The 288,358-nt window shown below is 38.8% G+C and overlaps 2 protein-coding genes across 3 annotated transcripts; both read right to left on the bottom strand.

Moving 5' to 3' along the window:
- Positions 1-87,723: 87,723 nt before the first annotated feature.
- Positions 87,724-232,678, bottom strand: LOC149197993 (GCN5-related N-acetyltransferase 3, chloroplastic-like). 2 transcript variants are annotated; one of them, XM_089406047.1, is made up of 5 exons: positions 232,004-232,678; positions 231,869-231,927; positions 167,180-167,236; positions 102,174-102,256; positions 88,009-88,111 (listed from the first exon to the last, which is right to left on the bottom strand). In XM_089406047.1, exons 1-4 carry the CDS (start codon positions 232,487-232,489, stop codon positions 102,181-102,183), a joined length of 678 nt encoding a protein of 225 aa, XP_089262173.1. In that variant the 5' UTR covers positions 232,490-232,678; the 3' UTR covers positions 88,009-88,111; positions 102,174-102,180. The 2 variants fall into 2 exon arrangements, with proteins under 2 accessions (XP_089262172.1, XP_089262173.1); XM_089406046.1 differs by lacking the exon at positions 102,174-102,256 and having other exon boundaries at positions 87,724-88,111; positions 232,004-232,670.
- LOC149197994 (uncharacterized) lies at positions 102,563-137,030 on the bottom strand. The gene is made up of 4 exons (XM_089406196.1): positions 136,953-137,030; positions 136,746-136,798; positions 103,216-103,329; positions 102,563-103,100 (listed from the first exon to the last, which is right to left on the bottom strand). Exons 1-4 carry the CDS (start codon positions 137,028-137,030, stop codon positions 102,641-102,643), a joined length of 705 nt encoding a protein of 234 aa, XP_089262322.1. The 3' UTR covers positions 102,563-102,640.
- Positions 232,679-288,358: the final 55,680 nt, after the last annotated feature.

The raw sequence follows: 288,358 nt of genomic DNA, 5'->3' as shown, positions 1-288,358 counted from the left end.
TGTTAGTGTCAGTTTTTACATCATGCCAACAGTGATCAAAAATCCTCTTTTCACATCATTTTAAGGGTCCCATTCAAAATTTTTTTATCATTCCACTAGGTCATGCAAAAAAAATAGTCACTGATGGTAGTCCTAGTCCAAAAACATCACTCTTCCCTAAATGTGATTACTTGCTGGCATAGTTTCATATCTTGTTGACTGTACATCATCCATAAAGTTATTTTTATCATGTCATTTGTATCAGTCATGAGGTCATTACGTCATCTTGAAATTCAGTCCTTCAAGGTCTCATTAGGTCTTTTAAGTTTTTTCAAGGTTTCATTAGGTCATTAGGGTTGCCAAGGTTCCATTCCATTGCATAAGACCAACAAGTAAAGTGTGATCAAATAACATCCCTTCACCATGTGAAGATGATTTGTAAGGAGAAATGCTTATTTCGTTATGTAATTTTATGTCTTTAAAATTTAATAATTTAACCATCCCAAGTTGTTAACTCAATGTTCCAAAGATGCCAGACCATCAAAAGATCAATTTTTCAGAGGAAATAGTCAAGTGAAAGGGTAAAGTTTCAAAGGGTTAAGTGCATGCCAAAGGGAGTTGTCTTTTCCCAAGGGTGCCCAAATAATCATTTTCCACAAGCACTAAACCCTAATTTCCTCACCCATTGAGCTAGGGTTGAATATGGAATCAGAGACATATGAGTATATGAGGCATAAGGGAGGTCATTTCAGCAAGTATGAGGCCATTCCAACTCATACACATCATGTCTCCATCATTTTTCAATAAGTCATTCCAAGGTCCAAATCATTTGCCACACATAGGGCCGGTTTTTCTTCAAACTATGTTTTAGACCCAACATGGATGAATTTGGAAAAAGTAAGAGATCGTTTTGTCCATAATAGGCCAAGGATGAAAAACCTCCTTCACTTTTAACACCAATGTCATGGTTTTAGAGAAATGTGAAAACTATTGTTTCTACAAGAGAGTTGCTGCACTTTTGGAGTGACTTTGGAAAAATCACTTTTTCATCTATCTAGAGTCTCCAAATGACTTTCTTGATGGGTCGAATGATAACTATACAACAATATATTTCCAATGACCTATCGTGCACTCAATTTGGAGTTGCAAAAGACCTCCAAAAGTTTCCTGCAAGAGAACACTTCATTTTTTCACCCTCATTCTGCACTTTTTGACCAGTCTTGGGAGAATTAATGTTTCAGGGGCTATACTTGATCCTTTTTAGTGCTGGATAGGTCCATTATATATCCAACAGAGAGAGATTTCCAACGAGCTATTATAGGATTACTTTTGGCACCGAGAAAGCCTCCCAAAGTGGCCTGCAAAAAGGCGTTGCACATAGAGCAGAAGGTGTTGTGCATAGAGAAGAAGCGTTGCACATAGAGGAGAGAGCATTGCAAATAGGGATGGAGCGCTGCGGATAGGGCCTATTTTCCAATGCAATTTTACACAATATTGCACATAGATCCAAAGCGTTGTGCACCTATACAAGGTGTTGCGCATAGGGCCAGCAAGCACCAAAACCACCCTATCAATCATCCAAATTGCTCTTTTGCCACCTAGAACTTCTAAACAAGTAAGTGCACTCCTTGAACTATCCTCTCGACATTCAGTTCATGATTTTGAAGTTGGTTTTCTATTTAAAATTTCAAACCCTAGGTTGCCTACAAATCCCTCAACCTATCCCTTATACCCTAATTCCCTCAAATCCCTCCACCTATCCCTTATACCCTAATTCCCTCAAACAAACCCCTCCACCTATCCCTTATACCCTAATCCCCAAAACAAAATCCTTAAAACCCTATTTACTAAACAGTCCCTACCAAAACAAATACCCTCCTTCTCACTCTCATATCATATATATCTCATCCTATATCGCATAAGCTCATCTCCCCTTTCCCTATCCCTATTCACCATAACTCACTTCTTGATTACCTTCTCTAGGGTTTCAAAGCTTCAAAATTCAACAAACACGGATAAAGAGGATAGAGATTATGAGGAGGAGGAAAACAGTGGCAGTGAAAGCTTGGGAGATGAGCATCAACATTAGAGAAAACCACATAAGGGAGGCAGAATCATCAAAGAAGAACTACCAAACATATCAGAGAGGGGCTGGAAAGTTGTTTGCAGCGAATAGGCAAGTGTTTACTCCACTTGATGTGGAAGGGACCTTGCCTTCTTCATCAGCTCATAGGCAAATGCTTGCTCCACAAAATTTAGAAGGGGCTTTGCCTTCTTCATCGACACAACAGCTACAACAGGTGCAGTAGATACATAAAGGGAAGGAAAAGGCGCTAGAGGAAAGCCTTGGTGATGAGGAGAAAATGGATTTTGATTTGATGGAAGATGATGAACCAGAAAAGCCACACATCCATAAAGGCATTGAGATATTTGACTTGGAGGTCCAAGATGAGGCAATAAACGAAAGCATAACCATAAGGGAAAAATATGCACAGATCCAAGCACTAATGGAAAACTTAGCGAGAGCTAAGTATGTCATTGCATACCTTGAGCAAGAGAACAAGCAACTAAGTGACAAAGAAGTCCTCATGGAGCTTGAACTTCTCAAAGAAAAGAGGCGAAGTGACAAGGGCAAGTCAATAGTGCAAGAGGAAGAAACACCGACTACCTTGACTGAAAAACAAAGAATTGAGAAGGAAATTGAGGAGAATAGAGAAACTTCGCTTGACAGGGTCAATTTGCATTTGGAGAAGTTGCTACAAAAGGCCAACAAGGAAAATCAAATCATTAGGCACATGGCTCGCCATTATAGAACTTGGAACAATATTTGCAACATAAGGGTCAAAAAAATGAAGACAAGGCTAAAACCAGCACTCAAAGGCAAAAAGGAGGATGATAGGCTTAGAATGCTTGTTGAAGCCTCCTTGGCCAACCAAGATAATTAATGGTGGTATTTTCCACAAATTTTGAGCAAGTCTTGAAGAATTTTTCCTTTTGAAGAATTTGCCAATTTTTGACACAGAAATGTTGGCTCTGGCGCTGCGCTTTTCCTAGGGGCATCCAATGAGGGAATGGTCAGCATTTTTGGATTCATAATGATGAGTAAATGCACCTTGAGCATTTTTTAAGCTTTTAGAGCAGAACTGGTAAACCAAAAGGTCAAAAAACACATACAAAATTACCTTTCTCCCCTTTTTTGGGACACACAGAAGCGGTCTTGGGAGAATCCGTTTTTAAGGGGTCAAATGAGCTTCAAATGAAAAAATTCAAGATGTTATGGAAAGTAGACTTGAAGAGATTTGCAATGATCTATCATGAGCTCAATTTGGACACCAGGAAGACCTCCACAATGGTCCTACAAAAAGTGTTGCACATAGTGCTTGGGCGCTGCGGAAAGGACAAAAATTGTGCTCGGTTTCCACTTCACTGTGTCTTGACTGTAATTTTGGGTTTCCTCTCATGGATGGTGTTTTACTGATGTAAATGGTAACTAGGAATGTAAATAAGATGGGTAATAGTTACTATAAGGTAGATTCATTGGATCAAAAGTTCTCTTGAAGTCAAATGAATCAGTTTCCTCCCTTTTAGAGGCAAGTTTTTAGGGTTGCCTAGATTCGAGTTTCTTGTTCAGCTTTTGATGGATTAGTTCCTCATCTTAGGGATTCAAGCCCTAAGGATGGGAGGAGGTTTAATTGAGGTCTATATCTTCTTTTTCTTTCTCATTGTAAAGGGTTGGACTCAGTTGGATGCTTATGCTTTGAGTAGACATCATTTTGTATCAGTTTTAGCAGGAGATTAAAGAAAAATTGCAGCTATTTCTTTGGGATCCATGTGGTATGATGTTAAATTCAGTTTTCTCTATTGTTATCATATGTTTAAAAAAAAATTGTACTTCATTAATCATTTCATTGTTTTTAAGTGGATGTTTTCAAGTTGATAGGCAGAACCCATAATATTTATGCTTTATTTTGGGAAAATATTCACAGTCTATGCTTTCTTCAGTTTAGGAAGAATTCATGTTGCCTACATGCTCTTTCTAGCTCCTCACCTGTCTTTGAATCACTTCACCTCATCTATCAAACCCTAAGGTTCTGATCGTTGTGCCTACCTTGCCCCATCGAACACCCTACAATTTTGACCTTATTTCCTTGCCTTAACTGTTTGGCTCCTATTGATCCAGCAAAACCCTTCAAAATCAAATCCAAGCTTGTGCTACTATACCTAGCCTAATATCATTTTCTTGATCCAGTCATCTTGGCTGAGATCCTTACGGAGAGAGCCCTGTCCTGGCCTAGTAGGGCTAGCTACTTGGCTAAGCGTGGTTTGTGGTTACCCTGGCATTTCCTTCCTTCAACCTGAGGTTCAATCTAGGTGATAACATAGTGGCGACCATATTGGGGAAGAGGTGACAGATATTCTCCAGGATAGATCATCAAAGTTCAGATCTTATTGCTGATGGTGAACAGTGGTCAGATGCATGCAAAGGCTGAAATCATTCACCTGGTGACTCCAGTGTCAAAAAATCCCCAGGTTCAGAATTTTTATGACAACTCCACTCTTCAAGAACTAGTAGCCTAAAGAATTCCTTGGTGAATTCATTGTTATCAAAATGGATTCGTTTTCTTGAAGGTATGCTCCCATGAGCCGAGATCACATTCCAGGTTTCCCAAATAAAATTCCTAAGGTAGATTGGCAAAGGAATTTGCCTATGTTTAAAGATGATGATAGGAATGATGCTGCTTTACATCTGGTTAGATTTCACATGCATACTCACAAGTTGAAGGTTGATTTTCCTTAAGACTACTTGATGAAGATATTCATGGCCACTCTGGAAGGTGAAGCCCGATCTTGGTATGAAAGTTTTCCACCTGCTTGTATTTACTGTTTAAAGGATTTTCATACCATGTTCTTTGAAAGGTATAAAGAATCTTGTCCATCCTTAATATTAGTTCAGAACTGTTGTAAACATGTTTATAGTTTTATTGAAAATCTTGAGAAAGTTTATGAAGATGATGACTTCATGGACGATGAGATCATGGAAGCCCTGTATGAAAATCCATTTCAGCCACATAAAGAGAGCTTAGAGGATACTTATCAAGATGCTCAGGAAAATTTGCAGCAGGTTCAAGATCTTAGTACAATTGAAAATGATGGAAGACAAGGTCTTATTTCAGATCTACTCATAGCAGAAGACAGTATGTAGGAAAATCAAGTTCTAATTTCAAATTATGATAAAGTCAAGTTGGCTATTTCAGATCTAGATTCAGATCGTCATGATGAAGAAATCATTAAAGCTTTCTCTAATTTTTCCCTTCAACAACAGTCTCAAAAAGCCAATGACTTCGATACAAAAGATCATAGTCATCATACAGTAGCTTCCACTTTACTTGAAGTTGAAGGAATTTTGCATCTTAATAGTCAACAAGAATCACATGAAATGAATCAACAGTCTGATGAAAATTTATATACTCATTTGCTTGAAATTAATGAAGATATTCAACATCCTTTTCAAACTTTAAGAGGGAAAGAAGACAATTATTGTTTTAGCAAAAGAAAACAAAAAGTATTATATCCTTTGTCTAAAGATGAGATAGATCAACTCCTGAAAGGTCATGTTACAGCCCAAGCTAATGCAGTTTTGTAGTGTTCACATCGTCAAGAAGGTGTTAGTGAAGCTTCTTCCACTTTTGAAAATGAGGACAGTCTTGAAATTAGATTTATAGATCAGCGAACATATATTGTTTTCTTTCATGAAGATGATAGGGATGTCATGTTTGATAATCTTGAAGAATGTTTTCTGTTTAAGAATGACTTGGACTATGAAATTGAGGAGTATGAGCCTAAGAGCGACAGTATGCCAAAAATCGAGTCATAATTTTTTATGCTCTAGGAATTTACAGCCAACACTCAGATAGAAGAAGCTTATACTTCTCTATGTCTTCCTATCAATCAGCAACCAACTATTCTTTTGGATCAAAATGAAGGGAATACTTGTATTTTCACTACTGGATCTCAAGACAAGCTAGTGCTTCAGGATTTCTAAGATCCCTTTGGCATTCTTTTGCAAGCATTGGAGAAGATAAATGTTTTCTGGTTTGTTAGCATAAGCCTTGGTTTCAGTTGTTATTGTGAGTTGCCTACATGTACATCGTTCTGCCTACTCGAGGAAAGTGAGAGCATAATTTCAGTGAGTAGCCATCTGCTGGATTGGTTACATTGGAAGGTTCACTTCACATGATTGTACATATTTCTTCAGTAGGCAGGTGGTTGTCATCAGTATTTGAAGCCCTCAAATCTCGATGGTATGCTACCATTAATAAGTTTTGTAAGTACTTGTTTCAATTAAGTAAGTCTTGAGTCATTTTTTCAGTCAATTTCAAGTCAGTTTCGAGTCAGTTTGTGTCATTTGAAGTTGTCAGCATTTAGTCATGCATTTCAATTTAAGTTTTTGACCGTATTGGCCCACATGGATAAGGCTACTTAGTCTATGGTATTCTTGGCACCTCCAAGGAGCTACCATCCCCAATAAGGCCAATGCTAGTGTCAGTATTTACATCTTGCCGTCGGTGATAAAAAATCCTCTTTTCATATCATTTTAAGGGTCCCATTCAAATTTTTTTTATCATTCCACTAGGTCATGCAAAACAATTAGTCACTGATGGTAGTCCTAGTCCAAAAACATCACTCTTCCCTAAATGTGATTACTTGCTGGCATAGTTTCATATCTTGTTGACTGTACATCATCCATAAAGTTAATTTTATCATGTCATTTGTATCAGTTATGAGGTCATTACGTCATCTTGAAATTCAGTCCTTCAAGGTCTCATTAGGTCTTTTTAGGTTTTTCAAGGTTTCATTAGGTCATTAGGGTTGCCAAGGTTCCATTCCATTGCATAAGACCAACAAGTAAAGTGTGATCAAATAACATCCCTTCACCATGTGAAGATAATTTGTAAGGGGAAATGCTTATTTCGTTATGTAATTTTATGTCTTTAAAATGTAATAATTTCACCATCCCAGGCTGTTAACTTTGTGTTCCAAAGATGCCAGACCATCAAAAGATCAATTTTTCAGAGGAAATAGTCAAGTGAAAGGGTAAAGTTTCAAAGGGTTAAGTGCATGCCAAAGGGAGTTGTCTTTTCCCAAGGGTGCCCAAATAATCATTTTCCACAAGCACTAAACCCTAATTTCCTCACCCATTGAGCTAGGGTTGGCTATGGAATCAGAGACATATGAGTATATGAGGCATAAGGGAGGTCATTTCAGCAAGTATGAGGCCATTCCAACTCATACACATCATGTCTCCATCATTTTTCAATAAGTCATTCCAAGGTCCAAATCATTTGCCACACATAGGGCCAATTTTTCTTCAAACTATGTTTTAGACCCAACAGGATGAATTTGGCAGAAGTGAGAGAATTTTTTGTCCATAATAGGCCAAATATGAAAAACCTCCTTCACTTTTTACAAAGGTGTCATGGTTTTAGAGAAATGTCAACAATACAGTTGCTACAAGAGAGTTGCTGCACTTCTAGAGTGACTTTAGAAAAATCCCTCTTTCTTCTATCTAGAGTCTCCAAATGACTTTATTGATGGGTCAAATTATAACTATACAAAATATATTTCCAATTAGCTATCATGCACTCAATTTTTATTTGAGGAAGACCTCCAAAAGTTTCCTGCAAGAGAACACTTCATTTTTGCACCCTCATTCTGCACTTTTGACCAGTCTTGGGAGAACTGACTTTTAAGGGGCTATACTTGATCATTTTTAGTTCTTGATGGGTCCATTGCATAGCCATGCAAGAGAGCTTTCCAACGAGCTACCATGGGATTAATTTTGACATCGGGAAAGCCTCCAAAAGCGGCCTTCAAAAAGGTGTTGCGCATAGAGCAGGAGGCATTGTGCATAGAGCAAGAGCGCTGCGCATAGAGGAGAGAGCGTTACGCATAGGGACAGAGCGCTGCACATAGGGCCTGTTTTCCAGTGCAATTTTACACGGCGTTGCGCATAGATCCAGAGCACTATGCACCTATACAAGGCATTGTGCATAGGGCCAGGAAGCACCAAAACCACCCTATCAATCATCCAAATTGCTCTTTTGCCACCTAGAACTTCTAAACAAGTAAGTGCACTCCTTGAACTATCCTCCTGGCATTCAGTTCATGATTTTGAAGTTGGTTTTCTATTTAAAATTTCAAACCCTAGGTTGCCTACAAATCCCTCCACCTATCCCTTATACCCTAATTCCCTCAAACAAATCCCTCCACCTATCCCTTATACCCTAATTCCCTCAAACAAATCCCTCCACCTATCCCTTATACCCTAATTCCCTCAAACAAATCCCTCCACCTATCCCTTATACCCTAATTCCCTCAAACAAATCCCTCCACCTATCCCTTATGCCCTAATTCCCTCAAACAAATCCCTCCACCTATCCCTTATACCCTAATTCCCTCAAACAAACCCCTCCACCTATCCCTTATACCCTAATCCCCAAAAAAAAATCCTTAAAACCCTATTCACTAAATAGTCCCTACCAAAACAAATACCCTCCTACTCACTCTAATATCATATATATCTCATCCTACATCGCATAAGCTCCTCTCCCCTTCCCCTATACCTATTCATCATAACTCACTTCTTGATTACCTTCTCTAGGGTTTCAAAGCTTAAAAATTCAACAAACATGGATAAAGAGGATACAGATTTTGAGGAGAAGGAAAATAGAGGCAGTGAAAGCTTGGGAGATGAACCTCAGCATCAGAGAAAACCACATAAGGGAGGCATAATCACCAGAGAAGAACCACCAAACATATCAGAGAGGGGCTAGAAAGATGTTTGCAGCGGATAGGCAAGTGTTTACTCCACTTCATGTGGAAGGGGCCTTGCCTTCTTCATCTGCTCATAGGCAAATGCTTGCTCTACAAAATGTGGAAGGGGCTTTGCCTTCTTCATCAACACAACAGGTACAACAGGTGCAACGGCTACATAAAGGGAAGGACAAGGTGTTAGAGGAAAGCCTTGATGATGAGGAGGAAAGAGATTTTGATTTGATGGAATATGATGAACCAGAAAATCCACACATCCATCATGGCATTGAGATAGTTGACTTGGAGGTCCAAGATGAGGCAATAAACGAAAGCATAACCATAAGGGAAAAAGATGCACAGATCCAAGCACTGATGGACAACTTAGCAAGAGCTAGGTATGTCATTCCATACCTTGATCAAGAGAACAAGCAGCTAAGTGACAAACAAGTCCTCATGGAGCTGGAACTTCTTAAAGAAAAGAGGCAAAGTGATAAGGGCAAGTCAATAATGCAAGAGGAAGAAACACCAACTACCTTGACTGCAAAACAAAGAATTGAGAAGGAAATTGAGGAGGATAGAGAAACTTGGCTTGACAGGGTCAATTTTCATTTAGAGAAGCTGCTACAAAAGGCCAATAGGGACAATCAAATCATTAGGCACATGGCTCGTCATTATAGGACTCAGAAGAAGATTTGCAACATAAGGGTCAAGAAAATGAAGACAAGGCTAAAACAAGCACTCAAAGGAAAAAAGGAGGATGACAGGCTTAGGTTGCTTTCGGAATCTTCCTTGGCTAACCAAGATAATTAATGGTGGTATTTTCCATAAATTTTGAGCAAGTTTTGAAGAATTTTTTCCTTTTGAAGAATTTGGCAATATTTGACACAGAAATTTTGGCTCTGGCACTGCGCTTTTCCTTGGGGCATCCAATGAGGGAATGGCCAACATTTTTGGATTCATAATGATGGTTAAATGTACCCTGAGCATTTTCTAAGCTTTTAGAGCAGAACTAGTCAACCAAAAGGTCAAAAAACACCTACAAAAAGACCATTCTGCCCTTTTTTGGACACACAGAAGCAATCTTGAGAGAATCCATTTTTGAGGAGTCAAATGAGCTTCCAATGAAACAATTCAAGATGTTATGGAAATTAGACTTGAAGAGATTTCCAATGAGCTATCATGAGCTCAATTTGGACACCAGGAAGACCTCCACAATGGTCTTGCAAAAAAGCACTGCACATAGAGCTTGGGTGCTGCGCATAGGACAAAAATTGTGCTCGGTTTCCACTTCATTGTGCCTTGGCTGTAGTTTTGGAATTCCTCTCGTGGATGGTGTTTTACTAATGTAAATGGTAACTAGGAATGTAAATAATATGGATAATAGTTACTATAAGGTAGATTCATTAGATCAAAAATTCTCTTCAAGTCAAATGAATCAGTTTCCTCCGTTTTAGAGGCAAGTTGTTAGGTTTGCCTAGATTCCAATTTCTTGTTCAGCTTTTGATGGATTAGTTCCTCATCTTAGGGATTCGACCCCTAAAGATGGGAGGAGGTTGAATTGAGGTCTATATATTATTTTTATTTCTCATTGTAAAGGGTTGGACTTAGTTGGATGCTTATGCTTTGAGTATACATCATTTTGTATCAGTTTTAGCAGGAGATTAATGAAAAATTGTAGCTATTTCTTTGGGATCCATGTCCTATGATTTCAGTTCAGTTTTCTCTATTGTGATCATGTGTTAAAATTTTTTTGTACTTCATCAATCATTTCATTGCTTTTAAGTGGATGTTTTCAAGTTGATAGGCAGAACCCATAATATTTATGCTCTATTTTTGGAAAATATTCACAGTCTATGTTTTCTTCAGTTTAGGAAGAATCCATGTTGCTTACATGCTCTTTCTATCTCCTCACCTGTCTTTGAATCACTTCACCTCATCCATCAAACACTAAGGTTCTGATCATTGTGCCTACCTTGCCCCATCGAACACCCTGTAATTTTGACCTAATTTCCTTGCCCTAACTATTTGTTTCCTCTTGATCCAGCAAAACCCTTCAAAATCAAATCCAATCTTGTGCTACTATACCTAGCCTAATATCATTTTCTTGATCCAGTCACCTTGGCTGAGATCCTTATGGAGAGAGCCCTCTCCTAGCCTAGTAGGGCTAGCTACTTGGCTAAGTGTGGTTTATGGTTACCCTGGCATTGCCTCCTTCAGCCTGAGGTTTAATCCAGGTGATAACAAGATCCTCAGAAGGATCTGAAGGTGAGGCATTAACCTCTCAGTTCGAGGTGGACTTCACCCTCATCGCATGCATGGTGTCTTCGATGATGGGTTTTGGTTTGTTTCTTAACAGTGGAACCTCATTCCACATGACCGACGATAAAAGTTTATTCAGTACCTTGGAGGAGAAAGACCTCAAGATACTCATAGAGATGGGTGACGATGAAAGGTATAGTGTTTCAGGAGTGGGCACAGTTGCTTTTCAGAGGGAGCATGGAGCTCTTGTCACCTTGACAGATGTGAAGTATGTGCCTAGACTGAAGAAGAATTTGGTATCGATCACGATGTTGGAGGACAAAGGCTACGATGTTGTCTTCATTTAGGGGAAGGTTTTCCTTAGACACATCACCATGGGACAGGTGAAACAGATCAATTCACGAGTTCATAACTTGTATGCTCTTAAGGTTCAAGATGCATGCAAAGCCTTGAGGAGCAAGGCCAATGTTAGAGACTTGGTGGTTGAGAGGGAGAGTAAATTACCTCTCAACATGCAAACCCAAAAGAAGTCTCAGACAATTGTGGAGGAGCCACAATTGGAGATGTTGAGAGGAGACCGAGTGGAGGCGTCCACTCATGCAGAGATCTCCAGTAGGGGGAATTTCGGGCCAAGTGGGAAGAGGGAGCACATGCAGCCATACCTCCAGGTGTGAGGTGGGGCGATGTGAAGTGATAGTCCCAAGAAGGCTGAAATTGGGTAGGGTTCATTGAGAGGTTTTATCTCATGGATTGTACCTTGCTATGGGAGCCCAATGTACATAGTAATGGGAGGAATCAGTGATATTGATGCAGTCAAAGATCAAAGTGATAGAGGCTAGAGCAGTCAAATACTGAAGAGTGCAGAGAAGGATTGACAACAATGCAGAAAGGCTGAGTCAACAGAAGCGCAAAGTTTTCAGTCAACAGAGGCAATAACAGTTGGAGACCTTGATGACAGAGGCATCATTAAGATTTAGGTTGGATATTTTTTTTTCTGGAGTTGCTGGAGCAACAACACTAGAGAGAATTGTTGCATGCAGAACATTCCAAAGGTCCAGGATTGGGATCGAGCTGAATTCCTTTCTTGTTGAGAGGGAGTGTTGAAAATAGCAACAAGAAATGCTAAAAATAGCATTCAAGATATTCCTATTTTTAATTTGTCCTTGAATTAAAATTGAGAATTAAAATTCGAATTTAGTCTCACCAGCTGCTTGAAAAATAATTAATTAATTCATCTTGAGTTAATTAGTTGGAGAAATTCAAGCTATAAGTCTTTGTGAAGTCATGCAACAATTATCCCTTAAATTAAGGAAGTTATCCCTTAATTAAGGAGATAAGGATGAGTTGTATTTGAGTTGTAATTAGTTAGCTGAGTTAACTGAGTTAAGTCTAGTTAAATTAGTTCCAAATAGTTTGAGGAACTAATTGTGAGTTCAGTCAGTTAATGCACGCATGCATGAAACTAGTGTACTCGAGATAACTGAATATTCTCTCATAAATAACTCATGCATGTAATTTCAAAAAAAGACCCAGTTGAGATTAAAGACAAGGACATTGTACTATCAATTGGAAGAATTTTCCTATAAAGGAAACTCATCCATGCAAAAGGAACAAGGTTCCTTGAGGATTGCGGAGTTTTATAGTGTGTGAGATCAGTGTGAGTGATCAGTGTTACACTTGGTAACAGTAGGATCACCCAGGAGAAACAGCGCAAGGAAATAGGAGGCTTGGATGGCAGAGGAGAAGGCTTGTGAGAAGTTTTGTTTTCCTATGAGCATCCAGGAGGATTGTACTGAGAGCTGGTTAGCTGTGAGAGCTAAAGCTTTGTGTAATCTTGATGTATTTCCACCTCGTATGATAATACAGATAGCAGGGTTTTTAGCTGAGGCTTTTCCCAGAGTATTCTTCTGTGCTTCATGTGCATTGCTTCTTCTTCTTTTGGTTATATGCATTCAGCTCTGATTCAGCTAGATCTTTAAGATTCCGCAAGTTTGATAGTAGAAGTAGATTATAGTATTTTGCTTTGGTATATTTCATTATCGAGTTAATATATAGTCAGATTTTCTACATAGATCTTGAGGTAGATTTATAGAGAATTTGTAGGAAATTCTACACCCTACATATATTGTAATTGATTTATTGTAAAGAAGAAATTATTAAAAGCCTTTATTCTTATTGTTCATTTTGTGCTCTAAATATAAGTGATCTAACTAGTAAAAATAACAATTGAAAAGAAATATTGATTCAACCCCCTCTCAATATTTCCAACAAATATAGGAATAGATCTAAAAAATTCATATAAATACAATAGACATGAACCTAAACAAAGTATTCTAAGATAGGACCGGGCCTCAAAATTTTTGAAAATATTCAATACATATTGATAAAAAAATTGCATAGACATCAATATTTCATATCTCATGTGTTTCCATATATCTTTATAAAAATGTAAGTAAGAGTGTCAATCATTTAGAGAAGTGAAATAAATCATGGTGCACATTTTTAGAGAAATTTAAGAGATATTTCCATTAAAATTATAAAAATGAAAGATGTACACCCTTGCAATCTTAGACTTGAAGTTCACAGATCACGCTAGAGATGCATTCTTAAATAGTTCTCCAAGGAACCTTAAAAAATATATAAATGTTTTTATAAATTTTATGCTATTTGAAAAAAGTAATGCATTGATCCATTGAAGGGTGGGGATTCACTCTCATGAAACACATAACAAAGTTGAATACATGGAAGAGAAAAGAAGCGACAATTAGAAATCGATCCTAATTCTTGGACAACTCCATAGTTAGAAGGCTGAATGATTTATAAGTGAGAGGATGGATATGAAAACCAAATATTAAAAAGTCTACTTAAAGTTCTAGAATAAGTCCTTAGTCTTGTGTTGAATATTCTCTTTTAAAACATAGGGTGCATGTAACAAGTTTAAGCATCATAACTATTAAGCGGTTATTTCAATGTAGTTACCTTTTCCAGAAAAAATGATACATTTCTCAACAAATTCTCATAATGAAACCATGGAAACCTCTTCCTTTACATGTATATTGAATAAATCATCCATTATGTCCTTTAAATCATAGATGTCTTGATGCATTATGTATGATTGGTCTTCATTTTTAGTGACAAAATGAATAAACTATTTATCATTTGTATCCTCAAGGATAAAAACAAGTCAACCAAAGTCATTTCTCCATGTGGCTCATAGTATATCGACACATTCTTGCATTTTCTTCATACTTAATAACATTATGTCCATAATGATACTAGGTACCACTAATTATTTCACAACCTCATCTAATTTAAAAAATAACTATATCCATCTTCTCTTTAAGTTATGACATTTAGTAATCAATTCATGGATTGTCCTTGTTCTTTCTTTCCAGCAGGTCTTTAATTCCTTAATCCTCCACAAAGACAAAATATATTGTTCTTTTGTTTATGCTTCATTCATACATGATGCTTTCATGATGAATGTAGATGATATTTATTTGTAAACATCTCATCATTCTCTAAAAATACTCGATAAGTTCATTAAAACTCATGGATATGTTATCTGAGGTCATACCTACTTCCCATGCTTCTAAAATTACACTAATTATTTTATTAATATTTTCATCAACATATTGTTAGATTATGACTAGACTAGATGCTCCCTTAGTTATTGAACTTCTCTCTAGTACGTCTGATAAATATGAATTTGGTTTGACTATAAAGATGTGTTCAACAAACAATGACCTAGATAGTAGTAGAGCCATTTTCAACTCTTTAATATTTTCCCTAATAACTATGTTTTCATATTATTTTTCTAGGATTGAATAATCTAATGCATCTTGAAAGTTTTGAAGCTTCGTTCCCTCTATATCAATATTGAAATTCACCTTTGATACCACTTTATCATTTTTATCATTTTTATTTTCAAATTGTATTTTCTTCATATTTCTAGTGTAGGCCTCATGATGTAGAGTAATTGACTCAACTTCAAAACCAACCAGTTCTTTTTGAGTTCACTCTTCAATAATACATCAACTCTCCAAACCTTACTTTTAGCCCACTCTAGTTCTTCCATCATTTCCACAATTTTGACTATCTCCGTAACTTGAAAATTAGTACCTTTCAGATGAGGAGTGGAACCAACATTTACAATTGAGTTCCCATGTTGCTTTTTGAGAAATATAGTGTTGAAGAAAGAACCAATGTCTTAATTAAAAGGTTGTAAAGTGTGAGACGCTATACTTGATTGTAACTCCAAAACCTTCATATCGAGTTTCCATAAATGTAATACCATATCCAATGGAATTAAGATAAAGCGAAAATATAAATTAAGGATCAAAACATTTCATTTCTTGTAGCTAGTTAAACTTGAATACATTAAGATGTATCACATATTTATCAATTCCCAACTTAATTAATAAAGATATGAATTTCTTCTTCCTCTTTTCATTGAAAAATTGATTCCATGACTTATAATATTAAAAAAAAATTGATAAGAAGTATTTGTCACAAACATAAACTAGGAGCATTAAGGGTTTTCCTTCAAATCCAAATAATTTGATATTATTCTTCTATTGAAAACCCCTTTTCCTTCTAGCAAGGTAAGGGATTCTAGAGATCATATTTCAGTAGGAGAACCGATAAACATTGTTCTACACTTTGACAACAAGGAATTTTTATAGAATAAAAATGAAATGGAGCCTTGTGTCTCTAGATAGGTACTACAATTGTACAAATTCATTGTCAAACTTGGAGTGTCATGCCCTTGGAAGACATTCAAATAATTTAGAGTAGATAATGGTGTAACTAAGTCTGAACTCATGAAAAACATTTTTGATTGCTTGAATTTCCTAGTTGATAATATTCTCTACAGAAATGACATGATCCAAGTTGAATATATCTCTTTCTTCCACACAACAATGTAAAACATCTAAAAGTTATTTGAGAACATACTTTGTTGATTCGAGAGCAAGAACCCAAGTGAATAACAAAAAAAAAAAAAATTATATGGGATGGTGAGCATGCATAGCGCAACTTTGATCGCATTCACCAACTCTTTAGTAGGGCTCTTTAGAAACTAATTCAAAAGGGTTTTCCATTCAACAATTTTTTCTAAAATGGTATCCACTTCAACCACCTTGAAAACTTGGTTGGCTTCTAGAACCCAGTGGATTCTCCTAAAGACACTTTGATCCAGGTGGATGTTGGTGGACATCCGCCTATTCCAATTGAACCCCCACCACTGTCTCTTTCATTTTTTCAGTTTCCTTAATTGTAGTACAATTTACTATTTTTGGAAATTTTTCGGGTCCTGAAATTCCGAAGCTATTTTGAGGCCCTAATAGAGGTTTTTTGGGAAAACCAAGGCTATCACGAGGTGTGGGATAGTGTTGGCTACTTGGAAGTTGTATTCCTCAGATAGATATATCTAACGAGGTATTGTGCATGTCAAACGTAGATTGTATGCCAAAGTTACGACCCCGGGAAATTGATGTACCAATATACCCAAATGGGGCCCATAGTTTGGCATTTGATCCCCCAGGGTTAGTGTTTTTGTGTTTAGTATTTTCCCTTGTTTCTCAATAATAAATAGGCCTTCGAGCCTCATTGTAACACAGTTTAGAGTCATGTAACCACCACATCTCTTCTTAGATATAAGGTACCATTGCCCGAGTCAGTATTATTTCCATTCCATTTGTAAGCATATTTCAATATTTGATATTAATGAAATGAAGTATTATTTATGCTGCATCTCTCTATTTATGGTTATATCTGTAATTTATTATGTTCCTGTTTAAGTTCGGATCACACTTGTAGTAGGAGGATCATAGGTGTGGTACAATACACCAATAAAATATCCAATGATATAATGTTTTGTAGGATTGTAAATTTTCATTGTTTAAATTGCATTTTTCAATGTAGAAATGGATTCAGTGCCTTGGGATTCTGTTGGGCACTTAAATTATGTAGAGTACAACGCTGAAACTTATAATTCCATCAAATTCTTAATGGATTTAGAATAAAATTCACCTAGAAATGACCACAATGTAAAATACTTTAAAACATAAATATTGAAATATTTTATTTATAATCGAGAGTAAAATTGTTTTTATTATTGATATGTTTTAAACGCCACATAACAACTTCATATAATTGAATAAATACAAATCCCTCTCTTCCTATAGAGTTTCTTTACAACACGCTATAGGGGAGATGTTATAGTGGCACTTTTGATGAAGTATTAGATCAAAAACATAATAATAGAACATAAAAAATAAAAAAATAAAAAAATAAAAAAAAAAAAAATTATATATTCTACATGAGGAATATTCATATTTCATCGATTACATCAAATTTCATGTCACTTACAGTAATTGAACCTAGGAGGGGAGAATCCCAATCATTCCTCACAACCACCTGAAACAACCCCAATTGATAAAGTATGAGAATATAAATCTGAAATTTATATAAATATAAATAGTAATATTAAGAAATAATATATATCTATTTTAATGTTGAATCTACCAAATGGTAAGAGAATTAAATCTTTCTAAGTGAAAATATTTCCTTAAATTTTACACCCAAAAAGATGTTTGCATCTTGAGAACTTTGATCTTTTTTACTTTTGGTAGATTTAGAGTTAAGATGACTCTAGGCTTATTTACTTTCAAAATATATATGTATACTTTATTAAAATATTTTATTTATAATAGATAGTAAAATGTTTTTATTTTTATTTTTCTATTCATATAAATATATATATGAAGTTGAGAATTAAAAATACTATTTAATACATATATTCAAATATTTTATTGAAATATTTTTAAAAGTAAACAAATTACCAATCTTCCTCATAATTAAAAGTGAAAATATATGATTTTTTTAATATTATTAAAATATTTTATTTATAATTGAGAGTAAAATATTTTTTGTTATTAATGTTTTTTCTAAATACTTCATGTCAACTATATGTTAAGTATGAACAAAATACGTTAAGTATGAACAAAATTACAATTTCCTTTATATTGTGTTGATATTGGGTTGTAATATCAATTAACGTAGCTAGAATAAAATTGATGATTATTTTAATGTTTTTAATTAATACTAACCAAATACCTAATAGAATACATATATTTGAGGTAAGAAATGCTCTATGCTTCAATATGGGGAGGAGATGGTGTATGATCATGCTAAATGAAGTTTTAAATAATAATAATAATGTGGGCTCAATTTAAAATAATAATAAAAATAAGAAATTGATTTTATTCAATTTGTTATATTACAATTTTGTTTTTATCAATATCTTTATAAATCTATTTTAACTCCAAACTTTTTTTCTAGTGCAAAAATTAAGGAAATGTTTGCACTTAGAAAAGTTTGATTCCTCTTTGTTCTTGGGAGATCCCATATTAAAACAAATATATACTGATTATTTTTGTTTTTAGTTATAATCAACCTTATGTTTTATTCAGTAAAATATTTTATATTTATTTTAAAATAACATGTTTCAACTGTAAGTTTAACATGGAAGAGTTACTCAGATTCTCCTTTACATTGATTCGTAAACTATTCATACAATTAAAAGAAAAGAAAGAAAAATATTTTATGTAATATGAATATAAAAATATTTTATTTATGTTCAATATTAGAAATTTATTTGCTAATATATTTTAATAAATATTAAAATGTATTATACATCTTTAATATTAAATTATGAGAAAACATTATAAAATATTTTTTATTAATAATTTAATTAAAAATAATATTAGATATTAATATTAAAAACATTAAATGTTATAAGTATTAAAATGTATTATAAATATTAAAACATTTAATGTTAGAAGTCAACCGAGATCTCACAAATTCATTGTTGATGTAGCTCCACTCTTGTTTTAAGAAGGTGGGATCTTTGATTTGAAATGGTCACTTTGGAGGGGGTTGTTCGCTCACCAGTGGATGAAGTTGTGGTTTTTCTGGTCCTTGTAGCTTTACTCTCCAAAAAACCCAAATCTAAGGTGCATGCAAAATTTGTGAAGAAGGTGGATACTATTCCCTCAATGGCCCTTCCCAAGGACTTTGAACAAATTACTTGGCATATTCATAATGGGCTTTAGTGGGAAACTTCATAGGAATGTGGTTGTCCCCAAGATCCATGGAACTATGGTTGGAAAAAACCTGGAAGCCCTAAACGAAATATTTAATATTAGAATGCATGCATGTGTAAATGGGTTATTTGCCTTCTTATTTGAATTTAAAGAAGATAAAGATGCAAATTTACGAAATGGGCCCTATGTTTTTTGGAGTAGAGGGATGTATTTAAACAAATGATCATTTGACTTTGACCCAGATGAAGATATCCCAAATGCAGTTCCTTTTTTGGTCAAGCTCCCTCGGCTCCTGCTTTCATGCTACAATGATGATTGTTTTTGAGAAATAGGAAATGGATTGGGGAATATTTGGATATGGATAAACCTAGAAGATTTCAGTTTGCATGTGCAAAAATTTGTGTGGAAGTAGATCTAGAAAATGGTTTTAACTCATAAATAAATCTCACACAGGGAGAATGGTCTCATTGTCAGACTCTTGACTATGAGCAATTACCTTTCAATTTTAGGTACTACCATGAATATGGATATTTAGAAATGGATTTCAAGAAGTCTCAATCTCATAAACAGGTGGACACGACAACATGTCAAGAAGAGAAATGAAAAACCCAAAAAAAATAGTATGAATAAAGGAAATCTCACAACATCTAAATCCCAACCCAAACAAGGTAGAAATGTGACATCGATCTCATAAAACCCATTTGAGTTATTACAGTCTCAAGAAGAAAATGACAAGGTGCAAGAACAAATCAGATTAGAAGCACTGCATAACAATAAGCAAAAGGAGGTTCTAAAGCAGAAAGAAGTAACTTGAAAAGTAGAGAAGGAGGAAATTCATGAAAAAAAACCACTAGAAGAAATGACTTCATTGGAAAAGGAGAAATCTCTACCCAGGGATCAGATAAATATTGAAAATGCAAGAAGAAAATCCTATTTTATTTTTTCCCTTGAATTAAATTAGGAATAAAATTGTAATTCCACATCAAAAGACAACTTGTACCAGTTAAATAAGTTAATTTGCCTTAATGGGCTTAGTTAATTCAAGATGAGGGTCTAACGTGAGTCATGTAGAATGTCTCCTACTTGAGGGCATAACTATCGGGTGTACCTTCCATCTCATAGGATGAAAGTGGTTCATAGAGATGTGAAGTTAGATAAAGAGAAGGCCATGAGATGTTCCCTTCACAGTGTTGAAGAAAGTGTAACTAGGTTAGGTCTTCATAATGACATGATCTTTGTAAATGATGTAATAAAAGAGAACAAATTATTTTTTGTATGCCTTGCTACATGGGTTTCATGAGCAAGAAGTGTCATAGGTCAAAATACTTCTTCTTGATGTATTTAGGATTTATTAATATATCAAAGAGTCATATCATGTATAAAGAAGCTCTTCATGAGCCTATGTAAATGTATACAAGTCTACAAAAGTGTGTAGTAGCCCTCTGGTGAGCTCCAGTATTGTAGCAATAATGCTACAACTCCTGGGGCTTCCTGTCTCTTAATTTTATCAACCCGGTAGTTCGTACAAACTTGGAAGCGGCGGTGCTATATGCACAAGTACTAGCTCTTGTCGCAGCTGTCACTTGGTCAGCTGGCACAAGTCCGCTAGGGCTCAAGCCAACTTCTATAGGCTCTCAGAAGAAGCTTGCTAATTGATGGACGAAAGCTATTCTCAAAGGAAAACTACTTTACTTGACAAAAATGAACTGAAAGCAAATCAAAGCATGTAAACCTAGGAAACCCTAATTTAACTAGTCTGACCTCTACAATGCAAGGAATGTAAATGCAACTTCTACCAATGCTGTCACTACCTCTAATAAATGAAAATGCATGGATCTAAACTACTTGCATCATGAAAGTTATGTTTTTGTATTTTTCCTTTAAGTGTGTGGAATGATGGTGATCTTGTGCTAACTAGGGTTTGGTTGTGCAGATGGGATGGAGAAGGAAGGGAAGCGTGGGATAGGTTGGGGAGGCTAAGAGAGGTCCCTAGGGATCCTTAGCATCCATCCACAGAGGTTCCTCGCATTCAGATGCTCAGCAACCGAGAGAGTGGCCTCCTACAGGATGGCTGTGGAGGATCCTACAGGATACTCTATTTTCTACAGGATGTCTAAAAATGGCTACAGGATGACCTACCGTGAGTGTTTGGAGTGATGGAGGAGTAATGGAATGGTAGGGGGAGATGTGTAAGGTAGGAATAAGGCTGGTGATGGCTTTAGAAGTGAAGGAATAGGATGGGGAGTGAGTGTAGGGAGTGGGTTGGTGAATGGAAGGATGGTATCTATGAAAGGTTAAGTAGATGGAGCTATGTGGGAAATGAGAGAGTTGGAGGGTAAATGAGTGAGACAGAGGTTAAATAGAACTTGAGGAGGTGATGAAGATGATAGAGATTCCCTGCACAATGCTCATTTAAACGAATCAATGAATTCTTGCAAACAAACCAAGTCCTAGCTAACTTAATCTAATTGTCAATGAAATAAATGAACAACAGCTTTGTTTGGAAAGAGCACCATGTACTTCACGTGAGAAAGAGCATTCCAAAAGATCTAAATGCATAACAAACTCCTACCAATCGATTCTAAGCATAAAAAGCTACGTTACCCATCAAAACCAACTACCATAACAAGCAAGATCTAAAGAGCAGATTTTTATTATGAGAATGCAGCAAAGACACATAAACATAAACAAGGGAGGTACTGGGTGCTTGAGATGGGCCCAACCCCAAGAACTACAGCCTCCCAAGAGAGATTTAGAGCTGGTGCAAAGCTGGATCCATCTTTATTAATCAAGAAATGAAAAGTACATCAAAACTGTCCATAAGGAGAGCTTGAGCATGAGCTGAAAGCAAAGCTAGTCTATTGCATAAAAATCGAATTACAAAATGGCTAACTAATGGCTAAAACAAAATGACTAACTAGCTAAACGAATTGACTACCAACTAGCTACCAAAAATGACCAACCACTAGCTACAAAACGACTACCCACTAGCTAACCAAAAATGACTAACTGAAATGAGGTCTTAAGCCCTCTTATTTATACAATTTGTGGACCCAACAGTCCTCCTAAAAGTTAGGGACTTGGCTGCCCAAGACTTGGAGTTAACAGCGATCCAACTTGACTTGCATGGCTGCCCTTGTGCTCATTAATTTGGTGGCCTTTGAACTCCGAGCTGATGGTGGAGAATTCGAGGTAAGGGCCCATAAATGAGGGGGACACCTTCCTACAAATCCTCTAGCTTGTTCTCCCACGAATTTGGCTGCCAAGTGCTCATTAAGACCTTCAAATTTGTCTCCAAGTTGACCAACAAGGCTACACAAAGCACCCATTAGACTTGTTGGCATAATGACTAACCAAATTCACTCTATTAACATAAAAATAATCAAAAACATGCAATAAACAAATGAGAATGGTGGATTAAGTCAAATTAGGAAGTTGAATGAGCCCAAATAATTGTACATTGTTGGGGCTCATCATCACCCCCCTACTGAAAGTGTTGCTCATCCTCTGAGCAACCAAATCTCTCCCCTTGTCTTTGATGGCCTTGGTGACTTCCTTGGCTAGCATTTCGGCCGATTTCTCCTTTGGCTTCCCGCTTTTCAGACTTTCCTGTAGAAACTGTTCGCTGGCTTCCTGTAGAAACAGTCTCTGTCTTCCTGTAGAAACAGACTCTGTCTTCCTGTAGAAACGGTCTTTGAGTCCATCACCTTGATTTGCTTCTCTCTAGGTGAAGGTTTTTAGCTTCCTCATGCTCTGTTTAGCTTCTGCCTTCTCTACCGTAGCCTTTTTCTCTGTTCTGCCTTTGTTTGAATGTCTTGCATTTTTCATCATTGGTTTTATCTTATTTTTCAATGTATTTTTCTTCCTTGCCATTCTTTATTTTTCTTCAGCACTTCCACTAACTCATCAACATTAGTTCTTTGAGTATCCAGCCTTGTCCTCCCCCTCTCGCTTTTATTTGGCTCCTTGTATTTTTCTTGATCATGTAAAAGATCCCACCTATTCATTGTATGAAATTTTGGCCACCTTCAATGAATCCTTCTTGCTGTAACTGCCAAACCTGATCTGTCACAGTAAATAAATTTTTTCATTCCCAGCCTGATTGCTTTTATAAGCACTCTCAAAGTAGTGTTCCCCTGTTCTCGATTTAGACAGCTCCAAACTAGCTTGGATCTATGACATGATTCCTTTACAATCCTGGATCACCTGCATAAAATTTTTATATGATACCATACTTTGTTTTAACAATTATGCTCATGCCTCCTAACCAAGTTTTCTTCTTTGGTTCTCCTTTTTTTTTTTTTTTTTTTTTTTGAAAGAGATCTCAAGGATATTAAAAATTCTTCAGCTATCTGGTTACGAGAGGAAGAGTTTTGCTTCTACAAATAGAGGACAAGGACCAAGTTTCCTTCTCGAGACACATTCAGATATGCAAACTTCAAATTTTTCATACCCATGCTGGCATTCACAGCTGCATAAGCAGTCCTTATAAGAGGATTTTAGATATGAAACGTGGAGAGACGCAGAAAAACATGAGAAATTCCATGCAACACACAATCACACTGCTATTTTTGACTTACAGGCAAACTGGTCTCTAATTCTCCTGCTCCAGACAGTTCAATTCTCCACCTTTCAAAATATATATCGTGCATGGAAGAGTGTTTACGAGCCTACCCTTCTCGGAACTTCAAATTTGATCAGGGAAATCTCAGGTTTCTTTGTTCCAAACGCTGTGTCATACTTCCTGTAGAAGACCCACCCGTTTCCTGTAGAACGCCCTTGCATAGGTGGGTTTGAAAAATGGTCGAGAAAGCTTGGTTTGCTGCTATGGAGCTGGTATGGAGCTTGTTGCAGCTGCAAGGAATGTGGTAAACTGGAAACAACATCGGTGAGAGTTCGATTGGCCATTATGAAGATTTCCGTTGATGGAGGGTGAGCTGGCCAACTACACGTTGGCCCCATGCAGACTGTCGGTCCTCACTGCAGTGTTTAACTATTTGTTCCTTGCCTATAATCACGTCCATCGATCACGCTGAAGGTTAAATGGTCACCACTGCCTGTTTCCAAATTTCCTCTTGAGTTGGCTGAGCACACGTGTCGTATCCACCCACCAAGCGCTGTTGAACTAGATGAGGGTGTCCAGTTGGCTGGCCACCGATTCTCTTAACCACAACCATCTCATTTGTTCATGCAATGCTTCGAATTACAGTCATGCAATAGAGGAACAAGGTTAAGTCACGTACCTCGAAGTTGAATGGCTGCCGTGAGCTGTTGCTGCTGCCTGCTCTGATTTTGTTGCTGCATGCTTAGTTTTCTTGATTGCATATGGCTTGGCTGCTAATCCTTGATTGCTTTTTTTCATGTGCAGGTGTCCTCTGGCCGGATCTGAGTGCATGCAATCAATTCCACGTTCAACTCTGCCCGTTCAAGCTGCTGCTGCTGCATGGTCACAAAACCAGACTTCTTTTTGCCATTTCTCCCAAACGGTAGATCGGTTTGATCTGAAACTTGGTGAGCATGTTACTACCATCATTATGCATCTCCCATATCAAATTCGTGATCAATGGATGCATGGATTTCGAGAAAATTGGAAAATGGCTGAAGATTTCAGAGCTCGATTTCTCATAAACCGTGCATCAGAATTGGCTGAAACTGCTTGGGTAGGCTACTATCATCCATGTGCATCTCCCCATGAAACAGGTTTTGAAACGGATGCACGGTTATGGAGAAAATGCAAAAATGGCTGATGGTGATGGAGGCTGATTTCTTGGAAACCGTGCACCGGAATTGCATGAAACTACTCAGGCATGTTGTCATCGACCTTGTACAATCCCCCATAAAATGGTTTGTCAAATGGATGCATGGTTCTCAAGTTATGGCAAAAACAAATTCTGCTCTATGTGTTTTTGGCTTCAAGGCATTTTGCATGTGTTTGCATGGTATGACAAAATGAATTTTTGCTGTGATGCAGGTATGGAGATGATGGAGGATGAGTTGGAAGACTGCAGGAGGACTCTTGAACCTTTGAGGAAGCTAGCATGCTCACCAAACCACTTTTTGAAATGCATGCCTAGTTTCCCACAATTTCTACAGGAAGATCTTGTAGAAGCACAATGAGAGGCACAAGGAGGTGGAAAAAAATGATGGATGAAGGCAAGGGATGGACACACAAGTGCTTGTAGACCTAATCAACAGATTCCCACCATTAGATTCATTTTTGAGATTGAATTTGGCTCGTCCAAAGGTTCTACAGGATGTTTCCTGTAGAAATATAGAGCATCCTGTAGAAAACACAGTTTGGAGGAAAGAAGCATAATGACATGAAAAGAATGATGGAAAAGGGGTGAGGAGTGGAAACATAGATGAGTGTAGGCCTCATGGACATATTCCAAGCCTTCAGGTCCTCTTTGGAGATCAATTTGGCTTTTTTGTAAGCTTCTTGTAGAAGACACAAAAACTCCTTTGTCTTTGATTTGAGTGATCCTCCTATCATGAAACGTCCTCCTTTAACCTGAAATGTCATTGCTGCAACATGAAATGGAGATTAGCTTTATTTTTCTTTTTCTTTTTCTCTTTTTTTTTGAAAAATAACTAGGGCGCCTCATGGAGGTTTTCACCCTAATTGCCTGCCTTGGGCGCCTCCAAGGGAGGTTTTCACCCAAAGATCTTTTTCTCTTTTCTCTTTTTTTTTTCAACCCATTGACCGCCTCATGGAGGTTTTCAATCAATGAGCCAACCTAAGGCGCCTCCGAGGAGGTTTTCACCTTAGATTTCTATTTTCCTTTTTTCATTTTTTCCCTTTTTTTCTTTTTTTCTCTTTTTTCCTTTTTTCTTTTTTTTTTTCTACCCTACCCTACTTGAAAAACAAAATCATTCTCAAGTATAAGAATACTTCCAATGGAGCCATGTGCACATCGAGATTAGAGAAAAAACGATGTGAAGGCTCGAAATGCATGCTTGGATAGGTATCCATATCTCAGGGACCAAATGATCTGACCTTGAAGGGATCAAACATAGCTAAGGAAGAAAGTACTGCTACAACTTAGTGACTGTCTGGAACCATGTCTCAATATAGATTTGATATCCTTGGTCCCTTTGCTGATCTGGATCATTCTTCATGTCACTTTCTATCATGACTTTCTCATCTTCCTCCTTTTGCTGATCTTTCTCTTGAATACATGGAAGATTTGATGGTAACCATGAGGGAACTTTCTCCATCTCTGATTCTGATCTCTTCTCTTTTTGTTGATCTTTCTCTTGAATACATGGAAGGTTTGATGGTAACCATGAGGAAGCTTTCTTGATCTCTGATTCTGATCTCTTTTCTTCATCAAGTGCAGCCCATGGTTCTTTGATCTCCTCTTTTGAATCTTCTTTTGCTTTTGGTCCTTCAATGCTTTCACGATGATCTCTTTTTTGCATTACTTTTCCTGAGCTTTGGTGAACATCATTGAGCTCACGAGGAATCATTTGCACATGTTGTGCCTCAGATTTGCAATTGGGTTGAGCTGCTCCATTGCATGGTTTTGGAAATGGAGGTACGGGTAGCTGAGTGGAGGTGTGAAATTGAGATGGAGATGGATGGCATTGTGGTTGGGTAGGCATTTGGGGTTGCCTTGGTGGAGGAGGAGGCGATGGTTGTGGATGAGCAGGTGGTGGAGGAAAATGAGCGGGATGAGAGTTATATTGGGGCCTCCACTCCTGATAAGGTGCATTCCACTGAGGCTGTGGCTGAGCATAAGAGTGAAATGAATGAGCAACTGGTTGGGCATGATATGGATCTGTGAAGGAACAAGGAGGATATGACCAAGGAGGAGGTGTAGACCAGAAAGGATGAGCAGGGGGATCCCAAGAAGGCATGAAAGTGGCTTGGTAGGGGTCATAATAGGTCTCAGGTGTCCCTTGTAGTTCCTGCTGGTAAGATCTAGGTCCATGCGGCCAACCTTGGTTCATATAACAGAGCGATTCAGTGGCTCCCCTGGCTCTCTGATATGTAGCTTTGATTCTGGGCAAGGAAGGGCACTGATCTGTAGGATGGTATTCTTCACAGATGAAACACACTTCTAGGGAGTGCATTGGACATTCGTTCCTAGGATGCTTTTTAAGGCACCTAGGAAAAAAAATGACCGAAGCCCTCTTGGCTTCTTCTTGCTTCTTTTGGATCCGCAAGGTATCCAGTTGCATGGCAAGAAACTGCCTCATATCTCTCTTGAAATCTTTGATCTGATTTTCAAATTCATCCTTGGACAAGATGTTGCTCTCAACATTTCTGCTTGTAGCCATTTGCTTCAGAGGAATGTTTTCTTCTTCTTCTCCCCTAGAGGTTCTTCAGATATGTCTTGATGTCCACCCAGGGGTTCTTTCATCATAGCCATCGAAGAAGAACGTTGGCTGTGTGAAGCAGTGGGGGTGTTGTGCGATCATTTTTCTAACTTATCTCTACTCCTACAAAGCATGAAATAGATTGAACTGCAACTAACTATCTTGCGAAATTGAAATGAAAGCAGGAAAGGACTAATCTATTTTGCTCAAATGAAATTGCAAGAATGAAATGCTAGGCTATGCTTGCGAAATTGAAACACTAATCTACGCTTGCAGAATTGAAATGCGAAATTGAAAGGCTATTCTAGGAAAGAAGGAAATGCTAATCTATGAAAGCAGGAAATACTAATCTATGAAAGCAGGAAATGCTAATCTAGGAAAGCAAGAAAGGCTAATCTACTTTTGCATAATGGAAATGAAGTAAACTACTTAGAAGAAGGTTGTAGTAGAAAATAGAAGAATAGCAACAATCACCAATACTCTGCCGCTTCCCCGGCAACGGCGCCAAAAATATGGTGAGCTCCAGTATTGTAGCAATAATGCTACAACTCCTGGGGCTTCCTGTCTCTTAATTTTATCAACCCGGTAGTTCGTACAAACTTGGAAGCGGCGGTGCTATATGCACAAGTACTAGCTCTTGTCGCAGCTGTCACTTGGTCAGCTGGCACAAGTCCGCTAGGGCTCAAGCCAACTTCTATAGGCTCTCAGAAGAAGCTTGCTAATTGATGGACGAAAGCTATTCTCAAAGGAAAGCTACTTTACTTGACAAAAATGAACTGAAAGCAAATCAAAGCATGTAAACCTAGGAAACCCTAATTTAACTAGTCTGAACTCTACAATGCAAGGAATGTAAATGCAACTTCTACCAATGCTGTCACTACCTCTAATAAATGAAAATGCATGGATCTAAACTACTTGCATCATGAAAGTTATGTTTTTGTATTTTTCCTTTAAGTGTGTGGAATGATGGTGATCTTGTGCTAACTAGGGTTTGGTTGTGCAGATGGGATGGAGAAGGAAGGGAAGCGTGGGATAGGTTGGGGAGGCTAAGAGAGGTCCCTAGGGATCCTTAGCATCCATCCACAGAGGTTCCTCGCATTCAGATGCTCAGCAACCGAGAGAGTGGCCTCCTACAGGATGGCTGTGGAGGATCCTACAGGATACTCTGTTTTCTACAGGATGTCTAAAAATGGCTACAGGATGACCTACCGTGAGTGTTTGGAGTGATGGAGGAGTAATGGAATGGTAGGGGGAGATGTGTAAGGTAGGAATAAGGCTGGTGATGGCTTTAGAAGTGAAGGAATAGGATGGGGAGTGAGTGTAGGGAGTGGGTTGGTGAATGGAAGGATGGTATCTATGAAAGGTTAAGTAGATGGAGCTATGTGGGAAATGAGAGAGTTGGAGGGTAAATGAGTGAGACAGAGGTTAAATAGAACTTGAGGAGGTGATGAAGATGATAGAGATGCCCTGCACAATGCTCATTTAAACGAATCAATGAATTCTTGCAAACAAACCAAGTCCTAGCTAACTTAATCTAATTGTCAATGAAATAAATGAACAACAGCTTTGTTTGGAAAGAGCACCATGTACTTCACGTGAGAAAGAGCATTCCAAAAGATCTAAATGCATAACAAACTCCTACCAATCGATTCTAAGCATAAAAAGCTACGTTACCCATCAAAACCAACTACCATAACAAGCAAGATCTAAAGAGCAGATTTTTATTATGAGAATGCAGCAAAGACACATAAACATAAACAAGGGAGGTACTGGGCGCTTGAGATGGGCCCAACCCCAAGAACTACAACCTCCCAAGAGAGATTTAGAGTTGGTGCAAAGCTGGATCCATCTTTATTAATCAAGAAATGAAAAGTACATCAAAAATGTCCATAAGGAGAGCTTGAGCATGAGCTGAAAGCAAAGCTAGTCTATTGCATAAAAATCGAATTACAAAATGGCTAAAACAAAATGACTAACTAGCTAAACGAATTGACTACCAACTAGCTACCAAAAATGACCAACCACTAGCTACAAAACGACTACCCACTAGCTAACCAAAAATGACTAACTGAAATGAGGTCTTAAGCCCTCTTATTTATACAATTTGTGGACCCAACAGTCCTCCTAAAAGTTAGGGACTTGGCTGCTCAAGACTTGGAGTTAACAGCAGTCCAACTTGACTTGCTTGGCTGCCCTTGTGCTCATTAATTTGGTGGCCTTTGAACTCCGAGCTGATGGTGGAGAATTCGAGGTAAGGGCCCATAAATGAGGGGGACACCTTCCTACAAATCCTCTAGCTTGTTCTCCCACGAATTTGGCTGCCAAGTGCTCATTAAGACCTTCAAATTTGTCTCCAAGTTGACCAACAAGGCTACACAAAGCACCCATTAGACTTGTTGGCATAATGACTAACCAAATTCACTCTATTAACATAAAAATAATCAAAAACATGCAATAAACAAATGAGAATGGTGGATTAAGTCAAATTAGGAAGTTGAATGAGCCCAAATAATTGTACATTGTTGGGGCTCATCACCCTCCAAAGACCAAGATAAATCCTCGATTAGAAAGCACAAGAGGTCTGTAAGCAAATCGATAAGGAATTCATCCTGTCGGCTTCAATATTGAATTAAATGTATAAATGGCTGTCATGTCAGACTAGAAAAATAGACATAACGATTCACAAAGGCACATCAGATTATTTTGGAGCACAAACCACTATAAATACCCGTCTAGAGTATCCGCAAATCTAAGGTACATAAATCTCATTTCTCCTCTGAAATTTCAGATGGGTATGAGGTGCAGGAGGGAGATCTCGGTTGGGTACAGGATCTCGGTGACAAGGTGCAGGTCTAATGTTTTGTATCATTTCAGGCAGGCATGTCGTTCTGGGAGGTCTGAAACCTTGCTTGGGTACAGTAAGGTACCTCTGTCATGCATATATATGTATCTCGGTACTCCTACAACAACATACTATTAACACAGTCACTAACACTATCTCGACATACATATATTCTCGGCATAGTCATGTTGAAAAGAATTTCGGTGATAACAATGACTATTATAGTCTTGGTGGATAACACAATATTCAGATCTGTCTCCTAGTAATCCTGGTATATATGTATCTCAGGAATCCCATTGTAACACGAACAGTCTCGGAATTCTAGATGTAGTCAAGATCTCGGAACAAGTATGAAAAGGAGACCAACCTACACTTTGTCTCGTAAACACAGTCATGACCTTGGCATAATGAGGATGTGAGGTCATGATCCTAATCAATGTCTCAGTGATGATGCAACTATGATTTCAGTACAACGAAGTGGATCTATAGAGAAACATTCATGCCTTTTAGTGGATCTAAGTGCAGCTCTCAATCATGCATATGAAGATCTCATTGTCATGATGAAGATGTCGGTGAAGGTACAATAGTGGTGTTACACAAAAATATTGCCATCATGATTATTTGCAGTCAGTATGGGTCCATCATCACTTGTACTGTCCTCCTAAGCAAGTCTTAGACCTCAGCTCTTCAACTCAAGCTTTAAAAATGAGAGAAAGACATTGAAAATCAATGAAACTCTGGTTCCACACTTTCTCTCACTATTACCTGTGATCTCACACCTCCTGTTTACAAACACTGCATACCTGCCCACTCTGTCCCTAAAGGTGTGGGTGCTGACCCCTGTGAAAGTCAAAAAGGCGCAAAGTTTATTATAAAAACTCACTTTGTGTTAATTCTAGATGATTCTAGAAGGAATTTTGACATGGATTGAGCGCTCCTAGGTGGTTCATGCATCCCAAAAGAGAAGGAGCTAATCCCTTGATGAGAGGAGCTATCCCTTTGAAGGAGGGCTTTATCCCTTTGAAGGAGGACCTAGTAACCTCCCTCCATTGCACTATAAATTCAGGCATTGGGTTGGTTGCTGAGGAGGTTAGAAGCTGAACATTTTGAGGGTAAATGCTGGTGAAATTAGGACTTCTTAGTTGAGCTTGAGAGGAGAGATCACATACCTCTTGGTTCCATTGGGAAGTGAGTGAAGCTTGTCAAAGTAGAGGAGACTTCTTGCTGGACCCTGGGAGGAGCTTGTATAGCGTCAAGGCATAGGTTGTAAAGTTCTTCTTCTTTTGAATTAATACAATCAAACTCATTTTTCTCAACAAGTATCTCATGTTATTTGTTTCATGAACTCCTTGACTTTCATGTTGAATATGTTTTATGATATTGTCTTTTCAGGTGCTATTTAATTTGTTTGCCTTGTTTGTGTTTGCAGATTCGCGACAAAGGAGCTCATTTGGATCGAAGGAGTGAGGGCATCCACAAACTTGCATTGGACCTAAGGTAGACCCTAAAAACGCTTGTCTGCCATTGTTTATAAAAGCATATTTAGAGAAAGATAGTGTCTGGTTGGTTTTCCTGTCATTAGGTCTTCTTTAGATTCTAGGAAGGTCTATCTTGTCCACAAGATCGACTTATTCCGTGTGACAAAATGGCGACTCCACTGGGGACTTGATTGTTTTCCTTGTTCTTACTTTTACCTGAGAAACTGTGTTTTTGTTTATGTTTTTGGCTTGTTGTGTGTATAATTGGGTAGAGTTTGTAGATCCAGGGTTATTTTTCGTTTTTCATAGCTTTGGGAGAGGACCGCACCCTAGCCTTTTGACACAGTGCGTACTTATCCGCACCTTTGCTTTTAGCACAAAGCGGGACCGCACCTATGTTAATTGTGGGCATGTGAACCCTGTCAAAATTTTGAAAAACCTAAGATTTCCTCTGTTAGTCAGCTTAGCTTTTGTTTAGAAATTGTTATCCACTGCCCAGACCTGCATATAACTTGTCAGAAGCTTTCCTTAGGTTGATTTCATTAGTTTTAGGGTTTCAGGTGAAATTCCTAGGAGTTTTTCTTGTTGGGCTTGTTTTTCATTTTGGTTGTGTAGTGGCTCTGAGCTTAGAAGCTGTAGGGACCTCAGATCACCTTCGTGTCTACCAGCCTTCTTATGAGTCTGACCATTTATGAAATCTCCCCTTGTTGAGGAATCCACTTTGTGTTTTCTCATTACAAAACTTCGAAAAGCTTGTTTTTAAAAGTTTGGATTTTCATTTTTAAGAAAAGGAAACGAAAGAGTAGTTGTTTTTTGACTAATTGTGATTCCGCATAAATTAGTCCTTAGCTCACATTTAGCTAAGTAAAACATCCTCAAAAAGACACTTTGTAAGCTTTGACTTCAAATAGGTTTTTATAGTTTATATATCTCAAAGTTAGTCATTTGCATAGTTTTGAGTGTTTTATAAAAATAAAAAAAATCTCTTTTGGAAAAAGTTTGTTTTTTGTAGTGATTGAGTGCTTTGAAAAGAAAAGGGAAATTTTTGTGAAATAACTAGTTGTCTCGTTTTGAGTACATTGGAAAGGACAAAATCTCTTCTTTTAATTTATTTGTTAAGAAAGATTTGTGTTTACAAAGTATTTGCATTCTCAAACTCTTTCTTAGTTTAGAAGTTCATCGAAGAGAAAAAATTGTTTAAATCATCTTAGGTGCATTTTTAGTAATTTCGAGTCGAGTCTTCATACCACGAGTTTCATCTCCGCACCTTTTGACTTAAACAAAAACCAATAAAAATAATGCTTAAAGTAAAATTCATCAAGTAACATTTTATTTCTAGGGCTCTGATACACCAACTTAGCTTAGGCTAGTGTCTTGGAGTAGGAGAGTGATTAACTCTCCAAGACAGTAAAAACAAACAAGTAGTTATATCTTGTGGTAGGGAAGAAATCCAATTGTTGCATTTATGCTCTGGGAAAGCTCCTCTTAAAGGAGAAGCATGAGATCGTGTCCGAACCAGTGTGGGAATAAATCCTTCCTCATTGGGAACGACGCCAGATATTCACATATTAAAAATGGTAAACCTCAGATAAACCATTGTCGAGGAGCCTGGGGTCACTTGTTGGTAAACCTTGGATTATGTCAAGGAGCCTTCAAGGGGATTGAGCTTGCTACTCTTCCCTTGCATGCGTATTGAATCGTATTATTAGGCCAACCATATTTGTGGAAGCGACATGATGTGTATGAATCAAGGCCTCGTGTTGTTATTGTTACTTTGGGAAATAAGTTGTACAGGATAGCGGAGGTAGCACCACCTACCACCATCTCTTTGGTTATTGCAAAACAATGCAGCAAGCTCATTTCCAAAACCGGGAAATTTGTTTTCTTGGTGATACGCCCTCGGGGAAAGAAGAAGACAGTGGTCACGACAACAACAAATGGACAAGGTCGTGGAGGAGTACGAGGACATCTTCACCTCCTTCGCAGGGGTGCCTCTGCATTGTCAGGTCAAGCACTCCATCGATCTGACTCCCGGTGCGTCGCTACCAAATGGACCAATCTATCGGTGCTCCATTCTGGAGAACGACGAAATCAAGAGTCAGATTCAAGAGCTGTTGTAGAAAGGTCACATCCAACCGAGTTTGTTATGAAACGAGCTCACAAAAAGATAGAAAAGATAGATGAACGTCTTAGAAATAAGCCTCTTTGAGTGGGAAACCTCCTTTACATTACACAAATGACCAATTCTTATATGATACAAATGAAAAGACCTTCTTTCTATATATAGGAGTCTAAGGGGTCATAATATAATCAGAGCTAACATAACAATAATAATGTAAGGGCACAATAATAACAATAGTGGGCTTCTATGGGGCACAATACTAACAATATGGGGACTACATGGGTACAACGATATAATAAGGGGGTTGTACTAATAACAATAAGGGGTTACACTAATAGTATAGGGGCCTCACATGCCCCTCTCCTTCAAAAAGTGTTGTCCTCAACGCTTGAGTAGTTCTTGATTCTTATGTATAAAATTCTTGTCCTCCCATGTGGAATCTTCAGCGGGTAAGTTCTTCCACTTGATGAGATACTCTGAAATTGATCAATTTCATAGCTGTCAGGTTCTTGTTTTTGTGACTGCTCTAGGTTCCAATATGATTTTTTCTTCCTTTTCAAGTTCTGGCAATATTTTTTGAATTGCAATCTTCTACAACTTTTGAATGAGTGGCCATACTTCTTCGTCCTTCTTCCATTCATCCCTTACTTTTTTTATCCAATCTGGTTGGATAATAGAAATAGCACAAAACAATGCTTCCACGTCCTCATCCTTTCTTGAGAGTGCATCTGCAACAAATTTTTTCTTCCCTTTTCTATAGATGATGTCAAAGTCATAACCCAACATATTTGCGACCCATTTGTTCTATTCTTCTAAAGATAATAGTTGTTCTAAAAAGTATTTAAGACTATCATGATCCATTTTTACCTTGAAATGTCTTCCCATTCGGTAAGGTCGCCATTTCTTAAGTGCATGTAGTATTTCCAACATTTCCTTCTCATAAATAGCTTGTTTGAGATGTAGCAGTAAAAATACCCAATCACCTACATCAAAACATTTTTCACTATGATGTTGATCTACCTATTGTTTCATTCGATTTTGCACCAAAGTGGCATTATCCTTTAAAAGTTGGAGAACTTGTTGTTGATGCTCGATGTGATCTTTCACTGCTTGAACCTTTTTCTTCTTGATATGTCCTTCTATCTTGAGAGTTTGAGGAGTGGTAATTTCTTCCAATGCTTTACAAGATATGGTCAGATTCATTTCTTGATGCTCGATGTGATCTTTCTCTTCTTGAACATTTTTTTTCTTGATATGTCCTTCTATCTGGATAGTTTGAGGAGTGGTAATTCCAGCCAATGCATTACAAGATATGGTTGGATTCATTTCTTCTTTCTTGATGTGATCTTTCACTTCTTGAACCTTTTTCTTCTTGATATGTCCTTCTATCTTGAGAGTTTGAGGAGTGGTAATTCTTGCCAATGCTTTACAAGATATGGTTGGATTCATTTCTTCTTTCTCTGGGGTTGGGTCCTGGCGTATATCCTCTTCTTTTGATGTTTCTTGATCCTTTTCTTCCTCCTCTTCATACTCTATGTAAAATAATTTCTTCTCAGCACACTTATGACCTTTAGTGCATTTTCTATCACAATTGTAACAAAGTCCTTTTTCTCTTTTTTCTTCCAATTGTTGTGGTGTAACCCTTGTAGGTTGTGGAAGGCTAGGAGAAACAACACTTCCATCTTTATAGTTGTGAGGGGTAGAGTTCCTTGTTGCCATAATTTTGCTTTCCACTTTGTAACAAAGCCCTTTTTCTCTTTTTTCTTCCATTTGTTGTGGTGTTGCTCTAAAGAAGGTGTTGCTCTTTGTATTCTCATAATGTGCTATAATTTTCTCCATGAAAATTGAACACATAACAAGTTGTTTACGAGAACAAAGCCCTTTATACCATAAAAATTGATCTTGTTCTAAATATGAAGATGCAATGCATACCTTTTGTAATAGTGGTACACCATGTAGATCAAAATATTTCTCCATCTGTAGTATCCAATTTACGAGATCCTTGCCATCAAACTTTCTCATCTCGCTTTTTCTTGATTTTAGGAGCTTGATCTTGAAACGACTGTAACTCTGTACTTTCAGATCTTTAAGTTCTGAAATTGCAACCTGCAGTAGCCCTCTGCGTCCTCTTTCCAATTCCACCAGTCTGATCGAATTTAGATTCTCCAAGAAAGAGTTATGCACAAACTCCCAATATGACTTGATTATATATCTTTACAGAAGAGCGAAATTGTATGAAGTGCCACGTTTCACTGTTTTGACCTTAGGATCTGAAAAATATACAAAGGAAACTAAAGTCCGTCGTCTTTTTATAACTTCTGACAAAATTTCAGTATGATGCTCAAAACACAAGTTATGACTATTTTCCCAGGTCACCTGTTTGAAATGTAATTCGGGAGTGTGCAAAAAGGCCAACTTCCTCAAATCATATCTCTGTAAATATAGCGCGAAAACCTCTGAAATTTAGACCCGAGGTTCAGAAAGATTTCAGCCCAAATGGGTTTTTTTTGTAGCATCTAAAACATCGCAGAGAAAAATTTATAGCAAAAATTCCACGATGACCTGTTTGGAGCAGCGAAACCCTAGAATACAAAACTCTGATACCAAATGTTATGAAACCAACTCACAAAAAGATAGAAAAGATAGATGAACACCTTAGAAATAAACCTCTTCGAGGGGGTAACCTCCTTTACATTACACAAATGAACAATTCTTAGATGATACAAATGAAAAGACCTCCTTTCTATATATAGGAGTCTAAGGGGTCATAATATAATCAAAGTTGACACAACAATAATAATGTAAGGGCACAATAGTAACAATAGTGGGCCTCTATGGGGCACAATAGTAACAATATGGGGACTACATGGGTACAACGATATAATAAGGGGGTTGTACTAAAAACAATAAGGGGTTACACTAATAGTATAGGGGCCTAACAGAGTTCATCGCCCTATGGAAGCTTGATCGTGTTGGTACAGAAGAAGGATGGGACTTGGAGACTCGGTATTGACTATCAGGCACTGAACAAGATCACTGTCCAGAATAGGTACCCAATCCCATGGATTGATGACCTTTTGGACCAACTGAAGGGGGCAAAATATTTCGGAAAGATCGACTTGAAGTCAGGATATCACTAGGTACCAATTGAATCCTCCGATGTGTGGAAGACTACCTTCAAAGCCAAGGAGGGCCTTTTCGAATGGTTGGTTATGCCTTTCGGGCTGACGAATACTCCTGCAACCTTCATGAGGCTGATGGATGACATCTTGTGGCCATTCACCAACTACTTTGTAGTGGTATACTTGGATGACATCCTGATCTTCAACCAAAGTTGGGAAAAGCACCTCCACCACATTCGACAAGTTCTCTAAACACTGCGGAAACACAAGCTATGTGCCAATTTGGAGAAATGCACTTTTGGCATGACCCAAGTTCATTGTCTGGGATACATTATTGATGAATGGGGGGTGCATGTGGATCCAGCCAAGATCCAAGTCATTCGAGATTGGCCATCTCCAACCACTCTGACAGAGCTCCGCAAATTTCTAGGTCTTTCCAATTTCTACCATATGTTCGTGTTGGGATTCTCTCATATCACTTGGCCCTTGAGTCAAGTCACTAAGGGAGGAGCGAAAGAAAAATTATTTTTGTCTGAATCTCAATAGAAGGCATTCACAGAGTTGAAACATCACCTCTGCTCGGCACCAATGCTCGCATTACCAGACTGGCAACAACCATTTGAGATCGAGACAGATGCCTCTGACCATGCTATTGGGGCAGTCCTTACTCAACACGGGCATCCAGTGTCATATCATAGTGAGACACTTTCAGACACAGTCTAGAAGTATCCCACTTATGACAAAGAGATGTATTCCATTGTGCAGGCCTACCGACAATGGAAGCATTACATTTTGGGGAAGGAAATGGTCATCCACACAGACCACCGGCCCCTGCAATTCATACAGATGCAAGGGAAGTTTCAGAATGATCGCCATCAGAAGTGGTCCACATACCTGCAACAGTTCCATTTGAATATCAATTATAAGAAGGGTAGCACCAATAATGTTGGATATTTCCTCAGTCGACCACCGATCATGGCGCTAACCACCGTGCTCAATTCTTGTGGGCACGAGACTTCCGATTGGCCACTTCTCTACAAAAACGACCCAGAATTCGGCCACACATACCAAATGCTCTTGAAGGGTCAGCATGTTCTAGATTTTCACCTCTAGGATGCCTTGTTATGCCACCTGGGTCACTTTTGTGTTCCTTCAAGCGAGCGTGCCAAGATGATTTGTAAGCGCACTACAATCGGGCTGCTGGGCATTTCGGGGTATAGAAAACGATGGCAGCCATTAGGGGACTTTTGAGGTCTAAAATGGGCCTCCTAAGGAAATTATAAAATAATAGTGAAAATAATAAAATAAGATTTGATTACATCATCAAATTTTAGAGGGAAAAAAAGAAAAAACTACTTTTTCAACTTGTATTTTCAACTTATCTCCGTATGGGTTTACTCAAATTTCGAGCGGAAACACTCGTTGGATGCATAATTTTATTCCTTATCCAAGGAGTACCCATGTTGCATACTTTCGATGGACCCTGCTACACGAAAAATGAGAAATACATGAAAAACATGATTGCAATCACGTTTTTCATGTATTTCTCATTTTTCGTGTAGCAGGGTCCATCGAAAGTATGCGACATGGGTACTCTTTGGATGAGGAATAAAATTATGCATCCAACGAGTGTTTCCGCTTGAAATTTGAGTAAACCCAAAGGGAGATAAGTTGAAAAAATAGTTTTAATATTTTATTATTTTTTAATCTTTTTACTTTTTTACTCCAAAAATGGTGAATCGTCCCCCATGGTTGACATCATCATCTTGAATCCTATTGGTTCTTATAAAGTTTATTTTTGTTGCAAATCTTTCTTAGGAGGCCCATTTTAGACCTCAAAATTCCCCTAATGACTGCAGAAGTATTTCTATTGGCTGAATCTTCGACCGGATGCCGGGAAGTACATCAGATCCTGCACTATCTGCGCCATTGCCAAACTGACCATCAAGAAGCAAGGCCTCTATACTTCGCTTCCTACCCCTAGTCGATCTTGGGAATCCATCTCCATGGATTACATGTCAGGCCTTCCTTCTACTAAGCATGGAAACGATTGTGTTTTTGTGGTCGTCGACAAATTCTTGAAGATGGCCATTATAGCGGCCTGCAAGAAGAATATCACAGCAGAAGCCACTGCTAAACTCTTCTTTGAACGAGTGTGGGTACACTTTGGGATCCCACAGTCTATCATCTCAGATCGAGACAACAGGTTCCTCAGTACATCTTGGTTCAGTCTCTGGTCGATGCTAGACACCAAACTCACTAAGTCCACAGCTTTCCATCCCCAAACTGATGGCTAGACAGAGGTCATCAACAGGATGATCATACACATTCTGCGCATGTACAACTCAAAGCATCCATGCACATGGGATGAGAGCCTCCCCTATGTTCAGCATAGCTATAATCGGGCTCTCCACAACTCGACTAGCTACAACCCTTTTCAGGTGGGCTTTGGATTCCAACCACTATGTCCCATTGATGTGGCCATGCCATTTACAGCTACTCAGGCAGATTCGGCTCATGTCTAGTCCGAAACCAATAAGGCAATTAGCTTCATTGAGCACATCTACATATCCACCAGCAAGTCCACGACATTCTATAGAAATCAAATGCCAAGTACAAGCAGCGACATGATCAAGATCGGGTGTCACACAAGTTTCAGGTGGGCGACAAAGTCTAGTTGCATTTGCAAAAGGAATGCCTTATCAGAGCCTATCGGAAACTAAGACCACTCCGATATGGTCCTTACACCATTACCAAGGCTGTGGGAGACAATGCATTTGAGCTCAGTATCCCCCCATTCCTTGGCCTACACCCAGTGTTCAATGTGGACCACCTTCTGCCATACTTTCCACCATTACTAGACACATCTGACATTGCAAAACAGCTCACACCAACAAAGTTAAATCCAGATTGCATGGAACAAGCTGCAACTGATCGGATCATGGACACGCAGATCAAGCACACTCGCCGGCAGAATATCTAACTGTATCGAGTTGTCAAAGCAGGCCAAATCCTTCACCAGGGAAAATTGCTCATTAGGACTAAGTTCAGCAGAAGTTTCCTCATCTCATGGAGGAACTCAGCGCAATGGGGACCATTTCTTCCTAAGGGGGGAGGAATGATTCAGGTGGATATTAGCAGCCACCCTCCAATTCTACTTCGACCCCCACCATTATTTCTTTCATTTTTTCAGTTTCCTTAACTGTAGCACAGTTTACTATTTTTAGTAGTTTTTCATGTCCTAAACTTCCGGAGCCATTTTGAGGCCTTAAAAAACGTTTTTTTGGCAATCTACCGCCAAATTTTTTTGATAAAACCGTCTTTTCCATTGTAGTCCTCGGAGAGATCTTTCCAATGGGGTATCATGCACGTCAAACGAAAATAATACGACCAAGTCACGACCCTGAGAAGTTGGTTGTCCACCTAACCCCAATGGGGCCCATAAACTCTTGGTGTTACATCTCCTCGGGTTAAGGTTGTGGTTGTTTAGGATTTTCTCTTATTGTTCAATAATAAAAAGGCCCTTGAGCCTCATTGTAACGCAGTTTAGAGGCATGTAGCCGCCACATCTCTTCTCAGAGATAAGCTACCATCGCCCGAGCTAGTTTATTTCCATTTCTGTTTGTAAACATATTTCAGTATTTTACATTAATGAAATGAAGTATTATTTATGTTGCATCTCTGTATTTATGGTTATACCTGTAATTTGTTGTGTTCCTGTTTAAATATGGATCATAATATCTACATGAAGATGGATGAGGATAAATTACTAATCACCCTTGTATATGTTGATGATTTGATTTTTGCTAGCAATAATGATGAAATGAGCCATGAGTTTGCTCAAAATATGTCAAAAGAATTTGAAATGAGCCGTGATTGGTGAGCTATCCTACTTCCTTGGACTACAAGTATCGGAAACCACAACAGGCATGTTTATCTCTCAAACAAAATATCTCAAAGATATGCTTAAAAGATATGGAATGGAAGAATGTGCACCTATGAGCACACCGATTACCAAAAACTGCAAACTAAGCAAGGATGATGATTGCCCCCCGGTAGATGCAACTCTTTACAGGTAAATAATTGGAGCTCTCTTATACTTAACTGCTACAAGGCCCAACATTATGCAAGCAGTGGGAATGGTGAGAAGATTTCAATTAGCTCCTAAGCAATCCCACATGTTATCTATGAAAAGAATTCTCAGATACTTGAAAGGAACCCCTGACTTTGGTCTTTGGTATCCCAAAAGCACAAATACTACATTAACATCTTATACTGATGCTGATTGGGCTAGAAGCGTGGATGATCGTAAAAGAACCAATGGAAATGATTTTTTTATGGGAGATTGCCTGGTAGCTTGGCTCAATAAAAAACAATCATCTATATCTCTCTCTACAGCTAAAGCCGAATATATATCCACAGCTGACTGTTGTACACAAATATTATTGATGAAGGAAGCTTTGAAGGATGTCAACGTAGAAACTAAATAGCCAATTACCATCCATTGTGATAACACAAGTGTTATCAGTCTCAGTAAAAATCCAATGATGCACTCAAAAACCAAACATATACCAATCAAGTATCATTTTCTCTGTGAACAGGTGGCTTAACAAAACATCAAGTTGGAATATATCAATACCAAGGAATAGATTGCAGATATTTTCACCAAACCTCTTCCTCAAGAAGCATTTGAACATCTCCGTCAAAAGATGGGGGTTATTGCTTTAGCATCACACTAAACTGATTCTTAAGATGCCACATGACAGTGGGATCAGTTTGACAGGGGCAATAGTTCAACAGGGGGAGTCTTTGTGCACTCCTTTGCCATTGATGTCAAAGGGGGAGAGAAGAAGAATATTTCCACCAATGACAAAGGGGGAGATTGTTGATCTCGATTGTCATTCATGTCAATATGGAAATATTTTGGATAGTAAATAATGATGTTGAAGCCAAGCAGAGCAGACCAGTGAAGAGAAACCACAAGAGCAACGAGCCAAGACAAAGGAGATCTATTGGAGGAAAGAATAAACCGTGGAAACTTCTTAAAAAGTTCACAACTCATAATACAAACCGGAGGAGTTAACACATCGACATATATAATATCGGCGGGATTTATTATATGCCACTGCACAAAACCCCCGATTGTGATTTGAGTTGCAAACCCGATTTTCCAATAGAACAAGCTCTAATATAATACCGCGTCCGCCACTATCGCAAATCATAAATGTCACCTCCCAAAAACCTGCAATTGTGATACCATTGCGGACCCACTGCACCATTGTAATACAACTCAATAGAATATCGCATCCATCGCATAATCACAAACCATAAGGTTTATTATGTATCACCACCCCAAATCCGTCGATTGCGATATGTACTGCGGACCCGATGGTTCCACTACAATACGCCATAATACAATATCGCATCCACCGTATAAACTTTCATATCGCAAGTCATAAAGGGATGTCACAATAAAAAATGCAATTACGATATAAGGTGCAGACCCGATTGCTCCATTATAAAACACCCTAATGTAATATTGCATTCGCGTATCGAAATTTTCATATCACAAGGCTTAAAACATAGCTACCGATTAAACGAGAAAATGACCTAGTACCCATTTTTTTGAGGTAGCAAAAAATCACTTGATTTTGAAAAATGGTCATTCAGAATACACCTTTTTTTTAGCATATTTTTGCCACTTTAAATTTTTTTTATGTATAAAGTATGAACAATTTTTTTAAATGTTAGTGATTTTCATGTTGATTTTGAAAAATGTTGATGCAGCATCAACACATTTTTTTACAGGGCTTATTTTTGGCACTTTAATTTTTTTTTGTATCAAGTGTGAACATTTTTTTTTGTTAGTGATTTTCATCTTGATTTTGAAAAGTGTTGATAAGCATCAACCATTTTTTGTTTAAAGGGCTTAATTTTTATACTTTAAATTTTCTAATGAATTAAGTGTGGATAATTTTTTTCAAATGTTGATGATTTTCATGTTAGTAATAAAACATAGAAATAAAAATAAAAAAACATAACAAAAAAAAAAAAACAAAAAAAAAAAAAAAAAAAAAAAAAAAAAAAAAAACAAAAAATAAAAATAAAAATAAAAAAAAAATAAAAATAAAAACATTTAAAAAAAAAAAAAAAAAAATATAAAAAAAAAAAAAAAAAAAAAACAAAAAAAAAATAAAAAAAAAAAAAAAAAAAAAAAATTAATTTGTAAAAAAAAAAATTTGTAAAAAAAAATTAAAAAAATAAAAAAATTTAAACAAAAAATAAATAATTTTTTAAAAAAATAAACAAAAAAAAAAAAAAAATTTCACCACACAAAAAAATCTAAAAACATTTTTTTAAATTAAAAAAAAAAAATAAAACAAAAAATAATTAAAAAAAAAATTAATAATATTATACCAATAAAATAAAATAAAATAAATTAAAAAAATTTAAATAAAAATTTTAAAAATATTTAAATTAGATCATTTAAATTAACAAATTAAAATAAAATAAAAAATTATTTTTTTTTAAATTTTAAAAAATTAAAAAAAAAAAAAAAAAAAATAAAAAAAAAATAAAAAATAAAAAGAATTAAAACAAAAGGAATTAAAACGAAAAAACAATTAAAGAAAAAATTAACCCTATCCCCCTCCCCTTCCCTCAACACCCTTAAATTTAATTGTTTTTTTTTGTTTTTTTATACTTTAAATTTTATAATATAATTGTTTTTTATTTTTATTTTAATTTAAATTTTAAATTTATTTTTTTTAATTGTTTTGATTTATTAATTTTTTTATTTTTTTTTGCTAATTAGTGAAGATTCTTTTTAAATGGTGCTTTTTTTTTTTATTTTTTTTTTTTTTTATATATATATATATATATATATATATATATATATATATATTTCATTTTTAAAAGTTAATTTTGAATTTATTTAATTTTTTACCATAAATTGTCTCCTTGCCACTCTTGGCGGGTTGGGCTTCGGGGTGGTTGGGGAATTTTATTTTATTTTTTTAAGTTTTTTTTAATGTTGTATTTTATTTTATTTTATTTTATTTTATTATTATTTTATTTTTTTAAATTTACTCTCTTTTTTCTTTTTATTTTACATGGTATGGTTAATTTTTTTTACATTTTATAGATTTTTTTAATGTCATTACTATATATTTTTTATATTCAAATTTTTTTATCATGTTTTATTACTTATTATTTTTTTATTTTTTTTCAATATTTGAATTTTTGTTTTCTTTTGTACTTTTGTATTTTCTTTTATTTTTTTTTCAATATTTGAATTTTTGTTATATATATATATATATATATTTATTAATCCCAACCTTTTCTTATCAACCGAATATTATTATTTTAATTAAAATATATATATAAGTAATAATTTAAAGAAATAAATGAATTTAAAAAAAAAAAAAAAAAACTAACCATTAATTTATTTTATTTATCTTTACCTAATTTAATTTGGTTCCATAAATATAATAATAAATAATAGTAATAATACTAAATTAATAGATGAAAATTTGACCTGGGTCCTAGAGTCAAAAATTAGCCGTTAATATTTTGTAGTCGTTGGGTCTCTGCTTAGACTATTTAACATGCTAGACTGGATCTGTTTCTTCAACTTGTCCTGACGATGAACCACACTAGTTGGTTCGAAATGCGTCGACAAATGATTTCTCATGTGATTTTCGCCGAAAAATCTCTTGCAAACTTGTTATGGATCACAGAAGCCTCAGCTCTACAATATATATATGTATTTTTGTATTTTCTTTTATTGTTTTTTTTTCAATATTTGAAGTTTTGTTTTATATATATATATATATAGATATATTGTAGGGCCCGTGTCGATACTTGTCTAACAACCTGATACCATTATGCGCAATTTGATAGTTGATTTTAAATTTTTCATTATAATGAATCGAGTCTGTTTGACAATGTGTTAATTTCATGGTTGGTCTTTAAGTTTTCATTACAATGAGTCGAGATCACCTACACTGTGTGTCAATTTGATAGTTGATTTTATTTTTTTATTTTTTTTTGCAATGTATCAAGTTGTCTTAGACTAAGATTTCAAAATTGTTATACATTTAGCATTTAAAAAAAATTATTGTTGGTATAATAACTCTTTCATTCAGGTGTTCATTTTTTAAGTTTTTTTAGTCACAAAAATTTACCATAATGTCATGCTTAAAATATTTTGAAAATTTAAGATTGTTTTGTAGTCATAATCTTTGGTTTTAATTCCATGGTTGAAAAATTGTCAAGATTTTAATCTTTTTCTAAGTCGTGATATTTTATCTTTAATATTATGGTTGAAAACAGTTATAAATATTTTTCCTTAGCACCCTGCTTGAAAATTGTTGGAATTATAAGGTTTTTCAAAGAAGTGATATTTTAAATTTAATCTCATGCTTAAAAATCATTGGAATTTTAAGACTTTTCGAAGATGTGATATTTAATCGTTAATGTCATGCTTAAAAATCATTGGAAATTTAAAGTTTTTCAGAGTCATGATATTTTATTTTTAACTTCATTGTTAAAAAATGTTGAAAATGTAACCTTAAACAAAAAAATAAATAAAATAAAATAAAATAAATAAAAAATAATATATATATATATATATATATAAAAGACGTTATTTCGGCATCAACACTTTTCGATTTCAAGGTGTTTTTTGCACCAAACAAAATGGCTTTTATTGTTTTTACTGTTATTTTTAAAAAATATTGAAAATTTACTCTAAAAAAATGGTGATGCAGAATCAACACTTTTTATTTTTGCAGTTCTTTTCATTATTTTTTTTGGATTTTTGGGCTCGAGTACCCGTTTTGAGTTAATAGTTCCCATTTGATCGATAACTATGTTTTAAAGGGATGAAACGTTAAAACGTCGATTGCAATATAATATGCGGACCCGATAGCTCCATTAAAATATACCTTTATATAGTATCGCGTCCAAGTATCGGAAGTTACACAAATCATAAAGGGTTGTCACCCCGGACCACCGATTGAGATAAACCCCCAAACCGCCGATTGTGATAGAAGTTGTGGATCCGACGAGTCTATTGGCAACTGTTTAATGTTATATCGTGTTCGCCTCAACGGCGATATGAGTATCAACTATGTTACATCGGTACCGTTAAAAGTTGCGATTGCGATTACAATTGATGATGTGGATGTGGGACCTCCATGTGGGCCTTGGATGAATATTAAAAAGAGCATATCTAATATATTGTGTAGCAAGAGACCTCCGAAAGTTGCGATTGCGATTAGTGGTGACGTGGCATGTGGGGACCGCCAAAATTCTATTATAATATGGTTATAGCCTCTCTGGTCTCTCCGTAAATAAACAAGTCGGCCTCCGTCCAATAAACGTGTCTCTCAAGTCATTGGTGAAACTCGTATAAGTACAAGTTAAATGTTTCACTAAATGCATTGATTGGGCATCGGGCATAAATAATAATTAAAAAGTTTACAACTCGTGAACTTGAACAGAAAGAGGAAGCCGAAGGTCGAGAAGTCGAAGGTCTAGTAGAAGACGAAGGTGCAACAGAAGCCGAAAGTCGAGCAAAGAAGGAAGTAGAAGACAGAGCGGGATGACAATGTTTTGATCTGATTCATCTTGGAAGGTTCAGACCCGCAGTGAATCCATAGCGCAAACAACGACCTATTGCAAAGACTACAAGGACGGGATTTGGTAAAGAAGTTCTTGGAAGCAGCATAATACAATCAAACATTTCTTAACAGAGTAAATCTATAGGGTCGAAGCCATTGGGGTTGGTGCCTCAGAATTGGAAGGATTAGTGTCCTTGGAGTTATTGCTCCTAAATTCAAGGTTGGTGCCTTGGTAAGATAGGGTCGGAGCCCTAGAGGTTGGAGTCTCATCAAAGTTTAAGTTGGTGCTTGGCAAAACTCATCAGATATTGTATTCAATCTTTCTCTATATTTAATAAAAACATTTCTTTAACTAAAATTGTAAAGAATCTAAATTGGTAATAATAACAATTGAAAAGAAATATTGATTCACCCCCCTCTTAGTATTTCCAACAATTTTAGCCCCCCTTCATATCTTTTCTCATTCGGGTCCACATGTTTCCATTGGGTTCACATAGATTTAGCCTCCCTTTCCCCTCGTCCACACCTTCGATCGAGCTTGGAACGATCCCCCGAGGTTGATGCAGCTAAAAAGAAAAGAAAATTCATAATTTTGCCACTCTCAATAGGAAATGTATCATAAAATGCAAAAAAATGATCAAGGCATACAAATTTAGCACATGGGAAAAATCCAAACATGAGCTCTACCCCTATCCATGGTCATCACCCTATGGGCCCTAGATGAGCCCCCTCCATCATTAAGGAACCCATGATTGCCCCAACCCCTGTTATATATTACACAACATGCTCTCATCCCCTGGAGCCCTGAGCAGTTATGAAGAAAAATCAATCAAAGGCAAAAGGCATATGAAGAAAGGTGAAAAAAAAAATCTCGGGTAACTCATGTACAACGATTTTCTCCCTCCTACACTCATATACCCAAGTGTGGGCTTCCCTTATTATAGCTACCCTTGCACCTTAACATGTGGTCTAGATGATTCCCCTTATCCTCACTCTATTCCATTATTATATCATTTTCCACCTACCACTTGAAGAGTGTACCATGGAACTATCCTCCCCTTTAAAGGCTAAAACCACCTCATAAGATCCTTAGTTAACCCCCTCTTGAGCTTGGAGACACATATACATGCCAAAGCCCACTATGGAAGGGTATGCCACCATGAAGTGCCCCATTGATCCTATGACTTGTAAGCTATTTTATTTAATTATTCTAATGATTTGTTATTTTGGAGGAAAAGGGGACTCGTTGGATCTTATGCAAGATTGCAGGTGGGTCTCCATTTGGGGCTTGGTATCTCTATATGAAACAAGCTCACAAAAAGATAGAAAATATAGATCAACAACTTCAAAATTAACCTCTTCGAGAGGGGCAACCTCCTTTACATTACACAAATCAACAATTCTTGGATGATACAAATGAAAAGACCTCCTTTCTATATATAGGAGTCTAAGAGGTCCCAATATAATCAGAGCCTACATAACAATAATATTGTAGGGGCACAACAATAACAACATGGGGACTACATGGGCACAACAATACAATAAGGGGGTTGCACTAATAACAATAAGGGACTACACTAGTATTATAGGGACCTAACATTCCCCTCTCCTTCAAAAAGTGTTGTCCTCAATGCTTGAATATTTCTAGAAGCTTCTGTATAAAATTATCTTCTTCCCATGTGGAATCTTCAGCGGGTAAGTTCTTCCACTTTCTGAAATTGATCTATTTCATAGTTGTCAGGTTCTTGTTTCTGTGATTGATTCAGGTTCAAATATGTTTTTTCCTTCCTCGTCAAGTTTTGACAATATTGTTTGAACTAGGACCTTGTTACCTATAACCTTCTTTAAGCATGAGACATGGAAAACTAGGGGCACTCAGGAAGATGCAGGAAGCTCCAATTTTTATGCCATAGTACCAATCTTTTGCAGCACTTTATAAGGACCATAATAATTTGGTGATAATTTATTATCCTTCTTAGCTTGCTTGAGGGACATTTGATTGTACGGTTGTAGTCATAAAAATACCCAGTCACATATGTCAAAACTTCTTTGGCTACAATGTTGATCTGCATGTTGTTTCATTCGATTCTACATGAAAGTGAGGTTATCCTTTTTCTTCTTGATATGTCCTTCTATCTTGAGAGTTTGAGGAGTGGTAATTCCTGTGAATGCATTACAAGATATGGTCGAATTCATTTCTTCTTTCTCTGGGGTTAGTTCCTGGTGTATATCCTCTTCTTTTGATGTTTCTTGATTCTTTTCTTCCTCCTCTTCACAATCAATGTAAAATAATTTCTTCTCAGCACACTTACGACCTTTAGTGTATTTGCTATCAAAATTGTAACAAAGGTCATTTTCTCCTTTTTCTTCCAATTGTTGTGGTGTCAACCTTGTAGGTTATGGAAGGCTAGGAGCAACAACACTTCACTCTTTATAATTGTGAGTAGTAGGATTTCTTGTTGCCATAATTTTGTTTTCAATTTTTCTTGCCAACTTGAATGCCTTCTCCAATGAATCAGGTTCCCAAAGACGAACCTCATATTGAATTTTATCCTTTAAAGTCCCTATGAAGACATCAATCATATGCTTCTCTGGAATATCATTTACCCTTATATTCATTTTTTGAAAGTCATCAATGTGCTCTGCCATTGAACCCTTTTGTTTGACATTTATCAATCGGCTAAAGAAGGTGTTGCTCTTTGTATCCTCATATTGTGCTATCATTTCCTCCGTGAAACTTGACCAGGTGACAAGTGGTTTATGAGAACACAACCTTTTATACCATAAAATTGATTCGGTTCTAAATATAAAGATTCAATACGTACCTTTTGTAATAGTTGCACATCATGTAGATCAAAATATTTATCCATCTGTAGTATCCATGTTATGGGATCCTTGCCATCAAACTTCCTCATATCAATCTTTGAAATATGGTGGGTCTTCAATCCAATGTTAGATTCTAAAAAATCATGATTAACATTTATTTTTTTCTCATCATGAGTTTCCTCTACTACCTTTTTGTCATTAGGAGACCTTTCTTGTAGCAGCTTTGTCCCACCTTCCTTCAAACCTTCCATGTCTTTCTTCAAATATTCCATGCCTTTCTTCAAATCTGTTTCCCTACCATCAATATTAGCTTCCATGGCACATATAAGACTATTTATCTTAGCTTCAATTGCATTCTTCAAATCCTCCATCCAATTTTGCTTACTTGGTGTTTCTATTTTTTTGATTCGAGTCATTCTTTTTCTTGCTCTTAGCAGCTCAATCTTGAATTTGTTGTATCTCTAAAATTTTGAATCTCCAAGGTCTGAAATTGCGACCTGTAGTAGCCCTCTGCGTCCTCTTTCCAATTCCACCAATCTGATCAAAATTGGATTATCCAAGAAAGAGTTATGCCCAATCTCCCAAGACGACCTGATTATATGCTTTTTTAGTAGAGCGAACTTATACAAAGTACCACGTGTCACTATTTCGACCTTCGGATCTGAAAATAATACAAGGAAAATTAAAGTTTGTCCTATTTTTGTAACTTCTTACGAAATTTCAATATGATGCTAAGAGAGAACATTATGATGATTTTCCCAAGGTCACATGTTTGGGATGTAATTTGGGAGCCTACAGAAACCCTAAATGTCTTGGACCGTATCTCCGAAAATATAGCGAACCAAGATCTGAAATGTGGGCCCGAGCTTCACCAAGATTTTAGCTCAAATGGGTTTTAATTTTAGAGTCTGAACCTTCGTATAAAAAACATTATAGCGAAAATTCCATGATGACCTGTTTGAGATGGAATTCTAGATCTTGCAAAAACCCTAACTTCCACAGATCATATCTTCAAAAATATAGCGAGACAAGATCTGAAATATGGACCCGGTGTTCAGAAATATTTTGGTTCAAATGGGATTTTTTTAGCTTCTGAAACTTCGTAGAGAACAAGTTATAACGAAAATTCCAGGATGACGTGTTTGGAGCAGCAAACCCTAGAATCCAAAGCTCTGATAAAAAAATATAGATCAACGACTTCAAAATCAGCCTCTTCGAGGGGACAACCTCCTTTACATTACACAAATGAACAATTCTTGGATGATACAAATGAAAATACCTTCTTTCTATTTATAGGAGTCTAAGGGGTCCCAATATAATCAGAGCCTACATAACAATAATATTGTAGAGGCACAACAAAAACACGAGTGAGCTTCTATGGGGCATAATAATAACAACATGGGGACTACATGGGCACAACAATACAATAATTTGGTTGCACTAATAACAATAATGGGCTACACTAGTACCATAGGGACCTAACAGAGACACTTGTACATGCCAAAGCCCACTATGGAAGGGCATGCCACCATGAAGTGCCCTATTGATCCTATGACTTGTAAGCTCTTTTACTTAATTATTCTAATGATTTGTTATTTTGGAGGGCAAGTGGACGCATTGGATCTTATGTTGGATTGGAGGTGGGTCTCCATTTGGGGCTTGGTCTCTCTATACAGGGTCTTATCCCTTCAGAAGGCCACATTGGCTCTTGTAGGGTGAGTGTTGAGAGCCACGGGCCTCCACCATAGTAGATATTACTACATGGATCCCCATCATTGATCATTGATTCATAGTGTTCCACCTTTTGGATGAGTATGATGCACTTGCTTCACCATGCCCAATCGATTGTACTTGCACCACACACTCGACAAATGTTCCATGGTCCAGAGGATGTCTCCCACTGCAGAGGGAGGACTTGTGTCATTATCCTAGATCTTAAAATGGTCTACAGGCATTTTCGATCCACTTGGAGACCCATGAGGATGTCCTTGTTCCCCTCACACCCACTTGGGGGCGCCACAGGGATTTTCTTAGAAGACAAGGGCCAACCCCTTGTCCATTATGTTTGAGGTCCATGCTCACATCATGGCACACTCAAGACTTCATTAGGCCTCCTCTAAGGCCCAACGACTCACTTTTTTCATCATTTGACCCTCTTGAGAGGCTTCTTATTATGTTATTGAGCTATTTGGTGGGATTGTCACTAATAGTATTGTTATTATGCACATTATTTTATTTTAGGGGCTCAATTAGGCCAAATTAGCTAAATTGAACTCATTAGACATTGTATAAATATATGAGAGGTGATTCATTCTCTCTACGTCACTTGGATTGGGTTCTTATCTCTTGTGATATTTTCGTTATCCCTTTTGGAGGAGGATTTTGGGTGTAATGGATGAATTTTGATGTTTGGATATCTCTCTCTTTTCTTGGAGCTTCCTTCTTGACATAACTTGTTGATTGGATGTACACTTTACACATGTAAGTAATATGTTCATGTATATTCTTATTATTTTCTTTAATACATTGATGTTGTTGGGATTTTCAATATACTAGATCTCAAATTTACTTCTTTTTTTATGCGAAATTGTGGAAATTTAGTCTTTTGTAGCATTGCGTCACCTCATGCATCATGTGTGAAAGGGTGAATGTTCCTAGAGATTGTTTCTATTCAACACATCTTGATAAGTCATCAATTATTGCAAATTGAAGTACAAATTCTTCTAGAAGTTGCTCCCATGTCCTAATTTCCATGTGAAGTTTTCTAGAAGGCTCCTTGATTGGGTGTAGTTCCTCTAAACCACAAATTTCATCTTGACTCCATCTTCCCCTAAGGATATGGCATTGATCCTTCCATAGGTGATCATTTTCAAAGAGAATTCCTCTCACCTCCCCCTCTTTTTCTACGTCTACCCTCCATAAGTCACCTAGGGCATCAATTTTCTCATGATTTAACCATCAAAATAATTTGATCTCTTTCCCACAACTACATTAGTGTATCCTCAAGGATTCTTCCAAATTTCACGAAATTCCAATGGTGGGATATTGAGATATTTCAAGCCCTAGCTCTAAAATCAATTCTTGCCCTTAGTTTCCCATTGACTAGTGACCTCATTGGGATCATAGCATCAAATCATCAAAATAAGGTTATTTCTTTGATCCCCTTGCTTTCCCTAATTAGGTCAAGTACATCCTTGGTTATTAACTCCATATCCTTTACCTAATTTCGAGTCCACTTGGCCCTTTGTGGTCCTGCAACTTGTTGACTCCAATTCCACAAAGATCACTTAGAAGCCAAGCATTCATAAGGCCTTTCAGACTAAGGGATTCCTTAACAAAGAATACTCCCAAACCCTTTCCTGAAAAACCCTCTTAGCCCTTCCTAGAGAGCCCATCACCTTGCTTCTAAAGCAAGCAACCCATTTAATTGAGTCTCTCTTGTGAATATGCTTAGGAATCACTTCTTTATCTTATATATATATATATATATATATATATATATATATATATATCTCGTGATTCCTCATATACCGGTACTCCTCCCATTGATGAAAGTTTGTAAAGAAGGAGCCTTAAGTGAGGTGATAGTGGGTTATTACTCCATTGTTTCCATTGACCTACTAGTTACTCCATAGGATCACCTCCTAGGACCCCTGCTAGTTTGAGCGGTAACAGGCTCCTCCCACTAATATTAAATACTCCCTTTGTATATTTTATAAAGTGATTTATATCCTGTAAGGTGACTGTGGTCAAGGTTGAAGGAAGCATGACGCAGGAGCATCTAGGCCTAGCCAACAATGTGATGGTGTGGTCACATGTTGTGGCTAATGAGAGTTTGGAGGAAGAATTGGTTATTTAATTTTTATTAATTTCAAAGTATGTAAGTAGTTATATTGTTGCAAATACTAAGGAAATTAGAGAATAAGTGGCAAGTGATCCTCCCTGCGTGGAAATCAAGCCAAGTAGTTATATTGATTAGTTAGGGTAGGATATGATTTCTAAATATATAGTGAATTCCTTCATATGTGGAAGGAGACTGTTAGATAGAGCATATATGTATTTTCCTGTCTTTTCTAAAGAGACAGAGAGAGAGAGGGGATTCGATAGGATTCACGATGGAATCGTAAGCCTATGGGCAGTTTAGGAAACGAAGGCTCTAATTAGAATAATCAGGCCAGAGAGGGATGGAGAGCCTCAATGTATTAGTGATTCTATTTAGCATATTTATCTAGGCAGAATTCGGTGAACACAGGGAGGAGTGTGCAAGCAGAGGAATTGTGTATTTTTCCTTTTCAAGTAATTATGTTGTATATATGCATTGATGACTAAAATCCCATTAGTAGGCATGTTGATCAACCATCGATCACTAGAAGGATCGATGAAAATCCGCTGATTAAATGAATCATTTTTATATGGATATCGTGTTTAAAACCAAAGTATGGCAAAGGAAACCCGAGTGTAGCGTAAGTCCATCAATAGAACGAGAAGTGAAGAGTGATGCACAGCATCCGTTGGATCGATATGATCAACAGACAAGATCATATCGCTGAGGATAGAGTCGATTGATATCGCATCGGCAAATATGGTTTATAAAGGGCGGACCTCAGGCTTCAAGAAATGTCGATGAGCGATTTCCGATATATCGCATCAGCGGAACCTTTATGCGTTATCAGACCCAGTCGTAGGAGCAAGCGATTGCGACCAGGCGATTAAGTGTAGATCGTCAAATCAAGTGCCAGATCGACGGTCGCAATTTAATCGCTAATCGCAAAGTGGAGGAGTTAAGGTTGGCGAGCAGGTGGAATGTCGATATGCCATTAAGCGATATTATCGATATGCGATGAGGAGCGATCGGTGATCGGAAAAGGTGGAAAGGATTGAAGTGAGAGCAGACCCGACAGAGTTTTGAATGCGAGTGTATAATATTTGAAGTTCGGCTTAAGCGTTGACTGCGCGTTTTCCATGTTTCCTATATGTATTTTGTGTATTATCGCATATCGGTAGAAAGAAGGGAAGGCATGTTATCGCCCAATTGCAATAGCGATAAAGGTATATATCAGGAAATGTGCAAGGGCTGTTGAAAAAGGTAAGATTTCGTATATTTTCCGTGTATTCCTATAAGATGTGTGGTCCCAGGGTTTTAAGGCAAAAGCATATAATTAACGCTTCTGATAGAATGTGGGTTTATAACCATAGGTCTACGCTTGAGTGATAGTAAATGAGGGGTTTATTACCTTAGTGTGATTTACACCCCATCAAAGCACCTTTTTAGAGAAAGTCTGGGCACTGTGGGATTTTAAGCATGCTCATAATTGGGTTTGCCTCAAGTGGTATCAAAGCATAAATGCTCTGTAAATTTCAAAATAGAGAAGTTATAAAGGAGGACCAAAAGAGATAAAGGATCAGATATGGAGGAGAATTTTCACGGGTGAATTTCTTTTTCTTTGAATTTTATATGAAAGTTGGGGACTTGTGATCACATGACAAACTCTGAAGAAAATGTGGGAGTATTTAAGGAGCTGAGAAGACACTGGAACATAACAGTGATGAGGATAGAACAATTAAATCAGAGGTACAGGCTCTGGAGGAAGAAGCGCAGAGACAGTAGCAGTCTAGGATGAAGGATTTGACAGGTAACAATGTTCTTTGGTGATAATTTGGAAGATAGAAGTTGCAGAGTAGTAGATGTGAGGAATTAGGAAAATGTAATTTTCTTTTGATGTAGAATAGAGATTTGATTCAGTTTGGAAAAGAAATAACATTGAAGTTCTTTTGAGGATGTAGAATAGGGATTTTGGAGAGATAATGTGTTCTTAAGGCTAAAAAGTGTGAGCAAGTGTGCTATTGGAGATGTTTTGAAGAAGGAGTTGGTTTAGAGAGGTGAACCTAAAATAGAAGATACCTTTGATAATTTGATGATACTTTTATTCAGGAGGATTTATGTTTGCAGTAGCAACAACCATAGAGTAATCTAGCAGATGACAAAGACAGAGGAAGCAGCCATCATAACAACAAAGCTATGACAAAAGGGAAGAGAGAACAACTAGAGAATATAAGCAAGGATTGTGACAGAACCTAATAGCAGCAAGAGAGATTGTTAGATGAGGACAATAGAGTTCTCCACAAGAGTGAGCAGATGAAGATGCCGAAGCCAGAAAAATTTGGACACTGAGGAGAAGACGTGCTCAAGAGAAGAAGAAGAAGAGGTTCTACTGCAGGGACCTAGAAAAAGGGTGATTTCCAACAAGCAACGATTGGGTAGAAGTTGTCAAAAAGGTAGTTCCATAGTGAGTGTAGGTAGAACTGTCCAGAAGAATAAATAAACTTCCAAGAGGATAGCTTGATATTGGTAGCAAGCAGAAAAATTCTTACAAAGGAGATAGGCTTCTTGCAACTCAGAGGTGAACGAGGAGAGTTCACAAAGGAAATAGGTAAAAATGGCTATTGATAGTCATGTGCAGGGTTCAAGCAGAAGTCACAATAAGAGAGGAGAAAATGACAAAGTAGTAGGCATGAAGAAGAGGAAGATGAGTGATGAAGAAAATGAGAGAAAGTTGGTTGAGTTAAGAGCAGATTTTGATAAGCTCAAGCAGTGATTTGCAAATTGGGGATGTTATCGCTGGATAATGAGGAAGAATGAGGTAAGATGGCCTTCTTTGTAGAGAAAGTTGAGACAGAGGAAGTATAACACGCTGAAGGAGGAACTCGTAGCAGCTAAGTTTGAAAGAAATGTGTTCTTTGGTGCAAAAGAACAAAAGATATTGAAGAAGAATTTATAGAGGTCCTACGGGAGGAAGAAAAGGTAGTTGAAGCCTTGGAAAAGGAAGAGAACTATGTTTTTGAATCTGACAGTTTGTGTGTGTATGTAGGTTTGACGAGTAGTGATCAGTGCTTGATTGATGTATTTATGCAAGCTAATGAAAAAATGAGATTCTCGAGGAAATCGCTGAACTAAAACAATCTTATGAGTATAACTTTGAAGAGTTCAAGGTTAATAAGGAAGTTGTTATGCCAGAGAAAATCGAGGGAGTACCATCCTTGATTTTTGATCTAGAGGATGAAACAACATCATTTTAAGAATATCATGTAAATGTAGAAGATGAAGCAACATCAGAGGATGAAGAAACAATTGAAGAAGAAGAAATATTTAAGGAATATATGCTCAAGGAGATTTCCATTGAAAGTCGCATGCATGTGGAAGGAAACATAAGTGAAGATGAGGAGGAATGGTTAGCAAAGAATTCAAGCATGGAGGACATGGAGACAATTCAAAGTAATTTTGAATTTTTTGAAGAGTTAAATTTCTTGGAGCAAAAGATAGAGAGGCAAAGATTGCATATTAAAATTGCAAAAATAGAGTTAAAGGAAGGAGAAATTGTGTCCAAAAACAACGAAGAGAAGACTGCAAAGTGTGGACAACAAATTGATAAGGAAGATATAAGTCAGAATTGAAACAAAGTTTTATAACTCTTGTGGAAGAAGAAGATATGCAGCAACCTAAGGACAATGACAACAATGGAGTTCACCTAAAATTGGAGATGATGAAGTGATAGAGGAAATGTGGATGCTGATGAGGAGGACATCCAGGAAAAGGCACCCCAAAAGGAGGAGGACAACCGACAAATAATTGCAGCTAACTGAAGCAGTCTGTATCAACATAGAAAAAGAACAACAACAACATAAAGTATAGAGACCTAGAGAGTTGTAAACAATAAAGCAGCAGTAACATAACAAGGAGAAAGATCAGCAGCAAACAAAATTTTGGGACCCAAGAGGATTTTTCATCAACATATGGAAGCATATGGTCAAGAAACCATGATTCTTTTCAACCTTGGGAGTCTGACGCAGGAACATTCGACTTCCAACTCAAAAGCATATTTTGACTATACTAAGGGTTATTTAATTATCAAGGTAGTTGGTTCCCTAATTAAATGTAATTGATTAATTATTTGTATTTTCTTATGTTTTCAAGGATTTCTAGAAGAATATGTAATTAGGAAAGCAATTGTAGTTAGATCTATTCCTTAGGATAGATCTCGAGAATATTTGAGTGAGTTGGAGAGATTTGAGGGTAGTTGGATTCCTTGAAAGATTTGTGGATCTAGAAAATCCTAGATTAGAGGCATAGGTGAGAATTTTGTGGATCTGCATTGAATTAGTTCAAAATCCCTTGTATTAAATAATGTAAATAATAATTAGTGTAGAGAAGTGTGTAGAAGAGAGACTTCATGAGGATTTGAGGGCCAAGGCAGGCCACAAAGCAGAGAGAGATTTTATTATAAATTAGGTTGAGAGGGTCTTACGTAAAAAAAATTGTATGCTTGTTAATAGGGACATACTTTGTTCGAATATATGGACCTATGTGCCAAGATTGGTCCATTGTTATTGTTGTCCCTTAAGAAACCAATTTCTTGGCTGTATAGAAATTGTGCTTAAGACATTAATGTTTATTATTTATGTCACTTATTTATATGATGTATCTTCAAATGAAGGACCTGAAAGACCTGGTTCTTAACCCTTAATACTTAGGTGATATGAAAGCCTCAAAATGCCATATGATGCTAGATATAAATGTTGAAGGAAGAATGTTTTGAAGGGTTAGAGACAATATGTTGTTTTTCACAGAGACTATTATTTGTAACACTTTGAGAAGTTAGAGACAATATGTTGTTTTAACATAAACTATTATTTGTAACTTAGAAGAAATGTAGAAGAAGGGTTTTAAGTATAGGAGCGCTCTTTTAAGGAATTTTAACTTCATTCACATAAGTAAACAAAGACCTGCAACTTTATTACTATACTTAAATAAAAGAAGACATATGATGACACATAACAAAGAAGTTACAAAATCATACCCAACAATGTGTGGAAAACTTTTGATTCTTTCATTAATCAACAGTTTATCAAAAATATAGGGGCCTAGCCTCCAGGTTCTTCAGAATTCGAACCTTTTTCTATAATTTTGTCTCTTTTTATACATCATGTGACCACTGATAATCACCAAAACTGTCAAATTGTTTAACTATCTCCTAACTATCTAAAGTAAAAGTCATTACAGAATATTACATTGGAGGGTAAAAGACACCTCATTCTCAAGAAAACAAAATAACAAGAAGTAATAGAAATTAGAAAATTGATGATGGTTGCTCGCTGTTCGGATCTGTGGCTTGACTGTTGATGAAGTTTCTCTGTAGATGTTCTGATAATAATTAAACTGTTTTAACACAACAAACTGCATCTTTACAAAACTCTGTGCATGGACTTGGGCCCACATATGTATCAGAAATGTTCTGATTAGCTAAAACATAAAGAAACCCTTATGGCCCACATATATATCAGGAGTGCTTCGATTGGCGGAAACACAAAGAAACCCGATCAATCACCGTTCCTTTGGATTTTTGGTCATCCGCCTCTAATTCTAGTTATTCTGCTAAAACAGCAGAATTGGTTGATTTACGCGGAATATGGCTTACCACGGAACTGAAAAGAATTTAGACTTCGGTTCATAAACTTATCGCATCCGCCTTTTCCACAGACCTTTGCCTTCCCCATGGACCCGATATGGAAACAAAACTGTAATTTAAAGATTTCTCGGGTCTGAAATTTATAATAAATTTCGTGCACTTTTCAACGCGATATCTGTCAGATCTCGTCGCTTCTTGATGAGCAGTTGTGATTAATCCGGACTTCAATGGATTAAACCACATTCTATAAACCATCACGTTCGTTTCCCAAATTAAACATCATCCTTGTTAACCGCGTGATTACCGTCGGATCTATATTTTTCAAGCGAACGACCCTGATCAATTGAAGTTTAAACTCAATTTTATAACTTCTCGCATCCGATTTTGATTTCAACTTCATTCTTGTTATCCACACGACTACTGTCAAATCTGTTCCCTGTCGATCGGACGGCTTAGATCTTCTCCCGAGTTCCTTGTAGGAATTTACAGGGTAAGTTCCTCAGAAAGAATACCAAAAGGACACCGCTCACAACCAGATCTCAAATCAATACACCAGTATTTTTGACGTGGTTAAAACCCTCAAAGTGCAAGGAGGGAAACAGTCCACGGCCTGTCCCAACGTGGGTACTACAGGCAATTTATTAATCAAAGAATGAAAATTTACATAAGCTTCTCTCATGCACGGATTACCCGAACAATGACCCTCCATGCGCTTTAAATAGAACTCATGGACCAATCGGGTGTCAAGCCACGGATCAAGTGTCGGTAATACCGAGGTGAGAGTGAACCGTCGGATCACTACATATCGTGACCGTCAGATTGTAAGTTACAAAATGTACAACGGTAAAGAAACACACTTTACCTAACTCTAACCTAACTCTATACTAGACCAAGTTGAACTTAACTATATCCTATGTGTCGGAATATCCTAACATCCCCCCTTAAGAACAACTTGGGATAGGATTGAAGGATTTACAAATATGACACAATAGGAGAAGGAAGGAGGCACTAGAGCCTATCCCCCCTTAGTGACAACTTCCTGAACTCCAAGCATATATCGAAGTTTAGTGAACTTCGCCTCTGTGAGAGCCTTTGTGAAGATGTCTGCAACCTGATCATCTGTTGGACAATATTGCACTTCAAGAACATGGTCATGAATGAGCTTTCTGATGAAGTGCATGTGTAGTTCAATGTGTTTGCTGCGCTGATGCTGAACTGGATCTTTGCATAGCTGAATGGCACTTTGATTATCACACCAAAGTGTGGTTGGATGCTGCTGCTCAAAGCCAAACTCTGATAGGATCTGACGAAGCCACAAGGCTTCCTTACTAGCTTCCACGGCACCACGATACTCTGCTTCTGCTGATGAAAGAGAAATGGCAGCCTGTTTCTTACAAGCCCATGTAATAGGTCCTGAACCAAGAGTGAAGACATAACCGGCAGTAGACTTCCGATCATCAGGGTCACCAGCCCAATCAGAATCAGTGAAACCAACTAACAGAGGAGCTGCTTTGGCACTGTAATGAATCCCAAACTGTACTGTACCTCGAACATAACGAAGTATTCTTTTAGCTGCTTTCCAATGACTTTCACGGGGGTTTTGCATAAAACGAGCAACAAGGCCAACAGCAAAGGAAAGATCAGGACGAGTATGGGTTAAATACAAGAGTTTTCCGACAAGTTGACGGTATAAGGTAGCATCAACTTCAGGAGAAGTACAAGAGACTGAAAGTTTGACTCCAGATTGAAAGGGAGAAGGGGCTGGCTTACAGTCTTCCATGTGAAAATGACGAAGAATATCACAAGCATACTTGGACTGGGAAAGGAAAATACCCTCCTGGGATTGCAAGACTTGAAGACCGAGAAAATAGTGTAAGTGTCCTAAGTCTGTCATTTCAAATTTCTTTTTAAGGTTGGTCTTCACATGGTTTATAAGGTTGGGATCACTACCAGTAAGAATAAGATCATCAACATAAAGAACAAGGATGATAAGAGAGTTGCCCACTTTCTTGGTGTAGACAGTATTGTCAGAATGACACCTAGAAAAGCCAGATTCTAAAAGAAAGCTATCCATTTTGGCATACCAAGCCCGAGGAGCTTGCTTGAGGCCATAAAGGGATTTCTTAAGTCGACAAACAAGGCTGGAGTCTGTTTGTATGAAGCCAATGGGTTGTTCCATATAGATTTCTTCCTGCAAGTCCCCATGCAAGAAGGCAGATTTAACATCCATCTGATGGACTTCCCATTTTAAAGAGGCAGCAAGGGAAAGAACAAGGCGGATAGAGTTCATTTTGGCAACAGGGGAGAAGGTTTCAGTGTAGTCAATGCCTTCAACCTGTGAAAAGCCCTTAGCAACGAGACGAGCTTTATGTTTATCAACTTTCCCGTCTGGTCCATACTTGGTTCTGTAAACCCATTTACATCTAACAAGTTTGCGTCCCTTTGGTAGAGGAACAAGATCCCATGTATCATTTGTCATTAATGAATGATATTCTTCATTCATAGCTGCTTCCCAATGTGGATGGCCTGAAGCTTCTGCAAAAGTGTCAGGATCATGATTTACTGGAGCTTGAGCCAGTAAAGAAGAGGCTCTTTCAAACTGAGAACGTGTACGTCGCTGATCTGTAGGATCTCCGGCAAGATCACCTGCTGCATCCCGAGTAGCACGGACCCATCGTGGAAGTTGAGGATCCTGAGAAGGTGGGGGAGGATTATCATCCTCGCTTTCATCATCTGAAGAAGAAATGTTTTCAAAAGTAGAAGAGATAGGAAGAGGTGGCACATCCGCCGGACTAGGCTCGCAGGCCGATTTATTTTCATCAAACTTTACATCTCTTCTAATGATAACATTTTTGGACTTAAATGGAATAAGTCTATAACCTTTTACATCTTCAGAATATCCAACAAAAGTACATTTCTCACTCTTAGGTTCTAAAGCTTTATGCTTTTCATCTGGAATATGGGCCCATGCTTCACTTCCAAACACACGAAAGTGACTTACATCTGGTTTAATGGAACTCCAAGCTTCTTCTGGAGTGATATTCTCTAGAACCTTAGTAGGAGTGCGATTGATTATATAATTTGCACAATTAATTGCTTCGGCCCAAAAACTAAGACTGAGTCCTTTAGATTGCAGCATACAATTAGCCATTTCCTTTAAGGTGCGATTTTTCCTTTCAGCTACACCATTTTGTTGTGGAGTGTATGGAACAGTATGTTGCATTTGAATTCCATTTTCGGTGCAAAAGTTGATGAATGTGTTTTTAACATATTCTCCACCATTATCAGTTCTTAGCTTAAGAATTTGATGTCCAGATTGTTTTTCAACAAAGGCTTTGAAGGCCAAAAAAGTGTTAAATACTTCGCTCTTGAGTTTTAAGAAGTATATCCAAGTGCGTCTGGAGAAATCATCAATGAAAGTTAAGAAGTACTTGCAGCCAGAGAATGAAGCAACAGGAAGAGGACCACATAAATCACTGTGCACAAGCTGTAAAGGGGCCGAGGCGTGCCAAGAGGCACGTTTGTCAAAACTGTCCCGATGATGTTTTCCGAGTACACATCCGGAACAAACACCATCTCTGCAAGATACCATAGGAAGACCTGTCACCATATTTTCTTTACATAGATGCTGAAGGGAGCGATAGTTTAAGTGACCAAATCGCTCATGCCAAAGTTTGCTCACTTCATCATTATGAGCAACAAATACTGAGGGAAGATTTGATGACCCAAAGTTGTGAAACTTATACAACCTTTTGGAATCATCAGCAAGACCAGTAGCTAGAATCTATTTAGGATCTTTTAGATCCTTGATTACAACATCATGAGGTGAAAATTCAACAATTTTACCTTCACCTGAATGAGTTATCTGATAGACAGATAGAAGGTTGCAGGATAAGGTTGGAACACATAATACATCATTAAACTGACCATTGTCTAGATGAACAGTTCCAGTCCCTACAACATTAAGAGATCTATCATCACCAATATATATATTTTTGGTGTTACAATCATTTAAAGAAGAAAACATGGCTTGGTTTTTGGCCATGTGACAAGAGGCTCCAGAATCAATGAGCCACTCATGAGAATGAGAAGAAGAAGAAGATACATTTAATGCATAACCAGACTGAGATGATTGATAATGACATGCAGAAAGTGCCATTCCGGAAGTTGAAGTTGAAGTAGGCTCCACATGGATGTTATGTTTCTTCATTGCAGCTTCCAAGGCTTCCATTTTCTTAAAGCATTTAGATTCTAAGTGGCCATCTCGATTACAAAAGTTACAATGTCTATCAGTCTTCTTCCATTTGTTTCTATTGGTCTTATCATTTTGCTGAAATGATCTTTCATTTTGAGGCTGAGATGGTTTAGGACCATTCTTTTGAGGATATGACTTCTTAGGATTCTTTGAATTTGGTTGCTGCTGGGCGGCTAACGCTTTCGTGGAAGAGTTTCCAAGATTAAGAAGACCAAGGTGTAAGAGTTTTTCTTGTTCTCTTATTAAGGAATCACAAAAGGAGTCAAAGGAAGGGGCCTTGTAGTCTTGTCCTTGACAAATGAAAGCTTCTCTTGTAGAATGGAAAGTGGAAACAAATACAGAGTAGGCTGGTCCCAACTTAGTAAGGATGGAATAAATAAGGTTACCATCGTCTTTCTTAACTTTAACACCTTCCAGGAGATATCTAAGGTTCTTGAATTTGGACAAGAAATCTTCAATGCAAGAAAAATTATTAGGATCCAAAGTAAGCAGCTCATTTTCAAGTTGATGGGCTCTAATTTCATTTTTAATCCCAAAAACTTTAGCAAGTTTTTCTAATGCTTCATGAGGAGTCTCAAGTTCTGCAATGTGGAATCTAAGATCAGGAGAAATAGACATCCCTATCAAACCACGTGCTTGATCTTGTGTATTTTCCCATTTTGCCGCCTTGTCTTCATCTTTTGGTTTCTTCTCTTGGTCTGTGGCTATTCTGAAGAGACCTTTACTTCTAAGTAAATCTTCGATGTAGGCTACCCATTGGAAGTAGTTAGTGCTGTCAAGAATGACTTGGCATGGGCTTTCCATTTTTAAAAAAACTGAAGCTGAAGATGCTGAAAGTAGGTGTTCCAATGGATAGATCTCGAAAAAATAGGCGGTTTAAAAAAAAACGGCTCTGAAAAAGGCTTCCGGATGAAGAAGTTATGGCTTTTTGAAAAATAATTGTTGAAGTTGCCGGCAAAGTGCGCGAATGTGCGGGAATGAAAAAAATCCGCCCCCACAAAATGGAGACTTGAACCCAAGACCTCTACTCTCTTAAAATAGCTTTGAACCAATTGATCTATACAAAAAATTTGAGAGAGAGAGAGAGAGAGAGAGAGAGAGGGGGGGGGGGGGCCTTGGTTTGCGTGCTTGCCTTGAGAAACCTCTTTTTCCCTACAAAACACAAAACACAAAACCCAACACGAATATGCAAAGAAAAACGAACCTTGCGGCTCGAAGTTAGCTTTAGCCAAAAAACTAGAAATTTAAAAAAAAATCTCAAAGTTAGCTTTAGCCGAAAAACTAAATATTTTTCTCAATGTTTCTGATTTTCCGAGATCACACTAAGGTGCAGGGAAAAGAGCATACGCATGAGAAAAATCATTCCTTTCTGTTTCTGATTTGCCCAGATCGCACAGAGTCGCAGGGCAAAGAGCATACGCAGAAATGAAAGGTATAGATCCGGTTAAAAAAAAAGGCTAAATAAACCGAAACCGAAATAAGCAGAGAGAAAATAACAGTAAACTGCAAAAAAAACACTGTATACCTCCCGATCTGAAAAATGACGCAGCTAGGGCTACCGGAAACCTTTTCGCGTGAAACGAAAGGGGTTCCTCACTGGAACAGATGCTCCGAACGCAACAGAGCAGTCCTCTCGGCCCGAAAGCAGTCAGAAACAACAGATCTAGGAAACGACAGCCGCATGCAGTTCTACCGGCTTCAGATTTGGATCACCAACGGATGCGGCCCTCAAATAGCTCTGATACCATGTAGGAATTTACAGGGTAAGTTCCTCAGAAAGAATACCAAAAGGACACCGCTCACAACCAGATCTCAAATCAATACACCAGTATTTTTGACGTGGTTAAAACCCTCAAAGTGCAAGGAGGGAAACAGTCCACGGCCTGTCCCAACGTGGGTACTACAGGCAATTTATTAATCAAAGAATGAAAATTTACATAAGCTTCTCTCATGCACGGATTACCCGAACAATGACCCTCCATGCGCTTTAAATAGAACTCATGGACCAATCGGGTGTCAAGCCACGGATCAAGTGTCGGTAATACCGAGGTGAGAGTGAACCGTCGGATCACTACATATCGTGACCGTCGGATTGTAAGTTACAAAATGTACAACGGTAAAGAAACACACTTTACCTAACTCTAACCTAACTCTATACTAGACCAAGTTGAACTTAACTATATCCTATGTGTCGGAATATCCTAACATTCCTCACGTTCAAAAGTCGTCAATAGTCATAAAACAAATCATTTCTTTCAAATTTTTGCATTCTCCTTTATTTCCATTATAACATAATATTTGATTTTTTTTATTTTTTCGATAAAACTGAAAATAAAATTAAAATGACAATGGATGCTACAATAGTTATGAATTTATGTTATAATGTGAATTGATCTCCATACATTTAATTGTTTGAACTAATTGCAAAGTTGCCACAATTAAAGATGAGGAGGGACAACGAGGTATTTTGTCAACATTTAGTAGGAGAGTCATCAGAGTAAATGAAACGGAAGTAAGGAGATGCTCAAGAATGAGGAGAAGGATTTGAAGAATGTTAAGACCTGCGGGAGATGGGATTTCTTTTTGAAACAACACATAGTAGAGTAACACAGAAGAGATATCAAAGTCGCCACAGAAACGTGGAGGAAGAATAAGCTCAGGAGAGATAGAAGTTGATCATTGATCAACAAAGGACCAACGATCCATTAAACAAACGAACCGGAAGCCACGGACTAAAGGTAGAGGAGGAGTCGAGTACATAGGAGTGAATCGAGCCAGAGAAGTAGAACACAAAGGAGCCAACAGAACACTGAGTTTTCATAAGTTCCGATGGAGTTTGATAGTGCATGGTTGGAGGGAAGTCCGTCACTTGACAACATACGAGACTTAACAACGCTGGGAGATAGAGAGTGAAAGCTCCAGGTCGGAGGTTCCTTCCCAACAAACAAAGGTGTGTAGCAAAGAGAGGAGTGTCGGGATGATTGAGACCAAGCTCACATGACATTGTGGGTCCTTCTTAGAGGTTCTACCCTGGTGGTTTCCATAAAGAACTTTCCCCATCAAGTCGAGCTAACAATAGCGGGCCGAAGCCATAAAAGCGGTGTAAGTGGACCCCACCCTAAGGGTTCCACCCGACAGCTATTGTAACATTCCTTTCCATTGCATCGAGCTTCGTTGATCGGGCTCACATGGCGCCAACCAAATGGGAAGTCAAGGTGGATCAGCCCAGAAGCTTTACAACCAGGAGGTTGTATTAACCTTCTTTCCACATCACGTCGAGCCTTGGTGAGCGAGCTGATGTGTATAAGATGACAAGAACAAGGGGAGTATTATAAACACGAAATTGGATAGAACGCTAGACAGTTGGGCCCAAGCTTTTAGAAGCCTTGGTTATGAGGAACAGTCTATGATAAAGTTTAAGGGTTTAGGGTTGGACCATAGGAAAAGTGTCGAGTTTCATAAAAGGCTTTGATAGAGGTATTCCCCCATGTTTGAATAGGTAAGGGCCGAGGCCACAGGATTTTGAATATATAGGAAGGGTTATACCCTTTCAGCTCCTCCAACTAATTCTTAAATCCTCCCACTATATATTTTATAAAGAGATTTATATCTCGTAAGGTGACTGCAATCAAGGTTGAAGGAAGCACCCTTTTGGAGAATGTTTGGGCACTGTGGGAGTTTAATCAGGCTCAAAATTTGGTTTTCATCAAAGGTGGATGGTTATGTGATCCAAAGACCTATCCATAAACTCTATGAACATAAAAGGCCTAAGAGCATTAATCATCAACTCAAAAAAGAGATTTCTCCACTTCAAGTGGTATCGAAGAAAATTAGGCCCACAATTAAGGTGGATCGAAGATACCTTGATCTCATATTGAATAATATGTGAATGCAAGTGAGGTGTAAAGCTCATAGTAGGGGATTCTAGAACAAAAGTAGTGATAGTGCAAAGAAAAAGATGCCTAGAAGACCTAGAAAATTGGAGGGTTTGAAAGACATGGATGCCCTTATTGTGATAATAAGGACAATGTTGGAAAGAATGGATGTCAGGGAGGCAACTCAAAGGAGACAGATTGCCCATGTGACGCAAGACAACATTGATGATGAAGTGGAATTAGAAACCGCGAGAGACTAGAAAAACAAATGATAGTTGAAGAGAGAATGACAAGAACAATCGACAATATTGGGGGTGAACCAAGAAATGAAAAGTTCTTTGAATTTGAACATATTAGAGATCCTATGTAGGTTAAGCTTACCTTAAAAAATTGGAGAGCTGTCCCTCTTTATTGTGGGATAAGTTGCGGCGGAATAGAAAAATTAGTGGTATAGAGAATATTAAAGCCTAGAATAGGATGGTACTAGAGTTGAGAAGGAATTTTTTACCTGTGAATTATGCTTTAAATTTGTTAAGAAGATTGCAAATTTTGAAGCAATTAAATACATCAATAAACGATTACACTATGAAATTTCACAAACTTTGTATGAGGCCTAGCCAAAATGAGTAGAATTTGGTATCCATTACCAAGTACATGAATTATCTAAGTTATGTTGTTTGATATGATTTTAATGTTTTGAAGTTCCATTCGAAGGCAAAGACTTATCAAACACCTTGCAAATTAAAGAGAATTTTTCAAGGAAATAACCAATCTTGAGGACAAATTCAGGTTTAGGAAGAGGGCAACACAAAAAAGGCAAGCTAAAGAAGATGAACACAGATACAATGTTGTGGATCAATCAAGAAGGTATGATGCTAGTAGATGTGATAAATTAACAAGAGGCAAAGGTAGAGGAGGCTAATTTGAAGGCGTTTGCTTTAGCTACAAAATGCAGGGCCATATGCCATTTGAGTGTCTAGAACAACTAAAGAAAAGATGAAGACAATATGGGAAAAGTCATGTCATTGAAGTAAAATCAGCAATAGCAACAAGTGAAGTGATTGTCTTGGGGTCACAAAGAAAGGTGAAATTTTGATGATGAGGAAAACATTGTTCCAACCTAAGAAAAGCGTTGACAAGGAACTTGAAAAGACTAAAAAAATATTCAAAATGAAATGCAATATAGGAGGTAAATGTTGTAATGTGGTCATTGATGGTAATAGGTTAGAAAACTTGGTGTCTATTGCAGCTGTTCAGAAATTAGATTTGAAGTGTACACATCATTTTGATGCATAGAGTGTCATCGTTATGAGAGGGACATGGAGTAACTGTGAAAAGTGGTATTTGATTAATTTTAATATTTTTAGTTATAATGATAGCATTTAATGTGATGTTATATGTTGATCACATTTTGTAGGGAAGTCCTTGGCAATTTGATCGAAAGGTTATGCTTGTTGGGAGAAAAAACACCTTCCAATGGGAAATGGATGGGATGAAATTTAGCTTATATATTTTACATAAATATGTGAAGAAGGCTAGAAAAGTGATCATATGTTAAGGAAGTGAAGCAACAAGAACTTGTGAAGTAGTGTGCTAAAGAAAATAAAGAGAAAAGGATTCATGCTACAATTGCAATACTTTTGAGGAGGAGCATATTGGAGTGTCATTCCCATAATGTTTTCTACATTGATATGTTTGTAACAAATGCAACAAAGAAAGTGGAGGATGTAAACATGAGTAAGGCACCCGATAGCAAAGTAAACAACAAAGAGAATGGCGTACTTGTGTAGTCAATGCAACAAAGCATTGAGAATGGTGCATAAGAGGGAGGATGGAGAGACTAAAAACTCTCAAGTATGAGCAATATAAGATAGTAAGCACCTTTGGGTTAAAGAAGGATGTAATGCAACATTGTGGAAAATATTTGCAAGTATTATGGCAAACATTGAAGAGTGGGGTAGGTACGAAGCAATGTTGGGTCAAGATGTTGAATGAATGACGTGGAAGATAACAACATAGATGAGCAAAGGAGGATCTCTTGCCTACAAATTGTGTTCACCTACCTTTTGAGTAAGATGCTAAAAACTTTCACACTAGGGAAGTCAAATGCAGGAGCATCCCTATCACTACAATTATCTTGCATGTTTGTTTATGTTTACTTAGTTTTGTCTTTATTTTGTAATTTAAATAATAATAATAATAATATGGTACAATATTTTTTTTCCATGGTGAACCTTTATCAACCATTGGAATATGAAACATTTTATTTAGATTTTGAATAGTTAGAATAGTTGTAAGGCTAAAACCCAAGGAGCACAAACAAAAATTTGAAGTTTGTAAATGAACAAAGAGCATTTGGATCTCTTTTGATTTAGTTTGTTTAGTGTGAATGGATGTGTGATTCATAGGCCTATGCATAAACTCTGACTGTAAAGAGACTGAGAGCATTGACCATTAATTCAATAAAAAGGTGGTAAAGGTGGTAAAACTATGTAACTATTTCTGAAGTATTTTGTGGTGTGTGTTTTGGACGCTTATTATTTAAAATAACTTTAGTGCTTGTGTGATGTTATTTATGTTGTGCATCTCTATGTGTGTATTTATTTGCATCAACATGTCAATATCTATCTTTGACATTGTGATCTAATAGCTTATATGCATTCCATTATAAAATATACTTAGTCAATATCTATCTTTAATACTGTGATCTAATAGCTTATATGCATTTCATTATAAAATATATTTTTAAGTTGAAGAAAAATGTTAAAAAAACCATTAAATTTGGAGCCCAATGATTAATGACTTGTATGATCATTTTATTATCATATTTTATGTTGTATGATTATTAAGCGATTTCCTTTCTTTAATTTTCATATATAAAATTATAAATACCTACAGAGAAAAAGAGTTATATACTGAAAACGAAAAAAATGATAACCCTCTTGTCTATTTAACTATATTAATAATATTTTCCAAATAATAATCAAACATCTTTATATTCCACTATAATTATTGCATTTGATTCGTATTATTATATGATAAAATATCATCCCCTCAAAACAAAATATGAAAAAATAGAATACACATATATGTATTAGAAAAGTTAACTAGTCGTCAAATCCTTTGACAAACTTAAGATTAATAGCCTTTGTTTTCTCAATTTCTTTTCTAAGGCCAACAATTTCACCTCTAACTTTTCAAGATATTTTTCTTTTTCATCAATTTGAAATTGTAGAGTATCAATGATCATATTCTTTTCTTCTATACATGTCTTAAGTCTAGAAATCTCTTCATAAAAACTATCCACATCTATAGCATCCATGTAATCATCATCTTCAAATGCCATTAAAAGTTTATAGTCATTACCTTGTTCATCTTCATCACTATTTGATAGACCATCACTGTCTTCATGAGTGTAGTAACTTTTCTTATTTGCATTCTGTTTCTTGTTCCATCTGGCAGGTTCCTTTCCTTTGTCAATCTTATCCTTATGAGGACATTTGGCAGCATAATGACCTACTCTTCCACAAGCAAAGCATTTAAAAGGTAGCTTACCTCTGAACCTTCCAGTACCCTGTTGAAGATTTCTGACAAAATTTGATTCTTCTTCTTCTTCTGGCACGTGACTTGATTCATAGTAGTCTCCTTTGCCTGAAGCCTTAAAAGCAGCTTCTCTCCTGTCTGATGGACCTCCTTTTCTCATTTCATAAGCAGTTAGAATTCCGTGTAGCTGAGACATAGTAAGAGTTCGTAGATTTTCCTTTTCTTCTATTGCAGACACTTTAGATTCAAACTTGGGGGACAATGATCTTAGGACTTTTTCAACCACAACAACCTCTTTTATTTCTTCACCCAAGTTTTTCATACAATTAACAATCTCATCTACCCGAAGGAAATAGTTAGCCACACTTTCATCATTATACATTCTGAGATTCTCATACTGAATCCTGAGGGTTTGAAGTTTTGCACGTTTTACCTGTTCATCTCCTTCGTAGCTCAAAACAATCTTGTCCCATATTTATTTTGCGGATTTATATTGCATAACCTTCACGAATTTAGATTGAGATAGACATCCTAGAAGAGTATTAACCGCCTTTGCATTTATTTCATATTTCTTCTTCTCAACTGAATCTGTAGGAGTAGCTGATGGAAAAGTATACCCTGTTTCTATAATGTCCCATACTTCCGTACCCAAAGATTGAAGATAGGCAGTAACTCTTACCTTTCAATATACGAAGTTTGTTCCATCAAAAATCGGTGGCCTGATTGATGCTTCCCTCTCGTAGTTGCTCATGATGTTAGATCTTCCTTCAACCGATCAAGCTTCTTCAAAAGGACCTGCTCTGATACCAATTGTTGGAAATAATACTGAGGGGGGGTGAATCAGTATTATCAAATTCTTTTCAATCTATCTTCCTTATTTATACTTTGAATAATTCTTCAAATATTGATCATTACTTTGTATGTCAGTATCATAAAATAATGAGCAGGAACAAGAAAAACAAATAGTCACACAAAAGAACACCAGATATAAGGTGGAAACCCAATGTGGGTGAAAACCACCTGCTGCAATATGTCTCTATCTTCTTTCAATTAGAAACTCTTTTTACAATGATTTTGTACTGGTGCAGTCCTTTACCAGTACGCAGGCTACAACCTGCAGAGAGCTACAACCCTCTCTTGTTCTCCAGCTTTTCCTGGAAGGGAGCTACAACCCTCTTAGCTCTTGTACTAGCCAAGATACTAGTACGTAGGTGCTGGCCTACTGAAGGCTACAACCTTCTCTTTCTTCCAGGGACCACGTTTCATAAATTTTCAGACTGGATCCATGAACATCAATCAATCATCAAGTATATTTGCATCAAACAATCTCCTTTTCCCAATTAGCACTAAATCAAGTAAACACTTCTCTGATAGTTGTACCCAGAACACAGTAACAGTAACCACACACCAAATTCTGAACCCAGAATACTGCAGCAATAGACAGAGGCAGCTAGATCATAATTTAAAGATATACACTACTTCAACAACCTGAAACCTGCGTGCAGATCTATAAAGGATAATTCCTTCTTTCAAATATTCAGACACTAATTAACCCAGATTGTCAGATTTATAGATCAAGCATGCGCCTCATATAACAGATCAAAATCATGCAAAGATACTATTATTCAATCATAAATATTATGACCCATCAATAGAACTTATCCTTCTTTATGTGCTAAGGTTCCTCCTTCATTCAGATCCAGATCTACACCATAACCCAATCACAAATATTTCAGATCTAGCACTTATTAGATATTCAATTTATTCGATAATGCTTTGCCAAATGATCTCCTTCCTCTTTTATAGTCTTAGGCCTTCCACAATACCACGGTCCAAAACCATAGGATCAAAAAATTGTTGGACTAATACCATGAACTAACCATGAAAGTGCGTGAGATCAACACTTTTGGATGCAATACCACGAGCCAAAACCATAGGATCAAAAACTATAGGACTAATACCATGAACCAACCATGAAAGTGCATGAGATCAACACTTTTGGATGCAATACCACGGACCAAAACCATAGGATCAAAAACCGTCGGACTAATACCATGAGCCAACCATGAAAGTGCGTGAACTTTTCTCTTCATGAAAGGGACTTTTCTCTGCATGAAAGTGCGTGAACTTTTCTCTACATGAAATAAAATTTTCTCTGCATAAAAGTGCGTGAACTTTTCTCTACATGAAATAAACTTTTCTCTGCATAAAAGTGCGTGAACTTTTCTCTACATGAAATAAACTTTTCTCTGCATATAAGTGCGTGAACTTTTCTCTTCATGAAAGGGACTTTTCTCTGCATGAAAGTGCGTGAACTTTGCTCTACATGAAATAAACTTTTCTCTGCATAAAAGTGCGTGAACTTTGCTGCACTATAATTTATCATCTGAGATGAGTGGGTTGCCATCAAGTACAACATATGTATCATAATGCCAACATTTGATGCGTTAGTAATGCTGCTAGAGGAGAACCAAAGACAAGGTTGGGTATTGAAGAAGAAGCCAGTGAGGTGGCCTAAGTTGCAGAGAAGGCTGCAACAAAGACATGTAAAGGGGTTGATGGAAAACCTCAGAGAAGCAGAAGCAGAAATGGAAGATTCCATTTGTAGACCAGAACAAGGGGAAATTCTAGGTGACGAGGATAATGAGAGATCAGCTGAAGATCTCATGAACTATTGGAATAGTTCAGAACAATTAGAAGATATGATGAAAAGGGAAGCAAATGAGGCAATGAAGCCTTGTGATTTTAATTCTCATAGTTTGTGTATGTTTGCAGGATATGCAGAGGATGATACAGTCTAGTGAAACTGTCACAAACAGGAATGAAACTCTTGAGGTGAAGTATGATGGAGAATGCCTTATAGAGGAAAAAGGTGTTGATTTATTGAAGCAAAAAGAGTTCATGGATGAATTTTTTTTTGGTGTAAGACAGTCAAATGAAGTTGATATGGACCAGAAGTCTAATGAAAATGCCATAGTGGTATTCCAAGAAGGTAAGCAAATGAATTTGTCTGATGGAATTGATGAAAGAACTTTGCAATATGATAGTGCAGAAAACAGGATAACTCAGAAGGATTTCCAGAAAAAGAATGGAACTAAGAGTGGAAGTTGTGATGAAATGCTAGAAAGATTTCACATGGAATTAGAATTCTTGGAAAGATTGCTCAAGGAACCTGAAGGAGAAACGAAGCTTTCAGAACCTGATAAAGAAGAGATTGTGGTTACCATGCATGATAAGGATGAAATGTCTCAAACATTTATAGAGTTAAGTAAATGTTTAGACTATTCAATTAATGATGTGACTGTAGGTATGGAAGACAACATTAATAAATATGATGTTGAAATCAGAGAAATTGAGCAGAAATTATTTGAAGGTGAGATGAAAGATCAGGAACAACAAGGAAGTTATGTCCTTAGAGACATGAAGGAGACAGAAATATTAATCCAGCAGGATAAAGATGGAAGGAACCAGAAATTTAAAAGAGATGATCAGCAACATGAGAATGAATTTGAGGAAGGCATTAGATTGCAGAAGTATAGCAACTAGCAACAGAATGAAGAACAAGAGATTAGTCTAGCAGTACAAAGAAAGACAAATGAAGACCGAAGATACAAATGGAGAATGAAGAAATGGGTCAAGTGGAAGCTATTGCAACAGAGGTGGAATGGCAAGCTAATGAACGAGTTCAAGGAACTTGAACGAATTCATATTGATTTGTTAGAGAAGAAAAGACTCAAAGGAATGGAGTCACAACAAGGAGGATTTTCTGAAATCCAAAAGATCTATGATAGAAGATTGGTGCTTGAAGCATCAAAAGAGGATGAAAGGTATTGTATTTTTTAAACTGATAATTGTTGTATGTTTGCAGGTCATGTAAACTTGGGGAAAAACAGGCAGTTATTGGAAATTATCAAACCAACAGGTGGAAAGATGACTACCCACAGTCATATGAAGAATAAAGAGAAAAGTTACAGTCAAGTGAAGGAAGATGTCCAGTCAAATGACATCCAAAAGATAAGTCAGAAGGAGGATGGCAAAGGAATTATTGAGATCAAAGAAGTGTTTGCAAAGGAAGAGATCCATTCATACGAATATGGAACAAAGAGTTTTCTCGGGAAAATTGATGAAGCTAATACAAAGCAAACGGAGACTCTTATGGTGTGTTCGGGAAGTGGGAGTCAACCAGAAGGATTGATGATGAAATTATTTGAGGAGACCTTGGTGTCTCATAGTTTTGAAACTAATATTTTGTGTGTAAATGCAGGATACACTGAAGTAAGGCAATTGTTTAAGGTTGTCATAAGGGAAAGGAAAAGCAAAGATATGATTTTTCAGAAGTTAGAAGAAGGAAATTCACATAATCTTGTGATGCAGAGGAAAGAGCAGCTGTTAAACATAGCTGTAGTGAATTATGCAGATATTAGACAACTATTGAGGACTGAAGCCAAAGGAGAACAGCTACTGAAGGTTGATATAGAAGACTTTGTAGATATTAAACAATTATTGAAGATTATTGACCTTGAAGAAAGCCAGAGTAAAGAAGGACTAAAGACAGATGTTGCAGACAATGAAGTTAGTGAAGATCGTGTAGAGCTCTTGGGAGAAATTCCAAATGAGATGACAAATTTGTGGCATGAGTCTAGTCTTTTGGAGAAGAGGCAAGGAAACCAAGGAATAAGTGATTAGATTGCACAACCAGAACTGAATAAGAATGAAGAAGTTGTCATGGATGACAAATATGGAAAAGAAGTTGTCAGAAATGTTGGCATAATGAGGAAATAGGGTAAAGCATTTGTGTTTAATGAATTGATTGATTCTGGTGAAGATTTATATGCAGAAACAAGGCAATGTGAAGTCAATTCGAAACAAGGAATTGATTCTGAAGATCAGATCGAAGTAAGGGTGAGATCAGAATGTCTTAGAAAGATGGAATGATGTTGAATCTACAGTATGGAACTGTTGAACTGGAGATGAGTTCAAGAGATAATAGCAACAGGATTACTATTGTACTACAGGGAGTTATTGATGAAGAAGAAGTTGAAAATGACATTTCAAAAGCAGACAAATATGATGCCATAATCCTTAAGGGTGCAGAAATTAAGTTACTAGAAGAAGAGGTATTCCAAGCACCTAAACAAGCAGGAAGAATTCTTAGTTTTCAAGAAATTTGTGGAATTATAAGTATATTGGGAATTGAACTAAGAAGTGATGAAGCCATGAGTAAGAAACCAGAACAAGGAACTGGAATTTTTGCAGGGGATCAATGGAGAAGAAATTTATACGTTTTAGAAATGTATTGGCACATGGATTATGATGTTCTTATGCAAGAACACATCCAGTTGTAGGGGAATAGTATTCATCATCTGAGAAGTGAAGTGGACAAAGAAATTGATGAGTTGTGGGAACTCATACAACAACATTCCAATAAAATATATAAAAGACAAAAGAAGAAAGGAAGATGGGCTGGAAAGAATGGTACAGGTGAAGGTAATGGTAAACTGCAAATTAAAGTGTGGAAGCTTGACATAAATTGTGATGATGAGCAAAAAGCAGTAATATATATATGAAAAAGACAACAGCAGACAGTGAGAGCATAGCTAATGGGGCGATGCAGCATAAAATATGGAGACTTGGAGAACAACAACCAACAACAGCACTAACCAAGGACAGACTACCGAACAAAGTATGGGATCCAGGTGGACACAGATCAGAAGCACATGATCAGGAGATCATGATTATTTTTAACCTTGGGACACTGATGCAAGAGCATCTAGGCCTAGCCAGCAATGCGATGGTGTGGTCACATGTTGTGGCTAATGAGAGTTTGGAGGAAGAATTGGTTATTTAATTTTTATTAATTTCAAAGTATGTAAGTAGTTATATTGTTGCAAATACGAAGGAAATTAGAGAATAACTGGCAAGTGATTCTCCCTGTGTGGAGATCAAGCCAAATAGTTATATTGATTAATTATGGTAGGATATGATTTATAAATATATAGTGAATTCCTTCATAGGTGGAAGGAGATTGTTAGATAGAGCATATATGTATTTTCCTGTCTTTTCTGAAGAGACAGAGAGAGAGGGGATTCGAGAGGATTCACGATGGAATCGTAAGCCTACGGGCAGTTTAGGAAACAGAGGCTCTAATTAGAAGAATCAGGCCAGAGAGGGATGGAGAGCCTCAATATGCAATCATGTGTTTGTATGTTAATATATAGAGAGTTGATTCTGTGTGTGGAATAGTGTGATTCATTATGAAATGATAAATTCTGTTTGTATTAGTGATTCTGTTTAGCATATGTATCCAAGCGGAATTCGGCGAACACAGAGAGGAGTGTGCAGGCAGAGGAACTGTGTATTTTTCCTTTTCAAGTAATTATGTTGTATATATGCGTTGATGACTAAAATCCCATTAGTAGGCATGTTGATCGACCATCGATCACTAGAAGGATCGATGGCGATCCATTGATTAAATGAATGATTGTTATATGGATATCATGTTTAAAACCAGAGTATGGCAAAGGAAACCCGAGTGTAGCGTAAGTCCATCAATAGAACGAGAAGTGAAGAGTGATGCACAGGATCCGTTGGATCGATATGATCAACGGACAGGATCATATCGCTGAGGACAGAGTCAATTGATATCACATCGGCAAATATGGTTTATAAAGGGCAGACCTCAGGCTTCAAGAAATGTCGATGAGCGATTTCCGATATATCGCATAGGCAAATATGGTTTATAAAGGGCGGACCTCAGGCTTCAAGAAATGCCGATGAGCGATTTCCGATATATCGCATCGGCGGAACCTTTATGCGTTATCAGACCCGGCCGTAGGAGCAAGCGATTGCGATCAGGCGATTAAGTGTAAACCGTCGGATCGAGTGCCAGATCGACGGTCGCAATTTAATCGCTAATCGCAAACTGGAGGAGTTAAGGCTAACGGGCAGGTGGAATGTCGATATGCCATTAAGCGATATCATCGATATGCAATGAGGCGTGATCGGTGATTGGAGAAGGCAAAAAGGATTGAAGCTGAGAGCAGACTCGACGGAGTTCTGAATGCGGGTGTATAATATTTGAAGTCCGGCTTAAGCGTTGACTGTGCATTTTCCATGTTTCCTATATGCATTTTATGTATTATCGCATATCGGTAGAAAGAAGGGAAGGCACATTATCGCCCAATTGCGATAGCGATAAAGGTATATATTGGGAAATGTGCAAGGGTTGTTGAAAAAGGTAAGATTTTGTATATTTTCCGTGTATTCCTATAAGATGTGTGGTCCCGGGGTTTTAAGGCAAAAGCATATAATTAACGCTTCCGATAGAATGTGGATTTATAACCATAGGTCTACGCTTGAGTGATGGTAAATGAGGGGTTTATTTCCTTAGTGCGATTTACACCCCATCAAAGCACCTTTTTGGAGAAAGTCTGGGCACTGTGGGATTTTAAGCATGCTCATAATTGGGTTTGCCTCAAGTGGTATCAAAGCAGAAATGCTCTGTAAATTTCAAAATAGAGAAGTTATAAAGGAGGACCAAAAGAGATAAAGGATCTGATATGGAGGAGAATTTCCACGAGTGAATTTCTTTTTCTTTGAATTTTATATGAAATTTGGGGACTAGTGATCACATGACAAACTCTGAAGAAAATGTGGGAGCCTTTAAGGAGTTGAGAAGACACTGGAGCATAACAGTGATGAGGATAGAACAATTAAATCAGAGGTACAGGCTCTGGAGGAAGAAGGGCAGAGACAGTAGCAGTCTAGGATGAAGGATTTGAAAGGTAACAATGTTCTTTGGTGATAATTTGGAAGATAGAAGTTGCAGAGCAGTAGATGTGAGGAATTAGGAAAATGTAATTTTCTTTTGATGTAGAATAGAGATTTGATTCAGTTTGGAAAATAAAGAACATTGAAGTTCTTTTGAGGATGTAGAATAGGGAGTTTGGAGAGATAATGTGTTCTTAAGGCTAAAAAGTGTGAGCAAGTGTGCTATTGGAGATGTTTTGAAGGAGGAGTTGGTTTAGAGAGGTGAACCTAAAATAGAAGATACCTTTGATAATTTGATGATACCTTTATTCAGGAGGATTTATGTTTGCAGTAGCAATAACCATAGAGTAATGTAGCAGATGACGAAGACAAAGGAAGCAGCCATCATAACAACAAAGCTACGACAAAAGGGAAGAGAGAACAACTAGAGAATATAAGCAAGGATTGTGACAGAACCTAATCACAGCAAGAGAGATTGTTAGATGAGGACAACAGAGTTCTCCACAAGAGTGAGCAGATGAAGACGCCGAAGCCAGAAAAATTTGGACATTGAGGAGAAGACGTGCTCAAGAGAAGAAGAAGAAGAGGTTCTACTGCAAGGACCTAGAAAAAGGGTGATTTCCAACAAGCAACGATTGGGTAGAAGTTGTCAAAAAGGAAATTCCATAGTGAGTGTAGGTAGAACTGTCCAGAAGAATAAATAAAAGGCCAAGAGGAGAGCTTGATATTGGTAGCAAGCAAAAACATTCTTACAAAGGAGATAGGCTTCTTGCAACTCACAGGTGAACGAGGAGAGTTCACAAAGGAAATAGGTAAAAATGGCTATTGATAGTCACATGCAGGGTTCAAGCGGAAGTCACAATAAGAGACGAGAAAATGACAAAGTAGTAGGCATGAAGAAGAGGAAGATGAGTGATGAAGAAAATGAGAGAAAGTTGGTTGAGTTAAGAGCAGATTTTGATAAGCTCAAGCAATGATTTGCAACGTGGGGATGTTATCACTGGATAATGAGGAAGAATGAGGTAAGATGGCCTTCTTTGTAGAGAAAGTTGAGACAAAGGAAGTGTAACACGCTAAAGGAGGAACTCATAGCAACTAAGTTTGAAAGAAATGTTTTCTTTGGTGCAAAAGAACAAAAGATATTGAAGAAGAATTTATAGAGGTCCTACGGGAGGAAGAAAAGGTAGTTGAAGCCTTGGAAAAGGAAGAGAACTATGTTTTTGAATCTGACATTTTGTGTGTATATGTAGGTTTGACAGGTAGTGATCAGTGCTTGATTGATGTATTTATGCAAGCTAATGAAAAAATGAGATTCTCGAGGAAAACGCTGAACTAAAACAATCTTATGAGTATAACTTTGAAGAGTTCAAGGTTAATAAGGAAGTTGTTATGCCAAAGAAAATCGAGGGAGTACCATCCTTGATTTTTGATCTAGAGGATGAAACAACATCATTTCAAGAATATCATGTAAATGTAGAAGATGGAGCAACATCAGAGGATGAAGCAACAATTGAAGAAGAAGAAATATTTAAGGAATATATGCTCAAGGAGATTTCCATTGAAAGTCGCATGCATGTGGAAGGAAACATAAGTGAAGATGAGGAGGAATGGTTAGCAAAGAATTCAAGCATGGAGGACATGGAGACAATTCAAAGTAATTTTGAATTTTTTGAAGAGTTAAATTTCTTGGAGCAAAATATAGAGAGGCAAATATTGCATATTAAAATTGCAAAAATAGAGTTAAAGCAAGGAGAAATTGTGTCCAAAAACAACGAAGAGAAGACTACAAAGTGTGGACAACAAATTGATAAGGAAGATATAAGTCAGAATTGAAACAAAGTTTTATAACTCTTGTGAAAGAAGAAGATATGCAGCAACCTAAGGTCAATGACAACAATGGAGTTCACCTAAAATTGGAGATGATGAAGTGATAGAGGAAATGTGGATGCTGATGAGGAGGACATCCAAGAAAAGGTACCCCAAAAGGAGGAGGACAACCAACAAATAATTGCAGCTAACTGAAGCAATGTGTATCAACATAGCAAAAGAACAACAACAACATAAAATATAGAGACCTAGAGAGTTGGAAACAATAAATCAGCAGTAACACAACAAGGAGAAAGATCAGCAACAAACAAAATTTTGGGACCCAAGAGGATTTTTCATCAGCATATGGTCAAGAAACCATGATTCTTTTCAACCTTGGGAGTCTGACGCAGGAACATTCGACTTCCAAGTTAAAATCATATTTTGACTATACTAAGGGTTATTTAATTACCAAGGGAGTTGGTTCCCTAATTAAATGTAATTGATTAATTATTTGTATTTTCTTATGTTTTCAAGGATTTCTAGAAGAATATGTAATTAGGAAAGCAATTGTAGTTAGATCTATTCCTTCAGATAGATCTCGAGAATATTTGAGTGAGTTGGAGAGATTTGAGGGTAGTTGGATTCCTTGAAAGATTTGTGGATCTAGAAAATCCTAGATTAGAGGCTTAGGTGAGAATTTTGTGGATCTGAACTGAATTAGTTCAAAATCCCCTGTATTTAATAATGTAAATAGTAATTAGTGTAGAGAAATGTGTAGAAGAGAGATTTCGTGAAGATTTGAGGGCCAAGGCAGGCCACAAGGCAAAGAGGGATTTTATTATAAATTAGGTTGAGAGGGTCTTACATAAAAAAAAATGTATGTTTGTTAATAGGGACATACTTTGTTCGAATATATGGACCTATGTGCCAAGATTGGTCCATTGTTATTGTTGTCCCTTAAGAAACCAATATCTTGGCTGTGTAGAAATTGTGCTTAAAACATTAATGTTTTTTATTTATGTCACTTATTTATATGATGTATCCTCAAATGAAGGACCTGAAATACCTGGTTCTTAACCCTTAATACTTAGGTGATATGAAAGTCTCAGAATGCCATATGATGCTAGATATAAATGCTAAATGAAGAATGTTTTGAAGGGTTAGAGACAATATGTTGTTTTTCACAGAGACTATTATTTGTAACACTTTGAGAAGTTAGAGACAATATGTTGTTTTAATAGAAACTATTATTTGTAACTTAGAAGAAATGTACAAGTAGGGGTTTTAAGTATAGGAACGCTCTTTTAAGGAATTTTAACTTCATTCACATAAGTAAACAAAGACCTGCAGCTTCATTACTATACTTAAATAAAAAAAGACATATGATGACACATAACAGAGAAGTTACAAAATCATACCCAACAATGTGTGGAAAACTTATGATTCTTTCATTAATCAACAATTTATCAAAAATATAGTGGCCTAGTCTCTAGGTTCTTCAAAATTCGAACATATTTTCTATAATTTTGTCTCTTTTTATACATCATGTGACAACTGATAATCACCAAAATTGTCAAACTGTTTAACTATCTCCTAAATCTAAAGTAAAAGTCATTACAAAATATTACATTGGAGGGTAAAAGACACCTCATTCTCCAGAAAACAAAATAACAAGAAGTAATAGAATTAGAAAACTGATGATGGTTGCTGGTTGTTCGGATCTATGGCTTGACTGTTGATGAAGTTTCTCTGTAGATGTTCTGATAATAATTATATTGTTTTAACACAACAAACTGCATCTTTACAAAACTCTGTGCATGGACTTGGGCCCACGTATGTATCAGAAATGTTCTAATTGGCTAAAACATAAAGAAACCCTTATGGCCCACATATATATCGAGAGTGCTTCGATTGGCGGAAACACAAAAAAACCTGACCAATCACCGTTCCTTTGGAGTTTTGGTCATCCGCCTCTAATTCTAGTTATTCTGCTAAAATAGTGGAATTGGTTGATTTACACGGAATATGGCTTACCATGGAACTGAAAAGAATTTAGACTTCGGTTCATAAACTTATCGCGTCCACCTTTTCCACAGACCTTTGCCTTCCCCACAAACCCGATATGGAAACAAAACTATAATTTAAAGATTTCTCGGGTCCGAAATTTATAATACATTTCGTGCACTTTTCAACGCGATCCGTCAGATCTCGTCGCTTCTTGATAAGCGATTGTGATTAATCCGGACTTCAACGGATTAAACCACATTCTATAAACCATCACGTTCGTTTTCCGAATTAAACATCATCCTTTTTAACCGCGTGATTACCGTCGGATCTGTATTTTTCAAGCGAACGACCCTGATCAACTGAAGTTTTAACTCAATTTTATAACTTCTCACATCCGGTTTTGAATTAAACTTCATTCTTGTTATCCACACGACTACCGTCAAATCTGTTGCCTATCGATCAGACGGCTTAGATCTTCTCCCGAGTTCCTCGCGTTCAGAAGCCATCAATAGTCATAAAACAAATCATTTCTTTCAAATTTTCGCATTCTCCTTTATTTCCGTTATAACATAATATTTGATTTTTTTTTTTTTTTTCAATAAAACAGAAAATAAAATTAAAATGACTATGGATGCTACAACAGTTATGAATTTATGTTATAATGTGAATTGATCTCCATACATTGTAATTGTTTGAACTAATTACAAAGTTGTCACAATTAAAGATCAAGAGGGACAACAAAGTATTTTGTCAACATTTAGTAGGAGAGTCATCAAAGTAAGTGAAACGGAAGTGAGGAGATCCTCAAGAATGAGGAGAAGGATTTGAAGAATGTTAAGACTTGCAAGAGATGGGATTTCTTTTGAATCAACACATATTAGAGTAACACAGAAGAGATATCAAAGCCGCAGCAGAAACGTGGAGGAAGAATAAGCTCAAGAGAGATAGACGTTGATCATTGATCAACGAAGGACCAACGATCCATTAAACAGAAGAACCGAAAGCCACAAACTAAAGGTAGAGGAGGAGTCGAGTACATAGGAGTGAATCGAGCCAGAGAAGTAGAACGCAAAGGAGCCAACAGAACACTGAGTTTTCAAAAGTTCTGATGGAGTTTGATAGCGCATGGTCGGAGGGAAGTCCGTCACTTGACAACATACGAGACTTGACAGAGCTAGGAGATAGAGAGTGAAAGTTCCAGGTCGAAGGTTCCTTCCCAACAAACAAAGGTGTGTGGCAAAGAGACGAGTGTCGGGATGATTGAGACCAGGTTCACATGGAATTGTGGGTCCTTCTTAGAGGTTCTACCCTGGCGGTTTCCATAAAGGCCTTTCCCCATCAAGTCGAGCTAACAATAGCGGGCCGAAGCCATAAAAGCGGAGTAAGTGGACCCCGCCCTAAGGGTTCCACCCGACAGCGATTGTAACATTCCTTTCCATTGCATCAGGCTTCGTTGATCGGGCTCACGTGGCGCCAACCGAATGGGAAGTCAAGGTGGGTCAGCCCAGAAGCTTTACAACCTGGAGGTTGTATTAACCTTCTTTCCACATCACGTCGAGCTTTGGTGAGCGAGCTGAGGTGTATAAGATGACAAGAACAAGGGAAGTATTATAAACACGAAATTGGATAGAAAGCTGTACAGTTGGGCCCAAGCTTTTAGCCTTTTATGAAGCAATCCTATGATAAAGTTTAAGGGTTTAGGGCTGGACCATAGGAAAAGTGTCGAGTTTCATAAAAGGCTTTGATAGAGGTATGCCCCCATGTTTGAACAGGTAAGGGTCGAGGCCACAGGATTTTGAATATATAAGAAGGGTTATACCCTTTCAGCTCCTCCAACTAATTCTTAAATCCTCCCACTGTATATTTTATAAAGAGATTTATATCTCGTAAGGTGACTGCAATCAAGGTTGAAGGAAGCACCCTTTTGGAGAATGTTTGGGCACTGTGGGAGTTTAATCAGGCTCAAAATTGGGTTTGCATTAAAGGTGGATGGTTATGTGATCCAAAGACCTATCCATAAACTTTATGAACATAAAAGGCCTAAGAGCATCAGTCATCAACTCAAAAAAGAGATTTCTCCACTTCAAGTGGTGTCGAAGAAAATTCAGCCCACAATTAAGGTGGACCGAAGAGACCTTGATCTCATATTGAATAATATCTGAATGCAAGTGAGGTGTAAAGCTCATAGTAGGGGATTCTAGAACAAAAGTAGTGATAGTGCAAAGAAAAAGACACATAGAAGACCTAGAAAATTGGAGGGTTTGAGACATGGATGCCCTTATTGTGATAATAAGGACAATGTTGGAAAGAATGGATGTCAGGGAGGCAACTCAAGGGATACAGACTACCCATGTGATGCAAGACAACATTGATGATGAAGTGGAATTAGAAACCGCGAGAAAGCTAGAAAAACAAATGATAGTTGAAGAGAGAATGACAAGAACAATCGACAATATTGGGGGTGAACCAAGAAATGGAAAGTTCTTTGAATTTGAACATATTAGAGATCCTATGTAGGTTAAGCTTACCTAAAAAAATTAGAGAGATGACCCTCTTTATTGTGGGGTAAGTTGCGGCGGAATAGAAAAATTAGTGGTATAGAGAATATTAAAGCCTAGAATAGGATGGTACCAGAGTTGTCAAGGAATTTTTTACCTGTGAATTATGCTTTAAATTTTGAGAAGATTGCAAATTTTGAAGCAATCAAATACATCAATAAACGATTACACTATGAAATTTCACAAACTTTGTATGAGGCCTAGCCAAAATGAGTAGAATTTGGCATCCATTAACAAGTACATGAATTATCTAAGTTATGTTGTTTGATATGATTTTAATGTTTTGAAGTTCCATTCAAAGGCAAAGACTTATCAAACACCTTGCAAATTGAAGAGAAATTTTCAAGGAAATAACCAATCTTGAGGACAGATTCAGGTTTAGGAAGAGGGCAACACAAAAAAGGCAAGCTAAAGAAGATGAACACAGATACAATGTTGTGGATGAACCAAGAAGGTATGATGCTAGTAGATGTGATAAATTAACAAGAGGAAAAGGTAGAGAAGGCTAATTTGAAGGCGTTTGCTTTAGCTACAAAATGCAGGGCCATATGCCATTTGAGTGTCTAGAACAACTAAAGAAAAGATGAAGACAATATGGGAAAAGTCATGTCATTGAAGTAAAATCAGCAATAGCAACAAGTGAAGTGATTGTCTTGGGGTCACAAAGAAAGGTGAAATTTTGATGATGAGGAAAACATTGTTCCAACCTAAGAAAAATGTTGACAAGGAACTTGAAAAGACTAAAAAAATATTCAAAATGAAATGCAATATAGGAGGTAAATGTTGTAATGTGGTCATTGACGGTAATAGGTTAGAAAACTTGGTGTCTATTGCAGCTGTTCAGAAATTAGATTTGAAGTGTACACCTCATTTTGATGCATAGAGTGTCATCGTTATGAGAGGGACATGGAGTAACTGTGAAAAGTGGTATTTCATTAATTTTAATATTTTTAGTTATAATGATAGCATTTAATGTGATGTTATCTGTTGGTCACATTTTGTAGGGAAGTCCTTGGCAATTTGATCGAAAGGTTATGCTTGTTGGGAGAAAAAACACCTTCCAATGGGAAATGGATGGGATGAAATTTAGCTTATATATTTTACATAAATATGTGAAGAAGGCTAGAAAAGTGATCATATGTGAAGGAAGTGAAGCAACAAGAACTTGTGAAGTAGTGTGCTAAAGAAAATAAAGAGAAAAGGATTCATGCTACAATTGCAATACTTTTGAGGAGGAGCATATTGGAGTGGCATTCCCATAATGTTTTCTATGTTGATATGTTTGTAACAAATGCAACAAAGAAAGTGGAGGATGTAAACATGAGTAAGGCCCCTGATAGCAAAGTAAACAACAAAGAGAATGGCGTACTTGTGTAGTCAATGCAACAAAGCATTGAGAATGGTGCATAAGAGGGAAGATGGAGAGACTAAAAACTCAAGTATGAGCAATATAAGATAGTAAGCACCTTTGGGTTAAAGAAGGATGTAATGCAACATTGTGGAAAATATTTGCAAGTACCATGGCAAACATTGAAGAGTGGGGTAGGTACAAAGCAATGTTGGGTCAAGATGTTGAATGAATGATGTGGAAGATAACAACATAGATGAGCAAAAGAGGATCTCTTGCCTACAAATTGCATTCACCTACCTTTTGAGTAAATCAAATGCAGGAGCATCCCTATCACTACAATTATCTTGCATGTTTGTTTATGTTTACTTAGTTTTGTCTTTATTTTGTAATTTAAATAATAATAATATGGTACAATATTTTTTGTCCATGGTGAACCTTTATCAACCATTGGAATATGAAACATTTTATTTAGATTTTGAATAGTTAGAATAGTTGTAAGGCTAAAACCCAAGGAGCACAACAAAAATGTGAAGTTTGTAAATGAACAAAGAGCATTTGGATCTATTTTGATTTAGTTTGTTTAGTGTGAATGGATGTGTGATTCATAGGCCTATGCATAAACTCTGACTGTAAAGAGACTAAGAGCATTGACCATTAATTCAATAAAAAGGTAGTAAAGGTGGTAAAACTATGTAACTATTTCTGAAGTATTTTGTGGTGTGTGTTTTGGACGCTTATTATTTAGAATAACTTCAATGCTTGTGTGATGTTATTTATGTTGTGCATCTCTATGTGTGTATTTATTTGCATCAACATGTCAATATCTATCTTTGATGCTGTGATCTAATAGCTTATATGCATTTCATTATAAAATATAATTACTCAATATTTATCTTTGACGCTGTGATCTAATAGCTTGTATGCATTTCATTATAAAATATACTTTAAGTTGAAGAAAAATGTTAAAAAAACCATTAAATTTGGAGCCCAATGATTAATGACTTGTATGATCATTTTATTATCATATTTTATGTTGTAGGATTATTAAGCGATTTCCTTTCTTTAATTTTCATATATAAAATTATAAATATCTACAGAGAAAAAGAGTAACCCTCTTGTCTATTTAACTATATTAATAATATTTTCCAAATAATAATCAAACATCTTTATATTCCACTATAAACATCTTTATATTCCACTATAATTATTGCATTTGATTCGTATTATTATATGATAAAATAATCATCCCCTCAAAACAAAATATGAAAAAATAGAATACACATATATGTATTAGAAAAGTTAACTAGTCGTCTACCCGGATTAGAAGTTTAGGAAAGAATTTTCTAAATTGAATTTTGATATAGAAATGTAATGAACCAATTATGACATTGTTAACCATAAAAAATTAAAAAAGCAATTAGACAATTCTGAAAGCTATACCAAAGTCTCTATAGCCCAATCGGGATTGACTCTTTATCTAAAATGTAAAAATATTAGAAAAGGCTTTTACAGCAGGACATACTGTTATTGATTTATTGAATTTTTAGTTTTACACCGTTAAAAGGCTCTTGAGTGTTACAAAATTAGCATAGGTTTTAGAAATATTTACCTTCATAAAATTTCAATTTCATCTCACACATATATATATATATACCAATTACAAGATTTCAAATGCTATGCATTTTCCGATATCCAGTTGAATTTAATTTCAGTATAATACTCTGTCCGTTATTAGAAGTCAAATGCTACTGGAATAGTTTACACAGCCCTCGCCCTTGAATGTGTTAAAAGTTGAACTTTCAAAAAATATTGACATTATCTGTTAAATGAAAATGGCATCAGAGGAGTAGGAATCAACAATGACTTTCGACCAATGTATTTGACCTGTTCGTCACCTTTACAACATGAAACACCGCGAGTATAAAACATTGTTGTAGAGTTTAAAACGTCATCGCCGAATCCGCAAGCTTGGAAGAAAGCCCTGCACTTACAAACGCATTCATTGGGAAGTAACAATCATATAACATCATGAACAAAATATAGTTACCCATGAGTCCTCAATGCAAGAAAATGAAGAAATACACCATATTTTATCATCAAAACTTAAACTTTGATTATAATCAAGCCTTTGAGATTTCACTGGTTTCGAACTCGCTGGTTAGAAAGTTCGTAAAGAAATTGTGTAAACCACAACCATGAACCATATTCTACTCCAACAAATTCAACAACAATAACAATTGATAAAAATGGCAATGTTTGTATTAATAAAATGAAACCCACTGGTTAGCTCTACGAAAGAGACTCTGAACCGGGAGAGTTTGGCTCTGCAAAACGCTCTACATTGTTCATGCACATTACACATTAAATAGAAAACATGGTTTTAGGGAAGTTAAAACAACATCCTAAGAAATAAAAACTAATTCCTATCTTGAGGTTACGTGAACCAACTCTACCTATTTTAGGATATTCTCCATTATCTTCAACACTCCCCCTTAATGGAGAATGGGTTCACAAATATGCCTAACATCTCCCTAAACATTTGAAACTTAACTTTTCCAAGAGGCTTAGTGAAAATGTCTACAACATTATCACATGTATTACAATATTCCAAATGGATTTCTTTGGATTGCACTTTCTCCCTGACAAAATGGAATTGTGTATCAATATGTTTAGTGTTTTTGTGAAACACCGAATTATTGGCCAGCTTGATTGAACTCTGATTGTCACATCTGATTGTTGTTGCGTCTGTCTGTTCTTCCCCAACATCCTGGAGAAGTCTCCACAACCAAACTGCCTCACACGTTGTTGCACACATGGCTTGATACTCTGCTTCCGCTGAGGACAAGGAGACTGTGTTCTGCTTCTTGCTGCTCCATGTGATCACCCCAGATCCAAGACTGAATGCATAACCTGTTATAGATCTACAATCATCTACATTTCCAGCTCAATCTGAATCTGCAAATCCTGCCAATCTGACATCAGAAGAGTCAGTGTAAATAATACCGTAATCTACAATACCTTGTAGATACCTCAAAACACACTTCGCTGCATTCCAATGGCTTTCAAGTGGCTTAGACATAAATTGGCTTAGCACACTGACTGCATAAGCCAAATCAGGTCTAGTGGTGGTTAGGTAGATTAAGCTCCCAACCAGTTGTCTCTAAATTGTTGCATCCGCCGCTTTTGAGCCATCCTCACACTGCAATTTGATGTTCTGCAACAATGGTACCGGTGCAGGCTTACACTGATCCATCCTAAACTTTTCTAACAGGGCTTTGACATACTTTGCTTGGGGCAGAAATGTTTGCCCTGAATCTCTTCAGATCTCAAGACCTAAACAGTGTCTGAGTTCACCGAGGTGCTTCATTTCAAACACCTATGACATATGTTGCTTGATTTCATCAATTAGATATGTAGCATCACCTGTAATTAACCAATCATCTACATATAATGAAATCAACACTACGCACCCTTGTTCATCTTTCATGGTGCAAAGATTAGGGTCATTCTTACTTCTATTATAGCCAGCGTGCAGAAAAAATGAATCAATCTTCTCATACCACGACCTGGGGGCTTGTTTTAGTCCATAAAGTGCTTTCTTCAACCTACAGACTAAATGTTCTTTTCCTTTTTGAACAAACCCTTCCAGTGGCTCTAAATAAACCTCTTCTTTTAGTTCTCCATTCAAAAATGCAAACTTTACATCTAGTTGGTGCATCATCCAATGTTTCTTAGTAGCTAAAGCGATTAACATTCTGATGGTGTTCAATTTAGCTACAGGGGCAAAGGTTTCTTCATAGTCTATCCCTTCTTTTTGTGAGTACCCCTTTGGTACCAACCTAGCTTTTAGTTTTTCTATGGCTCTATCTGCATTAATCTTCGGTTTATATAACCATTTACAACCTATGGTCTATTTTCCTTTAGGAAGTTCAACCAATTCCCAAGTGTTATTTCTGAATCATATTCCTGTTCCATGGTTGTTTTCCATTCACTACATTCATTTGCTTCTTTATAACTAGACAGTTCAACCACATTCATCATACTAGTTATAAAAGCATTTTCCCTATATCTTGCAGGCATTTGAGCTTTCCTACCTGATCACCTGAGTGGTGGGGTGGTGGTTTCAAACCTTATTTGATCATCATTTATTTCTTCCTGCTGTTGCTGTTGTTGCTGCTGCATTTCATCCTCTGCCTTTGTCTGTTGTTGACCCTGATTGTTCTCCACTTCTTCTTCCACAAAGTACGAAATGTCCCATTCCTCATAGTGCTCATCAAGTTCTTCATGATCCTGCTCATGGAATTTAACATCTCTACTAACAAAAATCTTGTGAGTAGAGGGATTAAATAATCTGTATGCTTTATATGACGAACAATACCCTATAAAAGTACATATGATGGCTTTCGAGTCTAATTTTCTTCTATCTTCCTTTGGAATGTGGGCAAATGCTTTAGATCCAAATATTCTTAAGTGTTTTACTGCAAGCTTATATCCATATAATGCTTCAAAAGGAGTTTTAGACTCAAGACTTCTTGTAGGACTCATATTTTTCAAATAAACTGCAGTATTCACTGCTTCAGCCCAAAAACCATTCGAAAGATTCTTACCTTTCAGCATACTTCTAGCACATTCCACCAGTGTTCTGTTCTTTCTTTCTGTTACTCCATTCTGCTGTGGAGTATGGGGTATTGTAAACTGCTGCAAAATTCCATGATCTTCACAATATCTGATAAGCTCATCCTTCCTGTATTCTCCCCCTTGATCAGAGCGGAGAATTTTTATCTGTTTCCCTATTTGTCTTTCAATCATATTTTTAAACTGCTTAAAGTATTCGAATGTATGACTCTTCTTACTTAAGAAATACACCCAAGAAAACTTCGTACAGTCATCAATAAACAGTAGAAAATACAGTGCACCTCCTAATGATTTTGTCTACATGGGTCCACAAAGGTCTGTGTGCACTAATTCCAGTATATCCCTCTGTTTCTTTTCTACTCTAACAGGGAATTCTTCTCTATGCATTTTTCCTAATGTGCAGGCATCACAATCATTATGTACTTGCTTTAGCATAGGAAGATCTCTTACCATTTCCTTCTTTTGTAATAACAGCAAATCATTGTAGTTGATGTGGCCAAATCTCTGATGCCAAAGCTCTTCTGTAGTCAGGCTCGTTGTTGTCAATGCTCGAACTGGTGCAGGTCTCACATCCAACTTGTACAGTCCTCCTGTTCGGATTCCTGTAGCAATTGTCTTCATGCCATCTAGCAGATCTTTAATGTAACAATTAGATTTTAAAAATTCAACTTTCAAATCTTGATCTGTAATCATAGATACAGAAATCAAGTTCTTTGTTATGCCACACACTTACATCACATTATAAATTTGTTTGATATTACCATTAGGTAGAATGACAGAAACTTTCCCACACTCTTCGATTTGATGACTTCTGTCATCACCTAGGTAAATCTGTGTGCTTTCGTTGATTTCTTTAAAATCTTCGAGCCATTGCTTGTTCCTTGTCATGTGTGTTGACGCTCCTGAATCTACATACCAGATGTCTGCATCAACATTTTCATCACGATCTGCCATGAACAATCTGAAATTCTGCACTTGATCACCATTCGCGAGATGACTTGCATGTCTTTTTGGCTTCTGCTGTTCTTCATGATATTTCTTTTTCCTACACTCCCTAGCAATATGACCCAATTTTCCGCAATAAAAACATTTAGTTTCAGAGTAGTTTTTATTGGGATGCATACCTTGAGTCTGATTTGGCCGTTTCTGTGAACTTGCTCCGTTTTGTTGTTGTGGACCTCCTTTCCCTTTGTAGAAGTTTTTCTTCGCCATCAATGCAAGATCGGCACTCTGGGGCTTCAGAGACGATCTTCTTTCTTCTTCCTGCATCAGTATACCTGTCAGCTCTTCAAAATGCGGGATCTTCTCTCTAGCATTTATCCCAGTGATGAACATCTGATAATCATCAGTGACACCATTCATTGTAATGGTTACAACATCTGTATCGTCAACTGTATGACCAATGTCTGACAAATTTGTTCTTTAGATCCTTGATCTTTGCTACGAATGAAGCAATTGTTTCATTCTCCTCCATCTTCATGGATAGGGTCTTACTCTTAAGGAATAGAAGACGATTTGAATTCCTGATCTCATACAATTCCTTCAAAATTCCCCAGATCTCGTTAACTGACTTACCTTCTCTGATGTGCGGTATAATGCAGTCTTTCACTGACATCTTTAACATTGTCCTTGCTCTACTTTCTCATTTCTCCCAATCTGGGATCGATGCTGATCCAGCTGCGGGCTTCGGCTCATCCCCATTCACAATCATCCAAGCACTCTGCGCTTCTAGCAGAGTCTGCATCTTGAACTTCCAATTTGCATAATTGGAACCATCGAGCTTGTTATGCTCGTTCATGCATGCTTCAAATATATTGTTATTCATCTTGGCGATTTAGAAAAAAAAATCGACAGGTAAAAGATGTTAAATTTACCCCAGATCTATGACAGAGACAGATCATTGTTCTTCAATGTTGTTTGATCTCGCAGCACACCCGCTGATCACCGTGGCTTCCTTCTCAACCTCCAAACAACCTTCTGTTGTCAGCTTCCAGCCTTGTTCTTGGCTTCCCCATGCAGCTTCTCTGACAACTACAGCCTTGTTCTTGGCTTTCCCACGCAACCACAGCCTTGTTGTTGGCTTCCACGATCGTCGCAGATATGCCTGTATTTTCTACGACATCGTCGCAGCTTTACACGATTAATCTGCAACGAAAAACAAATAAAATATGCGTTAAGGAGTTACAGTGCCTCGTTTCAGAGGTACACTCATAACCAGAGATGATTTCGGATTCGTCGCAGTTATCCTCCTCACAACTACGATGATCTCAATTCAAAGAACCACCCACCAGCCAGCGTACAGGTTCCTCAACCCTGACGCTCTGATACCATGATAAAAATGGCAATGTTTGTATTAATAAAATGAAACCCACTGGTCAGCTCTACGAAAGAGAGTCTGAACCAGGAGAGTCTAACTTTGCAAAACGCTCTACATTGTTCATGCACATTACACATTAAATAGAAAATATGGTTTTAGGGAAGTTAGAACAACATCCTAAGAAATAGAAACTAATTCCTATCCTGAGGTTACGTGAACCAACTCTACCTATTCTAGGATATTCTCCATTATCTTCAATAAATGAGTAGAGGAAATTGAACAAGAGGAGGATAAGAGAAAACCTACCCAATTAAACAAACGCCACCTTTGGGATTCCATTTCCTAAAAGAGTACAAATGATACAAAAGAAGGTAGAAAGCTCTACACTTAGTGTTTCCAAGGAATTGGAAAATCCCTTTATTAAGATCTCCCTAGCACAAGCCCTCAAGGATACCACAGTTTACGTTAAACATGTGTGGGATATCTGCCCAAAACTTGCTGTGAGAAAGAAAAGAAAAGCTTTGGCTACCATTCATGTCACTGGGACTATTTTCAATGCCATAATGTGAAAAGAAACGGTTCCAAAGAATGATGATCCTGGTAGGCCATGGTGGATGTGAAATCAATGGAGTTCTTAATCCAAACATATTAGTCAATCTCAGCAGAATATGATGAACAAGACTGTTAGGGCCTTCACCTCAAAGGATCAAAGAATATCCAAACAGTCCTACAAATGGTTGACCATTTCAAGATAAAACTTCAAGGATAACTGGACTATGTCACAGTTATTGTAGCAGAATGGAATACCCTCTTGATGCCACTGTTATCCAACAGACAAAAGAATTTGAAGACCTTGGTTAGCCATTGTCAATGTAGTTATCACTTACCCATCAAGAAGATGGAAAATGCTCACATGATGGATAAAAAATACCCGACCTTGTTTCAACCAACACGACTTGTTCATTCATAATATGACTCCTTAAAATGGATAGATGAGAACCAAGAATAAGAAGATGACAAGAAAACAAGGATGAATACACGTTCTTAATGATAAACTGAGAACAAAAAGGAAGAAAATATTGTACGAGTCCTGACCATCGGTCACTACAGAAACTTAAAGGAAATATATGACCAATGAATAATGAACTTTCTCCAAGACCGTGAAGCAAATAAAGAAGATATAGAGCAACTTTGTACTTTAGTGACTAGTCCTAAGGGACTCCCCTGCTTCAGAGATAAAATATATCGAAATAAAGGAAGGTAAAATGCCGGTTATTGATTTGGCATTATCCACATTGCCAAAAAGAACCAGTTCGAAATATGTTGGTGAGCTGCAACGAAGCATTTGCATGCTCATGTGCAGGCCCTAAAGGTATACCTGAGTTATATATATATATATATATAGTCCATCAAGCTGTGATGTGGCAGCAACCTGCAGCAGTTGTTATGACAATGACCCAAGTTCAAATCTTGGCAGGCATGCTCCTCCCTTTTGTGGGGTTTGTCAGACGTAACTATTGATTCAAGCCTTGCGCCAATTATTGATTATAGCCTTTAGGTAAAATATTATTGATGTAGCCTTCACACAAATCATGGTCATGGTGCTAGTTACCATCCATAAAAGGCAGCTTCCAAAATCCAAATGAATATATATATATAGCCCCAAGGGATTGTCAATCAGTGGAATTTACCTTGGGTGCCACACACTAAAATGTGAGGAAGCACCTGGAGGGTTTCCTCTATATATATATATATATATATATATATACCCCAGTGGATTGTCAATCAGTGGAATTTACCTTGGGTGCCACACACTAAAATGTGAGGAAGTACCTGGATGGTTTCCCCAAGAAATTTTTCCAAGGGAATATATATATATATATATATATATATATATATATAAAGTCTGATGTAAGTCAAGTATGCATCCTTGGAAGAAGTTGAACCTAATACTGAGGGTAGTAATGGAAGAAGTGCAAAAACTACTAGATGGATGATTTATCTTCTCAATTTTCAATAGTAGAGATGGATTTCACCCCTCATTGCAGTGCCTTGAAAAGAAAATGATGAATGGTGAGTATGCACAGACAATAGGGAACTAAATATAACCACATGTAAGGACCACTTTCCCTTCTGATTCATTGATCAAAGCCTACACAAATTGTCAGGAAATAAGCACTTCTTTTTTCTGGATGGGTTCTCAAGGTATAATAAATCCAACTGCCCCAAGGCACCATAAGTTGATCATCTTTACTTTTCCCTAGGGTAGCTTTTCATATAGGCTGCTACAATTTCGTTTGTGTAATGCAGTTGCCACAATTTAGAGTGTAGTTATCAATACTCTCTTGAACTTCTCACAGATTTTATAGAAGTCTACACGGTTGATTTCACTATATTTGGATACACCTTTCAGAAAGCCAACTTGCAAAAGACCTTACAAAGATGTAAAGATGTCCAAATGACACTAAGCCACAAGAAGTGCAAAATTCCCACGGCCCAAGGGGCTGTCCTTGGTCATAGAATAGCTGAAAGTTATTTATCAATAAATCCTACAAAAATCCAAGTGCTCAAGAACTTGCCCTAACCCACCAGACTTAGAGATATAGGACTTTCTCGGTCTAACTAGGCATCATTGAAGGTTCATTAGAGACTGCAGCAAATTAGTTGTTCCTTTCAATGCATTGTTGGCCAAGGATAATCCATTTGAATGGACTACAGAATGTAAGCATAGCTTTTTGAAGCATAAACAAAGACCAATTTTTGCTTTCATCCTAAGAGGTGTTGAATGGACCCCTCCATTTCATGTTTACACTAATGCAACAGATTTTGGTTTAGGGTCAGTTTTAGGACTAACCAGTGAAAAGGAGGAATATGTTATATACTGTGCGAGCAAAAGTTAGTCAGATGTAGAAAGGCACTACAATCTTGAGGAAAAGGATTTTTTGTAAGTTGTATGCATTACAAAAATTCTGGCAATGTGTTTGTATTTCCAATTGTTGTCCATACCAACCATTCTGCCATCAAGTTCCTGATGAACAAGCCTATGATCAATCCTAGGATCATGCATTGGCTATTGCCTTTACAAGATTTAATGTAACAATAAAAAATAAACCAGCGAGGGGTAATGTGTGGTGGTAACACATCTCTGTTGTTGAATTCAAAAGGCGAAGGTCGAGTGGAGGATAGGTTCCCTATTAAATACATTTTTATTTTATCCTTAAGACCTAGGCAGTGGTCGGTGTGTTATCTGCACAGTTCTCTAGAAAAGAAAATAAGCAATTAATTAGGAAAAGAGGACCATAATCCTAGGTTAATGGGGTGCTAAAGAAGTTAGGCCTTGATCACACGTTGATGAGATGCGTAAGAAAAGATGAAGTGTATGACATCCCAAATGTTTGTCGTGACAAACCATGCGGAGGGCACTTTGTTCCAAAAAGGAATGCATTTAAGATTCTCCAAAGTGGTTAGTGACCATGACTATTCAATGAAGCCAAAATATATGCCAAGTCTTGTGATGCTTGTTAGAGGAAGGAGACACCTTCATGCAGGGGAGCAATGCCCCTTCACCCCACACTAGCACTTGAGCCATTCAAGAAATAGGGCGTTGACTTTGTTGGCAAATCACACCAGCATTACAAAAAGATGGAAACACATACTACTTTGTACAGACTATGTAACTAAATATGTTGAAGTCAACCCTATGTAGGAAGCAGAAGAAAATATGGTCACTGATATTAATACCAAAAGATTTTACTACATGGATACCATTTTAAGTCTAAAGGGAAAGCCTCTAAGTTCATAGCTTGTCATTTTAATCATTTTTGTCTCACTTCTATTGTCAAGCTAGAACCCTGCATAATGTTACCCAAGCCATGAGGCCTAGTTTAGTTTGTTAGTCCAAAGTTCAAACACAGGTTTCATACAATGCATTCATCTCAAACAAATTGACACAAATAATACACTATTTAAGGATACAAACGTTGGATTCATTGACTCCCAGTAGAGAACAGTATAATACACATTTTCTAACAATCCTAAGCATTGTTTTGTACTCGACCCTAACTCAATGAAAAATGATGGATGATTTCTCAAACAATCCACTCCTTTTACACCCTCAAAGTGTTAAGAGACACTTTCTCTGAACTCTAAGGTGATTGAGGGTGCTCTGAAGCAGCAAGCCCTAAAAAGACCAAGTCTATATGTAGCATTGTAATCACGATGCCAAACCCTCCCTGATTTTTCAGCCCCTAGAAAATGTGATTATTTCGGAAAATTGGACCATGGGATTTTTTGGAAAAATTGGCAACAAACACCAAAAAAATGTGCCACAATAGAAAAAATTAGCTAAGGCAATTTAAGACATCTTAAAAGCCAATTTTGGAATTTTTTGGGATCATTTGTCTTTGAGCTGTTGGAGAATGCGAGGTAAGGGATTTACCATAATCAACAACCAGATTTGGGAGGGCCAAATCATTGTTTTTGTCACCATCAAAAAACATTTATCAAAGCATGGACCAAGTGCTATCTACCTATGGTGTTGATATTGTCATATCCCAGGTTTTATCTTCAAATTTTACCATCTCAACTACATTTTCTATATCTATGCAGGGTTTTCAAATTCCATGTTGCTTGCCTCTTATTACCATTTTTCTTGGCTCATTGAACAATTTACCAGCAAGCTGTTTTTTTCCAACAAGATTTCCTTTTTACCAGCAGATTGTTTTTTTAACCAGCTGTTCTTGATGTTCTTTTTTTCAATTTTCTACTGCCCTAGGCTTGAAGTGGGAAGTTGAGTACTACCTTCCCAATATGACAAAGCCTTTGGACCCCATTTTGGCGGTATGATGAACCTAAATATGGGACAAACAAACAAAGATTGTCATGTAATTTTGTAAACTGTGTGGACAAGATTGCCCCCTCAAGGGCAACTACTTTCAGACCACCCTCTCAAAGGTACATTGATACTGTTGAAAGGTGTAACTAGGTTCGGTCTTCATAACGACATGTAATTATGATTTTATGTAAAGAAATGTAAATAAGAAAAATGAAATTATTATATTGACTTGCTTCATGGGTTTCATGAGCAAGGATTTTGTTTTTGAGTCAAGACTCCCATTGAGAGTCTTTAGGATTTATTTGTCATCTACTCATAAAATATAAGTCATTGTCATGTAAATGAAGTCATGTTACACTTTGTAAAAGGTCATCTTGTCTATGTAAAGTATCCTCCAAAGAACTTGTCACCAAACCTCTTCAAGTCGGCCTACAAACATTGAAGGAGCTGCCAGAACAAGTCGGCCTACATCTAACTGTCAAGTCGGCCTAAAGACCTAGAGAAGAGGGGTATAAGTAGGGGAACTCGGCCTCCATTCTAAGCATAAAGTTCGAACTCATTTTCCAGCAAAGAAGTGCAGAAAGAAGTGCAAAAAAGAGGCAGAGAGAAAGGGTTTTCTCTAAAGAGAAAAGGACACTCTTCTAGGGTATCGAAGGAAGAATCTTCTGGGGCAAATGAAGTAGAATCTTCTGGAGCAGCGAAGTAGGATCTTCTGGGGCAGCGAAGAGATATCTTCTAGGGCAGCAGTATCTTCTGGGGCAGTGAAGAAGGAATCTTCTGGGAGGCAGTGAATAGGTTTCTTCTGGGATAGCGAAGGAAGGAATCCTCTGGAATAGAGAAGTAGAGACCGAGTTTCTCTAGAAGACCTAGAGACCGAGATTCTCTAGGGAAATTGTGAAGGTGCAGCATAAGAAGTAGAGACCGAGTTTCTCTAGAAGGAGCAAGAGAAGGAAGGACAAGGAAGACTAGGTTGGTGACAAGGTTCTTGAAGAGGATACTAGAGTCAAGGGTCAGTGTCATGGTCTTGGTACTTATCAATTGAAGATCTAGAAGAAGAATTTTATCGGGTTTTCCTCTCTAGAGGTGAGAGGTTTTGGCCCTGGCTGGAGAAGCCTATATTTTGTGTCACTTGTCTTTATTTTGGTAATTGTCTTGATGAAAAAGAACACACTAATAGACTAACAAAGTGAAAGATCATAAGTAACTGAAGAACAAGCATATCACAAGAAATTATCAAGCAGAGAAATTATTAACATTGAATGCCCTAGATTTCTCAACATGGTATCGGAGCTAAGGTGCTAAAAACAAGAGAAGGGTAGACAAAGCAAGCTAACACATGTATCAAGCTTCAAAAAGGGAATCAAAGCAAGTCAAAGGTTATCAACAAGTCCAAGATCTACATCATAGAAACCCTAGATCGAAGAAGGAAGCAGGAAGAAAGATTGAAACCCTAGAAGCACTTCAAATCATCAAAGGATCATAAATCAAGCTCTCTCTCATCAATCACTCAAGAAGAAGGCCATCCATCAACATCAAGAAGGAGGAGGAAGCAAGCAACAATCTGACAAGTAAGTCCATGACTATATCCGATAATATCAAATGTCTTTTTGCAAGGAAAGCAATAAACTGGTTGGGGTTGTAAACTTCCTTGCATGGAAGAAAAGGACTGACCTCAATCTTATTGAGAATGAGGTCATGGTTCACATTAAGGGATCAATAACCCAACCTCCAAAAGAAGATACTCAAGCTCATGCTAAATACATGAAGGGAGAAGTGAGAGCCCAAAGGATTCTTATAGAATCTATAAAAGACTCTAATCCCATATGTATCAAAATTAGAAACTGCGAAAGCTATATATGACAAACTAGTAGAATTGTTTTCTGTAAGTACCACAGGAGAAGTAATCTCCTTAAGGCAAGAACTCTACAAACTAAAGATATCCAAGGAAGATGGGATAGCCTTGTACTTCATGAGGATATCAGAAATTTGAGATCAACTACAAGAACTAGGAGAAGTTATGTCTGACAGAAAAATGACCATAGTAGTACTAAATGCACTACTAGAAGAATGGGGTAACTTCACTTCAAGCTTATATGGGAAGAAAGAGACTACTCCATTTCAAGATTTATGGTCACTATGTAAGATCAAAGAAACCAGACTAAAAGCAAAGATTGATGTCAGACCAAGCAAACAGAATCAAGCATATGCTACAATGACAAGAAGAAAGGGAAAATTTGGAAAGTTTGGTACTTCAAAGAAAAGAAACATGGATAAGATAAGATGCTTCAGATGTCAGGAACTTGGACACTACAAAAGAGATTGTCCTAATCATGGTAAGGACAAGAGGAATAGAGAAGGACCACAAATTACTGAAGAAGTGCAGAACCTGAGTCCAAGAAGCCTAAGAATGAAGAAGTAAAAGATCTCTACTATGACTGAGATGATCTTCTTCTCAAGAAGGTACTTTTCACTTGTAAATTATGGTCTTGACGCAGTTTAAAATTAGATAGGATGCACCTCATTAGAAAATAGCATAGAAACATTAGAAGTAAGAGCTTGTGACATGGGAAGAAAGTATGTCTAGTCCAAATAAGGAAGCTTTTAGGAAACCTCATGAGTACATTAGGGGAATTTTGAGGCCTAAAATGGGCCTCCTAAGAAAATTATAAAATAATAGTGGAAATGATAAAATAATATTAAATTACATCATCAAATTTTAGAGGGAAAATAGAAAAAACTATTTTTTCAACTCTTATTTTCAACTTATCTCCCTATGGGTTTACTCAAATTTCGAGTGACAACACTCGTTGGATGCAAAATTTGATTCTTCATCCAAGGAGTACCCATGTTGCATACTTTCGATAGACTCTACTACACGAAAAAAGAGAAATACATGAAAAATGTTATTGCAATCACATTTTTTCATGTATTTCTCAATTTTCGTGTATCAGGGTCCATCGAAAGTATTCAACATGGGTACTCCTTGGATGAGAAATTAAATTTTGCATCCAACAAGTACTCCCGCTTGAAATTTGAGTAAAACCTTAGGGAGATAGGTTAAAAATACGACTTGAAAAAATAGTTTTATTATTTTATCTTTTTACTTTTTTACTCCAAAAATGGTGAATTATCCCCCATGGTTGACATCGTCATCTTGAATCCTATTGGTCCTTATAAAGTTTATTTTGGTTGTACATTTTTATTAGGAGGCCCATTTTAGACCTCAAAATTCCCCTAATGATTTATAAGTTGCAAAAGAAAACATCTGTCAGATGAGGACGTAAAATATCCTCAAGTTTCTCTAGAATTCTCATCAAAGGGCTCACCCGATAGAGAAAGGAAGCAAAAGTTTTCCATTAGGAATTCCAACTTGTGGGATTCAAGGAATAATATGATGACATAACAAGGAAGAAGGTCTGAAGGATAAAGTCCCTTCAAATGAAGCTACTACAGGAAGTCAAGATGACCGAAAGAAACATGAGGTATGTATGCTTACATAAATTATTATGAAAGTAATATGGTTACAGTTAAATATGATCTAGAGAAGAAAGGATCACCTCCTCCGAAGTATTGCAGAAAAGAATAAGTCACACTAGATGAAATCAACATAATATATGCAACATGAGGAAGCTGACTACAATCAAGATTGGAAGCTCCTCGGAATGAAGTGTGTGAAAATAAAGGAAGAGATCGTGATAATATATAATGATGATAAGAAAGCATTCAAAGTCCAAGAAGATTTGACTAGAATATCTCCCGGAAGAAATCGGAAAAAGATAGAGACCCCTGACACTAAATATCTCTAGGAGATGTGTCAATCTGCATGCAAGATGCCAACACTTACAGGAAGATGTTGTGAAAATTTCTAAAACGAAATTCTACTGCAATAACTGATTTATTTCTCCTACTTATTTTCCACAATAAGTTATTTACAAAACCCTTCAGTAAACATCAAAGTAAATTCTACTGCAGTTGTCACATAATAGCATAGAGAAAAGAATAGTGAAATACAAGCACAAGAATCAATCACATCAACACAGTTATTTTTGGACAATAGTCCCCGAAAAAACCCAATGCAGGAAAACTGGTAAAGCAGATGAGGGTTTATTTATTATTCTTTAGCAACAATCTCTTTACAAGGAATGATTTGCAAAACATAGAGAAACCTTTGAGAAAACACCTAAGATAATTTTTCTCCACCCTTCGGAGAAATTCTAACACCCAAGAGACCCTCCAACCTCCACTGCATCACCTCACCTTTGCGTCATCTCTGCGTGAGGACTGCGTCCCTTGCTGCACTGCCTCTCTGAGTTGTCCCTCTATGTTGTCCCTCTGATGCACTGCACAATGTTGTGAAAAGCGCGAGTGGGATTAAATCGGAGTGGGGAACGAATCGGAAAAAATCGGAAAAATCGGGAAAAAAGCAGAAAAAAGCGGGAAAAAATCGTTTGGTACAAAAATATTCATTTTTTTTCAATTTTTTTAATATCTAAACCATCTACAACATAAAATAAATACATTGACACATAAATATGATAAAAAAACTAATATATAAGATGTTTAATATCATTTCTAGCGCTAAAATCACACATAACATTGAATCATGTCCTGAATAGTAAGTCCTGACTCCTGAGTCCCAACTCAGCTTCAAAATATCAACAAAAAATATGATAATGTATCTCATCATGTCATAATGTCATATACAATAAAATGAAAGTCTAATCCTATTGATTTCCTCTGCCCCTCTTGCGAGAAAATGTCACAGTTTTGCCTTTCCCTCTAGATGTAGATGTTGGTGCCTGTGCTGGTGGAAATGGCAGTGGAGTCCGATGTGCTCTAGAAGCTGAAGAACTAGAAGTAGGAGCTACAGGAGGTAGACCATGTCCTCTACTGGTGGCAGTGGTAGCCCGGGTAGGCGGTGTCACCTCCTCCTCCTCCTCCTCCTCCTCCACCTGCTCCTCCTCCTGCTCCTCCTCCCCCTCCTCCCCCTCCACTACATCCTGCACTAACCAATCATCAGTAGAATCCATGAGAGGCCTCTCGGCCTCAACCCTCCATGCAGCAGTGGTGTCAATCCCATCCAATGAGATGGCATCCACATCAGGTGTCCTCTCAAGTTGCCTCACCCACAATCGAAGATTGTAGTAGACATAGACCATGTCATTAAGTCGCTGGGATTCCAACCTGTACAAAGATCATGAAATAATAATTAATAATTAATATTATAAAAAAAATATTGTTTAATGAATTCAAAAATTTATTTCGAAATTTGCAATATTTTAAATGTTTAAGTGTTAACCTGTTGCGCTTCTTGTTGTGTATTTTTTCAAAGACACTCCAATTGCGCTCACATCCTGAGGAGCTGCATGTTTGGTTGAGGATGCGTACGGCAAGCTTTTGCAAAAGGGGTACCCTGCCACCATACATTTTCCACCATGCATATACAACAAAATTAGAAATAAAATTTTAAATAAACATAAGAAAAAAATGGAATTTGAAGAGACAATGAAATTTGAAACAAAGTTACAAACTAAAAAATACCTGGCATTTTAATCGTCCTATCAGTAATAGCCATCTCAAAGCCAAATGTGCCACCTGCCATCTTATATGTCTCAATTTGTTTAGAGATCTCTATACGTTGTTCTGGAGATCACACCATCTTCTGGACATAGGATAAGAATCCATCCATGATCTCAGCATCAAAATCAAACCCACATGCATAAGAAAATGCAGGGTTCAGGAAAAGCCCAGCAGCATGAATGGGACGATGGAGTGTGTTGTTCCATCACTCATCAATCACTCCCCATAGAAGGAGTTGTTTCTGAAACCCATCATCTCCCTTATCATCATAGTAGGCCCGAATGGCTTCTTTGGCCCTGTCCATAGCTTCATACAAATAGCCCATTGCGGGCTTCTCACCATCAACCAACTGAAGAACCTTTACCAAAGGTTCAGTAACGACGCACACCTTCTGCACTCCCGCCCAGAAGTCTTCCTGGTATGAAACTAGTCTACATACGGCCTCTCCTTCTGGTTTGCGGCTCATTGACAAAGCACACCACTCCTCTTAAAGAAACATTCTCTTCACATCCCACATAGAATTCAAGAGGGATTGAAGAGATATGAAACTCGTGGCAAACCGTGTAATGGCGGGGCGCACCAACTCTTTGTTGTTGGTGAATCTTCTCATCAAGCTAAGCACAGATGTATGATTATATATAAATTTTGTGATGCTTTTTGATGAGTCAACAATATCTTTGACAAAGAGAATTTTCCCTATGTCCTCTAACATCAAATCAATACAATGGGCAGCACAAGGTGTCCAAAATAAAGTAGGATGCCTGTCCATAAGCATTCTACCAGCAGCAACATAATTTTCAGCATTGTCCGTTATGACTTGGACAACATGTTGTTCACCCCCCTCCAAAATAAACACATCCAGCAAATCACATAAAGTTCTTGCATCTTTGATTTGATGAGATGCATCAACAGATTTGATAAACATAGTCCCCTTGGGACAACTAACCAAAAAGTTTATAAGGGTTCTCCCCTTTTGGTCAGTCCAACCATCTGACATAACAGTGCATCCTGTTTGTGCCCATGATGCCCTAAAATCCTCCAATCTTTGGGTGCAGTCACGCTTTTCATTTTGAAGAATCCGGCCTCTGAAATCATGATAAGAAGGGATTTTGTACCCCGGGCCAACACTGGCAATAGCATCAACAGTAGGTTGGAAAAATGGATTATTCCTTACAATGCTGAAAGGAATATCACTTCAGAGGAGAAATTTTGCCATCAACCTGTCAGCTTGTTCTTTTTCAGTTCTTTTTAGCATTGAACCGATAGATGGTTGTGAACCAGGTGTGGTTCGAGGAACAAAAAATGATGATGCAGCTACCGGATTGACTGATGCTGCAGTAGAACCAGTGCCACTTGGCCCACTTCCTTCAACTGACCTTTTTAGTTGCCTTTTGAGTTCTTCTTTGGCCTCTCTAGTGTGCTCTAATTCTCCCAATGCTCTCATGGCTCTTTGGATAAGTTCAGGATTTGTATTTGTACAAGGCCCCACATCATGTCCAGGGATTTGTGCAAGGTGAAACTTCAACCTGTACACCCTCCCGCGTATCTCCTTTCCACACAACTTGCAATTCAAATTTTGTCTATCATTCGGAGCTTTAGGTTCACCATATTCCCAGAAAGGATCCAATTTCCTTGGCATGTTTGTTTTTGAACTTTGAATTTGCAAACCTATGGGAAAATAAGGATTAGGAAATAGGAATTTAGGATTACAATTTAGCATTTACAAAATTACAAGTTACAAATTTCCAGAATCCAAAGTTCCAAATCCAAGTTACCCAACCAAATGGCAAATGCCAAAAACAATGAAAAAAAAAAAAAAAAAAATTTGGTTCCCATAGTCATACCAAGTTACCAATCCCAAATCAATGAAAAAATACAAAAAATTCTTTAAAAACAATGAAAACAAAAGGAAAATGGTGCCCATATGAAGTTTCCCAACCAAAAACAATGGAAAACATAGAAAAACAATGTTTTTAAACAAGGAAAACAAAAAAAAATTAATCCACATACCGTTTCTATGGAGAAATTGGTGGTCTCCTCTTGAATTTGTCCTATAAGCACTTAGATTTGGTCACAAACCCTCCAGCTACTCTCTCCAAGACTTCCTCCTCCTTCCGCGCGCGCCCACTGTCCAAATGACCAAAAAAAAAACCCAAAATCTCATTATAAAACGCGCTGCCCCGATACCCCGCGCTTTTTCCGAAAAAAAACGCGCTTTTTTCGGAAAAAATCGGCAAAAAAATAGCCACTTTTTTCGTATAAAAAGTGCGATTAAATCGGCGCGGGCAAAAAAGCGCGCTTTTCACAACACTGCTGCGTCCCCTCCTCAGTGTCTGACTGATGCTGATACCCTCCTCTTCCTTCAGCCTGCAACTCTCCCTTTGAAATCGAATTCTTACTCCTTGAGAATTGATTTCCCTCAGGTTACTGAGTATTTGCCCAGTGTATCTCCAAATGACTCTCAAGTCTTCCTTTATACTTTTCCTGTTGAGATATCAACGGCCGTGATCTAATCTCTAATCAACGGCTAAGATTAAATTAGACTTGATCCTCATCTCTTAGAAGCTTCTCACCCATATTTTCATTAATACCCATTAATATTTTAATTTTCCTAAGTTTAGACTTAGGAACCCCATTAAAAATATTAATTATTTTAATAAAATACAATCCGGGTCGAATTTCATCAAACGATTTCTAGGTCTTGGAGATCTCATGTGTTCTAGCCCCTCCATAAAATTTCGAAGCTAGAGCACATGCGATGCTACCCAAAAAAATCGACACTCCCTCTTAGCGAGGAATGTGCTATAGCAATACTTCCCAACAAAAGTATCACACTGATCCACGACATCAATCCTTTGCGCTGTTGAGGCTCGGCCTGCTGCCCCTCATCCACAGCACTGCTGCAGTCTGTACTACTGTCCATGAGACTGCCACTGTCACTGTTGCATCTGTACTACAGCTCCCTCTCAACATGCTGCATCATGCTGCCCATAGCACTGCCACTGCAACACTGTAGCTCCCTCTTAAGAACTGCACTATCCGTTTCTGCTACTGAAACGAATTCTCAATCATCTTCTCCCTGAAATAAACAAACTTTGTTCTTCCTAGAGCCTTGGTGAGAATGTTTGCAACTTGTTCTCCTGTCGGAGTATATTGTAACAGTACTGCCCCTTGTTAGACACGGTCTCTGATGAAGTGACACTTGATGTCAATGTGCTTCGACCGATCATGAAAAACTGGATTCTCAGAGAGCTTGATGCAACTCTGATTATCACACAAAATATTGGTCGCTTCCATCCTTCTCCTGAATAGATTCACAAGCAACTTCCTAAGCCATATGGCTTCACATGATGTTGTGCTAGCTGCCATATATTCAGCTTCAGCTGAGCTCAGAGCTACGGATTTATGTTTCCTACTACACTAGGAGGTCATTCTTGATCCAATGTTGAAACAGTACCCAGTGGTACTTTTTCGATCTACTGAACTTCCAACCCAATCTGCGTCAGTGAACCCACTCAGCCTAATATCATTGCCTCGAGTGTACATTAATCCATGCTTGACTGTTCCTCATATATATCTGAGAACATGCTTGGTTGTTGCCCAGTGCGCCCTCTTCGGTTCCACCATGAACTGACTGAGGGTGTTGACAACATAACAAATCTCTGGCCTGGTATTGACCAAATACATCAAAGACCCTATGAGCTGCCTATACAAGGTGGGATCTACTTCTTTATCTTCAGACACATCAATCTTCTTCCAGTTGGTAATCATTGGAGTAGCCATGGGTCTACAGTCCTGCATTCTGAACCTTTTTAAAAATTTTGTTGTGTATCTCCTTTGTCCAAGGAAAATTCCACCCTTTTGCTGCCAAATTTCCAACCCAAGAAAATAATGCATCCATCCCAAATCCTTCATGTCAAATTCTAGAGCTAGGTTTTCCTTGCAATCTTTGATGAGCCTGGATGAACCTGTCAGGAAAAGGACATCCACATATAACACCAGAATTAGAGGCTCATTCTCTATAATCAAATAGTAGAGTTTGGGATCTGTGTCACTCTTGACGAATCCCATCTTCTGCAAGTAACCATCAATTTGACCGTACCATGCTCTAGGTGCTTGTTTAAGCCCATACAAGGCTTTCTTCAACCTACATACATGAGTTTTCTTCTCATGTGTCTCAAAACCCTCTGGTTGTTCAATGTATACTTCTTCTTCTATCACCCCGTTCAAGAACACAGTCTTGACGTCCATCTGGTGAATCTCCCACCCCATCTGTGCTGCAAGGGATATCATGGATCTAATAGAAGTATACCTGGCTACTGGGGCGAAGGTTTCTTCGTAGTCTATCCCTTCCTTCTAAGCATACCCCTTAGCCACGAACCTGGCTTTGTATTTTTCCACACTGCCATCTGTAGCATATTTGACCTTGTAGATCCATCTCGAACCTACAATTGATCTGTCCTAAGGCCTAGGTACCACTTCCCAGACATCATTGATCATTATGGAACTGTATTCCTCCACCATGACATCTACCCATACTTGATGTTGAACGACCTCCTAAAAACTAGAGGGTTCTCCAACCTGAGCCACCAAGGCTTGGTATCTATCTGGTTGTCTATGCTCCCTTTTCTTGTTCCTAGGAGCTCCAATGAAATCCTCTGCATCCCGTAGTATCTGTCGAAGTTCCCGGCTCGTTCTTCCACTGGTAGTGGGTAGATCTATTGGATGCTCCTCTTGAGATTCCACCTGCTGTGATGCCTCTGGATTATTGTCCTTTGGAGAAACACTGGTGCTGGTTTCTACTGGTCGAAGTGGCTGGACCAATGGATCATCCTTTGACTGCTCTTCAGAAGGCATTTCTCGGGATTTCCTAAAAGCTCTATCCTCCATGAACTTTACATCACGTCGTACTACAATCTTTCTATTTCCTGGAAGGTAGATTCTATATGCCTTAGCATTCTCGCTATATCCCACAAGATATCCTTTTTTCTACAATTTGATCCAACTTCTTCCTCTTTTCTTCGGGTATATCGCAGTATACCAAACTCCCAAATATTCTGCAATGACTCACTTCAAGCTTCTTGCCAGTGAAGACACTCTCCGGAGTAATCTTACCCAATGCCCTATGAGGAGTCCTGTTCTGAACATATACTGTTGTGCTGCATGCTTCTACCCAGAGAAATTTGGGCATATCCTGACCATACAACATTGCCATTGCTGCTTCAACAATAGTTTTGTTCTTCCTCTCTGCTACTCCATTCTGCTTCGGATTATATGGAGTTGTCCATTCTCTTCTGATGCCTTCCCTTGCGCAGAAATCAGTGAAGTCCTTATCAATGTATTCTCCACCATTGTTTGAGCACAACACTTTTATCCTCTTCCCTGTCAGATTCTCAACCAGAGCTTTAAACTCTTTGAATCAATCAAAAACCTCATCCTTGGTTTTTAGAAAGTAGATCCAAGTCTTCCTGGAATGGTCATCAATGAAGGTGACGAAGTATTTGGCACCACTAAGCTTTTGTGTACATGGGTCCGCAGATATTTGAGTGTATCAATCCCAGAACACTCTTTTCCCTACTGTTACTTATGGAATAAGTCGCTTTGGCGTACTTGCCCAATACGCAACCTCTGCATACATCATCTCGTTTGGTACTTAATTCTGGAACTCCTGTGACGATTCTTCTGAGAATTCTTAGAGCCCCATGGTGTAAGTGCCCCATCCTTCTGTGCCATAGTTCATTCAAATCTTTTTCACCACTGCTGCCTATCAGTGCCATTGGAGATTCTAGTTGTAACTTATACACTCTGTTGCCTCTGACTCCAATTTGGACCTTCTTCTTCCAACTCGGATGTTTGACATATACTTTCTTCCCAATGAAGTAAACATCATAGCCCTTGTTCTGTAACTGAGATACAGAGAGTAAGTTCATCTCCAATCCAAGCACATGCAGCACATTGGTAGCTAGAAGCTGATCCCCTACTTCTGTTTGAAAATTTACAGTATGTGAAAATTCTATTACTGCAGCAACTGATTTATTTTTCCTACTTATTCTTCAATAATTTATTTGCGAAATCGCTTCAGTAAATATTAAAATAAACTCTACTGCAGATATCACACCATAGAACAGAAACAAATACATGCACAAAAACCAAACACATCAACACAATTATTTTTGTACAAATGTCCCTGAAAAACCCAATGCGGGAAAACCAGTGCAGCAGAGGACGATTTTATTAATCAACTATTCTTAAGTACAACTGGGTGCCAAACTGGCTTACCCAATAGAGATAAATTCTCCAGCACCTCCCCCAGACTCAGCGTCAGACTTGTTGGCCTCTGCGCAGCTCCCAGACCCTCTACGTCAGCACTAGGCCTCTCTGCGTCACCCACAAAGGCCCTCCAGTGACTGCGCAATCCTGCTGCCTCTACGTCTGCCTGAGAGGCTCTGCATCTGCCTCTCTGATCTCTGCGTTGATCTTCTAGTACTATTCCTGCCTCTCTATTCCATCCTCGCTACCTCTTGCTACAATCTAGACCGCTAGTTCGAATTTCTCAGCAAACCTCGCTCCAAAAATCAAAGTGACTGGTCTCCCTCAGTATATCTCCCACTGACCCTCAAGCCTTCTCTTATACTTTTCCTGTTGATGAATCAACGATCGAGATTAAGTCCCTAATCAACGGCTAAGATTAAAATAGACTTGATCTTCGTCTCTTAGAAGCTTCTCATCCTTTTCTTTATTAATACCCATTAATATTTTTATTTTCCCAAGTTTAGACTTAGGACCTCATTAAAAATATTAGTTATTTTAATAGCTTTTCATCCGGATGGAATTTTCCAAAACGATTTATGGGTCTTGGAGATCTCATGCTCTTTGGTCTATGCACCAATTTTCATGGCTAGAGCATATCCGATGCTACCCCAAATCAACACTCCCTCTTAGCGAGGAATGTGCTCTAGTAATACTCCACACTGAGCATCACTCTGATTATATGGCACCGGTACCTGTGCTGATGCTAGCCCTCCCCGCCCAACATCCTCTGCATCGCTGCATCCTGTATTGTTGCCCATGGCTCTATCACTGCCGCTGCTACATCTGTACTGCAACTCTGTTATGCTCTTAACCTGCAAAATGATACCCAAATACAGAATATGCAAAGAAAAGATACCCAGAACACAGAATAGCAATGATTTTATTATTCAGAGAGTAATGTTCACTTGCCTCTTCGAGGGGGCAACCTCTAATAGAGCAGAGCTCGACTACAAAATAAGACACGATGCTCCTCGCAGGGAGTCTCTATCCTTTATATATGACTCATACATGCAATACCACGGGCCAATACCGTGGGTTTTATTAATACCATCTATCTAATACTACGGCCCATTTGCAACTAACTGTGGTTCCGTCATTAATTGCGGATTAACTACTTACAATTATTAATATGGGTTTTATTGACTCTTGACTATGACGTGATCCCATTACATAAATAAGGGGGTTAGGGTGGGACCCTAACATGCCCTCCCCCTTAAGACGAGCCTTGTCCTCAAGGTTGAAGCTGCGGAAACTGTTGAAGAATAGTGGCTGGTTCCCAAGTTGCATCTTCAGGAGAGGTGTCTTTCCATTTGACGAGGACTTCCTTAATCATGCGGCCGCGCAGTTGCTTGTCTCGTGTGTCGAGGACCTGTTCGGGTTGAAGCCAGATGGACCCTTCTTCGTCCAATTCAGGTAGACTGGTCTGAATTCTACAATCGTTCCCAATCACTTTCTTGAGGCATGAGACATGGAAAACTGGATGGATTTTTGCAGTAGGTGGCAAGGCCAACTTGTAGGCCACTTCTCCAATGCGCTGAAGTACTTGATATGGTCCGTAGAATTTGGGAGAGAGTTTCTGACACCCCTTGTCCTTGAGTGATGTTTGCTTATATGGTTGTAGCCATAAAAAGACCTGATCCCCTTCTTGAAATTGGCGCTCTGAGCGATGCTGGTCTACCTGTTGCTTCATGCGGTTCTGAGCTTGATGAAGATTCGCTCGAAGATGGGCGAGCATGGTTGCGCGGTGTTGTAGGAGTTGATCCACTGCTTGTACTTTTGAGCATCCCTTGAGATACGAAGTAGGTGAAGGCGGGAGTTGACCATATACTGCTTCATAGGGAGTCATTTTGGTGGTGGCATGATAGTTGGTGTTATACCACCATTCAGCCAGAGGTAACCATTGTACCCAAAGGTGTTGCTTTTTTGAAGTGAAACACCTAAGGTAGGTTTCTAGACATTTGTTGACGGCTTCGGTTTGACCATCTGTTTGTGGATGATAGGAAGTACTGAGTTTGAGTTGAGTGCCTTGTATTCTGAAGAGTTCCTGCCAAAAATTACAGGTGAAGATCGGGTCGCGGTCGGACACAATAGAAGTGGGCATGCCATGCAATTTGAAGATCTGATCCATGAAAGATTGAGCAACCAAAGTTAGTGTAAACGGGTGGGGTAGGGCGCAGAAATGAGCATACTTCGACAGTCGGTCCACAACCACCATGATGACTGACTTGTTCCTTGACTTTGGAAGACCTGTAATGAAATCCATAGAAACCTCCGTCCAAATTGATGCCGGAATGGGCAATGGTTGTAATGTGCCTGGTGTGTTGACGGTTTCCCCTTTGTGGCGTTGACAAACATCACATTCTGCTACGAAAGTAAGGATGTCCTTTTTCATGCCTGTCCAAAAAAATGATCTTCTGGTGCGAGCATACGTCTTCTGAAAGCCCGAATGTCCTGCAATGGGAGATGAGTGCAATTCTGCCAAAATGCGACTTTTGAGGGTGGATGTTGGTGATATTACGACTCTGTCCTTGTAGCGAAGAATATCATCCTGCCACAAGTAGCCCTTGGTGGAATTTGGATCTACCTGCAATTGAGAAATGAGTTGGGAGAGCCCGGGGTGTGAAAACCATTCCTGCGAGCCTCTTCAATCCATTCTGGAATGGGGAGGGAAATTGCTAGCAGAGTACTTTCCTCCTCAAATTGGCGAGATAATGCATCTGCTACATTATTGTCTTTCCCTTTCTTGTAAATGATCTCATAATCATATCCCAGCATTTTGGCTAGCCATTTATTTTGTTGTGGGGAGGATAGGCGTTGCTCCAAAAAATATTTAAGACTGTGATGATCTGTGCGGATTTGGAAACGTCGCCCCAATAAGTAAGGTCGCCAGGACTCGACTGCATGTAAGATGGCCATCATTTCCTTCTCATAGGTAGATTGGCCCAGATTCCTCCCACTGAGTTGTGGGTTATGAAGGCCAACGGTCGCCCTTCCTGCATTAAGACTGCCCCAATACCTGTACCCGAAGCATCACATTCAATGACAAAAGATTTGGTGAATTCAGGTAGTGCTAAGACTGGAGTGGAACACATGGCATTTTTTAGAGCTATAAAGGCCTGTTGTGCTTCCTCATTCCAGAAGAATGAATTTTTCTTTAGGAGTTGGGTGAGGGGCTTCGCTATGCGACCATAGTTGCGGACAAATTTACGATAATAGCCTGTGAGACCCAAAAATCCTCTCAAGCTCTTCAAGGTCTTAGGTTGAGGCCATTCCTACATTGCCTGGATCTTTTTGGGGTCCACCTTGACACCTTCACGCCCCACAATGTGGCCCAAATACTCTACTTCTGCCATGCCAAACGAACACTTGGACATCTTGACAAATAATTTATGCTTGCGGAGCAGTTGCAAGAGTAGATCTACATGCTGAAGATGTGCGGCCCAAGTGCAACTATAGATGAGGATGTCATCGAAGAAAACAAGGACAAATTTCCTGAGATATGGTTTGAGAATGTGGTTCATAAGGCTCTGAAAAGTAGAGGGGGCATTACAAAGACCAAATGGCATGACCAGGAATTCATAATGGCCTTCATGAGTTCTGAAAGCAGTCTTGGGGATGTCGACTTCCTTCATGCGAATTTGGTGGTAGCCTGAGCGAAGATCCAGCTTAGTGAAGAATTGAGCCCCATTGAGTTCATCCAGCAAATCATCAACCACCGGGATGGGAAATTTATCTTTGACTGTCAACTTATTGAGGCCCCTGAAGTCGGGACACATCCGCCACTCCCCATCTTTCTTGAGCACCATGACCACTGGGGATGAATAAGGACTAATGCTGGGACGAATGACACCTGCTTCCAAAAGTTCCTTGATGATTTTTTCTATTTCATTCTTTTGGGTGAACGGATATCTGTATGGGCGCACATTTGGGGGTTGGGCCCCTGGAACCAAGGTGATGCTATGATCATGTTCCCCTCGCGAGGGTGGAAGCTCATGAGGCTTGTCAAAGACCGGCAGATGGTTATTTAAAATCTGTTGCATCTCAGGATGAATTGGTAGAGGCTTTGTTTCGACTGCGTGGATGGCATTAAATTGAGCTACAACTCCATGATTGCCCTTTTTTAACAATTTTTCCATCCTATGCGAGCTGATGATAGAGGGGGCTCCCGCCTGGAGTCCATGGAGGGTATGTGTGTAGTTGTTCTGCTTAAAACTCATATATAACTCCTGGAAATCCATTGTGATTGGCCCAAGAGTGCGGAGCCATTCGGCGCCGAGGACAATATCGCAACCCCCCATGTGTATGGCAAACATGTGGGTTTTCAACTGATAATCCCCCATTTGAAGTTTGACATTTTCACAGCGGCCTTCACATTTCATTGTGCCTCCATCCGCAATTTGAACTTGGAAGTTAGAAACTGCTCGTACAAAACAATGCACTGCTTCTGCGACTTTTTGATGGATGAAATTATGTGTACTTCCACTATCAATCAAGACTACTACTGGGCGATGTTTAATAAAACCTCTGATTTTGAGAGTTTGAGGGGATGAAATCCCTGCCAAAGCATGCAACGAAATAACTGGTTCGTCAGAGAAATTGTCCTTTTGGTTGTCTTCTTCTAGCGGCTCCTGTTCCTCCAGTGGTGGATCTTCCTCTGTTGAGCTGTAGTCAGTGGCATCAATTTGAAAAAATTTGGGCTCCTTGCATTTATGACCTGGGGAGTATTTTTCATCAAAGTAGTAACATATCTTGCTTTCTTCTTTCGGCCATTTCCGCAGGTGACACCTTTTGGACCTTAAGTGTTTGAGTCGTGTTGTGAGCCTGTGGTGGGCGACCTTTAGCGGAGAAATTTGGGCGACTGTATTGGGCTGCTAATGCACGTTCCATGTTACGAGCTACCTTGCAAGCCTCCGTCCATGTGGGAGGGTGGTGCAGTAGGACTTGGGCTTTGATAGCTTCTTTAAGACCGCTGATAAAACATTCCGTGTAGAACACATCTGAGAGACCCCAAGTGCGGAAGGCTAAGGCTTCAAAAGCTGTAATATATTCATCCACTGTACCAGTCTGTCGGAGTTTAGTAAGACGACCCAAAAAAGATGATTCCTAGTCAAAGCGGTCTTGAAGAGCTTTGGTGAATTTGGTCCAAGTTTTAAAAGGTCCAGTGCAACGCTGATGCCATTCCCACCATTGCCACCTTTCATTGTCCAAGTACATGCTCCCCAACATAAGCTGAGTCGCATCATCGAAGATGTGATTCAGTTTGAAATACTGCTCCATTTGTGCTATCCATGCCGACGGGTGAGAACCGTCAAATTTATGCATATCCAACTTGGGAGGTCGCTGACTGGGTGGTGGGTGGGTGTGCCAGACGTGAGGAGAGTGGCTAGACTCACCCTCATTGTGTTCAGTGCCATTATACTCCTCGTGGGCTTGCTCCTTGCCCTTCGGGACTATTTTCTCGACCATGCTACATAGTCCGGTAAGCTGAAGGTGGAGGTTGTGCATTGATTCTTCAAGTTTGTCCATCCTTTCATTGGCCATCGCTTGAGCTCTAGTTTCTACCATACACCAACCGGATTTTTTGAAAATTGGGACCGCCTAAAAAATTTTCACTAAGAAGTGAATGGTACCACCGTGCTCAGCTCGTCGTCCTGATTCTGATGGGCTAGATCACCAATAAGCACCCCGAAAGATCTCAGAAAAGGGAACTATGGTCTTGAGGAGTGTCAGGTGCTACAGATCGCAATATACATAAGGGTCTGGCAGTAGTACTCGGCCCAATGTTTCAGGGCTCTAACTAAGGAGGATCGACCGTACCCTTAGCCGTACAACCCGACTACCCTATCGTACGGGCGAGTAATCTCCCCGAGTGTTGTTCTCGGTGTACTGTAGCCGCAAGACGGCCGACGGTTTATCTATGGCGAGGTTTCAAGGGAGCCTAGGGGGCTTCCGATATACCCAGAGAGTACGTGGAAAACAATCCGTGCGCGGTTCTGTCTAATGCGCTACTACTCGAAGGGGTACCCACAGGGGTTACAAGGGAGTCCAACAGACGTGACCACCTCTTGTATTTCCTGCGTGCATGCCTCCCCAAATCCGCAGGTTTATGCCCTCAACGACAGATCCCGTGGTTTAAAGACGTCGGAACACGTCTCTAGCCAAAAAAAAAATTGCTAAGAAATGGAGATCCCACCGGCCCTGGAAAGTGCTCTGATACCACTTTTTATGCTCTTAACCTGCAAAATGATACCCAAATACAGAATATGCAAAGAAAAGATACCCAGAACACAAAATAACAATGATTTTATTATTCAGAGAGTAATGTTCACTTGCCTCTTCGAGGGGGCAACCTCCAATAGAGTAGAGCTCGACTACAAAATAAGACACAATGCTCCTCGCAGGGAGTCTCTATCCTTTATATATGACTCATACATGCAATACCACGGGCCAATATCGTGGGTTTTATTAATACCATCTATCTAATACTACGGCCCATTTGCAACTAACTGTGGTTTCGTCATTAATTGCGGATTAACCACTTACAATTATTAATATGGGCTTTATTGACTCTTGACTATGACGTGATCCCATTACATAAATAAGGGGGTTAGGGTGGGACCCTAACAAACTCCCTCTACATCCGTGCTGTTGCTAGTCCTTCTTCCCAATGCTGCATCTGCACTGCAACTCCCTTTGCATCCGTGCTGCTACTGATCCTTCTTCCCAACATTGTATCTGCACTGCAACATCATACCCATTTCTGCTACTAAAATGGATTCTTTATCATCCCCATCTTCTCCCTAAAATAATCAAACTTGGTTCTTCCAAGGGCCTTGGTAAGGATGTCTGCCACCTGTTCTCCTGTAGGAGTGTAGCTCAATTGTACAGCTCCTCGTTGGACACAGTCTCTGACAAAGTGACACCGAATATCAATGTGCTTTGACCGATCGTGAAATATTGGATTCTCAGAGAGCTTGATGCAACTCTGATTATCACACATGATCCTGGTCGCCTCCATCTTTCTTCTGAATAGGTTCACAAGCAGTTTTCTAAGCCATATGGCTTCGCACGAAGCTGTGCTTGCAGCCATATATTCTGCTTCAGCTGAGCTCAGAGCTACCTTTCCGATCCAATGTTGAAATAGTATCCACTGAACTTCCAGCCCAATCTACATCAGTAAATCCACTCAATTTGGTATCCTTACGCCCGGTGTACAAGATTCCATAATCGATTGTTCCCTGTATATATCTGAGAACATGTTTGGTTGTTGCCCAGTGCGCCCTCTACGGTCCCACCATGAACTGACTGAGGGTGTTGACAACGTAACAGATATCTGGCCTGGTATTGACCAGATACATCAGGGACCCTATGAGCTGCCTATATAAGGTGGGATCAACATCCTTGTCTTCTGATGCATCAATTTTCTTCCAGTTGGTGATCATTGGAGCAGCCATCAGTCTATAATCCTGCATCCTGAATCTCTTCAGAATTTCTGTAGCATATCTCCCTTGCCCAAGGAAGATCTCCCCCTTTTGCTGCCAAACTTCCAACCCTGGGAAATAATGCATCTGTCCCAAATCCTTTATGTCAAATTATGTGGCTAGATTCTTCTTGCAGTCCTCGATGGGCCTCGATGATCCTGTCAGGAAGAGATCATCCACATATAATACTAGGATTAAAGGCTCATTCTCTACAAACAGATAGTAGAGATTTGGATCTGCGTCACTCTTGACAAACCCCATTGTTGGGCTTTAGTTTTGGTCTTATTTTTGCTCTAAGAAACTTACTAATCCATCTATTTGCCATCCATTTTCCCTTCATTCATCCCATTTTGATGTATATTTGATATCCATTCAGGTATTTAATTTTAATTTTTCAATTTCTAAAGTTTTTATGAAAGTTTGGTTTTAAGTGCAAAATTGGCAGATTCAGAAATTCCCGTAATAGCTCTATGGTTGATGTGGTTGCAGGACACTTGGGCACGAATTGAATGCATGGATGGACAGCTTGGGAACTAGGACTAAGCTAGCTATGCTTAGCTCGAATAGAACAAGCTTTATTAGGCCCATTTGGTGCTAGTCAATCATGACTAGTCATTCAGAAATTCCATAGAAATAGAGCAGTTTTGAGATTCTATGGGATTGGTCATATTTCTTGGGATGGGAGTAATGAATTCGACTTAGATAGATGGATAAGAGTAGATGGGTTTGTTTGAGTGAATATAGATCAGTTTGTTTCATGAGACTTCTTATTTAAGAGCCAAGACTTTGATGGCTTATGTATTGACTTATTATACTTTTATGCTGAGACACTTTTGGATTGGAGAGTTAATTTGAAGACTTGTGCTATTATTATTTTGTTGTTCAATGCTATGGATGTGTGACTGAATTTGAGCTTCTGATATCACTTCTCAAGTGTGCAAGGCAAGGGTGGAGGGCCCCCATTCCAAGCTAAGTACACTTCCTTGTTAACTAGTTTTATTTCTTGTAATCTGGTTATTGTAGAACTGGTTTTTCAAAGCTTTATTTCAGATTGCTTTATGGTTAATGTATGGTGATTGATTTCATTAGATCTTAGCTTATTCATCACTTTATTAAGTTGGAAAAACAAGTGTTCAAGTTGAGCATCCCTTCTACTAAAATGATGAATTGAAACTAGTTTCCTTTGATTGCATGCAAGTAGTTTCTTTATATGATTTTGGTATTGAAATGAATGAATTATGATGAAACACCTTATGTGTCTCTTAAGTTAGGAGCTTTTTTCATTAATAATTTATCCATCTTAGGTTCTTGGTTTTAATCTCTGATTCATTAAGTGGTAATTGAGGCAAAAGTGGACTTCTTGAGTCAAGAACCATTTCAATATTTTTCCTCTTTTTAAACTAATTGAATTAGAGTTGTAGGATATATTGCTTTAAGTTTTGAATAACTTATCTTTCAAGGTTTGATTACATCTGATCTTCACATATAGCGAACTTGCCTCAAAGCATAAACAACCCGGATTGATAAGAAATATTTGTGTTAATTTCGGAAAACAAATTAGCTCAACACCCATCTTCTGCAAGTAGCCATCAATTCGACCATACCATGCTCTAGGTGCCTGTTTTAGCCCGTACAAGGCTTTCTTCAATCTACATACATGAGACTTCTTCTCATGTGTCTCAAATCCTTTTGGTTGTTCAATGTATACCTCCTCTTCCATCACCCCGTTCAGGAATGTCGTTTTGACATCCATCTGATGAACCTCCCATCCCATCTGTGCTGCAAGAGGTATCACGATTCTAATAGATGTATACCTGGGTACTAGGGCGAAGGTCTCTTCGTAGCCAATTCCTTCCTTCTGAGCATACCCCTTAACCACAAACCTGGCTTTGTATTTTTCCACACTGTCGTTTGCAGCGTATCTAATCTTGTAGATCCATCTCGAACCTACCACCGATCTATCTTGAGGCCTCGGCACTACCTCCCAAACATCGTTCACCATTACAGAGTTGTATTCCCCTACCATCGCATCCAACCAAACCTGATGTTGAGCAGCCTCCTGAAAACTGGCAAGCTCCCCAACCTGAGCTACTAATGCTTGATATCTATCTCGATGTTTTCGCTCCCATTTATTGTTTCTTGGTGCACCAATGAAATCCTCTACATCTCGCAGAATCTGACGAAGCTCCCTGCTCGTTCTTCCTCTGGTAGCAGGTGCTTCTGTTAGCTCCTCCTCCTCCAGTGGTTCTTCCTGATCCGAGGAAGAATTCTTGACTTCCTTTGGTTGAAGTGGTTTGACCAACTACTCATCTTTTGACTACTCCTCGAAAGGCATTTCTCGAGATTTTTTGAAGGCCCTATCCTCCATGAACTTCACATCTTGTCGAACTACTACCTTCCTGCTCCCTGGAAGATAGATTCTATATGCCTTAACGTTCTCGCTATATCCCACTAGATATCCTTTCTTTGCAGTTTGATCTAACTTCTTCTTCTTTTTCTCGAGTATGCGACAATATGTTAAGCTCCCAAATATCCTGAAATGACTGACTTCAGGTGTCTTCCCTGTGAAGACTTTCTCTGGAGTAATCTTGCCCAATGCCCGATGAGGAGTTCTATTCTGAACATAGACTGTCGTGTTGCATGCTTCTGCCCACAAGAAATTTGGCATATCCTGATCATACATCATGGCCCTGGCTGCTTCCACGATAGTCCGGTTCTTCCTTTCTGCTACTCCATTCTGCTCCGAATTATACAAAGTTGTCCACTCTCTTCTGATGCCCTCCCTAGCGCAAAAGTCTATGAAGTCCTTGTCGACATTCTCCACCATTATCCGAGCGCAAAACTTTTATTTTCTTTCCAGTCAGATTCTCCACCAGAGCCTTGAACTCTTTGAATCGATAGAAAACTTCATCCTTGGTTTTCAAAAAATAAATCCAAGTTTTCCTGGAGTGGTCATTGGTGAAGGTGATGAAGTATTCGGCACCACTAAGAGCTTTAGTGGACATTGGTCCGCAGATATCTGAGTGTATCAATCCTAGTACACTCTTGGCCCTGTTTTTACTTCTAGGAAACGCTGCTTTGGCATCCTTGCACAGAGCACATTCTCTGCATACATCATCTCTTTCTGTACTAAGAACTGGAACTCGTGTTACAGTTTTCCTGAGGATTCTCAGAGCCCCATGGTGCAAATGTCCCATTCGTCTATGCCATAGTTCATTCAAATCCTTGTCCCCGTGACTGCCTATTAGTGCCATTGATGATTCCAGCTATAACCTGTACAACCTGTTACTCCTGATTCCGATCTGCACTTTCTTTTTCCAGCTTGGGTGTTTGACGTACACTTTCTCCTTGATGAAGCAAATGTCATAGCCCTTTCTCTGAAGTTGTGATACGGATAGTAAGTTCATCCCCAATCCTGGCACATGCAGCACATTGGTGGCTCGGAACCGCTCTCTCGTTTCTGTTTGAAATACTATGGTCCCCTTTCCTACTAGGGAACACTTTGCCTTATTCCCCATGGTGATCTGAAAATTCATCCTTTCCTCCTAATACTCAAAGAAACATTCCCAGATTCCTGTCATATGCCAGGAGGCTCCACTATCTATACACCATACATCAGATGATGCCGAGCTTGTTACACAAGCAACTTCTTCTTCCAATCTGGAAGCCAACATAGAGAAATCAAGATTTCTATCCCTTGTGCAATTTTCTGAAACTCTGCACGAGTCTCCTGATGTTGATGCCTCTGCATCATGATCTCAACCCATAATTGATTTTCCCTTGTTAAAATTGGCAACTAGGGCCAAACTCCATGTGGGTCATCTTATTTATGGCAACTGATATTTTTATTGGACTCCTCTCATCGAGAGGTGTAGGATTGATCTAAAGATCATCTGATTCCGATAAGTATTCATGGAGATATGAATTTATTTGTGTTATGGGACAATTCGTCAAGGTCAGCCAGCAACCAAATAACCCCCATTTGTGCTCAACGTTTTAGTATAAAAAGAGGTGGCTTGATAGTCATTTGGACACACAATTCACTCTTGATTTCTCTCCACTTGTTCTCGGTTTTAATGGCAAGAGAAATCTAAGAGGATGAAGCCCTAAACGCAGGTCTAGAAGGAGACCCTATACGCAGCAAAAGAAGGATGCCCTAGCCGCTGTCATAATGAAGCCTAGCCGCAGGTCTTGTGAAGGTTTGGCCGCAGTTCAAAGGGAGATCTATCCACTGTTTAGGGGAGCTTCAATACGCAACAAGGTAGCCCTAATCTTGGAGCCCTAGCCGCAGATCTAAGGAAGGGTTATAGCCCAACTTTGGAGGAGCCATAGCTGATGTAATAACGTGCCCTAGCCGCAGTCTATTCATAGATAAACGCAGTCATGATGCCCCAACGCTGTTATGGAAGGGTTTCTAGTCATGGAGGACAGCCCTAAGACACAGTAAAGAGGCTACCACAGCGAGGCAGTTTGGGGATTGTGTTAAGTGCTCATAGAAGGATATACGAGCTACTGTTAGGTGGCCTAAGAGTTGGCTGGAGGGTGGAGGACAGTTTGAGGTTTGTTTTAAGGTAATCGAAGTGTTGGTTGGAGGGACAAGGGTCTATTCTTGAAGGCCGAGACAGGAAGGATAAGTTTCAGGGTTGTTTGAGGTGGTTCTTAGGTGGAGAAGCCTTGGGAGAGGCAGCATAGGGCCCTTGGTTAGGCCGCGGGCCCTACCTCACTGTTGACAGGCAGCGTAGGGTATATTGAGGGTTGTTCATGCCCAGAACAACATCAATTCAAGTGAGCATCTCTCCTAGTATAGGCCGCAGCCAAGGAGGGTTGTTTGGGTGATTGTTTAGGGGCTGCCAATATGCCCTAACCAGTCACAGTCACAACAACTATACTGCGGACTTGCAACTGCAATAAGACATAGTGATAGTGCAGTAAGATGCATGGGCAACATGATGCAGTAAGATGCATGGGCAGCATGATGCAGTAAGGTGCATAAAGAAGCATGATAAATGCAGTGACTGTTGTAGGCAGCGTGGATGTTGTATAGTGCAGCACATTGGTACAGCTTGGTGATGATGAGCATGATGTGAATAGTGCAACAACAAAAGGTATTGAAGCAGCGTGTTGAAGTGATGATACATTGCAGTATACATTGAGCACAGTGATGGGTACAGTCATGATTAGTGAAGCATGATGAGGTGCAACATGATGATGAGGTGCATGATAGGTGTAGCATGGTGATGGAGTCACCTTGGAGAATCAATTGAAGCAGCATGTCTTCAATTGAGTTCAGCTACCTTATGTATCATCTTCTTAGAGATGATCTCTGCTCTTATTATGACAAGTCAAACTGTTGACTTCTGATGTATATGTACTTTTTCTCTCTCTGTTGAACTATTGAAGAACATATAAGAAGAATTGATCAAGGGTTTCCCCACATTGGGGTTTGTCCCTCGCTAGCGCCACATCTTGTCTCCTCTTGTCTTCGCTTGTCTTCTGCGATTTATGTTTATGTTCTATTGGCAATTTACTATTATGCTGATGTGATTGCTAATCTGGAAAAGATGTTGAGCTAATTGAAAAATTGAAATAAATTGCTCCAAGCATAGAACATACCTAAAATTAACATGGTATCAGAGCTGAGGCGAAGACAAAGCCCAAGAAAGAGTGAAAGAGCAATCACCGAAGACAGTTGGAAAGGACAAAAGGATCAATGGATTCCTCATCCCTCTTCAAATTCACCAAGGGTGAAATCGAAGCAGAGAATATTATCCGAGTGGCACAGCGTAAGCATTTGATGGCCTACCTAAAGATCATTTCAATGGGAAGTCCGGATCTAAGGGTGGAAGGAAAGGCAGATGCCTTTCTTGCAATAAGTTCGGCCATTATACAAAGAAGTGTCTGAATGGTAGGGACACATCACTTGATGATGATAACAATCATTCCAGGGACATCTTCAATGATCGAAGGAATGCAGGTCATCAAGGAAATGGCCAACTCTTCAAAGAAAGCAAGGAACCCCAGGTATGAAGAATCTAATGTTGTTGGCCCTCTCCTCCAGACTCTTTGGGAATCTGGCTTATTGATTGTAGTGCTTCAAGGCACTTCATTGGATAGAAGGGTGCTCTCTCTAATTTGGTAGAGATGGAAATAATCATGGAGATTATACTTGGAGTCAATGCCACCTATCCCGAAAAGGGTGTAGGGAATGTTACCCCTCAATTAAATAAGGGTAACTCGATTCATTTACAAGAATCTCTTTATGTCCCTGCTCGCAAGAAGAAACTTGTGTCCATTTTGGCAATGGAAGTCAAAGGTTTCAGGGTGGCATTCATCGATGGAAAGGTACGTGTTTGAAAATGAAATTTTCAAAGATGCTTTATTCAAGGTTGGCAATTTGTATCAAGTTGCAGGAAGTCCATTGGGGACCATGTCAATTGACACATCTCTTCTAGAGCACCAAAGGTCTACTTATTATAGGACCCTACCTGATGTGAGTCAAATGGTGATAGGGATGCCTGAATTCAAAAAGAGCATGAAGGTACATGTCTGAGATGTACCAAAGGAAAATTTCACAAAGGGACCATTCCCCTCATGTAGCATGTCCACAGGTTTGGAACAACCCAAGGGATTTGAGATTCATGATCAGGAATCTCATGTATGCAGGTTGAAGAAATCTCTCTATGTTTTAGAGCTAACACCCCGGGCTTGATATGAGAGGATTGATAGTTGTTTGATGAAGTTGAGATTCACTAGGAGTGAAGCCGATCCAAACATTTGCTTGAAGGTTGTGGATGATAGACCTCTCATACTGGGACCTTATGAGGATGACCTCTTTCTGACAAGTGCAGACCCTCTCCTTTGCAAAAGTAAGAGGGAGTTGGATTCCGGATTTGGAATGGTAAACTACTAGCCTGTGACTACCTTGATGGAGCTTAACTTTCAGAAGTTATGTGGTAGTGATGCCGGACCTGATTTGGGAAATGCCTCTGAGTTTCATAAACTCATTCTAGCATCGATGTTCTTAGTGAACTCCCGTCCGAATATATGTTTTGCACTTAGCATGTTGAGCTCATATATGGTTGAGCCTCACTAGATTGGTGCCAAGAATCTTCTGAGATATCTTCAGGGCACAATCTCTCATGGATTGAGATACACTGTTGGAAATGTGAAGCTGCATGATTATTCGAATACTGACTGGGCAGGCAATGTGGACGATCGCAAGAGCACTTCTGGGTGTTGGTTCTACTTCAATATCCTAGATGAGCAGGAAACAGAAGATGGTTGATTTGAGCACCGCTGAGACCGAATACATAGCTACGAGTATGACCTCGTGTGATGCTACCTGGTTGAGGAAGCTTGTAATATCCCTTATCAAGATTATACCTCAAACACAAGCAAACTCCAACCAGAGATGGACTGGGAGGGCGTTTACCAAATATGTTGCCTCTAAAAAGAGGACGAGATCCGGAGGCTGCCTGGCCCTTTCCAGACTCTGTCTAAGAGTATAATAGAAACACAGAAGTGGTATAATAGCCGAGAATGCTCAAAGAGATGCAAATAACAACAATACGATACATAAGCAGATACACAAGAATTGCAGAGAGAATGCTAGGCCATTTTATTATACTGAGTAATAAAATGAGTACAGGAGGTGATCAAGAAGATGGCACCTCTACTTGCACTAGGCAGTGAAGAAATACACTCTGAATAGCGAAGGAATGGCCCCTCTCTGATCTGCGTCCAAGCTGCTGAGACACTGCTATGCTGCTGCTACTGCTACTGTTAGGAATCAAATGAGGATTTGAGGTTGCTCCCCTCTTCGGAAATGGCTAAAACTCTGGAATCGGGCTCTACTCAAGAAACCCAGAAAAGCCTAGAAAGCGTTTCTGGAATGGCCGACCCCTGAAAATCACCCCCTTGGGGTTCTGCGCAGTCTCTCAGTGCTCTGCGCTGCCACTGAATGAAACCCTCCAGAAATATGCCTGAAATCCCTGCCAAAAACTCTCCAGATGCAAGGGCTGATCCCCTGCTCTATCTCTCAGCACAAATTCCTACTGCAAACCCTCAAACCAGAACTGCGTCCCTCTCTCAGTGCTGTGCAGTCCTCCAGAACTGCATCCCTCTCTCAGTGCTGTGCAGTCCTCCAAAATGCTGATAAAACTGCTGCTGAAATGCTGATGTATCTACTACTGAAATGCCAATGGAAATACCTTGCCCGAGCAGGTAGTCGAAGTCCCCTGAGGCTAAGGGTGAGATCTCCGAACGGAGACACTCAACGCACTAAACAGCGCTGCAAACTAGCTAAACAACCAGCGTGCTCTAAGTCGAAATGACTATCACAAATGCTCATAACTGAATGATCCAAATGAGGGGGTTTCTCTCTCTTTTATAACCCTTGCCTCTCTCAATCCCAAGGCTCACCTCCTCCTACGTGATTCCCCTCTTGCCATGTGTTTTTTCCTTCCTGCACAGTTCCTCCATGTGTCTGCGTGGGCTCCATTTCTACGTCTACCTTTGGCCCCCTTGGCTCCCCCTTTAAGTCACAACGTTGTGCTACTAGGAAGTGACTTTTTATTCTAAAAGTGAGTTATGTCCCCCTTCCTCACTTTTTATTTACAAATAACTATAGAAGGCAAAAATTGAACAAAACTGAATATTCCAATTAGCCATGGCTAATTGGGAATATTACAAAGCTCTTCAGTGAGTTGTTTGTACACATGATGGATACCACCGTGATCTTTTGTGTCAACCAGAGGCGATTCGATTATTGAAGAACCTCGTATTCTATGATGGCTCCAAGCATATAGACATCAGGTACCACTTTATCTGGGATATTGTACATCGATGAGCAAGAAGGCTCCATCACATTGGGACAGATGTGCAGGTTGCCGACATTTTGTCGAAGCCCCTAAGAAAGGTCAAATTTGTGACTTTCCGAGAATGACTAGGAGTCGTGGAGAGATTCTCTCCTAAGGGTCCTATCTGATATGGATATTGAGCTCTGGGAGCTCCGGGGAGCTTGGGGGTACATCGTGGAGCGATGAGAAACCATAAGGTGAGTGGTCCAGCCTTCCCCTAGTGGTTTGCTATGTACGCAGGATGAGTGGTTCATCCTTCTCTTGCCAAGACACAATCATAGGGTGAGAGGTTCAGCCTTCCCCTAGTGATTTGTTGTGTACAGGATGAGTGGTTGAGCCTTCCCCTAGGATACCCCTTGCGACATGTAGGCAAGATGAGTGGTTCATCCTTATCCTGCTAAGACATCCTACCCATGCAGTATGGGACTCATGGGAAGTACCTCTCATCTGGCCAATGAGCAGGGAAATGAGGATAGGAACCATAGTAGTATCGATGGACACATCGTTTTACTACCGTACTCCCTATGCTAGGATGATATTGATCTAGGATCAATGAAATTGACTTCGGGTCAGTATGAGTGGTTTGAGACGCTCTCTTTTAATATTGATCTGGGATCAATGAAACTAACTTCGGGTCAGTATGAGTGGTTTGAGACACTCTCTTATGATATTGATCTGGGATCAATGAAACTGACTTCGAGTCAGTATGAGTGGTTTGAGACACTCTCTTTTGATATTGATCTGGGATCAATGAAACTGACTTCGGGTCAGTAAGAGTGATATAACTCACTCTCTTTTGGAACTGATCTGGGATCAGTAAGAGTGGTATGACACACTCTCTTCATATGGGACTGACTTCGGGTCAGTAGAGAATGGTATGAGACATTCTCGATCAATTCTTCTTCATGGTTCAGCAGAGCAAAGCAAAGCATTGCAGGGCACTGTTGGCAGAGATAGTATAGTCTGGAAAATGGATCAATGGATGGAGTTCTCCCTAGTTGAGAGGGAGTTTTAAGATTGGCAACTAGGGCTAAACTCCATGTGGGTCATCTTATTTATGGCAGCTGATATTTTTATTGGACTCCTCTCATTGTGAGGTGTAGGATTGATCTAAAGATCATCTGATTCCGGTAAGTATTCATGGAGAGATGAATTTATTTGTGTTATGGGACAATTCATCAAGGTCGGCCAGCAACCAAATAACCCCCACTTATGCTCCACGTTTTAATATAAAAGGAGGTGGCTTGATAGTCATTTGGACACACACTTCACTCTTGATTTCTCTCCACTTGTTTTGGGTCTTAGTGGCAAGAGAAATCTAAGAGGATGAAGCCCTAAACACAAGTCTAGAAGGAGATCCTATACGCAGCAAAAGGAGGATGCCCTAGCCATTGTCACAATGAAGCCTAGCCATAGGTCTTGTGAAGGTTTGGCCACAGTTCAAAGGGATATCTATCCACAGTTTAGGGGAGCTTCAATACGCAGCAAGGTAGCCCTAATCTTGGAGCCCTAGCCACGAATCTAAGGGTGGGTTATAGCCCAGCTTTGGAGGAGCCATAGTTGATGTAATAACGTGCCCTAGCTGCAGTCTATTCATAGATAAACGCAGTCATGATGCCCTAACCCTATACGCTGTTATGGAAGGGTTTCTAGTCATGGAGGACAACCCTAAGATGCAGCAAAGAGGCTACCACAGCGAGGCAGTTTGGGGACTGTGTTAAGTGCTCATGGAAGGATATATGAGCTGTTGTTAGGTGGCTGAAGAGCTGGCTGGAGGGCCAAGGACAGTTTGAGGTTTGTTTTAGGGTAACCGAAGTGCTGGTTGGAGGGCCGAGGGTCTATTCTTGAAGGCCGAGACAAGGAGGATAAGTTTCAGGGTTGTTTGAGGTGGTTCTTGGGTGGAGAAGCCTTGGGAGAGGCAGCGTAGATTGTTGTGGTTAGGCCGCAGGCCCTACCTCACTGTTGAAGGGCAGCGTAGGGTATATTGAGGGTTGTTCATGCCCAGAACAACATCAAGTCAGGTGAGCATCTCTCCTAGTATAGGCCGCAGCCAAGGAGGGTTGTTTGGGTGACTGTTTAGGGGTTGCCAATATGCCCTAACCAGTCACAGTCACAACAGCTATATTGCAGACCTGAAACTGCAGTAAGACATAGTGATAGTGCAGTAAGATGCATGGGAAGCATGATGCAGTAAGATGCATGGGCAGCATGATGCAGTAAGGTGCATAAAGAAGCATGATAAATGCAGTGATTGTTGTAGGCAGTATGCATGTTGTACAATGCAGCACATTGGTACAGCTTGGTGATGATGAGCATGATGTGAATAGTGCAACAGCAAAAGGCATTGAAGCAGCATGTTGAAGTGATGATACATTGCAGTATACATTGAGCACAGTGATGGGTACAGTCATGATTAGTGAAGCATGATGAGGTGCAGCATGATGATGAGGTGCAGCACAATGATAGGTGCAGCTTGGTGATGGAGTCACTTTGGAGAATCAGTTGAAGCAGCATGTCTTCAACTAAGTTCAGCTACCTCATGTATCATCTTCTTAGAGATGATCTCTGCTCTTATTATGACAAGTCAAACTGTTGACTTCTAATGTATATGTACTTTCTCTCTCTCTACTGAACTATTGAAGAACATTTAAGAATAATTGATCAAGGGTTTCCCCACATTGGGGTTTGTCCCTGGCTAACGCCACATCTTGTGTCCTCTTGTCTTGGCTTGTCTTCTGCAATTTATGTTTATGTTCTATCTGCAATTTACTATTATGTTGATGTGATTGCTAATCTGGAAAAGATATTGAACTAATTGAAAAATTGAAATAAATTGCTCCAAGCATAGAACATACCTAAAATTAACATCCCTTCATGTCTCTGATTTTTTGCTCTGATAACATGTGAAAATTCTATTACTTCAACAATTGATTTATTTTTCCTACTTATTCTTCAATAAGTTATTTACGAATTCGCTTTAGTAAATATTAAAATAAACTCTATTGCAGATATCACACCATAGAACAAAAACAAATACATACACAAAAACCAAACACATCAATACAGTTATTTTTGGACAAATATCCCCGAAAAAACCCAATGCGGTAAAACGGTGCAGCAGAGGAGGATTTTATTAATCAGCTATTCTTGAGTACAACTAAATGCCAAACTGGCTTACCCAACAGAGATAAATTCTCCAGCACCTCTCCCCCAGACTCGGCATCAGACATGCTAGCCTCTGCGCAGCTCCTAGACCCTCTACGTCAGCTCCTGCCGCTCTGCGTCACCCACGCAAGCCCTCCTGTGACTGCGCAGTCCTGCTATCTTTGCATCTACCTCTCTGATCTCTGTGCTGATCTTCTAGTACTGTTCCTGCCTCTCTGTTCCGTACTCGCTACCTCTTGCTGCAATCCAGACCTCTAGTTCGAATTTCTCAGCAAACCCTGCTCCAGAAATCGAACTGACTGGTCTCCCTCAGTATATCTCCAACTGACCCTCAAGCCTTCTCTTATACTTTTCCTGTTGATGAATCAACGGCCGAGATTAAGTCCCTAATCAATGGCTAAGATTAAAATAGACTTGATCTTCGTCTCTTAGAAGCTTCTCATCCTTATCTTTATTAATACCCATTAATATTTTTATTTTCCTAAGTTTAGACTTAGGACCTCATTAAAAATATTAATTATTTTAATAACTTTTCATCCAGATGGAATTTTCCAAAACGATTTCTAGGTCTTGGAGATCTCGTGCTCTTTGGTCCCTCCACCAATTTTCATGGCTAGGGCATATCCGATGCTACCCCAAATCAACACAGTACCTCTTCCTACGGGGGTACATTTTGACCTATATCCCATGGTGATTTGGAAGTTCATATGTTCTTCTTGATAGCTCGAGAAACATTCTCGTATTCCCATCATGTGTGTAGAAGCTCCACTATCAATATACCAAACCTCAGAGGAAGCAGAACTTGCCAAGCAAGCGACTCCTTCTAGTCTGGAAGCTAACACAGAATTGTTTTGATCCATTATATTCTTTGTGCTTTCCTCTTTCCCGAGAAAACTACATGAGTCCTTATGAGTTGTTGCTCCAGCATCATGTTCATGACTCATTGCAGATTCTCTAATCCTGTTGCCCGATCTCAGCTCTGATGAAAATTTCTAACATGAAATTCTACTGCAGTAATTGATTAATTTCTCCTACTTATTTTCCACAATAAGTTATTTACAAAACCCTTCAGTAAACATCAAAGTAAATTCTATTGCAGTTGTCACATAATAGCATAGAGAAAAGAACAGTGAAATACAAGCACAAAAACACATCAACACAATTATTTTTTGACAATAGTCCCTGGAAAAACCCAATGCGGGAAAATCAGTGCAGCAAATGAGGGTTTATTTATTATTCTTCGGCAACAATCTTTTTACAATGAATGATTTGCAGAACATAGAAAAACCTTTGAGAAAACACCTGAGATAATTTTACTCCACCCTTAGGAGAAATTCTAACACCCAAGAGACCCTTCGGCCTCCACTGCGTCATCTTTGTGTGAGGACTGCATCCCTTGTTGCGTTGCCTCTCTAAGTTGTCCCTCTGTGTTGTCCCTCTGATGCACTGCATCCCCTCCTCCTCAGTCTCCCACTGATGCTGATACCCTCCTCTTCCTTCACCCTGCAACTCTCCCTCTGAAATCGAATTCTTACTCCTTGAGAATCGATTTCCCTTGGGTTACTGAGTATTTGCCCGGTGTATCTCCAAATGACTCTCAAGTCTTCCTTTATACTTTTCCTGTTGAGATATCAATGGTCGTGATCTAATCTCTAATCAACTGCTAAGATTAAATTAGACTTGATCATCGTCTCTTAGAAGCTTCTCACCCATATTTTCATTAATACCCACTAATATTTTAATTTTCCTAAGTTTAGACTTAGGAACCCCATTAAAAATATTAATTATTTTAATAAAATACAATCCAGGTGGAATTTCACCAAAAACTTTATGGGTCTTGGAGATCTCATGTGTTCTAGCCTCTCCACAAAATTTCGGAGCTAGAGCACATCCGATGCTACCCAAAAAAATAAACAGATGTCATGGTGAAAGATCATTACAAAGGTAACTCTAATACCATGTGAAAATTTCTCTGTTCCGTACATGCTACCTCCTGCTGCTCTCCAGACCACTGGTTCGAATTTCTCAGCTAACCCCACTCCAGAAATCGAACTGACTAGTCTCCCTCAGTGTGTTCTCCAACTGACCCTCAAGCCTCTTCTTATCCTTTTCTCGTTGGTCCATCAACGAAAAAGATTAAATCTCTAATCAAAGGCTTAGATTAGGTTTGGCTTGATCCATGACTTTTGGAACCTTCTAACCCAGTTTTATATTAATACCCATTAATATTTTATTTTTCCTAAGTTTAGACTTAGGAACTCCATTAAAAATATTAATTTTTTTAATATCTCCCAAACCGGATACAATTTGTCAAAATTAATTCTGGGTCTTGGAGATCTCATGCGCTTTAGCCTCTCCACCAATTTTCATTGCTAGAGCACATCTGATGCTACCCCAAATCAACAGTATGAAAGAATCTCTTTCACCAAGCACATGCTCAAAGGCATGTACTACAATACAATGAAGGTCAAAAAAAGAATATGCTCACATAAGGAGTATAAGATTGCTGACTAAGAAGCAAGAAGAAACGTTGACTAGTCTAAGAAGCAAGCAATGAAGAAGTGCTCTCACAAGGAGCATAAGGTGGTTGACCAATCTATCCAAGAAGAAGCAAATGAAGAAAGAGATCAAGCATGTGAAGAACACCATGATCATAAAGATTCACTATTTGACAAAGAAGCATTGAAGATATCTCCCAAAAGAAGGCGAGACAACTCTGACAAAGGAAGGAAGGACCCTTGACACCTATGAAGGCCTTGGAGATGTGAAAGATGCAGATAATTGATTCTACTCTACAAAGATGTCATGATGAAGAAGCCATCCAGCAAAAACACAATTTAATGTTGAAGCAATATCAAGATGAAGTCAAGAAGGGCTACTAGGTCGAAGCATGTAAACAAGCAAGTACGACAAAGCATCATGAGAAGAGTATTCTGAACCATGGGTAGATGACAAAGGAGTAGCCAGATGACAAGAAAAACCTATTGTAAGACAAGAAAGCCACTTTCCACGAGGGAAACAATGACATGACAAACCAAGAAGGAAAGTGATCAATGGATGGTGCCCTACCTAGAAGAAGTTCGAACAAAGACTTCATGACATCAAAGAAAGGAAGGAGATCAAGCAGCTAAAGGACCCACGAATAAGAAGTTGTTGATGAATAAAAGAGTCCCTAGTTAAGAGGGAGCTCTGACAAGTCCCTAATCAAGAGGGAATTTTGGATCACCCCTGATTACAAAGGAGTGACAATTATGTTTTTTTCCATTTCATGGGTCATGCACTAGACCAGGACTAACAACCGTAAGTCTAGATGAAGGCCATCCATGCAAATGTAGACACAAGATAGACACAACATTCTCGTCTTCACTTGGGAAGAAAGAATGGGAGGATTGGGTAATCATCTGGCATCTCATACTGTTTGAGGATGTGTAGGGGATCCAAGACAAGAGTAGGCAAGAGGACCGATATTCTTTGAGGGCTGGGAACCCAAGAAAAGAATAGTCCTAGAAGGTCATACTCAGTGAACACCCGGGTGGGTATGTACCTTGAGAGACAATGACTAAGTTGTGTATAAGTCATTGGTCTCACCAACATTGTGCTATGATCTATTGAGAGATAGAGTTGTCAGTCAAGGCCTTGCTATGGAAACAATGTTGGCTATAATGATGCTATAACAGATAGATTGCCAATCCGGTTTCTCTTATGTGAATTCTTCAAGATTGATAATAGCCAAACACCTTGTAATGAATACCTCTCTAGTTAAGAGGGAGTGTTCAAGGAAATGTAACTAGGTTCGGTCTTCATAAAATGTACTTTTGATATTTGTATTTATTCAAGAAAATAAATATTATTTTTATAATATATAGCAATGAGTTTCTTTCTCATTCAAGTAGGTCTAACACATGTCAAAGTGCTATAGGTGAGTCAAAGAGTCAAAAGAATGATGTTGAAGACCTTAAGGGTATGTTACATTATGTATATTTATGTATAAAAGTCAAAGAAGACACCTCCAAGCAAAGTCAAGTCTCCTCCAAGCAAAGACACCATCAAAAGAAGCAATGGCACCATTAAAAGCACCTATCGCAGCAAAGAAAGTCAAGTCGGCCTCAAAGCAGCAAGTTGGCCTACAAGTCAGCCTAAAGGAGGGACAGTCCTCTATATATAGAGGTTGTCCACTCCTCTAAAGATAATGAAGATCATCTCTGAAATCAGCGAATAAGGGCAGTCAAATAAAAGGTGGAAAAGTCGAGTTTAAGGGAGCCTCTAGAGCAGTGAAGAAGGAACTATAACTGAAGTATAAAGGATTGTTTGAGGGTGAATTGCAGCCACACGTGCGAGGAATAGAAGGGCTTACTGTGGTCACTACAACAACAACATTAAAGTTGCTCATCTATCATCGTTTGGGCTTCAAACTAGGCCTACTATGCCTCCTATACAAGCAAAGAAGGAAGGACCTCAAGCGAAGGAAAACGGAATCATAGAACATCAACAAGACCTCTCTCACGTGCGAAAATTAGGGTTGCAGTGCTGTCACACTAAGGAAGAACAAAGTGTCGGAAGAAGGACGAAGTGCTAGGGAACGAAGTGCCGGAAGGACGTGAACGAAGTGTCGGGGAAACATAGTGCAGAGGAAAGAAAGACTTGACTTGCGCTTGGAGGATTTTCTAGTCAAGGGTCTAGGGTTTGGCATTGATCAAGAAAGAAGCTTCAATAAGAGAAAAACTTGCCGAAGGGTTTTCCTCTTAAGAGAAGAGAGGTTTTGGCCCTGGCAAAGAGCCAACATTTGTGTTCTTGACTTTATATTTTTGGTAGCAGTTTGATGAAACTCACACATTAATAATAATAAGAAGATCAAGCTAAGATAATTGTAAAAGTGTTTCACAAATTATTATCAAGTAAAGAAGAATCACACTACACCTAATTGCCCTAGATTCTTCAACAGAAAGCACTTCATGGATCCCCAACACCAATCATTGATTGCTCGTGTTCCACCTTTTGGATGAGGATGATGCACTTGGTTCACCATGACCAGTCGGCTCCACACTTGCACCATACACTTAACAGACATTCTAGGGTCCAGTAGATGTCTCCTGCTGCAGAGGGAGGGATTATGTCGTCATCCTAGACCTTATAGATGGTCTACAGGCATTTTCAATCCACTTGGAGACTGATGAGGATGTCCTAGTGCCCCCACACCCATTTGGGAACACCACAGGTTCTTGCTTAGAAACAAGGGCCAACCCCTTGTCCATTATATTTGGAGTCCATTTTTACATCATGGAACCGCTTGGACTTCATTAGGCCAGTTGACCACTACATGTCAACGACCCATAGCAGTACACCCCCTTTTTCGCAAAAGGGATAGCGCCTGATCGATGTGTTCGTGTCGTACAACTATCATCGTCAGTTTCACTTCCAAGATATTATGTAAACCCTTTCTACATGTGTATAATGTAAATAATCTCAGCAGATCCGTGTCGTGTATGTAATTGCCTAGGTAAATCACTTTTCGAGTGACAATCTACATTCTAGGAGGTTTTTTGTCTCACCGATCCATTCTCGGATGGTCAGCAGAATTTTCCTTCAATCTCACCCCAAAGCCGGAATGTATTTTGTCACTGGGATCTTAGGCGAGTCCTAGTGTTCTAGATCAAATCTATGTAAAAGTGATTTGGGAATAATCCTAACTATTTGGTTAGGTTATTTTATTACAAATTGTTTGGTCTGCTAGATTATATTTGTGTCGCAGAAATGGGTAGTCTGTGAGGGTCTATTATAGATGGGTTTTCCCCCTTATGATGTAAAAAATATGAAAATTATGATGTAAAGTGTCTTGAGAATTGAAAAAATAATTTATCCCCTCATAGGTTAATTAATTAAATTTTCTGGCCAAAAATTAATTAAAATCTTAAGCCAAAAATTTAATTAATTCTAGGTCCTAGTTAAATTTAAATTCTCCAAAGGCAAAATTCGTTGGTCCTTAAAAAGCAAAATTTAAAAGGTCCCGGGACTAAGGTAAATTAATTATTTTACTAAATTTTAAGCCTTTAGTCCCTAGGGGTTGAGTCAAAGTCAAATTTTTGAGGAAATTAACTCAAAATTTTTATTTTTGAGTTAATTAAAATACATTGAATTGAAAAATTCGAATTTCCTCAAGAATTTAAAATTTCAACGGATGAGATTACAAAAAATTTTAATTCTCATCAATGGTTGAGATTACTTTGACGAGGATCACTTGAACTAGCCGTTGGAAGATTTATCTTTAAATAGGTGGTCACTTGTCAGTTGATCCATCTGATCTTTGAGTCGTGTGCTAAGCTAAAAGATCTCGTGTAATCCTTTTTTTTTTAATAATAAAGGAAGACTTTGGGATTAATCTTCGTCGGTGTTACTCTTCATGGAAATACTGTAAGATGTATCGTTTTTCATGCGTAAATTTCTTTTAGCCATTGATAATAGCTTCTGAAGAGTGATTTGAGTACAAGTATCTTGCTCAGTCGCTAGGGTTTAAATGATAATTTAAGTTTTGAATGTAATAGCAGGTATCTCTATTTATCTAAATTTTATTATTGTTTTCTCACTCTATTTTGATGGCTGAATTGAGTTTTGCAGGAAAGTCTTGATCTTTAAATCCTCAGGCGTTAGGGGGAGTTTTAACTTTTCAGTTGAACCAGCGAACTAACGATCTATGGTTTCTGAAGAGCCCAGCTTAATTTGATCCCGAGCTTATCATAAGATTTTTATTGGTGATGCATGCAGAGTTTTGAGCTAAGCACCTCCTTTAAAATTTAAAAAATTTAAATTTTTTTATGTGCGAAGTCGAAAAATCTGGCTATTGAGAGCCTTAGATTATCAGATTTGGGAGCGGAGTTGGACTCGCACTCCTCAGATCTGATAAATCTGTCATTCCTGTGCATAGATTTGTAAAGTTTTTTTTTTTGGTTTTCTAACTTGGGTTTCTGGAGTTTTATTTCTTTTTGTATATCTGGGTTCTGGGTGTTTTTTTTTAAAGTACAGGTTGCAAATCTGAAAGTCAAGTTTGATTTGAAGCCAAATCTAGGCCCTAGAAGGTAAGATCTGGCCTCAAAACCAAATTTTTCAAGGGCATTATTTTTACAGTCCAAGGATTTTAAAAAAATTTAAATCTAGAAATAATTTTATAGGGTTTCATTAATGAATCAGAAGCAGAACATATCAACTAAATGAGAAGTTTCTCAGAAAGTTTCCAAGGGTTCATTGAGCTATCATCTGCTAGATTCAAAATTTCTCTTTCTCTGAAAAATTTTCAAAATCGTTTTTGCTGCCTGGGGTTTTCAACAAGAAAATTTCGGATTTATTTCGCTGCCTTGGGTTTATTCTTGCTGCGCTTTTCTATTCTCTGGGAGATTTCAAAATTTTTCCTACGTTTTTGTTCTCCTTATCTTCATTTCTACGTCCCCTTGACTTGCATCTGCTCCCTTGTCATTGCCCTCGCTGCTCTTTTAACCTGCAAAAATTCAAAACAACAGCCAAGCCCGCAACTACAACTCCCACGTGACTTCCAACCTGCAATCTTCAAACGCTGCCACCGTTCTCTTCATCACCCTAATAGCCCGCATCATTCCTCCTTCATTGATCTGCAGCACCGTCCACTTCTAAACCTGCACGCTACCATCGCACCCTTCATCCCCTCGCAGCTTCTCTCCCTGCGTCTTTCCTTCCTTGTCACTGTCATCCATCTTCTTTCACTCTCGTCGCACCTGCAAACAAACTTTACGATTTCATTTTTTTAATTTCTTTTTTATCTTTGTGCATTCATTGAGTTAGATTAGGTTTGACACTTTATGATTTTTTATTTTTATTTCCCTTTTTTTAATCTAAAACAAAATCAAACAAATAAATAAATTTTTGACGCTCGATTTCTTAGTTTTTGTTTTTGTTTTTCGATTTTTCTTTTCATTTCAAATTTACTTTTGTTTTCATTTTTTTATGATTCTGATTTTGATTTTGGATGTTTTTTTTTATTTTAAAAACATTTAAAAAACCTAAAAAAATAAAAAAGGCTTCATTTCCATTTTTTATTTTTCATGTGACTTCGAGACTTTCTAAAAATTTAAATCAAAAGTATTTTTTGCATTAAAAGATTTTTATAATTTTTTATGTGGCCTCTAGCCCGTTTAAAAAAATTTTAAGTTATTAAATCCTTTTGATTTATTTTGGTCCCATCAAAAAAGTCTTAATTGAACATTTACCACATTAAGTCTTGCTTCATAAAACTTAGCACATCAAAAAATTCTCCTAAGGACTAATTAAATTGTCAATTTATAGTTCCTTCTTGGTGTTCTTTTTGTGTGTTAAGGGTAAAATCCTAAAGAAAACGTTTGTGGTATAAAGCATTTTAACTTCTCCATAGTTAAACATACTTACATTTTTTGTATCTAAAGATTAACTATAGGAAAGTGGTAAATTTTCCTAGATTTGAGTCACTAAGCATAAATCATTTTAATTCTGGGATTGGAATTGATTAGCATTTAAATTTCATGATGTTTTAAATTATTTGGATCTCTAGAAATTTAACTGCTAGAATATCTTGCATCTATTGAAATTGATCGTCATTGCTTGAATTATTTGATGTGTGTTACATGTTAAATATTTTGCAAATATTTTCAAGTAATTGTTAATGTGTTTTGTCGTGGAATTGTAATAGATTGCATATCTTTATTTCCTAAGCTGAGTACTTTTGAGCATCTGTTGACATTGATATTAAATTGCAAAGAAATTTTTGTTCTCTTTGAGCTATAATTGTATCAGAAAGATTTGAACTAAGCTTGTGGTTTAATTGTAATATCTTTAGGAGTTTACTTTTAAGTCTTCATCCAGTAAAGTGAACATTTCATTTTGGTAATTGAGGGCTTTTACGACATAAGTGCTTATAATCCTCAAATCTAACTTCATCTCATCATCTGGTGCATTTGCATATAGGTTAGTTTTGCATAAATAAATTTACTTCCAAGCATAAGCTTGGTTGATAGAGAGATAGGTATCCATCCATCTTTTCTTGAGAAGCCTGCTTTTAATAGTACTTAAAACAGTGCCCTTGTAGTCGTCAGAGCCACAACTTTCTGCAGCGCCAGAGGCACCGTGTATGTTAGATTTTCAGGAGAGGTATCGTTAATCACACCTTAGTGTGCTTCGCCTTATCTTCTCTCTGCCAATTACTACGAAATCAGGCTCAACACAAAAAGGATCAAAGAATTCACATTCAAATAGGCATTTAACTAAAATTAATCAAGATTCTTGCATCTCACATTAGCTTTAGAATCTGCATTTCATATAAGATAGTCATTCATCTAAATAGCAGTTGCTAATCGATTACTTGGTCTTAATTTCCCTAGCAAGATCGTTGACCCCATAAGGCACTGGTATCAATCATTTAAAATCTAATCAAATCCTCTAAGTCTTGCTAAATCTTAATCAAGTACTTGGCAACTTCACTGTGTCTCCCGAACTGGTTGGTTCCCAACTAGTTCTTCTTCATTCCATTTTTCCATAGGGTCTACCCCCCTTAGCCTACTGTAGGGAGACAGCTTAAACGGAGAGATTGAGGATCGGGGTGACAACCCCCGATCTGAGCCATTGTCACGGTGCCTAGACATTCTGTGCGACAACAAGGCCTCCTCAAAGGCCCAAGGACTCACTATATTGATCAATTTTCCCTCTTGAGAGGCTTATTCTTATGTTATTGAGCTATTTTGGTGGGCTTGTCACCAAAAGTATTGTTATTATGCACATTATTTTATTTTAATAGTCCAAATTAGGCCATTCAGATCCCTTAGAGGATTGTATAAATAGAAGAGAGGCATTCTCTCTCATTCATCATCACTTGGATTGGATTATTTTCTCTTGTGAGATTTTCGCTGTCCCTTTTGGAGGACTAGTTTGGATGTTTCAAATGAATTTTGATGTTTGGATATCTCTCTCTTGTCTTGGAGCTTCATTATTGGCATAATTTGATGATTGGATATACTCTTTTATACATGTAAGTGCTCTTTTCATGCTTATTCTTGTTATTTACTTTGTTACATGAATGTTGTTGGGATTTTCACTATACAAGTCTGAAATTTACTGCTTTTCCTTACGAATTAGTAGAAATTGTGACCTTTTATAGTGTTGCATCATGTCATGGGCCATGTATGAATGAGTGAATGTTCCTAGAGATAATTTTTATTAAATACATCTTGATAAGTCATCAATTATTGCAAATCGAAGTATAAAGACCTTGAAGCAAGTTGCTCTCATGCCCTAATGCCATGCGAAGTTGTTTGAAGGCTTCCTCGAATGGGTGAACTCTTTCCAAACCATAAATTCTCCTTGACTCCATCTCTACCAAAGGACAAGGGACTAATCCTCCATAGGTGATCATTTTCAACGCTTATTATTTTCAACTCCCTCTTTTTCTAAGCCTAGCCTACATAGGTCACCTAGGGCATCAATTATCTCACAATCTAGCCATCCAAACACTTCAAATTTTGGTCTACAACTGCGCTAAGGTTTGCTCTGGAGGCCCTCCAAATTTGAAGCAAATCCGACAATGGGATCTCGGGATATAGCAAGTCTTAGCTCAAGGACCATTTATTGCCCTAGTTTTCCCTTGGCTAGTGTCCTCATTAGGATCATTGAATTCAAATCTCAAAGAAAATTTGTCCTTTGATCCTCTTCTCCTCCCTAATTAGGTCAATCCCCTCATTGGGTGATCAACTCCATACCCTTGACCTAATTTTGGGTCTTCTTGGTCTTGTGTGGTCCCACAACCTATTGACACCAATTCCACAAAGATAACACAAAAACCAATTCTCCATAAGGATTTACAAGCCTAGGAATCATCTTTGCAAGATATATTCCCAAACCCTAGCCTCAAGAATCCTCTTAGCCCTTTCTAGAGAGCATATCACCTTGCTTCCCAGGCAAGAAAACCATATAATTGAGTATCTCTTGTGAATAGGCCTTAGGAATCACTCCTTGCCCTCTCATTGTTCCATTCATCTAGTGATTCCCCTTTATACTGGGTCTCCTCCCATCGGTGAAAGTTCGTAAAGAGCAAGGAGCTTTAGCTAAGGTGACAGTGGGCTATAGCTCCATTGTTTTCCTTGACCTAGTAGTTTATCTATTAAATCCCCTCCTAGGACCCCTACTAGTTTGAGCGGTAACATTTTTGGTGTCGTTGTCGGGGACATGGGACGTGTACCTTGTTCTCCATACGACATTATTGATATATCATCTGGCGACTCCATTGGAAGAATGAAGCCCTAGTTCTTCATTAAACTTCAAAGTTAATGTTTGTAGGGTGAAGGAACCATATACCAAGGCACTTTAATTCACCCTGGCGACTCAATTTTAATCCTAATAAGCAAAATCATGAAAAATGGACTATTGTAAAAGAGAGATTAATCTTGGTCCTACATTTGCAAAATTCAATGACCAAGACATTCAAAAATTACAAGAAAATGTGGACCAATATGTTGTGTTTTGTGAAAATCTATTGGAAAACATGAATAAAAAATTCATGCTCATGTTTCATAAAGCAGCACAAAAATGAGTCTACATAATGATGTGCGCTTATGAGAAGGATCGTAGTCATCTCTTCGAGTTTTCCATCCAAACTTGTGCTATTAATATTTTGACTAACCTCATCAATGAAAAATATTATAGTTAATCACAAAGCCCCATAGAATGTGATTAGTTTGACCATGAAGATGAAGAGGTTGGAGAGGACCTTGGGAATCTGAATAATGAGCAAGAACATGAGTCCTCCTTAGGTCCACATGATGAAAAAGATGATTTTGAGAACACATGTATTGAAGAGGATGAGTCTATGGAAAGTGAAGTTGGGGCTAGCCTTACCTTTCTCAAGGATATTCCTTCAGAGAACCTTGGGGAAGGTGGTCCCATTAGCCCCTTGGAAGTTGATATTGGAGATTACTTTCATATCGAAAAGGAGAAATCGGAAATTGTTGGTCCTCAATTTGATTGTGCTCCCATTTATGACACTGACAGGGAGGATGAGGTTGGGATTGGTCTTCCCTTTATTTATGATGACATATCCATCGATACCCTTGGGAAGGAGGATCATTATTTTCCCTTGCATGAAAGAGGGCAGTTGGAAATAATTGACTCCCCTCTTTGGGAAAACCCCATCTTTAGTACTAATGATGAGGCCCTTGCTTCTACCTACCTTCCTTGTGATTTTGGGAGTATATCCGAATCACTTGAGCCTTTAGAATATGATTCTCAAAAGAGCCCCATTGAATACAATACCTAACCTTCCCCATCGCCTTTCCTTCTTGTTCATCATTTTGATTCATCCATAAGTGATTCCCTCACCCCTTGTCAGATGATCTCAAGTGGCCATGAGCCCTTTCCCCCTTCTATGTATAGTGTCGAAGAAGAGCCCCTCACTGAATATACTTTATCTCCTTGGACACACCCTCAAGATTGTGATCACTCCATGACCTCCCCTCTCCAATGTGACCATCACCTTGAGCAACCTATTTGTTGCACTCCTTCCTTCCCTCACCCTTTGTTCCCCTCCCATCATGACCTTGTGGCATCCACAAAGCATAATATTATAAGCAATGATTGCAATAGGGAGTTCTTGAGAGTGATCATTCATTCCACTATTGTGTACTTAGAGGGAAAGCCTCGCACTTCTAGATTGACTTATTTTCCTTCTCCTAGGGCTTCCTTTTACCTCGAGTGGAGATCATATTTTCCCACCTCCCACCTGCCTCATCCTCCATGTGATTGTGTCCGCATTTGCTTTGGGATTTGTTACATGAGTAATCATATTGGCAGGCATATGTATATTGATATGAAGATATGTTGGTTGCACTAGCTTTATAATTACAATTAGTATTGTGAAAGTTCCTACACTCAAAATAACCCCTACTGCAGCAAATTTGAATCTACTTCACCTACTTGATTTTTAAATTACATTCATCAAGTTATTCCTCTGAATACTAAAGCAAATTACTTCTGCAAGCCTATACTAATTAAATATTTGATCTCATGAAACAGAAAACAGGGCAAAGAACAAGATACATAGGACACACTTATTTTTGGACACAATAGTCCCCAAAAAAACCCAATGCGGGAAAATCGGTGCAGCAGCTATGAGGGTTTATTATACAGGAGAAATATCTGAATACAAATCTAGGATGCTCATCTAGCAATCCTTTATAGAGAAAAATACAGGCGGAAAATCTAAGTGATTTTTACCTCACTTCACCCAGCAGAATTCTGGCTGGTCCAGCACAAGACTGGCTAACCCCGGCTATTTCTGCGTTGGCTCTGCGTCAGCTCTACGTCACCTTCTCTGCCCTCTGCGTCAGCGCTCCTGGCTATTCTGACAGTTCCAACAATTCCTAGCAATTTCAACTGTTCTGGATTCTGTGTGACAGGCAGTTTTTCTGCGTCAGCTCTCCCGCCTACTGCGTTACCTCTGTGTCAGCTCTACCAGTTGTTCTGGCAGTTTCAGTTGTTCCGACAGTTCTGGATTCTGCGTGACAGGCAGCTTTTCCGCGTTAGCTCTCCTGGATTTTGCGCTGCCTCTACGTCAGCTCTCTCCACCTCTCTATCAGTACTCCCCGGAAAGTCTTTCTCCCAAATTCTCACTGCCCCTCTGCTGCAATATCTCCCCAATCGATTTTCCTCCTGAGAACTTCTCACCTCAGAAAATCAATTTCCTCAATCTCTTTTGTGTGTTTCCAAATGAACCCCAAGCCTCCATCTTATACTTTTCCTGTTGAGTCTTCAACGGCCGAGATTAAGTCTCTAATCAATGGCTCAGATTAAAACATGACTTGATCCGCCTTTTAGATCATTCTCACCCATATTTTGATTAATATCCATTAATATTTTAATATCCCTAAGTTTAGACTTAGGAACCCCATTAAAAATATTAATTATTTTAATAAAATACAATCCAGGTGGAATTTCACCAAACAGTTTCTGGGTTCTTTAGAATTCATGTGCCTTAGCCTCTCCACCAATTTTCAAGGCTAGAGCACTTCCGATGCTACCAAAAACTAACACTCCCTCTTAGCAAGGAAAGTGCTCTAGCAACAATATCCCCCTGCATGCTGCTCTATTTCTGAAGCACCTCCTTTTGCACTGTTGCCGCCACCAACATTGTGTTGTTGTTGCTTCTGTACTGTTGCCCATGACACTGCATCTGTACTACAGCTCCCTCTCAAACGTTGCATCTGTTATGCTGCTAGCACTGCCACTGCTAACACTGCATTTGTATTGCAACTCAATTGCTGAGAGAAGCAACAGAAAAACATCCAAATTTAGCTGAACTTAACTGTATTCAGCATAATACAATGAATGATGGAACCTAACTGCTGCTGATTCTAACCCTCTGAATCTTTTGTGTTGTTGCTGACTCCTGCAATGCTGCCAACCTTTCTCTGCGTTGATCAGTCTTTGGTCCCAAGCCACTGCATCTGTCCTCCAAACAATCCACTGCATCATCTGACACTAAGTCCATCTTGCTACTGTTGAATCTTGGGCTCCCATAGCAAGGAATTGATCCAAGAGGTGGACTCCTCAAGGATCCTGCCCACATGTAGTCCTCTCAACTACAACTCAAATCGCCCCATCTCCCCCCTGGAGATGCGACTGTCATCTCTGCCAAATGTCAAATGACCTCCTCTCTCCTCTGCACAACACTAGACCAGCCTACGCACTCCCTGTTGGAACTTGTAGATTTGCCCCTCTTCGTTGCTGTTCAACAAGTGAAGATTCAGACTCCTTGGCTAGAAGTCCTCTAAGGAGAAAATTCCCCTTCTATGTGTCTTCACTCTTTTTCGACGAATTTATGCCCCGGCAGAAACTGTGCCCTTCAACCACTTGGGCTGAGGCTCTGTGTCACTCCCTCTACCTCTACAAACTCACGAACTGGAAATCATACCTCTCTGTCGTCTCACTCAGAGAGAGATTTCCTCGGATCTGCTTCCTGGCAAGGACTACACAATCCCTTCAAGGGGATTCGAATTGCTGCCAAGTGCAGCTTTCGGCCTCACTGCTCAACACTTGATCTGCTCTTCCTGTTTCAAAATCAATGCTCTGATACCATGTGAAAATTCCTACACTCGAAGGAACCCCTACTGCAACAAATCTGAATCTACTTCACCTACTTGATTTTTAAATTACATTCATCAAGTTATTCTTCTGAATACTGAAGCAAATTACTTCTGCAACCTACACTAATTAAATATTTGATCTCATGAAATAGAAAACAAAGCAAAGAACAAGATACATATGACACACTTATTTTTGGACACAATAGTCCCCAGAAAAACCCAATGCAAGAAAACGGTGCAGCAGCTCTGAGGGTTTGTTATTATGCAAGAGAAATATATGAATACAAATCTAGGATGCTCATCTAGCAATCCTTTATACAGAAAAAAACTGGCGAAAAATCTGAATGAGTTTTACCTCACTTCACCCCATAGAATTCTGGTTGATCCGGCACAAGATTGGCTAACCCCGGTTATTTCTGCACTGGCTCCGCGTCACCTTCTCTACCCTCTGTGTCAGCTCTCCCGGTTGTTCCGGCAGTTCTCGGCAGCTTCAGCTGTTCCGGTAGTTCTGGATTCTGCGTGACAGGCAGCTTTTTTGCATCAGCTCTCCCAACTATTCTAACAGTTCCGACAATTCCCGACAGTTTCAGTTGTTCCGACAGTGTTAGATTTTACATGACAAACAGCTTTTCTGCGTCAGCTCTCCCGTCTTCTGCGCTACCTCTATGTCAGCTCTCTCCACCTCTCTGTCAGTGTTCTCCGAAAAGTCCTCCCAGATTCTCATTGCCCCTCTGCTGCAAGATCTCCCCAATCAATTTTCCTCCTAAGAACTTCTCGCCTCAGAAAATCGATTTCCTCAATCTCTCTGTGTCTGTTTCCAAATGAACCCCAAGCCTTTGTCTTATACTTTTCCTGTTGAGTCTTCCAACGACCGAGATTAAGTCTTTAATCAATGGCTAAAATTAAAACATAACTTGATCCGCCTTTTAGATCATTCTCACCCATATTTTGATTAATACCCATTAATATTTTAATTTCCCTAAGTTTAGACTTTGGAACCCCATTAAAAATATTAATAATTTTAATAAAATACAATCCGGGTGGAATTTCACCAAACGGTTTATGGGTTCTTTAGAACTCATGTTCCTTAGCCTCTCCACCAATTTTCAAGACTAGAGCACTTCTGATGCTACCAAAAACTAACAAGTATTAGCCTTACCATATGCATGTTAGGGTAGGATGCATTGCATACTCATTTTCTCGTTAGAACTAATATCATATGATACTCTCACAATAGATTAGGTGCATTTAGATTAAATTTGCATTTTAATTTCTTGTTGATTTTTTTTATGGTTGATCATAAGACACCACAAAAACATGCTTCCCCGTGTGCTTTGTCTTTAATATGTGCATGTAACAGGGCTGCAATACCAAGAGATTGTTGGTGTTCTTATGACCTCTCATTCAAGTAGCTTCATGCACCTCTTCGAGAGATCATGTCCCAGTTGGAGCCAAATATTATCCACCACCTGTGGGTAGTGTATATAGGAGAAAAAATTTCTCCTAGATGGTCCTCAGCTAGCAGCCCCTTGCAGCCACCAGATAGCTCGATGTGCCATTATCTCTGCCACCTGAGCCAGCCATGTGGTCCCTCGCCCACTTGTTATGATTGTATGTTTGAAGGTGGGCCTCCCGACCCCGAAGGTATGGCTTTTCATTGGTATAGTTGAGTAATTTTCCTTACTTGTCATGGGCACTTTTGGGCATGGATTGGTGGGGGGATTCGGCGGAAAGAGTGAGCTAGGTCTATATTCTTGTTTCCATTGCCTAATTCGGTGGTTAACCTTGTATCCTAGTCCTGTGGGATTTCCTTTACTGGCCACTAGCTTTAGGGTTGGCACTACTTAGGAAATCCCGACTGTGGTTGTGTGGTCCCGCTCCCCGAAACCACATACATCATCCCCGTCCACTCAATTTAGCCCCATTCATCTCTTTTCCCATTCAGGTCCACATGTTGTGAAAATTCCTAGATCTAACAATCTCTGGAATCCTACTACAACCAGCTGAATCTACTTCACCTAGATTGTAAATTACATTACAAACTTATTTCAGATTTCTTCTTGAAACATTGAAGTAAATTACCGAAGCAGCCTACACCAAATTAAATATGATTCTGAAACATAGAAACTGAGCAAGGAAAATAGAAACACATAGGACACCGTTATTTTTGGACAATCGTCCCCGGAAAAACCCAATGCGGGAAAACCGGTGCAGCAGCTCTGAGGGTTTTATTATTATGCAGGAGAAAATCTAAGTACAATTCGATGCTCAACTAGCAATCCAATACAAGGAGAATACTGAACAAAAGACTGGTGAAATGATCTCACCCTGCCACTAGGAGAAGCAGTGACTGATCCTGCTGAACTGGAGGCTCTGCATCACCCTTTGTGTGGCCTCTGTGCAGAACTGCATCACTCCCAGTTGTTTCTGCGTCACCCTTGCTGGGTATTATGTTGCCTCTCTTCTGGATCCTCTGTTGGCTGAGAAAATCGAACTTTTGCCTCCCGGACTCGCACCCTGACTTCCGGCAACTGAAACTCGACTTCCCTTAGCAAGAAACTCGACTTCTCCTCAAGGACTATGCTGCCTCTACGTCAATACTGCGTGGGTCAGTGTCAGCCTTCCTCTGGATGTCTTTCTGTTCTCCCTCTGCCTCGTTCTCTCAGGAAATTCCTTCTTTTGGATTCTCACTACCCCTCCGTTGCAAGAAATCTCCTTAATCAGTTTTCCTCCTGAGAACTTCTCACTTCAGAAAATCAATTTTCCTTGATCCCTCAGTGTGTCTTTCAAATGACCCTCAAGCCCCTTCTTATATCTTCCTGTTGGGCAACCAACGACCTAAATTAAATCTTAATCAAAGGTTCAGATCGTTTTGGCTTGATCCGTGTCTTTTTTTAAAAGTTTCACCCATGATTAGATTAATACTCATTAATATTTTAATTTTCCTAAGTTTATACTTAGAAACCCCATTAAAAATATTAATTATTTTAATAAAATCACTTCTGGGTGGAATTTCCCAAAACGCTTTATGGATTCTTTGGAATACATGTGCCCAAGCCTCCCTACAAAATTTGAGGCTTAGAGCACGTGTAATACTACCCCAAATCAACACGTGTCCATTGGATACACATAGGGTTAGCCTCCCCCTCCCCTTGTCCACAACTTGGGTCAAGCCTAGAACGATGCCTTGGAGGTTGATGCAACTAAAAAAAAAAGAAAAAACATAATTTGGCCACTCTCAACAGGAAATGTACCACAAAATGCAAAAGATGGTCGGGACATACAAATTTACCACATGGGCAAAAGCCAAACATGAGCTCTACCCCTTATCCATGGCCGTCACCCTAGTTCTTATGGGCTCTATATGAGACTCCCCCATCATTAAGGAAGCCATGGTTGTCCCAACCCCTGGTGGGCGATGAACCGCCCCTCCTTAAGGGGTACCCACTGCCATATACTACACATCATGGTCTCATCCCCTGGAGCCCCGAGCAGTTATGAAGAAAAATTAATGAAAGGCAAAAGGCATATGAAGAAGGGTGGAAAACAAAGGTTGGGGTAACTCATGTATCACGATTTGCTCCCTCCTACACTCATATACCTGGGTGTGGGCTTCCCTCATTATAGCTACCCTTGTACCATGACATTTGGTCTTGATGATTCCCCTGATCCCCACTCCGTTCCATTACTATATCATTTGCCACCTGCCACTTGAGGGATGTACCATGGACATGTCACCCCCTTTAAAGGTTGAAACCACCTAATAGAGTCCTTCATTAACCCCTTATTGAGCTTGGAGACACTTATACATGCCAAAGCCCACTATGGAAGGGCATGCCACCATGAAGTGCCCCATCATGCTCTCATCCCGTGGAGCCCCGAGCAGTTATGAAGAAAAATTAATCAAAGGCAAAAGGCCTCTAAAGAAGGGTGGAAAAACAAAGGTCGGGGTAACTCATGTACCACGATTTGCTCCCTCCTACACTCATATACCTGAGTGTGGGCTTCCCTCATTATAGCTACCCTTGTACGATGACATTTGGTCTGGATGACTCTCCTGATGCCCACTCTGTTCCATTACTATATCATTTGTCACCTGCCACTTGAGGGATGTGTCAGGCCAGGCAGTAACTCCATAAGGCAAAAATGATTCTTGTGTTCTATTCCATCAGGTAGGTTTTCATTATATACATGAGGGAGAGACTGTTCGGTTCATCTCCCAATAACTGTTCATATTTCTTATTTATCTATTTACATATATTCACCCGATCACAACGATTAGGTGTCAACATTCCCCCCCTTAATCTGAAGGGATGTTGGTGAGTCCAAGCATCATTCTGAATCGTTCAAGCTTTTCTCTTCCAAGCACTTTGGTGAAGATGTCTGCAATTTTCTCATTTGTGGAACAATGACGGAGATGGATTGTTTTGGCCTCAACATGATGTCGAAGCAGATGATATTTAGTATTGATGTACTTCGTTCGATCATGGAACTTTGGGTTCTTGTCCAACTTTATTGCAGAGGTATTGTCAATCATGAGTGGAGTTGATTATACTTGTTTTACCTGCAAATCTTCAAGAATTTTCCTCAGCCACACAATTTCTTTTGTTGCTTCAGCTGCTGCCACGTATTCTTCTTCTGTTGTGGAATCTGCTGAAACTGATTGTTTGCATGATCTCTAGGAGACAGCTCCTGATCCAAGACTCATAGCATATCCTGAAGTAGATACCCCAGTTTCTTTGTCTCCATCGAAGTCTGAATCAGAGTATCCAATCAAGCTAAAGTCGTCCACCTGTGTATACTTGATTCCAAAGTCTTGAGTTCCCTTCAAGTACCTTAGAACTCTTTTTGCAGCAGACCAATGTCCCTCACAAGGCTTTTGCATAAACCTGGAGAGGATTCCAACAGCAAACGAAATGCCTAATCTGGTAGTAGTTAGGTAGTTGAGACTTCCTACAAGTTGTCTATACTTTGTTGCATCCTCAAATTCTTTTCCTTCAATAGATGTGAGCTTTAAGTTTTGTTCCATTGGAGTAGTAAGAGGATTGCACTCTGTCATGCCAAACCTGTTCAACAGATCTCCAATGTATTTCTTTTGAGAAAGAAATATGGACTTCAGATGTTGGGTTACTTCAATGCCAAGATAGTAATGAACATAGCCCAAATCAGTGATTTCAAAACTTTTCCGCAATTCCTCCTTTATGGATGCAATGTAGCTTTCATTGTTCCCTGTCATCAAAAGATCATCTACATATACCACAAGATATACAACTGTTTTGCCAACTTTCTTGACAAATAAAGTTGCATCATCAAAATCATAATGTTTGAAATTGAGTTTCAGAAGATGCTCAATTAGTTTTTCATACCAAGCTCGCGGTGCTTGTTTGAGGCCATACAAGGACTTCACCAGTTTGCATATTTTATGTTCATGTCCTTTCACAGCAAATCCTTCAGGCTAGGACATAAAAACATTCTCTTTTAGATCTCCATTTAAGAAAGCAGTTTTTACATCCATTTGGTGGACTTTCCAACCGTTCTGAGCTGCTAGTGCAAAGAGTGTCCGGATGGTAGCCCATTTTGCTATGGGGGCAAAAGTCTCCTCATAATCGACCTCTTCCTTCTGTGCAAAATCTTTTGCCACAAGCCTAGCTTTGTGCTTGTCAAGTGAGCATCAACTTTATACTTGTTCTTGTAGACCCACTTGTAGCCAATTGGTTTGATTCCTAATGGAGGATCAACCAGCTTCCAAGTGTCGTTCTTTATGAGGGCATCATACTCCTTTTGCATTGCTTCTTTCCATTCATCATGAGAAGCAGCTTCTTTGAAGGAAGTTGGTTCAAAATCTGTAGACAAGTTCAATTCACAATCATAAGAAACATCCATATCAACAGGTGAATTAGAGTCATCCACATCACCTCCATTTTGCCGGTTTGAATTTCTAGTTCCTGTCTTTCCAACCTCATCAGGATGAACATTTTCAAGTGTCTTTGTCAGCCACTTTGGGGGACCTTTTTCAGATGGTCCAGGCTGCTCCGTTGATTGAGTTGGCACTGAATCAAGATTGAGTCTCCCAATTCTATCAATCACATCACTTAAAGCATCATCCATTGTTAGAGTTTCATGCGGGGGAGAGTGTTCTTCAGAAGAAGATTCCACATATTGATCTAGTATAGGAATCCCCCCTTCAAGATGTGGAATCTGATTATCAAATTCTTGAAATGATTTTGCTTTTGCGAATCTATCCAAGCGATCAAGTTGCCGCTCAACAACATTGTCAGTTTTGGATGATTCAAGAAAAATTACATCTCTAGATACAACAAACTTCTTATTTATTTCATCATAGAGGCAGTATTCTTTGGAGGTGTTTGAATAGCCCAGAAAGATACACTTACGACTTCTAGCACCAAGTTTGTTTCTATGTACCTTTGGTATCAAGGCATAACAGGTGGAACCAAAGACCCTGAGATGCTTTACCGAAGGAACATGTCCATACCACATTTCATATGGAGTCTTGTTTCTTATAGCATTAGATGGACATCTATTCTTTATATATGGAGCACATAGAACAGCATCAGCCCAAAACATTATCTTTACATTTTTGAAGAAGAGCATGGATCGTACCATATTTAAGATTGTCCTATTCATTCTTTTAGCTACACCATTCTGTTGGGGATTATAAGGCACAGTTGTTTGATGTTTGATCCCATGTTGGCGAAGATAGTTTTCAAATTCATTTGATGTGTATTCTTTTCCATTATCAGTGCAAATAGACCCAATATGAGATTGTACATCATTTTCAATCCATTTATGAAAATTCTTGAATGTTTGAAAAGCATCAGATTTGTTCTTCAATAAATAAACCCAACACATTCTGGTGTAGTCATCAATAAATGTCATGATATATTTATTTCCATTTGCAGAAGGAACAGGCATTGGACCACATAAATCTGAATGAATGAGTTCAAGTTTTCTATTTTCTCTTGAATGTGAATCATGAAAAGACTGTTTGCTATGCTTTCCTAGAATGCAAGCATCACATTGCTTAAGTTTCCTAGGAATTGTAGGCAAACCAGCAACACCATTAATCTTCAATAAGCGGAGATTGTCATAGTTCAAATGTCCAAATCTAGCATGCCATGATAAACTTGGTGGAAGTGTACCTTCTTCATGATGAGAATTGTATGAGAAATGTTGTGTACGCGCAGAGATTCCTTGTAGCTTGAGAAGCCTTTCTTCTTCTATTCCCCTCATGACAAGTGAGTGGTCAAATGATTTTCTTACCTCAAGCTTGCCATCAAACATATGAATGGAGTGACCTTGCTGGCGTATGTGGACCAAGGACAGCAAGTTTCTCTTGAGCTGTGGGAGATATAGAACATGATGCAGAAGAAAGTCTGGAAGACCAGGCAGTTTAAGCCTGATTGTGCCAAGCCCTGATGGCTTGATTTTTTATTGGTCTGCAAAATATACTGCTCCATCAACATTGTCAGTGAAATCTTCAAAAAAATCTTTTCTATGAGTCATGTGGCAGGTTGCCCCCAAATCAAGCAACCAATCATTTTTCCAAGAAGCAAGTGAAGCATTAAATAAATCTTCATTTACTCCAATGTTACATTGTGCCACAACATAGTGAGCGGATTCAGGTGCTTTAACTTTGTCTGTATCATTAGTTTTACCTTTCTATTGGTTTTTTTTCTGCTCAATTTTGTCCCATAGTAGCTTGCATGTAGAGGCATCATGTGATCCATTTCTTTTGTAGCGTATGCAGTGCAAATCTACCTTTTCTCCTTGAGAATGTCTGCCCCCCCTGCCTCTGAAATATCTTCCTCTTCCTCTTCGACCACCTCCTCTTCTTGCAGAATCTTGAGCAGGATGTTTTTCTTTATGAGCAAGGCACACAGCCTCTTCAGAAGATTCAGGGGTTGTCTTCTTTCCAAAGGCATTCTCTCTTTCAGCAAACTTTTTCACAAGAGAGTCAAAGGTTATATCTTTGAGATTTCCATTTGCTTGCAATGACTCAAGATAATTGGAGTAAGTAGGATAAAGTGCCTTGAGAAAAGCGATAAGAGGAATATCCAATTCAACCTTAGCGGATTTGATATCATGCATTATAGACTTTACTTCAAATGCAAGAGCAAGAGGATCATTATTTTGCAGTTCAAGAGTGAAGAGTTTAATCATGAGTTGAACAACTTCAAGTGCAAAATGTGAGTCATAGAGTTCTTTCAGCTTTTGTAAGGCTTCAAAGGCAGTTGAATATGACGAAATATGGCGACTCACCTCTTCATTTACAGATGTTGCGATTAATGCATAAGCTTTGTTGTTCTTGTTTTCCCAAATGACGAGCTCTTTGTCTGAGGTAGGCTATACTGGTTCATTGTCTCCGTCTCCGACACACATTCCTTTCCACAACTCATTGAAAATGAGGGTGTGTTTTATCATCCGGGACCATTTAGGATAGTTCTCCTTGCTAGTGAAAACTATTCCCACCATGGATATGATTAAATGCATTGTGTAAAAAAAGACTTCTTTTGATAGAAAAATACTTCTGCCAATATACAGTAAAATTGTACTTCTGGTGGTAATTTTTTTTTTTTACATTTCAAAAGGGCATTTTCTCCATGTACAGTCTTTGTCTTTAATGAAAATATAAAACATAGATCAGCTATGCATTCTCAAAAAAATTTCAAATTTCATCCTCATCATTTTTCTGCAACGTTCTTGAATTGTTTTACATGAAAAGGCAACAAAGCTATCTGAATTTGGTCTTCACCAATCTAATCTCAACATATATACTATAAAACTTCAATACAATACATGACATATCCACACTAGAAGTAGCACTCAGCTCCACCTATCACTCAAGATTCATGTCGGATTCATCTCCTTTGATGTCGGCCCCCTTATATGCCAACCATCATATATATATATGACAAAATGAAATCTGATATCAATATCATATGCAGTTCTGAAAAATATACCATACGTTGATGCAGAGAAGAAAAAGAACAACGAGGAGCACTTGAAAACAGTTCAAATCTTGTGAACTCACAAGGAACGCATTTATTTGAATCGGTGATAATATGGAACATCAGGCCAACTTTATGTGAAAAACTTCAAAGCATCATTTGCGCAGCAGCGTTCTTCAAGCCAATGGGCGAAGAGCTCGCAACAAACAACGAACCCTTCGAGATTGGGAGACCAACAGTCGACGTCCCTCCGAGCACACGTCGAATTCCTGAAAACAGTGCCATTTCCGCTGTGGGGATTATGGTTCGAATGGGATTCGAACTAGATTCCGACCACAGAAATGCTCGATGTGAATTAGCTTCTGAGCTTGGTCAATTGGCCAGCATTAAAAAATACCGGAGCATATACGCTTATGACTGGAAGCTAATGACTGGTATCAATAAGAATCACCTTAGGGAAAGAGCTCTTTAATTTGCATATTAGTGTCTCAAAGACCAAAGACTGAACAGATCAAAAGAATAGAGAGACAGACATACAGATTGGAATGATTCCTCAAACGGACCGTATGGGCTTACGATGATGGCGGAGGCGATAGCTTTCAGTGGAATAAGTATGGCAGAAAACGTTTATGGACAGTCCAGAGAGCGCAGGCAATGTCAGGCCCTGAATTATATGGACAGCTAATTGTATGGAGGCGCAGCCCTTTTATATGGAGAGCAGACTAGGGAGTTACAAGGGACATAAGAGCTAAAAAAAGAAGGAGCTGGCTCTGATACCATGTCAGGCCAGGCAGTAACTCCATAAGGCAAAAATGATTCTTGTGTTCTATTCCATCAGGTAGGTTTTCATTATATACATGAGGGAGAGACTGTTCAGTTCATCTCCTGATGACTGTTCATATTTCTTATTTATCTATTTACATATATTCGCCCAATCACAAGGATCAGGTGTTAACAGGATGTATCATGGACATGTCACTCCCTTTAAAGGTTGAAACCACCTAATAGGGTCCTTGATTAACCCCTTATTGAGCTTGGAGACACTTGTACATGCCAAAGCCCACTATGGAAGGGTATGCCACCATGAAGTGCCCCATTGATTCCATGACTTGCAAGCTCTTTTACTTGATTATTCTAATGATTTGTTGTATTGGAAGGCAAGGGAACGCATTGGATCTTATGCATGATTGCAAGTGGATCTCCATTTGGAGTTTGGTCGCCCTATACAGGGTCCTAGCCATCCAGAAGGCCACACTGGCACTTGTAGGGTAAGCGTTGAGAACCATGGGCCTCCACCGTAGCAAAAACTACTTCATGATTCCCAACACCACTCATTGATTGCTCGTGTTCCATCTTTTGGATGAAAATGATGCACCTAGTTCACCATGCCCAGCTAGCTCCACACTTGCACCATACACTTGACAGATGTTCCAAGGTCCAGTGGATGGCTCCCACTGCAGAGGGAGGGCTTATGTTGTTATCCTAGCCTTTACAGATGGTTTACAGGCATTTTCAATCCACTTGGAGACCCATGAGGATGTCTTGGTTCCATGCCCATTTAGGAGCACCACAAGTTCTTGCTTGGAAAACAAGGGGCCAACCCCTTATCCACTGTGTATTTGGAGTCCATTTTTACATCATGCCACCCCTTGGACTTCATTAGGCCTCCTCAAAGGCCCAATGACTCACTAAATTAATCATTTTTCCTTCTTGAGAGGCTTATTCTTATGTTATTGAGCTATTTTGGTGGGCTTGTCACCAAAAGTATTGTTTTTATGCACATTATTTTATTTTAGTAGTCCAAATTAGGCCATTCAAATCCAGGATTGTATAAATAAAAGAGAGTCATTCTCTCTGATTCGTTATCACTTGGATTGGGTTATTTTCTCTTGTGAGATATTTGTCGTCCCTTTTGAAGGACGAGTTTGGATGTTATGGATGAATTTTGATGTTTGGATATCTCTCTCTTGTCTTGGAGCTTCATTATTGGCATAATTTGATGATTAGATATACTCTTTTATACATGTAAGTGCTCTTTTCATGCTTACTCTTGTTATTTACTTTGTCACATGAATGTTGTTGATATTTTCGCTATACAAGTCTAAAATTTACTGCTTGTCTTTACGAATAAGTGGAAATTGTGACCTTTTATAGCGTTGCATCATGTCATGGGCCATGTATGAATGGGTGAATGATCCTAGAGATAATTTGTGATTAAATACATCTCAATAAGTCATCAATTATTGCAAATCAAAGTATAAAGACCTTGAAGCAACTACTCTCATGCCCTAATGTCATGCAAAGTTTTTTTAAGGCCTCCTCAATTGTTTGAACAATTGAACTCTTTCCAAACCATAAATTCTCCTTGACTCCATCTCTCTCAAAGGACAAGGAACTAATCCTCCATAGGTGATCATTTTCAACGCTTATTATTTTCACCTCCCTCTTTTTCTAGGCCTAACCTACATAGGTAACCTAGAGCATCAATTATCTCACAATCTAGACATCCAAACACTTTGATTTTTCGTCCACAATTGCGTTGTTGAGGTTTGCTCTAGAGGCCATCCAAATTTGAAGCAAATCCGACTGTGGGATCTTGAGATATAGCAATCCCTAGCTCGAGGACCATTTCTTGCCTTAGTTTTCCCTTGGCTAGTGTCCTCATTAGGATCATTGAATTCAAATCTCAAAGAAAATTTGTCCTTCGATCTCTTCTCCTCCCTAATAAGGTCAAGGCTCTCATTAGGTGATCAACTCCATACCCTTGACCTAATTTTGGGTCCGCTTGGTCCCACAGCCTATTGACACCAATTCCACAAAGACCAATTCTCCATAAGGGTTTCCAGGCCTAGGAATCATCTTTGCAAGATATATTCCGAAACCCTAGACTCGAGAATCCTCTTAGCCCTTCCTAAAGAGCATATCACCTTGCTTCCCGAGCAGGAAAGCCATATAATTGAGTCTCTCTTGTGAATAGGCCTTAGGAATCACGCCTTGCCCTCTCATTGTTCCATTCATCTAGTGATTCCCCTTTATACTGGGTCTCCTCCCATTCGTGAAAGTCTGTAAATAGCAGAGAGCTTTAGTTGAGGTGACAGTGGGCTATCGCTCCATTGTTGCCCTTGGCCTAATAGTTTCTCTTTAGGATCCCCTCCTAGGACCCCTACTAGTTTGAGCGGTAGCAAAGCCCAATCTTTGAAGGTATGCATCCATCCTTGCATACCATGCCCTTGGTGCCTGCTTAAGGCCATATAATGCCTTCTTTAATCTGCAAACATATGCCTCTCTATCTTTGACTTCAAATCCCAAGGGTTGCTCTATATAGACTTCCTCATTAATTATGCCATTCAAGAATGCAGTTTTAACATCCATTTGATATACATTCCATCCCATCGATGCTGCCAAAAAGACCAATGATCGAATAGTTGTATACCTTTTTGTTGGAGCAAATGTCTCTTCATAATTGATGCCTTCTTGTTAAGATAAGCCCCTAGCCACAAATATTGCTCTATATTTGTCAATACTTCCATCTGTCGCATGCTTAATCTTGTATAGCCACTTGGAAGTTACCATAGACTTGTCTTCAGACCTAGGTACGATCTCGCATACCCCATTCTTCATTATCGGTTGGTATTCTTCGTTCATAGCATCTTTCCATTCTTGATGATTGACAGTGTTGATTTTCTAATAGCTTGGGAGATACTCCAAGCCCTAGGGTTTAGGGTTTGGAGGTTGGAGCACCACAAGAGTCACTTGTGGGCTTCGAACCCAAGGTTGGGGTTTTGTACCCAAAGGAGTTGGGCCAAAACCATGAGGCATTTGAGCATGAGAAAATTTGAGGTGATAGAAGATGGTGTAGCAAATCCAACGCTTTGAAAATCACTCAAATCAGAGCTCTAGATCGTGAGTTATGAATTTTTTAATGTCACAGTTGGGTTTTGCACAAGTCGACCTAATGGAGGAAGACTTGTGGATAGATTGGCAAGCCCACATGGACGTCCTAATGAAGCCCTTCTATTGTGTATAAACAAAAGGTGATGTGAACTCATTTTGTCATCCAAGAGCATCAAGTCTCATCAATACATCTTTGAAATAAGGCCGAGCTCAAGAGGAGGAAAGAACATGGGAGTGAAGGACTGTTTTGGAGTGAATTTGCATCCACAACAGGGCCAAGGTGCTGCAATAAGAAAGCCGCAAGTATGGAGGTGATATTTGGGCAGTTTGTGTGAGAGAATTTGTCAATTGCAAGTCTGAATTAAGAGCAGAAGATGGTCGTTTGGAGAGAGGGAGTTCTGGGTTGTTTCGAGGGTGGTTTTGTGTGGGTAATACCTCTATTCATGAGGTCGCGACCTAGATAGATGACAGGAGTAGGCCATAGGCCCTATTGTCCCTAGAATAGGGATCTGCAAGGGCTATTAAGGGTTGAAAAGGAGTCTAAGGGAGCAATGTAATAGAGGAGGAGGCACAGGAAACAAAGCCGCAACAATTAGGGAGATTTTGGTGGAGAAAAGAGGAGTTGAAGTAGTAAGCTATCAGCCCTAACCAGAACCAAAATCTACTACAGTCAAACAGACCTAAGAACAAGGTATGTATTGGTGAAGTTTTGGTTGATTTGATGCAAGGGATGGTGTCCATGTGTGGACACAATTTGTAGCAGCCTGTGGGAGCCATTGGAAGGGCTTATCTTGGTGGATGAAAGCCTATCCTGGGAGAAGATCTTGTAGTGGAGTATTGGGCATTGTTACCCACCACTTCGTGGTTGATATCCCCCGGAGCAATTGTTCTCCATATGAGCCTCAGCCGGTAGCCAGCAGCCCCTTGATGACTCCTACTAGCTTGTTGTGCCATTTCTCTGCCACCTGAGTCGGCCATGTGGTCCCTCACCCACGTGTATTGATTGTATGTTTGAAGGTGGGCCTCCGAAATCTAAAGGTATGTCCTGTCATTTGGTAGTTAAGTATTGGGTTTACTTATCATGGATACTTCTAGGTATGGATTGATGGGGGGATTTGGCGAAAAGAGTGAGCTTAGTTTGTGCTCATGTCCCCTTGATCTCTTTTAGTTGTTACCCTTGGATCTTAGTCTTATGGGATCTCCCTTACTGACCATTCGATTCTAGGGTGGTACTACTTGGGAAACCCCGACTTTGGGTGCGAGGTCTCACTCCTTTACCAGCACATAGTACTCCCTTTCCACTCACTATACCCCCCCCCCCCATTCATCTTTTCTCCCACCTGGGTCCACATAGGGCTAGCCTCCTTATCCCCTTGCCCCTACCTTGGGTCAGACCTAGAATGATGCCCCAGAGGTTGAAGCAATTAAAAGAAACAGTGAAAATCATAATTGGCCACATTTAATAGGAAATTGTACCACAAAATGCAAAATATGGTCGGGACAAAAATAATTAACACGTGGGCAAAAGCCAACAGATGAACTATACCCCATCCATGGCCATCACCTTGGTTCCATAGGCCCTAGATGAGCTTCCTCTATCATTCAGGAACCCATGATTTTCCCAACCCCTGGAGGGCAATGAACCGCCCTACCTCAAAATGGGTAATCACTGCTATATTATACACATCATGCTCTTGTCCTTTGAACCTCGAGCAGTTAATTAAAGAAAATTCATAAAAGGAAAAAGGCATATAAAGAAGGGTGGAAACATCAAGGCTGGGGCACCTCATGTACCACAATTGCTCCCTCCTATACATTATATACCCAGGTGTGGGCTTACCTTATCTAGCTACCCCTATGCCCCATTATGTGGCCCAGGGCTGCCCCTTCATTCCCTATTCCATCTCACCTATTTGTCACTTGCCACCCGCATTAGAAGGGTGTACCTTGGACATACTATCCCCTGTAAGGGCTAAAACCAACTAATGAGGTACTTCGCTAACCCCCTTTGGAGTTTGGACACTAGCACATGCCAAAGCCTACTACGGAAGGGCATGCCATTATGAAGTGCCCACTTTGTTATCCATGGTTTGTAAGCTCCTTTACCCGGTTATTCTAATGACTGATTGTACTAGAAGCCCAGGGGACGCATTGGATCTTATGCAGGATTGCAGGTGGTTTCCATTTGGGTTCGGTTTCCCTATATGGGATTCTGACCCCTAGAGGCCAACATTGGCACATGTAGGGTGTGCATAGAGAGCCATGGGCCTCCACAGCAATAGACAGCACTCCACAGATCTTCATGGATGTTCAAAGACTACTAGCAATCCACTTTTGGGACGATGGTGACATGATTGGTACACTATGCTAGCAGGCCCCCACAGGAGCCCCACACTCTTGGCAGGTGTCCCAGCACTTATACAATGTCATGGTAGCATTCATTCCACCACCTGGACCATTGTAGAGGATCTACAGACATCTCCAATTCATATGGAGACCCATGGGGTCATTGATGTGCCCTCAGACCCACTGAGAGCACCACAGGTCTACTACTTGGAGAACAAGGGGCCACCCCCTTGTCCATCATATTCCGAGGAATTTATTCCTCAATATGGCACTTCAGGATGTTATTGAGCCTTTGGAGGGCCCTACGACATGCATACATCATTATTTGGCCCCTTGTGAGGCTTGTTTTTACATTATGAGCTAGTATGGTGGGCTTGTCACCATTAGGAGTTATTATTTGCACATTATTTTATCTTTAGGGGCCCATAGGCTAATTCGAATTCCTTAAGAGGCTATATATTGATGTTAGATACATTCATTTTTATCATCACTTGACTTGGTATATCTCTATCTTTAGAGAACTTCGCATTTTTTCCTTGGTGGATATTTTTGGAGATGGATGAATTTTGACATATGGATTTGGGCTATTTATCTTGTCTTGGAGCTTTGTCTTGTAAACGAAATGTTGGTTGGATATACTCTATAACGTTGTAAGTAAATTGTGATGTTATTATTCTTGTTGCTGAATATTTGCATGATTAAAATGTGGAATTGAGCATGTTTTAACTAATTTAATGTATGGGCCAATGTTATATGAATGAAATGTCCTAGAGATTATTTGTCTCGATAAGCTTGCATCGTTTGCTTTGAAGTATAAATGCTTGAAGTTCACTTTTCTTTTGGATGAAGCTAACTTTATGGGCCTCCTTGATCAAGAAACCAAATTCTCACTCATCATTATCCTTGACTCCATATCCCCAAGTGAAACAAGGAATTGATCTCTCAAAAAGGGTGATCATTTCAACCCCCTTTTAACCATTTTCCCCTTCGTCCCCAGGTCTAGCCCCATTAGATCACCTAGGGCATCAATTCCCAGGAATTGACCAAGAAAAAATTTCGATCTGTTATAGGCAACTGCGTTGGTGGGTCCCCTCCCTCTCCTCCAAATTTGAGGCAATTCTAACGATGGAATCTCCGGGAATCTCAAGCCCTAGATTTAAGATCGAATTGTGCCTAGGCATCCCCAAGGCTAGACCTCAATAGGATCAATTCAACCTTTTGAATAAAGTATTCTTGTTTGGTCCTTTCCCCTCACCTTGTCCAAGATAGGAACATCATTGGTTGCTAAATTCCATCCCCGAACCTGGGTTGGGTCCACTTGGCCCCGTGTGGTCCCACTTCTCAATAATTACTATTTGTCAAGGACCATCTGGGAATCCAAGTTTCCCAAGGATTATAGGGATTGAGAAACTTGTTCATTAGCTTATCCTTTCTCCCTCAACCCTCCAATCCTCACCCCTTACCCCTGATGGACCAAATCCCTTGCTTAAAGAGCAAGCAAGCTCCATTCTTCACTCCATCATTGGGAAAGGGTTTTCGGGGACACTTCTCACCTATCCATTGACATATACTTCACAAGTGAATCCCTACACTACCGGGACTCCTCCCATCGATGAAAGCCCATAAAGAGCAGGGAGACTTAGTTGTGGTGACAGTGGGCTAAGCCTCCACAGTTGCTCTTAACCTAGTAATTTCCCTCTTAGGAACCCCTTTAGGTCCCCTACTAGTTTGAGTGGTAACAGGCATCATTGGACTGGTGGAGGGCAGTGTGTTAATGGCCCAAAGTAGCCCTTGACAAGAAATCATAAAGTGACGTTGACAGCTAAAGGTTGGGTGAAGATTGAAGCCTAATGTGGAGCACTTTGATGGACGAAAGTGACTGCTAGATTGGCAGATTGGAGCTCAAGTGTTAGCCAGCCTAGAAAAGCAGATTGGATCAACCTGTGTTCATTGTAGTAGAAGCAACTTGCAGTAGTGATAGGTGGCAGCCCTCCTGGAGACTCTATGTGTTGTCTCTTGATGGTCTAAGGAGCACTAGAGAGAAAAACGGAAGCGAAGGACCGGCAGAGATACGACATAGAGATTGCAACATGACTGTCATTGTATCTTGTATCCCTTGTATGGGAGCTCTAGACTGTTGTATTACTCAGTTGGTTTAATATAACGAAGATTGGGTTGTTGTACATATTTGTACAATATTTTGTAAAAAGTTGGCTATAATTGTGCATGTGTGATTTATTGCTTTATATTATTCCGCTGTGCAAAGTAGCTTTTGTTGAGATTCTTGGTTTGGTAGCGTCTGAGATTCTAATATTCTATCCTAGACCCAATATCGTGGAAATTCAACAAACAGCTTCTTCAAAAGTGGATGGTTTCACTTCTATTAACTTTGACATATATATTGCATACCCTAAATACCTTTTTGGTTTCTTGCTTTCCCTGAATGTGCCCTTAGTAGTTCCATGTCCCTCTGCATCCGATAGAGTATATTTTAACTAGTTAGGCCTCTTTCTAGTCTTGAGGATTACCACAAGTTGTATAGGTTCACTTAGACCTTCATCTTCATGGTTTGATTCTTCTTCCTTCCTAGAGACTTCTTCTTCAAATATCGGAAGCTCTTCATCATCAGAGTCCATAGGGAGATCCTTTGATTTCTTGAATGCAATACTTTCATCAAATATTACATCTCGACTGACTTCTATTTGGTGTCCTTTTATGTAGATCCTATAGGCCTTAGAAGAATTACTATAGCCAACGAAAGTTCCCTTCATGCCTGATGGATCCAACTTCTTTCTCTTATTCTTTGGTATATGAATATAAACAAGACAACCAAAAATTTGGAGATGATCTACGCTTGGTTTCTTCCCAGTGAATACTTCTTCAGGAGTCAAGTTATCTAGTGACCTATGGGGACTTCGATTTTGTATATATACAGTTGTCTTTGTTGCTTCACCCCACAGGAATTTCAGAAAATCTTGATCATGTAGCATTGCTTTCACACTTTCTTCAATGGTCTAATTCTTTCGTTCTGCAACTCCATTTTGCTCGAAATTATATGAGACTATCAACTCCCTCTTAATCCTAGACTCCTTACAGAAGGCTATAAGTTTTTTCGAAGTATATTCTCCTCCATTATCAAATCTTAATATCTTGATTCTCCTTTTTGTAAGGTTCTCTACTTCAGCTTTGAATTCTTGAAATTTGGTAAAGACTTCATCCTTGGATTTCATTAAGTAAACCCAAGTTTTCCTTGAATGGTCATCTATGAATGTGACATAGTATAGATGGCCTCCAAGTGATTTTGGAGTCATAGGACCACAGACATCGGAATGGATAAGATCCAAGATTTCTTTTGACCTTGAAGCACTGCTTCCAAATGGTCTCTTGGTGTTCTTACCCAATGCACATCCCTTGCAAACTCCTTCATGATCTTCTTTCAATTTGGGGATGCCATTTACTATGGTATTTAGGGTTGGTAGGATTTTGTAGTGGAGATGACCAAATCTTCTATGCCAAAGTTCACACGGGCTAACTTCAATGTGAACCAAAGCTTGAGCGAGGGGATTTATCAATCTATAGAGTCTTCCTTCACGAATCCCAATCATTGTAGCATCTTTTATGCTTGAGTTTTTACCCCGTACTTCTTTGATGCCCTTCTTGAGATGACTTGCGACCTTTGAACACTTCTTTAGGAACTTCTCCAATGTAGAGGAGATCTTCATTATGCCCTTAGCCAACCTTAACTCTGATACCATGTTGAGAAATCTATAGGGCAATAATTAGGATGATTTCTCTTTTTCTTGATAACTGCTTGTGATGTTTTTTTATTTTTCCTTACTTATTAGCTTCTTCACTTATTATTATGTTTGTGTATCATCAAACAACTACCAAAACAAGAAGAACAATAGTAGACAAGAACACAGAATGTAGGCTGCAAGCCAGGGCCAAAACCTCTCCACTTGAGAGGAAAACCCGCAAATCTCTTCTCTTCTTATAGATTCTTCAATTGACGAATTCCAAGACCTTTAGGCTCTAGACGAAGACCAATACCCTCCAAGACCAAGTCCAACCTTTCTGGATGTTGTGCTTCCTTTTTCCAAGTCAAATCCAGTCAAATCTCTTCTAGCAGCACAACTTCGACCACCAGCTTCAGAATTTCGGCCTCTACTGCAAGTCTGAAATTTTCGGCCCTCTTAGCAGCAATTGTTGCCACACATGTGAGCTTATTTTGGCCTTCCAAGGCTTCTTCAGACCTTCGCTTGGCTTTCTCCTTCTTTTGGTGCTTGAGGATGACCTAATGTGATCTTCGCTGACCTTCTTTCTCTTCTTTCTTCAAGATCGAACTTGCAGAAGAAAAACCCTAATCTAGCAGCAGAAACCCTAGCCTTCCTTTGCATGTGTGAGAGAGAAATAGCCCAGAAACAAGTCTTCTTCATCCTCTTCTTCTTCGCTACCTTCTTGCTCTTCTTTTTCACTTGGATGAGTGAGTGATCAATGTCCTCCAAGGAGGTCGAGTTTCCTCCTTTATATAGGCTTCTAAAGGTGGACGTGGCTCCTCAAAATAGGTCGACTTCCCAATGGCCAGGCTGACTTGGTCTTGAAGGGTATTTTGACACTTTTAATGACAAAAACAATTTTCTTTACAAGTTACAATATGCCCGATGGGGTTTTCAACTTATGACAATGACTCTTTTGACTTCTTGACCTAGGACAAACCCTAAAAGCACTCAAAGGGTGCTTGACCTACAAAATAAAAGACCTTGATCATGAAACCCATGCTCCAAAAATAATAATAATAATTTTCTTTCATTTTACAATATAAAAGAATCAAAAGTACATTTCATATTTATGAAGACCGAACCTAGTTACACATTTTTCAATAGGAGGGAAGGGCGCAGGTGAAGGAGCATTCTGAAAGCACTTGGAGAGGGCTAACAAGGGCTATTAGAAGCCCTTACGAGCATAAGTCACAGCAGTCTACACCAGCCAAGGAAGAGTCCAAAGGTATGTTGATGAGATGTTTTGAGGGTGATTGTTGCTAGAGGATGAGATGGTCCTAGTTTAGGACGATGTTGGAGCAGCCAAAAGAGCAAGAGTTAAGAGGGTTGTAGTGGCTTACTCCAAGCCCTAAGTACATCCTCTTGAAGGACTAAGAGGATTGTTAGAAGAGGTAGAATTGGGTGAGCTCATCACTGATTTTTGAAGGACAAAGAAAGGAGGTCACGTGAGCATATCACATTATCCCAAGTTCATTGTTGGATAAAGATGTTTGACAGTGATAGGTGGCAGCCCTCCATGCCCTAAGGAGTGTCTTCATTGGGCAGCACAAGAAGGCACTAGTGGGAAGATGTCCCTAAAAGTTGTGTCCTTGAAGGACTAAGGATCAGCTAGTTGGGAAAGAAGTCCCAAAGGAGCTGGGGCAAGGAATGGGAAGTTGAGCATTGTTCACAAATGGAGTTGTGAACAACTCGAGAGGAGTCTCGATGTGTCCATGCACTGAAGGACTAACAATCAGATAGAGAGCAGTTGGAGCTGTGTTCAGTGACCTAATGGAGTTGGTTCATTGATAGAGGCAGATTGGAGTCGCTACAGATCGAGAGCCGAAGGACCAAGCAGAGGTGTTCAGGGTACGACCAAGAGGGAAGCTAAGAGAGCACGCTAGATCAGCCAAATGGTTAGTATATTTAGTTTGGGAAGTTTAGTTGTCATAGTTGTTAACACCAAGTCCCAAAGTAGTCTCGTATCAGTGGATGTATGAGGGCCACTATCCCTGGTACAGGAGCCCTAGACAGTGGTATTAATAGTTGGATTAATATAACAAAGTTGGGTTATTGAAAATTGTAAAAAGTTGTCTGTATTTGCGCACTAGAAGATTTACTGCTGTATATTGTTCCACTGTGCAAAGTAGGTTGTTGTGATACTTGGATTGGTAGCGTCAGTGATTGTAAGATTCTAACCTAGACTCCAATATTGTGGAAAAACATCAGAAATATGGTAAGCAATCCCACTTGGGCCCCATAAAACTCCTCCAAACCTGCCGAGCTCACCAATGGTGTAATCCTGCTCCTATGATCGGAATGACACAGGCTTTGGAGATCTCCCTTAACCATATCACAAAAATATCCAAAAATTGGGGACATTACAGCCATTTTCTCTGGTATGGGAGCCCTAGATTCTTGTTGAAGGACTAATAAGAATTGTGTTTTGGGGCTGAAATTTTGTGTTACTGTGCATGATTTAATTGCTGGTTTTATAAGTTTCACTGTGCAAAATTTGTTTCTGGTTCAGCACATCAGTGTGTTTCAGTTAATTAGTTAATTTGAGATTGTTACCAGATCTGGTGTGTGTGCACCAAGTCTAGTGCCCAAAAACTAACAGTTAAGATTGGAACATAATTTAAATTGAATTGACAAGGTTTCATCAAATGGAAGCAAATACCAATTGTACATGAAAGTGCTGAGACTAGAAAGAATAGCTCATCTGTTTTGATTGCAAAGAAACATATTAATTAAGAGAAATATATTGCATTTGCTGTAAATGTCAAAGAAAGGCAAGCTTGAGATAGGAGGAAGGCTATAGCAACAGGAGTGACATTCCAAGCCAGGATCAGTTTCTCTGAATTATCTTTAAAGATCCTATTGACAAAGCGCCTGGTTTTGAAATTGATCCTATTGACAAAGCGCCTGGTTTTGAAATTGATCTTATTGACAAGGCCCATTGTCACAAGGTCAGCAGCCGTGATAATTTATCCTATTTCATAACAGCATTAAATCTAAATGTGGTCATCTATTCCTGTGACATATTGGGTAAGTTAGCAACAAGATTTAGAAGGGAAAGCTCTCACAGTGTTGCTGCAAGAATTCAACCATGTAAAATGAACTTCCAGATGCCATCCATGAAGTCCTTTTTCAGGCATCCTCAGTAATGTGAAATGTTTAACTTAAAGTCAGTAAGACCAGGATGAGAAACTAATACAATGTTAGCAGATAGGACAAGTGGCAACACTTCTTGGCCTCACAATTCTGAAACCAGTGATTAATAACAATGCAATTTAAAACATCTAATCTTTTGTACCAAGAAAAAGTATCTTCAATAATGGCAATGTACTAAAGGTGCTGGAATGTATCACAAACAAAAGTAAGTTGCATATGTAATTAAATGAAAAGACACAAATATTTTGCTGGCATATTGTTCTGAACTGCAACTTAATTTTCAAGCTTTAAGGTCAAATAAACAAATTTGGCAGAAAAATGCAGATTGAATGGGTGTCCTTTAACGCTAAGGGCATTCTTGATTGAAATTCTAGCAAATCGAGTCAATGTAAAATTGATGAATGCCCCAAAGGAATGTAATAGCAAACATTATCCAAGGACCACAAACATATCATCTATTATTACAATGGATTACAAGGGCTATAACAGGGGAAAAAGTGAAAATAGGAAAATGGAGTTCGTAGATGTGAATCCTTGCATGATCCGGTAAAAGGGAAGACAAGAAAGCTCTCAGAGATAATAATTACTATTGCACAATGTATACCTTTGTTCTTTTGAGCAGAGAGCAGCAATATCATCTATCCCTCGACTTCTGAGAGTTCTGCACAATCACAGGGCATCTTTAGCTGAAATATTTTGACGTACTGTACTTGCTACATATCAAAAAACTGAAAAAATGTTTTACACGTTCCCACCAGCAGTAACCCTAGCCTGGAATTTGATAGTAAAGATGAAGAATTGAGGTTAAAAATAAATCTTTCCTGTAAGAATTAGCTGCCATCAATAAACATTGGGATATTGGGGTTAACTGGATCAGATAGTTTGTGGGAATGGTATTTAAACTGTGAAATACTCGCAGAACTGTATAAAAAGGTGACCTTTTCCTCCGATAAACATCACAAGCAGTGACTGTTTCTAAGCTAAATTGAAATTCTAGATTTTCTTTTCACTTGAGGGTTTTGAAAGTAAGGCCCTGTTGGATGTCATTATATCCATTTCATACTTGCCTTGTTGGCCACAGTGGAGGCTAGCAGAAGTCAGAATTTCGATATTCCACCACTGATTATTCTATATTTTCCATTGGACATTCTTGAATTCATTAACAACACAAGGGGTTGTGCACATCAATTATGCCAGAGGATTCAGACATATAAAATGATGATGCGGACTTTTATTCTAAACATACAATACATACTGAGATAAAGGTAAAGCTGTACTAATAGGGTGTAGCTTAATTGGTTGTAAGAAAAAGTCATTACTCTCCCCATTCAGTTAAACACCCACTTTGTGACGTGTTTGTTCTTAGTGAGCCAATTGTTGATGAGCTAAATATGATCTATTCATATGCAACATTATCAGAACCATACTGGTAATCAAACCAGTTGACCCCAAAATCAGGAACTGAACCGAAACTTGGAAAAAAACGATCGACCAAAAAATACATAAACATACAAATTTTGATAAAAAAAACATATCTATTCATATGCATCCCATATGAATCCAAACCATTTACAAAAATATGCAAAGTTTCTCATATATATAGCAAGAGTGCATATAACCAAAAAAACACTAAGTGCATTGTTAAATATTGTAGCTCAAACCAGGGTTCTAGCCTTGAGAAGTGTCACTGAGGCTAGGAACACAGAAAAATGAATTATCTCGAAGCCCTTGTAATTTTTCCTAAGTTTCACCTAAAGAAAATGTCTAAAGTAAGTTAGTTAGTGATTTTTAAATACTTCATAAATTAAAACTTAGGAAAATTGGTTAATTAATTGGCATTAGTTGAAATAAAGTCGATTTGCCTCTAGAAGTTTCTTGAAAGTTTCTAAGACGATCTTAGTCATTGATTGGGACAAGAAAACTTCTAATGTTGGCCATTTATTTGTGAATGAGAGATTATAAAGGGAAATTGATGGGCAACATTGGAGCACATTGATTTGAATATTGTGTTGAAATATGTAACTAGGTTTGGTCTTAATGACATATGTAATCATGATTTTATGTATTTGATGTAATGAGAAAAATAAATTTATTATTGTTTTCTTGAGACATGGGTTTCATGCTCAAAAGGAATTTATTTTATAGGTCAAAGCTCCCATTGAGAGCTTCTAGGGCTTATGAGTCATTGTCATGTATGAAAGACCCTTTTAGGGCATGTTACATATTGTAAGAAAAATTATTTGAGTCAAAGTCAAGTCAAAGGACCCTCCAAGACCTTGTCAAATTGCAATGAACAAGTCGGCCTAGAGACAGTTGCAAGTCGGCCTCAAATCATGGACAAGAAAGCCTATATAAGGAAGGACTTGGCCTCATTCAAGGACACACTTCACTCACAAAAGTTTGATCACAAGAAAGAAAAAGAGTGCGAAGGAGAAGAAGACAAAGGAGGAAGAGAAAATCGAGTTTTTGGGATTGTTTCTGGGCTACTTCTCTCCACACATGCAAAGGAATTAGGGTTCATGTTGTTGCAATAAAGCCAAGTTGCAGAAGTGAAGTTAGGTCATCAAGAAGAGCTATTTTGCAAGCCGAATTCTCTAGAAGAGAGAATCTACCCAAGCGAAGGAGAAAGGAACAAGATCACACCATCATTTCTCACACATGCAAGGGCTAGGGTTTCTGCAGAAGATTTTTCTAGGCAGGATGAAGTTGCAGAAGAATTTGTTGGGCAGGTCGAAGTTGCAGAAGAATCTACTGGGGAGGTCAAAATTGCAGAAGAAGTTGCTGGAAGTCAAAATTTGCAGAAGTTGCTAGAAGCAAGGTTTGACTTGGTCTTGGAGGGTCTTGGTCAAGGGTCTAGGTCTTGGAATTGGTCAATTGAAGATTCTATAAGAAGAAGAATTCTTGTGGGTTTTCCTCTCAGTTGGAGAGGTTTTGGCCCTAGCTGATAGCCTACATATTGTGTCCTATTGTCTCATTGTTCTTTATGCTTTGGTAGTTGTTTGATGATAGAGAACACTAATAATATAAGTGAAATAAGAAGCTAACTAAGTGAAGTAAAAACACATCACAAGTAGTTATCAAGAAGAGAAATCACCTACCTTATTGCCCCTAGATTTCTCAACATGGTATCAGAGCTAAGGTGACAAATCAAGGAAGGGAAGCTCAAAGAAGGACACTCAAGTACCGAAGCACTAGAAGATCATCAAGAGCATCAACCATCAAAAGGGACCTCTCATCTCAAAGGCACTACAAGGACAAGGATTAAATCATCATCTTGAAGAAAGTAACTAGAAGAAGACCTACAAACCCTAGTTCGTTCAAAGAAGGATTCTACACTTAAAAGCATTATGGGGAACCTCACTCAAGAAAGGGAAGATCTTAAAAACCCTACCTCCACTGAAAGAAGGACTTTGAAGCATCTTAAAGATTACACATCCAAGGGAAGCAGGAGAAGGCATTGTCATCATCATCAAGAAACCAAGGTGATCTCCCCCTCTTTGAAGAATCACCTTTTGAAGGAAGACATCTCCATCAAGAAGTCATCCTCCACTATCAATATCATCATCAAAATCAAGAAGGCAACGAATTGAAGATATTGTCATCAAGGAGTATCTTCACAAGTAAGTATCTTTATGTCCACATTTGAATCTATCAAAATGTCTTTTTGCAAGGAAAGCAACAAGTTGGTTGGGGCATCAAACTTTCTTGCATGGAAAAAGAGGACAGATTTGATCCTCACAGAAAATGAAGTCGTGAATCATGTTAAGGACTCAATCACTAAACCTCTAGAGGAAGAAGCTCAAGCCCTTGCAAAGTACATGAAAAGAGAAGTAAGGGCTCAAAGGATTCTCATAGAATCCATTAAAGATCCCCTCATACCCTATGTATCAAAATTATAAACATCAAAATAAATATATGACAAACTTGTAGAATTATTCTCCGTAAGCACTGCAAGGGAAATGATATCGTTAAGACAAGAACTCTACAAGATGAAGATATCAAAAGAAGAAGGAATAGCCTCATACTTTATGAGGGTGTCAGAAATTAGAGACCAACTACACAAGTTGGGAGAAATAAGGTCTAATAAGGAAATGACAACTATATTACTCAATGCACTACCAGAAAAATGGGGCAACTTTACATCCAGCATTTATGGAAAGAAAGAGGCTTACCCGTTCAATGAAGTGTGGTCACTATGCAAAATTGAAGAAACCAGGCTAAAGGCAAAAAGTGATGTAGGATCAAATGAGCAAACACAAGCATTTGTTGCCATGGCAAAGAGAAAAGGAAATTTTGGCAAATTTGGTCCTTGTTACCCACCATTTTGTGGGTAATATCTCTAGGAGAAATTTTTCTCCAAGATGGTCCTCAATCGGCAGCCGGCAGCCCCTTGCAGCCACCAGCTAGCTCACTATGCCATTTTCCCCGCCACCTAAGCTAGCCATCTGGTCCCTCACCCATCTGACATGATCGTATGTTTGAAGGTGGGCCTCCCGAATCTAAAGGTATGCCTTGTCATTTGGAAATTTAATATTGTAGTTTGCTTATCATGGACACTTATGGGCAAGAATTAATGGGGGGATACGGCGAAAAGAATGGGCTAGGTCTATGCTTCTATCCCCTAAACCCCTTTTAGAAATTAACCTTGGATTCTAGTCCCATGGGATCTCTTTTACTAACCATTTGGTTCCAGGGATGGTATTTCATGGGGAACCCTGATTTTGGTTGTGTGGTCCCACTCCCTTATCCGCTTATATGACCCTCTTTCCATTCATTATTACCCCATTCATCATTTTTCCTGCCTGGGTCCACATTCCTCCATTGGGTCCACATATGGTTAGCTTGCCCCTTCCCCTTGCCCACACCTTGGGTCATGGCCTAGAATGAAGCCCGGAGGTTGATGCAGCTGAAAAGAAAGTTAAAAGCATATATGGCCACACTCAACAGGAAAGTACCATAAAATGCAAAAGATGGTCAGGACAAAAACATTTAGCACGTGGGCAAAAGCCAATACATGAACTCTACACTATCATCATGGCCATCACCCTGGTTCCTACAAGTTCTATGAGCCTTTTTCATCATATAGGAACCCATGATTGTCCCAACCCCTGGTGGGCGATGAACCGCCCCACCTTAAAAGGGGGATTTCACTGCTATATCTTACACATCATGCTCTAACCCCTTGAGCCCCAAGCAGTCCATCAAAGAAAATCATAAAAAGGCAAAAGCCATAAAATAAGGGTGGAAAAGCCAAAGTCGAGGCATCTCATGTACCACGATTGCTCCCTCCTATACATTATAAACCCAAGTGTGGGCTTCCCTCTTATTAGCTACCCTTGCACCCTAGCATGTGACCCAAGGTTGCCCCTTCTCATCCCCTACTTCATTCACCAAATTTGTCACATGCCACCACCTTTTGAAGGATGTACCTTGAATATTATCCCTTTAGAAGAAGAAACCACCTAATAAGGTACTTGGTTAAGCCCATTTGGACTTTCGGAGACATTGGCACATCCGAAGCCCATTATGGAAGGGCGGGCCATTATGAAGTCTCCACCTATGGTCCATGATTAGGTAAGCTCATTTACTCGATTTCTCTAATGACTTATTGTACTGGAAGGCTAGGGGACGCATTGGATCTTATGCAGGATTGCAGATGGTTTCCATTTGGGGTTTGGTCCCCCTATACGGGGTCTTAATCCTCCAAAGGGCTACATTGGCACATGTAGGTTGATTGTTGAAATCCATGGGCCTCTACAGCAGCAAATTGCACTCCATGGATCCCCACAGCCATCCAGAGATTGCTCATGGTTCACTTGTTGGACGAGGAGGACGCACCTGATCCATCATGCCCAGCGGACCCCAGATCTATACCATACACTTGGCAAATGATCCAGGACTTGCACGATGATGTGGCATCTCCTACACCATTACCCTAGCCCTTGCAGGCAATCTACAGGCTTCTTTGATTTGTTTGGAGACCCATGAGGACACTTGTGTGCCCCCACATGTCATTTGGAGCACCACAGGTTATTACAAGTGTCCAACCCCTTGTCCACTGCTTTGAGGGTCCTATTCTTCATTGTGGCACCCATGGACCTCATTAGGCCTCTTAAAGGGCCCTACGACATGCATAGATTATTAGTTGACCTCTTGAGAGGCTTAAGTTTTCATTTATGAGCTACTTTGGTGCGCTTGTCACCAAAGTTGTATTACTAGAGCATTATTTTATTTTTGGGGCTTATTTAGGCCAAGGAGGGTAATTCGAACTCCTAAGTTGTGTATAAGTACAAGTGAGATGAGTTCATTTCTCATCACACTTTGGTTTGATCTCTTATCTCTCTTGAGATTTTCGCACTTTTTTCTAGAGGATGAATTGGAGTTTTATGGATTAGTTTTGATGTATGGATATTGGTCTATATTCTCTTGAAGCCTCTTCATTGTCAATTGTGGACTAGGATTTTTGTTGTTCTAGGGCTAATTGTGGCATGCATTTATTGCTTAAATTTGTGGAATTTGTCTCTATTATAGCATCTCTCAATGTATGGGCCACGTAATAGGAGCGAAATCTCCTAGGGATAATTCTATCAACAAATTAAACCTTGACAAGCCATTCCTCTTGCACATCGAAGTATAAAAGCTGCAAGGTAGCTTCTTCTTGACCTAGAAGGCAAACGAAGTGATCTTGAGGCCTCCTTGACTCGGAACCAAGAAATCCTAATCATACTCAACATAGACTCCATTCTCCCAAAGATTAAGGCACTGATCTACCAAGGGTGGTCACTAAAAACCATATTCTTTCACCTCCTCCCAAGTCTAGCCACATTAGGGTACTAGGGCATCAATTTCCCAAGAAGTTATCCATCAAAAAAATTCAATCTTCTAGGGTCTCTTGTGTTGGCCTTTACTCTAGCTCTCCTCCAATTTTGAAGCCATTCCGACAGTGGAGTTGGGAGAAAATCCAAGCCCTAGCTCCGGCATCAAAACTTGCCCTGCCATCCCCAAGGCTAGTACCTCATAAGGTCAAAACAACATCTTCAAGTGAAATTTTTTCTTTGATCCTTTCCCCCACCTTGTCTAGGGTAAGAATATAATTGGTTGCTACATACTTTCCTCATACCCTAGATCGGGTCTACTTGGCCCTGTGTGGTCCCGTTCTTTTAAAAGATCATTCTTCGAGAACCATCCGAGATACTAACAATGATTTTTGGGATTGGGGAACTCCTTCACAAGTCTTATCCCATAACCCTAACCTTCAAATCCTCTCTTCCTTTCCCTATAATACATAGTACAACTTGCTTAAAGAGCAAGCAAGATCCATCCTACAAATTCTTCTGGGAGAGGGTTTAGTTGACTCACTCATGCCCAAAGACTTATCCTTCATTGGTGCCTCCATACATACCAGGTCTCCTCCCATCGGCGAAAGTCCGTAAATAGAAGGGAGCCTTAGCTGAGGTGACAGTGGGCTAAGTCTCCATTTGTTGCCCTTGCCCTAGCATTTGCCCTTTAGGGATTCCCCTTTAGGTCCCTTGCTAATTTGAGCAGTAACATTTTGACGTCGTTGTCGGGGAAGAAGCAGGTCTACCTCCCTAGTGAATCATTGAAGAATTTATTCAATGACGAAATTTAAAAATATTCCTCTGGCGACTTCACTCATTGTCCAATCCCCTAGTTTACTTGAAGGCGACAACATTCCTCCTTTAACTAGGGCTGCTGCAAAAAGGGGAAAGCGAACTCCATCACCTGTTGGAACCTCCCTTTTCCCTGAATTCAAGAAGGCCAGTGATACATCTCCAAATATGGCATCTACTTCAAGCACCGACTCCAAAAGGGTTCAACCCAAGATGACCAAGAGTGAAAGACACTTGGTTAGTGTCTTTGCCCCTTTGAAATTAAGTAATCATCCTAAACCATTACCAGAAAATTTTAACCAATGGTTGCCCAAATTTAAAGGGGACGCTACTTGGACTTCCCATGGTTTTAATGAAGAATTCCACTGGTAGATGTCCCCTGGAATGATATTTGATGAAGATAGGATCATGATGCTTTTTGCCTTAACACTTGAGGGACAAGCAAGAGATTGGTATCGTAGCCTTCCCATAAAGGACTCCGATGAATTTGAGGAGCTATTCATGAAAAGGTGGTCATCCAATGCCCAAGGGACCTTCAACATTGAAAAGTTCTACCAAATAACCAAGGGAAGGGAAGATGTGCGGGAATTCATTCAAAAACTTAATAGGGTGGTCAAAGATATACCTGATCATTTGAAGCCATCTGAAGCCAACATCCTTGACAAATTCATAAAAGTCGTGGGTGGCCACCTCACCTATGTGTTGAGGGATAAGAAACCATCCACTTTGGCCGAGGCTAAAGAAATGGCAATGGAAGTTGAAGAAAACCTATGAATTTCAAAGGTTGATATCAATGATCACCCTAGAGCCAAATTTGAAACCAAGAAGGAGAAGTCCAAAGATCAACATGAAGAAACTCTCCTTGTCATTCTCAAAAAGATGGAAAGGTTCACTGAAGAAGCCAATGCACGTGACAAGGTTATCATGAACAAAATCATCGCCTTAGAAAAGGCCCAAAAATCAAGTTACATCCCTAAAGGAAGGCCTTTTCCCAAAAAGCAAAGTGAAAAAGATAAGTCGAGCTCTTCTCAAATCCCAAACACATTGGCTCCAACTAACGCTGTTGAGCCTGATTCTTCATCTGAGGATGAGGGAAGTGAAGGGGATGAAAGTGAGGATGAACAAACTGATGAGCAAGCCAATCTTGTAGAATTTGACATCTTCAACATTTTGCTAGGAGGATCATACATGCATCCTCCCATTAGTGAGGTCACTCTTAAGGAAGAAAAGGAAGAATCCATTCTTAATTCTGATAGCCAGGGAAGATTTAAAGGGGTCCAATATTCCCGAAAGGAAAAGGACAAAGACCCCTCACCTCCTAAGGAATCACCCAAGGAAGATCCATCACCTAAGCAAGCCCCTCCTAAAGAATCCATCCCCAAAGTTCCTCCCAAGAAGGATCCCCCAACAAAGGTCAATCAAAAAAAGGATCCTCCTAGGAAAGAATACAGGAAGAAGGAAAAGGGGAAGGAAATTAAACTTGACATCAACATAGGGGTTGTCGTAGGAAAGATGACCATACCTGTTCCCCTAAAGGAGATTTCTAAGCTTCCCAAGTAACAACAACAACTTAAGAAGTCCCTGGGATTCAAGATAAAGAGTTACTTGAGGAATTGCAAAACATTCATATTCTTGACCGAAACCCTGGGCACGAACCATTCTTACTTACTTTGGCTATCAATGACCTCTTCTTACATTTTTGTATGTTAGACTCAAGTGCTTCCACCAATATCATGCCTTTGACTGTTATGAAGTAATTGGGTCTCAGCACCACTCGACCATACAAAAGGGTGTGTGGTTTTAATTCCAAACCTGTGGAAGTTGAAGGCATCATCAAAGACCTTTAGGCTTCTTTAGCTAGGAATCCCGACATATCCCTCCTCATGGATATTATTGTTATCGATATTCTTGATGTGTGGGGGATGTTGTTATCTCGGAAATGGGGAGCTACCAATCGGGGGCATATTCAAATGGACCTACCATACGCAACCATCCAGCAATCTATTGGCACCCCTTCTATCCTTTATAGGGAACCTACCTATTTACCGCATGTGATTAAGCCTGGACCATACTATGAGACATGTGAAGTTGAGAAACCTTTCCATATCCTCCCTACCCAAGAAGTCTGAAGTCTCAAGCGGCCAATCTCTCAAACAAGCAAGAAGTGGAAACCTAAGAAAGAATACAAGGTTGGGCACTTAGTCTTAGTAGATAAAGATCCAGTGTCTGTCAGGATCCATGGAAAGGTTGGGGATGACTATTACTACATTGCTAAACTTAATGACAAACTTTGGCTTGGGCCGGTCAAATTAAGCCATATCACCTCCTTGCTAGAGACTTGACATTGTATCATATGCATGGTAGAGTAAGATGCATTGCATGCTGATTTCTGCATTAGAAATAACCTCATATGATTTTCTCATGATAGATAGACGCATATTTGCATATTTTATTTTCTGTTGATTTTATGGCCTAACATATTAGCATGTGCAATCATGAGACATCGCGAGAGCATGCTGCCCCGTGTTTTTTTTCATCTATTGTATGTGCAGGTGACAAGCCTACAATAACCAAGAGATTGTTGGAGTTCTCGTGACCTCTCGTTCGAGTAGCTTCGCCCACTTCTTTGAAAGATCACGTCCCAGTTGGAGGCAAATGTTACCCACCATTTTGTGGTAATATCCCTAGGAGAAATTTTTCTCCAAGATGGTCCTCAGCTGACAGCAAGCAGCCCCTTGCAACCACCAGATAGCTCATTGTGCCATTTTCTCTGCCACCTGAGCCAGCCATGTGGTCCCTCGCCCATCTGCCATGATTGTATGTTTGAAAGTGGGCCTCTCGAATCTAAAGGTATGCCTTTTCATTTGGAAATTGAGTATTGTAGTTTGCTTATCTTGGACACTTCTAGGCATGGATTAATGGGGGGATTCGACAGAAAGAATGGGCTAGGTTTGTGCTTTTGTCCCCTAGACCCCTTTTAGGAATTAACCTTGGATTCTAATCCCGTGGGATCTCTTTTACTGACCAATTGGTTCTAGGGATGGTATTTCACGGGGAACCCTGATTTTGGTTGTGTGGTCCCACTCATTTATCCTCTTATATTACCCTCTTTCCATTCATTATTACCCCATTCATCATTTTTCCCACCTGGGTCCACATATGGTTAGCTTGCCCCTTCCCCTTGCCCATGCCTGTTGAAGAATCTAGGGCAATTTAACATTAATGATTCTTCTCTCTATGATAATTGCCTGTGATGCCTTTTGCTTACTTGAGTTAACTTCTTTATGTTAGTGTGTTCTTCAATCATCGAATGGTTATCAAAACTAGAAGATCAACAGAATGCAAGTACACAAAGATGTAGGCTCCAAGCTAGGGCAAAACCTCTCCTCTCGAGATGAAAACCCTTCAATCTCCTCTTATAGATATTTAATTGACGAAAACCAAGACCCTTGACAAAGATACTTGACGCAAGTTTACCTCCAAGACATTCGTCACTATCTCATGTATTCTTCAGCCTTCATATCACAATGTTCCTTCTTCACACTGTATCACTTCAGTCCTCCTCCTTCGCACTGTTATCTCACTAGCTCTTGGAGATTCTCAGTCTCCTTTTCCTTCGTTGTCCTAGACACAATCCTCGGCTTCTACTGATCTCTTCTTCCGATCCAAGAGAGCTTCTTTGACTTCCGTCTTTTGTTCAATGATTAATATAACCCTTAACTGTAATAGCATTGTCTTGTGACAGTATTCGGTCCTTCACTAAGGTGACGGTGATAAGATAGACTTGGCCCAAGAACTTCTTGAGATATATACCCACTTCCTTCCTCACTGTAATACTCCTTCTCTTCTTCGTTGTTGGATCAAAGATGTCCGAGATTTCTTGTCGTTTATGAGGTGAGGTCACTTCATATATATAGTGACTTATGTTTGCAATTTAGGCCGACATGAGATTCTGGAACTAGGTTGACATTTCCTTAAGGAGAATACTATCTTCCTTTTAGCCGACTGCAAGAGGGATAGTGACAATGTCTTGGAGTGCAGTTTTGACATGTGTAATATGACTTCATGACTTCTCTATTATATCTATGACAAGACAACAAATACTAAATACATCAATAAGAAGTCTTTGACCTACAAAAAACACTTCTTGCTCATGAAACCCATGATGCAAGGAATACAATAAATACATTTGTTTCTTCTTTACATAAAATTATAATTACCTAGTTACACTTTCTTCAACACTCCCTCTTAACTAGGGAGGTATTCATTAAATGGTACATGGCTATTCTCAATACTTAAGAGATCTCATCAGAAGAGTCGGACTAGTAACCCATCTGTATAGCATCGTTATAACCAACATTGTCACATAGCAAGGCCTTGACTAACAGCGCTATCTCTCAATAGATCAGAGCACAATGTTGGCAAGATCAATAATTATAGACACCTTCATCATTGTCTCTCAAGGTTCATACCCACCCAGGTGTTCACCGAGTATGACCTTCTAGGACTATTCTTATCTTGGGTCCCCAGCCCTCAGAATATCGGTCATCTTGCCTACTCATATATTGGATGCCCTACACATCCTCAAAGAGTATTGAATGCCAGATGGTTACTCAATCCTCCATTCTTTCTTCCAAAATGAAGACAAGAATGATGTGTCTATCTCTCCCTCTCAACTAGGAAAGATATGTCAACCAATCCAAGCTTGTTTCTAAAATACAAAAGCTTCTTATTGGGAAGAGATTTTGTCAGAATATCAACAATTTGATCATTGGTGGGGATATGTTGATTTTTGGTAGCATCGGATGTGCTCTATCCTTGAAATTTGGAGGAGAGGCTAAGGCACATGAGATCTCTAAGACATAGAAATCGTTTTGAGAAATTCCACCCAAATGAGGAGTTATTAAAATAATTAATATTTTTAATGGGTTCCTAAGTCGAAACTTAGGAACATAAAAATATTAATGGGTATTAATAAAGATAAGGGTGAGAAGCTTCTATGAGACAAGGATCAAGTCTATTTTAATCTTAGTCATTGATTAGGGACTTAATCTCGGCCGTTGATTCGTCAACAGGAAAAGTATAAGAGAAGACTTGAGGATTATTTGGAGTCACCGACAAATACTCAGTATCTCAAGAAAAAGCATTCTCAAGTAGAGGAGATCGATTTCAGAGGGAGAGTTGCAAGGTGGAGGAAGAGGAGGGCATCAGCAGCAAGTAGTGACTGAAGAGGAGGTGACGCAGGGACAATGGGAGACAACATAGAGAGAGACGCAGTCCAAAGGAGAGACCATTCATTGTAAACGCAATTGCTGCTGAAGATTAATAAAGCCCTCATCTGCTGCACCTATTTTCCCACATTGGGTTTTTCCGGGGACAATTGTCCAAAAATCATTGTGTTGATGTGATTGATTCTTGTGCATGTATTTTTTTCTCTAGGTAATTCTATGATAACTGCAGTAGAATTTATTTTAATATTTGCTGAAGGGATTTCGTAAATAACTTATTGTGAATAATAAGTAGGTGAAATAAATCAGTTGTTGCAGTGGTAGAATTTCCGTTTAGAAATTTTCACTTGGTATCAGAGCAGAGATCCGACAACAGGAGAGGAAAATCAATTATGGGTCAAGGGCATGATGCAGAGGCATCCACTAAAGTGGACTTGCGCAGATTTCCAGAAGAATGCACAAGGGACATAAATTACGATTATTCTATGTTAGCTTCCAAATTGGAAGAAGAAATCACTTGCTTAGCAAGCTCTGCCTCCTCAAACATTTGGTATATAGACAATGGAGCTTCCCGGCATATGACAGGAATCCAAGAATGTTTTTCAGATTATCAGGAAGAAAGAATGAATTTTCAGATCACCATGGGGAATAAGGCAAAGTGTACTCCAGTAGGAAGAGGTACTATAGTTTTTCAAACCGAAGCAGGAGAGCAGCTTCGTGCAACCAATGTGCTACATGTGCCAGGATTGGGGATGAACTTACTTTCCGTATCTCAACTTCAAAACAAGGGCTATGACTTTTTCTTCATTAAGGAGAAAGTATATGTCAAACACCCAAGTTGGAAAAAGAAGGGCCAGATTGGAATCAGAAGTAACAAGTTGTAGCTAGAATCACCAATGGCACTGATAGGCAGTAATGGAGACAAAGATTTGAATGAACTATGGCACAGCAAGATGGGACACTTACACCATGGGGCTCTAAGAATTCTCAGGAAAACAGTATCAGGAGTTCCAGACCTAAGTACTGAACGAGATGATGTATGCAGATGGTGCGCTCTGGGCAAGTATGCCAAAGCAGTGTTTTCCAGAAGTACAATAGGGCTAAGAGTGTGCTAGGATTGATACACTCACACATCTACGGACCGATGTCCACAGAAGCTCCCAGAGGTGCTGCATACTTCGTCACCTTCATCGATAACCATTCTAGGAAGACTTGGATCTGCTTTCTGAAAACCAAGGATGAGTTTTTCGGTCGATTCAAAGCGTTCAAGCCTCTAGTAGAGAATCTGATAGGAAAGAAGATAAAAGTGTTGCGTTCAGACAATGGTGGAGAGTATGTTGACAAGGACTTCACCGATTTTTGAGCTAAGGAAGGCATCAGAAGAGAGTGGACAGCACCCTATAATCTGAAGCAGAATGGAGTAGCAGAAAAGAAAAACAAGACTATTGTGGAAGCAGCTAGGGCAATGTTGTATGATCAAGATATGCCTAAATTCCTGTGGGCAGAAGCATGCAGCACGGCAGTTTATGTCCAGAACAGGACTCCTCACAGGGCATTGGGCAAAATCACTCTGGAGAAGGTCTTCACCGGGAAGACACCTGAAGTTAGTCATTTCAGGATATTTGGGAGTTTAGCGTATTGTCATATACCCGAAGAGAAGAAGAAATTAGATCAAACTGTTGAGAAAGGATATCTTGTGGGATCTAGTGAGAATGCTAAGGCATATAGAGTCTATCCTCCAGGGAATAGGAAGGTAGTAGTTCGGCGGGATGTAAAGTTCATGGAGGATAGAGCTTTTAGGAAATCCCGAGAAATGCCTTCCGAGGAGCAGTGGAAAGACGAGCCATTAGTCAAACCACTTCAACCAGCGGAAAATAGTACCAGAAATTCTCCTGAAGACAGTTTCAGAACAGGAGGAATCTCAAGAAGTGGAAGAGTTGACAGAGGTGCCTACTACCAGTGGAAGAACGAGCCGAGAACTCCGACAGATTCTACAAGATGTACAAGACTTCATTGGTGCACCCAGGAATAGTAAAAGGGAGCGAAGACAGCGAAACAGATACCAGGCCTTAGTAGCTCAAGTTGGGGAACCTTCTAGTTTTCAGGAGGTTGTTCAGCATCAAGTATGGGTGGGTGCTATGGTGGAAGAATACAGCTCTATAATGGTCAATGATGTCTGAGAAGTGGTACCTAGGCCTCAGGACAGATCAGTTGTAGGTTCGAGATGGATCTACAAGGTCAAATACGTTGCAGACAGTAGTGTGGAGAAATACAAAGCCAGGTTTATGGCTAAGGGGTATGCTCAGAAAGAAGGGATAGACTACGAAGAAACCTTCGCCCCAATAGCCACGTATACTTCTATTAGAACCGTGATATCTCTTGCAGCTCAGATGAGGTGGGAGATTCATCAAATGGATATCAAGACAGCATTCTTGAACGGGGTAATAGAAGAGATAGTATACATTGAACAACCAGAACGTTTTGAAACACATGAGAAGAAATCTCATGTATGCGGATTAAAGAAAGCCTTGTATGGGCTTAAACAGGCACCTAGGGCATGGTACAGTTGAATTGATGGCTACTTGCAGAAAATGGGGTTCGTCAAGAGTGACGCAGACCTTAATCTCTACTATCTAGTCGTAGAGAATGAGCCTCTAGTTCTAGTGTTATATGTGGATGATCTCTTCCTGACAGGCTCATCCAGGGTCATCAAAGATTGCAAAAACCTAGCCACAGAATTCGACATGAAGAATTTGGGACAAATGCATTATTTCCTAGGGTTGGAAGTTTGGCAGCAGAAGGGTGAGATCTTCCTTGGACAAGGGAGATATGCTACAGAAATCTTGAAGAGATTCAGGATGCAGGACTGTAGACCTATGGCTACTCCAATAATCACCAACTGGAAGAAGATTGATGCATCAGAAGATAAAGACGTTGATCCCACCTTGTACAGGGAGCTTATAAGGTCCCTGATTGACTGGTCAATATCAGGCCACACATTTGTTACGCTATCAACACCCTCAGTCAGTTCATGGTGGAACTTAAGAGGGTGCACTGGGCAGCAGCCAAACATGTTCTCAGGTATATACAAGGAAGAGTCGAGCATGGACTATTGTACACCAGAGGCAATGGCATCAGGCTGAGTGGGTTCACTAACGCAGATTGGGCTGGAAGTTCAATAGATCGGAAAAGTACAACTAGGTACTGTTTCAACCTTGGATCAAGAATGACATCCTGGTGCAATAGGAAACAAAAATTCGTGGCTCTGAGCTCAACTGAAGCAGAATATATGGCAGCTAGCACAGCTTCATGCGAAGCCATATGGCTTAGGAAATTGCTTGTGAATCTATTCAGGAGAAAGATGGAAGTGACCAGGATCATGTGTATCAACGGAGTTGCATCAAGCTCTTTGAGAATCCAGTATTTCATGATCGGTCGAAGCACATTGATATCAGGTGTCACTTTGTCAGAGACTGTGTCCAACGAGGAGCAGTACAGTTGAGATACACTCCTACAAGAGATCAAGTGGCAGACATCCTCACCAAGGCTCTAGGAAGAACAAAGTTTGTTTATTTCAGAGAGAAGATGGGGTTGGTAAAGAATCCATTCTAGTAGCAGAAATGGATAAGTGTCAGGAGTTGCAGTGCAGCAATTAGCAGTGGCAGTGCTATGGGCAACATGTTGAGAGGGAGCTGCAGTACAGGTGCAGCAATGGCAGTGCCAGTGTCATGGGCAACAGTACAGGAAGCAACAGTGCAGGGGATGTGAGGCAGCAGGGCAAGCATCAGCACATGTATGTTTCTATAGTGAAACATTGCTAGAGCACATTCCTCGCTAAGAGGGAGTGTTGATTTTTGGTAGCATCAGATGTGCTCTAGCCTTGAAATTTGGAGGAGAGGCTAAGGCACATGAGATCTCCAAGATCCAAAAATCGTTTTGAGAAATTCCACCCGGATGAGGAGTTATTAAAATAATTAATATTTTTAATGGGTTCCTAAGTCTAAACTTAGGAAAATAAAAATATTAATTGGTATTAATAAAGATAAGAGTGAGAAGCTTCTAAGAGACGAGGATCAAGTCTGTTTTAATCTTAGCCGTTGATTAGGGACTTAATCTTGGTCATTGATTCGTCAACAAAAAAAGTATAAGAAAAGACTTGAGGATCATTTGGAGACACCGGCAGATACTTAGTATCTCAAGGAATATCGATTCTCAAGTAGAGGAAATCGATTTCAGAGGGAGAGTTGCAGGGTAGAGGAAGAGGAGGGCATCAGCAGCAGGCAATGACTAAGGAGGAGGTGACGTAGGGACAGTGGGAGACAGCACAGAGAGAGACGCAATCCAGAGGAGAGACGCAGAGCCACTCAGAGCCACGTCGGGTCATGCAGAGGGATGCAGGGGTGACTCAAAAATGGGAGCAGGGTTTCCAAAGTGTCAAAAGGTATCAAAGGGAAAGTCTCAGGTGTTTTCTTTCAGTTTCTCTGTAAAACCATTCCTTGTAAAGGCAATTGCTGCTGAAGATTAATAAAGCCCTCATCTGCTGCATCAGTTTTCCCACATTGGGTTTTTCCGAGGACAATTGTCCAAAAATAATTGTGTTGATGTGATTGGTTCTTGTGCATGTATTTTTTTCTCTGAGTAATTGTGTGATAACTGCAGTAGAATTTATTTTAATATTTGCTGAAGGGATTTCGTAAATAACTTATTGTGAATAATAAGTAGGTGAAATAAATCAATTGCTGCAGTAGTAGAATTTCAGTTTAGAAATTTTCACAGGATATACTCCAGCTTCAGCACACCATCTTGTACTAGCTTTCGAATGTAGTGGTACTTGTTTATGTGCTTCATTTTCCCATGAAATATTGGGTCTTCAAATAGTCTTATACGGCTGGTTTTATCACAACGTATTATAGTAGGGTCCAACAGTCCTGCAAACAGATCAGATAGCATTTTCCTTAACCAGACCACTTCCCTGCTTACTTCACGGGTTGCAATGTGCTTGGCTTCAGCACTACTTAAAGCTATTGTCTTTTGCTTTCTACTCATCCAAGAGACCATGGAGGATCCCAAGCTAAAACATCCTCCTGTAGTGCTCCTTCCATCCTTCTCACTGCCTCCCCAATCGGAATCAGTAAACCCTTCTAGATGAGCACCTTTTCCTTTTTCGTACTTTAGGCAATAGTGGATGGTTCCCTGCAGATATCTCAGTATGTGCTTGGCAGCTATCCAATGATCATGTCTTGGCTCTATTTGAAACTGACTGAGAACATTCACTACAAAACATATGTCTGGCTGAGTATTCACCAGATACATCAAAGAGCCAATTAGTTGTCTATACTTAGTAGGATCCACTGGACTAGATTCAGAATTTCTTAACATTTTCAAGTTTGTGATCATCGGAGTTGTCATGGGTTTGCATTCCATCATATCAAATTTCTTTAGTAACTCAATCACATACTTTCCTTGTCCTAGGTAGATTTCATTCAGTTCCTGCCAGACTTCTAGTCCCAGATAATAGTGCATAAGTCCTAGATCCTTCATATCAAATTCAGTTGCCAACAATTTCTTACATTCTTGAATTCTTTCTTCGACTCCAGTTATTAGAAGATCATCTACATAAAGAAGACTGATGTCTTTAATCTGCAAACATGATTTTTTCTATCCTTTACTTCAAATCCCAATGGTTGTTCTATGTAGACTTCTTCATCTATGGTACCATTCAAGAATGTTGTTTTGACATCCATTTGATGCACCTTCCATCCCATTGATGCTGCCAGAGATATCAGAGATCAGATCGTGGTGTACCTTGTTGTGGGAGCAAAGGTTTCTTCATAGTCAATGCCTTCTTCCTGAGAGAAGCCTCGAGCCATGAATCTTGCCTTAAATTTATCAATGCTTCCATCTACAACATGCTTGATCTTATATAGCCACTTAGAGGTTACCATTGATTTGTCTTCCAGTCTTGGGACAATTTCCCAAACTCCATTCTTCATAATAGATTGGTATTCCTCATTCATTGCATTCTTCCATTCTTGATGTTTGGTTGCTTCTTCAAAAGTGGAAGGTTCATCTTCAATGAGCTTTGATATGTATGCTGCATATCCTGAGTACCTTTTTGGTTTCTTGCTTTCCCTGAATGTTCTACTTGCAGTGTGACCTTTTGCTTCTTGAAGTGTAGAAGTTAACCAGTTAGGTCTCTTTCTTCCTTCAAGGAGAGTGATTGGTTCACTAGGACCTTCTTCTTCATGATGAGAGACTTCTCCTTCATTAGTAGCTTCTTCCTCAAATATAGGAAGATCCTCCTCATCAAAATCAGATGGGAGATCCTTGGATTTTTTGAAGGCAATGCTTTCATCAAAAATTACATTTCTACTTACTTCTATTTGATGTCCTTCCTTTATGTGGATTTTGTAGGCTTTGGAAGAGTTGTTATATCCAACGAAGATTCTTTTCTTGCTTGCGGGATCTAGATTCTTTCTTTTGTCCTTGCGAATGTGAATATATACTGGACACCCTATTGAAGTTTCTAAGTTTACTTAGTTAGAAACCTTCCATGCAATTTATCTGATTTATTCCTACCTACTTGTTATTTTCCTTAACAAGTTATTTACAATGTAAATACTGAAAATAAACACTAGTGCATGCTCAACATATTACAGATCAGCAACTAAAAGAAACAAGAACAAATACACCATATCACACCATTATTTTTGGACTAATGTCCCCGGAAAAACCCAATGTGGGAAAACCGATGCAGCGATCTAAGGGTTTTCTTATTAAGCAATATCATAGTACAATCTGGGTGCCGAGATTGGCCTACCCAACAGAGAATTTCCTTGGCAGTAATACCTCTCAGTTTCTGACAAATCTACTGGCTGAAACCCCAGATAATCCTTCCGGCAGCTACTCGCACCAATCTTCCCCAGAAACCCCAACGTCTGCCCAATCTGGACTGCGTGAAACTCTCCTAGCCCAGCATTGGCCCTCTGTCAACCTCTCTTGGCCTGCGTCAACCCCAGGAGGCCCTGCATCAGCTCTCTGAGCCTCTGCGTCAGCTACGCTGGCCCCTCTAGTGCTCTACGCAGCACTTAGCTGCCTCTGCGTGGCCCTGCGTGAGCACTCGCTGCTCTTGCGTCTTTCTCTCTGGCTACTCTACTGCTATCCCGGCACTATCTCTGCCTCTCTATCTCTCTGTACTCAGTGCCCCTCAGCTGCTCTCCGATCACTAATTCTATCTCTCTTAGCAAACCCCGCTCTAGAGAATAGAATGACTAATCACTCTGGTGTATTCTCCAAGTGACCCTCAAGCCTCCTCTTATACTTTTCCTGTTGATATCTCAATGGCTGAGATTAAGTCCCTAATCAACGACTAAGATTAGATCTGGCTTGATCCATGTCTTTTGGACCATTCTAACACAGATTCGTATTAATACACATTAATATTTTATTTTCCCTAAGTTTAGACTTAGGGACTCCATTAAAAATATTAATTATTTTAATATCTCCTAATCTGTTTAGAATCTGCCCAAACTCTTTTTGGGTATTGGAGATCTCATGTGCCCCAACCTCTCCACCAAATTTCGTGCCTAGAGCACATCCGATGCTACCCCAAATCAACACTCCCTCTTAGCAAGGATTGTGCTCTAGCAATACTCCTCACTAAGTATTACTCTGATCATCCGGCATCGATACCTGTGCTGATGATAGACCTTCCTGCCCAACATGCTCTGCACTGTTGCATCCTGTACTGCTGCCCATGGTTTTGCCACTGCCACTGCTGCATTTGTACGACAGCTCCCTCTGCATCCGTGTTGCTGCTAGTCCTTTCTCCCAGCACTACATCTGCACTGCATCTCCTCTCATCATGCTGCATCATGCTGCCTACTACTGCACTACAACTCAGTTACTGAGAAGTAAGTAATTGATCTCCCAATCTGACCTCCCTGTTGGGCTAAAGACACCCACTGATGCTGAAGCTCTCTCTGTCGCTGACAAGTGCTCCCTCTCTGACCTCTGCGCTGCTACAACAACTCCTTGCATCTCGCACCGTTGCACACCTCTCTGTGCCATCCTGCACTGGTGCAACACTCCTGCGCCTCTTGAACTACTGCAGCCTGCTAGCCTTGCGCTGTCTTGAGACTCCTGCACTGTAGCTCTCTCTGTCGCTCCATCCGCGTCCGTCTCTACCCGACTCAGCCAGTCCTGCTACTCCTCTTCGGGGCTCCCGTAGCAAGGTCTAATCCAAGAGGTTAGGTACCTCGAAGATCCTACCCCTCATCGCCTGTAGTCCGCCTAACTATAGTTCGATGTCTCCCCACTTTCACTCAAGTGGTGCGTGTGCACTCATGACACAGTCATCGTCTGTCAAAACTTCCTTCTCTGCTTGTGTTGGCGCTGCCTTAGTCTCAGAAGACTCTCCCTTACTCTTCTTCCTTGGACAATGGGTCGCATAATGACCCAGCGCTCCACAGTGGAAGCGCTTGATCTTGGAGAGATATTTCTTCGTCCGCTTCTCCTGCTTTCCCTCAGATGCTAGAGCCCCATCTTCCTCCTCCTGCTGACTATGATCCCCTTGCTGCTGCTACCCGTCTTTGACTGTCGTCTGATCTCTTCCTAGCGAAGAGCTGCCCACATCTCGTCCCAAGGTGGAAGTGTCCCTCTACCCATTATACTCTGGACAAATACTTCCCAATCTTTTGAGACAGCATTCAGGGTTGTCCTCACCATTAGCTCCTGATCCAGTGTCGCTCCTATAGCAGTCAACTGGTCTCGGATCTCATTCAATCCTCTGAGGAAGGTGTCAATCGATTCTCCCTTCTTCATCTGATATGACCTAATCTGATTCTCCAGCAGCATTCTTCTCTGAACAGAAGTACGCTGGTACAGCTTCTTGAGAGCCTCCCACATCTCAAATGTCGTTTCCTTCTCGGCTATATGTGGTACTACATGATCCTTGACCCTGTCAAGGATAATGCTCTTGGCCCTCGCCATCACCTCCTCGTACCTGTCATTATCACTGGGGTCGACTGGAACAGCTATTACCTTCAAGGTGAAGTTCTTGACATGATTCCTGTCAAGCACTGATAAGATTCTGACCTTCTAGACTACGAAGTTCGATGCTCCGTCCAGTCTATCATGGTCTCTTACCCTGTGTAGTGCCATGATGCTCCTCTACTTCCCTCCTGGAAGTTCTCTTCTGGACTCCCTCTGAGTCCTGATTTCCCTCCTAGAAATCCTTCTTCCGCTTGTCGAAATGCCCCCTACTCTGATCGTCTTGTGCAACTACACTATTGATCCAGGTTCCTCGACTAGGTACCCTCGATAACAACTCTTGTAGCCCTACTCTATCAGGTACTGTTCTGACTACAATACCTCACCAGCTCCACTCTGCAATATTCCTACAACCTTCTAGACCCCAGAAACTACTTCTCTGTGAACTACGTCAGCCCCTCTCTACCTCACGTTGGCCCTGTGTCACCCTGGATGGGTCTACATCAACCCTGGGATGCCCTGCGTAAGCCCTCTGGCCCTCTGCGTCAGCAACACTGGCCTCTCTAAGGCTCTGTGCAACTCCTGACTTCCTCTGCGTGGCCCTGGCTGGCTCTGCATCACACTCCTTGGCTTCTGCGCTGCTAAAAACAGCTTTTGTCACCTCGGGACAATTGTTTTCTGCTACTATTGCTTCGCTCGACTGATGTTTTTTTAGTCCTCCTGTGATCTGCAATCACACTCTGACACCATGTTGAAGTTTCTAAGTTTACTTAGTTAGAAACCGTCCATGCATTTTACCTGATTTATTCCTACCTACTTGTTATTTTCCTTAACAAGTTATTTACAATGTAAACACTGAAAATAAACACTAGTGCATGCTCAACATATTACAAATCAGCAACTAAAAGAAACAAGAACAAACACACCATATGACACCATTATTTTTGGACTAATGTCCCTGGAAAAACCCAATGTGGGAAAATCGGTGCAGCTATCTGAGGGTTTTCTTATTAAGCAATATCATAGTACAATCTGGGTGCCGAAACTGGCCTAACCAACAGAGAATTTCCTTGGCAGTAATACCTCTCAGTTTCTGACAAATCCACTGGCTAAAACCCCGGATAATCCTTCCAGCAGCTACTCAGCACCAATCTGCCCCAGAAACCCCAGTGTCTGCCCAATCTGGACTGCGCCAGTCTCTCCTAACCTAGCGCTGGCCCTGCATCACCTCTCTTGGCCTGCGTCAGCCCTCTAAGCCTCTGCGTCAGCTACGCTGGCCCCTCTGGTGCTCTGCGCAGCACTTAGCTGCCTCTACGTGGCCCTGCGTGAGCACTAGTTGCTCCTGCGTCTTTCTCTCTGGCTGCTCTACTGCTATCCCGACACTATCTCTGCCTCTCTGTCTCTCTGTACTCAATGCCCCTCAGCTGCTCTCTGATCACTGATTCTATCTCTCTTAGCAAACCCTGCTCTAGAGAATAAAATCACTGATCACTCTAGTGTATTCTCCAAGTGACCCTCAAGCCTTATTTTATATTTTTCCTGTTGATATCTCAACGGCCGAGATTAAGTCCCTAATCAACGACTAAGATTAGGTCTGGATCGATCCATGTCTTTTGGACCATTCTAACACAGATTCGTATTAGTACACATTAATATTTTATTTTCCCTAAGTTTAGACTTAGGGACTCCATTAAAAATATTAATTATTTTAATATCTCCTGATCTGTTTAGAATCTACCCAAACCCTTTCTGGGTATTGGAGATCTCATGTGCCCCAACCTCTCCACCAAATTTCATGGCTAGAGCACATCCGATGCTACCCCAAATCAACACACCCAAATATCCGGAGATGATCAATATAGGTTTCTTCCCAGTGAAGACTTCCTCTGGAGTTATATTGCCAAGTGCCTTGTGAGGACTTCTATTTTGGAGGTACACTACAGTCTTCGTTGCTTCTACCCACAAAAATTTTGGTAGATCTTGATCATGGAGCATAGCCTTGACACTTTCTTCTATAGCTCTATTCTTTCATTCAGTGACTCATTATGCTCGAGATTGTATGGAACTATAAGTTCCCTCTTAATCCCAGCCTCCTTATAGAAGCAATGAGTTCTTTGGAAGTATATTCGCCTCTATTATCTAATCTTAAAATTTTTATCTTCCTTTCCGTAAGATTTTCTACCTCTGCCTTGAATTCTTGAAATTTTGTGAATACTTCGTCCTTGGTTTTAAGTAGATAAACCCAAGTTTTCCTTGAATGATCATCGATGAAGGTAACATAATATAGATGACCTCCAAGAGATTTAGACATGGGACCACATACATCAAAGTGGATGAGATCTAGAATCTCTTGAGCTCTAGATGTACTATTTGCAAATGGTTTCTTTGCAATCTTTCCCAGGGCACAGCCTTTGCAGACCCCTTCATGTTCTTCTTTAAGATTTGGTATCCCATTTACAATGGAATTTAGAGTTGGTAAAATCTTGTAATGGAGATGGCCCAATCTTCTATGCCATAGTTCACATGGGCTTATTTCAATGTGGACAAGTGCTTGATTTAGAGGAGATGAGAGTCTGTATAGTCTACCTTCTCGAACTCCAATGGTTCTAGCTTTTTCAATGCTTGAATCTTTAGCCCAAACCACTACTTTACCATCTATAAAAGCAACTCTATCTCCTTTTTCTTCTAATGATGAAACAAAAATAAGATTTTTGCACAAACCTGGAACATATAGGATGTTGTTGAGATGAATATTACCTCCACCTTCTAGCTCAAGTGATGTAGACCCAATTCCTTTTACTGGATAGCTCTTGTTGTCACCAAGCTCCACCGAGTATGAAGATTTTCCTTTGGACAGAGTTTTGAGTTGCTTGTGATACCTGGTCATGTGCCTTGAAGCTCCACTGTCTATTACCCATATGTTCTCATCTTGAAATGTTCCAGTGAGAGTTGAGAACAATCCTTCATTCTTTGAAGATTTGAGATCTTGGGAGGAGAAGAGTTTATTCCATACTGCCTTGAAGTTTTGCTTGATTAGGCTAGCTAATGATGAACACTTCTTTTCAAGCCTCTTCATAATATAGTTGACCTTCTTCATGCCCTGTACGAACCATAGCTCTGATACCATGTTGAAGAATCTAGGGCAATTTAACATTAATGATTCTTCTCTCTATGATAATTGCTTGTGATGTCTTTTGCTTACTTGAGTTAACTTCTTTATGTTAGTGTGTTCTTCAATCATCAAACAGTTATCAAAACTAGAAGATCAACAAAATGCAAGTACACAAGATGTAGGCTCCAAGCCAGGGCAAAACCTCTCCTCTTGAGAGGAAAACCCTTCAATCTCTTCTTATAGATATTTAATTGACGAATACCAAGACCCTTGACAAAGATACTTGACACAAGTTTACCTCCAAGACACTTGTCACTATCTCATGTATTCTTCAACCTTCATATCACAGTCTTCCTTCTTCGCACTGTATCACTTCAGTCCTCCTCCTTCGCACTGTTATGTCACTGTCTCTTGGAGATTCTCGGTCTCCTTTTCCTTCGTTGTCCTAGACACAGTCCTCGGCTTCCACTGATCTCTTCTTCTGGTCCAAGAGAGCTTCTCTGACTTCGGTCTTTTGTTCAACGATAAATATAACCCTTAATTGTAATAGCATTGTCTTGTGACAGCGTTCGGTCCTTCGTTAAGGTGACGGTGATAAGACAGAGTTAGCCCAAGAACTTCTTGAGATATATACCCACTTCCTTGCTCACTGTAATACTCCTCTTCTTCGCTATTGGATCAAAGATGTCCGAGATTTCTTGTTGTTTATGAGGTGAGATCACTTCATATATATAGTGACTTATGTTTGAAATTTAGGTAGACATGAGATTTTGAAACTAAGCCGACATTTCCTTGAGGAGAATATTGTCTTCCTTTTAGCCAACTGCAAGAGGGATAGTGACAATGTCTTGGAGTGCAGTTTTGACATGTGTAATATGACTTCATGACTTCGCTATTGTATTTATGACAAGACAACAAATCCTAAAGACATCAAGAAGAAGTCTTTGACCTATGAAAAACACTTCTTGCTTATGAAACCCATGATGCAAGGAATACAATAAATACATTTGTTTCTTTTTTACATAAAATTATAATTACAAGTCATAAGGAAGATCAAACCTAGTTACACTTTCTTCAACAAAACCTTGGGTCATGGCCTAGAATGAAGCCCGGGGGTTGATGCAGCGGAAAAGAAAGTTAAAAGCATATATGGCCATATTCAACAAGAAAGTACCACAAAATGCAAAAGATGGTCGGGACAAAAACATTTAGCTCATGTGCAAAAGCCAACACATGAGCTCTACCCAATCATCATGGCCATCAACCTAGTTCTTACAGGTTCTATGATCCTTCTTCATCATATAGGAACCCATGATTGTCCCAACCCCTGGTGGGCGATGAACCACCCCACCTTAAAGGAGGATTTCACTGCTATATCTTACACATCATGTTCTAACCTCTTAAGCCCCGAGCAATCAATCAAAGAAATCATAAAAAGGGAAAAAGCATAAAATAATGGTGGAAAAATCAAGATCGGGGCATCTCATGTACCATGATTGCTCCCTCCTATACATTATAAACCCAAGTGTGGGCTTCCCTCTTATTAGCTACCCTTGCACCCCAACATGTGACCCAGCGTTGCCCCTTCTCATCCCCTACTTCATTCACCATATTTGTCACATGCCACCACCTTTTGAAGGATGTACCTTGAATATTATCCCCTTTAGAAGAAGAAACCACCTAATAGGGTATTTGGTTAACCCCATTTGGAGTTTAGGAGACATTGGCACATCCCGAAGCCCATTATGGAAGGGTAGGCCATGATTAGGTAAGCTCTTTTACTCGATTTCTCTAATGACTTGTTGTACGGGAAAGCTATGGGACGTATTGGATCTTATGCAAGATTGCAAATAGTTTCCATTTGGGGTTTGGTCTCCTTATACGAAGTCCTAATCCTCCAAAGAGTTACATTGGCACATGTAGGGTGAGCGTTGAGAACCATGGGCCTCCACAGCAACAGATTGCACTCCATGGATCCCCACAGCTATTCAGATATTGCTCATGGTTCACTTGTTGGACGAGGAGGATGCACCTGATCCATCATGCCTAGCTGGCCCCAGATCTACACCATACACTTGGCAGATGATCTAGGACTTGCATGATGATGTGGCATCTCCTACACCATCATCTTAGCCCTTGCAGGCAATCTACAGGCATCTTCGATTTGTTTGTAGACCCATGAGGACACTTGTGTGCCCCCACATGTCATTTGGAGTACCATGGGTTATTACAAGGGGCCAACCCCTTGTCCACTGCTTTGAGGGTCCTATTCTTCATTGTGGCACCCATGGACCTCATTAGGCCTCTTAGAGGGCCCTATGACATGCATAGATTATTATTTGACCTCTTGAGAGGCTTACTTTTTCATTTATGAGCTAGTTTGGTGGGCTTGTCACCAAAAGTTGTATTATTAGAACGTTATTTTATTTTTGAAGCTTATGTAGGCCAAGGAGGCTAATTCGAACTCCTAAGTTGTGTATAAATACAACCGAGATGAGATCATTTCTCATCATCACTTTGGTTTGGATCTCTTATCTCTCTTGAGATTTTCACACTTTTTTCTAGAGGATGAATTGGAACTTTATGGATGAGTTTTGATGTATGGATATTGGTCTATCTTCTCTTGGAGCTTATTTATCGTCAATTGTGAAATTGGATATACTCTATTACATGTAAGTACATGCTTTTTGATGTTATTCTTGTTTACTTTTGTCATATATGTTGGATTGGGATTTTTGTTGTTCTAGGGCTAATTGTTGCATGCATTTATTGCTTAAATTTGTGGAATTTGTCTCTATTATAGCATCTCTCAATGTATGGGCCATGTAATAGGATCGAAATCTCCTAGGGGTAATTCTATCAACGAATTCAACCTTAACAAGCCTCTTGCACATCGAAGTATAAAAGTTGCAAGGTTGCTTCTTCTTGACCTAGAAGGCAAACAAAGTGATCTTGAGGCCTCCTTGACTGGGAACCAAGAAATCCTACTCAGACTCAACATAGACTCCATTCTCCCAAAGATTAAGGCACTGATCTACCAAGGGCGGTCACTAAAACCCATATTCTTTCACCTCCTCCCAAGTCTAGCCACATTGGAGTAACTAGGGCATCAATTACCCGATAAGTTATCCATAAAAAAAATTTGATCTCCTAAGGTCTCTTGTGCTGGCCCTTCCTCTAGCTCTCCTCCAATTTTGAAGCCATTCTGATAGTGGAGTTGGGAGAAAATCCAAGCCCTAGCTTCGGGATCAAAACTTGCCCTGCCATCTCCAAGGCTAGTACCTCATAGGGTCAAACACCATCTTTAATGAAATTCTTTCTTTGATCCTTTCCCCCACCTTGTCTAGGGTAAGAATATCATTGGTTGCTACATACTTTCTCATACCGAGTCTACTTGGCTCCGTATGGTCCCGCTCCTTTAAAAGATCATTCTTCAATAACCATCTAGGATACTAACAAGGATCTAAGGGATTGGGAAACTCCTTTACGAGTCTTATCCCATAAACCTAACCCTCAAATTCTCTCTTCCTTTCCCTAGAATACATAGTACCTTATTTAAAGAGCAAACAAGATCCATCCTTCAAATTCTTCTAGGAGAGGTTTTAGTTGATTCACTCATGCCCATTGACTTATCCTTGATTGGTGACTCCATACATACCGAGTCTCCTCCCATCAGTGAAAATCCGTAAATAGAAGGGAGCCTTAGCTAAGGTGACAGTGGGCTAAGTCTCCATTTGTTGCGCTTGCCCTAGCATTTGCCCTTTAGGGATTCCCCTTTAGGTACCCTACTAATTTGAGCAGTGACAGTCCTCAGAAAAGGAATAAGAATATGGCGAAGGTTCAATGCTTCGAATGTCAAGAATATGGGAACTACAAGAGAGATTGTCCCAAGCTCAAGAAGGACAACAACAAAAGAGGAAGGGAAGAAGCCCATATCACTGAAGAAGTGGAAGAAGCTGAAAAATAAGAAATCAAAGGAGGAGGAAGTAAAATATCTCTACTATGATTGAGATAATCTTCTCCACCTGGTTCTTTTCAAGTTTTGTAAAGTATAGCTTTCATAGTAGAAAGCATTAGAAGCATGATAGGATGCATCATTTTAGGAGATGGCATCATAGCATACGAAGGAAGCAAGAGCTCATGACATCAAAAGAAGCTTGAAATATAGTTGAAGTAGAAGACTGTGGTAGTCATCATTAGAAGGAAGTAGCTCTTGGTAACCTCAATAGAAGCATAAGTAGTACTTATGGGTAGAAGGAAGTCATCTAGTGTAGAGCTCATCATACATCATTGGAAAGGAGAATTTGCAGGATGAGGATAATCAAGATCCTCCACTGGAATCTTCATTAGAAGGTTCATCTCTTGGAAGAAGCAAGTGTCTCGCTAAGAAAAACACCTTGGAGAGGAGTCACTATTTGGAAGAATGATGATATGATGACAAAAGAATGCAACATGTCAAGATGATTGAAGTACTTTTGATCAAGGGAAAGAAGCTACTGAAGTTTGTCTAGATCATCAAAAGAAGAAATGAGGTATGTATGCATATGTTTAATAAATTAGGTCAGGTCATCATATAGTTGCAGATAGCATGGATGGATACTCTATCTCATAAGTATGATCAAAGGAAAAGGTTCTCTTCTAGAAATGCATTAAGGCATGGTTCACATATTGACTAGATGAAATCAACATAATATGTCCTCGTATGAAATATGAGGTGGTTGACAAAGATGAAGGAACTATGATCGGAATTTCCTGGGAAGCAATATGTAAATAAAGAAAAGAAGAAATCATGAAAGATGCAAATATGGTCACCTAAAAAAGGCAGTCAACATCTGATGATTAGAAGAATTGGCCATGATATCTCCATGGGAAAGATATGAAGAATCTGGGAAAGTTTGGAAAGCAAGAAAACCCTTGGCAATTGAATATCTTGGATATGTGTCAATATGTATGTAGGATGTTGATTTTACAACAAGCAGATGTCATGATGAAGGGCCATCACAAAATGTGATTTTTTATTTGATGTTCATTTCTAATTTTTGAACAATATCTGGATGGGCTAATACAGGGCTACCAAAAGGGAGGTGTGGATGTCATCTACAACTGGTACTCATGTAGAAGGATGAAAGATCTTGAAGGATACATGATGTAGAAAAAGTAGTTGTATGAGGAAAATCCAAATATGGTCTAATGGATCACTATTCGATGAAAGGAAAGATGACATGACTGACATAATTCGAGAAGGAAAGTGATGGATGGTTGATGCCCTACAAAGAAGTTCCAAAAAATGAAGGCTCCATAATATTGAGAATGAAATTCATGACATTGAATGGAGGAGCTCTACAAGCAGCTGAAGGTCCCATGATCTCCACCAAAGAAGAAATAGTTGCTACTGAAAACAGATCCCTAGTTAAGAGGGAGCCTGGAAGCAAGTTTCTGATTAAGTTTCTGGCCTAGAGATAGTTGCAAGTCGACCTCAAATCATGGATAAGAAATCCTATATAAGGAAGGAATCCACCTCATTCAAGGACACACTTCACTCACACAAGTTCGATCACAAGAAAGAAACAGAGTGCGAAGAAGAAGAAGACAAAGGAGGAAGAGAAAATCGACTTTTTGGGATTGTTTCTGGGCTACTTCTCTTCACACTTGCGAAGAAATTAGGGTTCATGTTGTTGCAGTAAAGTCGAGTTGCAGAAGTGAAGTTAGGTCATCAAGAAGAGCTATTTTGCAAGCCAAAATCTAATTAACGAACTAAATTTATATAAAAATAAACACAAATAATCAAAAAACAACAAATAAGATTAATGATTAATTAGTTAGCAATTAATGAAAAGGTATGTCCCTAAAGGACATAACTGTTCGTGAAAGGGTACTTACTTGGCTATATATACAAGACCCTCATTCTCATTTGTATCATCCTACATCAATTCTTTATACAATATACAATTTACAATTACTATCCTACGATGGATGTCTTTGTCTACGAAGTATTTTAAATATTTCCGTTGTGTATACGACTTTTGGTCGTTACATTGGTATCAGAGCCACATTTGGCTGATCACCAGGCCTTTGGCCATCAACCTATCGTCAACTTTGTTGTCATCGTGATTTAAGCATTTCGCCAGTTTTGGATTCGCCGTCAAGCCTTTGGCCAATTAAAATTAAATAAAAATTATATATAAAAACAAAGAAAAAAAAGATAGTTAAAGAAAGAAAAAAAAGTACAAAAAAAAAATTAAGAAAAAAATCATATAAAAATATACTATTAAAAAAAGATATATATTTTTCAGTGTAAATTTTGAAAGAGAACATTCATATATATAAAAAAAGGTTCTACATTATTGACAAAAAGTGCATGATAAAATTAAAAGGGAATCTTTCCAAATATCTTTAAAACTATACATAAGAGAAGGAAGAGTAGATAATATTATCTTGATTCTTCATTAAGTGGTTTACAAGCTCGTGGTTTTAGCAACCCATGGTAATTTCCCATGGTATTTTCAAGGTAAAAGAAAAATAAAGGAATACAAAATCTTTTTATGTGAATGGTAAGTTTGACTTTTTACGTGGAGAAAATTAACCGAGTCAAAAGCACGTAAGTGGACATATATTTTATATTATACCCCAAAGAGGTGAATAGCCATGTTTCACTAGGGTTGTAACTTTTCAACAACAACAAAAAATTATAAATAGAAGATATATAAAGAGAAGTATTATATTATAAAGGGGTATTTTAAATAAAAGTTCAAGTCATAAAATTATTGAAAATATATACAAGTACCAAGCAAGTATTCTTATAAAACGTTACTTGAAAGATCTATATACGAAAGTTTATAAAGGGTTAAATCTAGAACTATAAAGAGACATAAGGATAACAAGTTATTACAAAGGAAGGGTTCTTTTTAAAAGCATTATAATAAATATAAGGTGCAGTTTATTTAAATAGTGGAGCTATATTAACTTTTTTTAAAGTGGGAAAAAATATATATATAATTGAGGAAAGAAATTATATTTAAAAGAAAAGAAGATGGGAAATTCTATATATTTCAAGAATCATCGAGAAAAAAAAGGCAATTACATAATTCCTTAAGTCATCTCGACAAAACAAATGGGATCAAACATTGAAAAAAATGATGGAGCTCAATTCTAAAATGATGAAGGAAGTAAGGTTTTCCTATAATGGTCTTTCAATTACAGATCACGGAGTAATTACATTAAAAGGAAGAATCCAAGGAAGAGAAGTTAATGTCGCCATCAACCCAAGCAACGATAAAAATTATATCAACATCAACTTGGCAAATCAGCGATTAATTCCAGAGCTAAGCATTAGTGTAAAGAAAAATATTTTTGAACAAAAAGAGTATAAAATTAGTGATCTACAAGTGACAATAGGTCATTATTGATCAGAGATTGATCTAGGACCTTAATGATAGCTCAAATTTCAAAGTGTTTGAAAAAGTGTCGAACCTGAGCGACCGGATAGATCTCGTCTTCCTGATTCCGACGCCGTGAACGGTTCGAAAAACCGACACTGTATGAAGGAGTTATCACAATTTGAAAAGTCCAGTAAACTGCAATTTTTGGACATTTGACCAAGAATAACTTGATTTTTGGAAATATTTTTTAAAAAGTATATTCCTTGGAATATTCCCTTTTGTCAAGTGCTTCAATCCGCGCCGTTGATCTCACTTCTCCAGATCCAACAGATATCGCGTCGTCCGCTCACCAACTAACCCGGACAATCTATACCGTCGATGTGACCCGTCCAATCAAACGGCTGTCACGCAATCTTGCATGAAATCTTGCACAACCAATATCAGGTCGAGAGCACGCGAGAAAAGAGGTTTTCCTGTGCTACGTGTCGCCTGCTAAGGTTAATCGCGTGAATTTTAGGAATATCATTCACAGCCTTTAGGGCGCGCGAGATACCACTTACTATCTTTTCAAGACCGCTCTGTCCTCCTGCTAACACGTGGATTTGATCTCCACCATTCCTCTCCCGTCGATCTGTCGATCTGTTCTCAAATCCAACGGATCTCTCGTTCACTTGAAACGCAGTCACATGCGGCTGCATGTTACCCGACCACCAGATATACGCGAGATTCTCCCTAACCGTCGGGGTTTATACCGCCACATATGCGCGCCCAACAGTTACGGTTACGGACCTCCGACAATCAGCCTGGCGAAGCGGCTAAACTTAGGGGTTATGCTAAATTTAACTGGAGTTAAGTGCAGTTCACCAAAATTGGTGGAGTATCCCTAGGGGATATGGACTAAATGCACTCCAGGAGCAGTTTTCGACCAGAGAGAGTGAAACAAGAGGCTAGCTAGGCTAATTGGAGCCTTCTGAAGCCAATGGAATAGTCCAGAGAAGCTGAGGAAGTCATCTTCATAGAGATTTTCATCCAGGGAGATTTTGGAGCTCAGGGCCACCAGGGGTTAGAGGCAGTTGTAGGAGCTACCAATACTCATTCTCAGCAAACCAATAGTCATTCCTGACTGTAATGAGCCTTCTGAATCCATTGCAAGGATTTGCATAAGTATTTGGAGACTTCTAAAGGCCGAGATGCTACAGGGAAGTTTCAAGCAACCTAGTGCCAACCATGGAGGAAGGCCTAGTTTGGGGATGCAGTGCTCATTTTGAGCATATGATCAGTCTATTGTTGGTGTCTAATATGTGCTGGAGACAGTAGAAGAGGTTTCAGTGACAGTTAAAGAATTCTGAAGGAGTTAGTGCCATCAAGAAGCTCAGGGTAGCTCAGAGCACTGATTGAAGGAATCAAGTCTAAGGGAGCTTAGATCTATTTGCAGAGTGATGACAGCCATGACAGGGATATAGATGGTATTCTAAGCCCATTGGTTCAGTTCAGTAACCTTTGGAGTTAAGTGTGGAACTTGTAAAAGAAACTTTACCATAATCCCAAAGAGCCAAGTCAAAATGACAAAAGCTCAAGGAGACGTAGCCCATGATATTCGGGTGAACTCCTAGATTAAATTTGTTGTTATGTGTTGATGTTTATTTGCTACATTATATGGTTATTATATGTGTTTAATATCAGCAAAAACAAATGGACTTAAAGCACTTAAATAGTTAAAAACAAATGGCATACACCTGTTGCAAGTATCTAATTCCGCAAATGTCATATATAAGCTAGATCATTTATTTGTTTAACTAAGTGGGAGGTTTTTGTAAGCATAACAAGTTATCAAACCCCCATCTCCAGATCAGGTGGTATCAGAGTAGGTTGCTTGATTGACAGAGCAAAAGGTTGCTTGTTTGACTTGAAAGGTGTTTAAACAGTACAAAGAATTTGACTGTTTGTAAATTGACTATTACTTGAGTTTGCGAAGGTGAAGGGAAAGCTACTGATAGCTAAGTCCAGGAAAGGACAAGAAGGAAGAAGGGTTGAAGGCATTCTCCTTACCCAAAGGACCTCAAGGCAACCCTTGAAGCACAAGAGGATTCGTTTGCAAAAGGCTGCTTGAATAAGAGTTTGACTCTACAGCCATTTAGTTCAGAAATTTGTCAATAGATTTTGAAAGCTTTGTGAATTTGGTTGAAGTTCTTTTGTTCATTTTTATAATGACAACTTCTACAAGTGAGTTCTCAAAATCCTCCTCCTTCACAAGATTCTTTGATGAAGACATGAAGCAAGACTTGTTCATCATGATGGATATGGTGAAACAAATGTATGAAGATGAAAGGAAGAGCACAAAACTTCGAAAGCAGTTGAATTCCATAAAAGAAGAGAAGCAGTGGCTTTTTGACAAGTTGTAGGAAATAGAGAGCCAACTTCATATTGCAAATATGAACCTAGAAAGGATGCATGAGATGGAGACACAGCTCCTTACTGCCAAAGAAGCCTTAGTCAAGCATCAGTTTGAAGAAGAGATAAGCAATTCTAGTTTGTCTTCAATTTCCTCTAACAATGTTTATGTTGGTTCTTTTGAAAAACATACATGAGGTATAGGGTCCAAGTTGATGTCAAAAATGGGCTATGAAGGAAAAGAATTGGGCAAACATGCACAAGGCATTGTTGAGCCAATATGGTTGAGGAAAGGCCTAAGTATTTGGGTCTTGGCTATGGACAATCTTATGGAGAAAGTTCCAAAGAAGCCATGAAGGCAATTGAAACAGTTCCTAGAAGGAGTTTCATTTTGGGGTTTCTACTTCAAGTTTGTAAAGATTGTATTCATGGGAAATGTAATAGTTTGAAACATATTTTGCAAGAAGAAGGTGTTCATAAGCATGCACTCGAACAAGAGAGTTGTGAAAGTTCTAAAATCATGGAAGAGATTGATGGTGTTCCGAAGGGAGCCACTTCTTCATTCAATTCACTTTCTCATGAAGGCAACAAAGGTGAAAGAATAAGATATAAATCTGATTTCAATCACACTTCTTTTGATTATGTAAAGCATGGTAAATTTCCACATAAGCATTGGAAAAAAATTGCATGTTCCTTTTGTGGTTTGGTTAACCATAGTGTTTCTAGATGTTGGAAGAAAATGGCCACATACAGGAAACTTTTGAAGAAAAGGAGGCAAGAAGCCAAAGGTCCATTGGACAAGGCAAATTATGTTGTAAAGAGGATGAACATGTGTTGCACTTATTGCCATACACAAAGACATATTGCTGAAAAGTGTTCGATTTTGAATCCAACAATGCTTCCACGAAATTTGAAGAAAGTGGAAAAAGAAAATGGCAAGAATGGAAAGGAAGTTTCCATAATTGATGTGTTTCAGGATGATTCACATGTTGATGTTGATGTGCAGTTAAAGGAAGCGCCTTTGATGTGGATTGGTAAGAAATGGTTAGAGTTCTTATCCAATTAAAGTTGCATGTCTTTTGATTTGATACATTTCTTTGCCAATGGAATGCAAGTTGCAAGGTTTTACCAAAAAGGTGAATGGAAAAGTTGAGTATGAGACTCACTTTATTGCAGCAAAATTATATTCATTTCAGCTTTGTAAGTACATTTACATATGATTGGGGATCTTGTACTTATGATTGTGCTTGAGAGAAAGTTGAAGAATGGAATACATGCATGAGAATGGTATGTATAACAAAGGAATGGTGATGATTTCCTTGTATTTGAACATGTATGTGTAATTGACTTGATGGTCGATTGCTTTGTTTAAACATGCATGCAATGTCATATCGACTTGAAAAAGTTGATTTTGTCCCCAAGATTGAAAAAGGAAGATAATGATGAAGTGTTTCACAAGAGGTGGAATTCTTTCTACTTTGAAAAATAATCATAAAGTTCTTTTTGTATGTGTTTGAATTGGAGAGTCAGTTGTTTGAAAAAACATGTTTTGTCGGCTTGTGATTTAGTCGATCATTTGTACACAAGATGTAAGAGACATGATGATGATTCACATGATGTGAATTTATGTAGTCAAGTTTTCTTTTTTTGCATTATGTTGTTTTTGACAAGACGTCAGAATAAGATTTGCAGCAGCAAAAGTCGCCATAGAAGTGGCTTGGTAAGAAGTGGTTTGACTTCTTGACCCAATAAAATATATTTTCATTGGTACATATGCAAATTTTAGTTGAGTATGCATGAATTTATGATGTAATCTCACATTTGTTTGAACCATCTTGGGTCGATGATCAAAGAAGCGATGTTCAGTTACCTTCTCTAAACTTCTCAACAGAAATTTTGAATGAGTTCAAGGAAGACAGTTCTTAACAGGAGGACAAGCGCATCCAGGAAGGGAAGTGTCAACTACCTTCGAGTTTTGGTTCAAAGGCACTAGCCATGCAAGGCAAGTGTATGGAGGCTAAAAAGAAGAGGGTGTTGTACTCTCATCTACTGTACAAATCAGTATATCAGTCTTTTGGGGTCCAAAAGATTCCTAATGGGGATGAGTGATCAGATATTGATCCATGACCTTAATGATAGCTCAAATTTCAAATTGTTTGAAAAAGTGTCGAACTTAAGCGACCAGATAGATCTCGTCTTCCTGATTCCGGCGCTGCGAACGGTTCGAAATAACCAACACTGTATGGAGTTATTGCAATTTGAAAAGTCTAGTAAACTGCAATTTTTGGACATTTGACCAAGAATAATCTGATTTTTTGAAATATTAAAAAAAGTATTCCTTGGAATATTCCATTTTGTCAAGTGCTTCAATCCGCGCCATTGATCTCACTTCTCCAGATCCAATGAATATCACGTCGTCCGCTCACCAATTAACCCGAACAATCTCTACCGTCAATGTGACCCGTCCAATCGAACGGCTGTCGCGCAATCTTGCGTGAAATCTTGCACGATCGATATCAAGTCGAAAGCGCGCAAGAAAAGTGGTTTTCCCATGCTACGTGTCGCCCGCTAAGGGTAATCGTGTGAATTTTAGGAATACCGTTTACAGCCTTTAGGGCGCGCGAGATACAACTTACTATCTTTTCAAGACCGCTCCGTCCTCCTGCTAACACGTGGTTTTGATCTCCACAATTCCTCTTCTATCGATTTTATCCATCGATCTGTTCTCAAATCCAACGGATCTCTCGTTCGCTTGAAACGCAGTCACATGCGGCTGCATGTTACTCGACCGCCAGATATACGCGGGATTCTCCCTAACCGCCAAGGTTTATACCGCCACATATGCGCACCCAATAGTTACAATAACAGTTACCTCCGATGGTCAGCCTGGCGGAGCGGCTAAACTTAGGGGTTATGCTAAATTTAACTGGAGTTAAGTGTAGTTCACCAAAATTGGTGGAGTATCCCTAGGGGATATGGACTAAATGCACTCCAGGAGCAGTTTTCGACCAGAGAGAGTGAAACAAGAGGTTAGCTAGGCTAATTGGAGCCTTCTGAAGCCAATGGAATAGTCCAGAGAAGCTGAGGAAGTCATCTTCATAGAGATTTTCATCCAGGGAGATTTTGGAGCTCAGGGCCACCAGGGGTTGGAGGCAGTTGTAGGAGCTACTAGTACTCGTTCTCAGCAAACCAATAGTCATTCCTGACTGTAATGAGCCTTCTGAATCCATTGCAAGGATTTGCAGAAGTATTTGGAGACTTCTAAAGGCCGAGATGCTACAGGGAAGTTTCAAGCAACCCAGTGCCAATCGTGGAGGAAGGCCTAGTTTGGGGATGCAGTGCTCATTTTGAGCATATTATCAGTCTATTGTTGGTGTATGATATGTGTTAAAGACAGTAGAAGAGGTTTCAGTGACAATTAAAGAATTCCGAAGGACTTAGTGCCATTAAGAAGCTCAGGGTAGCTCAGAGCACTGATTGAAAGAATCAAGTCTAAGAGAGCTTAGATCTGTTTGCAAAGTGATGACAACCATGACAGGGATATAGATGGTATTCTAAGCCCATTGGTTTAGTTCAGTAACCTTTGGATTTAAGTGTGGAACTTGTAAAATAAACTTTACCATAATCCCAAAGAGCCAAGTCAAAAGGACAAAAGCTCAAGGAGATGTAGCCCACGATATTCGGGTGAACTCCTAGATTAAATTTGTTGTTATGTGTTGATGTTTATTTGCTGCATTATATGGCTGTTATATGTGTTTAATATCAACAGAAACAAATGGACTTAAAGCACTTAAACAGTTAAAAACAAACGACATACACCTGTTTCAAGTATCTAATTCCGCAAATGTCATATATAATCTAGATCATTTATTTGTTTAACTGAGTGGGAGGTTCTTGTAAGCATAACAAGTTATGAAACCCCCATCTGTAGATCAATTATGAGTACATATCTCAATTTCATGTTGTAAGGACGGCTAAAAACACTGACATCATACTCCGTCAACCTTGGTTTAAGGATTTGGATACATTCATGTTAAACATAGAGAAACAAGTTTCAACATTTCCTTATAAAGGGAAGATGGTCACATTTCGAGACATAACAAGTAAATCAAAATCAATAAAATCTTCATTAGAAGACCTTAAGGATATCTCAGACTTGAGGTTTCAAGATAACGAAAAAAACTATATCAAAGAAACAAAAAGAGCTTGAAGAAGTCATCTACAACAAAGACAAAGAAATTTCGTGCCTCAAAGATAAACAAGAAAAAGTACTCGAGCAAGTCAAGAAAGCGAAAGCATCAAAGAAGGAACTCAATGAGTGTTTATTAGAACAAGAAGAAGAAAATTTACGTTTAAAAAGCCTTAACCAAACATTAGTAGAACAAATCAAGTGTTTAAAAGACGAGAAGTGTGAAGGCCAAAATAAAGTTGACTCAGAGAATGAGGAATGCTTACGTCTCAAAAATCATAATAAAATAAACCCTCATCTGTCGCACTTTTTTCCCTTCGGGGTTTTTCCGGGGATGTTTAGTCCAAAAATATTGGTGTCGTTTATATTGTGTGTGTGCATCTATTTCTCAGTTCCTATTTTATAATTCCGCAGTGTTTTTATTATGAAGAATGCATCAATGATTTAATCGGTATTTGCCATTAACAAATAAATTGCTAATATTTAGAAGATTAAACACCAGTTAGTGCATTCGTGGAAATTTCACATGGTATCAAAGCATAGTTGATTAGATCAAAGGCTCAAAAGCGAAGTGAAATTGTGCAGTTTCCGAGGGAGATCTGAGCACAATATTTCCATATCTGCGCAAGCCATCCAGGCAGTGCAAATTGTTGGGGTAAGAAAATCGATTTCCAGTTCAAGGTGAAGGAAAAGCTCGATTTGTCCCAGAAGCAGTATCAGTAGGCAGTGGATTTGTCGGAGAAAGGGTTCCGATGAGCAAATCAGTAAATTTGCCAAGTAGATCTGGGCACAGGGATTTGCAGCAAGGATTTCCAGTTGCAGATTTGTGCAGGCCAAGAAGAGAAAAACACACAAAGGAGGAAATTTTCAATATTTCTCAAAGGGTTTCCAGTTTTCCAGTTGCAAGAAAGGAAGTTGTGATTTCCAACAACAATAAGCCATAGCAAATTTGTCAGTCCATCCAGTGCATGTTTTAGGGTTAATAATTCATGTGCCAAATTCTGGAGAACTTCCAGGAGGTAGAGCGAGTTACCCAGTAGAGGCAGCAGGTAGTGCCATTTCCGAGGACACTGGAGACAAGTACAGGAGCAGATTTGTGCATTCTGAGGGGAGTGCGTGTAGTAGAAAGGTCGGGTTGGTTGCCGAACGGGACAAAATATTTTCAGTATATAATTCTCCAGTTTATTTGAGTTTCGCAGAGATGGCCACATCAGGACTCAGGGATCAGGACAGACTTGACGGAGCCTCTAATTTTGGCGTCTAGAAAGCCATAATGCAATTCTTATTGGATGAGCATGGCTTGAAGAATTTTGTGACAAATGTCATGGCAAATTCAGTAGTTGGAAACCTTCAAGAAGGAGATGGCCAAGACCAAGAGGATGGTCCTAGACGAGGTTCAGGATCATATTGTGCCACATATTACAAACAAAAATACAGCAAAGGACATGTGGGATGTTGTTGTGAAGTTGTATGAAGATCCATCTAAGAATCGGAAAATGATTCTCAAAGAGAAGTTGAGGTCAGTCAAAATGCAGAAGGGCAAGGATGTTACTTCCTACCTCACTAGGATTCAAGGAATTAGAGACGAATTGTTAATCTAGGTTGTCATTGATGTCAATATAGCAGTGTTTGTGATGGAAAATTCTTTGATACATGATTGCCCATTGATACACATTGATCATAATGCTCAAAGTTTGATATATGATGATATGATGAGATGGAGGACCCAAGTGGATTGAACAACAAGAGGTCAATTGAACAACAAATGACGCGTCAATTGAACAGCAAATGACACGAGAGGTCAATTGATCAACAATTGAAACAACAAATGACGCACTAGATCCAGTAAAGCAACAAGAGCAAGAAGCCAAAGAGTAAGATGAAGAGTTTATCGAAAGCCATCAAAGCAACAAGTCACAAGAGCAACAGTTATCGAAAGAGTGGGGGTAGGAAAGTACGGACTTCCTTGATCGTGGCCAAAGTCCCACACTCAATCCTAGCCGTCGATCTCATAGTCAACCCTTAGATCACAGTCAACTGCGGGAGTTAAGGCCATTTTTAATCCATGTGCCAGTTGAAGTCCCACAAATCCTTCGATTGCAATAACATCGTGGACCCACTGCACCATTATAATACGTCCTAAAGAAATATCGCATCCATCGCATATCGCAAGTCTTGAAGAAATGTAACAATGGTAAACTGTGATTGCAATAAGACTTGTGGACCCAACAGACCGCCGATTGCGATGGAGCTATGGACCCGACGGATCTATTGACGACTGTTTAATATTATATCGCGTCCATTTCATCGACAATATGAATATCGGCCATGTTACATTGGTGATGTTAAGAGTTGCGATTGTGATTGATGACGTGGATGTGGGACCTCATTGGGTACGGTCTCTCCTATGAAATCCTCCGTAAATAATGAGTCTATTGTATGAATATTAAAAAAGGGCCTCTCTGATATAATTTTAATATGCAACATCTATTGTAATTTGGCCTCTCTTCCAAATGAACGTGTCTTTTGAGTATTGGTGAACTCGAAGAGACAGAGGAAGCCGAAGGTCGAGCAAGCGCAAAGGAAGCCGAAGGTCGAGCGAGCGTAGAGGAAGCCGAAGGTCGAGCGAGCACAGAGGAAGCCGAAGGTCGAGCGAGCGCAGAGGAAGCCGAAAGGTTGAGTGAGCACAGAGGAAGCAGAAGATCAAGCGATCAAAGAAGGAAGCCGAAGGGTCCAGCGGAAGAAGAAGGAAACCGAACATCAAACATTATGTTGACTAGGTTATTTATTGAAAAGCTCGGACCTGTGTTTTGAGGTGATTTCAAATAACAGTTCAAAAGGACGCTCTACAGATCTAAGAAGATTATCTGAGTATGAACAGGGGAGGGTTGTTTTTTTAATTGAATGCACAATGTGAAATTGCGACAGTCACTCCTCTGAAGAAGTCATTCTTGAAGCAGTTACCCCTGAAGCCTCACTCCCGAAGCAGTTACTGTGACAGTAAGAACAGAGGGTTGAAAGTTTGAAACAAAGTTGTTTTTGAAAAGACATTGAGGCCTAGCGTAGATATCTTGTTGATAAGTATCAGCAAATCTTGGAGACATTATTAGAGATCACGATGGCTATTTGAAATCATAATGAGGTAACTTTGCAAACTCTGTGTGGGCAATATGAAGAGTTGTGAAGACTCCTTCATATGAAGACAGGTTGTCATTGATGATGTAGTATGGAGACTACAGTAAAGCTGTAGATTGACAGACTTCAGCGAAGAAGATTTTGGGAGCAGAGAATTACTACCAAACATATCCAGACAATATATAGCAGAGAGTTGGAGCCCTTGGGGTTGGTGCCTCAGAATTGGAAGGATTGGTGTCCTTGGAGTTGGTGATCCTAAATCCAAGGTTGGTGCCTTGACAAGACAAGGTTGGTGCCCTGGAGGTTGGAGCTTCACAAAAAGTCCAAGTTGTTGCTTGGCAACATGTTGGAGCCTTATATATATTGTATCTGATTTATTGTAAAGATTATATTAATAAAAGCATTTATTCCTATTGTTCATTGTGTGTTCTAAATATAAATGATTTAACTAGTAAAAATAACAATTGAAAAGGAATACTGATTCACCCCCCGTCTCAGTGTTTCCAACAAACTTGTAGTTGTAGGAGAGAAACCAGTAGATAGTGAGTTGGTATGCACAGCTCTTAATGGGTTCTCCAAGGAGTGGCATACATTCGTCCAAGTCATTTATGGGCGAGACACACTTCCAAGATGGGAGCGCCTACGGAGTGATTTCACTCAGGAGGAGCTAAGGCTCAGCCTCGCAGAAGACATTATTGGCAGCAGTAGCAAGGGACCAAAGGTGGATAAGGAAGAAGAGAACGTAGCCCTTACAGGAAAGGGAAAGGAGAAGAAGGGCCCCAGTGAGAGACAAAACTCAAAAAGAGGAGAAAAGAAGAAGAAAGACCTGTCAAAGGTCAAGTGCTTCGAATGTGGTGAATTTGGTCACTATGTTACCCAGTGTCCCAAGAGAAAGAAGGACAAGAAAGGGCAGTAGCAAACAACAGCTTCGGCAGAGATCGATGAGTTGAACTCAAGATTGGAGGAATTTGCATTGATAGCAGCAATACCTCCAGATGGAGGAGGAGCATGATGCTTCAAATTACTAGTATGGGTAGGGCCCATGGATGAGCAGTAGGAAGTCTAGATCAAATTCAGTTATTGTTCACATGGATCAATACATTTGCTACGGAAGCCCGCAGTTTAAGTAGCAGGAGGATCGAAGTGTCAACAAGGCATAGTCAAATCTTGAGGGGCAGTTGCAAAGCTAGTTGTAGACTGTAGTCAGATGCTTAAGAGGCAGTTGTAGAGTCAGTTGGGCACAATCAGGTACTCAGTAGACAGTGCAAAGCTAGTTTTAGTTAGTGACTCAAGATACAGTTGCAAAGCTAGTTGTAGTCAGTGACTCAAGATACAGTTGCAAATCCAGTTGTAGGGGCACAATGGATCGAAGATTAATTCAGTGACAGTTAGTGGCAATTGAATCAAAGTATGCACAGTGGTTGATGGGCAGTGTTTTCTAGATTGACTTCTTCACGTGATTTCCAATGATAGGAAGTCAAATCAGTTGAGATGTCAAAAAGGAGGTACACAAAAGTCAAACATCAGCAGTGTGTGACAATCCAGCTACAGGGTGTTCATTAGGAGAGATGATGGGTATAGTAGAGAACACCTTCCTCACTAAGAGGGAGTGTTAGTTTTTTATGGATATGGTAGCATCAAACAGGTGTTCTACTCTCAGATGATGCTAAGAGGCTAAGGAACACTAGATCTCCAAAACCTAGAAAAGGTTTCGCGAGATAAGCTTGGGAAACACCTTAATTAAATTAATTTGCCATATTAAATTATTTCCTAAGTCTAACTTAAGAAAAGTGGTAAATTAAAGTTAATTAATTAAGGATGTTCAAAATCGTTCTAGAGGTTTCTATTGATGAAGTCTAATTGATCTTAGTTGTCGATGGAGATTAAATCGTCGTCGTTGAGACTCCAATAAGAGATTATAAGAGCAGGGCAAAGGGCTTAGAGATAGCATCAGCGTGATCAGTTAAGAGAAGCATATCGAGCTACCCAATTTACAATCTTCAGCAAGGGCGCAGTTCAAGCCAGGGAAAGAGCATCAAAAGAAGGAGCAGTAGAGATTTGAGAGCAGAGATCTGGAGGAGAGATTCCGAGTATTTTTATAATGCCGGAGTGGCAGGAAAAGGGAGGTATTGTAGAGGCTACAACCACCCTCAAAAATTTTGCCTTAGATTCGTTTTGGAGCCTCCCTCCCAACCTTCACAGCAGCATGTCTTGCTTCGTCAAGTACACAAGCTCCAGTGATTTTCTTGCAGAGAGACAGCTTGTCGATCAAACCTTGATGCATTTCCCTCACAGGCTGTTCATCCGGACTTGGTCAAGCAGCAGGCTGAGCAGCTCCTTCAAGAATCTGCGTAAATCTGGAGGGCAACCAGCCTTCCCTCCAGAAATTGCGCAATCCTTCCCAGCTGATCTGCTCAGCCCAAAATTTGGGCAAATCTGGGCAGCAATCAGCTGCTCTGCCCAGAAATTGCGAAAATCCTCTGAGCAGCCAACCCATCTCCCAGCCAGAAATGCGCATTTTCTCCCAGCAGTTGAGCACTCTCTTGCATGTGCAGTTGATTTGACCGGCTCCCTTCGAGACCAAGCAAAATAGACTTGCATGCATGGGTTGCTTCTCCCAAGGTAGCATGTTTCAAGGATCTATTTTTGGCAGTTGGAGGTTGTATGCAAGGATCATTTTAGAAACCTCCCACCAAGTGTCGCTTTCCCAAGATTTGTGGCATGCGCGTCACAGCCTCGATTTTATCAAAACTCATCAACCGGACGTTGCAGAGCTCATCCTCACATCAACCTTGCAGCTCTGACATCCCACATCGCATCTAGGAGCTGACAGCACATTCAGCTCAGTTGTTTTGGGGTAAGCCCGCTTTCCATGTCTTGTGTTGCATTTCTGGCACTTTTTGTGTTTCACTTCGTATGAATGTTGTATGCTTGATTTCAGTGCGCTTGCTGTCATTTTGATACATACTAGCTTGTACTAGCACCGTTTCAGTTTTCGTTGCTCTCTCACTGCTGTCGCATGCATGAAATTGTTTTGCACGAATAGTCGCCGATTCAGCAACTCGCTTTACCCACATGCATGTTGATTTGTTTACTGAATGTTTCATTCAAAGTTTGCATGCACTGTCAATCACTTCTGCTTTCACTTAGTGTCGCCATGCATTCAATGTCATATTTACTTTCAGTTGCCTGTCAGCAAGTCTGGCCAACCTTGGCCCGAACTCTGCCTTCACTGAGACAGCATTGTGTAATCTGGGGAAGGAAGACTCTGTCTTCCTCTCCAGAAATGCGCATTTCTGCCCAGGCACTGTCCTCCAGGACTGTTTTGCGCATTTCTGAGGGACAGTGACTGCTAGCCCAAAAAATTGCGCATTGCGCAATTCCAACAGTCAGCAGCCAAACTGGACTGTGCATTGCGCAGTTCCAACAGTCAGTCAGCCTCCCAGCAGCCCAGACTGTGCCTTGCGCAGTCTTGGCAGTTAGTCTCCCGACCTCCCGACGAAAATTGTGCAACCTTCATGATCAGTCACACAGGTATGTTGCAAGTTAGTTCTCAAGTTCATTTTGGTTTTCAACTGACAAATTGCTTGCCATGAGTGTTGCCATGTCTCCAAGTATCGCAGGTGTTCATCTGCCTCTCAATAGTATAGGTACAATGGTTTCCAGAGAGCTGGGTCTAAGACACCGTTCAGAGCACACTTGGGGACTGTTATGCAACCAGCTCAAGAAAAGATAGAAAAGATAGATCAACGCCTTAGAATTCAGCCTCTTCGAGGGGGCAACCTCCTTTACATTACATAAATGAACAATTCTTTGATGATTCAAATGACAAAACCTCCTTTCTATATATAGGAGTCTAAGGAGTCACAATATAATCCAGCCGACCTAACAATAATAATATAAAGCCACAAAAATAACAATAGAGGGATTCTATGGGGCACAATAATAACAATATGGGGGCAATAAGGGCACAACAATATTAATAAGGGGTATAACTACAATAGTAATGGGGTAATCACTAGTATTATAGGGACCCAACATGCCCCTCTCCTTCAAAAAAGTGTTGTCCTCAACGCTTGAGTAGTTCTGGATACTTCTGCATAAAATTCTCATCCTCCCATGTGGAATCTTCAGCGGATAAGTTCTTCCACTTGATAAGATACTCTGAAATTGATCGATTTCGTAGCTATCGAGTTCGTGTTTCTGTGACTGCTTCCGGTTCCAATATAATTTTTCCTTCCTCGTCAAGTTCTGGCAATATTGTTTGAACTGGGAGCTTGTCGCCTATAACCTTCTTTAAACATGAAACATGGAAAACTGGGTGCAATCGAGAAGCTACAGGAAGCTCCAATTTGTATGCCATAGTACCAATCTTTTGCAACACCTTGTACGGACCATAGTACTTTGGTGATAATTTATTATCCTTCTTAGCTTGCTTGAGGGACATTTGCTTATATGGTTGTAGCCGTAAGAATACCCAATCACCTACATCAAAACTTCTTTCACTACGATGTTGATCTGCCTGTTGTTTCATTCTATTCTGTGCCAACACGAGGTTATCCTTTAAGAGTTGGAGGACTTGTTGTTGATGTTCGATGTGATGTTCCACTGCCTGAACCTTAGAATTTTCTCTTAAATATGATGTGATGGATGGTGGTTGATACCCATAAAGTGCCATAAATGGGGTCATTTTTGTTGTTGTATGGAAGGAAGTGTTATACCACCATTCAGCTAGAGGCAACCATTTGACCCATTGTGTATGTTTATCAGATACAAAGCAACGAAGATATCCTTCCAAACATTTGTTTACTATCTCAGTTTGCCCATCAGATTGAGGATGATAAGCTAACTGAGTACCAAGACAAGAAAATAATTCTGTCCAAAAATTTCCAGTGAAAATGGGATATTTGTCACTTACAATAATCTTTGGGTTTCCATGTAGCTTTTGAATTGTTTCCATAAATGCAGTAGAAACTATACTGGCTTTAAATGGATGTGATAATGCACAAAAGTGTGCATACTTGGTAAGTCTGTCAACTACCACCATGATGACACTCTTTCCCTCAGACTTGGGTAAACCTGTGATAAAATCCATTGAAACCTCCTCCCAACGTTGGCTTGGAATGGATAAAGGTTGTAATAGACCCAGTGTCTTAATTGTTTCAACTTTATTTTGTTGGCAAACCAAACATTCCGCCACAAACTTTTGAATATCTGATTTAAGGCCATCCCAAAAAAATTCCTTCTTAACCCTGTGGTAAGTTTTTAAAAATCCTGAGTGCCCTCCTAAGGGAGAAGTGTGCAATTCCATAAGAATCTTTTGTTTTAGCTGGGAATTCTTACAGAGGTATAAGCGATCTTTGTACCATAACGAATCATTTTGCCAGCTAAATGTATCAGACGTACTGGAATCTTGTTGTAACTTTCAAATAAGTGCCCACACTTCTTCGTCATTCTTCCATTCCTCCCTTGCTTCGTTTATCCAATCTGGTTGGATAATAGAAATGGCGCACAACAATGCTTCCACATCCTCATCCTTTCTTGAGAGTGCATCTGCCACCACATTTTGCTTCCCTTTTTTGTAGATGATTTCAAAGTCATAATCCAACATCTTTGTGACCCACTTTTGTTGCTCTTCAGAGGATAATCTTTGTTCTAAAAAGTATTTAAGGCTATCATGATCCGTTTTTACCTTGAAGTGTCTTCCCATTAGGTAGGGTCGCCATTTCTTAAGTGCATGGAGTATTGCCAACATTTCCTTCTCATAAATAGCTTTGCTTAAAAACTTTCCCTTGATTGGACGACTTTCAAAAGCAATGGGTCTTTCATCTTGCATTAGAACAGCACCAATTCCATTTCCTGAAGCATCACATTCCACAATAAAGGTTTTTGTGAAGTCTGGTGTAGCTAAGACCGGTGCTTGGCACATTGCCTCTTTAAGATGTTCAAAGGCCTTTGTTGCTTCCGGAGTCCATGAAAATGCATCTTTCTTCAATAATGTTGTTAGAGGTGCTGCTATTCTCCCATAATTCTTAACAAACTTGCGATAATACCCTGTCAACCCGAGAAATCCTCGCAGATGCTTTATGGATGTGGGGATTTTCCATTCCTTAATGGCTTTGATTTTGCTAGGGTCTACCTTAACTCCTTCATGAGATACAATATGACCTAGATATTCCACCTCCTGGACTCCAAAGAAACATTTGGATCTTTTTGCATATAATTGTTTCTCCTCCAATAGTTGTAGCACCCTGTCAACATGTTCAACATGATCCTTCCAAGACTTGTTGTAGATTAGTATATCATCAAAAAATACTAACACAAATTTTCTAAGGAATGGTTTGAAAATTGAATTCATCAAACCTTGAAATGTTGAAGGTGCATTAGTAAGGCCAAAAGGCATGACCAAAAATTCATAATGACCCTCATGAGTTCTAAATGTTGTTTTCGAAATGTCTTCAGTCTTCATTCTGATTTGATGATATCCTAAACGAAGATCCAACTTGGTGAAGTAAATTGATCCATGCAATTCATCTAGTAATTCATCAATGACAGAAATGGGGAACTTATCTTTAATAGTGAGCTTGTTGAGCTCCCTATAATCCGGACACATGCGCCATGATCCATCCTTCTTGTGCACCAATACTACTGGAGCAGAAAAAGAACTTTGACTCGGTTGAATTATACCAGCCTCTAGCATTTCTGCAACCATACATTCAATTTCACTCTTTTGGACATAGGGATATCTGTACGGCCTGATGTTTGGAGGAACACTTCCTGGAATCAGATGAATAGCATGATCATGATCACGCATAGGTGGGAGACCTTTGGGAGTCTCAAATACCTTGGAATGATTGTCCAGGACTTTTTGGAGATCTGGAGAAATAGATGATTCCGATGTGGAAACATCTAGCGAACATAATTGTGCAATTACACCTCTTTGCTCCCTTTTTAGAAGCTTTGTCATACCATTAGAGCTGATTATCTTTCCTGGTTTCCCTGCAATACCCCTTAATTCAACTTCCTTTCCTTCTGTAGAAAATTTGATGAAAAGTTCTTGAAAATTAAAAGCTATTGTACCCAAGGATTGTAGCCATTGGACTCCTAGTACAACATCAGCACCTCCCATTGGAATGGAAAGCATTGGGCTAGTCAATACATATTCTCCCATGGATAGCTTGATATTATGGCACTTTCCAGAGCAATTTATTGTTCCTCCATTTGCAATCATCACTTGACACTCTGGTGCTGGATATAGGAAGCAATTCAATTCTTTTGCTACCTTACAATGAATAAAATTGTGGGTGCTTCCTGAATCAATCAACACTATTACCTTTTTCTTCTTGATTTGTCCTTCTATCTTGATGGTTTGAGGAGTGGTAATTCCTGCCAATGCATTACAAGATATGGTCGGATTTATTTGTTCTTCATATAGGCTTTGTTCCTGGAGTATATCCTCTTCTTTTGACCTTTCTTGCTCCTTTTCTTCTTCCTTTTCACAATCTATGTAGAATAATTTCTTCTCAGCACACTTATGACCTTTAGTGTATTTGCTATCACAACTATAACAAAGCCCTTTTGCTCTTTTTTCTTCCAATTGTTGTGGTGTCAACCTTATAGGTTGTGGAAGACTAGGGGCAACAACACTTCCGTCTTTATAGTTGTGAGTGGTATGCTTCCTGGTTGCCATAATTTTGCTTTCCATTTTTCTTGCTAACCTGAATGCCTTCTCTAATGAATCAGGTTCCCAAAGGCAAACATCATGTTGGATATTATCCTTTAAAGACCCTATGAACACATCAATCCTATGCTCCTCTGGAATATCTTTTACCCTTATGTTCAATTTTTGGAACTCCTCAATGTGCTCCATTAATGAACCCTTTTGTTTGAGACTTATCAATTGGCTAAAAAAAATGTTGCTTTTTGTATCCTCATAATGTGCTATTAATTCTTACGTAAAAATTGCCCAAGTGATAAATTGTTTACGAGAGCAAAGCCATTGATACCATACAAACTGATTTGGTTCCAAATATAAAGTTGTCATACGTACCTTTTGTGTGTTTTTCACATTATTGAGATCGAATAATTGCTCCATCTGTAATATCCATGTGGCGGGATCCTTGCCATCAAACTTCCTCATATCGATTTTTGGAACATGGTGAGTCTTCGATCCAACATTAGAGTCTATGGAATCATGATTAACATTTCTTTTGTTCTCATCATGAGTTTCCTTTAGTACCCTTTCACCCTTAGTGACCATTTCTTGTAGCAACTTATTCATATTTATCTTCAATTCTTCCATCTTATCATCCATGCCATCAATTTTAGCGTCCATGCCATTCACCTTAGCTTCCATGCCATCCATCTTAGCTTCTACGCCTTTCTTTAAACCATCCATCTTAGCTTCTACATCTTTTCGTAAACCATCCATCTTAGATTCTGTTGCTTTTTGTGCAAGTGACACTCGTTGCACTTGTTCTTGTAATTTTGATATATCATATAGCATTTCTTCTTCTTCTTCATGAGTCATGCTAGAGATTTCAGGTTCCTTACTAGGTGTTTGCATTTTCTTTCCTCGGGGCATCAGTTACCGATAATAATGCTCTATTATGCCCTTTGAATTCCTTCAAAATAAATTTTCAAACCAAGCTTAAGCAAAAATTTAAGGAAATCTACACACATTTTTTCACTTTGTAGGAGCTCGATATTGCCTCTGATGTATCTCTGTACTTTTCGATCATCTAGTTCTGAATTTGTGACCTGCAGTAGCCCTCTGTGTCCTCTTTCCAATGCCACAAGTCTGACCCAAATTGGATTCTCCAAGGAAGAGTTATGCGAAATCTCCCACAGTGACTTGATTATAGACTAGTTCAGTAGAGCGAACTTGTACGACGTGCCACGAGTCACTGTTTCGACCTTTCGATCTGAAAAATGCATACAAGAAACTACAGTCCGTCCTCTTTCTGTACCTTCTTACGAAATTTCAATCCGATCCCCGGAGAGAAAGTTATGACGATTTTCCCCAGGTCACCTGTTTGGAATGTAATTCAGGAGTCTGCAAAAAGACCAACTTCCTCAGATCATCTCTCCACAAATATAGCGCGAAAAGCTCTGAAATTCGGACCCGAGGTTCAGCGCGATTTCTTCTCAAATGTGTTTTTTTTGCAACTTCTGAAACGTCGCAAAAAAAAGTTATGGCGAAAATGCCACGATGACCTGTTTGGAGCAGCGAAACCCTAGAATCCAAAGCTCTGATACCAAATGTTATGAAACCAACTCAAGAAAAGATAGAAAAGATAGATCAACGCCTTAGAATTCAGCCTCTTCGAGGGGGCAACCTCCTTTACATTACATAAATGAACAATTCTTTGATGATTCAAATGACAAAACCTCCTTTCTATATATAGGAGTCTAAGGAGTCACAATATAATCCAGCCAACCTAACAATAATAATATAAAGCCACAAAAATAACAATAGAGGGATTCTATGGGGCACAGTAATAACAATATGGGGGCAATAGGGACACAACAATATTAATAAGGGGTATAACTACAATAGTAATGGGGTAATCACTAGCATTATAGGGACCCAGCAGGGACGCAGTCGATCAAGTGTCTATGAGCTTGCCTACTCATGAAGACATCAAGTTGTTCGTAGACAAGGACATCAAGAAATGACAGCAGCAGCATCACAGGGAGAAGCATCATGAACAGCAGCTGAAGGCAGCATACCGGATGCAACTAATGCAAGAAGAAAGTTGTTGACAACACGGAGGTGGAACATAGTTGCAAGCTCAAGCAGATCCACTAATGATGAAAGCAACTTTGGAGACTCAGGCTATGAGGTGACGGCACGATCACGCGAAGACAGAGAATGGAACAAAGAAGGAGTTGCATGTGCTGAAGCAGCAACTCAAGGAAGAACATGAGCTACACAGACAAGCGAATGAGTTGTAGCAGGAACAGGAACAGCAGGGGGCGCAACATGCACTCACGGATGAAACTGTGCCCATACAAGTTATAGATCCATCCCAGCAGCTGGCACAGAGCAGACATGGTGAGCAGTGTTGTTGATTGCATGCAAGGGATTCAGCAGCATGCATGTCATTGTGCGCACACATGCAATCCAACCCATTCAACACACTCACCAAGGCGAAGACAAGAAGCAAGTCCGACTGGAGTTGAGCATGTAGTTGACAGTTGATGTGCATGACCACTAGCACACACTAGAAGATCAGCACAGACACTATGCATCAGTGTGTTGCCGGTTCAGTTGCACTAAGAAGACCATGCGCATGCTAGCAGACGAGTTGGATGAAGGAGCCACACCAATGCACCCGGATGCAACGGAGGCAAGAGTTCGCTTCAGCAAGATGTCACCATGGAGTGCATGCACACCATCACGGACGACCAAGCTTGGCATCAGCTCACCACCTTCACCATCACAAGCATGTCAAAGAGTTGGTCTCACCACAACAAACCGAGTGTCAGTGATGTCTTGCATGGCTTGCTCAAGCCATTTTGTCTCACATGAGCACATGTGCATTGTAATGTAAAGTCATGTCAAGTGTAAGTCAAGATGTGCTAGTCGGATGTAACAGTCATAGAGTAGGTGAAGAGTCATGAGGGTAGTTGAACTGTCACAAAGGGGAATGTCAAGGGTCACCCCACCCTTTGCTATAAATAGTCCCTCATAACTCATTGTAAAGGCTTTTGGTCAGCCAAGCTTCGATAGGAGTATCTTAGAGAAAGCTTGGATAGTATTGTAACGAGCCTTGGCTTCTCCACTGCGCAGAGCTAGTACATCTCTTTGGAGGAGCAGGCGGTTGTGGCTGTAACGTTCCACTATTGGAACTAGTGGTTGGACATGGATGTATTGTATGACTGGAACTTACACTTAATATAACAGAGCCAGCACGTTTCATGCATATGTTGTATTGTATTCTATGCTATCTAGTTTACTCTAAATGATATATGTATTTGTTTGCTTACGCATGCATGTATGGACTATTTTGTATAAGTATGTATGAATCTTTCTTAAATGTGTTGTTGGTTTAACCATCACTTTGGATTGCTCGCTAACTTGCTTTCCAGCTTGTGATGCATCTTCGCTCGTGCGTTCCATTCCAAGCCGCGTACTATTATGGGTTTCCAAGGGGCGCACTCACCTCACCCTCAGTGTCTTAGAACCTCTCATGCACCTTCCTTGGCTTGCTGCCGCTGTCACACCCTTGCTACCAATAGAGACATCGTACTTGCCTCTGTGCGAAATTGCGGTCAAGTGCGAAATTGCGGTCAAGGCATTACCGTACGACCCACTGTTGGGACTCCTACACCAAACAGTCTGAGGTCTAATTGGGACTTCTTACCGGGGAAATCCCCTTACATGTTGGCGAGTCCAGCACCGTCAACATTTTGGCATTAGAAGGAGGGCTAGATGACAAACTGAGTCCTCACATCTGTTTTGAATCTCTACATATCTATCATGACTAACTATCGAGTTGCTCTTCCGGAGTGCATGTCTTATGGAAACGATTTCATCATCTCGGAAAAGCTCTCGGATAACTTGTCTCATAAAACATTTGATGGTGGAGGCTACGTAGCCTTGGTTAGGCACACAGTCGGTGTTGTAGGCTCATGCGAAAGACATGGATTCTTTGAAGAATACATGAGTTGCGTGTTGTTCATCTACACGCTTCAAGGGCACCCAATGCACTGGTGTGCCACGCTACCCGAAAAATCTATTCATTCTCTTGCTCATCTAGTCGCAGAGATAGACCGTGCTTTCAATCACTTTAACTATAAAGCACTCAACAAAGAAATTCTGGAATTACGAAAAGCACTTGATGAATCCGTTGAACAGTTTTACACACGCTTTTGTAATCTTGCATACCGATTCCCCGAAGATGATATTGATTGGGAATTTCTCGATGGGAGATTTGAGTATCTTCTTTACATATCTGAAAATCCACAATTCTTGAAATCACTCGAATCCCGCTCATACTCCGATGATGGAACTACGCAATCACGAGCAGGCACAGTCGTTGTCACAAGTGACTGTCCGCCTTCACCTCATCAAACAGCTCCACCACCGCAGAGTGATGTGGGAGATCATGCACATACCTTTGTTGAACTGTCACATCCTCCCACCCCACCTGCTCTTGATATCTGCGCAGATTTGGCTTGCAAGCCTGTTGGTTGTCACATGGATTCATTCCCTCGACCTCTGTCCTTGCGTTCTGTTGATCCTCCGAATTGTATTGTCTTGTGTTCTTCCATTCTGGACTCCTCACCTATTGTGAACGAGGATCAAGTTGTCGACGGAGTTGGTGTTATGCAGCCAACCTGCGCCATCATTCATGATGAGTGTGTGCAGGAATCTAAAGAAGAACCTGTGGTGAAGGATGACTCCCTTCCAGCCGCGCCTCATCCGCTTCATCCTGACATCCCTTGTGATTCTGCCACTACTGATTTCCCCTGTGAAAACCCATTTCCGGATGTTTCTACTTCCAATCATTCACAAGACACGTCAGATGTCAATCTATCATCACAGTGCGGAGAGGACACATCTTCCTCGGAAAATCTGTCCAATCTGTCATCTATCTTTCCTGAAAACACAGAGGGTGAACATCTTTGCTTCCCATCTACCCCTCTGTCTGATTCATCAAATCATGAGGATGCCGACAAACATCTTGAATTTTCTGATCTTGGTTGTCGTGATCTATCCACTTCCTCATCCGATCACGATGTTGATTCAATCGTTGTTAATTTATCCAAGACACTGGTCTACGATGATCTATCTGTCAATGAAGTCAAAACCCCGCAGACTATCGAGGCACTTCAGCCCGAGCTGATGGTTATGTCAGGCCCTTGCTGTCTTGAGGTTGGTTTCACTTCCAGTCAGGAAATTGTTGAAACACTCAAGGCTCCTCATCATTCTCTATTTTGCATTGAAGATCAACCAAACACCCAGATTTCGCTTCCTCCACTCGAACTACACGATCCCATCGCTCATGCGTTGGAGGAATCTTACACAGCAAGCACACATGCACAACATAAGTGGTCTACCTTTCTCACATTTGCTTGCTTGTCACAGTCAAGAGAATGCATACACTCAACATATGCACGCAGTGTAGCATAGCACCATGGTAGCTCCACAAAATGCATGTCATACGCTTTCACTCATTTTCATTATGTGGACGCTTTTAAACTCAGATTGTGTTTGTATTCACTATTATATATTTCTTATTTGCTAGTTTGCATAGCTGTCTTGTTCGTGAACCATGCCTTCACCAATATGGGTCAACCAATGCGTTGGTGGCTGCATTGAAAGTATCACTTCACGTGAGATGGCCCATGCACCGTTAGCTTAGGAGTAGGAGTAGTGTTTGCTTTCAATCTGTTTGCTTTCAATCTGTTTGCTTGCATGCCTGTTTGCTTACTTGCTTTGTTGGTTTGTTCGCTTGCTTGCTTGTTTGCTTACTCGCTTTGCTTTCGCTTTTGCTTCTACTTCTGCTTTGCTTTGTTGTTTGTTTGCTTGTTTTGTTCGTAGGTTAGTTTCGCATGAAACCATGTATGACTCTTGAAACAAGCTAGGTAAAGTACGAGAGGACTTGTACAACTATCAACATTTGGTTATCTGTTGTCCGCTCTCTTATGTAAGAACTTGTTGTCTTCAGTCCATGATACATCAATGGAAAATACATACTATTCGAAGTGAACCTTGGTGAAAACACAACGCTTGCGTGCTCACTAGTATCACCTACTCTAATCGGTTGTTTTTGAATTAATCCTTGTCAACTCAGTCAAGTAGAGTAAGGTGAGGGGGAAAACTTTAACAGGCACGTCAGAGGTATAATAAACTACTTCTCTGCAGGAACAACCTCTTCTTCTCTCAATAAGTCGGGATCCCTCTTCCGCCTCTGAAATGAATAAGTGTTATGCACATTTATGAAGATGAAAAATGAAAAAAATGAAAAAGTGAAAAAAGTTTGAAAAAATGAATAAGGCGAAAGAAGAGAAAGGCTTCCTGCGTAGAGAGGTGATGCAAGTAACTCCGTTGGGGTACTGACCAGGCTCACTAGCAGCAGAGCCATGCTTGTGTTCCTATGTGACTCTGCCGGGGTACTGTCCAGGCCTGCTGGCAACGGAGCAACACCAAAGATGAAACTAAGACTCTAACAACTATAATGCTTGTGCACCAATATACCCCTCAACCCCAATCGAAACAACTGTGTTTCCTTAGCTTGGAATGTGTGTCAATCGACTAAGAGCTTGCCAGGTGCTACATCTTACAATCAAGCTAGTGTGAAACCGAGACAAGCTGAGAACTGAACAATACTTCCGGAGGTGTTAGACTTTCTTTTCACAAACAAGGTCCATCCAGAGAGTTGGAGTTCTACTAGTGTGTCGCTAAGTGTTGTAGCGGCTACAACCACCCTCCAAAATTTTGCCTTAGCTTCGTTTTGGAGCCTCCCTCCCAACCTTCACAGCAGCATGTCTTGGTTCATCAAGTACACAAACTCCAGTGATTTTCTTGTAGAGAGATAGCTTGTCGATCAAACCTTGATGCATTTCCCTCACAGGTTGTTCATCCGGACTTGGTCCAGCAGCAGGCTGAGTAGCTCCTTCAAGAATTTGCACAAATCTAGAGGGCAACCAGCCTTCCCTCCAGAAATTGCACAATCCTGATTGGCAGCCTGCTAGGCCCCAGAATTGCGCAATTCTGTTGAGTAAGCTTCACCCAGAAAATTGCGCAATCCTTCCTAGATGGGCTGCTCAACCCAAAATTTGCGCAAATCTGGGCAGCAGTCAACTGCTCTGCCCAGAATTTCTTAGCAGCCAGCCCAACTCCCAGCCAGAAATGTGCATTTTCTCCCAGCAGTTGAGCAGTCTCTTGCATGTGCAGCTGAGTTGACCGATTCCCTCCGGGACCAAGCAAAACAGACTTGCATGCATGGGCTGCTTCTCCCAAGGCAGCATGCAAAGGCATCCCTTGTTTCAGGGATCTATTTTTAGCAGCTGGAGGTTACATGCAAGGATCATTTCAGAAACCTCCCACCAAGTGTCACTTTCCCTAGATTTGTGGCATGCGCATCACAACCTCGATTTTATCAAAACTCATCAACCGAACACTGCAGAGCTCATTCCTCACATCAACCTTGCAGCTCTGACATCCCACATCGCATCTAGGAGTTGTCGGCACATTCAGCTCAGCTGTTTTGGGGTAAGCCCGCTTTCCATGTCTTGTGTTGCATTTCTGGCGCTTTTTGTGTTTCGCTTCATATGAATGTTGTCTGCTTGATTTCAGTGAGCACTTGCTGTCGTTTTGATACATACTAGCTTGTACTAGCACCGTTTCAGTTTTCATTGCTATCTCACTGTTGTCGCATGCATGAAATTGTTTTGCACGAACGATCGCCGATTCGGCAACTCGCTTCACCCACATGCATGTTGATCTGTTTACTGAATCTTTCATTCAATGTTTGCATGCACCGTCAATCACTTCTACTTTCACTTAGTGTCACCATGCATTCACTGTCATATTTTCTTTCAGTTGCCTATCGGCGAGTCTGGCCAACCTTGGCCCAAACTCTGCCTTCACTGAGACAACATTGCGCAATCTGGGGAAGGAAGGCTCTGTCTTCCTCTCCAGAAATGTGCATTTCTGCCCAAGCATTGTCCTCCAAAACTATTTTGCGCATTTCTGAGGGACAGTGACTGTTAGCCCAGAAAATTGCGCAATGCGATCACTGAGCTTGCAGCCATTGCCAGCTGAGATTGCGCATTGCGCAATTCCAGCAGTTAGCAGCCAAAATGGACTGTTCATTGCACAGTTCCAGCAGTTAGTCAGCCTCCCAGCAGCCCAGGCTGTGCCTTGCACAGTCTTGGCAGTCAGTCTCCCGACCTCTCGACGGAAATTGCGCAACGTTCATGAGCAGTCACACAGGTATGTTGCAAGTCAGTTCTCAAGTTCATTTTGGTTTTCAACTGACAGATTGCTTGCCATGAGTGTTGCCATGTCTCCAGGTATCGCAGTTGTTCATCTGCCTCTCAGCAGTACAAGTACAATGGTTTCCAGAGAGCAGAGTCGAAGACACCATTCAAAGCACACTTGGGGATGCAGTCGATCAAGTGTTTATGAGCTTGCCTACTCACGAAGACATTAAGTAGTTCGTAAACAAGGACATCAAGATATGACGGCAGCAGGATCACAGTGAGCAGCGTCATGAATAGACGCTGAAGATAGCGTACCAGATGCAACTAATGCAAGAGGAAGGTTGTTGACAACACGAAGGCGAAACAGAGTTGCAAGCTTAAGTAGATCCACTGATGATGAAAGAAACTTTGGAGACACAGGCTATAAGGTGGCAGCGTGATGGCACGAAGACAGCGAATGGAACAAAGAAGCAGTTGCATGTGTTGAAGCAGCAACTCAAGGAAGAACATGAGCTACACAGACAAGCGAATGAGTTGCAGTAGGAATAGGAACAGCAGGGGGCACAACATGCACTCACGGATGAAACTGCGCCCGTACAAGTTATAGATCCATCCCAGCAACTGGCACGGAGCAGACATGGTGAGCAGTGTTGTTGATCGCATGTAAGGGATTTAACAGCATGCATGTCATTGTGCGCACACATGCGATCCAACCCATTTAGCACACTCACCAAGGCGAAGACAAAAAGCACGTCCGACTGGATCTAAGCATGTAGTTGACAGTTGATGCGCATGACCACCAACACACACTAGAAGATCAGCACAGACATTATGCATCAGTGTGTTGTCGGTTCAATTGCACCAAGAAGACCATGCGCATGCTAGCAGACGAGTTGGATGAAGGAGCCACACCAATGCACCCGGATGCAACGGAGGCAAGAGTTCGCTTCAGCAAGATGTCACCATGGGGTGCATGCACACCATCACAGACGACCAAGCTTGGCATCAACTCACCACCTTCACCATCACAAGCATGTCAAAGAGTTGGTCTCACCACAACGAACCGAGTGTCAGTGATGTCTTGCATGGCTTGCTCAAGCCATTTTGTCTCACATGAGCACATGTGCATTGTAATGTAAAGTCATGTCAAGTGTAAGTCAAGTTGTGATAGTTGGATGTAACAGTCATAGAGTAGGTGAAGAGTCATGAGGGTAGTTGAACTGTCACAAAGGGGAATGTCAAGGGTCACCCCACCCTTTGCTATAAATAGTCCTTCATAACTCATTGTAAAGTATTTTGGTCAACCAAGCTTTAATAGGAGTATCTTAGAGAAAGCTTGGACAGTATTGTAACAAGCCTTGGCTTCTCCACTGCGTAGAGCTAGTACATCTCTTTGGAGGAGCAGGCAGTTGTGGTTGTAATGTTCCACTATTGGAACTAGTGGTTGGACATGGATGTATTGTATGACTGGAACTTACACTTAATATAACAGAGCCAACACGTTTCATGCATATGTTGTATTGTATTCTATGCTATCTGGTTTACTCTAAATGATATATGTATTTGTTTGCTTACGCATGCATGTATGAACTATTCTGTATAAGTATGTATGAATCTTTCTAAAATGTGTTGTTGGTTTAACCATCACTTTGGATTGCTCACTAACTTGCTTTCCAGCTTGTGATGCATCTTCGTTCGTGTGTTCCCTTCCAAGCCGCGTACTATTACAGGTTTCCAAGGGGCGCACTCACCTCACCCTCAGTGTGTTAGAACCTCTCATGCACCTTCCTTGGCTTGTTGCAGTTGTCACACCCTTGCTACCAACAGAGACATCTTACTTGCCTCTGTGCGAAATCGCGGTCAAGGCATTACCGTATGACCCACTGCTGGGACTCCTACACCAAACAGTCTAAGGTCTAATTGGGACTTCTTACCGGGGAGATCCCCTTACATGTTGGCGGGTCCAGCACTGTCAACAGGAGGCCAAATTTATCTGTAGAGGAGGTCGTTCAAGCAATGCGAATAGCCAGCAACCTCAGTGTGAGTTGCCAGAAGAGCCACAAATTAGTAGTTGAAGGTCGGATCTAGTTCCAGAAGGCAAAGAAGGCAGAACGAGTGGTTTCCAATGACAGAGGGAGGCAGGACAGCTCAGTTAGAGTCTGTTTCCAGGCAGTGCGAGTAGATCCAGAGCCGCTAGTGTGCATTCTGGGTAGAGGTGTGAATAACCAACAGGAAGTGTGAGCGGCTGGATAGAGGTCAAGTTGGTTTGCAAAGGAGATGTGAGATCTCCAATATATTTTGCCAATTGTGATCTATATTTGGTAGAGGATTGCCAGTTGGGCATCCAGTTGTAATAATTCTCAAATTGTTGCATAATAAAATAAACCCTCATCTGCTGCACCGGTTTTCCCTTTGGGGTTTTTCCGGGAACGTTTAGTCCAAAAATATTGGTGTTGTTTTTATGATGTGTGTGCATCTATTTCTCAGTTCCTACTTTATAATTACGCAATGTTTATTGTGAAAATCGCATAAGTGATTTAATCGTTATTTTTCATAAACAAATAAACTGCTAATAGTTAGAAGATTAAACTCCAGTTGGTGCATTTGTGGAAATTTCACAAACACCCGAGGAAGAATTTACAGGGAAAAAGACAAAAATCAGTCATTACAGGATTTTTGGTAGATTATTGCTTATTGTCACGTTCCAGATGAGAAGCATACAAAAATGGATTCGACTACAGAGAAAGGGTATCTCTTTGGTTACAACGAAACATCCCAAGCATACAGGATCTATATTCCAAGGACTTGGATGATCATTGTGAGACCAGACGTTAAGTTTCAAGGGAAGAAAGCCTTCAATAGTTCTCATGAATTGCCAACAATTGATCAAAGTCAACAAACAAAAGCTCCAAGGGTTGAACAACAATCTCAGGCACAGGGTGCAAGTACAAATGCAGTGACTAGTATAGGAACAAGTATAGGTGTTAACGAGAGGTCGTAAAATATGGAGCAACATATTGATGAGGAGCATGAAGCTCCACCCACTTCAATTGGTAGGAGGAACCGCAAGGTGCTTCAAACATTGAGAGATGCTCATGAGTTTGTCGGAGCTCCTAGATCGAGCACTAGGGACAGGGACATAAGACCACAAGAGAGATATTCAGGTTACATGGCATTGATGAGTCAGCTCATTAACAGTGAGCCTTCCAGCTATTAGGAGGCTGCACAACAATAGGTTTTCCAGGATGTTATTGTGGAGTACACCTCCATCATGAAGACCGATGTTTGGGAGGTGGTGCCTAGAACATTGGATAGGACAATGGTTGGTTCTCACTGAATCTAGAAGATCAAGCACGCTACAGATGGCAGCATAGAAAAAGTCAAAGCCAAGTTCGTGGATAACTAATTCTCTCAAAACGAGGGAATAGATTATGAGGAGACATTTGCTCCCGTAGCCAGGTATACTTCCATTAGGGTCGCGATCTCACTTGTGGCACAGATGGGATGGCAGATTCATCAAATGGATGTCAAGATGGCGTTCCTGAACAGAGTCATAGAAGAGGAGGTCTACATCAAGCAACCGAAGGGCTTTGAAGCATACAACAGGGAAACACATGTATGCAGATTGAAGAGAGCACTATCTGAGCTCAAGCAAGCTCCCAAGGCATGGTATGTCGTATTAATAGCTACTTGCAAGCGATTGGCTTCGTAAAGAGTGAGGCGGATTCTATGTTTTGAATGTGGATGATCTATTTGCGACTGGGTCATCAACGCTCATAGAAGATTACAAGAGGGACTTAGTAGCAAAGTTCAAGATGAAGGATTTGGGGTTGATGCACTATTTTCTAGGACTAGAGGTGTGGCAGACAGATGGGGAAATTTTCCTTGGTCAAGGGAAATATACTTTGGAGATCTTGAAGAAATTCAGAATGTTGGACTGTAGACCCATGTCTACACCTATAATAACTAATTGGAGGAAGATTGATGCATCAAAGCAAAAGACAGTGGACCCTGCTCTATATAGACGGCTTAGAGGCTCTCTTATGTATCTGGTCAACACAAGGTTGAATATTTGCTTTGCAGGCAATTCTCTTAGTCAGTTCATGGTGGAACCAAAAAGAGTGCAATGGACAGCAGCAAAGCATGTGCTGCAATATCTACAAGGTACAGTTGAGTATGGGTAGAAATATACCCAGGGTGATGGTGTCAGATTGATTGGCTACAGTGATGCAGACTGGGCAAGTAATACAGTGGACTGAAAAAGCACTTCAAGGTGTTGCTTCAGCATGGGATCAGGGGTTGTCTCTTCATACAACAAGAAGCATAACTCTATTGCATTAAGCTCTACAGAAGCAGAGTACATGGCAACGAGCATGGCAGTATGTGAGGCCATATGGCTTCAGAAGTTGCTGGTGGAATTGTTTGGTCAGGAGATAGAGTCAACCATCATTCACTGTGACAATCATAGTTGCATCAAGCTATCTGAGAATCCAGTATTTCATGATCGATTGAAACATATTGACACACGATACCATTTCATGAGGGGCTATGTACAATTTGGATTAGTTGACTACAATATGTGCCTACATATAAGCTGGTGGCAAAGATTTTGACGAAGGCCTTGATAAAAGGCAAGTTTGATTTTTTAGGGACAAGTTGTGTGTTGTGGAGAACACCTTCCTTGCTAAGAGGAAGTGTTAAATATTGTAGCTAGGACAGGTGTTCTAGCCTTGAGAGGTGTCACTGAGGCTAGGAACACAAAGAAATTAATTATCTCCAAACCCATGTAATTTTTTCCTAAGTTTAACCTAAGGAAAATGCCTTAATTAAGTTAATTAATGATTTTTACATATTTTCTAAATTAAAACTTCGGAAAATTGGTTAATTAATTGACATTAGTTGAGATAAGGTCGATTTGTCTCTAGAAGCTTCTTGAAAGTTTCTATGATGATCTTAGTCATTGATTGGAACAAGATAACTTTTAATCTTGGTTGTTTATTTGTGAATGAGTGATTATAAAGGGAAATCAATGGGCAACATTAAAGCACATTGAGTTGAGTATTATTGGGTGAGTTTTCAAAGAGACACCAAGAGGGTTTCAGCAGCAGTAATTGAGAAGGATTTTTTTGGGGTTTATTCTTCATTCGAGGGACTTCCGGATTCTAAGTTTCAGAGGAAGGTTTTGTATTCCGAGTTATTTTCTGCAAGAGAAGGCCGAGATTTTCTCCAGGGCATGAAGAGGCTATGCGAATTGCCAAAGGAGGTTGAGTTCTTCTAGGCCACACATGTGGGCTAAGAGAGGGCCATACAAGGGTCGAGTTGCTTCCAGAGGGCCATATGGTTTGCAGAAGGAAGGCAATGGGGTTTTCAGTTTTCCTAGTTGATTTGATCAGCAGAGGTGAAGATCAATTTACTGGTGTGAGGCAAGCAGTAAATGTAATTTCTCATTAGCAAATTTGCTGAAGAATTAATGATAAAACGCTAATCCTGAAAATTGATTTTCCCCACCTTGGGGGTCTTCCAGAGACATTGTCCAAAAATAGTTGTGTTATTTGTATGATTGGTTGCTCGTATATTCTGCTGCATTTTATTTGGTGAATGGTGGTGTTCATGTTTTTTATTCATTGCATTCAGCTGAAATTTAATTTTCTTTGTATAAATAATCGAAATAATTTACTAGGTTAATAGCAAATTTTGGGTAGTGGAAATTTCACATGCAATCCATCTCTAAACCAAAAATAAATCAATAAAGAGGCTCTAGATCACCTCTAGAGTCCAATAAAAATCCTGCTACAACAAATACCTACATATCATCAAAATCATTGCCTATACTGTGATCCTCGTCATCAATAACACCCTCTAAGCATTAAAATAAAAGAGAAAAAGCTTAACCTGGCAAATCAAAATTTTGTTCGAGTGATGAGTACATTTATGATTTTTACTAGGGTCATCACAGAGGAGTTCAACAATCAATGCCACCAACATCAAGGTAAATAGAGGGCTTGGTGCTCTTGATTAAATGTTAGTTTCAAACTCTCATACATGACAGAATCAATGGAAATGTTGCAATCCCCGCAATCTTGAAATCTTGAAGATTGTTGAGTCTGCTGGATTTTGAGTAAGATCTAAAATTCTACTTTCTCCATATGAAATTCAATGAGGTTGGAACCACTCATAACCATTCTAAAACAATTAATGGTAATGTTAAAAAATTAAGTAAAGGGATGAAATCCTTTTACTTAAAGATATTAAAATTACCATTAATTACACAGCATTAACAGAGCCCTAGGGTTGAATATTAGACTACCCCACTCATTTGTTTTTAATTTGCATTCCAAAGGTCCTTAGCCACGTTGTGTGGATCTCATTGGTGAAAAAAGGCTGGTTCAATACCAAACCGGTCGGTTCAGTTCCAAACTGGCCTTTTCTGGTTCTGTGCCACCAGTCAGATCGATTAGAGATTGAAAACGGTCAGACCGGCCAGTTCAACTTATTCCAGGCCGGTTCTGATAACATTGTGCATATGTTGCTTACCTGCCCTTGTGCCCAGAAGAATCTATGGTTTACCCGAAGTAGCATCCTTAAAATGAGGGTAAGTGCCTCTAAAGTTTCCCACATGATATATTACCTGACAAAAAATAAAGATAAAGATTAAAAAAAAAAAAATCACAGTGTAATGCCTTTTCAATAGATATCTTTAGATAAATACAAGGGTTTGCTTCATATGAGGTTTTTACCGGCATATGTTTCAAAAATTTATGCTCTAGAGACAGTTGTTATCAATCTCAAACAAAAGTTCCTTTGATGATTTAAGGCGGAGAAAAGCAGCAGGAGAATGATGACCGGTAAACTGATATCACCGAGTCAGACCCGCAGAACGAGAGGTGGTCCGAACCAACCAAAGTATGAAAAGGATGATCCGCCTGCCTCAAGCCTGATCCTGGCTTCAGCTTGAGTTTTTTGGTTCTTTATCATGATCATGCGACCCTTATGGCATATGAATTTCAGACAGTTAATTTGCTAAGGATACACGATATATTTTGTACTTAGCTGATCTGAGGCAATTTCGCAGACTTTAATGCCATGAATTGCCTTTTGCCAGTGCTTATGCTGCCACTGTTGTGGCTCTTTTTTCTGTAAAAAAAATGCCCTGTTTGTGCATATACCTGAGCTTACTATTGAAAATAAATAAATAAAAGCAGACAAAAGACTACGGTGATCTATTACGCATTTTCCATTAACTATGTTTTATTTCCTAATGACCTACATACACAGAGCACATGGGCAATTGAATTTACCTAATTATTCTTCGTAAAATCTTTCTGCCAATACCCAATCTTTGAAATGAGGGAGCGACCTATAGAACAGACCGATTATTGATGTTAATATTTCCTACTGTGTATAACTGGTTGAATCAAAATTACAATACTCACCGCAATGTCATAAATTGATGCAGTTAAGCTGGAGTCAGAAGTAGCCCTGCCAAAGCCTACTAAGGATTTCTGAGTCGTCACTCCAGAAAATAAGCTATCAAACCATGCATGAGGTTCTTCTCCTCCTCTGGTGTGAACTGATACAACTACAGTGCTATTCATCAATGCAACTTCAAGTTTTTTGGGATCAACTGGCTTGACAGAACCATCATCCATAATCTCAGGGAATTGATCACAATTCTGCTGGGTGGCTCTCAGAAGGGCTGCAAGCTTATGTACATTGACGTCCAGTGGATTGGTGCTCACATGGATTGGAGGAAGCGTTACTCTTCTGGAAGATGGCTGGATGCCTTCGGCCCTTACAATTGTATTCCTTGGGTTTAGGGTTCTCAGAGGAGATGATACCCAGCTTCTATATTTGTTCAATTCATATGTTTTAGCGACAGAAATCGGTGAGAATCCATTCACCCAAAGGCTGAATTCCATCTCTTATGGTGGTGAAAGCATCATTCGCACTCCTTCCCATTATTTCCCATCGGCTGTGTGCGTGAAATTTTGTTTCTTAGTTCTGTGTGCGTGAAATTTTGTTTCTTAGTTCACTTTTAGGAGTAACGGGAAACTGTACATATAGATCAGATGGATACGAAACTTTACCAATAAGCTGACGGTTGTTTGGCAAGTGGTATGAGTTGCCTGTATTTGTCATTGAGCCAGACATTATCCACATTCAGAAATTTGGTTGGGAACCTTGAAGCACTTGCTCAAATTGTTACTTGTTGGGAACCTTAAAGAGTGTTGTTTGAAATGGTTGCTGAAATTGTTACTTTTTGGAACCTTGAAGAACTGGTTGATATTGTTACTGATATCGTTTGTCGGGAACTTTGAAGTATGGGTTGAAATTGTTACTTGTGATTCTGGGCAAATACAAAATATATGAGAGTCTATGTTTTCAAAACCATTTATCTATTTTGAAATAATTATTTATTTATTAGGATTAATATATTAATATAAGTTAGGAGATAGGATTAAAAAAAAAATATTTAGTTAAGAAATTATTTTTCTTTGATTTAAGGTAACAATTTGATATTCAAAGATATTTAATAGCCGCTAAAATATGTTTTTGTTATGGATCACTATGGGATTAAATAGTATGGTTTTCGTTAAATAATGGAGTTGAGTTACCTTGGATTTGAGGATAGTAGTCAATGATGGTTGTCCCAATTATTAATTTGATAATTTAATTATGAAAGGGAAATAATTTTATGTGATTAATCGGAAAGTGAGTCTCAAACAATCATTATGGATCACAAAAGTTTGAGAAAAAAAAAAGTTTCCCAATGTTTAAAAAAATATTTATATATCACATTTTATGAATGAATTTGGTGGATTAGTTGGATAGGTGGGGTGTTTTGAGCTTAATGCAACAAGTCTTCGAATCAATTCCCTTGGATTTGTTGCCTTTATTGCATGTTTCACTCAATGTCCCTACCAACTTAGTTGTTGTAATCAACAAAATGTAGGAAGTGCCTATAGTTTTTCCTTGGAAAAAAACACATTTCATGAAGGAAAAGTAAAAACCAATCTAACTTAAAGTTGTGCCTCGATCTTTTTCAATGTATTCACAAAACAATATTTCGGTACTTTGTGGTATCCGAAACATTAATCTGCTTAGGTGGATTAGATTATAACCCCAATCACTTAAATGATGAGATTACGATGTGTTTAAAAAAACTCAAAGCACAAGCAAAAACAACCTCAAACCCTAGTGAATACTCGTGGATGAATACACATTCTAAATGCTACAATGAACACCCCATGCATGAATGCACAATCTACATGTAAATAATATAACACATCCCCAACATTATTTTATTTGTTTTTTTATTTGCAAAATAATTGGGCCTAGAGGTTACAAGGCCACGTATTCAATACAACAATGTTCATTGATTCTTTGCACCAAGAGGACTTCAATATTAACACTTTGTCAATGAGTCTACAATATTCTTCAATCCATCAATCTTCTCCAACAACATTTTCTTATCTTCAATCATGTCTCTCACGATACACATCAATATACTTCATCTTAGCATAACATGAAGGGCTCTTTGCTAGAATGATTGCATTTTGACTGTAGTATTCTAGCCTTGCAATGTGTTGTACAAAACCCATACTAAACACAATCTTTATCAACCTTACATCCTCCTTAGATGCATGGGTTGTTCCCATGTATTCACATCGTAAAAGTGCATCTACAACCTGTCTCTTTCTCATCCCACTTATTACGCCTCCAAATAGTTTAAAGACATAACCACTTGTAAATATTCTATGATAAAATCTCCAATCCAGTGGGCATCAACGAAGCCTTTGATCCAGGTAGATATCAGTGGCCACCCACCTCTTCCACTAACTCAACGGTTCTCTATCTTCTTGATAGTTTTTTTATGGTTTTTTGGGTCCCAAACTTTTAGGGCCATTTTGAGGTCCTAAACAAAGTTTTTTGGCAATTATAGGGGCCAAGGGTTGCCATGGCATGCCCTAACTCTAATGGAAAGTTGTAGTCCTCGGACAATTCTTTCCAACAAGCTTTTGTGCACTCCATATAGATATTATATGCAAAAGTTGCACCCTTGAGAAGTTGATGTATGAACTAGCCACCTTTGGGCCCACAAACCTTTTGAGGCTTCATCTTATGGGGTTAGGCTTTTGGACCTCTAGGGGTCTCTCTTTATGTTAAAAGACCATCATTTTGGCCTATTGTATTAGCTTTTTTTATTACATGTAGGTATCATCTCTCTCTCTCTCTCTCTCTCTCTCTCTCTCTCTCTCTCTCTCTCTCTCTCGGAGATAGCCCCCACCATTCTAGCCATTTTATGTTCTACAATTTTATGTTATTCCATTTATTAATAGAAGTTGGGTTTTCACCATGTTACTCTGCTCTGTGTTTTATTTCTCTACATATGTGTTTCATTTCCTTTCTCGGCTTTCATTTCATTCCTTGTACAACCCAGACCAGCTTTGTACATCTATTATTATATGGTCTTCCTTGGTAGAAAATTGCATAATCTATAGTGTTGTGCAAATACTTAAAGACCCTATTTACCATGTCCAATGCTCATTCCATGGTTTTGACATATATTTGTTCAAACTCCCACTACAAATTAATGTCTAATCTAGTGAAAATTATGGCATACATCAAACTACCAACAACATTGCCATAAGAAACATGGGAGATGTCCTTTATCTCTTCCTATGTCATAGAGCATCGTTTTATAGATAAATTTGCACATACGAAACTAAAAACCTTGACCAATTTGCATTCATGTATATTAAATCTCTACAAGATTATCTCAAACATACTTCCTCTAACTTAACTAGAGTTCCTATCAACATGATCTCTTTTAATCTTCACACCAAAATAGAGTTTTCCACAAAAAAATCCTTCCTACTAAAGCTAGAGTATATCTTAAACATAACCTCCTTGATGATATCCCTATTATTTCTAATTACCAACATATCGTCATCATAAAATAATCACCACCATGCTTGGAATATACACAGTGATTATCATTGCTTCTCACAAATCCCAATCCAATTATGTAAATATCAAGCTTTTGATACCACATTCTTGGGGATTACTTGAAGCCACATAGGGAATTTTTTAGCTTGCAACCCAAATCCGTGTTACCTTTCATTGTGAACCCTTCACGGTATTTAATGTATATTTACTTTTACAATTCCCTGTGTAGGAATGTTATCTTTACATCCATTTGTTCAAATCGGGATAAAATATAGCAACAATAGACAATAGAAATATAATGGAAGTCAATTTTACAACTTGAAATAAAATCTCACCAAAATCAATTCCCTCCACTCAGTAATATCCTTTTTCTATTAGGTAAGCTTGTTTTTCTCCACTTTGTATTTTGCATTCAACTTCTTCATAAACAACCATTTGCCAACAAAAATTTTCTTCCATCAAGGAACATGACTAAGTCCCAAACCTCATCTTTTTCCAAGGCCTCCATTTCTTCAATCATGGCCTTCTCCAGGAGTTTACCTACCTCTAAATCAATTGCCTCTCTAGCAATTTTAATATCATCGTCAATGGTACATAAAACAAAGGCAAAACAATGATCAAGTGGAATACACCTTTTTGTTTTCCTTCCTTCTCAGATAGATCTCCTTGAGGCTAGGGTCTACGATTCTTCCTTGGTCTAATTCATCTTACTCATGTTCATACATTGAGTCAGACTCTCTGTTCTCTAGCTCAAAGTGAATTTTCTTTGGTTCTCCTTATTTTGTTTCATCTTCATGTTTGTGAATATTTTTAACCTCTTAGAAAATCACGTCACAATTGTAAATAGTCATTCTTGTTGCTAGGTTCCAAATTTTGTGATGCAAGAGAGTCCTAGCTTCCAAGGCATCAAGCTTTTGGAGGGCAAAGCTCTAAAAGGGGGTTTTGACATTTGAGAAAGATTTATAATTCCTTGATGTAAATAAATATATTTTCTAAATTGATAAATGAGTTTCTAGAGAGAATGAGTCATAGGTCTAGAAGTTTGGATGGATAGAATTGGTTGAGTTAGAATTGACCTTGTCATAGGCATGAGAGATTATAAGGATAGCTCTTAACAAGATCTTAGGATCACTTTGGCAAGATTGTATGATCTAAAACAAATCAATTTAGTTTCCAAGATTGTATTTAGTAATTGTAAGTCTACAAAAAAATGTAGAGGGAGGCATAAATGAGAGAATAGAAGACAGAGGTCAAGTGTGAGGAATAAAAAGGCCAAATTTATGTATGCCCATGTGGTATATCAAGCCAAGTATTTTTGTATATCTAATTTTGTTTTATGAAATACATTTGTATATGTTTTTAATTGATAAACATCTTCATGAATTTTTGGTGTTGTGGTAAATGTCCATGTCTAAAGCAACAATGAATGAACTAAGTATTTAAGAATGAAAATCTAGGAATTGTATGTATTTAGTATATGTGCAGGGGATTTGATGTTTGTATGATGTCCAACAGATTGTATTTACAGGAATATATGGTTCTTATAAGAGGGTTCAAAGTCATGAAGAGAATCAAAATATAGAATTCGATTTATGAGAGATTACCAAAAGTATAGAGGAGAATGGCAATTATATTAAACTATATGTTGTGGGCTCTAAATTATAGTTGAAGGTTCGAGGAATATGAAAATTGTGTTGAAGAGAATTTAGTCTTTTTCAAAGAAGACGCCTAGATCAAAGTTAAATGAGGATGGGGAAATCACCCTCTGAAAGGGAAGAAGTCGCTATGTGATGCTACAAGGAAAATATGGCACCAATGTATGGTAACTCTGCCTGACATGGGAATCACTATCTCTTATATTGAGGTGAGTGTATGAGCATCATTTTATTAAGGAATGAGCTATTCACGTGAAGGAATGGAAGTGATTTGGCAACTCCTCTAGCATCGACGATCGGGTCTCGTCGACTCCGCCACACCCTCCTCCTCCTCCCGTCACCCAAGGGACCCACCATCTACGGCCTCCTCGAAGCCCCTCCTCCTCCCCTGACCACACCCTCCACCACCCTCCCCTACTTAGGAACCCGATGTGAGGTTGCATTAAATTGTAGATTTTGAACAACGAATTTGAATTTTGTGCGCGCCCTTAGAATCACTAATCTACCTCCTTCGCAAATGACCATTCCAAATTCAACAGGCTCTCGAACGGAAAGACCAGTCCCTGCGTTCCGACAGCTCCCATGTGCTCCGACAATTCCCCTGCGCATTGAAACCGGTATGCTTCTTGCTTCTATTATATTTTGAATGCTATCCAATCTCCGACAGCTCCCCTGCACAAAAATTGTAATACTGCAGACAACTATTGATATATTGATGGGTTTTTTCTTGGGTGGACACTATAAAATCTGTCTCTCGTATCCTTGTTCATTGCTCAGTAAGAATTGGTTGTGGTCCTAATATTTTAGGCCAATGTTGTGTTCCTAGTGATACTCTAAATTGTTTCTTATACTCTCTCACCATTTTAGGTTATGAGACTTGAATTTTATAACAAACAATTTACATTTTCATGGGCTTGCCAAGTGAACTACCCAAAGAACCTGACTTGAATCTACCTTTATTACAATGGTTTTGACGAAATTGTACGAGTTACATATTATTATTAGTTTTTTTTTTAATGTTATAAAGTTTGTCATTATATAAAGATAGAAGTTATTACATTTTTCACTTAGTGAACTGATGCGTGGAAGGAAATATAGTGTTGAACTGATGATATTATGATCCCATCAAGGAGACTTGGATTGATTCAATGGGAGTGGCATCATCAAGGAGACTTGGATTGAGTCAATGGGAGCAGAACTATATTCATAAACCCAATATAATCACCTAAAGTCATGCTAGACAGGTAAACCATGTTGTGTCATGATGCTAATAGGCCAATAATGGTGAGAGAGTATAAGAAACAATTTATTAGTATCAACCGTAACTTGGCAACATTATTGTGATTGGGAGAAGTATCAAGGGAAGAGATAGTAATTTCTATTACCTCAGATTTAGATTTTGGTATTGGCTCACATGGCTTGGCTTCCTAGATTGCCTCCACTTGCAATCCTTGCCCTTGATCTAGTAATGATCTGAATTTTGCATATTACAATTTGGAATTTAATGTATTAAAGCTATAAACCTAAGGCATATACCTCAAATTTCTACAAATTCCAAAGTAATAATCTTATTTAACATTGAACATTTCATACCCTACATTTCAGGTTAGTCATACATCCATTTGATTTGTAATGTTATAGCTTTAACTTCCAAAAGAATTTGCAAGCCTCCTTCAGAAAAATGTTGGAAAATGATTTATGTTGGCGCTGGAAAATCAGGAGTGTTGTAAAATCATTTTCCAATGCCTACAACAATGCTATAAAATGGTGATATCTTTTGGAGTCTAATGTTTCAAGTGAGTTGCATCACACCTCACCAAGATTAAGAGAAAAATGGCATATATGAAGGACTTATATAGATATATTGATTAACTCATAGTAGAGGGCTAATAAAGAATGATCATTTACAATATCTACAGGAAAAATAAATGAGAATAAATGAGATAGAAAAAGGAAAATTGACATGGCAATATAAGAGAGACAATGGAAGGATTAGTCATAGTCCAAAACTCTAGTTTGGATTGGCCACATTTTTTTCAATCTTCATGAGAACACCAACTCAAAGCACTATCACTTTGTTCATGACTACTTTAGATTATTACTAGTTCACAACTACAAACCTAGGTTTAAGGAGGGGATTCATGTCCAACGACATTTCCTATTTATTGGAAAGCAACTAAATTCATATTGATAAGATAATATTTCATCTATGAGTAAGCCACTATGTGGTCATTGTTATGCCAATGTGGTGGTGTGTTGAGGAGAGGCACACCCTTAGAAATGGAATTCCTCCTCTCCTTTGGCTCCATACATGGGAGTTTTCAATGTTAATTAAGTGCTAAAATTATAGATATAGGGGGTTATTGAATACATTATTCATTACAAAACCCATGGTCTCATATACATATGTAATGGGTTGTAGCCTTTCATTGTAGTTCTTCATGATTGGCTTATGAAAACATGGTCCATAAATTTTAACCTTCTTCTAAGTTTTAAAGGTTTTTTTCATTATGAATTTTCAGGGCCCCATGTCATATGTCCTTACAAGAGGGGCCATGGTTTATGGGAAAAGTGGGTGTTTTCATCACACCTAGGTTCTCATAACCCAATCCAACAACCATGGCTATAACTATCGTTGTTGTGTGGGTGCATTTAACTAATTTACCCCTTTATTTGTGGTGTCCACATGTGCTTGGGCATTGAGTTTTCATTGATGAGTTTTATAAGTTATTTAAAGGATGCATGTCCAAATATTCCCATCTTTTGAGAGCAAAAGGGGAAATGTAGTAAATCCAAGGCTGGAATAAAAGAAAATTAACCCAACTACAACCATAAGAGAGCAGGAAGAGATTGGAGTCTCCACCATGTTCTTGAATGAAACCACAAACCAAAAGGGGGAATAGTGAGGAAAGAGGTACTCACTAATATTAGCCCATATCGTAATGTTACTTATATTGGCCCATATCGTAATGCTCCTTTAACAAATAATAAAGAATATTTGAAGATAAGAAGCGCTACAAAATGAGATTTTGGCACTGTTGTACGTGTTGGTAAATTAGATGTTTGGTAAAGTAGGCCTACTGCATAAAGTGGCAACCAAGTGCATGAAAAACAAGTGTTTATCAAATCCGAGTCGGTGGAAACCAAGTGCATGAAAAACAAGGGTTTATCAAATCTGAGGCGGTGGCAACCGTTTCCGAGGCATTGGTAACCATTTCCAAGGCGGTGGGGCAAGGGGGAAAACTTCAATTGGTCAATTCTTGGAACCTACTAGCTGGACAAATGGGTAAAAGTGGCCACCTCAAATGGTATGAGCCAGATGGAGCAACGCTCTTATAGGTGTATGGGGCTGACACATTTGCAATTTTCAGAGAAGCTGGCTAGGAGCCAATTTTTCAACTCTTCATCGGGTATGATCTTAAGCTCACTAGTGATTTCATTGATTCGTTTGATAGCAATAGCGCTAGGGTTCAAGGGCTGCTATTTCAAGTAACAGAAGAAAGCATCGTTGAGGCAACGAAAACACCAGTTGAGGGGAAAAGATGGTTTAAGAGACAGATGGTGCAAGGAGTAAATCTAAATTATTTCTTGAAGGACGACAACCATGATCCTTGCTGGAGCGTTGGGGTGCACATAAATATTTTAAATCCATAATGGGTTGATCATATGAGGAAGATTCAACTTTATCTAACATGTGATGGTCATTTTTCCAAAATTTTCTTATACCATATGTGATTTCTTGTACATTTGGTTGGTTTTAACAGGATGAACCTGCCTTTTTACCTTCATCAAAGCTTGGTTAAGATGGTGGCCTCTGCAAGAAAAAGGAGGGTTTGGTACCCACATGATGTATACCACCACGATTTGATCAAGATGTTATACACCCATGAAATGAACAAGAAAGCACAACAACCGAGGAGGACATTGGGACACCCCTTTTCCAGAAGGCATAAGAAGAAAAAAATTATTGCTATACAAGTCGAGAGCAGTCAACAAGTTGTTGGGCAAACAACATAAAAACCTAATATGAGAAAAAATCCTAGGGTTTATAGAAGAAGGACTGGAGGAAACCAATCAGAATTCCAGGAGACTAAGGAAGATGAGACCATGGAGGAAGGCAAAAGAAGAGTGAAGATCCTATAGAACTTGACCCTAGAATAGATTATGCAAGGAGGCCAAGAACCAAACCTACGAACAAAATAAGGTTGGAGTTTAAAGATAAATTGAATCTGAAGCTTAAGGAGCCTATTGTCATTGAATATGAAAAGGAAGATCAACTTGCTATAGATAAGGAGGGATTGTTAGCAGAATCAATGCCACAAGCTCCAACAGCTGAGAAGACCCATTGGAAGAAAAGCAAAAGAGCTCCAACAACTGAGAAGACCCCATGGAAGAAAAGAAAAAGAGCTCCAACAACTGAGAAGACCCCATAGAAGAAAAGCAAAAGAGTGAGAGCCACAAGGAAAATCACAAAACAAGACAAGTTAAGAATCCTTGCAGAGGCAGCAAAGGCCATTGTAGGCTAGGGTTTTTTGTCCATAGGGATACACTTTGTTTAATAAATTGTATCATGAAAATATTGTAATATTATATGGTTTGTTTCTCGGATATTATGGATCTTAAAGTTTTGTACATTTTGATATATAATGTATGAAAAATAAGGACAAAGGCTTCAAAACTCTTTGGGAAAAAACTTTTGTGTATTGTGGGCTTTTCAAGATCAATATAGTTTTCTCTCTGCTCTAAGTGATTTTCCATCTAGAGGTTACAAAAATCATTGTGTGGTGCTCTATTTCTTTTTAGATCAATTTGTTATTCTACTATTACATCCTGATTTTTACAATCTGAACAAAGAAACCAATACTTGTCTTTCCTCTAGCAAAAATTTTGAAGGATTTGCAACTCTTATTAGAATATACTTGTAATGAACTAGAATTCATGTTTGATTGTAATGAACTTGGGGAAGGATTTAGCAAGTGAATTTGAACTTAGATTTGGATCATGTAATGTTTTAGTTAAGGTAGTCAATACTAAGGATAAGGAAACAACTAGGGTTGCATCCATAGTTCATGTACAATTAGACTAGTGGAAGGGCCTTGCAGACTTTAACATATTGTAGATGGATGACTTTAAAGTTATTCTTGTGTAGGAATTCCTAGGGAGAATGTAGTTAGTTATCATGTCATTTGCAAACAAGTTGGTGATATTTGCAAACAAGTTGGTGGATACTATAGATATTGTAAATGATCACTCTTTATTAGCCCTCTACTCTAAGTTAATCAATATATCTATATAATTCCTTCATATATGTCATTTTTCTCTTAGTGTTGGTGAGGGGTGATGCAACTCACTTGAAGCATTAGAATCCAAAAGACATCAAGACATGGTTACCTAGAAGCACTTTATTGACCCCTTAACTTCAATAATAATGTTTTTTCAAGGTAAGAAAACTATAAATTCACACTGACACTTCAATATCACCATTTTCTAGCATTGTTGTAGGCATTGGAAACAAGAGCGCTAGAAAATCATTTTCCAGCACCTACAAAAATCATTTTTCAAGAGTTTTTGGATGCAATCTAGTTTAGCTATAACATGTTGAAGAGTTATGCAGTAGGTTATAGTTCATTTGTGTTGGAAAATGGATAGTAATTGTTGTAACCCCTCATAGTTTTGCAACCATACTATGACATCAAACCATCAACCTTAAGGTTCATGGAGGGATGGAAAGACAAATTGGAGATGACTCACATTTAGTTGAAAAATGTTGTAGAAAGGATGAAATATTGGGTAGATCATGATAAAATGGAGGTAGAGTTTTTAGTTGGGGACTTGGTCTTCTTTAAGTTGGGTAGTGAGCACCTCAAGCCACTAAGTGACATGTCAAGTGACCTGATGATTGTGGATTAATGTTTCAGTTAAGATAATCAATACTAAGGATAGGGAAACAACCACAGTTGCCTCCATAGTTCATGTACAATTAGAGTATGAAGGTGGAGTTGAGATGCATGTTTTACTAGCACTTTCTAATCATGTATTAGACGAGTGCGCGGGTTAGATGCCTAATTCTTTCATAGATTGTCCCCACTTAGGCTCATAGTTGACCATGATATGTTGGCATTATGATACAAGTGTTTTCCTTGATGGCAACTCACTCAGAGGTATGGTACAGGTGATGGCAACTCAATCAGAGGACAGATCTTAGTACAGTAGGTCAAGAGAGAGATATACACAGGTTAACCTTGATTAAAGTGTGTATACACGCGGGGGAGAAGAACAAAAGGCGCGTATACGTACACACGCAGATTCACAGAGTGAAAGGCGCGTACATGTCGGAAAACTAAGTTTTGGTCCGTGGTTTTGGTCCATGGTATTTTGGTATTGGTCCATGGTATTTGGTCCGAAGTGTTGACCCTAGGTATTGGTTCAACATGGTTTTGGACCATGGTATTGAGAGAAGCCTAAACCTATATAAAGAGAAGATCATTAGGCCAAGGGAGGAAGTGCAAGTGATGAATATCTGATGAAGTGTGAGATCTAGGATGCTGGTTATGGGTTTGTGATGTTGTGCTTGATCTGAATCAAGGATGCACCTATGTTGTTGATGATAGATGATGGATCGAGATCATAAGGCTTGGAATGTATTATCACTATGTGGTTTGATCATGGATAGACTAGATCTGAATTATTGACGCATGTTTTATTGTATGATTGTTATGATCTGGGTATGACTGACGTCTGGAACAGCTGCAAAGTTATGAGTAAGTATTTGCAGATTTGTACACGGGTTAGCTTTGGTAAAAGCGCGTGTACACTGGTTTGATTCTTCATAGTAGCGTATACATTATGAGATATGATATTTGAAGTTGCAGTTGGATCTGGTTATTGTTGCAGAGTTCTGTTGTCTGTTCTGTGTTCTGGTTTCAGTGGTTCAGTATTGGGTGATTTAGAGATTGATGATGCAGGTATAAGTTGATGATTGTATTGCAGTGGTGATTGTTTTGTATTTATGGATCCAGTATGAAAATGTATGAAACGTGGTCCCTGGAAGATCGTAGAGTTCAGTAGGTCAGCGCCTATGTACTGGTAAACATATCGGCCAATACAAGAGCCAGGGGGTTGTAGCTCCCTTCCAGGAGCAGCTGGAAAACGAGTGAAGGTTGGAGCCTTCAGTAGGCCGACGCCTACGTACTAGTAAATGGATCGGCTAGTACAAGAGCTAAGAAGGTTGTAGCCTTCTGCAGGTAGAAGCTTGCGTACTGGTATAAGACTGCACCAATACTATTGTAAAAAGAAGTTTCTTATTAAAAGAAGATAGAGACGAATTGCAACAGGTGGTTTTCACCCACATTGGGTTTCCACCTTATATCATGGTGTTCATGTGTGCTTCTTATGTGTGATGATTTGTTCTGTTTTATTGCACCTGTTTACTATTCATATGGTTAATGAAGTTCTGATGCACTGATTAAAGAACAACATATAAAGGATTAACTGAATCATAAGTTTACTGGATATACGCTAGTTGCATTACATACAGTTGCTTATACACGTTGTTTGTCTTAACTGAAGTAGTGTATATGAATCTGAGTATGAAAATGAAAAAGTCATATTGATTTGATAACACTGATTCACCCCCCCCCTCTCAGTATTATTTCCAACAATTGGTATCAAAGCAGGTCCTTTGGTAGAAGCTTGATCGTTTGAAGGAGATCTGTAGAACAATGGGAAAGAAAGCACGTCAAAAGAAGAAGACAGCTCAAAGGAACAATGACAGTCTACCGTTGAGTGGAATTAAGCATTCAGATCCTGAATCACCTCAGATTGAAGATGAACAAGCAAATGAAGCATCAGATAAAATCACAGGCCAACAAGAGCTACTTAGCAAAAGGGAGAGTGCACTCAAAGAAGAAATTATCAGCTTAAAAGCTCAGCTGGAATGTGCCTTCAGAGTTCGTCAAATGCTGCAGGAGCTGAATGAAGAACAAGAAAAAGAGATTCTCAAACTAAGCCAACAAGTGGAAGAAGGAAGAAAGTCTGAATAAATTTTGAAGAAGCAATGTCTGGAAAAGGAAGAACAACATTAGGTTGAGGTAAATATCTTGAAAGGTAAATTAGAAGAGAAGGATAAACTATTATGATTTCAAGACAGTACTAAGATTTTGGATGATATTCTTAGTAATCAAAGGTCGCTTGCTATCAACACTGGTCTTGGTTTTTATGAATCTGCTGAAGGTGAATCTAACTCACAAGGTGAGGCAAGAAGCTCTAATGAGAAATCTGAAATGCTCAAAAAGGAGATGAGAAGACAACCCCATCAACAGCCAAGGAAAGAAATTCCTCAAAGAATATCTTTTGCTCCTAACTTTGGAAGTGATAGACAATTATTTCCTTCGATGAATAATGTTGAATGTTATGTATGTCATAATCTTGGACATGTTGTAGCCAGATGCAGAAGTAGAATGGTTCAAGACTATCACTCAGAAAGATCATCACGTTCCAGATACTTTAAGGGATATTGTTTTTCTTGCAATATGTTTGGTCACAAAGCCATTGACTGTTTTAGGAGGAATATGAAACATGTAAGATGTTATGCATGCAACAAGCCTGGACATATAACAAAAGAATGCAGGAGAAGGTTGTGGACACCATACCAAAAGGAGAAAACATCATCACAGTTGAAGATATGGAAGAAAAAGGAAGTACAGCCAGAAAGACGTGGCATGGCAGAGTACACAGACATGACAGACTCAGAGGAAGCTGGAAGAGTGGAACATCAGTGTTCTAAATATCATACGCAGGTTTCATGAAGATAAGTCACGTATATACGCGAGTTAGACGGTCGCGTATATGAAGAAAAGCAGCAGAACAGACTCAGGAAATGGTTCTGTCGTGGTATATGATGGTTGGCACAGGCTCAGGGGGAGCATATGCTTCGAATAATGCATTGTTGGCATTATGGTTAGAAGTCCTTGGTGATGATACTTATTGACATATCTTGCTACTGATTTTTGATTGACCAAGAGAATGGATTGCAGGTTAAGATGCTTATAGTGCAGATCATATGGTGTATGATAGCTGCTGATAACTGTCATGGTCTTGTTTAGGTCCCTGGTCTTTGTGAGTCATATAATGTATCTTGTTACCCCACTATGCATGGGATGGATGATGTAATGGTTCTTGTGTTTGAGTCAAAATGGTGTATCCCCACTTGTTTGGGAGATTGATGTATGTATGGAAGGTCATTGGCAAGGTATGTATAGAGTTATGTTATGCTTTTGTAGACCTTGCATGTGCTCAGGGGGAGCATGGACGGATTGGTAAAAATTGGCATGTACAAAGGGGGAGCTCAATAAGAAACTTCAGCATGTACTCAGGGGGAGCATGGACAGCAGAATGTATATCAAAGAAGAGAATATCTTGGTCTGCCCTTTGCCCTTGATGTCAAAGGGGGAGAGTGACTTGGTGTGGTGGTTGCCATCAAGTCCAAAGGGGGAGATTGTTGGCATTATGATACAAGTGTTGTCCTTGATGGCAACTCACTCAGAGGTATGATACAGGTGATGGCAACTCAATCAGAGGACAGATCTTAGTACAGCATGTCAAGAGAGAGATATACGCAAGTTAACCTTGATTAAAGAGTGTATACACGCGGGTGAGAAGAACAAAAGGTGCGTATACGTACACATGCAGATTCACATAATGAAAGGCGCGTACATGTCGGAAAACTAAGTTTTGGTCCGTGGTATTTTGGTATTGGTCCATGGTATTTGGTCCGAAGTGTTGACCCCAGGTATTGGGTCCAAGGTATTGGTTCAACATGGTTTTGGACCATGGTATTGAGAGAAGCCTAAACCTATATAAAGAGAAGATCATTAGGCCAAGGGAGGAAGTGCAAGTGATGAATATCTGATGAAGTGTGAGATCTAGGATGCTGGTTATGGGTTTGTGATGTTGTGCTTGATCTGAATTAAGGATGCACCTATGTTGTTGATGATGGATGATGGATCGAGATCATAAGGCTTGGAATGTATTATCATTATGTGGTTTGATCATGGATAGACTAGATCAGAATTATTGACGCATGTTTTATTGTATGAATGTTATGATCTAGGTATGACTGATGTCTGGAACAGCTGCAAAGTTATGAGTAAGTATTTGCAGATCTGTACGCGGGTTAGATTTGGTAAAAGTGTGTATGTACGTTGGTTTGATTCTTCATAGTAGCATATACATTATGAGATATGATATTTGAAGTTGCAGTTGGATCTGGTTATTGTTGCAGAGTTCTGTTGTCTATTCTGTGTTCTGGTTTCAGTGGTTCAGTATTGGGTGATTTAGAGATTGATGATGCAGGTATAAGTTGATGATTGTATTGCAGTGGTGATTGTTTTGTATTTATGGATCTAGTATGAAAATGTATGAAATGTGGTCCCTGGAAGATCGTAGAGTTCAGTAGGCCGGCACCTACGTACTGGTAAACATGTCGGCCAGTACAAGAGCCAGGGGGTTGTAGCTCCCTTCCAGGAGCAGTTGGAAAACGAGTGAAGGTTGGAGCCTTCAGTAGGCCAGCGCCTACGTACTAGTAAATGGATCAACTAGTACAAGAGCTAAGAAGGTTGTAGCCTTCTACAGGTAGAAGCCTGCGTACTGGTATAAGACTACACCAATACTATTGTAAAAAGAAGTTTCTTATTAAAAGAAGATAGAGACGAATTGCAGCAGGTGGTTTTCACCCACATTAGGTTTCCACCTTATATCACAGTGTTCATGTGTGCTTTTTATGTGTGATGATCTGTTATGTTTTACTGCACCTGTTTACTATTCATATGGTTAATGAAGTTCTGATGCACTGATTAAAGAACAACATATAAAGGATTAACTGAATCATAAGTTTACTGGATATACGCTAGTTGCATTACATATAGTTGTGTATACACACTGTTTGTCTTAACTGAAGTAGCGTATATGAATCTGAGTATGAAAATGAAAAAGTCATATTGATTTGATAATATTGATTCACCCCCCCCCTCTCAGTGTTATTTCCAACATGATATTCATCTTGAAATTGGATTGTAGCCTACAACTAGAGATCCCTATTGACATTTTGGATCCAATTTGGAAGAGTTGAGGTGGAAATTGATTGAGCTCATTCAGGTTGACTTCACCAAGCCTACTAAGTCCCTATATGGCACACTAGTCCTCTTCCAAAAGAATGAGGACATTCCATAAAAATGGATGTGCTTGGATTATCATGTATTGATCAAGAAACCCATCAAAATTTGATATCCATTAGCTTTAAGATAGATTTTTCGGTGAAAATCACATGGGAAATCATTTGTCGACGCGTTTCGAACCAACCAGTGTGGTTCATCGTCAGGACAAGTTGAAAAACAGATCCAGCATAGCCTGTTTAAATAGCTAGAGCAGAGACACCAACGGTTACCTGTGAAGAAACAGCTGACTTAAGGAGCAAGGTCAAGTTTAGTTATATTAGGTAAAAAAATAATAATAATTATATCAAAAATAAATAAATATATATAAATTATATAAATTTAGTTATATTAGGTGTAAGATAAATAAATAAATATATGAAGAATAATAATAAATTATTTATTTATTAAATAAATATATCAATGAAGAATAATGATAAATTATTTATTTATTTATTAAATAAATATATAATTTAATAAATATAATAGTAAATATGTAAATAAATTATTTATTAAATGAAAAATAAAATAAATGGTATCAATAGTGGGTTAAATAAATATATAAAATTATATATATATATATATATATATATAAATTTAGTTATATTAGGTGAAATATAAATAAAGAATTATAAATTAATAATAAATTATTTATTAAATATATAAATGAAGAATTTTCAAATAATAAATTATATATTTATTTATTAGATAAATTAATGAATAAATACATAATAGTAAATAAATAAATAAACTATTTATTTAATTTATATAAATAAAAATGCAATGGTTAAAATGTAAACGAATTAATGTGTAATTTAGTTAGAATTAATAAATAAGTAAACTAGAACAGAAGAATAAATAAATTAAAATCAAAATAAAATAATTAGTTAGTTATAGGTATTAAAAAGGAAAGGGGATAAATAAATACATAAAATTTAAAATTAAATAATAAAATAAAATAAAATAAAAATGTAAGAATAAATAAAATCGAAATTGAAATTATTAGTTTAAACAAATAAATGGGTTAATTGATATGAAAGAAAATAAAAATAATAACCATAATAATAAAAGAATACATAATAATAATAATAATAATAATAATAGAATAAAGTTATAAAAATAAATAAATAAATAATAATTAAAAACAAATAACTAAATAAATAATAATTAAGTTATTAAATAAATAAATAATAATAATAATAATAATAATAATAGAATTAAATTATTAAAATAAATAAATAATAAAATATAAATAAATTAAGAGACAAGAAAAACGATTACCATATAATAGAATTTAGTAATAATACTAACTGTATAATAAAAAGTAATTTGTTTAATAGTTTCTTAATCGTTTAATAAATAATAGTAAATAAAAATATAAATAATAACAAGAGACAAGAAAAACGACTAAGAGAGTGCTGGGACCCAGCACCTACTGATTTTCCAGCCATCATCTCTATTGAGATTGTTGGGTCTCTTCTCAATCTCAATAGCTTCCCTAAATTTCCGATGATGGAAATGCGAAACCTTAGCGATAACACTAGCTTCCTCAATGCAAACATGATGATTGGTTTTCTCCACATGTTCAGCTAAAGCGGAAGACTTAGCTCTCCTATGCTTAAGGTCAGCAGCGTGCTCACTGATCCTTTGATTAATGGAGCGACCGGTTTCACCAATATAAGGGGTCCCACAGGAGCACGCTGCTCCTGTGGGTCCCACGGGAGCACGCTGCTCCTGTGGGTCCCACGGTCGCTCCATTAATCAAAGGATCAGTGAGCACGCTGCTGACCTTAAGCATAGGAGAGCTAAGTCTTCCGCTTTAGCTGAACATGTGCAGAAAACCAATCATCATGTTTGCATTGAAGAAGCTAGTGTTATCGCTAAGGTTTCGCATTTCCATCATCGGAAATTTAGGGAAGCTATTGAGATTGAGAAGAGACCCAACAATCTCAATAGAGATGATGGCTGGAAAATCAGTAGGTGCTGGGTCCCAGCGCTCTCTTAGTCGTTTTTCTTGTCTCTTGTTATTATTTATATTTTTATTTACTATTATTTATTAAGCGATTAGAAACTATTAAACAAATTACTTTTTATTATACAGTTAGTATTATTACCAAATTCTATTATATGGTAATCGTTTTTCTTGTCTCTTAATTTATTTATATTTTATTATTTATTTATTTTAATAACTTAATTCTATTATTATTATTATTTATTTATTTAATAACTTAATTATTATTTATTTAGTTATTTGTTTTTAATTATTATTTATTTATTTATTTTTATAACTTTATTCTATTATTATTATTATGGTTATTATTTTCTTTCATATCAATTAACCCATTTATATGTTTAAACTAATAATTTCAATTTCGATTTTATTTATTCTTACATTTTATTATTTATTTTTAATTTTTATGTATTTATTTATCCCCCTTTCCTTTTAATTCTTAATTCCTATAACTAGCTTTAATTATTTTATTTTGATTTTAATTTATTTATTCTTCTGTTCTAGTTTACTTATTTATTAATTCTAACTAAATTACACATTAATTCGTTTACATTTTAACCATTGCATTTTTATTTATATAAATTAAATAAATAGTTTATTTATTTATTTACTATTATGTATTTATTCATTAATTTATCTAATAAATAAATATATAATTTATTATTTGAAAATTCTTCATTTATATATTTAATAAATAATTTATTATTAATTTATAATTCTTTATTTATATTTCACCTAATATAACTAAATTTATATATATATATATATATATATATATATATATATATATATATTTATTTATTTATTTAACCCACTAATGATACCATTTATTTTATTTTTCATTTAATAAATAATTTATTTACATATTTACTATTATATTTATTAAATTATGTATTTATTTACTTATTTAATAAATAAATAAATAATTTATCAGTATTCTTCATTGATATATTTATTTAATAAATAAATAATTTATTATTATTCTTCATATATTTATTTATTTACCTTACACCTAATATAACTAAATTTATATAATTTATATATATTTATTTATTTTTGATATAATTATTATTATTTTTTTACCTAATATAACTAAACTTGACCTTGCTCCTTAAGTCAGCTGTTTCTTCACAGGTAACCGTTGGTGTCTCTGCTCTAGCTATTTAAACAGGCTATGCTGGATCTGTTTTTCAACTTGTCCTGACGATGAACCACACTGGTTGGTTCGAAATGCGTCGACAAATGATTTCCCATGTGATTTTCGCCGAAAAATCTATCTTAAACTTGTTATGGATCACAGAAGCCTCAACTCTACAATCCATTAGCTTTGGCAGTGTGTTTTTTTGACAAGTTCATTGAGGAAAAAGTTCGTTGAAAGTTAGAACTAAGGTGGGAATACTACCAAGTAAGGATTGTAGAAAGAGAAGAGTCGAAGATAACTTGTGTGATAAGGTAGGGAAATTTTGAATTTCTTGTTATGCCTTTTAGGTTATGCAATGGTCTTTTCAGTTTTGTGCCGAAATCTGTCAAACCAAGAAATCCTTAGATTGTAATTTTCATGCTTCAAATTGCAATTTTAATATAGATTTAGATTGCTCATGAACCTCTGAAATCACAATTCTAAGGTGGAAAGATTGTAAACTTGAAGTGTTGACATTCAAACTGTTAGATTTAAGCAAATACATGACTTCAAAATAACTATAAAATCCACGCCAAAAAAGGGTCATAAATCTTCCAAAAAAATGGCAAAAATGGTAGTTTGAATCTATAACTTGGTGGTTATGTTCAACGTTGTCTAAGTTTTTTGAATAATCACATTCAATATATGCAGGAACCAAAAAAATTCTAAATTTAACTTAGGAAGATGAATTCAACAACCTCAAAAACCCTAACAATGGTACCCAATAGGAAAGTAGTGTAAAAAATAAATAGGCATTTCATTTCAGTGGCCCATATATACATATTACTGCTTAAAAGCATCAATAAGAAATCCGATCAACCCAACTATATGTTCAATAAAAGGGTCAAAACTAGTTCCATTTGCAAAACCATAGCCCTTGTTGACACCTAATCATCAGGATTGGGTGAATAACTGAAATTGATGAAAATAAATAGTGGAGAATATGAATAGTCACCGGGAGATGAAATGAACAGAATCCCTCATGTATATAATAAACACCAACCTAAATGAAATCAATGAATTGAATTTCGTGGAGTTACTACCTGGCCTGACATGGTATCAGAGCCAGTCCTAATTTTAGTACTCCTGCCCTTGTAACTCCATTTTCTGCCTATTTTCCTGTTCTGTCCATATTTCAGAACTGCCACCTCTGACCTGGCAACAACGTTCCAGTGCAGAGGGCGTTTTTGAAAAAAGGTGTTCTCCACATGATTGAACGTCCTTGGCTGAAATCCTGCGCCCATCTCTGTACAGTCTACCACCCTTGAACTTTCAAACTCGTGCCATAGTCTAGGTATGAGCATGGAGGAATGCAGATGCTAGGAGTGTGCTGTTGAAGTTTGAGTGGAACGCTGCCTGAGTGAATGGTGCGTGAAACGCTCCAATAAGACCACCATACGTGCGGCTGCCTGGAGGACCACTTGTTTCATACCACGCTTGGCGAACTGTTCAAGCAATACGTTGCAAAGTTGTGGCGCCGTTGCTGACTTATCCAAGCTTTGGTATCTGGTATGAATACGCTCTGCGCAGGAGGAAACAATGTTTTGTTTATATTGCTGGGTTGTAATATGTAAAACCGCCATTACCACTGTTTACCACAGTTTTGTCCACCCATATGTTGAACGCTGCCTGTAATATGATTTACGTTGCTCCCTCCATATAAACGTTGTTTCATATATGTCACATATACGCTGCTCCTGGTATTTTTTAACGCTGGGTGAATGATGTTGCGTGAATGATGCTGGTATATACGTTGAAGTTTTTCACATAACGTTGGCATATACTTTGAAGTTTTTGGTATATACGTTGAAGACTTTTTGGCATGTAAAATGTGTTAAAAGCCATGCGTTGAATGTACTTTGAACGTTGTTGAATGTACTCTTAACGCTGTTTAACACATGGAATTGTATTGAGCCCTTTTTTTGGTACGCTGACTGCATGGTATTGGCATCCATATTGGTATATGAGGAAGAGATTTGAAATCTTTTGAGAATGCATAGTTGATCTATGTTTTATATTTTCATTAAAGACAAAGACAATACAAAGCCCTATATGGAGAGAATGCCCTTTTGAATTGTAATTTAAAAGAAAAAAAAAAATTAAAAATTAAAAAAAATAATAAATTAATTAATTAATTAAAAAAATAAATAAATAAATAAATAAATAAATTTTAAAAAATAAAAATAAAAATAAAATAAAAATTACACCAGAAGTACAATTTTACTGTATATTGGCAGAAGTATTTTTCTATCAGCAGAAGTAATTTTTTACAGAATGCATTCAATCATATCCATGGTGGGAATAGTTCTCACTGGCAAGGAGAACTATCCTGAATGGTCCCGGATGATAAAACACACCCTCATTTTCAATGAGTTGTGGAAAGGAGTGTGTGTCGGAGACGGAGACAATGAACCAGAACAACCTACCTCAGAAAAAGAGCTCGTCATTTGGGAAAACAAGAACAACAAAGCTTATGCATTAATTGCAGCATCTGTAAATGAAGAGGTGAGTCGCCATATTTCGTCACTTTCAACTGCCTTGGAAGCCTTACAAAAGCTTAAAGAACTCTATGACTCACATTCTGCACTTGAAGTTGTTCAACTCATGATTAAACTCTTCACTCTTGAACTGCAAAATAATGATCCTCTTACTCTTGCATCTGAAGTAAAATCTGTAATGCATGATATCAAATCCACTAAGGTTGAATTGGATATTCCTCTTATCACTTTTCTCAAGGCATTTTATCCTACTTACTCCAATTATCTTGAGTCATTGCAAGCAAATGGAAATCTCAAAGATATCACCTTTGACTTTCTTGTGAAAAAGTTTGCTGAAAGAGAGAAAGCTTTTGGAAAGAAGACAGCCCCTGAATCTTATGAAGAGGCTGTGTGCCTTGCTCATAAAGAAAAGCATCCTGCTCAAGATTCTTCAAGAGGAAGAGGTGGTCGAAGAGGAAGAGGAAGATATTTCAGAAGCAGGGGGGGCAGACATTATCAAGGAGAAAAGGCAGATTTGCATTGCATTCGCTGCAAAAGAAATGGATCACATGATGCCTCTACATGCAAGCTACCATGGGACAAAATTGAGCAGAAAAGAAACCAACAGAAAGATAAAATTGATGATACAAACAAAGGTAAAGCACCTGAATCCGCTCACACTATGTTGTGGCACAATGTAATATTGGAGTAAATGAAGATTTATTTAATGCTTCACTTGCTTCTTGGAAAAATGATTAGTTGCTTGATTCAGGAGCAACCTGCCACATGACTCATAGAAAAGATTTTTTTGAAGAATTTACTGACAATGTTGATGGAGCAGTATACTTTGCAGACCAATCAAAAATCAAGCCATCAAGGCTTGGCACAATCAAGCTTAAATTGCCTAGTCTACCAGACTTTCTTTTGCACCATGTTCTATATCTCCCACAGCTGAAGAGAAACTTGTTGTCCTTGCTTCACATCCGCCAGCAAGATCACTCCATTCATATGTTTGATGGCAAGCTTGAGGTGAGAAAAGCATCTGACCACTCACTTGTCATGAGGGGAATAGAAGAAGAAAGGCTTCTCAAGCTGCAAGGAACCTCTGCTCGTGCACAACATTTCTCATACAATTCTCATCATAAAGAAGGTACACTTCCATCAAGTTTATTATGGAATGCTAGATTTGGACATTTGAACTATGATAGCCTCCGCTTGTTGAAGAAAAATGGTGTTGCTAGTTTGCCTACAATTCCTAGGAAATTTAAGCAATGTGATGCTTGTATTCTAGGAAAGCATAGCAAACAGTCTTTTCATGATTCACATACAAGAGCACATAGAAAACTTGAACTCATTCATTTAGATTTATGTGGTCTAATGTCTGTTCCTTCTGCAAATGGAAATAAACATATGATGACATTTATTGATGACTACACCAGAATGTATTGGGTTTATTTATTGAAGAACAAATTTGATGCTTTTCAAACATTCAAGAATTTTCATAAATGGATTGAAAATGATGCACAATCTCATATTGGGTCTATTCGCACTGATAATGGAAAAGAATACACATCAAATGAATTTGAAAACTATCTTCGCCAACATGGGATCAAACATCAAACAACTGTACCTTATAATCCCCAACAGAATGGTGTAGTTGAAAGAATGAATAGGACAATCTTAAATATGGTACGATCCATGCTCTTCTTCAAAAATGTAGAGATAATGTTTTGGGTTGATGTTGTTCTATGTGCTGCATATATAAAGAATAGATGTCCATCTAATGCTATTAGAAATAAGATTCCATATGAAATGTGGTATGGACATGTTCCTTCGGTAAAGCATCTCAGGGTCTTTGGTTACACCTGTTAGGCCTTGATATGAAAGGTACATAGAAACAAACTTGGTGCTAGAAGTCGTAAATGTATCTTCCTGGGGTATTCAAACACCTCTAAAGCATACCGTCTCTATGATGAAGTAAATAAAAAAGTTTGTTGTATCTAGAGATGTAATTTTTCTTGAATCATCCAAAACTGACAATGTTGTTGAGCGACAACTTGATCGCTTGGATAGATTCGCAAAAGCAAAAGCATTTCAAGAATTTGATAATCAGATTCCACATCTTGAAGGGGGGATTCCTATACTAGATCAACATGTGGAATCTTCTTCTGAGGAACACTCTCCCCCGCATGAAACTCCAACAACAGATGATGTGTTAAGTGATGTGATTGATAGAATTGGGAGACTCAATCTTGATTCAGTCCCAACTCAATCAACAGAGCAGCCTGGACCATCTGAGAAAGGTCTCCCAAAGTGGTTGACAAAGACACTTGAAAGTGTTCATCCTGATGAGGTTGGAAAGACAGGAACTAGAAATTCAAACCAGCAAAATGGAGGTGATGTGGATGACTCTAATTCACCTGTTGATATGGATGTTTCTTATGATTGTGAATTGAACTTGTCTATAGATTTTGAACCAACTTCCTTCAAAGAAGCTTCTTCTCATGATGAATGGAAAGAGCCGATGCAAAAGGAGTATGATGCCCTCATAAAGAACGACACTTGGAAGTTGGTTGATCCTCCATTAGGAACCAAACCAATTGGCTGCAAGTGGGTCTACAAGAACAAGTATAAAGTTGATGGCTCACTTGACAAGCACAAAGCTAGGCTTGTGGAAAAAGGTTTTGCACAGAAGGAAGGGGTTGATTATGAAGAGACTTTTTCCCCCACAGCAAAATGGGCTACCATCCGGACACTCTTTGCCCTAGCAGCTCAGAACGGTTGGAAAGTCCATCAAATGGATGTAAAAACGGCTTTCTTGAATGGAGATCTAAAAGAGAATGTTTTTATGTCCCAGCCTGAAGGATTTGCTGCGAAAGGACATGAACATAAAGTATGCAAATTGGTGAAGTCCTTGTATGGCCTCAAACAAGCATCACGAGCCTGGTATGAAAAACTAACTGAGCATCTTCTGAAACTCAATTTCAAACATTATGATCTTGATGATGCAACTTTATTTGTCAAGAAAGTTCGCAAAACAGTTGTATATCTTGTGGTATATGTAGATGATCTTTTGATGAAAAGGAACAATGAAAGCTACATTGCATCCATAAAGAATGAATTGGGGAAAAGTTTTGAAATGACTGATTTGGGCTATGTTCATTACTATCTTGGTATTGAAGTAACCCAACATCCGAAGTCCATATTTCTTTCTCAAAAGAAATACATTGGAGATCTGTTGAACAGGTTTGGCATGACAGAATGCAATCCTCTTACTACTCCGATGGAACAAAACTTAAAGCTCATATCTATTGAAGGAAAAGAATTTGAGGATGCAACAAAGTATAGACAGCTTATAGGAAGTCTCAACTACCTAACTACTACCAGACCAAACATTTCATTTGTTGTTGGAATCCTCTCCAGGTTTATGCAAAAGCCTTGTGAGGGACATTGGTCTGCTGCAAAAAGAGTTCTAAGGTACTTGAAGGGAACTCAAGACTTTGGAATCAAGTGTCCACAAGTGGACGACTTCAGCTTGATTGGATACTCTGATTCAGACTTCGATGGAGACAAAGAAACTGGGGTATCTACTTCATGATATGCTATGAGTCTTGGATCAGGAGCTGTCTCCTGGAGATCATGCAAACAATCAGTTCCAGCAGATTCCACAACAGAAGCAGAATACGTGGCAGCAGCTGAAGCAACAAAAGAAATTGTGTGGCTCAGGAAAATTCTTAAAGATTTGCAGGTAAAACAAGTACAATCAACTCCACTCATGATTGACAATACCTCTGCAATAAAATTGGCAAAGAACCCAAAGTTCCATGATCAAACGAAGCACATCAATACTAAATATCATCTGATTCGACATCATGTTGAGGCCAAAACAATCCATCTCTGCCATTGTTCCACGAACGAGCAAATTGCAGACATCTTCACCAAAGCGCTTGGAAGAGAAAAACTTGAAAGATTCAGAACGATGCTTGGACTCACAAACATCCCTTCAGATTAAGGGGGGGAATGTTGACACCTAATCATCAGGATTGGGTGAATAACTGAAATTGATGTAAATAAATAATGGAGAATATACATAGTCACCGAGACATGAAATGAACAACCTCCGTCATGTATATAATAAACACCAACCTAAATGAAATCAATGAATTGAATTTCATGGAGTTACTACCTGGCCTGACAGCCCTGAGTGCCTACCAGTGGGTTATATGTTCACAATACTCAGAAATTTGTGTTTATAGGGTAGATAGTTGAGATCTTTTCCATCATTCAAGCACATTCTAGAGTTGTTCCAAGGCCCATCATTCAAATCTACATGAGATTTATTTATGAATACATTCCCAAACAAATTTAGAGCTTAGAGCAGTTTCTATGTCCATTATGCAGAGTTCTCTTATTCCATACATTCTAGCAAATAGAGAAGAGTCATCTCCCCTTTGTGCTATTTCTTTGCAAGCCAGAGTGTGATATTTTGAACATGATGTGAGGGAGTTGGGTTCATTGAATTTTTTACTTGTAAATGTTCATTGGGACAATAGGTTTCCTAATATGTTTCCTTACTTTTTGTAGATTATGAGACAAAATGGCAAGGAAATGGAAGGTTGTAATGGGCCTTGAGGTGCAATACCCTGAAGAGAAAATCAGATTTTCTGGTAAATATTTAGTTTGGTCTGAAGTATCTAAGGCCAACATGAGTATTGATCGAGTTGCAAAAAATCCTCTACATAGAGTGAAAATGACCCTTTTATAGCTGGAATACAAACAAAATGGATGTTGGACATTATGGTTAAGCTATCCCATAATAGTTTAATAGGCATGGATTCAACATTCAACACAAATAAATATGGGGTTAGTATTTTTGCAATGATTCATTTAGTGAAATCATTTTTATTGTAATGATTCAATATGGTTAATGGCATAAAATTAACTTCATTTTTTTAATATGACAGTATCAGTTGTACACACTCGTGGTGTTTGACGAGCAACAAAGCGGGGTTCCTATTGCATGGGTGGTGATGTCACATAGTACATCACAAGATATATCGTTGTGGTTGGAGCACCTAATGCATAGGTGTTATCAACTTCATCATGATTGGAAGGTCAATGCCTTTATGGTTGATGATGCATTGGCTGAAATTATTGCTTTGAGGTAACCTCAATCTTCTTATTTGACATTGCAACTTGTATTCAATCTAAATATTTCTCACTTAAAATGAATTAAATATGGCAGGAGCATCACTAGGTGTGAAGTAATATTGTGTGTTTGGCATGTAAGGAGGGCATGGCTCAAAAATGTTAATAGGTTAGCCAGTAGTCCAGAAAAAGGAAAAGAGATGTTCAATGAACTAGGCCATATCATGAAAAATTGTTCGAACAATGAAGTGACTAATGCAATAAATGGAATTTTCACCAAATTTTCAACTGAGGTGAAGTTTTGGACTATATCCATAAGGATTGGGTTGACGGTGTTAAGTTTACTAAGTGCACATACTCTTTCTTGTGTTTATACCTTTTTTTGTTTCATAAAGATAATATATATTTACTAATTGAATTTCTACATTTAGGGATGTGGGTAAAAAGTTGCCAAGATTTTCCTTGATCCAAGTGGATATTGGTGGCCACACGCCTATTCCACCTAGACCTCCAATCAGTTTCATCAATTTCCTTGTTTATTGCAGCATTTACTATTTTTAGCATTTTTCGGGTCATGAACATCCAGAGGAGTTTTAACCCCCTAAATGACGTTATTTTGAGGTCCCCAGCAAGCTCATAGCCATAGGTAGGGGTCTGCTACAAATCCTGTAGTACTTGGAGAGAACTTTCCAACAAGGTATTGTACGCGCCAAATGGATATAATATGACTAACTTACGACCATGGGAAGTTGGCTGCCCAACTAACCCCAACGGGGCCCACAAACTCTTGGCGTTCCATCTCCCAGGGTTAAGGTTTTGGTTTTTTAGGGATTTCCCTTGTTGTTCAATAATAAATAGGCCTTTGAGCCTCATTGTAACATAGTTCAGAGGCATGTAGCTGCCACATCACTTCTCATAGATAAGTTACCATCGCCCAAGCTAGTTTATTTCCATTCTGTTTGTAAGCATATTTCAGTATTTGATATTAATGAAATGAAGTGTTATTTCTGTTGCATCTCTGTATTTATGGTTATAACTATAATTTTTTGTGTTCCTGTTTAAGTTCGGATCAGTGGTATCAAAGCGGTCTACTATTTCTATGTTTTTCTTTGTATGTCCCCAACAAGGTCGGGATATGAGGAGTTAAGGCTCGAACTAGTCGAACCTTTGCAAGACCAGCCTCGCAAATCCCGACGGCCTCCTATGGCGGAAGAGAAGAAAGATGAGGGGGCAAGAGATCCTTTCAAAATCTTTCTTGAAGAAGCCCTCAAGCGACAAGGGAACATAATGATGGACGACTTTTCCTAGATCCTTCGGTGGCTACCCATAGGCGACACATCTCCTTCTAGCAACCAATCTGGAAGCACCACACCCTTTAAGGTACAAGTTAACTTTGACATCCCCATATTTGAAGGTTAGGTAGATGCAAACGTCATAGATAAATGGTTAAATATGTTAGAAGGATATTTTGTTTGTTCATGATTTTTCCACCCAGGAAAATATTATTTTTACACTTCTCAAAGCCACCCCCCACGTCAAGGACCGGTGGGAAACCTACTATGAGAAGAGGGAAGAAAGTACACCCTCACTATTTTTAGCCGCATCCACTTGGAATTCGTTCTGGGATGCCATCAAGGAGCAATACTACTCTGTCGAGAGCTATGAGGATAAATACATAAAGTGGACCATGCTGCAATAGAGAATGGACCAAGACGTGCAAGAGTTTACCAATGTTTTTCACACCCTTCGTACAAAGTTGGGTATCAAGGATTTTGAGCGACATTTGGTACTCAAGTACCACGACTATCTACACAGGTACATCCAAGACAAGATGGAGTTCCTCGACATCTCCTTGCTTGGCACGACGTACCGATACATTGTCAAGATTGAACAGAAGTTTAAACAAAAGAAGTGAAACTTTGGATATGTGAATATGATGCAAGGGAAAGGCACCCCCAAACGCATAGCAAAGGACAAAGCCAAGGCGAGGCGACCCAGGACAACCCATCAAAGCCGCAAGCAAAGAACAACACCCCGAAGACAAAGAAGGACATGGGAAAATGGTGTGCGTTCCATAAGAGCTCCACTCACAACACAAGTGCATGTCGGGCCAAGCAGTCACCAGTGGCCGAGTTGAAGGCTTTTGAATGAGACACATGCTCTGAATTTGTCATAACCCGACAAGGGGAATGACAAAGGGAAGCAAATCATTGATGCGGAGCCCAGTGCCACCGTGGCCACCACTAAGATCCAGAAGAATGAGCTTAAAGATACAGAGGAGGGGGAACACCTCTTCCACTCACAGATGTGGGTGAAGGGTTCTCTATTGCAGTTCATTATCAACAGCGGGAGCCAAAAGAACCTCATTTTAGTAAATGTCGTGAAGTGGCAGGGCCTACCGACTATAACACATCCACAGTCATACACCATTTGGTGGCTTCACCAAGGATGAGATCTCCGCGGTAGCCAACAATGTTGCCTTCCCTATAGCATCAAGCCCTTCAGAGATGAGGTACTGTGTGATGTTTCTCCTCATGAAGTTTTTGATGTAAACAACCATACTTGTGGAAGCGACATGTTGTATATGAGTCTAGATCTCGCTCTATGATTATTACTTTAGGCAATAAGTTGTACAGGATACCGAAGGCAGCCTCGCCTACCACCATATCTTTTATTTCTACAAAGCAATGCAGTAAGATCATTTCACAGACCCAGAAATTTGTTTTCCTTATGATTCACCCTTATGGAAAGAAGACGATGGTGGCCATGACTTCCAAGGAGGGCTCCTCCACACAACAACAACAGATGGACAAGGTCGTGGAGGAGTACAGGGACATTTTCACCTCATCTATGGGGGTACCTCTGCACTGTTAGGTCAAGCACTCCATCGATCTGACCTAGGGCGCGTCGTTACCCAATGGACTGATCTATCAACACTCTGTTCTAGAGAATGATGAGATCAAGAGGCAGATTTAGGATTTGTTGTAGAAAGGGAACATAAGGCCAAGCTCATCACACTGTGAGAGCCCAATTACATTGGTACAAAAGAAGGATGGGACTTGGAGACTTTGTATTGAATATCAGGCGCTGAACAAGATCACTGTCCGAAATAGGTCCCAATCCCACAGATTGATGACCTTCTGAACCAGCTCAAGGGGGACAAATATTTCAGCAAGATTGACTTGAAGTTTGATTATCACCAGTTTCTTATCGAACCCTCCAATGTGTGGAAGACTGAATTCAAATCGAAGGAGGGCCTTTTCGAATGGTTGGTCATGCCTTTCAGGTTGATGAATGCCCCCACAACCTTCATGAAATTGATGGACGACATCTTGCGACCCTTCACCAATGCATTTGTGGTGGTGTATTTAGATGATATCTTGATCTTCAGCCAAAGTTGGGAGAAGCGGCTCCACCATATTCGACAAGTCCTCCAAACCCTGCGACAACACAAGTTGTGTTAGATGATCCAAAAATACAATATTATCATAGGTTATAAAATTGGAATAAAATAATTATTAATTTAAGATATTAAATTAATAATTATTATTCTAGAATGTTTAATTATTTAATGAAGACATTTAGAATTAGTGTATTGTTGTAACAAGATATGACTCTCCAAAAGTGTCGTATCTTAGGCTCTATTTTAGGAGATTTGTTAGCTAGTTGGTTTGAATAGCATTTATTGTAAATGGACACTTGTTATTTAATAAGTGATCCATAATTAGGGGTAGTTAGGACATGGAGCTTATAAATAGCTCATTGCAAGAGTGTTTTGATGTTCGGGTGTAAACTCTTGCAAAATCAAATTATGTAATTATTTTTTCTGATTAATAAAATTACGTGTCTGAGGACACTTCTGCCATTATTGTGGTATCAGAGCTCCATTAATGCTGCAGTGGATGTGAGGAGGAGATTCCAGCTCTACAAGTTTGTGGAAAACTCCATTGAATTGATCAACAAATGATTGGTATGAAATTGTTCAGTTATTTTTGTTGTTTAAAAAAAAAAAAATTATTACTGATTTTAGATTTTTAAAATCTGAAACTCATTTTTTTAGTATCAAAAATGTCCCTTCGTTTTCTTTGGGAGAGCTACTTCTTGCTGAATATTGTAAACCAGCCCTATCTATTCATATAATCCCCTATTTCTATTATCCCATCTGTGAGTTGTTGATCAGTACTAGGCCACCAGATCTGGTAGCAAAGGGATTTTTTGTTCTCATAAGCAAGGGGATTCGAACACGCGCTTTCTGCCAGGCAGATGTCTGGAGGTGTTGTTAAAAAGTCAAGAGAAATGGATGCAAAACCGTGAAGAACTGCATCCGCATTGCCAGAGAACGTGTGGAGAAAACCCTCCAGTACTCCTACAGGGACCATCGTAACAAGAAACGGGACATGCGCGGCCTCTGGATTCAGAGTATCAATGCAAGCACTCGCTTACATGGGGTAAATGATGGGAAATTTATACATGGACTGACAAAAGAGAACATCCAGCTAAATAGAAAGGTGAATGATTCCCGAGGTGTAGTCGTGTATCAGTGCGCTAAGACAGCGGAATAGAATTCCTGGTGCGGACCTTCAAAACCCACATGCAATAGTCCAGATTCCGTGACAATGGAAGTGTAACGTTTAATTGGAAAATAAACGGAAATCTGGCGGTTGATAGGATCTCCCATGAACCAACGGCATCCATCTGACTCTTTAGTTGAGTATGTTAAACCAGGCAGCCCTCGGCCTTTTTTTTTCTTTTCAGGTTGAGTTATCTCCATCGATCTTCCACAAAATCACAGCGCCCATTTCCATCAACTTGAATTCGATTTCTCTTCCCTTGCACACTGAATATCAACCATATTTATTTTCCTTTTTTATTTAGTGAAAACAGACCAGAAATCCTTATGTTAGACTGTAAAATGCGCAGATATGAGAGAGGGCATATGGCCGAAATGTAAATATTTATTTCTCTAAAACTTTACGTTAGTGATGGCTGCAATCTGACCACCATCTAGATACGATAGGCTTGTTTCAAACAAATTTTTACATCATTAAATTGCTATATGTCAAATACTTCTGTATTTCAGATCTTAGAACTTTGCTCTCCGTGGTTACAGTATTGATTGTTATTACTGAGGCTCTAGTCCGTACTCAACGATATGTGCTTTGTCTCCGATTATTCTAGCGCACGGTTGGAAAACTGGAGTTTTTCTAAACATCAAAATAACTACGAGCAGTGAAAGTGCCAAAGTTTGACTCAGGAAAAAACGTGGAGACGGGACAAAGTGTGGCCATCAAACCGCTCAACAAAGAGAAAATATTGAAGAATAAGATGGTGGAGCAGCGTTGCCAGCTTGCCAATCAGTGAAGTCAGCATAAAGCCAGAGTGAAGCCTGCCAGCAAGAAGCCAGAGTGAAGCTTGTCAGCTTGGATCATAAAGTTTTTTTTGTAATATAATGCATATTGCATTTTGAAGAGGTTGGGTCATTTTGTAATTTTGGGAATTTATTGTTTGTGGAGTAATAAGATGATTTGTAAATTATTGGAGTAATAAGGGGATTTCAATTGTAATTTTTTGAAGGGATTAGTGTAACTCAATGTAATTTTACTTTGAGGGGGGGGTAACTTTTTTTAACCAAGTTTTGCAAGAGCATCATTGTAAAAGTCAAATTTTGAAAGTTGCCCTGTAATTTTTGAGAAATTGACTAGAGCCAAGTGCAAAGCTCAGTCATTTTTCTCCTGCTTCAACGACTATACGAGGGTCAAGGCCAAGCCCCGATAGATCGTGTTTTTTGCGTGGTGTGTTGTGTTGTCCATCTTGTCATTTCTGTTCTGATTCTTGGTGTGAAGCTTCAATGCTACAATGTCTAAGTTGATTAATTTGTTTTCTGATTCCGACAAACTTGAAGGCACCAAATCTTATAAAACATGGCACTGTCTCATCAAAAGCACTCTCATTTACAATGAATTATGGCAGGGTATATGTGATGGAGATGTTAAGCCAAATAAACCCACATATGCAGCTGCACTAGCAAAATGGGAAGTCAAGAATGCTAAAGCCTTAGCTCTTATTAAATCTTCTGTGAATGATGAAATGTATGTCCATATAGAAAATGCTACAGATGCATGGTCTGCTTTGAAAACATTTAAAGACCTCTTTGATACTCAACCTGAATCAAAGAAAGTTGATTTACAATTAAAATTGTTGCAACAAAAATTAACTGAGGGAGGTGATGTTCTTGAATATATCTCAAGACTTAAGAATATTAGGCAGGAAATCATTAATGTTGGTTTTCCAGCAATAGATGATAGTTTTATGGTAACAATTGTAATTGCTGGACTTCCTTCTTCCTACACGCATTTTTTGGAGACTCTACAATTAACTGGGAAATTAGAAAAACTAAAGTTTGATGAACTCTGTGAAATGTTGACTCAACATGATAAAACTTTTAGGAAGATGAAGAAAGTTGGTGAAGATATTTTTCTCATAGAGGCCAGCACTAGTAAATCATCAGCAGACAGTTCTCGAGGCAGAGGCAGAGGCAATCAGAATCAAGCAGCACAAAGTCGAGGTCAAAGCCAAAGTAGAGGAAACAACTTTAACAGAGGCAACAGTTCAGGAAGAAATAATTTTCAAGGTAGAGGAAACAACCAAGGAAGAGGCAATTTTCAAGGACAAGGAAACAATAATCAAGGTAGAGGACAATCTCAACATAGAAGTCAAAACAGAGGCAGAGGACAATCTTCAGGAAGAGGAAGAGACTTAAGTCAAATTGTGTGTCGAAGATGTAATAAAGTTGGCCATTATGCTGAAGATTGTCGAACATCTCTTAATAAAATTCCCAAGTTTCAGCAGCACTTAGCGCAATTTGCAAATGATCAAGATGATGATAACTCAGAATATGTTTTTACTTCCTCACCAATATCACAACTTTCATCCCATCTTAGAAGTGATTATGAAGATGCCTGGATCATGGATTCCGGCGCAACTCAGCACATGACATGTTGACGTGATTTTTTTTGGAATTTTCAAGATTGCCAACTTAATTCCATTTTTCTTGCTGGTGATACAAAAAATACTCCTTATGGAAAAGGAGCAGTTAAAGTTTTTCTCCCTGGCATTGGAGAAAAAATGATTTCCAATGTATGGTATGTACCAACATTTAAGAAAAATTTGCTCTCTTTAGTCGATTCGACAAGTAGGACATCAGGTGATTATGGAAGATGGTTTAGTCAAGATTAATTCAGTCAAACAGAACTTGAAAACAGTCATGACAAGATATGAAGATGGAAAACTGTTACGGATGAAAGGGACAGTTATTCCAAGGCATTCTGATTTTGCAGGGGCAGTGAGTACAGGTATTTCACCTGTAAGATTATGGCATGTAAGATATGGACATTTAAATTTTGAGAGTCTTTCGCAATTACAGAAACAAGGAATGGTTAAAGGACTTCCCACTTTCAAAAGGGAAAATGCAAAATGTGAAGCTTGCATTTATGGCAAACAAAGTTGAGAAAGCTTTCCTACAAGTTCATGGTGTGCAAACAGGCGGCTACAACTAGTTCACAGTGATGTTTGTGGTCCACTACAAACTTCATTTGGTGGTTGCAAATATTTCTTACTATTCATTGATGATTTCAGCAGAATGACTTGGGTTTACTTCTTGAAGAACAAGTCAGAAGCATTTGATAAGTTTAAAATTTTTCGCCAACTTGTTGAAAATGAAGTCAAAGAAAAGATAGGTACTCTCAGGACAGATAATGGGGGAGAATTCACTTCAAATGAATTCAAAACTTATTGCAATGAAAATGGCATAAGACGACATCTTACTAATGTTTACACTCCACAGCAAAATGGAGTAGTCGAAAGAATGAATCGCACCTTGTTAGGAATGGCAAGATCCATGTTAACTTTCAAGAGGTTAAGTCCAACATATTGGGCAGAAGCAATACATACAACTGTCTACTTAAGAAACAGATCTCCAACTGCTTCTTTAGATGGAATCACACCTTATGAAGCTTGATTTGGTTTCAAACCTCGAGTTAAACATCTTAGAGTTTTTGGATCAGTATGTTATGCCTTAGTTCCGAAAGAAAAATGAACTAAGCTTGACTTAAGAAGTTTAAAATGCACAATGATTGGCTATTCTGATGAGAAGAAAGGATATTGTCTTTTGACCAATGGAAAATTCATTGTGAGCAGGGAGGTCATTTTTGATGAAACTGAGAGTAAGAGTGCTGAAGAAATTGAAAATCTTCTTCAATAGTTAGAAACTAAGGGAAGTAAACGAAATGGAAAAATGAAAAGTCAACCAACTCCACCAAATTGGTATGAACTTGATTTTCCTTCCTCTGAAGATGAGTCATCCAGTTCATCTACATCAACAACATCATCTGGGTCTTCTAGCAGTTCATCCACATCTCCAAGCAGCAACAGTTCTTCTGACAGTGATTCTCCAGATTCTTCACCTGAACGAAGAACATCAGTTTATATTAATCCTCTCTACAATGATGGAGATTTTACAGAAGTGCAAACAAGTGAGCACCAACTATCGAAATGGGCAGTTCAACTTTTGAAAGATGTAAAACCTGATGAGAAAAATAAAACAGGCACCAGAAGGGCACATAGAAGTGAAGGCAATTTTGCCTTGATAGCAGAAGATTTTACTGAACCTTCCACATACAAAGAAGCAGTAAAACATAAAGAATGGCAACAGGATATGGTTGAAGAATATCAAGCAGTGATTAATAACAACACTTGGAAACTTGTTGATTGTCCACAAAATGTTAAACCCATAGGATGCAAATGGGTTTACAGAAATAAGTATAATCAAAAGGGAGAACTTGAAAAGTATAAAGCACGACTTGTCGCAAAAGGTTTTGCGCAGCAGGAAGGCATTGATTATGAGGAAAATTTTGCTCCTACAGCTAAATGGAACACAATTCGTTTAACACTTGCATTGGTCGCTCAGAAAGGATGGAAAGTTCATCAAATGGATGTGAAAAGTGCTTTTATCAACGGGGATTTACAGGAGGAAGTGTATATGACCCAACCACCAGGTTTTGAAGTTGAAGGACAAGAACATAAAGTTTGCAAATTGATCAAAGTTTTATATGGATTAAAACAAGCTCCCCGAGCTTGGTATGCAAAGATGGAAGACTACCTTAAGAGAGTTGGTTTTCACCAAAGTGAATCTGATGATACTTTGTATGTGTGACAACAAGGAAAATATCTGGTCATTCTTGTTATGTATGTAGATGATTTGATCATTACTGGCAACCATGATGATCATATTGCACAGGTGAAAAAGGAGTTACATGCAGGTTTTAAGATGACAGATTTGGGATTACTTCACTACTATCTTGGAGTTGAAGTCTTCCAACGTCCACATCATATTTTCATTTCTCAGAGTAAGTATGCAGCAGAGGTTCTTCAGCGATTTGGCATGCAGGATTGCAAGCTCGTTCTCACCCCCATGGAGCAAAACTTGAAACTTTCAAAATTTGAAGGGGGGGAAAGGTGGATAGTACAACTTACAGACAGTTAATTGGCAGCTTGATTTATTTGACAAATACTCGTCCTGATCTATCTTATGCAGTCAATATTCTTTCACATTTTATGCAGGAACCACGAGATAGCCACTGGAATGCAGCCAAAAGAGTTCTTCGATATATCCAAGGAACAAAAGATTTTGGTCTTCTTTACGCAAAGACTAATTTTTTTTTACTTAGTGGATATTCCGATCCCGACTTTGCTGGGAGTATTGATGATCGAGCATCAACATTAGGTTATTTAATGAATATGGGGTCAGCAGCAGTATCTTGGAGTTGTAAGAAGCAAGCTACAATGCCCACTTCTTCAGCAGAAGCAGAGTACATTTCAGCATGGGAAGCAACATGTGAAATTGTTTGGTTGCGCCGAATTTTGCAGGACTTTGGCATCTCTCAGACAGAAGCTACATCATTATTCATTGACAGCCAATCAGCCATCAAACTTGCCAAGAACCCAGTTTTTCATTCAAAGACAAAGCATGTGGACACCAAGTATCATCATATCAGATCTCTCATTGCCAAAAATGTCCTCAAGCCAGTTTATTGTCCTTCCGAAGATCAGATCTCCGACATTTTCACAAAACCACTTGGCAGAATAAAATTTGCTAAGTTCAAGGATGAACTTGGTATTTGTTGTAATGTATCTTTGGATCATAGGGGGGAATGTTAGATGATCCAAAAATACAATATTATCATAGGTTATAAAATTGGAATAAAATAATTATTAATTTAAGATATTAAATTAATAATTATTATTCTAGAATGTTTAATTATTTAATGAAGACATTTAGAATTAGTGTATTGTTGTAACAAGATATGACTCTCCAAAAGTGTCGTATCTTAGGCTCTATTTTAGGAGATTTGTTAGCTAGTTGGTTTGAATAGCATTTATTGTAAATGGACACTTGTTATTTAATAAGTGATCCATAATTAGGGGTAGTTAGGACATGGAGCTTATAAATAGCTCATTGCAAGAGTGTTTTGATGTTCGGGTGTAAACTCTTGCAAAATCAAATTATGTAATTATTTTTTCTGATTAATAAAATTACGTGTCTGAGGACACTTCTGCCATTAAGTTGTGTGCCAATTTGGAGAAATGCACTGTTGGCATGACCCAGGTTCAATATTTGGGGTACATCATTGATGACCAGGGTGTGCATGTGGACCCATCCAAGATACAATTCATTCAGGATTGGCCAGCCCAACCACTCTAACGGAGCTCTGAATCTTTCTGCGTCTTGTCAATCTCTACCGCAGGTTCGTGTTTGGGTTCTCTCATATCACTTGGCCTTTAAGTCAAGTCACCAAAGGCAGTGTGAAAGAAAAGTTCTTTTGGTCCTAAACCCAACACGAGGTGTTTTCCGAGTTGAAGCATCACCTCTGGTCTGCACCAGTGCTCACATTACCAGATCTGCAGCAACCATTTGAGATTGAGACAGATGCCTTTGACTATGCTATTGGTGTAGTTCTTACTCAACAGGGGCATCTAGTGGCTTACCACAGCGAGACACTTTCAGACACAGTCTGAAAATATCCCACCCATGACAAAGAAATGTATTCCACTATGTAGGTCTACCGTCAATGAAAGCATTACATTCCAGGGAAGGAAATAGTCATCCACATGGACCACCGACCCCTGTAATTAATATAGACCTAAGTGAATTTGTAGAATGATCACCATCAGAAATGGTCAACATACTTGCAACAGTTCCATTTTAACATCAAGTATAATAAGGACAACACCAATACTATTGCAGACTACCTCAGTCGACCACCAGTCATGGCGCTGATCATTGTGTTCGATTCCTATGGGCATGAGACTTCGGGGTGGTCGCATCTTTACAAGAGCGATCCAGAATTCAACAGCACATACCAGACACTCTTGGAAGGCAAGCAGGTTCCAAATTTTCACCTCCAAGATTCACTGCTATGCCACCAGAGACACATCTGTGTTCCTTCAAGTGAGCGTGCCAAGATGATTTGGGAGGTGAACTTCAGTGGTTCGTTGGGCATTTTGAAGTAGAGAAAACAATGGCAGTACTGCAGAAGTATTTTTATTGGCCTAAATTTCTTCAAGATGTTGGGAAGTACATTAGATCTTGCAATGCCTATGCCATTGCCAAACCAACCATCAAGAATCAAGGCCTATATAATCCTCTGCCCACTTCTAGTCGGCCTTGGGAATCCATCTCCGTGAATTACATGTCGGGCCTTCCTTCTACTAAGCACGACAACGACTGTATTTTTGTGATCGTCGATAGATTCTCTAAGATGGCCATAATGGTGGCCTGGAAGAAGAGTATCACAACAAAGGCCATTGTTAAGCTCTTCTTTGAGCGAGTGTGGGTACACTTTGGGATCCCACAGTCCATTATCTCATATTGGGACAACAAATTCCTAAATGCATTTTGGTCAAGTCTCTGGTCGATGTTGGATACCAAACTTACTAAGTCCACAACTTTCCACCCCCAAACTCATGGCCAAACAGAGGTCGTCAACAGGATGATCGTACACATTATGCGCATATACAATTCGAAGCATCCACATACATGGGATGAAAGCCTCCCTTATGTCCAACAAATCTACAACAAATCTCTCCATAGCTCAACGGGACACAACCCCTCTCAGGTAGGGCTGGGATTTCAACCATTATGTCCCACTGATGTGGCCATACTATTTGCAGCTCCTTAGGTAGATTTGGCTCACGTCTAGTCCGAAGTCGATGGGGCTAACAACTTCATTGAGCGCATTCAACACATCTACTAACGTATCCATAATATATTGGATAGAGCCAATGCTAAGTACAAGCAATGCCATGATCAACTTAGGGTGCCACACAAGTTTCAAGTGGGTGACAAAATTCGGCTATATTTGTAGAAGAAGCACCTCATTGGACCCCACCACAAGCTTCACTCATTTTGATATGGGCTATACACCATCACCAAGATTGTAGGGGACAATGCCTTCGAGCTCAGCATTCCACCATTCCTTGGTCTACACCTAGTGTTCAACATAGACTGCCTTCGGCCATACTTTCCACCATTGTTGGACACATCCGACATTGTAGAACAACTGACACCAACAAAGCTAAACCTAGACTACATGGAACAGGCCACAACTGATCAAATCATGGACGCACAGATCAAGAACACTCGTCAACAGAGGATCCAACTATATCAAGTTGTCAAAGCAGGCCAACTCCTTCACGAGAGCAAGTGGTTCACCAGGGACCAGGTTCAACAAAAATTTCCTCACCTCATTGAGGCTCTACACACAATGGGGACCATTGCTTCCTAAGGAGGGAGGATTGATCCAGGTGGATATTGGTGGCCACCCGCCTTTCTACCTAGACCTTGAGTCAGCTTCATCCATTTCCTTGTTTATTGTAGCATTTATTATTTTTAGCAGTTTTTCGGGTCTTGAACTTCTGGAGCAATCTTGACCCCCTAAAAGGCGTTTTTTTTAGGTCTACAATAGGCCCATAGCCATAGTCAAGGGCCTATCACAAATGTTGTAGTATTTAGAGAGACCTTTCCAACAAGGTATCGTATGCACCAAACAGAGATAATATGACCAAGTTACGACCCCGGGAAGTTCGCTGCCCAACTAAGCCCAACAGGGCCCACAAACTCTTCATGTTCCATCTCCTAGGGTTAGGGTTTTGGTTGTTTATGGTTTTCCCTTGTTGTTAAATAATAAATAGGCCCTTGAGCCTCATTGTAACACAGTTCAGAGGCATGTAGCTACCACATCTCTTCTCAGAGATAAACTACCATCGCCCAAGCTAGTTTATTTCCATTATGTTTGTAAGCATATTTCAGTGTTTGATATTAATGAAATGAAGTGTTATTAATGTTGCATATATGTTTTTATGGTTATATTTGTAATTTGTTTCATTCTTGTTTAAGTTCAGGTCATTCCTCATGCAAATTAGGAGACAAATAATGTTGTGGAATCATACCACTGTTATCTCAAGACTGCCTTTCTATCTGATCGTAGAATGAAATGTTCTCACGGGATGGATTTCCTATTTTATACTCTCCTCACAAATGTTGAACCATGTTACTAGTTCAAGGAAATTTTGAAAAAAGAAGGGTATTTGAACAACCACAAGAAAGAGAAGCAACTTGAATTGTCAATGGAAAAAACTAGAAGAATTCCAGATAATGATTGCAGTCCTCATGAGAGAATATCTCATGCTTATTGGGTGAGGAGTCAAAGTATAGTTGATATTCTATATCTTATCACTTGGCATCGCACAAATTTTTTCACTTGTGATTGCCCATGATCTATTCGTGGCAATGTTTGCAAGCATGCCATAAAGGTCGGTTGGTTGTATTCCCTATAATGAATTCAGATGCTTTATTGGATCATGATACCACACCCAATACATTCAATGACCCCCCTAAGATAGCTATGGAGGAGCCAAACCTCAATACAGATGTCAACACAACTATCATGGTTGATAACAATGTAGATCCAAATGTTGAAGAACTTCAGTTGACTAGAGAGGAGTTGTTTGGCTACATAGACCTGTTGAGGAATAGCCCTCCTGCTACTTCGAGCAAGACAAAATAGTTGATAGGTTTGTTTACAAAAATGTTGGATGATGCCAATGATCTTCATATTATGGACTATGACTTCACCCTTGGGTTGGGTGCTTATGATTCATATTTGAAGAGAAAGAAGAGTTTCCTTAGCCCTAAAAAGAAAAACAAAAGAGGAAAACAAAGTGGCAGCTTGGAAATTGATTTGAATGTCCCTACATCCAATTATGAACCATTTCAGTTTCAACATCTCAACAAGCGAGGTCATCCTCGTTCCAACAATGCATCCTCTATTGTCCCGGGTAAGTTCCATAAAGTGACGAGATCAACATGTTTAGATTAGTTTATATAGACATAACCATTTATTAATGAAGTAGTGTGTAAATGTTTGTAGTGGCGCAACATCCCACTAGTGTGTGCTCCTATGGATCATATTCCATTGGAACATGCTTCATTGGTGGAAAACTATCCAATTGGTGATTTATCAAGTTTGTTGTTATATCTTCCCTCTTAATTTTCTCTTAAATGTGTGTACTAGATGTTATTGATGTTGTTAATATAGTGTATGAATTTTTGCAGAGGTGAATTCTTGTATTACTTTACATACCTGCAATAGGTTTATGTTTCATGTGATTCCAAATTCTCATCTTAGGAGCATTGTTCATAGTATAATATTGACATGCATATATTGAAAACTTGTGACGTGTCTCAAGAGTTGGTTATGTTGTGCAGGTCATTTTCCTGACAGACAAACAACATGCCAAAGAGAAAAGTTTGGAAATCCAAACAAATTATTTGGAGCCAACTTGTACAAAAACATTCATGTATTTTAATTCCTAGTTCGAGAGCTTGGCATGGAATACACATAATTTTGTCAATAGGGATAGACTTTGTTTAGAAAATTGTATCATAAAAAGGTTGTAATATTTTATGGTTTCTTTCCCAGATATTATGGATCTTAAAGTTTGTACATATTGATATATAATGTATGAAAAAGAAGGACAAAGGCTTCAAAACTCTTCGGGAAAAAACCTTGTGTAATGTGGGCTTTTCAAGATCAATATAGTTTCCTCTCTGCAAAAGTTTGAAAGGTTTCAAAGATTCATGTGTTACTGGTTTTTTGTCTGTCCTCCTTCTACGTGCTTGTTCTATTTTTTACTACTCATATGTGCAAAGCTTCAGTATTGGAATATACTTGTAAAGGACTAGAATTCATGTTTGATTTCTCACTCTCATAATATTCAAATGCTCTAAGTGTTTTTCCATCTAGAGGTTACAAAAATCACTGTGTGGTGCTCTATTTTTTTTAGATCAATATGCTATTCTTCTATTACATCTTGATTTTTACAATCTGAACAAAGAAGCCAATACTTGTCTTGCCTCTGGCAAAGTTTTGAAGGATTTGCAGCTCTTACTCATTTTTGTAAGCATAAGCACACATATGAGTATGGACATGAGTGGGAATGTTGCTTCCCCTGTTTTCAAAATTGCTTCCTTTTATATGCTCATAAAAAAATTAGAATATGTTTAATCCAAAGATTGTAACGTGTAAAGATTGTAACAAAAGTCATAACATTTAATGGAGTGCCCTATAATTTCCCCCTCAGTCATCCCCTACCCTTTTTCCCTTGAAACTTTGCTGAAAGGATGCTTGGTTGTATTTGGTATTTTGTTTTCATGGTGCTAAAGATATTCACTGTGTTTCTATTAGTAGTGTCATTTGCAAGCAATTCTTGCCAAAAAACCCTGTTTCTTCCAACCAACCCCTATAGGAAATTGTATCTATCTTTCTTAACTACATGTTGTTTGAAGATAACATGCTTGAGTTCAAGCCATTCCCTGTACAAGAATGGTCTGTAGGATCATGTTTAGATGGCCTCATCTTTATGCCTCTTAAAGGAGGGTCCAGGTCTCTAAGAGGTTGTTTTCATGTCCAACCTCTCAAGAATTGTCTATATCAAGTCCAATCCGTTAAGGGATGTGCCAATGGCCTTTGAATTTGTACTTTTCTTTAAGAAAAGGCTACTGGACATGGAAATTTGCATGTCAGAATTTTGGGATGTCTAAGTTGCTAAAATGGAACCCTAGAATGTGAAATGTAAATATCAAACCACTTTAACTTAGAAGGGAATGGATGTGTTCAAGAAACACAAAAGAGAGGATATACTTAAGAGTTTTTCACAATAGTCATCATGTTAAGAATTGATATGTATTACACTTGATTACCTTTATTGAAGTCAACCAAGGAAAGGAAAGGAATATCCCTAATATGGAACAAAACGATCTATGTTACATAACTACTTTTGCAAAGGTCTGCCTGTTCTCAAAAGATGGCCTAGAGTTTGCAAACAGTCACCTACAAACATTCACCCATTAAAGTCAAGTTTTACCCTTAGGCATAATAATCTGCAATTATGTCTAACAAAAGAGTCCAGACATCAAGTCAACAAAGGGAATTTCAATAATAAACTGAGTGAAGCAAAATAGATACTATGGCCTTGAATGCTACATATGGTGGGTGTTAGGTTATGAACTGATTTATTTATTTTCCAAGACTATTTTTTGCAACTATTTACACTAACTAGTTTTTGGAAGGGGATGGTAACTTATGCACCCCCTTTACAGTAGTTTTCCTCTAACAAGGGCCTTTTGCAAAATGTTAGTGCCTTTTCTTTTATGTATTGTTTGCTATCTTTGTATTAGTTCCTGTGGTGGTTAATTTTTGCTTTATTTATTGCACAATTTGCATTTCACATTGCTCTACTTTTCCTACAATATCCTGTCTCTTTTTGAGAATATTTTACATGTCAATTTTTTGGTGTTCATATTGATGGTAAGTAATGCTTGTAACAAATAGTGCTTAGGTAGTTGTCTGTTGTTGACCACTGATAGGTGATGTAAAGAAGGTATTGTTGTGATTCTTCCAGATTTTAATACTTGGTTTGTTGCTTCTGATTTTCTGATTATTAGACAACCATCTTAGATTTTTGGAATTACAGGAAAAACATTTCTTGTGTTTGAATTTATCATTGTGTACAATTTTTTTGTAGTAAAGTAAGTTTAATGACGATTATATTTTAAAAAGTATTTGTTTTGTTATGGTCTATCTTTTTTACATGTAAAATCTAATCCTTGGTTGAAGATGGACCATGCTAGGTAGGCCAACTAGTTATGTGGTTGTCAAGTTGAAATTTTGTAACAGTGATAATGAGCCACTCTATTCCTCATGTAATGACATGGGCATCCAGGCAACATCTTTATTGGTTAATTTGAACTGCAATTTGTAATCCGTTGAAATCTGCAAGCAGATATCTAAATACTAATATGGATGTTTTGAATAATACATAAAATTTGGATAGGTTCATCATAATAGTACTTACATTGACATGTTAATCTTGTTTGTGATTGAGACAACCTGAGTTATATATTTTGAGGGTCACTTCTTAAACAAACCCACTGAGTTACATTTCACCTGTTTCATTGTTTTCTAGCTAAAAATATAAATCAAAATCTGAAACAAACCCACTAAAACAAGAGAGAAACAAAATTTAAGCCATCTTTCCTGCAATTTGCAAATGTTAAGGAAATAGAACACACTACAATGTGCAAATTGAGACTAAACCTTAATTGTGAGGCTCAACCTGTACTTCATACGTAAAATTTCTAGATTAAAAACTTGAAGGTAAGACTACCCCTATACTCGATGGATAAATTTTTGGATTATCAACTTGAAGGTGGGTATAAGCCTGTATTTTATAGATAAAATTATGGTTTGCAGAATGCAAAAGTTGTGCAAATTTTAAAAACAAGGTATAAATGTATAGCGTAATCCCCACATTTTGTTCAATTTTATGGATATGAAAATCATTGGATTTTTAATATTGTTTTCTTGCTTATAATTTAAGCATAATTTTCCAATTCCAATAAAAGACATGAAAGAGGCGATGGAGGTTGCCAGGGGTTGTGTTTTAACTCACAAAAATAGAACATTTTCACATTAATGTTAACATTTTTAGGCCCCTTAACTAATTTACACTTTAAATCTAGACATAATTGTCTCAATAAATAGAAATTCCAAATCACTAACATGGTAAAATAACACAAAGAAAATATTTATAACCTCAACAAAATTCAATTATTTATTCACAAACCATGCAAATATTACATTTCTCCATATACATGGAATATATCACATTTGTCCATATACTTGTCACCCATACAAGAGAACCCAATCTTTGCAGGTTAGGGGAAAAAAATACATTAATGGGTTCTTATTTAATGGAAGAACCATGCCATGAGCACCCCCACAAAAATGACAACAAACACGCATTCCCATAATGACGACCTATCTTGCTGTTGCTCAATGACTTCTGGTGTAACATATGATGATCCTATGTCATCATTCACAACTCCACACAGTAGATGAGTGGACATTCTTTGTATATCTGCATGGTATTTTATGTTAAAAGATTGAAATTTATAACTCCAGATTTTGGCTTCCTTGTAAAGGGGTTTGAGATTGTCCTTTCGAACTTGATATGTGCCTTTCATCTAGTTGCAAATTAACTCTGAATTTGTGAGTATGGTGATATCATTAACACCAATATGTGTTGTCTCTTTCAGCCTTTCGACAAGTGCAATGTAGTATTCCTCGTTATTTGTAGTCCTTACCTGCACTTCTTTCTTTCTATGCAGAACATGTTTTGTTGCACTATTGTATAGCACAAATTGAACAATTGCTCGTCCTGAATTAGGATAAAAGGAGACCTCAATGCACATGATCCAATTTTCCACCATTTTTATGCTTACAACAGTTGTTAAATAAGATAACAATAATGATATTAGAGTAAGGCATTCAAATTTTAACATTAAACAATCTATAGTGCCAATAATAAACGAGGATACAAAAGAGAAAAACATACAATAAAATTACTAGTCATTTAGAAGTGGCACAAAGGCTAGGCTAATAACTTAAGAAAATCACTCAGGAAAGCATACAGATTCAGCAAATTCTACTACATAACTATAACAAACTACCATTAAGATGGTTCTGGTTATATGTATGTTCTCAACTGCCCACTTACCAACTCTGTTATTGCTTGATATCTAATTTCCCCAAATGTTCAAGGCCCCTCAAAACAATACTTGGGGAAACTAGTTCTGTATTTTCTTAATGATTGATGTGTTAATGGTGAATTCATCACTAGCTGACAGCCTGCTTATGGAAGTAGTTTGGTTGTGAAGGAATTTAACTTTTGACAAATTGTCAAAGAATGGTTTGTGTTGATATAATGAAAAATTGTTTAAAATATCCTTCCATTGTCTCTCTTCTATTTCCATGCCAATTTTCCTTTTTCTATCTCATTTATTTGCATTCACTTTTCATGTAGATACTGCAAATGATCAATCTTTATTAGCCCTCTACTCTAAGTTAATCAATATATCTATATAAGTCCTTCATATCTATCATGTTTCTCTTAGTGTTGGTGAGGACTGATGCAACTCACTTAAAGCACTCCAAAAGACATCACCATTTTCTAGCATTGTTGCAGGCGCTGGAAAATTATTTTCCAGTGCTCCTGTAGGTGTTGGAAAATCATTTTCCAGTGCCAACATAAATCATTTTCTAGCGTTTTTATGAAGGAGGCTTGCAATTTTTTTTGGAAGTTAAAGTTGTAATATTACAAATCAAATGGATGTATGACTAACCTGAAATGTAGGGTATGAAATGTTCAATGTTCAATGAGATTGTTACTTTGGAATTTGCAAAACTTTGATGTATATGCCTCAGGTTTATAACTTTAACACATTAAATTCCAAATTGTAATATGCAAAAGTCAGATCATTACTAGATCAAGGGCAAGGATCATTGCAAGTGGAGGTAGTCTAGGAAGCGAATCCATGTGAACCAATACCAAAATCTAAATCTGAGTTAATAGAAATTACTTTCTCTTCCCTTGATACTTCTCCCAATCACAATAACATTGCTAGGTTACCGTTGATACTAATAAATTGTTTCTTATACTCTCTCACGATTATTGGCCTATTGGCATCATGATACAACATGGTTTACATGTCTAGCATGACTTTAGTTGATTATATTGGGCTTATGAATATAATGGAACTCCCATTGACTCAATCCAAGTCTCCTTGATGGGATCATAATATCATCAATTCAACGCTATATTTCCTTTCACGCATCACTTCACTAAATGCAAAATGTAATCACTTCTATCTTTATATAATGGCAAATGTTAAAACATTAAAAAAAAAACTAATAACAGTATGTAACTGGTACAATTTTGTCAGAACCATCTTAATAAAGATAGATTCAAGTCAAGTAGATTCAAGTCAAGTTCTATGGGGAGCTCACTTGGCAAGCTCATGAAAATGTAAATTATTTCTTATAAATTTCAGGTTCGGTAACCTGAAATGGTTAGAGAGTATAGGAAACAATTTAGGGTTTCACCAAGGACACAACATTGGCCTAAATAGTTACGAACGCAGCCAATTCTTACTGAGAAATGAACAAGGATACGAGAGAGAAATTTTGTAGCGTCCACCCAAGAAAAAACCCATCAATATATCAATAGTTGTTTGTAGTCTTACAATTTCCACACAGGGACCTGTCGGAGATTGGATAACGTTCACAATGTAATAGAAGCATGAATCATACTAGTTTCAATGCACAGGGGAGCTGTTGGAGCGCAGGGGAGCTGTTGAAATGCAAGGACCAGTCTTTCTGTTCTAAATCCTTCCGTCAGAGAGCTTGTTGAATTCAGAATGGTCATTCATGAAGCAGGTAGATTAGTGATTCTAAGGGCGCGTGCAAAATTCAAATTCATTGTTCAAAATCTGCAATTTATTCCAACCTCGCATTGGGTTCCTAGGCAGGGGAGACTGGGAGGAGGAGGGGCTCCGACCAGGCCTGGAATTTCAAATTTTTTTTGCCTGCCAAATTAAAATTTGACGACGTTTTTGTATTTTTTTTACCCTTCATTTACGTTTTAACTAAATATGTGAGTGTCACGGAAAACTCTATTTTAACAATTTTTGTAAATTTATTCCACAACACACAATAAGTCATCAAATGGACGCTGATAATCACTGTTATTTATAATGATTCTTGTTAGATTGAAATTGCAGATTTGTAGTCTATCAGATTTATAGCTCAGATTTATGGTGGGACCATTTAAACAATAAAATCTTTGCAAAAAACTTACAATCCATGGACTATAAATAAATTATCTAGTGAGATTATAAATAAATCGTGGACTATAAATAAATCATCTAGAGAAAATATAGAAAAGTTATGCAATAATAAACAGTGATTATACTTCATTAAAAGTCAAACTTTCTGGAGAAACTACAATTTTTTTTATCAATAGGAATATCTCAATACATAGATCCTCTATTAAACATAAACTAGAAGAATTTTCAAAGCTCAAGAATCCTTCTTGACTTTGTATCTATCCATATCTCATATACTGCATGCCAGTCAACATTAGAAACAGCCCAAAAACCTCAAAAAGATTCAAAAAAGGGGAGAAATCTATGAATATAAACCACGTTGCAAATTCTTTGAAGAATGAATATTTTTCATGGTTCATTGCGTGTTCGTGATACTGAAATTCTTCTAAATACATTTTCAAATCTCTGATATGTATACTTCTGTATGGATCCGTACTGGATTTTTTCGTTGTGGAATTTTTTTCATAACAATTGTATTTAAATACGTCTTCGTAATCAAATCTCGCCACTATAATTTCAATGAAAAAAGACAACCAATATGTCACTAACAACCTAAAAAATTACAAGTCACAAAAATGTGCAGAACCATGAACATTAGACCTGTATAATTCAACGTCAATCACAAGTAGACTTGTAATTCAAGGCCTACCACAATTACAGAAGAAAAGCTCTGGCCAAGGCATGTCTGACTACTCGATGGGGTTGTTGTCTATTGGTAAGTGAGGGAGGCTCCGATACAAAGAGCCCACAATAAATACCCCACCCAATTCGGATAGTCCCCTCTGACAGATGGTGACTAGCCACATACTGCCTCGGAAATAAGATATACGGGGAAAGAACCGGAATAGTTAGCCAGAAATTATAGAGCAAGCAGGCCGAGTGCAGCTGCCCAGAAATGGAGAAAATTACCAGAGTATCTAGTGCAGACAGATCATACTTGTTAAATACTACACACCATCACAACAGCAAAGGCAAAAACAGCCCTTGCAGGTCCACCAAAAGTCCCCCCGACGAAATCTAAACTGTGAGCACTGTTGTGTGATATAGAAAGGATTAATTAATTATGAACAGGGCAAATTCCCTCCAGACACCAGACCATAACAACCTTCAAGTGAGGAAGAAAAACAATGGCAGAGAAAGTACTCAATATCCGGATGCATGTGAGCGCCGTTGAGTGGTCCAGAAATGGATAGTAAAAATACGGCATAAAATATAGATGCATATAACAGTAAGCACCAGAATATGGACAAGCTCAGACCACAAAAACCACTCACAGAATTTAAGGAACATTCCCAAAACAAGGCATAAAAACAGTATAGTTGTTAAACAATCGCCAAAACAATTGCTTCCCAGACAAATAAGCAACAACCTTCAAGGGACCTGTGACATTCGAACATACCACTACCGATAAAAAAAAAGCCAGTGAGTAATTGACATACCTGCAGATAGTGACCGGTAGCAGATTCTGGGTCGCGTCCAAACAGTAACTATATCGAAACAGCTCATCTAAAACCGTAACAACACAGTAAGGAGCATCCACAAACCAGTATAGTATAGTATAGTGTGGGGAAGTTCAAAAACAAACACAAAAATACCATCTGCGGGAAGACATATACCGGTATGGGCCGCGGCCCGCAAGTTGCAACCCAAACGCAAACCAAGCGATGAAATTAATGAAGAATTCATAGCTTTTTCGAATTTGAGAACACTGTAGATAAGATTAACTCTGACGGCACAATGAAATTAAAGGAATTTGTCACAACGTACCCTTGATTTGACAAGAAATGCAGAATTTTACAGTGATGAAACCTGAGGCACTTAATTTCAGTAAACGTGGTTGAATCGAGGATAAAGGCCGAAAAGAAAAGACAATTGATTTGGAGAACGCATCGTATACTCCAGGCTGGTATGGAACCAACAAAGATAAGTAGATGTTCAAAGGGTGACTTGAATGAACGCCTCCTGGGCCAACGTGTCTGAGTCTTTAATATCCATAAATTATAATACCCGATACAAAGAGCCCACAATAAATACCCCACCCAATTCGGATAGTCCCCTCTGACAGATGGTGACTACGGAGTATAATATATCACACTAGGAATTAAGCCATATGACTCAACCTAGTACTTACTGACAGTAGTCATAGACTTCAAGAGATAGGCTTAGAGTCCCATTACAGATATTATAGATTTTTACGTTTTCTCTATAAAATTAGACATCAAAACAACGGGTTGGAAAGGTATACCACACATCTAACCTGACATGGAAGATTTTCTCCTTGCCATCAAATACGTTCTGAAATAAAAAAGGAGTTGTCTATAATGCGACTTTTTGGAGATTCCGGTGACGGAATCCAGCGGAAGAAATTGAGGTTGAATCTTGATTTGTTGCAGTTAAAATGGTTTTTTAACTGCATATTTGGATTCAGCACCCTGAAAAACCCCTGGGACGCTTTCATTGTGCAGAAACTAGCTATCAAACTTGCGATTCCAATAAATTCCTGCCGGATTTCGACCGGAAAAACCCGCCAGAAAAGCTTTCAAAAAGTCGCGTTATAGACCACTGCAATAAAAAATAAGTCATGTGGAACGTCCGATTCCAGGCCTGGCTCCGACATTGGAGGAGCTGTCAAATCACCTCCGTTCCTTCGCGTGAATAACTCATTCCTTTTATTAATGCTTTTGGGTATTCAATATATTGGGAATCGATATCCGCTATAAACCCACGTGGAAACGTTGATTTGATTGTGCATGCAATTTTTGGAGTGGATGTTTACGTGAATGCAATCAATAGTGTACATTGATTTGATTGTGCATGGAAATGTTGGAGTGGGTGTTTGTGTGAATGCATTCAATGGTGTATTGTGTTGGAAAGATCATTAAAACCTTTATAGTATGTCTCAAAGGTGTACACCAATATATGTGAGAAATAATTGTATGCATGAATGTATAAGAAGCATGAGACATAATGAGTGTTAAGCACATGAGAGATAATGAGTGGAGAAAGTTTATATTATTTTATTGATTTGTGTAATGAAATGCGGTAATGTACCAAGCGTATGGTGAATCTAAGATGGGTAGTGTATGCCCACACTTTGTAAGCATAATACATTTATATATTAATATTTATATTAGGTTTTTTTATTGGAACAAGTGGACAATTTTAATGATTAAATAATTTAATAAAAATATGTAGATGAAAACTAGATTGATAATGTTCTTTGAGATAATTTTGGTAGTAATTTGGTGATTCGAGAATCACTCTTGGGTTCGAGTTAATAGAGGTAAGTGTTTTAGCAGTGGCTCAATGATTGAGATAAAGGTTTATAGATGTAGCTACAGGTTGTTAAATCCCAGTAAGTATACTTCTAATGAAATCAAAGTTTAGATTTTGAGTTGAGGTCATAAGTGAAATTGTGTTTATAAAATGAGGTTGAGGACTATTATAGGAATCAATGAACGGAGTTGAATGCCCTTGAATCTAGGTTATGTTAAACTGAGATAGAGAAAATAGGATCTCAAGATCCGCACTTGAAATATTTTTAGTCCAGAGTTGTAAGAATTTTAATTTCCCATAGCTTACATGGTTGTCGAAACTTCCTATAAGACAATCCCTGATGAAGTGGTATATGATGTCTATATGCTTGGACCTGTTGTGAAACACTGAATTCTCTGATAACTTAATGCAACTCTAATTTTTTTAGTGTATCACCGTCATCTGAACCCTCTAACCAAACAAGGCTACTAGCAACATTTGAAGACATATTGCCTCACATGTAGCCATGCTTGTTGTTATGTACTCTACCTCTATAAAACTCAATGCCACAAACTTCTGCTTCTTGTTGTACAAAGAAACAACTCCCAATCCCATGTTGAAGTAGCACCCTAAAGTGCTTTTCCGATCCATTGCATTACCTACCAAGTTTGTGTCAATATAGCCCACCATGCTAGTACAAATGGGGCGAAAATTTGATGTATATTCATCAGTTATTCGACTCACAGTCGTTGGATATCCGACACATTGGAGATGTAATTATCATTGGTGGGATTGTGTCGAATATTCAAAACTCTTTTTAGCGTTGGATATTTGATGGGATATACGTCGAATATCTGATGCCAAAGTTGGCCAAATATGTCTTTGATCGTTCGACGCTTTGTAGTCAAATTTGTGACGCCAACATACGTTGGATTTGCAATAGGCTAAACGTCGAATATTCCTCGCCATATAGGCCAAAACATTAGACGCTTGGACGTCGGATATGCGACGTCATTTATTCTAGTCTGACAAGATATAACAGTTTGTAGCATCAGATAATTGACGTTACAATACATTTAAGCGACGGGTTAAACATCAAATATCTGCCGCCATAGAGGCCAAACATCCGACGCTTGGACGTCAAATATACAACGTTTTATTATTCCACTCTTACAGGATCCGATGGATTTTTTCGTCAGAATGGAGTCAGATGTCTGATGGTGTGGCATCAGATAAGGGACATTGTAATAATTTAAGGGGATGGGAGTGTTATGGGACTGACTCATTCATTCGTCGGTACAAAGTCAAATATCCGATGGTCTATTTCGTCAGAATGATATCGGATAATCGATGGTTTCACTTAACGTTGAATATCCTTTGAATATCCGATGGGTGCCAGAGCATTAAAAAAATGATCTGGGGACTAATTGGTTGGGGAGGAATTCGCCCATGTTTTTGTCGGATTGGCCATCCATTTCCTTTTGATTTGGCAACACACTTTACTTATATCGCTACAATGAGCGTTGCCAAATCAAAAGGCAGCACAAATTAAATTTGATAGACTTTAAATTTTAGGACCTCACGAGAGTTGATTTTAATGAAATATTTCCATGTGATAACAAAGTGAAATTGTGATCTAATAGTGTTAATCCATGCATGGGATATGTTGTAGCCACTTTTAATTTTGTCTTTCAAAAAAGAAAAAAGAAAAGAAAAGAAAAAATAAATATATATATATATATATATATATATATATATATATATATATATATAGGTTGTATAGGGGCTCATATAGCCAAAGTATGGTTAAAATCCTTCACAAATTTTTTATGCTATATATTTGGAGTAGCCTAACATTTCGGGCCTATAAAGTGGAGCATTGTTATATGAATAAATTGAAGGGTGGGCCACCCCACATCGACAGAGGATTAAAAGTGCACATGTTTCAAGCGCATCACCATTATTTTTGACTGATTTGTGTCCATATCCAAAGTCAATGGTATAAAGAAATCAAAGTTTATGCCGGGAGGAGCCCCCGAGAAATGGTCTCCCGAAACAACTGTTTGGGAGATATACGGATCAAATCTTCCTCACTACCACTCTAAGGGAAAAAATGCTTACTAGCGTGGAAGTCCCCGAGGGTGAAAAATGGTTTTTGTTGAAACTATTCGCAAAGGCAGGCGAGCATGTAGCAAGCGATCCATCTCACCCACCTCACGTCATCCTCCGCTTCCACGTCACCTTCCACCACAATCCTTCTGTACTCTTTCATATGTATCCTCATAATTTTCATTCTCTCATTTTATCGTTAAACCAGACTCTACTCCGCTCCATTATATCATTATCACTCCAAACACACTTCACTCTTTCTCTCGGCTCAAAATTGCAATGTCCTCCCTCAAATCATCCAAGAAATAACATCCTCCTTCTCCTTTACTTTTAATTAAAAGGCAAGCTGCTAAAATGGCCAGGAAAGTTGTTCTTTCTGCGTCAACTACACACATTCCTCTAATGGATACAAAGAGGGACATTTTTGACCCCGTTTATTCATTGGACCTCATGCAAATTCGACAAAACATACAAGTTCAGAGATGTGGAGGTGACTTAAAGGACACCATTTGAAGACCAATGAGCTAAACTTGAGGGGTCAACCCCATCTATTTTGACGTCAATGTGGATTTTTAGGGTTTATGACTTATTTTTTAGCTTGGGAAGTTACTCCCATGCTTCATGGAGGTCCCTTAACCCAAGATATGACCTTGGGTATTCATTTGATACATTATTTGGAGGTATTGGAGCATTATATTGAACAATTTATGGAGTTGTTTTCATGGAGTTTCCCTCTTTGGAGGTCTTTATTTTGACAGAGTATTTTTTTTATCTTGGAAGCACATTTAACCACTTTGGAGGTATCTTGGGAGGATCAGTTTGAAACTTGGAGATATTCATGGAGCATATACATGTTGAAGAGCCTTTGGAGCCTAGATGGGCATCATTCACCCTTATTTGGAGGAGAGGACCTCTCATTTACTTCATCTTATTCATTGTACATGTGGCTTGACCACTTTTTTTTAATGTTTTTTTACAATTATTTAGTTACTTTTCCTAGGCTAGATCTAACGAATCACATGAAAAAATGAGTTTTATTGTGAAAGGAAGAGATGCATCATCTATGATCTAGATGGCTCTGAATAGGCTAAAAAATCGAAGTCTTCGGATTTCATTGAAACCAAGACCAAAACGAAGAGCTCATCATCTTGATTCCAATGACACAGACAACACTCAAATCTGACTTCGTATGTTCAAGATATTGGCAGTCAAAGCTCAAGTCAAAAGGATTAATACTTCTGTCACCAACTAAATTTGGAGGACTCACTAAGTTTGGAAAACCAACTAAATCTAGTGGAATCTTTTAAAATTGGAGTAAACTAACTGAGCGTCATTTTGACACTTCATAACGAACAAAAATGACAAAATTGTCACCTACTTAATTTTATCGATGACCCCTAAAATCTAGTCGATGATTTCTCATTGTATTGTTTAAAAAAAATAAAAATAAATAAGGTTGTGGGTCAGGAACCCGTTAACCCCCAACATGTCATATTATATATTAATATATAGAATGTCCAAATGTTTGGTCATTACACAATGGCACACCATTAACGGAGGCCGACAAGGATTGAACCTGCATTGACCGATTGGTCGACCCACCAACGACGGCCCCATAAGAATATTTAAACACACCGCACGCCAAACAAGCCAATGAACCCTGTTTAAAAAATAACACTGCGCTAATAAAACAAATGATATTCGGGAAGGCCATGGGTTAAAACCTAGGTCTTCCCCACCAAATTTGTCCACCGTTACCAACGGTCTACTAACCCATCCTTAGAAAATCCACCTAGTAAATTATATAAAAACGTTATTCGTGTAGAAATTAAATTATAGATTTGCAACTGCTCATGAAGTTTTAATCAAAATCACAAGACACAAACATACTCTACTGCTCTACAGACTTTACTTCACAATTTAGAACAAAAATCTCAGACACGCAAGAAGAAATAACACAAATGCAACAAGTATTTTTATATGGGGAAATAAATATGCTAAAAAACCCCAATGCCTGCTTGCATTAGTCAAATGAATAAAGATGTATTACAATTTCTTTGATCAACTGAGCACACCCTGCAAGTGCACAACCTATCTCTTTTCTCACTAAAAGCCTCTGACCTAGAATTAGTCAAATTTTTCCCCAGCTTGAGCTACTATTTCCTTGAAGAATTAGCCCCTATTATTTAAGAAATTCCTTTAATTGAATTGTGTAATTCCTTAGGTTGATCATCTGACTGCATGCAACACCTGTACACTCAAGGCTAGTCTACAATTGATGTTACACTGCCTTGGAATATCCACATCATCTGAGTAACTCGAATTCTTTGCATGCACTAGCTATTTTGGGCACTAGATGTTCACTGGGTTTGACTGAAGTCCCACTGCTTAACTGACCTTCCACTAGTTCCTCCAAAAGTTAGAACTAGTTTAATTGAAAACAACATGAG

The sequence above is a fragment of the Pinus tabuliformis genome, chromosome 2_2 (genome assembly GCF_031772625.1).
Source record: "Pinus tabuliformis cultivar Carrire ecotype Pingquan chromosome 2_2, CPIR1, whole genome shotgun sequence".
Taxonomy (NCBI): domain Eukaryota; kingdom Viridiplantae; phylum Streptophyta; class Pinopsida; order Pinales; family Pinaceae; genus Pinus; species Pinus tabuliformis.
The sequence above is the reverse complement of the archived record's forward strand: the minus strand, read 5'-3'. Positions and strand labels throughout refer to the sequence as shown.

What these genes read in the sequence shown, in the direction of transcription:
- LOC149197994 (XM_089406196.1), bottom strand. Translation starts at nt 137,030, where the DNA reads ATGGATGACAGTGACAAGGAAGGAAAGACGCAGGGAGAGAAGCTGCGA. An exon ending in CAGATGCAAGTCAAGGGGAC is followed by an intron (nt 103,330 to 136,745) that starts GTAGAAATGAAG and finishes GTATGGTGGCAG; the next exon opens with GGTACCCCTTTTGCAAAAGC. An exon ending in CACAACAAGAAGCGCAACAG is followed by an intron (nt 103,101 to 103,215) that starts GTTAACACTTAA and finishes ATCTTTGTACAG; the next exon opens with GTTGGAATCCCAGCGACTTA.
- LOC149197993 (XM_089406046.1), bottom strand. Translation starts at nt 232,489, where the DNA reads ATGGAATTCAGCCTTTGGGTGAATGGATTCTCACCGATTTCTGTCGCT. An exon ending in CATCAATTTATGACATTGCG is followed by an intron (nt 231,928 to 232,003) that starts GTGAGTATTGTA and finishes TCTGTTCTATAG; the next exon opens with GTCGCTCCCTCATTTCAAAG. An exon ending in ATTTTACGAAGAATAATTAG is followed by an intron (nt 167,237 to 231,868) that starts GTAAATTCAATT and finishes GTGATTGTGCAG; the next exon opens with AACTCTCAGAAGTCGAGGGA.